We start from the raw sequence: 288,358 nt of genomic DNA on the forward strand, positions 1-288,358 counted from the left end.
TACACACACACATGCACACATACACCACATTTGTGTTTCTATTAACAATTAAATGAGTGTTTGCACTTTCATCTATGCCACTTTCACATAGTTGATTATAGCCAATCACACCAATTGTACATTCACAGGCATAAAAAAAAATACAATAAAAACAAGTGCAAACTCAGGGGGTGGGGGGTCTCCTGTTGTTTTCGTGGAATACAGTACGTTGTGGAAATAATTACTTCAAATTGATATATGTCTTTATAGGTTAAGGGGAAAAAGGGGGTGGGGAGGGGTTTGGGGCAGAAGTGGTAGTGAAGGGGGTGGGGAGGGGTTTGGGGTAGGAGTGGTAGTGAAGGGGGTGGGGAGGGGTTTGGGGTAGGAGTGGTAGTGAAGGGGGTGGGGAGGGGTTTGGGGCAGGAGTGGTAGTGAAGGGGGTGGGGAGGGGTTTGGGGTAGGAGTGGTAGTGAAGGGGGTGGGGAGGGGTTTGGGGTAGGAGTGGTAGTGAAGGGGGTGGGGAGGGGTTTGGGGCAGGAGTAGTAGTGAAGGGAGTGGGGAGGGGTTTGGGGTAGGAGTGGTAGTGAAGGGGGTGGGGAGGGGTTTGGGGTAGGAGTGGTAGTGAAGGGGGTGGGGAGGGGTTTGGGGTAGGAGTGGTAGTGAAGGGGGTGGGGAGGGGTTTGGGGTAGGAGTGGTAGTGAAGGGGGTGGGGAGGGGTTTGGGGTAGGAGTGGTAGTGAAGGGGGTGGGGAGGGGTTTGAGGTAGGAGTGGTAGTGAAGGGGGTGGGGAGGGGTTTGGGGTAGGAGTGGTAGTGAAGGGGTTGGGAGGGGTGTGGGGTAGGAGTGGTAGTGAAGGGGGTGGGGAGGGGCTTGGGGTAGGAGTGGTAGTGAAGGGGGTGGGGAGGGGTTTGGTTTAGGAGTGGTAGTGAAGGGGGTGGGGAGGGGTTTGGGGCAGGAGTGGTAGTGAAGGGGGTGGGGAGGGGTTTGGGGCAGGAGTGGTAGTGAAGGGGGGTGGGGAGGGGTTTGGGGTAGGAGTGGTAGTGAAGGGGGTGGGGAGGGGTTTGGGGCAGGAGTGGTAGTGAAGGGGGTGGGGAGGGGTTTGGGGTAGGAGTGGTAGTGAAGGGGGTGGGGAGGAGTTTGGGGTAGGAGTGGTAGTGAAGGGGGTGGGGAGGGGTTTGGGGTAGGAGTGGTAGTGAAGGGGGTGGGGAGGGGTTTGGGGTAGGAGTGGTAGTGAAGGGGGTGGGGAGGGGTTTGAGGTAGGAGTGGTAGTGAAGGGGGTGGGGAGGGGTTTGGGGTAGGAGTGGTAGTGAAGGGGGGTGGGGAGGGGTTTGGGGTAGGAGTGGTAGTGAAGGGGGGGGTTTGGGGTAGGAGTGGTAGTGAAGGGGGAAGGAGGGATTGGGGGAATCCCCATAAATATAATTGAAGTAGAAAATTCGAATAGATGCCAATGAAGTCATTTAGCACAAAATATTTTATTTCGTTGAAATGACATGGAACACTCATGGGATACTCTTAGAATTGATAACATGTATTGTAAAAGAGTGGTATATTGTCAATTTACCAGTCTGTCTGAACATTGCCTCTCACGTGTGTACGGTTTGGTTTGTGTGAAATATTTTTGTCAAATTTGTCACACAGTTTTGGAAAAACTTCTTAAACACACGCGTTTGTGTCACAAAACATTGTGGCTTCCAGTGGTTACATTTCCCTTTTCAGACTTGCTGTGAATATGATATTTAAAAACCAGATTGACTCGTGTTTCTTGATCTGCCCTCACCGTCACTGGTCAGACTTCTTAAACAGCCTCTTAAAAAATAGACAGTGTGTCTGCCATCAACTACCCGCCCAGTGCTGAACTGCTTCTGAAAGATTCATACAATATGCGCCATAGAAGCAGAGCTGTAAGAGCATGGACTTCCGGAGGTGCTCCTGGTCCAATCAGTTCAGTGCCATGGGCTTTAAAATATATTCATTACTTCCAGATGTTTGCTTAAGCTATGTCTCTAAAGTAATTACCCATTAGACAGCGTTTTGAAACTGCCTTTCACATTGATTTCTTTTAAGAGGATTTGAATCATCAGTGGATGTTGATGAGAAGATGCCATTTACAGATTCCATTTGAGTTTATTTATGTTTGTCTGGTGCTTTCCTTGCTTCCTCCCGAATAGGACCCTTATTTTCTCTAAGGCTTTCTGGAAAGGCTTCCTTTACTTGGTTCTTTCATCAAGAAGCGTTCATATGATTATTGTGATTATGGGGAGAAGCAGGCGGCTAATTATTTGAAAACATGTGAAAACTCAATCTTATGAGAAGACACTCTTACAGTGTTAATATCTCTGTTAGTGATGACATGTAATCATGCCTGCTTTAAAAGAATATTGAGGGGTGCTTTTCTTTATAAGAAGGATTCTATATATTGATTACAGTGAGAGAAAGAGAGGCGTTGTAGCAGAATGTTCACTCAGGGGATATGGTTAGATGTCAGCTTTCTGCAGGCAATTATTTTAGAGGGAAGTGTAGAGACTGCTGTTTGGGAAAATAGTGCAGAGTGAGATAGTTAACCACTATAGTAGAGTGGGTGCATGGGATAATTTGGTAGGGTAAACAGAATGGTGGATTGAACAAAACCACTCGGATGGGGGAGTTGCATGATCAGAAAGACTAAAAGCATAATAAAAACTGCAAATTTAGGATAGAGGAAAAGACAGATACAGCAAGAATTCCATGCGTGAGAGTGTGGGTCAGCTTTGAGATACAAAAAGAGGGAAAGATTACATATGTTGTTGATATTGTGAGTAAATGGAAAGGAGGGGTTAGCAAAAGGCTGGGATGGCAACAGTGGTTGGCATATAATAAGTAGATGTGAAATTATTATTTTATTTTTCGTATGGTTTTACTTAAGGAAAGACAGACTGGGTTGCAAGGGAAATACATCTCAGACTATCAATGAAACGTTGATTCTGAAATGAGATTTTCATGTTGCAAGGTTTAGAGCAGGGATATGACGACGTAAAGTTGGGACCCTATGGAGAGCGACAGTGGATTTATAGAGAACATGTGATTTTGAGCAAGAAGCAAATCAAGTGTGACTTAATACGTATCAATAGAGTGCTGTACATGGGGGACAACCCCAGGGTGTTACATGTAGGGGGTGGAAGAAGTGCGTGGATGGTAAGAGTTAGCAGGGAGGCAGGGAGCTCTGGAGTGGGAGAAGTATGGATTGAGATAAGCAATCAGTGATTGGCGAGATATTCTTTGAAGAGTGGGGTCATGTAGGTTTACCTAACATGTAGGAGGGACCTAATCAGTTTTATCTGTGTTGTCAGCTTGTCCCAGAGGCTGGGCACACAACAGAAAAAGGCCTGTGTTCTATTTTTTTCCTCTTGAATTTATTTTGTTTTCAGTTTGGTGAGGTTGTAGCTTCTGTCAGTGCACTGATCTGTTGGGATTGAGTGGTGCTATGCTTGTCACTGATTTGTAGGCGACACAGTCTGTCTTGAACGTGATGCATCATCAAAGGGGTAGCCAGCACAGCTCCTTCACAATGGGGATGCTTTTTCTGAGACTTTAGATAAGGCATACTGCAGCATTCTGTACCTTTCAAAGGGGCCAAGGTGGCATCTTTAACTACTGTGAGAAGGACATTCTCTGCATACATGTGGGAGATGTCAATGACCTGTACAACTGTTCTGAAACTCAGGGCAGTGATGAAAGGCATGAATTGCGAAGGAGGTCATGCTTGTAACATGCTTCTTGTAACTTCTTGGTGATATATGTTTTGAATGAGAGGTCACAATCGAAGGTTACGCCAAGAGATGTTGTACTGGTAGAGACTTGCGGTGCAAGACAAATGGGCTTCAAACAGATATCCAATTCACGACTTGGTCAAGCTCTGAGGGCTTTCCCAGGAAAAGGAAGTTGGTCTTATGCCTCAGGTTGGCACGTGACCTTCACGCTTAGATGAGCATCAGCAAGTACTTGAGGTGATGGATGATGTTGATGCAATTGATCTTTATCTAAGTTGTTTGCCATCTGTGCTTCACTGTATCTTAATGTCAGTGTTATTGAGTAGTTCCATCAGGTGTTACATGTAGAGGTTGAAGATAACAGGATACAGGATGGAGCATTGCAGAACTAGGCAGTTTGCTGGGTGGTGCAGGTATGTGTTTGGACCCATCTGGATGGGTTGTTCTTTGTTGGAGAGGTATGATGCAAACCATTGCAGAACTGCTCGGTCAAAGCCCCTTTGCATTGTGAGGATATTGAGGAGGGCTTCATGGTCAATAGTACTTAAGGCAGCAGAGAGACTAGGTAGAATGGGTAAGCAGGGTTGTCCTTTGTCCCATAAAGTGTGCAGCATCATCAAGAACCGGAACACTGGCAGTATCTGTTCTATATTGTGGTCAGAAAAGTGAGCTAATAGTGAACAAGACTATTAATAATACAAGGTAACACGTGATGAAAAGAAATTGATATTGTTTTGATATTGTTTGGCAGTGCAGAAAAAGTCACAAAACAGATTCATAGATTGGCGTAGAAGAAGAAGACTGATAAACACAGTGTATTTGAATTGAGGTAGTGTGGGAGGATGGGTGTTAGAGAGATGGAGGGAAGGAGGAAGGCGAAAGGGAAAGAAGGTGGGAGCAAGTAGCAGGGACATAATCAAAAGAAAAAAAACATTTCAACATAACGTGAGGCACCTGATAGGAATCACCAGCTGTGGAAATGTGTGACATGTGAGAATGGATAAGATGGAGAAGGGGGAACAATTGTTTGGGAAATAAAGTACAGGGAATTCTGTATGAAACACAGTGATTTCAGATGTGAAATAACATGCAAATATCCAGAAAACCAGTGAAGAAGGGGGGCAAAAGCTGCAGGTGAATAGGGTTTGAAAACGTAGTATTCAACAGGCATAGCAACAACCACTTTCATGAATTGCTGAGAACGGACGTCTTATTATTATGTTTATTCTTAATAATGTGCACATCCTGTCACATATTTTTAAGCATTCAAAGATATCTACAACGTATATGGGCATTATGTAAGTACTTTATGTCAAATTGAAATACCTATCAATGTTGAAAAACATGTGAAAGTTAGTGTTTGCATACTATAATGTTAAGGTTAGACAAAGCAAAAAATACTACCTTTCATCACAGTGAACAAGAAGTCCTTTTCCAATGTCTATGCTTAACGTATTAGTGTAAACCCATAGCCTACAGACGTTTTCCAATGTTTTCTTTACTGGGTATATTCATTTTATTTAAGAACTTTCTCTCAAATTACAGTACAATTACAGTACATTTTCTGATGGGTTTTCACCATCTCAGAACACTAATATAAACTAATTACATTTGTATGCTGACATGTGTGAAAGGTCGGGTTTTCCCACACATTAAGCATAGAGATAGAAAAAATGCACCTGCTCACGTCTGTAAAAAGAAGTCTTTCTATTAGGTCTGTTCACAATATAAATTGCATATTCATACTTGTTCAAATGTACAAATACTAGCATATGGGGCAACGGCTGTTACAGATGTGTTTTTATAGGGACAATAGATGGTATGTTGGGGCAAACCCTTCAAATGTTTTTTTTTTTTCTGCGGGGGCTAAAGGCAGAATTTGGAGTCAATTACATCTTAGATGTTCCTTAAAAGGAAAACTGCTGGTATTTTTGGGCAAAACAATCACAAGTTGTACTTACTGGTGCAAATTCTGGCATTGCATGGTGAAGATATCAGTTGCGTATTTACGACTGTAATTACTTGAGTGCCTACGAGTGGAATTTTGACTTTATGAATTGCCAAAGAAAACACCATCCTGTGAAGATAGTTAATACATTTTGCACTGAAAATGTATGAAATAATCCTTTCAATTAATATAGTTCTATCATTTCTTAAATATTAATTTATTTACTCTATTATTATAATGCACAAGATATATTTACTTATGTATTGTTTGCTTGTAAGGCGCTTACGCAATAAGAATATATTGTTTCATAGCGTCCAAAGAGCAGGGAGGGAGGGAGAGTGGGAAGTACATTACAACAATTACAACACAATATTTAAGAGCAGAGAGGGGAAGAACCTACTATGCCTTGTGAGTATTCAGAACGTGCAAGTGCAGAAGGAAGAGGGAAGAGGGGGTAAGTGCTGGGGAGTTCGAGCTTGTGGGTGAGCCATGCACGAAGTGCTAGAATGGTGAGCACTACATGGCCTGGGCTGCAAGAGGTGTAAGTGCGAGTCTCCAGAGCGGAGGGAATGCAAGTGCTGTGGAAAGACAGGAGCTGGGAAGAACGCTGATTCAGCAACTGTGAGATTAGCAGAGGAGTGAAGTAGGAGGTAAAGAGGAAAGTCTTAAAGAGCTTCCGTAATTTGAGCAGATCCTGCTCCAGGCGCAGGCGGAGGGTGAAGCTATTCCAAAAAGGGAGCCCCTGTCCTCTGTTTGGCCAAATACTTTACAAACAAAAAGCCGGTTCCAGAGGAGCAAAGTGGTCTAGGGGAAGAGTATTTGGTGAGATTGAGTTGAGGATAGCGTGGTCCTCAGGCCCAGACAGCTTTGTGGATGATGCAGAGGGATTTTAATTTAATCTGTGCAGCAACCAAGAGCCAGTGAGACTTTTTCGTGCAGGAGAGTTGGGCTCCATGGGCTTAAGGCCACGGATACGTCTGGCTGATCTATTCTGGATAAGCTGAATGGTTCGCAGAGTGGAAGAAGGAAGCCACAAGCGGAGGCTGTTACAGTAGTCAAGTCTAGAGTGAACAAGAGCTTGATTCACAATGAGCCTCTGAGGGAAAGTGAGAAAGGGTAGAATTCCTTTGAGAAGGAAGAGCTGATAGTTGGACTGCTTGTGAGGGGGGAAGGAAAGAGGGGAGTCAAAGATGACTCCAAGATTTGTCTTCAGTTGAAGGCACAGGGGGAGAGCCCAAGGAGGAAGGCCAGAGTGAAGGGAAGAAGGAGGAAGCAGGGGTTTCAGTGGGAAGGATCTCAGTTGTACAGATGTTGAAGCATAGGTCATGGGATGCGCACCCAGACTGGATGGCAGATTGGCAGTCAGGGATGATGGAGGGTGCAAGAGGGTCAGCAGGGAGTCGGAAGAAGAGCTGTGTGTCATCTGCATAACACTGGAAGTTGGGGAGAAAGAGGAGATGAAGTGTGCAAGGAGATCAAGGTAGATGTTAAAGAGACACAGGGATAGTATAGAGCCCAGGGGGACACCACTGGTAGAGATGGAAGAAAGAGGACAGCCAAACCAGTGCCCTTTCCAAGATACCAATTGTATCGTGGAGCCTTTGTATGAGGATGGAATGTTTAACTGTGTCAAATGCAGAGGAGAGAAGGATAAGGACAGCTGGGGAGTTGGAGTCCAGAGATGCAAGCAGTTCTTCACGGGTGTTCAGAAGTCATGCATGACCCTTTAGAAAAGAGCAAGTAATACAAGGGTGTGGGGTACATAGGAAATAAGATATGAGGTGAAGACAAAGGTGCCACTCATGCTACCGATGATACCATTCCTCAACTCAGTTACCTTCTCAAACAACATTATCAGTAACAACATTTAGTAAAAGCTGCACCGGTATTCAATAATGCGCAATGCTCATTCAATCTGTATGCAGGATCATCAGGTTGTTACAACCATTCAACTACAGTTTGCCTGATCTTGGATTTTGATTTCTAGAAAATCTTTCAATCTTCTCAGTTGGGATCCATGACAGTATATCTCAAAATCTTTAAGAACTGAAACAACTTTCATAAAAAAATGCAACATTTTCAAATAGAAAATTGTGATGTTGAAAATCAGATAAACCTTGTTATTAATGTGTGAAGCTTTACAAAGGGCCCAATCTTTCTATTTATCATGACAGAATCTGAATTACAAATTAAACCAATGGAATAGCACTCTCGACAGTGAATTGACCCTGCCTATTTGAATTTGTGAAAATATATCAATTTTCTTGAACATTTTTATCGTATCCTCATAAAATGTATTCAACATTAGGTTGTCCTGAAAAATCATTGAAAGTATCTTTTCAGTATATGTTTTACTTTCTCTATTTGGCCATGAGTGTGTGTTTAGTAATCATGCACTTGAGCAAAATAAATATCCAAACATTTAATACTTTGGTTGGGAAATGTTCATCCAACCGGGGAGCATTGGGCATCTTTGAAGCACTTCACTTGCTTATAAGCGCTATACAAATAAACACTTACAATTACAATCTTTGGCAATGGTGTAATGTGAGCCATCATATAGGAATGTGTCACTGTGACAGTTCAAGCTAAACAGCATGCAGAAGAGGACAAATGTTGGTGAGAATAGGATCCTAAGACTATGGGTCTACATGAGGAATTTGGAAAAATGTGAAGGACCACTGATGTCATTGTTTCCTCTGTGCACAAACTGGAAAAGTATTGATATTGACAAAATGATGAAGGTCTATACAAATGATAGGCCACCAAAAGTGATGCAATATGATATACCTTTATATCCACTGTGGCAGGCCAGATGCAGGACAAAGACTAGCGTCTTCCATTTCAACCTTTTTTTTTTTTTTTTTTTTTTTAAATGAAGAGGTCTTATCACCTAACTATCCCTAAGCTATGGGTTTTCCCTGCCTAACACAAAACTAACTAGGGTGCTCACCAGTCATCGTTGAGTACAAAAGGAAAAACTGTCCTCTGTAAAAATCTAATCTATTCTGGCCCTGCCACTATTCACAAAGAACTAAGGTACAGGAGAATGGCTCCCTTCTTCTGTGTTCAGCTTCTCACCAAAATCACTTTAGTAGTGGATTCATAGGTAGTACTTAGCCACCACTTTCATCAGTACATACAGTCCCGGTATAAGATTCCTTTTACTGGGACGAGTATGAATATTCCACTAATGATTATCTCTTGATTTCCACTCGTCACTCTTACTGGGATGAGTATGATTCACATGCTCATTATATTTGTTATCCCTCCCGGGTCTCACACTGTCCTTGTTACCTTCTTTGGGGTTAGCATCACCAGGCTTGTCTTCAGGATGGGAAACTCTTCTTGCGCTGTCAGGTTGGCTTTGTTCTTCTCTCGTGTCCGCTCTTTACCTCAGCATCCTTTCCAGGATGCAAAAGGGTCTGTGGTCTTGGCGTTGTTGCTGGACTGGCCAGGCCACCACATCTTTGTCACACCACCATCACTGTTCAGTTTCATCGTTGGGGAGCTTTCTCCACTTTCTCTGGCTTCCAGCTTCTCTCGCGTCAGTTTCAAACACTAGCTGTCCTCCAAGTCCACACACTGCATATCCTGGCTTCTCTCAGCTTTTGCAGCAACGTTGAGTTGAAACCCCAGGGCTTCTCTAGTTAATAGAGCTTTTCCTTCTCTTGTTATGACTTGTAGCTGAGCCTTGACAAGAGGAGGACCAAAGTCCTTTCTTTCTGTTGCTTGAGTGTTCTATAACACTCAGGCACTCTTCTTCTACTCAGTATTAACAAAATCTGTTTCTTCATAGTGAGCCAATGTTTGTATATATCAATAGCAAACAGTAGCTTGTTGTTCTTGACTTTTTTAAAGTTCGTAGGTGCATCACTTAGGGAGTTCCTCTTCAGAACAGAAGTCCTTGTCCCCAAGGAGGGAGCCTCTTCCAGTGATTTCCCACTTGCATCTAGCCCTAGGGAGGGCATTGTGTAGCAGGCTCACCTCCCTAGCCTCTCAGGGAAAGGATTCCCCATGGGCAGAAGTGACTGAATCCCATGATTTGTCACACCAATCATGGCATTTTCTTGGTAGAGTCTAAAGAACTGTGTCTATATATGGGTGGCTATGCAACCTGGATGGAACATGGAAGACCATGAAGTTTTAAAACTGGAATAATAACCTGGAGAGGGGCATACTTTGGACCTCATTTGTAAGTTATTGGAAGGCATAAGAATTTATGTCCATGAAAATACAGATTTCCTTTCTTGGATTCTGTAGAAAGCACTTTGAAAACTATATTTGGCTTCACAAATGAAGAAGTAGGAACCACACATTCATTTTGTAGGCTGAGGAAAAGGCAGAGAATTGTTATGCAATGCTAGAGAGAACACAATAAGAACCCAGCATGTTCTTAAAGTGGGTAGAATGTCAAAGCAGTCTGAAATGAACATGTTATTTGTAGCCAGAGACAGATGAGAATACCCAGGCAATGTTAGACACACATGCATTTTGAGGCTCATGAGAAGGCCAAAACATTGCAAACCATATGTATTTTGTAGGTGGAAGGGAAAGCTAAAGCTATGTTGGGTGCATAAGCATTTTCTAAGTGGAATAGAAGGCCAAATTAGTAACAAAAGCACGTTTGGTTTGTGGAAGAGAATGCCAAGGCAAGGTGTGTTCCACATGCATTTTGTATGCAGGAGAGAACATCAAGGCTAAACGAATCCCACATGCATTGTGCAGGCAGAAAATAGTCATATGCACACAATAATTGTGTAGGCAGAGAAGAATATCAAGGCAGCGTTATGTAAACATATATTTTATAGATAAGGGAGAAGACTAAAGCATTAAGAATCACCCCCACATTTTGTAGGAAGAGAACACCAAAGAATTGTTGACCACTGTGAAGGCATCCTGAATTAGACACAGACAACAAGTTCAAGACTGTTTCTCAATATCTTTATTAAACCTAAAAGTCAGGATGGAGTAAGGCCTCACTTGCCCTAAGGATATTCTGTGTCAGGAAGTCCAACTTGAAAGTCTGTCTGTGTCCAAAACCTATATTTGCCCTCACAACTAACTGTATACAATATGTTTGGATGTCAGCATAAATAATAAAGTGTTCAACATAAAGTTACACGCTTCTTCCAGCTCTTGGCTTGTAATCAGCTTCCCCTTCCCCAAGTTCACAACAGTTCACAATGTATCTGGGTTCCCTTCCCCAAGAGTTCATCATCCAGCTTTTCAAAACAACCCAATTCCTTGGGACACTTCCTAGCTCTTTTATTATTAGTACTTTTCACTGGTTCACATTGATAGTTCTGTTTCTTGACTTCAAAATCACATAAACGGCTGTTACACAACACAAGCTTATTCATGGATACTTTCATTAGATCTTTCCATAAAGGGGGCACTCGGTCTAGGCACAGTTGTCGGACCACACGGTCCATGAATTACAGGTCATGCAACCGATACCCCTTCTGATCTGCTTTCCATCCACAATTGTCCACTGATTTCCTCTGACAGTGAAAATAGTTGCTGTCATCAGTGTCACACTCCTATAACACTTTACTATGGCTTGGTTGGCCACCATGCACTTTGTTACACCTTCTGTATTCCTCTGGCTCTTGCCAATACAGGTTTCCTCTTAACGTGCAGTTCCTTGAACTCTTTTAGCTTTGGCCACTACTTCGTTTCTCATCTCAAACCTTTCCTGGTAGTGTCTTGGCTTTGTATCCGTGTATCTCAATCAATTCATTCCGTGGTATCCGCTGCTTGCACCACCTTGCTTTAATTCCATTCACAGGTACTCAGAGCTTGCTTTTGCTCTGTGCAGTAAGAAGTGTCTATAATGTGTTCCAATTTGTTCGGTATTCGCAAGCACTTGTTTTAGGATTAAAAAGTGCTTATAACAGCTTTCAGTTTGATCTATATTCAAAAGCATTTGTTTCAAGTTCCCGGAGTGCACCAGTTTCAGTGTTTCCCTGTTTTTACTCACTGGTTTCACATGGCAGAACCCTTTGGCTCCTTTGCACTCCTCACTCTGCTTTCCAGCTTCCAATCTCCTTTCCTCCCTCCCAGAGGCCATAGAGAGCACTGCTCACTCTCCTGGAGTCATGAGGCGACTGTAGTGCTTCGGCGCACCATAGCTCCCGCTGCATGAGCCCGACATGGAGGGCTTGCAGGACTTCCAGACCATGTTACGGCCGGCCACAAGATCTGCGTCCCTCTCTCGTGCGTGACATGGCTCACAGTTCCTGTGTCTCCGCCCCTCTCTCTCCAGACTACTTCTCTCCAGCCCGCTTTGCTCGAGCCTGCTCCTTCAGCACACTGTGCTCTTTTGCTGTGTGGTCAGCATTTTCATACTCATTGGGATTGTTATATGAACACAGGTATTAGGACACCCTCAGATTCCTCACAGCACACATGCATTTTATAGGTAGCAGAAAATGCCAGTGAGACATTTTGCATTTTGCGGTTGTAGAATTCCAAGGCTGTGATAGGCAACAATGCATTTTGTAGATGTGGAGAAGTCCAGGGCAGTGGGAACCATGTGTGTTTTGTTTGCTGGACACTCAAGAAGCTTATCGGTTTGAGGTGAATAAAGTTAAGATGTTTGAATCTGCTGCAATACCCACGCATGATAGGGGTTGGGATACCGACTGGGGAGACTGATTGTAACACTCACCTCAAGTGACAGGGATTATGCCCATGAGAAAAAGGAGGATGAAGAGAGGGAGAAAGAACTGGAGGTTAAGCCCCATCTCCTGAGGCACAAGAAGGAGAAGAGAAGATATTACCTCATCAACAAAGAAAGCAATTAGCAGATGATGAACAAAAGGTGATTCCTAAAATGTCCTAAACTCTGATTTCTTTGGAGCAGATCACAATTGCATGAACAAGATTTATACTCAGTCCCCTAATTCAAGACTGAGACTCAGACAAATCTTCTATTAAGATTGAACAGATGCTGAGAGAGACAAGAGCGAAGAAGAGGGTGCAGACATTGACAAACCCATGCATTTGCCAAGTGCAAGACTGTGTTTAAGGCGCAATCGTCAGACACTCCATGTCAGCTAGTCTTTTCTAAACATGGCCTGGAAATCACATGCTAGTGGCAGTACAACTTTGAGGTCATTCACATCAGATTCAGCACCAAAAACCCTCTTTCTAAGGGGCCATCCCAGCCCTCAATAAAAGATTGAACAGTGGCATTATCTCAAATTAGAAAAGCAGCAAGTGCATCTTCTCACCATATGTGCAAAAAGTATCCTGCAAGAGACCCGGGAAACAATTTGTGGACCTCATGCCTTTGGGACAAAGTGTGAGAAATTCAGCAACATGAATGGCAAAATAAAATACAGCCTCCTATCCCCCAACTGCACGCAATGGAAACAGTTTCTTCACTATCCTTCAGCATGACACTAAAGAGCCTTGCTAATTCAGAGATTTGACTAAGCCCTGTCCACACGTTACCTGTTTCTGCATATCTCATTGCATGCCAGCAGCTTATTTACCCCTCAATACACCAACACACTGTTGTTGAAGCTTTGTACTATGCTACAAAATCTCAAAAACGTAATGGACGTTCTGTCTATTCAATAACCACCCTGGCGTAATGTTGGAACTTGATTTACTGCCCTGCTTCTTTGTTGGAAAATGTGGCTTCAAATTCCAAATCAGCACTACCAACACAAACTTCAGTACCATAACCGTTAGTACCACAACTCTTGGTCAATGTTATAGAAGAAGTAACAATGGCACTGGACCATTGTCTGTATAAAAACTGCACCTGATAATGGGCATGTGGACCAATACTCAAGACACAGATTTTGTGGCCCACACTGGGTCACCTTTACCCCTACATTTCACTGCAAAGCCCAGGACAGCAGCCGAAGAATGCATTCGACAATAGTACATCTTGTGCATAGAACGTTTTGACCACAAGTCCCAAAGGGGAGAAGATCTCTCTGAGAAAGTAAAGAAGAAGGTTATGACACCTTGGCTCACTGACGGTGGTTTCGAAGTGGGCTTTGTGGCCAGTGACAATACGTCTAATCTTTTATCTGGCCTGACTGTAGGGGAAACCACGCACATGCCCTGCTTTGACCTTGTCCTCTACCTTGTCGAGAGCCACTTCAAGCTAGTACCTGCAAAGTGATGACCTTGTAAGCATTCTAAAATGATCTCTACCCACTTTAACAGCCTCTACAGTGGAAAAATGTTAGGTAAGCTACAGCCATGCCCCAACCTCCTCTACACCCCACTGAAAACCACAACACTGACATGGTGGAATTCTACCCTGCATATGCTGGGTAATTTGCTAGAACAATGGAATGCAGTGCCTGACAACTGCAAAAGCCAAAGCCAACAACCATAGGGTGCCTATCTGACATCTACACAGTGATGCAATGTATGCAATATGTATTCTTTACTGCAGCCTTTTGAAGAAGGCACCCGGCAGCGTAGCCTGCATGCTGCGCCACTCAGTGAGGTGCTATCACTGGTATATCTGTTGGAATTATAACTATCAAAACAGTAAATTAACAAGAAATGTCTGGGATGCAGAAGCAGGGAAACTGGCATGAACCTACTCTTGACATTCTGACCGGATATAGGTTTTGCTGGATGTGAGGGATTATGAAATAACTCCTGGCATCTGTTCTTGTACCACTGTTTAAAGGAAAGGTAGTAACTTTTAAATTGCATATATGGGAGGATAAGGCAAATGCAGTGGGTTGCCATTTACAAGAGGACATGCTACCCATGTACATCGATGCATGAAGCATATGTGTAAACGCCTGGATAACACCAGAAGAGAGAGCCAAAGCTCAGAGAGCAACAACCCAGTGTGGAATTTCACTTATGCAAAGAAAGTCATTGGATAGAGCACGCTAATTCTCCTCATCCAATGACATGAGGTAAAGTGCACCACAGCAAACCATTGTACAGTGGAAACATTTAAGAGGCTGTTAGACGGGCTTCTTCTGCAGTCTGGTTTGTTTTATGCATTGGGGTCCCCATGAGAAACCAGTTAACCGACTACAGAACACATGATTGATGCCTATGTTCTTGAAACATACTAACTAGCTTTTGATAATGATCCACTGAAATTCTAGCTATGCAAGTGGCCAGTATGTCTACTTGTTCAATTAGCTGTGAAGTCCCAAGCTGCCAACTGGCTACCATGCAATTTGAACACGTATTTAGCACTTCTGAGTTTATTGTATCAGACCACAGGAGACACATTAATGACACACACGTGAGAAAGCGTATGTTCATAAAAATGACCGAGCAGCGTTTTGTCTGGGAAAATGGAAAGAGGAAGCACCAGAATCAACACACGGAAGAACGCAGAGCATATGATAAACATGTGTTCGAGCTAGCTACAGTCACGTGAATGGAGGGACACAGGAAAAGGCAAAGGTGACTTTCACAGCAGTGGTGTATATGGGGTTCTTAATACAACGATCAACTGAATCACACATCAGGACTCTCTAACTCCTAGTATCATGCTCACAAACTAGAGGTTCTGCCTTGAATGATTTGGCTTTACCAATTAGTGGAGCCATCCCTTAAGTCCTAGTACTGCAATCGCAAATATCTGACTCAATGTATTTGGCTTTTGCTACCTTCAGGTTCACTCCTTCATGTTAATAGACTCTCCCAGCTGATGATGTCCCCCCTTTTGCCCCCTCGTTCCCGGTCAGGTACATATGGGTAGGCTGGTGCTGGTATAATGTCTCCTTCATCAGATACACCACTGTCATGAGACCCAGCTCCCCCGACTGACTGATGCCAGAAAATGCTGTACTCCTAATTCTACTGTCACTATTCCCTTGCCCAAATGCCACAACTGCCTGAAATCTTACACCACCAACAGGCTTCCCCAGTTCTAGTGGTAGTAAATTGGCCCTGCTATAAGAGGGTACCAGTGGATGAGCTGTGGTTGGCCAGGCACAGGGGGTCAATAAGATTTTGGGGTGGGTCCTAGGTGAGGGGAGATGGGGGCTAGTGATGCACGGGTGTGCTTTCGGACTTTCTTTTCTCAACATGGCTGCTGGAAGAAGGTGCTGCGCAAGCAGCTTCTGTGGCCGCTGATATGCACTCCCTGTACACATCCTTGTGCTACTCCTTCCAGTGCTTGCCCATCAATGAGGCGTCCAACTTGCTCTGTTTGGGTTTCATTGCTTAGCTTTCTTATGGCAGACATTGTACTTCCCCTCACAGTCTTACCCTTTGGTAAGCGAATCTAGTCTCAGACGCTGAACCAGATGGACTAGGTGAGGATGAATTGCCTAAGGAAATCCTAAATCTACCTCGCTCCCGCCTCCCGAACCTCATGGGCGGGCAATGGTGCAGTAGCCCTATGTCTCCTGCTTCTGAACTGTCTCCTGGGGACCCTCTGATACTCTAATGAATCTGGAAGTAGGTTGTCAACCACAATGTATTAATTCTGTCTAACTTGTTTTATGTCATAATTGCTGTAATTTGGGAAATGTTTTGAAAATAAACCACAACACAATACAAAAAAAAAAACCTTCTGAATCATGCAGCACAACCGTCACCTGCTATTCCCTCTCCCTGCTTTCCACCTTCACCTCTGTGGCTAGTGATCACTGCTGCTGGGTGGCCACCACATACCCAATCAGTTCATGTAATGGTCCAATTTCTGCAGGAACTATGGTAGTTTATGTGTTGCTGCAATAACCTCATCCTGATTGGTAGTGTCATAGAGACCAAGCAGCAAGCCCCAATGACTAGATATAGAAATGCATTATAAAATCTTTATTTTTACAATAGAGCAATGAAAGGGTAAAGACAAAAATCAAAACAGTGAATGGAAACCTCTCAGTGGAACACTCATCTAAACTCTCTCACCCTCGGGATGACCATTCCCCTCGTTCCACGATCATAGCTGCTCCTCAACTAGCTATATGTTGTTTTTTACCAGATGGCCTAAATAAAACATACACTTTTGATGGATGGTTCAAGGGTTTTTATTTTTAGATCTCTTGAGTAAATGGTGGATTGTGGTAGTAGCTGTGGATGATGCAACCAAAGGGATCTTTAGCTGGTTCCTCAACCCCCCCCCCCCAACCCCACCGGCTCCCTCAACCCTCACCCTTGACTCCCTGACACCAAAGATTAATTGCAAAACTTGGAATCATGGAATCAGTAACCCCTTCTATCTAGATGAACCTCTCTGCTGTCGGAGGTCCTAAAAGCTGGGGCCTTCTATCCCTAATTACCTACTGCATTTCCTAAGGGGCACCCTACTCTAATCCTACTCCATTGATGATGATTTTCATAAAAAGAATGGTGGTGAGTTGTTTCTGTCTCGGTCACTCTCAGCTGCACTCTCGCTCTCCAACTGTAGCTCACTCCACTCCCTGATCTCACATCTCCCTACTCCACTCTCCATCACCTACTTCTACTCCCTATTTGATCTTCCTCCCATCATGTTTTCCCTACCTTCTCCTTTTGCTTCTGTGATGATTTACTAGATGCTGTCCCTTCTCCCCAGGGGGATCCCCCCTTCTCATGAGTCTGGGGAGGTGAGGCCACTAGCCAATATTCCCCTGAGGGGTGGTTTAATGTGAGATGACCTCATGAGGAGGGACTCCTCTACTGGGAATAAGCACAAACACCTAGGTGATAGGCGACACAACACCAGAACCCAAACCCACCTGCAACCTCTATTTCTGTTTCAACCCCCGACTGATACATTCATGTGCTATTGTGACATCATGTCAGTTTCCCCAACTGAGATGAAGAAGATCATCCGAGACATAAAGATCAGCATCAATGCAAATACTGAAAAGAGGTGGCCCCAAGGATCCATGAAGAGTCACCCATGGAATGGCAAGAAATGTTCTAGTGTTCCGCGGGTGAGTGTTCACCTAAGAAACATAAAAATAGGCAAAGGACCCAGTGAGACAGACCCTGATGCAGGCCAGCTGAAAAGGAGATCAGCATGGGAGACAGTCCACCCTGGGAAACGCAAAGAAGACACTGAGAGTCCCCCGAAGAAGCTGAAAGCCGTCATCTGCTAGAGACAGGAAGCTGATAGAGAGAATCCTTTGCCCGGTGATGAGGTGCTGGTTGGCAACATGGATGGAAGCTAAGAAGCAGTGGTGCAAACTTGGAAAGAACCATGCAGTCCTGGAACAGCACATACATTGCTGTCCTGGAAGACGAGAACGAGACACATGGCGCAACAGTCGTGGAGACACAGAATGCCTCTGCAATGCTCCCCAGGAAGAACCAGCAGTGCATCCCAAAGCCAGTATAAGTAATGGGTGTAATGCAGGGAACCGGTAGGGTCTAAAGTTGGAAAAGGATTGCAATTTGAATGAAAATAATGATACAGGTAATCTTCCTCATGGCAGTACTTGGTAGGAGAGTGAACCATGGCAGTCTACCCTAAAAGGGATAAAGCCAAGGCAAGGGTTTTGAACCCAAGTAGGATAAGGGTTTGGGACCCAAACCAGCATCAAGCAAGTACCAGAGGGAGGCACCCTATAGACAGTGGCAGAGATAAATCCACTGGCCACCAGGGAAAGATCTGTGACTCAGTCCACAACCACAGCGGGTATGATGAGCCCACTGGCCACCAGGGAAGTGTCTGGGACCCTGTCCACTGTAACAGTGGAGACGATGGAACCACTGGTCACATACGGAGGGTCTGTGAACCAACAAGATATGGGACATTGTTGAAAACAAGTCACAAAGGCAAAGTGTGTATCAACCTAGAAGCATTGAGGAAAGATGCCAGCAAGGAATACCAAGAGTATCCTGGTACTAAAGCAAAAGTCGTGATAAAAGTGGCAGTGGAAGGTCCTAATTACCTCTGGCTTTGTGACTTAACTGTGCCAAAGCGGACCAAGAGAATGGGCATCCTCTTGCTCCTGAATTATTAGTTGTTGTGTGGAGATGCCAGGGGAAGGGAGTCATTCCACCTGGCATTGCGCTAAACTCTGCCAAAAGCTACCAAGAGAAGGGAGGCTTTCTCTTGCACCTGAACTGAGAGTTAATATGAAGCAGACAGGGGAAGGAAATCATTCCCCCTGGGCTTGTGCATTGTACCAAGATATACACTAGGAAAAGGGAGCCATTCTCCTGGAGAGAACATTATGTAAATATTGTTATGAAACCTGAAAACCAGGGGATGGGAGTCATTCCTCCTTGGTATTTTTGTTTTGAAGCAACAATTTTGTTAAATGCCATTGAAGCACCAAGAGAACGGAGCCACACTTTGTGAAGAAGGAACTTTATGTTTGTTTCCTCTTTAGTTCTATAGTGTGAGGGATAGAAGTAGGTTTGACATAGGGCAGTGAATTTTACATTAATGGATATTCTGACAGACCCTTCTAATATTAGTTTTGAGGCCGGGAATCCCCTCTTAGAAGTTAGGGATAGTGAGGATCCTTTCTCCATTCCAAAAATTACAGTCTATCACCAAAATCATGCCACCTTTGTGTCAGTAACCTTCTTTGACAACCTTACTCCTCCTAACTCTGGTCTTTATTCTCCTGTCTTCCCTCCTCCCTCCTCCGCTCCTATTCCATCTAGAATTCTTCTCCTCTCTCTTCTCTCTCTCTCTTTCTTTCTCTCTCTCTCTCTCTCTCTCTCTCTCTCTATCTCTCTCTCTCTCTCTCTCCCTCTCTCTCTCTCTTTTTCTCATCCCACCTCCTCGTCGGTCAGTTCGGTCTTCTTACCCTCTACTCCAACCTACTTCCAGACCCTAATTTTACATTCACCCCTTGCCTTCTTCACTGTATAACTTTCACTGTCCCACTCACTCCCCAATCTCTCTCACCCGCTACTTGTGGTGTTCCACAGGGGTCTAGCCTCTCCCCTAGCTCTTCAACCACGACCTGGCACCTCTTGCCCACCGCATCGCTACATTATGGTCTAATTTTTAATGTTATGCAGATGACACTCGGCTCTCTTTCAGGCTCCCCTCAGCCACTTCTGCTTCGTCTCTCATACCAGACGGTCTGTCCGCAATTCAGGAATGGTGTGCCACCAATGATCTCTGCCTTAATGCCAATAAGACTGAGATTCTCCTCATTGGGATACCCACTCCCTCCTTTCCTCTCTTTCCCTGGCTGCCCACTCTGGGCCCTCTTCCTGCTCCTACCTGTGAGGCTAAGAAACGTGGTGTCATCTTTGACTGTGCCCTCTCCTTCTCTCCTCACATCTTTGATTTCTCTAAGGCAGAGATCTTTGGTGGCATACCACTCCTGAATAGCAGACAGACAGTCAGAGATGAGAGAGGGAGAAGAAGTGGCAGAAGAGAGCCTGAAAATGAGCTAAGTGTCATCTGCATAGCACTGAATGTTGGGGCAGAGAGTGGCAATGCAGTGGCCCAGAGTTGCCAGTTATTGATTGAACAGCCAGGGAGAGAGGTTAGACCCCTGGGCAACACCACAAGTACAGAGTGAGATACAGGAGATAAAATACCTAAATTGGACCTGGAAGGGTCGATCGGAGAGGAAAGAGGTCAGCCTTGCCAGAGCCTGATTGGTGATACCCAGGTTATCACAGAGCCAGTTGAGCAGGATGACATTGTTGACTGTGCCAAAGGCAGAAGAGAGATAAAGTAAGATGAGGACAGAGGGGAGATTAGAATCAAGGTTGGAGAGCAGGTCTTCACAGATGTTCAGAAGAGCATTTTCTGCACTTCTGGCTGCTCTGAAGCCAGACCGATGGTCATGGAGACATCCAACAGATTCAGCATGAAGATTGAGCTGGGACAGGAATGATGGTGATCACGCAATAGTTAGCTGGGCACAAGGTGTCGGCTGAGATTTTTTAATAAGAGAGTGCACAAGACAGTGCTTCAGGGGGGAAGAGAAGGCTCCAGTGGCAAAGGGGGGGGGTTGCAGAAGTCAGCCAGGACAGGAGCAAGGGTGTCAATTTGGTCCTTGATGGTTTTGGAAGAACAGGGGAGAACCTGTTTTGATGAGACTTTCATAGATCAGACTTGTCTAGCAACCTTGTCAGGGGAGAACAGAGGAAAGGCAGAGAAGGAGGGAGGAGAGGTGATCAAAGGGGGGCCAGTGGCAGAGCAGAAAGTAGAGGGAGGAGGAGGAGAGGACGAGAGAGTGGACTGGATGTCTCGAGCTTTAGAGATGAAATGAGAAGCTAGGGCTGTGCAGTGGGCCTGGGAGGGGACAGGAGAGGCAGAGACTGCAGCAGAATTGACCAGCTCCTTGCGGACTGTCTGTGAAGCGAGAGAGAAGGATAGTGCTTTGGGGAAGGAAAAAAAGGGGTACTAGCTCAGTAGCAGGAGGAGGGAATCATATAAAATGTGAGGTTGAACAGCATAGGGTGATTTTTTTAAAGGTGACAGAAGGGTATAGGGTGAGGTTAAAAGGCAAATGGAGTATGGGGAACAGCTGCAGCAAGACGGACTATGGAGCGGAAAAGCATGGTTGGAGCAAGAAGACAGCAGCACATCAAGGGAGAGAAAGTATTTGAGAGAAAGTGGCTACTTGATATTAGCAGAGGAGTGTTGTCAAAATTAAGAAGCAGGAACAGGCACTAGACCATTTAGGACCAAGAGCTAATGGAGAGCAGAATACCAGAAGTAACAAAAGGGTGTTGGAAGGAGATAATTGGAAAAGACTGGAGAAGAAGGCAGGTCCAAGGGGAAGTAGTGAGGGAGGAAGTGTGCTGTTAGGATCAGGGCCACACTTCTCCATCCAACCCCACAAGAGCAAGCAAGACCTCCTGGCAACCAAATCCTGAGCGACCAACTGGGTGATCACCTAAGAGGCACCTAAGCACCTAAAAGGCAGAGGTCTGGCAAACCACTGAAGAACTAGTCTGCTCAAGAGCTCTGTGGCCATGGCAGATGGTGAACCCTGACACAGAACGAGAGCCGGTAGAGCAAGACATCATAAAAGTACAGTAGGAGGAGAGGAAATGGATTCCTTGATGAACTTTTGAAGACACTTTAGGTTAGCCACTGAGAGACAGTTTAGTTTACTTTGGAGATTTTGTTGTTATGGAAAATTAGAACTTTTTTATTTGACTTTTGAACACAACACTTTGTATCGAGGAACCCCTTTAATGCAAGAGGGGAAGTCCCTAGTCTTGTATACCTGATTAGGAAGTTCCTTATCACATCCTGAAGTTGGAGGTGGAAAGGCCAGGGAATATTTTTCAGCAGCATCTTCTAAATATTTAATAATTTCTTTAGCAAACAACCTGACACTTTGTATTATTAAGCACAACTGTAGATAAACACTTAAAACATGGATTTGCCCATTTCAGTTTCTGGTAACCCAGGTAACCCAAGTGACAAGCTGCTGAGGCGTGGTGGTCTTGCAACTTTTAGGAAGCTTCTCCTTATATTGTATGCACCACACAACTACCTCAGATGCGTTTTCCCAGCTGTAGCCAGTGGGAGCCCCAAACACCCCCCTGAAATGGGCCCTATTAGTCACAAAATATTTACTACTTTATCATTTTCTGTCTCACAAAACATATAACAATACAACCAAACAACTTGATAAACTGCAAACCCCCCTGGTGAGTATAGAATTTCTGAGTATTATGACCCCATTATCAAGTCCCTGGTGGTCTAGAGAAGAAGCCAATGGGTGTATTGTGTTGCTTTTGGCACTGAAGAGCATTGGGCGACTTCTCCCATGGCAAAAGTATAGCCAGTCTGCAGGCTCGCTCTCTCTCCCCCGATGGTTCTCTTATTGAGGTGGTGGAACACAAGTAGATGTCGATATTGGAGTGTCGCGTTCACGTATTTGGGTCGCAGAGAACATGAGGCCTCTTTGATGCTGTTCTTTTAGTCTTGTCTCTTGTTCGATGGCTCAACAGGAAAAAGGAAGAGACAGAGAAGCACCTTGTATAGGAAGCATGGTGTGTGGCAAAATAGTACCGCATAATAGCATGCTGGCACATGGGGGGATTGGGACTGTTGGATAGTCTTAGGTATTGCTGTTCTTTCTCATTTCTCTAAAATTCCCTTTTGCAGAGCTGTCAAAGTTCCTTGGTGTTGCCAACTGATGGCGAGCTGGTCATCTACTAGGTCCTTTAGAAGTTCCTCCCTGGGTGTTGAGCAGGGACTGGTGTCACAAAGAAAAGGCCCCCTTTCTACCACTGACTATGCCACGTCTTTGCCTTCATCCGAGGTGGAGGGCCTTCTCCAGTGTTAGACCGATGGGCCTAAGTTCCATTCCTCATGCTCTTTACAGTTGTGGAATGTGAATGGTTTGGCTAGTATGCTCATTGATCCTGATTGGCATGCCTTAGTAGAAAAGTCTAAAATAATTTTCCTCCAAGAATCATGGCTTGTTGCACCCACGTATAAGCTTAATTATCGTACCTTGTATATGCATGCCAGCAGTTCTATTGAAAGGGGGCTGCCCTAAGGGTGGCCTCATAATCTGGGTCCATGAAAGCCTTAAGTTTGAGTTTGGCCACATGGAACTGGACTTGCCGGGCATGATTGGCGTGATATTGAGTAGTAGAGGAAACTTTACTCTGGTTTTTCGAAACCTGTACTTAAGACAGAATCAGCAAGCTGTTGTATACCTGGAGAGTGTTTTATGCGGTACAAGTGTCCTGGTTGCAGGGTATGGTGATTTGTGTTGTCTATTGGTCAGTGACTTTAATTGTCAGATGGAAGCTCCCAGCTATATCCTAAATGATTTAATTGAGGAAGATGAACTTTGGGGTATTGCAGTGCCAGTTGTGGCTCCCCATTTTTCTGTATATCCTTATGCAGATAAGGGTACACACCTTATCTGCATAAGGATATACAGAAAAATTGTATACGCCTTGGATTGCGAGCCTGTAATGGGAGGTTCTCTGAGGATGTCTCTTCCCGTGTGACCTTTTGTATCCAAGATAGGAGTAGCCATATTGATTATTTCTGGATATCAATGCTCCATAGGGAGGTCTTGGCAGCTTTCCATGTTGTGGAACGCGTCAAGAGTGACCATGACCCTCTTGTGGCATGTTTCTCACCTGACATGTTTGGCTCAGGTGAGAACTATAGGGATGGCACAAGTAATTCTCCTGCTCAATCAACTATTGTCAGGAAATGGTGCTGGTCACCTGTGATCCAAAGGAACCTACTTCCCCTCTTTGTAAGGTTGCGCTCCCTGTGCTTGTGGGTTTCTCGGAGCAAAATTCTTTATTTTCCCATATTGATTTTTAAAACATAGTGGTTGCTAGGGTAGTTATTTTGATGATGAGAAGGGTTAGAGGGATTCCCACCTCTGATCCTAAATTGTGCTAATGGCTTGATGGGGAGTGCAAATCAGCTTAGGCTGCTCTTTTAAAGCATTTAAAAATAGTGAGGGAAAAGGTTGAGGAAATGCTGCATGTTTAAGATCTGTCTACAAGTCCCTTTTGATTGTGAAAAAGCATGAATATGTGGGAAGTCTAATATTAATTCAGAGCAGGAGTCAACATTATACAATACTGACACAGGTGAAGGGTATAACCGCTTCTGCTCTGTGTATTCACTAAGACATAGGTCCTTAGTAAATAGTGAGACCATGGTTGTAGCTGTATGGAAGCCATGCACAGATTCTAAAGGTATGGTGCCCATGCTAGATGTTATTACTCCCATCCCAAGGAAGTAGAATGGGTGCTGCTTGAACAGAGAAGTGGCAGAGCCACTGGTCCTGATCCCCTGCCAGCGGATATGTGTAGGAGTGAACCTGGTATTTGGTTTCTTACAAAGTTTTTCAATGGTGTCTTTTCTTCAAATATTCCACCAATAGCTGGAGAAAAGCTGTTATACTGCTTATTTTTAAGAAGGGGGACCAAAAGTTTCCATTCAAGTTTAGGCCTATTTCTCTGATTGACTCCTTGGCTAAGATCTATTCAGGGGTCATCTTACATCGGTTGGAGGAATGGGTTGATGATACAGCTATCCTAACATGTACAGGCGGGCTTTCGACCAGGGGTCTCTATACTTCATCAGGTCATGAGGTATGATCTTTTAGAGCGCAAATATGTATCTTTAAATCTGCAACCAGTATACCTAGCATTCGTTGACCTTCAGATGGTCTTTGACGCTGTTCCTAGAGACCTTTTGTGGGCAACCTTAGAGAGGTTGCAGTTTCCCCAGGGCTAGGACGTACCATTAGTTCATTGTATTCTGGGAAAAACATGCTTCCATTCATTGGGGGCCCAATGGTGAAATGACAGAGCCAATCCCTATTGGCATTGGAGTCAGGCAGGGATGCGTGTTGGCTCCCCTTTTATTTTTGTTATATATTAATGATATTGCCTCTGATTTGTATGAAGTGACCAAGGATGCTCCAAGATTGGGTTACGATAAATGGAACTTACTTCTCTTTGCAGATGATGCTGTTCAGTGGGGCTTCAAAATCAGCTTGATGTCTTTGGTAAATTATGTGCTGCAAAAGGCCTTTGTATCAACCAGTCAAAAATGAAGATAATGGTGTGCACCCCACGTGGGCGGTATGCTCGCTTAGTAACCACATTTTATTTAAATGATCACCTACTGGAGTTGGTGGATTCTTTTTACTAGCTGGGTCTGGCCTTTTCCCACAAACTAAAATGGTCATCCCAGACTGTAAAGAGTGCTGTGACGGGTGCACACCAATGTGGCCTTATTGCCAGTATGGTTTCCCATTTGAGGGGAGAGGTAATTTTGATACATCTAAAAATGTGCTCAATGCAAGTGGTCCCGGCAATGTCCTATGGAGCTGAGTTCTGGGGATGGGCTGACTGTGCGTCTATTCAAGTGTCTGAGAATACATTATTTAAAAGACTATTGGGCCTGTCCATTAACATTAATGCTCCTTCTGTACCAGCTGCTTCTGAATTATGCAGAGTCCACATTAATTACATCATTATGCTTGCACCTGTGCTGTACTGACTGATGATTTGGAAATCGGAGGCTCTTGTACCGTATATGGAAGGACTGGAAGAGTTGCTTTCCTCGGTTGGAGGCAGATCACTGCCATGGTTCATCAACGTGCAAACTATGCTTAATAACATTGGACTTGCTGACCTATGGTCAGAGGCGTTGCTGGGGGTGGGTAAAGGGGCCATTGCCACGGGACTTTCGGTTGTAGCCCCAGATAGAAGTTCAGGGGCTACAACCAAAAGGCTGGCTAGCCCCGAGTCCGACAGTCCCGACATTACCGTAGCCCCAGATGTTTTCCAGACCTAGCAACACCCCAGCCTATGGTCAAACCCACAAAACTGGGCTCTGCTCTTAAAAGCCGTGTCAAGTCTTCCTTTAATTATTGGACATGTGGTAGTAGGATTGATTTTTGCCTTATGAGTAAGCAAGCAGCTAAATATCTGTCGATTAAAAATATCTGGGGCTTTGAGCACTACTTGGACCTCCACTTGAATGCAAAAGAAAAGCGCACGTTCTCGAAATTTAGACTTGGCATTTTGTCGTTTGCGTGCTGCACTTTTAAATGGGGGAAAAACTTTTCTTCTATCTATCCCTGCTGCATTGCTCCAGTGGTGGACACAATTAATTTCTTTTGTTTTTGTCGTGTCTATGCAAGGGAAAGAACCAATTGGCTGAAACCAATCTGATTGCGCATAGCTGTCAAATCTTTGTCTGCTGACTTGAATCATTGAAATGTGGCAACATTAGTAGAGATCAAAGCTATTGTGGCTTTTTATAATTATGCTTTTTGGAAATGGTTTTGTTTGCCCTAAGGTTTTTTTAAAACGAATTATTATGTTTTGTATACGTTTTAAGATTGTTACTTTTTTGATTGCCTTGTGTGATCTTTTATGGTGCGATGTCGCTGAAATAAAGATTTTACTTACTTACTTACAACCAGATATGTGCTGGGAGTAAGAAGCCACCTTGTAAAATCACTCCCATTAATGAGGAAAGCTCCTATGAGTCCCTGCAGAATATTTTAAAAAGAGCCTTTAAAAATTACCAATTTAAACTCTGAAAACCATAATTCTCCTGTGAAATTGAACTCTTCATTAAGTCCTTATAATATTCCTTTTAATATTCCTTTAGTGAACATAAATAAGGAAAGAAATGAACTTGATGTTGATCCTTTCATTAGAAAAGCTGCAGAGGCACGAGACTGCAGGTTGCAGTCTATTTGGGATAATGATCCACACCAAGGAGAAACTGTGAGGCTTTAAAGGCCTCCTCAGGTGCCGGCCATAGAGAAGAGTAGCAGTAGGAGGTGGAGTAGTCATGAACTCTGTACCTTGCAACAGAAGCAGAATCTGAAAGAGAACAGAGATGTTGGGGTCACCATTGCGTGTCGAGCAGTTGCTGGTCCTGTGAGGGTCTTTGCCTCTAGAAGATATAATTGCAGAGGTCGCGCAATGGGAAGCATTGAAGTTGAAAGCTTTCCCCCTGAAGACCGGAATTGCAGAGGTGGCGCAGCAGGAACCGTGAGCTTGGAAAGCTTTCCTGAAGTAAGGCTGACTGCGGTGGCAGGCGAGCACCGATGAGCCTCTGGAGCCAAGAAAGCTCCTATTTCAAGTGGCACAGGCCGTAGTAGACTGAAAGAAGCAAGTTGCCAAGCCACTCTCAGCAGCAGAAACAAAAGACTTTGAGGCAGCAGAGCCAAGCTTGGGTTTTCTAATTAAAGAACCAGTTTACATAAAGTGAAAGGGACAATTAGCCCTTATTTTGAATACCAAACTAATGTGAAGCTGACTAATAATTCAAATGAAAAGCAAACTGATATAACAAGAGAAAAGTGGCAGAATAAGAACTTAACAAACAGACCAAAGAGGTGTGAGTGTGATTGTGTGAGCCAGAATAAAGTTCAACTACAAGAAAAGGCAATAACCTGAGAAAACAGCACACACAACTATTGCCAAAGCCAAAAGAGAATTATCCCAAGGCAAGTTAGAAAAAAAAACATTGCCAATGGAGGGCAATTAAGAATTCAAGTATTTTTAAAACATGTTGTTGATATATAAAGACGGTCCTAAGAGGAACTGACTTAAACCCACATTCATTGCCAAAGCCAAAGAAGTATAAAAGTGAAAGAGAACCATTGTCAGCATTTGGTTGATATTGAAGAAAGGAAACAAGTGCCAGGAGGGCTGCACATCTGCTAGAAGGTATTTGGAAGGAGAGGAGCATAATCTGCATTGCATGTGGGAATCACATGAGTGTAACAAAAATCACCAGTTGTTTCTTGTTGTCCCAGAAGAAATTGAAGTTGTGCAGCAAAATACATCGCTAATTTGTTGGATGATACCCCTTAGCACAGAAGTGTTTGTAGTTAGTTGTTTTTTGTTCTGTCCTGGCAGGAGACTACACCAGGGCTGAGAACTCTGTAGTAGTAGGTCTGGCAGGTGAGTGGACCAGGTGGAAATGATTGAAGTACTGTGGTGTGGTTAAATATCTTGTAGAAGAAGTTGAAGAGCCACTAAAATGTTTTAGTGAACTGTTAAAGCATCCTCTTGACAAATTAATATTGATGAAGGAAATGTGTGTGAACTGCTGCAGGAGCTTCTAACTTTGTTAAAACAAGTGTTGTGAACTGTTGCAGAATTATCCTAACAAAGACATTTATGTTGATCGTAATGAAACAAGGAAGTATTCCTGATTTATGAAGAGCAGTTGCTTTGAAGTAGAAAGAGGGAAAAACCTTATTGCACAAATCTGAACTGTTAGAACTTTTGTTGTCGAGTTTGATTCAAAAGAACTGCATTTGAACATTTTGAACATTTTGTTGTCGAGTTGGAATCAAAGGAACTGCATTGGAACTTTGTTATAAAACAGGATTTCCTTATCGTTTTGGAAATAATAAACAGAATCTTGCCTGAATCTGGGGAAGGGAATTCACCCAGATTATAAGGAGAAACAGTTATCATTATTTGAATGTAACTATTATATTTGTTGCTTTTGAACTGCCATGTTTTACGTTGTTGAGTTGGTGTATGTACATGTGTGAGGGACAGAAAACTTTTGTTAGAATATTTCCTTTGGTTTATTTTAGGCATGAAAATCCTCAAAATAGTCCATCACCCATCCAAAAACTACCATACACTGACCCACCACTGAAGATTGTATCAAACAACAATACAAAAAGCAGTTCCAGGAGAATTCTCCCTTCTCCCGGAAAGGTCTTTTAAGCCTGAATAATCCATGAATAATCGTTCTTGTGATAGTTCATTTTAATGTAGTTAATCAATTCCTTTAATTCCTCAAGGGGACACTTCCACCTTCTCTCAGGTATCTCCTCTCTTGACTTTTTCACAGTTCCTTGTTTCCCCACTCAGGGTCTTGGCCTCTATTACTCTGGATGTCTATTGCATCAATATATCTCTCACTTGTACTTGTTTCACAGTCTCTCATTCCACTTTGTTATCTTCTAAGCACTTCCACCTATGGGAACTGGCATGTAGGCTCTTCTGCTCTGCTTGCTATTGTCTTGGTCTCCCCAACCACTGAGACAGGTTTTGCCAGTCTTTTGGCTTTCTTCACTATCTTTACTGCTTTTGTAATCACTCGGACGAGCGTGAGGAGTCCCTCTGTATTTGTGATACACTTGACTGATTTCGCCCTTCCTGGAACGAGTATGATGAGTCCCTTGGTATTTGTTATGTTTTTTCCCCTGCTTTCATAATTACTGCTACAAGTATGATGAGTCCCTTGGTATTTGGTATATGCTCTGCTGCTTCCATCATTACTGAGACGAGTATGGTAATTGAGAAAAAAAGAAGATTCAACCTAGAAATCCTCCCATCTCCTGCACACTAACCAATGGTGGTAAAACCAATTTGACTTATCTAGGAAAACATTTGTTAATTAAACAATGATTTCACAACAAATCAGGTTTTATGCAAATATATATATATATATGTATTGTTAGGTTTATAAACATAAAATTAATATTCAAAGCAAAACACAAGGTATAAGTCCGTCCTTTGTGGCTGCCGCGTTTCGAGGAATCTTTCCTCTTCTTCCAAGAACCTTAATCGATTGTAAAGAAAAGATTACATAGAAAAGCTGTATCAAGACGTGAATCAAAGCATGGGCTTAATCAAATATAAACATCACATTGTATAAACAGTGATAAGCATAGTATTTACTTACTCATATAAATCAATGTTTAAGGCTCCTAAACCTTTTCTTAAATCCAAACATATGCGTTCAAATCCCCAGGATCTCTATATCTACAATTCTGAAAGTCATTCTAAGATGCCATTTTTAAGTGTCATTATTCAGTGAACTGAGTCCAGAATTAACTTCCCTGTGATGAATGTCACATAATGATACATGATTGTGTTACAATTGGATCCTGGATTACCAGAGATTTTCATGCCTAATTCACAAATATTGCAGACCTGATGATGAAACTGTTGCAATAGTTAACTCTAAAGTCTAATAATCGACATGTATCCATCCTGGATAAACCCGGAGAAAACAAATTCCCATGAAAATCCAAGAGGAATTACCTTGTGATGAGCTGAAGTATATTCAGAAAATATTAATAATAATCCTTGGGTAGAGCCAACAATGGCAATAGCCGTGGTCTCATCTTGGATGTCCAATTAGCAAGAGTAAGTAGAGACAATTGGTCTCAGTGCTGAATTTGGAGACCACTAGGTTGAACCTTCTTTTTTTCTCTCATGTTTGTGTAGTGATCCTGTGCCAGAATCACAGTTTCTCCCCCACACCAGCAACCAGTTTAAGGAACTTTAAAATATTTGTAAGTTTGTATTTGCAATACTTGGTGTGCACCATTATTTCTTCTTACGAGTATGGTATGTCCCTTGATATGTGTTATATTCTTTACTGCTTTTAAAGTTACAGAGATGAGTATGATGAGTCTCTGTATTAGTCATACTCATTGCTACTGTTACAATTACTGGGACAAATGTGATGGCTCTCCAGGTATTTGTGATACTTTATTCTGTTTTGCGAAGGCCGGTGGCCCCTCCCGGTTCTCACACTGTTCCTGATACCTCTAGCATGTTGGGTTGGCATCATCGGTTCATCCTGTGGGGTCAGATCACACTGTCTCGATAAATGGTTACAGGGCCTTCCTTTCCTTCTCTGCTTTGCTCTTCACAGAGTATTCTGCTGATGGTCTTGGTGTCGTTGTCAGACCATGCGGTCCACCTCCTTGTGGTCACACCACCACATGACAATGCTTGCTGCACACACAAGTCGGCTTCCTGCCGGCTCCTGAACCACTTTCCTCCTTTGTTCTCTGTGTCCTCTCGATTGAGGACCTCCCAGAATGCCCTGGCTTCTCTCTCCCAGGTTCGAACTTCCCAGACTTCACCTGCTTCGTAAACATGACTCCCTGAGGCAAGTCCTTCTTTGCTTTTCATGCATCTGAGCCTGAGTCCTCCACAGCAGAGGAGTCGTTTTTACCTGAAGTATTCTTTCTTACTCCATCATTCCCAGTCCTCACAGTGGTCTCTACTTGCCAATGGAGGAGTGGTCAGCTTTACTCCACCACTGATTTTGTGTTTTATTTGAATACTGGAAGTTGTATTATAATAGCAAACAGTGGTTTGTTCAGGTTGTGACTTTGAGGTTGTGGTGGTCTGAGAGGTTCATAGCATATTGTGGCAAAGAGTTCCTTCAAGGAACGGGAGTCTTTATCCCCAAGAGGGGAGACTCTCCCTGTGAGGTCCTGCTTGCCTCCCTACACTCACATGTAATGGCTCCCCTATGGGGAGAAGTGACGAGATCACATGAATCGGCACAGTGGTCAGGGTGACATTTTTTCAGAGTTGAATAGTCTATTTTGAATCAGTATCTCAATCAGTCAACTCAGAGAGGCCTTTGAATTTTTCTGGAACTGGATCAAGATTCAAGAATTCCAATTCCACTCCTATCTCCCAGACATCTATGTGCCAAGGCTTGGCAATGGTGGTTACCTAGGAATTAAATGTTTTCGATTGTTCATCCGTATCCCCCTGGTGTTGGTCTACCTCTGCATCTGGGTGTACAGGATCCTACTCTGACACCAGATGTCACTGGTGGACCAAGAATAACTCCATGACTCAGAGACACTTCAAGGATGTTTACTTATATAGTAGATGGTCATGTGGCCGTTTCTCTCTCTCTTCTCTTGCTAAGCACCTCCTCCCTAGCACAGTTGTCCCTAGCCCCAGGTTAGCATACAGCAAATGTTAACCTCTACTGTCCAATCTCTAACCTGCAATGGATGTGAGGACCTAAAGGTAGGGGTGGCAGAGTTCTAACTACATTCCAACTTCCTAAGAATGTTACCACTCTATTCAGTGGTTAGTGTTCTATAGGGGTAGGGATTGGGCATTAAAGACACCCTGTTTGATTTTATCTTTTGTCTACCACGTTCACGTTTCCCTTTGCCAATCTTTACCTCTCATTACTCTCCTCCTCCAACTCCTCCCACACCTAGCCTCTTACATTTTCTCTGCTGTTCCACTGATGTCTATCTCTCCTTCTAGGCATCCCCTCCAATGCTCAGCGCTTACTCCTCCATCCTATTCACTACTACTCCCTCCACACTCCTATTTCCACCTCCACTCTACTACTCTGGCCTCCACTGTGCTCCTCGCTTCTCCACACTACTGATCCATTCTCCATGCTACTGCTCTCTCCTCCACACTATTACTACTCCACTCACCTTCTACTAAGCCACACACCTTTAAATCTCACAATTTCTTCACATTCGCTACTAACACAATCTCTAATAATCTCACTCACTGGTCTTAGCTGCACACTCACAACATAATACTACATGCACTCACTAACTAATATGCATGTTGAATAGTTTGCCTCCATGCTCTTGTCCAACACCATTACTCTTGATAGTCTCTTGGTCTGCCGTACCCACCCCCTCTGACTTCACCCAAATAAAGTACAATGTGCTGATTTCTGGGATCTTTCTTATCCACCTCCATATCCTCTGATTAGATGTCTGAACCTGGCCCATGTGGCCCTGTATCCCGCGCTGGTAGAAGTGCATAAAAACACATTTACAACTAGCTGGCTAATCCCCGGCCATTTTCTCTGTGTGGGGCTGCCAAAAGGACCCTGGTCACTGTGGAATGGGGCCATTGCACAATGTACAGGTTATGGTAGTGGAACTTTTGTGACTTCCCCGAGGGCAAGTATAGTCCTTGTGGGTGTTTGTTTTAGTCCCTTGTCCTTTAAGGTGTTAGCAGTAGTTTTGCTGCTGCATTCGTTGGTGCTGGGGAGCGTTGCGCAGATTGTCAAGCTGACGTGTAGACTCTCCACCATGTATTTGGCTGTCTCTCTCCTCACCAGTTTGTAAGCTCCAGTGCTGCTTGAGCTCTCCCCACTGGCTTCTGTATTTAGCTGTAGCATTGACTCAAGAGCTGGAACACACAAAAACAAGCATGCAGTCAATTTTTATATGATCAAGCACCACGCCCACCATGATCAAACACCACCCGACCCCTACTTACCTGCTCGCTTGCCGCCTGATCTGCATCAACCATGTGGCATCAGATCTATCCCTTTAACGCGGGTCAGATCCGACGCAGCGCCCAATGCCAATACACACCGAACATGGGGAGCGGAGGACACCCCTGCAACCCCTGCTCCACATGTTCTGTATGTATTAGCCAATTTGACCGAATATATTCGGTCAAATGGTACAGGCCAAATTTGTTCAAATGTACCATTCGGTCAAATATATTTGGTCAAATATGCTAATTCCGTAAGCATTTGTATCGGGAGGCATGGCATGAAGCAAATGGGCACTCCCCATATATATGCTGCTGCTTGGGGGGAAATTGAGGCCCTCTCAACTACCACCTTCCATCTCTGGGGTATGACTGGCTCTGGCCTCCACCCTCAAAGGCCTCACTCCCCATGCTGAAAGGGGTTCATATTCTCTCGTGACAATTACTGACCTTGTCACACCTTTTAGTCACTGCTCCTTGAAGTGCTTAGCCTCATTACAAGTCCGGCGGTAACTGCGGCGGTAAAACCCCCTGGTTACCGCCGGACTCGTATTACCATTCCGCCTCCGTGATTCCCGGAATTACCGGGGCATTACAACCCCGGTTTTCCGGGAATCACGGAGGCGGAATGGTGTTAATCCCCATTCCCATCGAGTCCAACGGGACTCGATGGGAATGGGGATCATGGAAACACCAACAGCATCTCGTAATGCTGCCGGTGTTTCCTCGTCCGCCTGCAGGCGGGCGGTGTTAAACCCGCCAGGTCAGACCTGGCGGGAACATCACCCCCCGCCTGCAGGGGTCGGACTCAGGCGGTCCGGAAACAACGGTGGCGGCGGTTTTACCGCCACCGTTATTTCCGGACCGCCTGGGTCGTAATGAGGCCCACAGACTGGATAATGTCCATGATGCTAAATCATGAATGTGAAACCGTATGGCAAAATACAACAAAACCAAATAAACCTATGTCTGATTCTCTAGCGAATGAATTGCAGTCATAATTTTCTAGAATTAAGGAAGAAGTATAATATTTGATCAGATATGGTATTTAGTTATTCAAAATATGTTAATGAAGTGTCAACTCTGTATAGTAAATCTATTCTATTGACCCTTTCCGCGTCCTCATGCTCTTTTTGATTCCTGACCTCCATTGTCTCGTGACAAACGTTATATGCACTATTTGGACATCAATGCTTCCTTTCTAGAACTAAGTATGCCTTTAGTACTGTGCCAAGAAATGATCGGTCAAATGTGCGAGGTGTTACCCCTTAGAACCTGTCCCTTGAAGGTTCCTGCACATGGTCTGGATGTACTCTGCAATCCGTGCACACACTGTGTGCTCAGCAGGTTCACAAATGCTGCACTCCACATTGCACCGTGTTCGAGCTGTGTCGATTTCCAGAAACTTGCCAGTAAAGGAACAAAAGAAGTGTTGGACACAATGCTCCGACTACAGACTGCTGTTAGAGAATATGGGGGTTGGTTTTTAACGCCTGCTAAAAGCAGGCGTTAAAGTACCAACCCGCTAAGGGACCTCGTAGTAAGGCGGTAAGGGTTAACGGTCACCGGTACCATTACCGGTGACCGTTAACCCTTATCGCCTACCGTGTAATGAGGCCCTATGGCTGACAGTGCTCAGTTACAGAGTCGGGCAAACTGGAACCTTCTCTCATGGCCCGCGAGAGGGAGTTACAGTTTGCGAGACGTTGTGGCTGGCACTGTTGTCAGTCACAACACTGGCAGCCAACAGCATTGTGGCAGAAGGGCGGGCCAGTTACTGCAGCTTCCTCTGATGACCCCTCGTGAGGGGTCGTGAGAGGAAGTTGCAGCCCCAAGCCCTGGAGCCATTCTGGCCTGGTCTTTCCTGCTGCGCCTAGCGGAGAACAGAGGATCCCACGCTGGGTCGGATGACCAGGTAAATTACACAAAATTCCTTTTCTTTGCACATTTATCAGTAAGTCACTTGCTGATAAATGGACCATGAAAAGGAAATGTTTTCCACGCTTTGCATATAAACAAATAATGCAATGATAATATCACACTACCTCTATATGTACATTTTCTTTTTTATCTGTCAATTTCTCTTTCCATCCCAGTGAGGGAAAGAGAAACTATTGACAGATAACAAAGAGCATGTACGTTTAGAGGTAGCGTGACATTTGTATTGCTTAATGCAGTGTTTGCTTACATGAACACGTGCAAGGTCTTTGGCCACGCCCATCAAGTTCTAGGCCATGCCCATCAGGCAGGCCACGCCCCCAAATTAGCCGCCCCCACTTAATGCACTGGGTGTAAATAACGTGCATTTGTGACCGTGTGTGCGTGTCATGTCACTTGATCACATTACCGCACACATACTCACACACACACTATACACGGGGGTATTGGGGATGTGGGACAGCTACACTCCACCACTCCAGCAGTTTAAATGTTCCCACAATGCCACCCTTTCCTGGTGAAACAACCCCTGCCTCCATGGCAGCTGTTCATGCCAAGAAGCCCTGGCAATGTACACGTTGCACTTAACACACAATGCTTAGCATAATAGTTGTATGCAGAGTTGCAGAGTAGAACCTGCCTAGGGGGGGCAAGTGCATAGCCACTGCCATAGTTTCAGAGGGCGTAATGTTAAACATTCTAAATTATTCAGAAAATCGAGTACAGAAAATAAGAATTTACCAGATGTCTTATATTGTTAATAACGCATAATGAACACATTTACATTTAAAAGCAGTCAGTTAAGAGTATGAAGTGGCAGTGAGGATCCTCCATTTTAAATCCGGCATGTGCTATATTAGCCATTTTGGGCCGCTAGCTTGGAGAAGTGGTGGCTGAGTTTCACCATAAGCACGATTAAAGTTCCACAGATGAGCATAAATGCGGGCCAGAACATAAACAGCAGTAGCCTTTCCAAGGTGTGGTGTCTTTTCAGGATGACCGTGTTCAGATGCCATTCCGGGTCACGGTAGCAAAGGAATCGCTTTTGCTTTCGGAAATTATTTGCAATTTCGTTGACGAGACCTTCAAGCTCCGTGTAGTTCTTGGAGCATTTTGGGATGTAAGAACACTGTGAAAAAAAAAAAAATGCGAGTCAACGGTTAATGCAAGGGATCACTCCATAGTGTCTCAAAATGGTTATGGAAAGAACATGGCAACAACAATAAATGGCTTGACAGTTTAGAAAAATGCAAATATCAGGTGTTGCCTTAGTAAATCTGCCAGTCAGCAAGCATGTGCAGCCTCACCTTTAATCAGGATATAAGGGACCCTGGATAAGTCCCCCACCAAGAGAACTGTCATCAGATGTATACTTCCCAGCCCATAACCAAAATAAAATATGGGTTCAAGGTTTTCAATAAATGTGAACCACTGGCATTGCTCTGGGCAACCTTCCACATCACTGTATTTTAGCTTGTCTGCACCATTGCAAAAGGGGTCTAGCCATAAGCAAATCAGTTAGGTAATGCCACCAATGGTAGCAGCCCTTCCTGAACTGCTAGGCCAGGTCCACTCTCCACAGAAACAGAAGCAACCCCTGACATGATTCTGCCTTGCTAGGCCTCATCAGTGAGGTGTAGCTTGGTTGCATAGGTTCACTGATGAGTTCCAATGAGGCGGAAACATGTCTGGGGATGCTTGTGGTCTTGTGCAGAAGGATTGTGAGTAAGCAGTTCAGGATGGACTGGCCCTTTTGGAGTGGGACCAAGCCTGATTTGCATATGGTATTTCCTCTTTTGTAATGGCTTGACAGGGGAAGAACATGGTCTGGAGGGTTGCTCAGAGCTAGGCCAGAGGTTAAGATTAATTTGAAACCTTCCAGCCATCACCTCTTTTGTTTTGCTGTAGTCACCCTGAGTGGAGCCGTTATGGCCAGATGTGGGTCCCGTGGCTGCTGGGCCTAGAGACCCAAGCTACTCCTCCCTGATGAGGCCCAATGAGGTTGGAACATGTCTGGGATGCCGGTGGTCTCGTGCAGAAGGGGTGTTACCAATCATTTTGGACTGGACTGTCTCTTTTGAAGTGGGACCAAGCCTGATTTGCATATGGTATTTCCCTTTTTTTAATGGGTTATCAGCGGAAGATCTGTGGTCTGGAGGTTTGCCCAGAACAATGGCAGAGGTTAAGATTAATTTGAAACCTTCCAACCATCTCCTCTTTAGTTTCACTTGCCAGCCAATTCAGATCTGTCTCCGTTCATGGGGAGACATATAATGAATATTCATATTGCAGGTGTGGGATGTTTTAACCCACTCATCCAAGGCCTACAACAGAACTGTGCATTACTGGCAGCGGAAACATCATGATGGCCGCCGGAAAGCATGCTGCTCGCCAGAGATCATCCAAAGATGCGCAGTAAAAATCTGAAAAATAGGCTGCCATCCACTTTTGCCATATCAGTGAACACAGGAGATCACTGCCTAAAACCACCATTGGGATACCCACACAGTAGGCTGAAGCCACTTGGAAATAGCAATACTGATTGCCAAAAGCAACCCAGAGCTGTTTGGGAATTCATTTTCTTGATCGTCAAAATTGCTAAAATCATGGCTCACAAAACCACCAAAAGGATGCAACTTCTTGTTGGGTGAGCCACATCATTTACTGCAGAATCCACATCAGTACAATGTCAGCGAGAATCCTATGCTACCAAGCTAAATCCACTTTTTAAAGACATTTAATTTAAGACTGCTGTCAAAAATGGGTACAATACCGGTGCTCGCCACTGACAGGTGCTGGCGATTCCTAATCCTGACAGGAGAGCTGTCTTGCAGAAGCTAAATAAGCCAAAGCAGAGAAGTCTATCAAAATGCCATATAGAGTGCCACACATTGATTTAATGTGGAAAAAGACTTGAATAAAGATATGTTGCTTATTTTCAGTTTATAATGTTAGTTATTTTTTTCACAAGGAACTCTATTGAAATTGACTAGAAGGCAATCTGATTTAGCTAAGACTTCAAAGGGCTTGCTTTCTATGAGAACTCTTCACACCTACTCTTCTCAGGCCCTACACCAGAAGGCAGGAAATCAGATGTTCCTGTTAATCAGATGGAGAGTGGCACCCTGGACCGATGCTCTGCTGGCAGGAAAAACAAGACTATAGACTTTTTCAATTGAATAGAATATGCTGATTTTGGGTGTAACTGTCAACACTGCTCTAGGAAAAACAAGACATGTGACTTCTGAGTAGAGCCAAGCTTCCAGGGGCGGGGACAGACCAATTGGTGTACTGAAGTGAAGGCAAATATATGTTTTATAAGAATTCTGATAACTAATTGTAACCAGCTGATAGAAATGTACAATTTTGAGATTCTTAAAATGACACCTTCACTCACAGTTCAACACTAAGTTGGACACCATGGGATGTTCTGAGGCCAAGCCCTGTAATTATTAATATTGTGGATGTAGTGTTTATGCTAGAAACCTAAAAACTTCCAGTAATATGCTCAGAGAGGGTGTGTAGATCTGTGTAAAATTGGGTGCCAAACCTATATTGTGAAATTCACCAAAATCGAGAATAAGTTGTCATTTCTGAACCCTAACTCTTAGAAAGATCAGGGTTGAACAGAAACCTACATTAATTAATGTGTGATGTACAGATGTATTCTCAACAACTTGTGTATCTGGGAAACATGTTTGGTTATGAAAAAAATGTTTTTCTAAATAAAAGCAAAGGGGAGGGACTTCAGCCAAGCCATAAACATAGCACACTCTGACTCATTCTGACTCACTACTCCTTTCTCCAGTCAGAGGACAGTAAATCCTTTAACCTATCAGGATCCTCAGAGGGTTGGGCATAGAAAGTCAGCCTCCACAGCTTCTTTGGAAACACATACAAAGAACCACTGAGAGCCAAATAGAGACACTCATTTTTCCACTACTCATCGATTCTTGCGCAGCACGCTGCACGACCATATCCAGACAAAGACTCCAGACTCCTGAGGCTCCAGATTCCAGACAGACTCCAGAACCAAAACTCTAGAACCCAAACTTTAGAACCTTGGAGAAGCTGAGGCCTAATCCACAAGCTGAACTCCTCTCAGCAGGCCTCAGAATCCAGCAACCTAACTAAACTATTTAATAGCCGGGCGAGCTGTTTTGCTTCTGGCTTGAACCCTGTGCCAGAACCAGATCCCGACCCAGAAAGCAGAGCTGTATCCAGAACCCGTCAGACCCAGACCAGACTGCTGTGCAGTGCCGATAGCAGACCAGAGAGCGTGCTGTGAGCAGAACCTAGAGGGCCTGAGACCATCCGGTGGCAAGTGAAGTCCAACCCTGACCAGATCGGTGACGAGGCCCATTTCCCTTCCAGTCCAAAACTAGGAGTGAGTATCCAGCCTAGAACTGTACTGAACCAATCTCTTAGTCTAAAGTAATCTTATTTAAACCATTTCAACCTGACCAGAACTGCATAGAAATCGTGTGTCCATTCTGTGATTTCAAATCTGTAAAACGCGCATCTGTCATTCTAAAATCTTGACTTTATTTTTGAAAATCTACCTCCACAAAAACGTCTGTATATTTTGAACCGCACTAGAAGCGAGATTTAACTGTCATTTTAAAGCTAAGATCCTCAGCTTTCCAACAAACCTAAAATGACATTTCAACTCCTTGTAGTTTTTCTGTAATTGCGATATACGCACGTGAAAAAGTGCAGCAAATTGAAAAATGTGCTCCATTTCAACTGTCAAAATGTCTGTCTTTTGCTTGCAACTGCTGAATTTCGATTTCAATCTGATAATCATTAATGAATCATTGCTAGTGTTGACCTGTACCAATCTAAAGTAACTATCACCTACCCTGAATCTCCTTTAGCGAATTAAAATAATTTTTAGCACATTTTCTCATCCATTGCAACCACATTTCAAAGCATCTGGCCTGTGTTTTAAAATCATCCCTGTTTCTCTAAGCTTGCTGGGGGGAACTGGAATTGAACTTTATAGTGATTGTATTCTTGAAACCTGTGTGATCTCATTTCGATCTCTTCCTATTGCATAAGGGGGGAGTGAGTTGTCACAAGGGAAAAAGTGATCATATTATCTCTTGCTGAAATCATATTGAGTTTATTTCTGTGTTGCATTCTTTCCCATCTTTCATTTCCTTGAAACCATACAAAGTATGCTCCGCCACCTTATTCTTTCTATACCAACTATTCCTAAGTGATTAAAGAATTGTGCTATTGTAATATTATCCATTGTTGATCACTATTATATTCATAAGTGTGCTATCAAATATTAATTTATTCATAAAAGTGTGATATATATATATATATATATATATATATATATATATATATATATATATTGTTTTATTCCTCAAATAAATCTTTTAATTTGCAAAACAAACCTACTTCTTGGCTCCGTGAGGTCAGGGGGATTCAAAGAGAGGGGCGTTATATAAGGGTTCATCATCCAGATTCAAAGAATTTGACATAAAAATATATTAATAAGGGCTTCCATTGGGCATCCCAGACTAGGCATTGACTTAGTTGGATTGCTGGATTGAGGTCACTTACACAGTGGAGAGGGTAAAGACATCTGGCAGCACATGTTTGTTGTAACCTTCAAAGTACATTTGACCACATTCTGGCACAACACATGGTGTTCCCAAATAACTTTCGAGTACCTGCACACGACATCCTATTGCCAGTTGACGTATTTGCCACAAAATCACCTCCAACCCCATAAAGAAGCCCAATGCCTTTCCCTCTGTGGTGTAGCAGTTATTCAGTTCCAATAATTGACATTTCTGTACAATGCATCCCAGGTAAGATTCTCCTCCTCTTTGACGCACCTGAGTTGCTTTAGCCTTCGACAAAGTCTTTGGTCCTAAAGTGATCTTGTCCAGTTCTAATGCTTGGTTACCTTCCTCTTAGCATCCCTTCCATCTGGCATCTGTGTACTCATTGTTGTCCCCTGGCTTTGTGTAGTTCAGTTAATGGTGCTGATGTGTTGTTCTTGGTTCCATTGTGTGGGATAAAGACCCAAAAATGTTGTACATTGTTGACGCCTGCTGTATGGTTGCCCAAGCATTTTACAGAATTGTTCTGCTCTTTTGACAATTTTTTTCTCTTGTATTGTATTGTTTATTTATATGTGTTAAGTTGAGCATCCCGAGGACGAGGCGTACCTGTATCTCCAGGAGTCTTGTGTGCCGAGGTAGCCAGGTCGTGGTAGGGGTAGACAAGTAGCTGGTGAAGTCTTCCGCAAATGAAGAAAAGTGACGCAAAGAACCGACCCCGGACCCATCCTGTAATACAGGATTGAACTGGGGCCAGCTCCTGACGCCACGAATGACACTTCCCAATATTAACGTGGCACCAGAACAGTGCAAGCACTGATAGGGAAGGTCGTAGATGTTACTGGCAAATACTGGCAAAGTATTCCAAGCAGCTATCCAGGGTGGTGAAAGTTCAAGGTAGCCAGTACAGGTAAGCAGAATGTTCAAGGTACCTAAATGCGAGTAGCAGCAAATCCAAGGTACCAATGCAGGATAAAGAACATAGATCCACAGAAGCCGGAGAAGCGGACCAGGACCACAGGAACCCAAGCAGGAGGCGGGCAACTCAGGCTAATCGAAAAGGAGCAGGAAGGGGAACAGGGGGGAGGTTCCATGGAACACAGGAGAACAGGTAAGGGGAAGAAGAAGCAGTAAGGCAGCCCTGACTAGAGGAGGAACAGGAGAGGACCCAGCCCAGGACCAGGACCCAAGAAACCAAGGAACAGGGAAGTGAAGCGGGAGGAAACCAACCGCGTTGAGACGCGGTGAAGAACAAAATCGGATCGCTTAAGTAGCGGTCCTGTGTGAAACCGAGGCTTGAACCGCGCTGCAATGCGCATGCGCGAACGGGTGCTGCCGCGCAAACGAGGCTTGGAACGCAAGCTCGCTCGAACAGCTACGTGAACAGCACCCGTGCCCTACACGGGTCAGGACAGAGAGACTCCGCCGGGGAAATGTGCTCAGAGCAGTGCGTCGTCTCCACAACCTGAGACGTGGGTACAACTGCCAGGAACCAGCACGCCCCCTAGGGCCCCGTCGCCCCGCACAGGAAGGTGTTCTAACACTATGCTCCCCACCAGAAAGACCCGGAGCACCCGGTTTCCAGGGATTCCTACGAAAAAATTCACGCATCAGACAGGGAGCATGAATGTTCTCACAAGGCTCCCAAGTACGATCACATGCAGGGTAACCCTTCCAGTCCACCAAAAACTGAAGCCTACCCCGGGAGAAACGGGAGTCACAAATCTCCTGCACCTCAAATTCCGGAGTGCCCCCAACATCTATAGCCGCAGGTCGGGGATGTGAACGACCGTACGGATCAGACCGGAATGGCTTAAAGAGGGACACATGGAAGACGGGGTGAATCCGCCAAGACTGCGGCAGATCCAATTTGAATGCCACAGAGGAAATTCATCTGACCACCCGGAAGGGTCCCAGAAAACGGGGTGCTAATTTAGTCGGGAGATTGTGTACTGGTAAATTCTTAGAAGAGAGCCATACCATGTCCCCGACCTGGAATGCTGGCTCAGTACTCCTTTTCTTGTCCGCCTGTGCCTTCATACTCTCACGTGCCTTAGCGAGGGCTCCCGTGGCCTGGACCTGATTCTTCTGAATGTCAGCAACCATCTGGTCCGCAGAAGGAACTGTGCTGGAAGGAACAGGATGAAATGGAATCAACTTGGGATGAAGGCCTGAGGAACAATAAAAAAGGACTCATTCCAGTGGCATAGTGTTCAGAGTTGTTATAAGCCACCTCCGCTAGGTCCAGATGTTTTGCCCAGTTGGTTTGAGAAGCATTGGAAAAACAGCGTAAGTATTGCTCCAAAGTCTGATTAGTTCGCTTAGTCAGGCCGTTGGATTGTGGATGATAGCCGGAACTGAGAGCACGCTGGATACCCAAGTGACGACAAAGTTGCTTCCAAAAGGCAGAAACGAACTGAAATCCGCGGTCTGAAATAATCTTCTCAGGAAGTCCATGCAAGCGATAAACGGAATGTAAAAAGGCCTGGGCCATACTACCGGCTGAAGGCACCTTCTGGAATGGAATGAAATGGGCCAACTTAGAAAAACAATCGATGACCACCATGATGCAAGTATATCCTTCCGAGGGAAGGAGGTCCACAATAAAATCGGTGGCAATAGTATGCCAAGGATAAGGTGCTCTCTCGGTGGGTTGGAGAAGTCCAATATGTTTCTTTCGTGGAATCTTGACCTGGGCACACACTGGGCAACATTCCACATACTCTCTTGTCTGCCTAGCCCATCCTGGCCACCAAAATTGGCGAGAAATCAGTCCCTGGGTGGATCGAATGCCGCGATGTCCCCCAATACTAGAATCGTGTAAAGCTTGCAGGACAGCAGTCCGAAGTACCTCAGTGGGAAGGTATAACCGATTATGAAAGAAGAGTAGGCCACCGTTCTCCCTCATTAGAGGGTGTTGTAGAAGTAAGGGATATTTGGGATCCTTTAAAGTGTCCTGTAGGATGGTATCCAAGCATTGAGATGTAACCAACAAGAAGTGTTTAGAAGGAAGTAATTGTTGAGCTCGATGATCCAGTTCAACGTTGTTCTCCAAAGAGCGAGAGAGAGCATCAGCCTTCGAGTTGCGTGACTGAGGAATGTAAGAAATCGTGAAATCATATTGGGAGAAGAACAAGGCCCAACGAGCCAAACGAGAAGTACGACACTGTAATGAGCGTAGATACTGTAGGTTCTGGTGATCAGTGCGTACTTCCACTGAGAATCTTCCCCCCAGAAGATGGTGACGCCATTCCTCAAATGCAGCCTTTGTGGCCAAAAGCTCCTTTTCAATGATTGCATAATTTCGTTCACTGGATGTTAACTTCCGGGAATAATAGGCAACAGCAACCTCCAACCCTGTCTGTGGATCGTCTTGAAGTTGGACAGCCCCAACAGCAAAATCGAAAGCATCTGCCTCCACGATGAATGGCCTGTTCTCATCAGGATGATGTAAAATCGGGGAAGTACTGTATGCCTCCTTAAGTTGCTTGAAAGCACTGGTCGCTGCTGAATTCCATATGAACAGAGTCTTACTGCTAGTCAAATCTGACAAAGGAGCGGTTACTTCAGAATAGGCGGGTATGAAGCGCCGGTAGAGGTTGGCGAATCCTAAGAAACACTGAAGAGATTTCAAATCATAAGGCTGTCTCCATTCCTGAATCACCCGTACCTTGGCTGGATCCATGTGTATTCCAGATTTGCTAATGACATAACCAAGAAATTCAATGCTACTCTGATGAAAGTGACATTTCTCGGCCTTGGCATATAAATGATTATGATGTAACCGACCAAGAACCTCCTTCACATGACGTAGATGTTCCTCTTTCTCCTTGGAAAATATATCAATATATCATCAAGATATACCCATACGGATACTCCAATCAGATCCGAGAAAATGTCATCCATAAGGCGTTGAAAAACAGCCGGAGCGTTGCACAGACCAAACGGCATTACGTGATACTCAAAATGCCCTGCTGGTGTCTTAAAGGCCGTTTTCCATTCGTCGCCGGGTTTGATACGTACTAAATGGTATGCCCCTCGAAGATCCAATTTAGAAAATATTCGGGCATTCCGCAAAGATTCCATAATGTTGCGTATCAAAGGCAGCGGATATCGATCCTTTCGTGTGATGTCGTTTAACTGCCTATAATCCACACAAGGCCGTAAAGTTCCCTCCTTCTTTTTCACAAAGAACAAAGGGAATCCTGCAGGTGACTTAGAAGGTGTTATATAACCTTTCTGAAGACAGTCATCCAAGTATTCTTGCAGAACTTCTCTTTCGTGGGGTGATAAGGAATACAATTTGCCATGGGGAATTACTGCATTGGGCAGTAGTTCTATGGCACAATCAAAGGCTCTGTGGGGTGGCAAAGGAATGGTACCAGGTTCAGAAAGACCTCATGGTACTCATCGTAGTCGGAAGGTACTGAAGACAAGGTACACACTCGGAGCGGTCCTGATCCTTCCGTGTGAGTGGCAATGGTAGAAGATCTGGTACTAGGTCCGAAGGTACAACACTCCCGACCACATCGATTGGAAGCGAAGGTCAAGGTACGGGAGGCCCAATCAATAATGGGGTTATGATGTAATAGCCACGGTAACCCCAAAATTATCGGATATGAGGGTGATTTAATCACATCAAGAGAAATCAATTCACAGTGTTCAGCAATCTGTAGCTGTAGAATTACGGTATGTTGACGAACCGGACCGGAGGCCAAAGGGGTTCCATCCATTACCTCCACCAGAGTAGCACAACCTTTATCAAGCAGAGGTATCCCGTTCTTCTTGGAAAATCCAAAGTCCACATAATTACCTGAGGCTCCACAATCCAGAAGACCCAATACTGTCACTGATTTACTGTGCCAGGTAACCCTGATCTGAAGAGCCATAAGGGCCACCGGAGTCATGGGTGGACACAGGAATGGGAAGGACTGAAGAGATCGAAGGGCCTGTCACTGCCTTCCTCAACCGTGACAGGCCTATTAGTTTTCCAATTTCTTGATTGGTCGCAATGGACAAGTACTGAGAAAATGTCCGGCAGTACCACGATACAAACAGAGACGGAGATTTCTCCTGCGTTTCTTCTCGGCCTCCGATAATGGTCCTCTTAGTGCCCCTAGCTGCATTGGTTCTATACCCATCTCTGAACTGACAGGTACGCCTCCAGCCTGAGGAAGAGGTCTGGGAAAGAACCTCTCTAGCCGACGTCTCTCACCTCTTCGTTCAGCCAGGCGATGGTCAATACGTAGGACCTGCTCCTGGAGTAACTGCAGTGTATCAGGTTCGGGTATGTGAAGTAACTCGTCCTTATATTCTTCTCTTAAACCACGTCTGAACAGATTCTTTTGCGTTACTTCGGGCCATTGTGAGTCCGTAGCCAATTGGCGGAACCGGCTTATATAAGTGATAATATCGCTGGATCCCTGTCTTAAATCCATCAACTGATTCTGTGCCGTAGCCGCCAAATTGGGAGACTGAAACACCTCCAAAAATGCTTTCTCGAATGCCACAAAATCATTAAGAATGGGGCTGTTAGCAGACACCAAAGGAGCAGCCCAAGCCAAAGCATTTCCAGTTAGATTTCCCAAGATGTAGCCAATTTTAGCCCTTTCTTGTGTAAAATGTGATGCCCGGAACAAAAAATGTATCCTGCAATGGTTGCAGAATTCTGCCACACGCCTAGGATCACCATCAAACTTCATGGGTACGGTAGTAGCCATTGGTGTCTCTACTTGTGGATTAGCAGGGGTGCCTTGCATGACTATCTGGCGGAGATTGAGATTCTCCTGACGTAATGCCGCCATCTCAGCTCTTAAAGCTCTGACCTCATCATGGATATCCTGGGACTCCTCCATCTTAGTTGCAGAACTGGGGGTAAGGCGTCTCAATCTGTTAAGTTGAGCGTCCCGAGGACGAGGCGTACCTGTATCTCCAGGAGTCTTGCGTGCCGAGGTAGCCAGGTCGTGGTAGGGGTAGACAAGTAGCTGGTGAAGTCTTCCGCAAATGAAGAAAAGTGACGCAAAGAACCGACCCCGGACCCGTCCTGTAATACAGGATTGAACTGGGGCCAGCTCCTGACGCCACAAATGACACTTCCCAATATTAACGTGGCGCCAGAACAGTGCAAGCACTGATAGGGAAGGTCATAGATGTTACTGGCAAATACTGGCAAAGTATTCCAAGCAACTGTCCAGGGTGGTGAAAGTTCAAGGTAGCCAGTACAGGTAAGCAGAATGTTCAAGGTACCTAAATGCGAGTAGCAGCAAGTCCAAGGTACCAATGCAGGATAAAGAACAGAGATCCACAGAAGCCGGAGAAGCGGACCAGGACCACAGGAACCCAAGCAGGAGGCAGGCAACTCAGGCTAATCGAAAAGGAGCAGGAAGGGGAACAGGGGGGGAGGTTCCAGGGAACACAGGAGAACAGGTAAGGGGAAGAAGAAGCAGTAAGGCAGCCCTGACTAGAGGAGGAACAGGAGAGGACCCAGCCCAGGACCAGGACCAGGACCCAAGAACTCAAGGAACAGGGAAGCGAATCGGGAGGAAACCAACCCCGTTGAGACGCGGTGAAGAACAAAATTGGATCGCTTAAGTAGCGGTCCTGTGTGAAACCGAGGCTTGAACCGGGCTGCAATGCGCATGCGTGAACGGGTGCCGCCGCACAAACGAGGCTTGGAACGCAAGCTCGCTCGAACAGCTACGTGAACGGCACCAGTGCCCTACACGGGTCAGGACAGAGAGACACCGCTGCGGAAATGTGCTCAGAGCAGTGCGTCGTCTCCACAACCTGAGACGTGGGTACAACTGCCATGAACCAGCACGCCCCCTAGGGCCCCGTCGCCCCGCACAGGTAGGTGTTCTAACAATATGGCACCTATACACAGGCAAGGCTTTCAAAGCACTCAAGGAGGGTGGGAACATGGGGAAAAAACAACTGTCGCTCAGAGTCCTTGAAAAGCAGAGATGATAATAGTCTCCACAGGCAGAGTAAGTGTTTATAAAATACATTTAACAATTTGAGATACAGCAAATAGGCCTGACAGCAATTCTGCAGTTTTATCCAGTGCAATTAAGGGCTGAAGACAGGGGAGAACAGACAGACAATATTCAGGCACGGTGTTTGCGGATCGTGCAAGTTCACAGAAAGGTCCACAGGGAGCGGGAGGATAAGTGCAGCCAGTCAGTTGTGATTTGGGTAAGTGCAGAGAGAGCCACTCTCTTGTTTATCTTTCAAGTGCAATGAGCGTGGGTGGGATCTAGGGCCCTGAGGCAAGTGCAAAAGGGGGACTGGCAGGGCTGCCAGGGACCTGTGAGACTCTGAGGTATACCAAGTGGCCAGTCAGCAAGCTGCAATGAAGAGGAGGGAGAGAGGGAAAGAGCAGAGTACTAGGTTAGCAGCGTAGAGGGAGAGAGAAGGAAGAGGAGAAGAGGAATGTCTTGAGGAGGTTCTTCAGAGTGTTTATGGTTTCTTTAAAGTTAAACACTTGCAATTTCAGAACTTATTTTATTAAAATGAGTAATGTGGCAGCAAAAAGCTGTTACAATGTTGACATGCACATAGGCGGCTCCCTGTTGCCAAATGTACATCCTTTGCATAGCAGAGTGCAAAAGTGCAGGTCAAAAGACAGTGAACACATGTGTACACCGCTTTTTGCCCTGCACTTTTTCACTTCACTGTGCAAAGTGAGGAAACACTGCACTAAAATAATGACAGCATATTAAGTAAGATGAATTAATATCCACCTTGATGAAAAAATCGACATGCAAACGTATAAGTAAAGGCTATTTTCAATATAACAAAAACATACTCTGTAGTTGACAATGTTCTAGTAAGTTTCTGTATGGAAGTACATAAACTGCATTCTTAATGACCACTGGCATGACCTATTCTTAGTGCACCAATCATCTCTCACATTCAAGAGTTCTCAGGTTATCAATCTTCCAGGTCCTATGACCAAAGTCATGTGCCACTCTCAGCGGGAAGCACTGTCAGACTTTATGCATCTCTCTGCTTCTTATCAGCACATTTCTTTTTCAAGTGTTGCCAGGCTTTAAGATAATCACACATATTCAGGCATCTACGGTGTTACATTTTCCTAATCCAAATGGCAGCTCTCTCTGTGAGTTTGGGAGATTTCTTGTATATGGACAGTCACCCTTTTCGCTAGATCATCCTTCTCTCAATTCCCCTTTCTATACTTGTAAAGGGACAGCCGGACCTCTTTCCACTCGGGTTCGTGCAATGGCAGAGAAAGTTACATAACCTGCCACTGCCATCTTGGTTTGGTTCTCAGAGCATCTGGTCTCCTGGAGCTTCCAGAGGCACAGCATTCTCTCCTTTGTACCTCCTTGGTTTTTACTCCAATATCTCTTAATTCTCCCTCCTTGGTTCCTACAACCTCCACCACTCTACTTCACTTCACTTTCTTCTTGCTAGTCCACCTGATTTCCATCTCAATAGTCACTTCTCCGGCTTCACAACTTCTCCAAACATTCTTGCTGACAATTTCTCCATTGCCTTCCTCAGGAATTCTTCCAGCCCCTCCTCACAATTTCTTGCCACTCCCCAATAACTCCTTCCAACCCATTGTTATATAGTGTTTTCACCACCTTTCTCCCAATTTCTTTCAGCCACCTCTGCATAGCTCCTGGAAACCTACCCTCTGTTAAATTCATCTCCCTCCTCACTACTTCTGCCAATCTCCTCCACACAACTAAAAACCTACTTCTTGATGTTCCTTCCAACCATCTTCCTGATTATCTGCACTCCTTGCCATTCTCCCTTGCCAGCCTCGGGCATTCTTAGTCCTTCCACCCTCAGCTTTCATCCTATCACTACCTCCACTACAACATCCATGCTTCTCTTACCAACTTCTGGGCACAACCAAACTAAGAGGTTTGCTGCTTTTGTAGAATCCTCCTCCCTACCCTGGGCTGAATTCCCCTGAATGCGCACACCTGCGGGTATTAAAAGTTTTGGGATTGGATTGGTTCACTACAGTGGCTTGGTTGTGTACAGCTGGAAAAGCTGGGACCCTCAGGTATGTGGCATTACATTGTCTGAACCATCATAGTGCTCGTTCACCATCAAGCAACTGACATGCGTGGTCTAGTGCTACCAGATAGCTGACCCTTGTGGCTCGCTCCACTACCATACTGTTGCATTGTCTGTTCAGCCCTGAACGCTCATGTCCAACACGCAAAACGTGTTCACAGCTGTAGCGAGTCCAGCGCTCCTCCATGTTGGACCTGTCCTATCAATCAAAGCAGGCAGTGTTAACATAAAGGGCATAAGAACAGTGCTGTCTAGAAATGACTTCCCTCAAAAGGATAGGCTCAGAATGGGCATTATCCATGTAACATCCTTCTGCCATAAAGCTGGGATTTAGTTCCACAGTCCACCTGTAAACCCTCTGTGCCCAGCAGAACACAGCATGGGGTGTCACCCAGCCCCTGTGACCACTCCATCCAGTCCCCCCAGAGGCAGGTAGGAGAACTCGTCAAAGTGTCTTACCCCAGCCTGGACACAGATTGTACATCTCCATCTAAAACACATTAATATGGTATCCTCGCATATGTGTGCATATCTGTTCTTGGCTACTCTTCTCGGATGGGGTATATTGTGAGAGAAACATGTCAGGAGTTTCTTTATTTTTGCTTCAAGCTGCCTTGGGTGAGGAGTTTCAATTTAAAAGCTGGTATACTTTTCAAGGAGTACTAAATGGTTATGCTATTTTCTGGCTAGGTCTACCTTTTATTTTATTCATTGATGTCTTAAGGGCTTTGACCTAAAGCAGATAATGGGAACTTACCTGATTCTCATTTCTATAGTTAAATGTGATTGTAATCTTGGACATATCTGATGGAAAGCTTTACTAAATTGATGAACTCCAATGACAGTTAAACCTTGGTTCAGTCTAGGTAGTGTTTTAATAATGAAGACACCGTAGAACATTTCCTGGACATTTGCACAGGCAAAAATAGTTTGGAAAATTCCACTTTCTCTTTTGCATAATAAAGCCCTCATTATAAGCTTCCAGTTGCTTTACCGCATGGTGGTATTAGCTTAACAGATTCTTATTTTCTAACAAAGATAGCTTTATAAATGCGTTCAGATTCTGTTTATTAAGCAGTAAACCCTGACCAGCGGAGGGATTACCAGGTCCGGTAATGCCCACGACCCGAGGGGGTTATTGCTATTAGCATCCCAGCATGTTACCATTTCTCAACTTGAAAAAAAAAAACAAGATGGCCACCATGTACTAGAGAACTGCATACAGTCCTTTCTACCTTTCCATGGAAGCAATTGCTGTGACAGGGATGCGCCAGGAACACTGAGTGTTGCCAGCACTAACGATGAAAGAGGATGCACCAGGTAAGTGGGACGTGGGTGGGCGAGTGAGGGATGTTGAAATTGCAGTGTGTGTAAGGGGAAGGGAGCACGGGGTGCCTGGTGCGAATATACCTGATGTCCAGACGTGGAAAATAATGCCTGCCCTCCCGTTTCCAAAGAGGCTCGGAGCAGGGTTTTACCACAGGTAAAGACCCCATTCCTAACTTCCTGATTCGTTGGGATGTCACCACCCCTCTTAAACGTTTCTAATAGTAAATCTTTTCAAAACATTTCATAATTGTAGTTTTTAATCTTATGTGGTTCAGAGCGCAAAGGGCTGACCTATTCAAAGGAGCTTTTTAGCTTTTTAAAGATGTACAGCTATTGAGACAAGCACACTATGAAAAGATGGTGGCAATGCTCTCTCTCTCTCTCTTTCTTTTCTCTCTCTTCGATTCACTCTCACTTCTAAGTTATTTTAAATATTGTATTACCTTGGGGCTTATTTCAGAAGTGTCTTCTGTGTGATAGAGAAATGCGCTTTCCCTTGAAGAGTTCCACTTGACCAAGACTCGCAAGCAGGGGTACTGCAATGCGCTACAGCAGCCTTGGCAATAGTGAGAAGACCAACTGTCATTTCCTTCCACAGTAGCTTGTATTAGAGTGCATTCTGATTCCTCATTCCGAGCACTGAAAAAAATGAAAGACAATATTACTATATATATTACAGTCAAAATGTGTTTGTGGCGGGATTTGTGGCGAAGCATTGTTCTTTATACAATCCCACACTGTTTCACCAATCGACACCAAAGTTTCTCTTTTTGTAAACTAAATCACACAATAAATAAATGACACCCATTCCGCGGATTTCAGCACAAGTTCTGTGTGGGTTTGTGGCTTGGCACGTCGTTATTCCTAATACAATTCCACACTGATTCACCATCCTGCACCACACTTTTGGGACACTCTGGACATTGCTGGCTACATGACATTTGGACAACACAACCTCTTCTCTGGATTTCAGCACAAGTTCTGTGTGGGTTTGTGGCTTGGCACGTCGTTATTCCTAATACAATTCCACACTGATTCACCATCCTGCACCACACTTTTGGGACACTCTGGACATTGCTGGCTACATGACATTTGGACAACACAACCTCTTCTCTGGATTTCAGCACAAGTTCTGTGTGGGTTTGTGGCTTGGCACGTCGTTATTCCTAATACAATTCCACACTGATTCGCCATCCTGCACCACACTTTTGGGACACTCTGGACATTGCTGGCTACATGACATTTGGACAACACAACCTCTTCTCTGGATTTCAGCACAAGTTCTGTGTGGGTTTGTGGCTTGGCACGTCGTTATTCCTAATACAATTCCACACTGATTCACCATCCTGCACCACACTTTTGGGACACTCTGGACATTGCTGGCTACATGACATTTGGACAACACAACCTCTTCTCTGGATTTCAGCACAAGTTCTGTGTGGGTTTGTGGCTTGGCACGTCGTTATTCCTAATACAATTCCACACTGATTCACCATCCTGCACCACACTTTTGGGACACTCTGGACATTGCTGGCTACATGACATTTGGACAAAACAACCTGTTCTCTGGATTTCAGCACAAGTTCTGTGTGGGTTTGTGGCTTGGCACGTCGTTATTCCTAATACAATTCCACACTGATTCACCATCCTGCACCACACTTTTGGGACACTCTGGACATTGCTGGCTACATGACATTTGGACAACACAACCTCTTCTCTGGATTTCAGCACAAGTGAACAGCTGTTTGTGGGTTTGTGGCTTGGCAAAACATTTTTCCTTATACAGTCCCGCACCTTCTCCCAAATCTGCACCAAATTTTGCATAGTTACCGGTTAAGACCCTCCAAAACATTACTAGCCACATGACATTTGGAAAACCACCCTTTTCCCTGGTTTTCCGCACCTTGACTCATGAGACGGTTGCATGAAATCCACAAAACATCAATGTGGTCGTAGAAATACTGGTGCCAACACGAGGAACAAAACTCAAGGTCCAAGCCTTAAAATACACATTTGCCAAGATATTTGCACCATGATGAACTGCACCACGCCAGGGTGAGGCAAGAGGTGGGGAGCCCACAAGGTCCCGTTATGCAGCAGCACACTAACTTTCGTCTCCCCACAATGTCTGCTTCGGGGTATGTCAGCCAGTCACACACGCCCTTTCTAAGTGCAGTTTACTTCACGGTGGAAAGCACATCAAACGATAAGCGAATCGGAACAGCGACCTCCAGGATCATTGTGATCATGACTGTCTACAGAACCCGTTCCGAGAACGAGTACTTCTGCTAGTATTTCATTAAAAAAAACATAATTGGCATGATTTATAGTGATCAGTAGTAAGTGGACATATTGAATATACTTCTTTCTCATTAGGCTTTTCAGAAGTTCATTTCAAGGTCAGGAAAGCAAATGGAACTTCTTAAACAAGGCATAGTTGGACAGCAAACAACCAAATAGGTTTTTGGATACAAAGGGGAAAGGAGGTAATTTGTTCCTTTTAACTTTTCTGGCGGACACAAACAGGAAAAGTTGCAGGTGAAATGACATGGACTACTTTTATTTTTTTGTGGGATGTGAAGTAAGGGTTGTGACAGGGCCTCCGGAGACCAAGACAGCTATGGGGATCATATGCTTAGGTTGGCGCTTTTATTTAGGGATACTTATTTTACAAGTTTGTCTAACTTAAATTAAAAAAGGATTTTCTAAAATACCAAAAATGCCAGGATGGTTCTTTCCATTTTAAAGTGGATTTCTCCTTCCACTGGGATGTCAAACAATGTTGTCCCTGACTACTTCAGGCTTTGTGGGCTTTCTGGCTCCTTGTCTTTGTCACTGGTTCTTTCCATTTCCTCTTCATTTCCAATAAAGGAGTTTCTTCACCCGTGATGATGTCACATTGCTATGGAAGCCTTCTTCAGAGGTCTGACTAGCTGCATGTTTATGGGGTCTTGTGCCCCATGGCCTATTCTAGCATGATCTCCTGCCAGAAGACGTGTCAATGGTAGCAGCTTTCAGCGAGAGATGGCGAGGTATCCCGCTTGTCCAATCCTGTCTTGGAGCCTTTATACTTCCTTTCTCCTCTCACCTTGCGGACATGCCTAGGGCTGGACCTTCTCGCAGGAATATTCCTGTTCTGTAGAACTGTAGAAATGTCCTCCTCCTCAAGTCTATTCTCACCACTTGTTATTACTTCCTTCTCCTTAGGCCACTTGCACCTACTGCTGTTAACACCTCCTCCCTCACTGTGCCAGCTTCCGCATCCTCCTCCAGCATCATCTTCTCCTTTTAATGTTAACAGCATCTTCTCCTTCTCTGCTGTCACTGACTCTGTATCCTCCTTACCGCCTATTCTCCTTGATGTTACTACCCTCAACCTCGTTTCTTCTATACCATCATTTTCTCTTGATGTTGCCACCACCTCCTTCTCAGTACCTCCAACAGCCCTTGATATTCTCACCTTCTACTCCTTTCCTAATAATGCCTTTCCTGACTACCAGCTTCCCTTACTGATGTTATTACCACCACCGTCCTGATCTTACAACCTCCATCAATCAATATCTTTCCTGTCCTCGATTAACACACATGGGCTCGCCTTTACAGAAATCATCCAATATGATGCAGAAGGCTGTCTTCAGCAGGCCAACAGGGTTGTGGGGGGAGGAGTTCTGCTTTATTCTGTTGCCCTTGGAGAATCCCCCAATACTATTTTCTTCCTCTCATTTGCAACCCCAGTGATATTTATTGAATTGGGAACTGGTCAGATGATAGTCTATTTACTAGCATTTCTATTTTGATGTTGTGTGTTTGTGTGCATCTTTTTCCATGCTACTGTAGGACTGGAGTTTATATCTAATATGAAAGAGTATCTGATGTTTGTAATGTGCACACACATATGAAGTGAACAATCAAAAGACCACATGAAGCATCTCCACATTGGATACATTCTGTAATTTACCTACTAATGTAGGGTGGTAGCAGGGTGAATCCCAGTACAAAGGACATCATTACGGAGCACAGAATCATTCCTAGCCCCAGGTATATAATCCGAGTCTCGCCTCGCTTTTGTGCAGTGAATTGCTTTTTACCCATCCTGATCTCGGCACGAGACATGTTTTAAATCTGTTCATTCAATCATGTGATGCTTGGCCGGTTTTTCTGCAGTAAACAAAACAACAAATCCAAAAGATATGCAGATTACAAAAACCGCATTGCTTCACTTTGTAACGATTTGCATGTTAACATCAACCATTGGTTAGTTTGTTTACTTGCAGAAAGGTTTAGTGGAATAACATAAACAATCAGTATATGTCTTACTTGTTTACAGTGGCTATGCTCTTTTCCGATTGTGAACATTACTAACAACTCTTCAAAATATGACTTCGGAGTTAGTATGTAAGAAACGGGGCATTTTATGATGTGATAGGTTATTTATAACCTGCTTAATGGTTATTTATAACGCGCTTAATACCCAGAGGTTTCTAAGCACAGACCCGGGGATCGAACCTGTGTTGCTGCGTGCCCTCTTGCTTCCATGGCGAGCACGTTGCCCAAGGCGAGCACGTTGCCCCTGAGCTATCCTCCCTTCTTGGATGAGAGGACTACATATACCAGGGGACAGACACCTCATCGAATGCTCATAAACCACATAGAAAGCAAACACTTCTCCACTTTCAAAGCTCACTAGTGCCACATGTACGTGTAGCTTCCTGGTTTCCATTTACTATGCTATAGAAGCAATTACGCATTAATTACGTGCAACATACATATTTTCCATCAACACAATTCTTCAGGATTACCTTTGATTGGACATCTTTGCTACAGATAAAAAGTAATGTCCTCTAACAGTGAATACAACTCTAGTCAAATATATACGTCAGACATTCAGAATGCAGGTACAGTGGTAGATGCCATTCATCTTAAACAGCCTTAGCAGTGGTGAACATTGCATGCATTGATGTTTGGGCACAACCCTACACATAATGCAGAAGCTGTCACTCATTCTCTAATGTATGGTGCTCGATTTCAGGAGCACTGTGCATGACAGAATAAATAGCTACTGGCTGCAGTGACAGAAGTCCTGCAGGTCCTAATTTGGGGATCTGTTGAACGTGTAAACCAGTAAGGCCTATGTCACTGCAGCCAGTGGGGGGGGGAGGAGGGGGAGAGAGTACGGTGCACAGGTAGTCATGAGGTTGTCTATTCACCGGCTTTACCTCATGTCTTCCTATTGACCGTGGTGGAGGAAGGACTCAGGGAGGTGTCAGTCAACATTCTCTCCTGCTACCTGTTTATGCAAACTGAGTGTTGATTTCAAGGAACCAAGAGGACCAGATGGCAAACAAATGTAAGTGTTCAAAAAAAGGTTGTGTGCCGGTGTGAATGTTTTGCGAATGTGTCTCTTTGTGAATGTGTGCATGAATGTATGTGTGTGGATGTGAATGTGTGGACATGTGAATGTGTGAATGGAAGGTCGGTATTGTACTCTAAACCTGTTGCTGAATGGTTTTCGAAAGTGTGGTGCTGTTTTGTCAAGAGGGAACAAAATTAGAGGGGGGGTCCCAAAATATTGTCAATGCTTATAAATGTGGTGCCATTTGAAGAATCTGCACAAATGTTTGCAAAAAGATTTTAGAACTACATATAACCGTATTTGCAAAGTGTTGTTGGAGTTTGTCAAGAGGGGGCTGAATTAAGGGGGGTCTCAACATTTTTAGATGTCTTATAACTTTGTTACCATTTCACGAATGTGGACAAAGGTTTTCAGAAATAGTATAGACCCAACCTTGAATGTTTGTGCAACGTCTGAATGGATTTTGTGAAGTGGGGACTAAGTTATATGACTATTGTATGTACATATATTTTGACACTTTTGAAACAATAAGACATGGGCACATTTCCAGAAAACCCGTGTAAGGAGCATTGTCAAGGACCTTCAAGCATGGTTTTGCAAATGTGCCCCTGTTTTATTTTTTGAGAGGCGTCATAATGTAGGTACAAAAAATAGTAAAATACCTTTGGTGACTGAGTTATAGCCTGTGGCCATGGGCACTGGCCAGATTGTCCGGCCCATGGCATAAGGTCATGACCCTAGTGATCTGGCTGCTGGCATAAACATGAGGGACGGCCAATGGGGTTAAAGTGGCCATGTCCACCAGGGACCGGCTATGTGGTAAAGGTATTTGAAAGTGGTGTACGTTTGAAAGGGGAAACAAAATGTGCTTGTGGTAATATGGTCATAGGGTTCTCTCTTCACCTCTGCAGGCCTCCATGGAAAGGGAAGTGAGGTCTGTATGGATGGAGCCCTGCCTTCCCTTCCCTTTCAATTTCTATGGTGGCCATCTTGGAAAAGGTAGGAAGAAAAATCTTTTTTTTTTATCACCTCGGATTACCGCTTTGGGGACCTGCAGTGCTAATGAACTTCATCCCCCATTGCAGGGGCTAGAACAGGTGAGAATGGCCCAGAGCCCTCGTTATCCGCCCTCACGTTGCTTGGGCCGATAACTTGGGCTGCCGGGCCATTATCCCCCGTTCCAGCACCTGGAGTGGGGGATGAATACCACATTATTCCCATTAGCATAACACAAAGTGCCAATGGAAATGTTGGAAATAGTACTTTACTGAAAAATGTAATGTGAAAGGTGGTTCAAAAAGGAACCGTCTTTTTGTTGGTTTTTTTTGTTGGTTTTTTTGCAGGAGAGGTTAGAACGTAAGAATGGGAGGGAAGTGAGGGAAGAGACACCAAGCACTAATATAGAGGGGTAGGTGGACAGGGGAAGATGTTGCCTGTGGGTTTCTTATAAGGTAGGGGGCAGTGTTTCTCATGCTCCTTGATTACAGCTTCAAAAGCTCTTCAAATTTGCTCCACCCTGGAGAGTGGTGTGTTGCAATATATACGGAGGACTGTTGTCTTTGAAAGATATGGATCAACAGCCTGTTTTATTGCTTGCAAGGTAGCTGGGGGGATTGTGTGTCCCACAGAAGTAGGCTGTGTGGTTACAGTATTGGTTGAGGAAGATAAAGTTTAGGATGACAGCCTACTACTTGCAGAGAAAGGAACAACCTTTCTGAGAGCATTGCAGTGATTGGATTTGGTGTGGCTGCACATGGAGGTGGTCCCATAGGAGTACTGTCCAGGTAGTCTGAGACTGAGTACACGATTGCACTCACTGCATTTCACTTTGGTAGATTTAGCCTTTGGTACATTCCCTACAGTGGTAAAGAACTGCCACACCCATGATTTTCTCTGGGTGCTAGAGGTAGGCACTTCCTCTACCTCATCTTCTTGGTGCTCTTCAATGTCTTTGGAAGTACTGTGCTGTTATTGTTGTGTAGGTCCTCCAGCTGATGGTGGTGGTGGCTCTTGGGGAGGAGGGATGTCAATAGCTGATGCCATTTTTAAGATAAATAGCAGTTTTGCTAATATTCATCCAAGTATGTGCTTTGTACTAGATTGTTAATGGATAATGAGTAAGAATATGTGTAGGAGCTGTGCAAGGGTACATTTTGAGCTTGAAAGTCCCTAGATCAGTAGAAACTCTTCCGCGAAGCACTGACCTGATTGCAAATGCATGGTCACGTGGCACAGCCCAGAAGGTCTGCGATAACGTCAGACTTTCGCAAACATCGACATACACAAAAATAGTACCTGCGAAGTACATTGAAGTACTGTTAGCTGGCAGGAGACGTCCGAGGAGTGTCTGATGAATCACAGAGCGCCGGCTTCAACTACAGAACACTGCATTCACAGCTAAAGGAGGAAGTCTTTAAACGTGACACCCGCTGCCTGACCTGGGAAAGGGAATAAGGTGTGTCCTTTGCACGCGAACCCGCCCCCTGGCGTGGTGACACCTTCCTTCCTTGGGCTACATAACCCTTGACCCCTGCGCACCCGCGCGCGCACCTGTGAAGTACATTGAAGTACTGTTAGCTGGCAGGAGACGAAGTCCGAGGAGTGTCTGATGAATCCCAGAGCGCCGGCTTCAACTACAGAACACTGCATTCACAGATAAAGGAGGAAGTCTTTAAACGTGACACCTGCTGCCTGACCTGGGAAAGGGAATAAGGTATTGGGGGATCGTCGAAAAATAATGCTTAATGTTAGATAGCCCTAACCTATAACACGTGTATTAACGTATTAGTAGGTGCAAGAAGCGCCGCATTTAACTAAATTAAACACAGAAAATACGGTACCCGGGTTTAGAAAAGGGCTAAAAGAAAGATGGATACCATATTGCGCAACGGAAAAAAAATCAAGGACTCACAGACACAAGAGTCCCATGATAATATTGCTACATGCTTGTTGAAAGAGATTAACAAAGATATTACTCATGATCCATTTGCTGAACAAGAAATAATAAAAAAAAGACTATACACACGTCGCAGACTTGAGTGAGAAGAGTGCTATGCCTGTTGTAGATATATCTATGTTTGCCCCGGTGATTGTAGCTGACCTTGATAAAAGGGTGCGCCTGTCATTGGGCCCCTCGACACCAGTATGGGCAATATAGAGAACATGTCCACTTTCACAAAATTGACATGCAAGAACATAGCAACCTTTCGCACAGCTTCCTCCAAAAGGGAGAGGAGTTCAATGATAAAATTCCATATCAAGCAACTAGCTCTCCAACTGGATCCTTGGGAAGGACACAAATAGCTCCAACAGAAAGGACGTCACCAGGAGATATACAATCCCCATTCCCGGTATTTAGCAACAATCTCTTATTGGAAGCTTCAGCACAAGCAGAAAGAAAGTTTTCTGATGCCTTGGAGATAGAAACGCATGGATTTCCGGTAATCACAAGAATCCTTAAGCTTCTAGACAATGGACACAATCTTACACACATACTACTGAGGGATATCCAAAACAACATTTCGCTTAACTCCCAAAAACTATGTAAAGTAGAAGCATGTCACAATCTCACTCAGAATACCCCACAAGATCGGTGCGAATTTTTGAACAAGAATTTGGTACAAATAAGGTACTTGTTTATAATTCCACAGGAACACAAACGAGTAACGACTCATTATTGCATAATGGATTTCCAAAATCCGATGCAAATATAGCAACTCAACAAGTGAAAACCACACTCATGCAAGGCAATGGAGATCAGATTGATTACATTGAAATTGCCAAAGCACAACATGAGCGACTATTGCAGATGGAACAATTTATATATCAATCTAATCCTCAACTGCATCACGATAAAGACTATCAAGTGGAGATTCCAGTCAGACCTGATCAAGAGAGACAAAATGATTCTCCCGACAGTCCTTCAGCGATAGTAGAAATTATAGAGAAGAAGATAGAGCGTGAAAAAATAACTGAAGAAGGAGAGAACTCAACTACTTCAGTGGAAGGGATATATCATATATCGAGAAGAGCAAGAAAAAATTATCAAAGAGCATTAAAAAGACGGCACAAAAAAAAGGTTATGATGATTGGAACACAACATGGAGAAAAAAAAAAACCAGGTAATTACAAAGAAAGGAAAAACACAGAATCAACCTCCCCAAACAAATACTGACGATCATGCCTTAAACCTAAGTCAACTAAACGAGGAAAGTGAGATAGTATTACAAATACCTCCTCAAGAAACGAATGAGAAGTGCAGTGGAGAGGAAAAAGATCAATTGATGATCCATGAAGAAAACAAAGTGGTACAAGCAATACAAACAAAAACGAAAGCATACTTTCCCGAAACACATTAAAAAAAAACTAATAATATGAAGAATACAGAAAATCTTGTGGAAAATGTAAAATCACCCTCCAAAAATGTTGATATGAACAAAGAAACTGATATAAACATCACGATAAATCTAGACACAAAAATGTCAACGCTGGTACAAACATGTGCTGAAATTCATGCGAATCTGACAGAACAACAAGTACCCAAAGCTACTGAAGCTATGCCAAACACGCAAACTGCAGCAAACACGACCAATTCAGCGCAAATTAATGAGGCGAACAATTTGGAAAGAAAAGCTTAATTTATACAAACACAAACACAAAATAGTTCCTGGAGGCCTACAAGAAACATGCAACACAATACCCACTTGTCATATGCAACAAACTAATTTGCCTATAAACAATAGAGTATTGGAAAATGCAGAGATTGAGGTAATTTCTCAACCCCTTACCATCATTGATATAACTTTAGTAGCATTCAACAAAATCCCAGATTCTATGAAAACCACGATTGGTTGGAAAAGCGATCCGAAAACCAATGGACAAGAAAGGATCAATCACTCCTTTCTAATGAAATCCCTCTACAAAATTCCTTCTTTAAGAAACTTGGTTTCCAATGATATTGAAAGCATTTGTTTATCTAATATAAATAACAATCGAATGCTCTCGACTTTGCTTTCGCCTATCGTCGCTAAGTTACTCTGGGAGCATAAATATGATTTAATGATGTTGGGTTTAGAATTGCATGCTTTTCATGCTGTGGAGGAGGCTATGGATTTTCTCGATTACCAATCACCTATAACACCATCTTCGGGAAATAACACAAATCAATGTATTTCCAGCGCAGATACATCTAAACAAATGTTGGAACATTTAGCCTCTCTCACTACGGTACTTAATGGGTTATCCTGATTGGAACCGCTGATAAAAGCTGCATCCACAATAAGTTCCTTGCAAGCACCCTCATAATTGGAAGACTTAAGAATTAGTACGTGGAACTGCTGTGGCTTCAACAACCTTAAGAGCTGGCTACAACAGGCTCATGACAATGTGTTACCACACATTTTCTTGATCCAAGAAACAATGTCAATCCTGGAATTGAAATTTGATGGCTATACTTCAATTGTACATCAAGCGGTAGGAGGAAAGTGTGGCAGACCAGCAGGGGGACTAGCTATCCTCATTAAAAATGTGCTTTATTTTAAGATAAATCACATCTACCAATCAGATTTGATGTTATTGGTGGATGTGTCAATAGACATGTTCTACAGTGCCAATGTCTTTTTAATATCACTCTATTGGAACTCTTATAATATGTCATTTATACAAGCTTGCGAAATGTTTGAAATAGTGTTACATGAGGAATATGAAAATTCGCCACATGCAGAAATCCTGATAGGAGGTGATTTTAACGCTACGCTTGCATCAGCTCAAGTTTTTAAAACTACTCAAAAATTGAACACATATACAAGAAACTCACATATAAAGGGTGTCAAGTGGGTTCAATACCTAGAAAGTTATGATTTATATCCCATTGAACCAGACGCTACTCATGAAGCATACATCTGGAAAAGAGGAGCTTCTTTGTCACAAATTTACTATTTGATAGGTTCCAAATCCTTGTTGCGGTGGTTATCTCCATCCCGGACACTGGATCCTGCACTAGGAGACCATTTAATGATTGCCTCCGTACTAAGAGGCAATTATGTCAAAAATGCTTGTGATCCTACTTTAACACTGATTCAAAGCGATAGAACAAGGCTTTCCATCAATTGGAACCAAAGTACCTGTAGAAAAATATCTTTTCTTGTCAATCGAAATCTATGGACAAGTATTATACAGGCACCAAGTGAGATGGATGCTATTATGCAATGGAATCTAAAGATGATATCAGGCCATATAAATGTTGTAGCCATGGAACAAACAGCGCAAAAGGCTAACACAAACGTTAAAGTCCCACGGGCTACAGAGATCTCTGAGCTTAAACGCAAAAAAAAACAGTGAATTAAGAAAAATAAGGAAGTCCTTTATGTCACATGAAGTGTTGGATTTCGTAAATAAAAAAAAAAGAATAATCATGCGATTTAAAAATGATTTATCGCGAATTCGAACTAACAAGTTGTTACTACAAAACCAAAATATGGTCAAAATGTTATGTAATCGTAACACTAGCGATTTATGGAAACTTTTAAGAGGGAATAAAAAAGATCAACCCTTAGAATTTGAATCAGCAATTGATGGAGCATCTTGGACTTCCTTTTTTCTACATAAATACAGCATGCCGGTTGAATTTTCATATCTAGAAAAAGCCCCCGGGATTGAAAACATGCCAATTATTTGCCCTTGGGATATAAAAGACATACAGTATGCAATAAACAAGCTGAAAGCGTCTAGATGTGCAGGGCCTGATGGTCTACCCCCTTGTGTCATCAAAGATGATCCCCTATTTTGGGCACAATCACATTAACAAAATTTTCAAGCGATATTTTGCACCAAATCCATTCCTTCTTCATGGTGCACATCAATAATAATACCTATACACAAAAAGGGAACCATTGACAATCCTAATAATTTTAGGCCGATTGCTCTAATGGACGTGTCTGCTAAAATCTTTTCCATATTACTATTGCAAGAAAATGAGACAGTAATTTGCAATACTGATTGCCTAAGAATAGCACAAGTAGGATTTCGTAAGGCCATGGGAACCACACTAAATGCAAGCATACTGGCTCATTTGATTGCATCTTGCAAAACAACTGATAAAACTCCCATTTTTGTTGCTTCTCTAGACCTCAAATCGGCCTTTGATTGTGTTATAAGAGAAATTTTGTGGAAAAAGATGTTAAATGTGAATTTCCCAAAACACTTAGTAACTTTGATTTCAATGCTCCATCACAAAACAAATTTTAGGGTGAGAATTACTCGTGAAGGATCGTTAACAGATGCTATCCCTAGCTGGATTGGTGTGAAGCAGGGATGTAACTTAGCAGTCATTCTTTTTAACTTATATATGGCTGACTTAGACATGATCTGGAATGAATATGAATCATTTGCAGTACGACTAGGAAACCTCAAGTTATCTTGGTTAGGCTATGCAGACTACATACTTCTATTCGATAAAACACAGGCCGGTCTGCAGGCAAAACTAGAGAGTTTTCAGTCATACTGCAATAATAACAATCTTAAAGTTAACCCCCAGAAATCGAACATCATGATTTTTGCAAACAGAAAAAAAATACGCCACTTTATGTGGACTATTGGAACAACAAGTATAAATGTGGTGCCAGAAATGTGCTATTTGGGTTACAAGGTCTCTAACAATAACTGCATAAAAAAAGCTAAAGAACTATTGATGGAGAAAATGCAAACGCTTAAAGGGCAAATGAAAATGATATACCACAAATTCTGTGCATTCTCCCTGATTCCTCTTTATGAATATTATGACCGAAAAGTAGAAGCGATTCTACTATACGGAGTTGAACTAAATCTAGTAGATCTAGGACCTTTTCTCAATCGTATACAAGGAATTTTATGGAAAAATACACTAGGTTTGCCTCAAAGTCTCCCTAATGCCATCCTAAAACACGAATTGGGAATTACATCTTTGGCAGCACGCTATCATTGGCACTTACTTTCACTCTATCTGAAAATGTTAGATTCACCGCGAAATTCGCTTTATATAGAATTTGCAAATATGATAACTCAGAATCAACCTAAATCAGTACTAAAATTTAAAGAAAGAATGGATAATCTCCTAGTGAAAATCAACAGGAGTGCGGATAATTTAGATGTAAACGTTCAGAATTAAAAAAATAAAAAACTGTTTGAAGATTACTGGGCAGAATGTATATCACAAGTTTGTTCAAATGCATCCTTTGAAGAATGTGCAAGATTTACCCATGCACAAAGTCCACACTTGAAATATTTGCTGTTATGTCCAGACAAAATGATTCATAGAATATACATGTTATTCAGAATGGATCTGATTCATACCAAAGTAAGAACAAGGTATTGGAATAATGATGAAAATGTTCGAGGTGATCAGATTTGTAGATTCTGTAAAGAATCACAAGAATCGTTGAAACATTTATTCTTATACTGTTTCTATTTTGAAAATACACGTATAATGATGTTGAAGGAATTCACAGATGCCAACACAACTTTCGCAAGTAACTGTATTTGGAAACATTGCATGTGGGGAGCGAGCAACACAGCCATAATAGCAACGGTACGTCTGACAAATCATATTAGAAATGAAATAGAGAAAGAGTGTTCTAAGTACTAGATTAAAGCACTATGTTGATGAAAGATATAGTGAGGAAAATTCTTTTTGTAAAATGTATGATTGAATGTTTTTTTAATGAATATACATAAGCTTACTTTGGTTTTTTTATGTTCTGTATATATGTTACCACTAATGTATTCTAAATCAAGTTATTTTGTAAAGGTGTTTCACACCAAAAACAAAAATCTTTTTAATAAAAAAATAATTATAAATAGTTGAAAAAGTTGCAAAAACTGTATACAAGTGTTAAAAATTATGCTAGAAGGTGGGAAATGGAGAGTTTTAAGTTGAAACTTCGTAAATTGGACAAAAATGTTGCTATGTTGGGGTAATCAATGACATTTGTGATGTCATCTTTGAGGTCCTGGGTGTTCGTCTTAGCAGTGCACAGTGGTGGTGCGAGTTATGGTTGCTTAGCTTACCATAACAGGCAAATTTCATAGGTTTTTTGGTTTTACTTGTAACCATAACATCCCTTTAACAACATGTTTTCATTGAATTTCATAGGTTTTTGTTAGTGCAACTTAACCATAACGTCCCTTTACGAAAGATTTTTCAGTGAAAATAAATAAATTATATATATATATTTACATTGATATATATATATATATAATATAATAGTTAAGGTGAGTTGGACTCCCCTAGGCAACCCGAAAAAACACCTTTTTGGTGTAATATACAATTACAGTGGAAATGTTGGAAAATGTACTTTACTGAAAAATGTAATGTGAAAGGTGGTTCAAAAAGGAACCATCTTTTTGTTGTTTTTTTTTGTTTGTTTTTTTGCAGGAGAGGTTAGAACGTAAGAACGGGAGGGAAGTGAGGGAGGAGGCACCAAGCACTAATATGGAGGGGTAGGTGGACAGGGGAAGATGTTGCCTGTGGGTTTCTTATAAGGTAGGGGGCAGTGTTTCTCATGCTCCTTGATTACAGGTTCAAAAGCTCTTCAGAATTGCTCCCCCCTGGAGAGTGGTGTGTTGCAATATATACGGAGGACTGTTGTCTTCGAAAGATATGGATCAACAGCCTGTTTTATTGCTTGCAAGGTAGCTGGGGGGATTGTGTGTCCCACAGAAGTAGGCTGTGTGGTTACAGTATTGGTTGAGGAAGATAAAGTTTAGGATGACAGCCTACTACTTGCAGAGAAAGGAACAACCTTTCTGAGAGCATTGCAGTGATTGGATTTGGTGTGGCTGCACATGGAGGTGGTCCCATAGGAGTACTGTCCAGGTAGTCTGAGACTGAGTACATGATTACACTCACTGCATTTCATTTTGGTAGATTTAGCATTTGGTACGTTCCCTACATTGGTAAAGAACTGCCACACCCATGATTCTCTCTGGGTGCTAGAGGTAGGCACTTCCTCTACCTCATCCTCTTGGTGCTCTTCATTGTCTTTGGAAGTACTGTGCTGTTATTGTTGTGTAGGTCCCCCAGCTGATGTTGGTGGTGGCTCTTGGGGAGGAGGGATGTCAATAGCTGATGCCATTTTAAGATAAACAGCAGTTTTGCTAATATTCATCCAAGTATGTGCTTTGTACTAGATTGTTAATGGATAATGAGAAAGAATATGTGTAGGAGCTGTGCAAGGGTACATTTTGAGCTTGAAAGTCCCTAGATCAGTAGAAACTCTTCCGCGAAGCACTGACCTGATTGCAAATGCATAGTCACATGGCACAGCCCAGAAGGTCTGCGATAACGTCAGACTTTCGCAAACATCGACGTACACAAAAATAGTTGAAAAAGTGGCAAAAAGTGTATACAAGTGTTAAAAATGATGCTAGAAGGTGGGAAATGGAGAGTTTTAAGGTGAAACTTCGTACATTGGACAAAAATGTTGCTATGTTGGGGTAATCAATGACATTTGTAATGTCATCTTTGAGGTCCTGGGTGTTAGTTTTAGCAGTGCACAGTGGTGGCGCGAGTTATGGTTGCTTAGCTTACCATAACAGGCAAATTTCATAGGTTTTTTGGTTTTACTTGTAACCATAACATCCCTTTAACAACATGTTTTCATTGAATTTAATAGGTTTTGATTAGTGCAACTTAACCATAACGTCCCTTTAACAAAGGTTTTTCAGTGAAAATAAATAAATTATATATATATATATACATTGATATATATATTATATAATAGTTGAGGTGAGTTGGACTCCCCTAAGCAACCCGAAAAAATGAATTGCTAATAACATTGGACTTGTGCAATGGATTTGGCAGACATTCTTAAAACAATTAGGGATGCGTGGGCCTTCCCAGACTGCACAATTTGGGAAAGTTCTGTTAAAAATGTTTTGCTCCACCACACAGCCCAAGCTGCTGGATAGATTTGAACCAGGTCCAGAACAACTTAGGCATGGATCATTGACTCGCGATCCATTTGTGGTTTGGGATTATTCTGTCCAGTACTTTTTTAAATATTTGATGGAAAAGGGGTTGCCCACTTCTCCAAAATAGATAAATATATCACAGGTACATTGCCAAGAAACTGTATGTTTATAAATGAAACAGCTTTTCGTCACTCAAATGTACACCACCGTCTATTCCATTGCTTAAATAATGATTAATCAGGCTGCACACTCCATCATATAAATTCAGTTTGTCAAACATATATCAATGTATTCATCTTTTTGTAAACATATTTTAATGTATTCATCTTTGTATACAATGACAACATTTATCTCAAATCACAACAATATTTCATATCCCTTTTTCCATGTACATTACAGAAACGTGCAAAATACACTAGAATAATTAAAGTGCATCAAAGTGTTTACAGGAGAACCAATTTGTTACATCTGATTTGAAATGGGGAACATAGATAGAACATGACCACATATTTACCCTGAAGCTCAATCCATCCCATGGGCACACACTTCAACATTCATCATGCTATGCATTGTAATTTTCAAAACATTCTTGTTCTAAGTGCTGTAACACCACATTATACCACCTAGGATGTTCTTATACCTAACCAGATGACTTTATCTAGACACTGATATATGTCTAGATAAAGTTATCTGAAACTTTTCTGTAATCTCGGCTACAGTTGCGAATAGCTGACAAATCAAAGCAAACTGCATCACAGAAAAACTGTGTGTTGTGGGTGGAATGGGAGTGGGCAAGGGTGGTGAGGAGGCCATCTTGGGAGTAGGAGAAGCTGGCAAAGATCAGGGGGTGGGGAGGCAAAAAGCATTTGTTTATGGCTGTTTCCCGATATCCACGGCTATAAAGCCACACATTGCTATTTGTAGTTCATACAATGGAAATAGGAATCCGGGACTCCCTTCCATGCAGTTATTGGGACCAACCCTGCCTAGCTTCAAAAGCAAGGCAGGTGCCATTCCCCTCATGCTATGTTACCAAGTTAATGAACACAAGTTACAAGACCACTTGATCACTTAGAACAACATGGCCTGAGTGGGCCGGCCTTCTCCTCTTTTTGAAGCTAAGCAGGGTCGGCCCTGGTTACTGCACAGATGGGAGACCTAGATACCCTTTTTAGTATGGACTACATATAGCTGTGGGTATAACAATGACCAAGGTTTTTGGGTATTTGTAGTTCATAGCTGCAGATATGAAAAACAACTGAAAACTATATATATATATATATATATATATATATATATATATATATATATATATATATATATATTTATTTATAGCTACAGTCAAGTCATGGGTGAAAAATCACTGGCCAGTGACATGATAGGCATACAGGACTCCCATCTGTGCAGACACCAGGACCGATACTGTTTAGCTTGAATGCGAGGAAGGAGCTGGCCCCCGTGTTAGGACAGTTTTTCTGAAGTCCAACTAAGGGCTTAGTAATACCATTCATCTGAGAAAGTACAAGACTCCACTCTTAGTATAAGGTTGTACCATCTGAGTAAATGGTAGCATAGACAGAGCAGCCGGGCCTGTATTAGGAAGGAGAGAGGGCTGTAGATTCAGTACAAATAAATGGTAGCACAGCTATGATCCAAAGAATCCCTGAAAAACTATGTATTATACATTTAAATGGTTTATTTAAATACAAGTAGGCCCAGATAAATCTTAGGAAAATAAGTGCTATCCCAGATCATATAAACACATTATACAAACACAATACTATGACAGACTAAAGCATAGACATTGTTCGGAACACTAACAACATTTCTAGAAAGGTCAGACCTTATCAAACACATTTAGTATAGGGCACACCTATTCATAGGAAGTAAAAACCATTATTTACTCTTATTTATATATTTATTTATTTTATTTGCATAGCGTGTAGACAGGGCCCATAGGCATAATAGCACTTTGACAAGGCTAAAACCCAAAAATCATATAAGTAAGACTACAATCTGGGGGGAGGAGAAACTACAGTCAACAGAGACCCAAGTTAGTGAAAGAGAAACATTTCGGGGTCATGCTTGAATTTTGGGAAGCTAGAACAGTCTCTTAAATTTGGAGGGCAGGGCATTCCAACATCTGGGTGCAGAGTGAGAAAAAAACCCTTGTGCCACAATAGACAATTTCGTTTTGGGAATGTACAGTAGCCAGGTGTGGTTGGAGTGGAGTACTCTCCAGAAAGGAAGCCAACCCAGTCTCTTGGATAATTAGCTAGGACTCTTTCTGTACAGGCACTTGTGGGTGATGCACAGGGTTCGGCAAGCAACTCTGGAATCCTCAGGAAGCCAGTGCAAGGATCTCCTTGTGGAGGAGACATGATTAGATCTCTTTAGGACTTCCACAATCGGCACCACATTATGTTGCACAACCTATAGGCAGGTCATTTCGCCCTTGCCGGTACCCTGTAGTAGACTGGTTCAGTAGTCCAGGTGAGCCTCTGTAATTGCCCTGGCAATAGTGGTCCAACTAGAGTGATTCAGGAAAGGCCTAATCTGGGCCTAGCAACTTCAGGTGATGGGCTGAACTGAAGACAGACTGTTTATATGTGACTTCATGGATAGTTCCTGGTCCAGAGCAGTTTTGACTTTGGGGAGCGTGGCTAGGATGCACCCTGAGATAGTGAATTCCTGATATTCACTGCCAAGCTTCCTTAGCTGCGGTGCTGTACCTGTAATAATGAGCTCTGCTTTTATTGCGTTGAGGTCCAGATGATTGTCTGTCATCCATGATTCAATTTGTTTGTAGATAAAATTCACTTTGCTAGTGTCTATGGCATGATCCCCTGAAAGGGGGAATCAAACACTGCATGTCATCTGTGTAGTTTGCGTACAGCGCCCCTTTTTCCTCTAGCTTCTGAAAGAGTGGAAACGTGTATATGTTAAAGAGTGTAGGTGAGATACACTCCCCTGAGGGACTCCACACAAGACCAGATAGTCCTCGGCCAAAGCATCATTGTGGAAGACTTTAGCTTTACGTCCAGAGAGGTCGGGGCTAATCCACTGTGCTGCCGCTCTGGAGAAATGAGCTGTGTTCCTCAGTCTTTTCACCAGTATGGGGTGATCTACCAAATCAAAGGCTGAGGATAAGTTGAGCAGCATCAGTAATGCAGTATTGCCCATATCGAAATATTCACCTTAAGGACCAACAAGGTAAATGCAGTGCTGTGGGCACTTCTGAAGCAGATTGTTTATGACCCAATAAACTGTGTAGCTCCAGAAATTCTTGGATCTGTTTATATGCAATCTCATCAAGGATTTTCATCAGAAAAGGGATGTTTGTGGGGCAATAGGCGTCTGGCTGGGTTGGGGCCAAGGAAGGTTTCTTCACAAGAGGAGAGATCCATGCTTGTTTAATCAAGGTTGGGACTGCACATGTTTTACCCCACTGAGGCCGGACAGGTGTATCCTCTTCAGGAAGTAGGTTTAATGCTAGAAAGCAGCTTGAGGATGTCCTCTTCTGTCACTGTCTTAAAAGCGAAAGGTGGGATCGGAGGGGGGGGCAGAGATGTTTTCATAGCCATCCTCGTAGTGTCCAGGATGGTACGATTAGTAGCCACATTCTCTCTGATATTAGCCACTTTACCTTACAGTAATTCAAGGATAATAGACCTGTCAGTTATGCATTGACACTCAATTAAGGAATCACATAACCAACCTACTCTGTTACCAGGATAATTTTCTGAATAGTGGAACACAGATTCAAGGAACAGTATATATCTTTAACTACTTTGAGGACACAGTTATTCTATTTGAGTAAGACCTTTTTGGTGTAATATACAATTACAGTGGCTTTTCAGCTCAGTGGAACTCAGTCTAAGATAAGAAAGAACTTTTTAAACTAATTTAGGATGTACCAGGCAGACCAAGGTCAGCTGCACCTGCAGAAATCTTCTCAAGAATGGCAAACAGCTTTTCTTGGCAGGTAATACCTAATGTTGTAATATACTATTACAGTTGCTTTTTAGATCAGTGGAACACAGACTGAGGCAAGCAATAACTCTTAGACTTATTTTAGGATGTCACACAGCTAATTCAAGTAAAATCGTTATATGTTTTAAATGAGCTATCATCAACTTAAAGGTTTGTATAGACCTAAGACTGTTTTAGCATCTGTATAAAACAGACCAGGGAAAGCAAACCCCAATGTTACACTTACTGAATGACTCATTGTTTTTCTAGGTAGGCAAGACCTTAGACAGACTTATTCTAAACAGGCTATACAGCAAGTTACGGTAAGCAAGACCCAGTTGGGGAACATATGCACCTATTCTCTGAATGAATTAGTTAGTGAAGCCAACCAAGAAAATTAACCTTACATATACTTTTTAGAATGGCACAACACACATTCAAGGTAAGAACATGTGTAACTGTTCACTCTCAGAGTTGCAGTTACCAACTATCTCTTAAGTAAGTATACTTTTAAACCCTTGTGATACTTTTCAAGACAGAATCCTTTACTTATCCCGTCCTCCCTATTATATTGCATGAGTTCAATCAGAGGCAGAAGAGGGATCCTAGTGGTCTAGGTGCCAGCTGTAGGCAGGGTGAGATAGGGTTCTGCTGCAGGCAAAAGTCAGAGTTCTTTTGGAAAACTGTTCAAACAAGTAAGTAGTTCACTTTAAAGTTAGTTAGGGTCCAGGGACTTCAAAGAGGACACCCTAGAAGGATTCCAGCAGTGGGCCTGGGTGAACTGGATGAGTGGACTCCCAATCACAGACAACACCCCATAATCTTTACAGAAATCACTCAGGCTTAAGGTAATTAAACAGTGCAGCCAACAAAGTACCTCAGCACAGAAGAAGAGTTGCAGCATGACTTCAGGATCTGCAGCCAAAAACCCAGTTGATGGATTCCTGTGTCATGAAGATTGAAGACAGGACTTTGGAATGGATTTAGAAACAGGGATCAATGGAGAGGCACCAGGCAAGAGTTTCTTTATTGCTTGATGCAGCTCTGTGGTTTTGGTGCCCTTTTCTGGAGCCAGAAGAAGACTAAATATAACTGGTTGGATTCTCATCATTTGCCAGGTCCAGTACTCTGATGAGGGGACATTTTGGACTTGTTACTGGTCACTGGGTATCCAACAGGATGCCACAAATGTTTCAGCTTGATTTAGAATTCAGAGGACCATACAATGACTTGAGGTCCCAGGGTATTGGGGTATTGCAGCTCTGCAAGGAATCAGCAGGACGTGGGATGGCTCAAGATTTAGGACGTCTCGATTCTAGTGGATCCCACTAGGCTCTGTGTCAGGTCATCCATTTCAGGATCCCCCGGGCAATTGGAGGGAAGGGTTACAGCAGGCTCTGGTTACACAGCAGGCTCTCCAGTCAATGGAAATGGCAACAGCCTTTGTTTCTTCATCTTCCTCTTTGGTTTCAGTTCCAGTGTTCGCCTTGTCAGCAGCTTCCAGGTTCGGAGCATTTATCAGGAACTACAGCACAACCTCTGCATTCTCTCCCTGCACTTTACAGCAAGGGGTCAATCAGGACAGCCAGACCCCCACTGGGAGTTGTTCCTTTTCAGGCAAGATGGAAGACAAAGGGCTGCAGAGATTGGGACTCCACCTCACTTCCTGCCTTTCCAGACAGCCTGGAGCTTGGGCGGGGAATCTAAAGGATTCCTGCCATAGACAATACAGCCACTGAGGTCATCCCACCTAGAATGACAGGGGAAGACCTCAGAAACAGCAAGCACACAGAAAAAAGAAGGAGCCCAACATTTTTGAAAAATGGTGGCCCTTTTGTGCATTGCTGAGGCTGAATTAACAGCCTGCGAGTAATAAAGACTAAAAGTTATAAAGGTAAAACCACTGCCACCAGCCATTCATGTAAAACTCTCAATTGTAACAGAATGTTACCAGGTAAGTAAGAAAGGGGATATATTGCATCCCTTCTGCACTCCACATAAGGTGGGGTGTGCTGGCTCACTATATAAAATGTAAAGGGGGATGAAAATCCATCTTTTCTACTTTGGAACTGGAGTTCACCCGAGTAAATGAAAGAGAAATTAACAGGTATGTCTGCAGGGGCAACCCAGCCTAATCCCAAATGTTGTAGGAAATTATAACGTCAACCATACACTATGGAGACAGATAAAGAGATCACTCATAAAAAGAGTAAAAGACTAGGCGAGAGTGGAAATAAATTCCCCTTCGCCTAGGCACAAGGCAAAATCGTTACCTAGTCAACGCAAAATGTTCTGGGGTTGTCACAGGTCAGGAAGATTTATCATTGACATGAAAATCTTACCTAACACCTCTCAGGCCATGTTGCCTAATACATGAGCACAGGTTTCAGGACCTCAAAGAGTAACAAGGCCTGACGGGGGCCTTCCTCCCTTTGGACAAAATCAAGGTCGGTCCTAGTTACTGCAGGGATGGGAGAGAGTCCACAGTCCTGGATGCCGTGGGTTTTCTTAGTTTTAAATATCTTATAATACACTAAGAAAACATACAGCATCCACATATTTTTTTTTAAACAGTGCTACTGTCAGTCCTTGAAAGCAGTCCACTCTAAAGATAAAGCTGTCATGTGGCACACATCCAGCTTGCATGCATGTTGCAAACTAGAATACAATTTTGTTTTTTATATATATATAATAAACAAAAACATTGTTAAAGGGATGTTATAGTTACGTTGCACCAGTAAACACCTATGTAATTCAATTGACAAACTTTGTTACAGGGACCTTATGGTTACAGGTAAAACTGAAAAACCCCAGAAATTCGCCAGTTATGGTAAGCTAAGCAACCATAACTCGCACTACCACTGACACCCATGACATTAAAGATGACATCACAAATGTCATCGATGACATGACTGATGACCTCACATGTGCACTCAGTTTTCTTTTTTTAGACCGTTGCCACCCGTGGCAACTTTCACAGCCTTCTCATGCACACCAGCCAACAGAAACAACCTTGAGGTTCTCGGTGCACACCAGCCACCTGAGACAGCCTCCGGGGAATGAAAGCTTCCCTTGCCTTTGCTTCCCGCTGCACAGACTCTGCAGATTAGATCACTAGGGGGCAAGCTTCCCTCCTGAATGCTTTTTGCTGCACGATCTTTGCACTTTAGGAATCGAGAGGTACAGACCCTCTCAGGACCAGCAGCTGATATCTGCCACACAGAGGTCCTGGTATCTTCTCTCTCCTCCATCTTCCACTTCGGCTGCCAGCTCGAGCCATACTGCATCGGCTTCTCCTTCTCCTTCTGCAACCTCATGACCTGTACCTGGGGATAACTTTTAAGCCTCTCTTCCTCTTGCAGGTGTGGGTCCTTTACATTAATGATCTGATCACTTCTGCATGACTTCTCTTTAGCCGTCTTCCTCATCCCAGTACTTAGGGAATTATGGGATATGAAGTCCCTATTGACAAAGTTAGGGTTTTTCGGTTGATTTTTACTTTTAAACCCAAATGCATTCATTCTAATATTCTTTAAAGGAACATCAAATGGATTGGTCATCGGATTTGATTGAACAGGGCAAGGGAGTTCTATAACACCATTACAATTACCATATTTCCTCTCACTGTACCTTTGAGTATTAGGGAGGCTTTTAACTTCATCATTATCTATAATCAAGGAAGGATTTCTATTCCTTCCGACACCTAGGTTTGTGTGACTGTTTTCATCTTTATATCTTGTGAAACAAAAAGATGATTCTTACAACAAGCCATTAGACACTTTGGCATTGAGGAGACATCCTTCCTAATGGAAAGATAAATACTGCATCTCATTCCACAGAATTCTCTCAATCCCTTGGGCTTTTTCTCCTCACAGGTTATCCTCCCACAGACCACCACCCCCAAGGTCAGGATCAGTAAGTGTCTACTTTTCCCTGGCCACCTGGGAGGAGACTTTAGGCAGGGAATTAGTGAGGAGTCCGTAGGATTCATCACACCCCTCTGTGCTCCAATCAGTTCAGATATGTCACCCCTCATCCTTTGTAGTCAATCCTTAGTGAGCAAGTGACACCAACTGGCAGTGCAGCACATTTTCCCAGCCTCTTCTACAATCCAACATCAGGACCTTTCTTCACCAAGTCTACCAAGTACGAAAGAAACAATCCCTTCAAAATGTTTCCAAAAGCAAGCTGGAGAAAATTTTGCCAGTCCAACTCCTGGCCTATTCTTTGTTGAACACCAAAAGATTTGGGAATTTGTCAAAGCTGTTTATCAGCTGTTTATCAGGCACACAGACATATGTATTTTTCCACATTTGCAGTGTCTGGTCGAAATACTTTTCTTGACAATCAGAAAAATAATGATGAAGTGCAGTGTGCACACTATTCATGTGACAATGGACGAGTGGACAGGCAACAGACTATACATGCATCTTTGCTCATGGCTCTTCTTTTAAAGAACGGTCACATCAAATGCCATACCTCAAAAATGTTGCTTTCAGCAACTCATTGAACAATTGCCATGGTGAATGCTGAGATAACAAACATCTTGGCAATATTCAAAGCCAATATGTTGGGATGACTTTAACCAAATGAATCGTCTGTTGGTTTTGATGTCAGAAACAATGGTAGGTATATTGTGCACGGAATGGTGGATTCCATCTGGTGGATGTCAGACTTATAAACGCTTATCACCGCTTTGAACAACAGAGAGCTATCAACACCTGTGTTAGGCAACACAAGGGTGAAGCTCCGATATCGATTTATTTGGCTCTGAGGCATTACGTTCATTGAAACAGCTCATCAATCTTCTTGCACCTTTTGAATATGCTACTCAGGCTGTCAGAAAATATTAAAACTACCATTAGTGATTCAATCCCACTGGTTCATGTGCTGAAATATCAGATTCTAGTTATGAGGCCTAGGAAAATGTTTTGGAAACTTTGGGTCTGGATGACGACAACGGCATACACAAGTGCTTTGAAAAAATATGCCAGGATCAGTACAGATTTACAGGGTAATTCATAGAAATTCACACAAAAGTGGCGCACGCGGCTGGCGCACAGTGTCCCCGTGCGATACACTGCGCCAGCCACGTGCGAGAAAATCCTTTTCATCGCACAGCGTATTCATGGATTTTAGCCTTCGAAACCAGCCGTGGCGCAGAGTGGCGCAGCGACCCTGCAACAGCGCCAGTTACGCCCCCAAGAACGCCCTCGCAAAAGGAAAAGCCTTCAAAATTCCCAAATCATCGCAAAGGGCTGCGCTAACCCTGGACCAGTTCACAGGGCTGCCAAACAGCAACCGCCAAGCGGGGAACGTGTATTTCAGTGGTTCTCGGGAAGTTTCACACGCGATTGTCCTGGGTACGTGCACATCAGGGGTGCGTGGGAAGTAACACACGCGATTCCATCAGGGCATGTGTATTCCAGGGGTGCGCAGGAAGTATCACACGCAAAAACAGCAGTGTACGTGCATTTCAGGGGTGCGCGGGAAGTATCACACGCGATTCCATCAGGGTACGTGTATTCCAGGGGTGCGCAGGAAGTATCACACGCAAAAACAGCAGGGTACGTGCATTTCAGGGGTGCGCGGGAAGTATCACACGCGATTCCATCAGGGTACGTGTATTCCAGGGGTGCGCGGGAAGTATCACACACAAAAACAGCAGGGTATGTGCATTTCAGGGGTGCGCGGGAAGTATCACACGCGATTCCATCAGGGTATGTGTATTCCAGAAGTGCGCAGGAAGTATCACACGCAAAAACAGCAGGGTACGTGCATTTCAGGGGTGCGTGGGAAGTATCACACGCGATTCCATCAGGGTACGTGTATTCCAGGGGTGCGCGGGAAGTATCACACGCAAAAGCAGCAGGGTGCGTGTATTCCAGGGGTGCGCGGGAAGTATCACATGCAAAAGCAGCAGGGTACGTGTAATTCAGGGGTGCGCGGGAAGTATCACACGCGATTCCATCAGGGTACGTGTATTCCAGGGGTGCGCGGGGAGCACCACACGTGAATTGCACGTGTGGGTCCTCCCAGGTGTTCCCTCTACACCCTCCATGGCCCCTGCAGGCGGCCCACACCACAGGGGACTACCCTGCACATGTTCCACAGGCAGCCCATCCACCATGCCCATGCCCCCCAGCCATCCCACATGTCACCTTGCACTATTGCCCACCAACACATGTCCACCTGCACCCCCACCCCCCAGCAGTCAGGGGCACCCTCCACCAGGCCCCCACTCATGTCTCCCATCACCCCTACCCTCCAGCATCCAGGGGCACCCTCCACCAGGCCCCCACTTATGTCTTCCATTCCCCCCACCCCCCAGCAGTGCAGGGCACCCTCCACCAGGCCCCCACTCATGTCTCCCACCACCCCCACCCCCAGCAGCGCAGGGCAGCCTCCACCAGGCCCCCACTCATGTCTCCCAGCACCCCTACCCCCCAGCAGTGCAGGGCACCCTCCACCAGGCCCCCACACATGTCTCCCATCACCCCCACTCCCCAGCATCCAGGGGCACCCTCCACCATGCCCCCACTCATGTCCAACTCATGTCTCCCACCACCCCACCCCCCAGCAGTGCAGGACACCCTCCACCAGGCCCCCACTCATGTCTCCCAGCACCCCCACCCCCCAGCAGTGCAGGGCACCCTCCACCAGGCCCCCACTCATGTCTCCCATCCCCCTCACCCCCCAGCATCCAGGGGCACCCTCCACCAGGCCCCCACTCATGTCTCCCAGCAACCCCACCCCCCAGCAGTGCAGGGCACCCTCCACCAGGCCCCCACTCATGTCTCCCATCAACCCCACCCCCCAGCATCCAGGGGCACCCTCCACCAGGCCCCCACTCATGTCCCCCAGCACACACGTCATCACAATCCAGATTCCAGTCTCCTATGCCCACCCAAATCCCACCCCACGCCACCCCAGTCCAAACACCCAACCAAGCTTTACATCCATTCAAAATGGAAATACCCATTACATGATAGATAAGAAATAAGCAGTATGCGCATGAGTACAAGTCCGTCAGACCCACACAATGGCAACACATGACTGTGAAAACCCACATTGTGGCAGGCATGAAAACAACGAGAGAAGTCCATACATTGAAGTAAGAAAGACAAATGTATTACAGTGTAAATGAAGTGAATGAAATCAAAAGAAACAATAATGGGGGAAAAAATCAAAATGCTGCATGTCCACCAAAATAATAAATAATGAAAATGGGAATCCAAAATAAACGTAATGAAATTGTGTCCAAAGTCACCATCCAACAAAGCAAATCCAAAGGGAAAGTAAATTGAAAATCTATTGCTCCATGGTGTAAAAATAATAAAAGATGAAGGCCACAAATCCACTGTCAAACTATGTACAAAGAGCAAATCCACGGTCCATGATCCCAACTATGTAAATGAAACCTACAATAAAACCCACCTAACTAATAACTATATACAAAAAAGTGGGGCATAGTCCAAGTGCCCCAAATTAAAAAAATTAAAACAAAACCTAACACTAATTAACTATATACAATGGCAGCGGGCTAGTCCAACTGCTCACTTCTGGATGTTGCGGGCCAGGGCATCATCGAACTCCTGCTCAATGTCCCGGAGGCAGTCCTGTTCCATGGCCCCGAGGGTCCGCAGGGACGACATGTTCTTCTCCAACACCCTGCGGATTGCCTCGAGGCACTCGGCCCGCCTCAGGGCCCTCCTCATGGAGTTCTCCGCCCTGACCATCGTGAGCCGTGCCTCTTCTGCCCGCTGCCGCTCCGCATCTATGGCGTGGCCCAACCGCTGCCACACGGAAGACACTTCCTTTCCTGGGTCCTCCTACCCTCCGGCCGATGCCTGCCCCTCCGATGTCGAAGGCCCCGAGCCATCGAGGCTCCCACCTACAGCCTCCTGCTGCTTCTGCTGCTGTCCATGTGCCCTGTGCGATGGTGCCTGCACATCCTCCTCCAGCTGGGGTGCAGTTGTTGATGTGGCCACCCCGGCTGGACGTCCGACTCCCAACTGTGGCAGGGATCCGTTGTCCACCAACCTGGCCGCACGGTCAGAGGCAGCTCCACAGGGCACCCAGGTGATACATGGGTGGGAAGATGGCATGAAGGATGACTGGGGCATAGGGGGTTCCGTTGAGGAGGGGGTCGGAACAAGGTCCAGGAAACGGAGGAATCCGGCCATGGTGAGCTGTCCCAGTCGGTCAACGCGGTCAACGAGCCATGTGAGAAGACGTGCAGTCTCATCATGGAAAGACTGCAGGTCAGCTCGCATGGCCCGTTGACACAACGCCACCCCACCCTAGACAGGCTCAACCTGTTGCAGGATAGCCACTTCCGCAGGGAGAGGAAGGCCAGTTGGTGTAAGCCAATCCCCTATCTGAGAACGGGTCTGGAGGTAGGCATCCCTGCTGGTGCAAGATGATGCAGTGACAGTAGCAGGGACATGATTGCACACAGGCACGTCCGCGGTGGCCTGTGCTGCCACCTGTCCCTGGTCCTGCACTGCACCACTAGCACCAGTGGAATCCCCATCTCCAGACCCCGCCTCAGTTGCTTGCACGGCCTCCTCCTCCACCAAACCCCCCACCAACCTGGATGACTCCGTGCCATCTTCCTCCGTTGGGCCCTGTGGGGTCTCAGCTGCCCCTTCTGCTGCTGAGGAGTCCAACTCCAACCTCCACCTCCTGGACCTCCCCTCGGCAGCTGCGGCCTCGGACGCGGCACCAGACTCCTCACTCCCCGATGAGATCACAACCTGGGAGGGGAGCCGGGCCTTGCATCTCCGGCTGGTGGTATGACCCCTGCCGCTGTGCTCCACAGCACCTTCTCCGCCCTCTTCATCAGTTGACGCTGCAGACAGGGAGAAATAAAAAACAGGCATCAGAGAACTGTATAATGGACTCATAAACACATGACAGTTGTACATGAGTGGCATTGGCAAACCTCAGACATGCCATCACAATCCCCAACACACATGTCATTTCAACTTGCACACATGAGCTATACCACAGCCATATCGCAACAGCCAGCACCATCCATACACATACAACAGCATGAGCAGGCAAAGGTGAGCCAGACATCACATGTGACACAGGGAGTGCACTACACATGCACACACACCACCACACTTGCATGCATGTGTACACCTCCGCCAACTGTTGCAGTGTTCAGATCAGCATCCATGTCACACCTGCCAATCATCCTTCCACATCCTTTGCCATGCAAGCCTACACACACAAGCACCATCCATGTGTCACACATGAGAGCCCTCGCATGTGTCAGCCTCACGGCCCTGTACCCCCCCATACTTGGCCACATAAAACCACATGTGCAACCTGCACACTCCTGCCACACCACCACACGCACAGCTCACAATCAGTATGCATGTACACTTACTGCTTGACTCCTGACGGGTCTGCCTCTCAAGGACCTGGACGTGGAGCGCTGGGGATATGCATTCCAGGACCCTCATCTGATCTTCCGACAAGTGGCCCCGGCGCCCGTTAGCATCCGCTGCTTTCAGGAGGCGCCGGGCCTTCTTGAGGGTCCTGGGCATGAAGTCCTCCCAGCGCTTCTTCACATGATGGAATAGTCGGACTGCCACCCCCTCCGCGTTGATGGCAGTCACGATGTCCGTCCAGATCCGAGTCCGTCCTTCATTGTCAGCGCGCAACCTTCCAAAGAGGGCATCATACTGCCCCAGGACATGCTCCACCAGGACACCAACTTCGGTGGCAGTGAAGCTGGTGCCCCTCTGCCTCTCTGGCCGGGGGTTGCCACTGGTGCCAGATGTTGCAGTGCCCGAAACGGCAACCCCAGAGGCAGGAGTGGGTGGGCAACTGGGTCCTGGGGCTGGGCTGTGGAGCGATGGTATCCCAGTCGGGAGTCTTCGGTTCCAGCAGGGGTGGTCACAGCAACAGCACCCCTGGCTGATGTTTAGGCAACAAATGGCAGGACACGTGGGCAGCAAGCAATCAGGCAGCAGCAGATGGCAGGTTGGAGCATGCTCGGAGGTCTGGGGGGCAGTAATTCGGCCTTCTGGGCAGGAGCGTGGTCTTCCGTGTGCTTACGCGTGGCCAGCTTGATACGGAGTGATTTGGCAAGTGAAAATCCTGCACGTCTGCGTGTAATTCGAGGAAAGGCCCTTAGCGTGTAAGCGCGTCAGCACACGCACGTTAATTCATTGGCCCAAAGGCCCCCAGGCGCATCTATGACGTCACGTGCATGGCCGTAGAGAATGGCGCATGAAAAAAAAAATACACGTCCGAATGTCAAAGCGTGTAATTGGTGGAAATGGCCTCATCGCGTATGCGCGTCTGTGACGTGTGTATAAAAGGTACGTGTAGAACGCCATTTCCTTGTACGTGCTTTTCGTGGAGAGCGAGTGGGTGAAATCTGTACTTCTTGTCGGTTCACACGTGATTTACTTCATGGCGATTCAAGTTCGTACTCCCTGTTACCTCTGACAGCTTTTTCTCTTTTCCTCTTTTTCCTGGGCCTGTTTCCTCAAACAGCGTTCCCTTCTACTGTTGTCCTGTCTCCTCAGACAGCGTACAATTCTTCTTTTGGCAGGGGTGTTGTCAACGCGCACACGCGCATATTTTTCATGCTTTTGTTCCTGGCAGACGGTGAGTCGCGCACGTATTTAACATCTGTGCTTGCCCCGTGTGTCGCATTCCCCTTCAGAGGTCATTCTAGGCTGCGTGTGACACGCATACGTTCATTCTTGTGTTTCTGGGTGTCACAGCGTAGTGCAGGTTTATTTTTCCACACACGTGGTCTAGGAGGGGTTGCGTGCACCTTACGCCCCTTTTTTGGGGTGCCTGTGCGTTGCGTGACCCGTCATCTTTCCCCAGGGGTGACATACAGCCTCGCTAGAGCACTAGGGTACGATTACCATCTGGTACCCAACCCCTTTGACCCCCAATTGCCCAGGACAATAGTTCACAGCGACTCCCATACGCACAATAACATCAGTGCCATGGCTGGGAGGCGAACAATACGTAAGGGTGGCAAAGGTGGCCGAGCCCCAAGTGGTGGCCGTGGTGGATCCAGTAGGGGACGTGGCCGTGACTTGCAGGGTGCCCCTAGGCCCCCATGTGTGGAGGACCAGTCAGGGACACCCATGCCCCCTCCCCACTGGTTGAGGGTAACGTGGCCGACAACATCCATACTCAGCCCTTATTGGACCAGCCCACTGTGGAAAAAGACCTGGCACAGGGTGACTCCACGGCTGACTTCCAGGTCAGCAAGTCTAGGCCACGTGCGCTGGTGCACGTTGGTGTCATCAGGCCACGTGGGTCAGGGGCAGCTAGGTCATCTGCTGCCCCACGTAGGCAGGCTGGGGAGGCTGCAGGGGCAGCTGCGGCTCCATCCACCCCACCTCTCACACACCCAGCCAGGACAGTGTCGGTCCAAGTCCATCCTGCTGACATTCCCCCTGACACCATCACACTTGAGCCAATGCCTGCACCAACTCCCATGCTGAGTGTGCAGTCCCACACTCCTAGTACAGAGTCCACCGGGGCTCCTGCCCCTAGTGTCCAGAGCGGCGTAGGACACTCAGGATCCCCACCACCTTCCAAGCGGAAGAGGAAGAGTGCTCGTCCAGTAGAGGCTGATGCCCCAGACATGGCTACACAGTCCGGCCCGTCAAGGAAGCCCAGCTTCAATGAGGCCGAACTGAATGCACTTGTTGAGTATGTGTCCGCACATGACCACGAAATGGTGATTGCTGCAGGATCCAAGACCACACCTGCACAACGTCTGGCACACTGGCAGACCATCGCAGACATCATAAGTGCCCTTGGAATCGTGAGGCGCACAGCTACTGAATGCTACAAGTGCTGGAATGACCTGAAGCGCAGGGCAAATAATAAGCTGGCCTCAAGTCATGCCGCTACTCTAGTGACTGGAGGTGGGTCTCCAGCAGAGGACATAGAACTCACTCCACATGAGCATGTTGCTGGGACCTACGTCACGGAGGAACATATCCAAGGCATGGGAGAACTGGCAGATTACGAGGCATTTTCCGGTGAGTGCACATGCATGTGTGTTTCATCCATGTGCATGGTGTGTGTGTGAGGGCTTCTGTTTTGGTGCCAGGTGAGGGTGTGTGTGCCTGAGTGGTTTGGGTCACCCATGTGCCTCATCCAATACATTCTGCGCACCAGCATTTGGGTATAGCAGTATCCCTTCTGCCAACATGAGACATCTAGCCCAACACCACGCCAGTTGCCCTTGAAGTGTCATCTTGCCACAACATTGTTTCTTATTTTTCTCTGTTTATTCAGGCAGATTGTTTGCATACCACCACTTTTACTAGGCATTTCTCAGTCCTATTGGCACATGTCTGACATGGCTATGGTACAGTGGACTGACTTTGTTTCCTGGATATGATTTGTTTAGACATGTCCCTGTGCTATAGGACCATTTTGGACTCGCAGCTCCAGGTTAACTTTTGAACCATTTCAATGAATAAATCAATTTCATGAGCAAACTAGACTGAATGAACAATTGGTGCCCTCCTCTCCCTCTTCACTTTATGGCTAGGGTACATGCCATCTGTGTGATGGCATGTGTATTTGACCTGCCAATCACAGGCCAATGTGTGATGCCACTGCTAGGCAGCATGCAGCAAATGTGTTCATCTTCCATCTTGGTGTCATCAATGTGTGCCATCTGCCTCCCCTTCACACGCAGTGACGGTGCATGCATGGGAGGGTTTTAGTCATATGGGACATGTGTCAATCAAGTACTGTTTCTGTAGCTTCTCAGCCCTAATTGTGTGCCATAGTGCTAATGCCTGTTTCCATTTCTTTTTTTTATGTCTTTGCAGGGGATGACACACTTGATACTGCTGGGGTTGTGGAGATGGTGCAGACCCAGGAGGGGTCTCAGTGCCGACCGACCACCAGTGAGGGATGTGGTGTGGTGGTGGGTGAGAACCCACAACTGCTGCAGGTCGTGCTCTCAAGGGGTGTCTCTGGCTGCACCTCCCCCGAGCTGTATTCAGGTGTCGATTTGGATGAGACTTATGTGCCGTCGCAGGTGAGTGTTCCTGGGAGGGATTCTGTTCTGTCGGACCCACCTGCACCAGGGGTAGAACCCTCAATGGGGATGTCAGTGTTGGCAGGTACGCCTTTGGTGGTTACAGATGCAGGGTCACACTCCGCAACATCTGATCCTGTTCCTGGGCCAGCAGATCAGAGGGGGAATGCAGTACTGCAGCCTCAGGCAGTGCCGGCACAGCAAGGCGCAGTTCGCCTTGCCCCAGACAGGTGTGGTGTCCGCCGACGTGGTGGCCGTATGCCACCTGGCAATACCGCATGGGAGCAATCCATATATGGTATGGCAACCCTACAGGCAGCATCATCAGAGATGATGGCTCAGGCCATGGATAGGGTGGCCACTTCCATTGTCCCCCCGAAAGGCTGATGGAGCGACTACAGCAGGCAACAGACTCCATCTGCCAGTCACACAGGGAGGACATGTTGGGGTCCGACAGGGACAGGCGGGCGGCACTGGCAACTCTGCGGGAAGCCATTTCCATAGAGTCCCAGGGCCACAGGGAAGCCCTGAGGGTGGAACTCCGTCACCTCAGGACGACTCTTGTTGAGCTTGAGGCTTCAACAAACACAAGGACAGAACAGCAGCTGGAGCGTCTCACACGTACGCTCTCAGCTGAGATGCAGGCAACTAGGGCGGAGGTCCGGGCATCCCGTGAGTTGTTGCATGGGGACCTACGCACAAATATCCTCCAGAACGAGACCTTCCACACCCGCATGCTTGCTGCCATGGAGGACCAGACTAGGGCTTTGCGTGGGCTGCCTCCCATAGTGCCACCACCTCCTGATGCAGCTGCAGAGGGTGAGGAGAGCGACAGCAGTGATTCTCTCACAATAGGGTAGCCGTGCAGGCCATGAGCCCATGGAGGTGTTTTGTTTTCGCAAGATCCACACAGGTGGGTTTTGGTGTGCACCCTGTCCTCGGACCTCCTGGGTGGCCTCCCCCACACCCTTGGGCCCATTAATGGCCATTTTTGATTTTTTTTTTTTTTTAATTTTTGTTTTTTGGACAGTGTGTTGCCTTGTGTGGCTCCCGTGGGCATACGCTGTATTGTGGCTGGGCACATGCAGGCTTGTCATGAATTTGGGTCAGATGCTTGGGTTTGTGTGACACACACCCCTCCTGCTTCCCGTTTCCATGGGCTTGCAAAGGGTGTCCCCAAGTGACATTGACGTACATGGTGACGTTGGACTCCCATTTGATGTGTGGGCAGTCTGTAGTCAATACTGTGTATACTTTCATAGTGCATATTGTTGTTGTATTGTACACTGCACGGTGTATTGATATGTGCCTCTGCATCCATCTCATCCTCCTAATTTGCAGGTCCATTTCTCATGTCTTCACAAGGCGGTCTACCTTGGAACTGGAGTCCATGTTGTAAGCAGTGCACCTACACTCTTGCGTGGCGCTAACACTGTATACTTGGAAGTGTTCAAAGTGCTGGCATTATCAGGTAGTGAGGCTACCAATTTTTTTTAAGTCTGTACTGTCATGTATAAGGTAGGTTGGAGGTTGTGTAGGTTATTGGTATTCTTGGTAAGTATTTGGTAATGTGTGTTGTAGGTCCTGCATTACTGTGAACATTTCATGTGTGGCCAGTTTCCATTAGGGACACTGTAGTTGGTGACACTTGGGGCATGTTGTGGGGATTAATTTGTTTGCTCTCACATTGCATGACATGCCATGGTGTGTTGTGTGGCCGTGCCGGGGAGGGGTTGGGTGACATGGCACTGTTCTCATGTAGTATTTTGCAAGTGGGTATTCATTTCTGCTGCATGGAAGTGTGTCTTGTGATGACACTGCATTGGTGGTGTTTGTGTAGGTAGGGATGCACACATTGTGACACTTCCACATGAACAATCTCAGGCTGCTATGGTTCTGTCAGTTGACTGTCCCTTTGTTCGTCATAATTGTCAGGTCAAGTCATCATTGCTTATCAGATGGTACGTGCCAGGGCTGTGTTCACTCCACAGGGGTGTGATTTCTATGTGAAGTAATTAGCCACCAGCTGCGTACGGGCTGCCTCACCCCGTGCCCTTTCCCCTCCCATGCGCAGTGGGTGTGCATGTGGTTGGGGATGTGGGGGCACCACCATGTCCACAGCCAGGCCCCGGCGTGTTGAAACATTGTGCAGGACGCATGCTGCCACTACAATCCTGCACACTACTGGGGGCGCATATAACAGCTGGCCGCCAGAATGGTCAAGGGAGCGAAAGCGTGACTTGAGCACTCCGAATGTGCGCTCCACTATGCCCCGGGTTTCAATATGGGCTGTGTTGTATCTTACCTCGGCAGGCGTGATGGGGTTCCGAATTGGCGTCATCATGTGGGTGCTCAGAGGATAGGCACTGTCCCCTGGTGAGGAGGTGATGGGTATCATTAGTGGGGTAGTGACATAACTCTGCATCTGACATGCATGCAGGTGCAGTGGCATTCATACTCACCAAGCAGCCATGTATCGCCATGCCGCCCAGCTTCTAGGTCCCGGCTTAGGGTAGACATTCGGTAAATGAAGCTGTCGTGGGTGGAACCTGGATAGTTGGCATATACTGAGGTGATGATTCCCTTGGCATTACATACTACCTGCACATTGATGGAATGCCAATGCTTGCGGTTCCTATAGATGTGCTCAGATGCCCTGGGGGGACGTAGTGCCACATGGGTGCAGTCAATGGCACCTAGCACTTTGGGGAATTGTGCCACACCGTAGAAATCCAGGGCGGCTGCCTGCCTTTCAGCAGGTGTCCTGGGCAGGTATATGTGCCTGCGGACTGATGGGCGTGCAGTGATGATGTTCAAGACCTTGTGTAGGCAGAGTGACTGCGTGGCCTGTGACACCCTACCCACTATGGCACTTGTCCGCTGAAATGATCCAGTGGCCAAGAAGTGCAGTACATTAAGGACCTTTTCCAGGGGGCTGAGCGCTTGGGAGCACAGGGTGGGTGATGTGAGGTCATCCTCCCACTCACTCACCAGGTCCAATATTATGTGAGGTGGAAACCTGTACCTCCCATACACCTGGTCATCAGGCATCCCAAGAAGGCTGGTTCTGGGAGTGAAAATTCGGGCCCTCACTATCCTCCTCCTCCTCCTTTGGTAACCCACGGCCACTGTTGCTAGGAACGGTATATTCATCCTGGCGTCTGAGCTTGTTTGTTGTTTGCGTGCACTTTTATGCTGCGCTGGTCGATGTACGCCTGCTTCCTGCTGGCGTACGTGGTTCCGGATTAGCACGTTTTTTTGTGCGCATGCCTTAGCCCCGTTCAATTCCATGGATACGTGTTGTTGGCGAGCGTGTAAAACTTCCCGCACACCCCTGTAATACACGTACCCAAGCAAATCGCGTGTGAGAATTCCCGCGCCCCCCTGTAATACACATACCCAAGCAAATCGCGTGTGAGAATTCCCTCGAACCCCTGCAATACACAGACCCAGGCCAATTGCGTGTACACGCACTTTCATCCAATTACATGCAATGATACTCTGACGTGCAGTGTTTCCACGTGTGCTCTGTCATCACGTGCTATGAGGGAAACACCAGCGCACGTCACGTCACAGACGCGCTTACGTGCTGAGGGCCTTTGGTCCAATGGAATCGCGTATGCGTGCTGACGCGCTTACGCGCTAAGGCCCTTTCCTCGAATTTCACGTTGACGTGCAGGATTTTCACGTGCCAAATCACTCCGTATCAAGCTGGCCACGCCTAAGCACACGGAAGACCACGCTCCTGCCCAGAAGGCCGAATTACTGCCCCCCAGAGCCCCGAGCAGCCTCCCACGAGCCATCTGCTGCTGCCTGCCTGCCTGCTGCCAGCGTGCCCTGCCATTTTGTGCCTGCACATCTGCCATCTGCAGGGGTCCAGTTGCTGTGTCCACCCCTGCTGGAACAGAAGACTCCCGACTGCTATACCATCGCTCCATAGCCCAACCCCAGGACCCAGTTGCCCACCTGTCGAAATCGAAATAATATTATACCTCCTATCGCATTGTTTGAATGTATGTTGGCCTACGCCAAGTTGTCTATAAAAACATCTTGTAAATAGATTCCGCGGCAAGGTCTTGACCTTAATGTATTGTGTAAATCGCCATCTTGGATTTAGCCGCCATTTTAGGTTCTCTTGTAGTGTGTAAGTCACCCTGAACAACAAAATGGAGGCCGAATGACATTTCGAGTGGGATTCTGGCCGTTGTGACCTCCGCACATATGAATAAGTAATATGCCCGCAGGCCACTTGTTGGGGTCGCGAACTGAGACCTTGTCCTATCCCTGACCTATGTGTAAATGAACAACTGTATCAGCGGAACTGATCAAAGTGCATACATTATGGGATTGACCTGGCAACGAACCCTAGGCCTGGTTCTAAGAATGGTTAACCCACGAGGGGGTTGGCCAGAGCTGGATAAAAAGTATAAAAACCCGAGTATCCCAATGTACGGTCTCTCACACTAACACGGCGAACTACCGTTGATAGTTCGTTCTGTTACTCTGAGGGCCGAATAGCTATCCGTTTGTCAATTGACTTTTGGTAATTGTTGTATCTTTGAATAAAGCGCTTTGTATGTTCTTTGTAACCTGTGTTGGTGTGTTTCCTTTGGGCTTCCCGGCCTCATATCAATTTTTATGTTTCCACAGTTGGCGCCTGAATAGGGACCCTCAAGATTGATGCCGGATCATTGAAGGTTGACGCAGACTATCGAACCGGGATCGGACGGTGTGATTCTGTGGGCCCGACCGATCGAGACGCGATACCTCGGCAGCGCTGCCCGATCCGATCCTTGGACGATAGTCGTGTGGTCTGACACGGCATCTTGACGAGGGTCCAATTTTGAGGCGGGCAGATTTGCCGAAACCACCAAACACAAGGTAAAATTTGTTAGGTAAGTTCTTTGGTAAACCGTACGGTCCTCCTTAGGTTTGGTCAGGTGCAGTCGTGACCCGGCTCTTAATTTAACCCTGACAATTTGAATTTGGCTTATTGTATCTGCAGACACAATTATTGAACCAGGTAACACCAATTTTTTGTGAAATGCCTGGGAAATTGTCTAGCTGCTTTAGGGCTCTGTTCCGCAGCGATCGACAATCCTTGGAATTTAGCCGCCCGGCACCACAGGAGGGGTCGCCGGCGTGTACTATGTACTGTAAGTATGGCATTGGAAGTATAGTATTTAATGATATTTGGCACAGACAGACCAGACATGCCTCCGAATTTCAGTGGCCAATCAACGGTAGTTTTGAGATCCCCCGTATTGAATACTTAGAATCGATCTTGTTAAAGAAAAAGGCTAGACCAGCAGCCTTTGATGTGTTACAAAATTGGAAGAAAGAAGCATTACAGCAGCTTAAAAGTAGTGATAAACATGCACGTCGTCATAAAACAAACGCTGAAAAAGCATTATTATATGATAAAGAAAAGCGGTCAGAATTAGTTAAAAATATGGATAGAGCCTTTTCACTCGGAGTCCAAAAACTTTACCCCTCTAAAGATTTCCATGTTTCTGAAGAATTTATTGAGAAGTTATTAAATGAACGCATGCCCGATGCCTCAGCGCCACCTCCGTATGCTCCTATTTTGGGTGCCCTGCCCGTTCCTGTTGTCGCTCCTGTTGTTAATCCTGTTCCCCCTATACAACCTATTGTTCTTAATCCTTTTGTTGTTGTTCCTCCGCATATTGCACCGCCCCTTCCCCCTGCACCGATAGTTGCACCTTTGTTAAATTTACCTATACCTCCGCTTCCGAGTGTCCCATGTCAAGATTTCCATGTTTCTGAAGAATTTATTGAGAAGTTATTAAATGAACGCATGCCCGATGCCTCAGCGCCACCTCCGTATGCTCCTATTTTGGGTGCCCTGCCCGTTCCTGTTGTCGCTCCTGTTGTTATTCCTGTTCCCCCTATACAACCTATTGTTCCTAGTCCTTTGGTTGTTGTTCTTCCGCCTATTGCACCGCCCCTTCCCCCTGCACCGATAGTTGCACCTTTGTTAAATTTACCTATACCTCCGCTTCCGAGTGTCCCCGTATTGACCGAAGTCGATCCAGGTGCAGGATCAAAGATTGTGACCCGTAGTACTGTTTCTGCAGATAAGAAACAGGAATTGTTTGCATGGGCCAAGCATTGCATGGAGAAAGGTGATCAAGTTAATGTTTTTTCCACATTATCTAATTGGAATAGTTTTCCCGAGAAAAATGTTTTTATTGAAGGACTGGGGACTCATTTGTGTGTGATGTGGGGTAGATTACAAAATCCGGATCTTCCACAAGGGGTGAGAGATCTGAATGCTTTGACACTTTCGAGGGACATGGAGCAGAAAGTATATGGACATGTTGAAAAATTGTTTGAGTTTAGGAAAGACTTCGAAAAATCGCGAGATGAGGACGATGAAGATGATAGGAATATATGTACAGACACGGTTCCTCCCGTGCCGTAAAGCGACACCTGAGGAAGTACGAATTTGTACTAAAGATGCGGTTCGATGGATCTCGGATTCATCGATACCGCCAGACGAAGTGTATGACACGTATAGTCAGTATACAGTAGAAATGCAAAGAAAGGTAATTCAGGTAATGGTACAGTACCTGCAAGAGGAATGTGTAAGGAAGAGGGTTAGTTGCCCCATAGAATTATTGGGGATTTGTAAAAGGGCTTTTTCGCCCAACACTTCTACAGCTGCCCTAGCGCTCGACCTGGCTCTATTGATTAGTAAACGGCCGGAGGTACCTATATCTCAGTTGCCTATGAGAGAGGTTCCTCCGACCTTTGTCCCAAAAGTTGAGATCCCCGCCAACGCTGGGACTGGTGCCCCCGCTGTGGATATCCCTGCACATTATGTATCGCAATTTGTTCACGTCCCGTTTTCTCGACAGGAAGTAAACACAATTAGACAATCAGTTCCCGATATTAGGAAAAACCCGACGGGGTTTTATAAAGAAATAGAGTCCGTTTTACAGTCCTCTGTGTTCACCTTGAGTGACATTGGGCCTCATTACAACTCAGGCGGTAAGGGGTTTACGGCGCCGTAAACAGCGCCGACCCTTACCGCCTGAGTACGAGGTCCCTTAGCGCCATGGCGGATTTAACACCTGCTTTTAGCAGGTGTTAAAATCCATGGCGCTAAGGGACCATGGAGTTAATTACGCCACCGTAATTTACGGTGGCGTAATTAACGCCTTCCCCACTCCCATTATGCCCTATGGGGCAAAAATGGGAATGGGGAAGGGTAAATGGGGATTGGGGACTTACCGCCCCGCCAAGGTCGGAATGGGGCGGTAAGTCCACCAACCACCATGGCGTAAACGTAGTTTACGCCATGGTGGTAAAGTCACGGCCCAGGCGGTAACTTACCGCCTGGGTCGTAATGAGGCCCATTGACTTGTTATTCCCTGTACTCCTACCCGTAGATGTATGGAAACAGGTTCGGACAATAGATGATGTGCCGGGGCTGGGAGATACGTGGGCAAATATGATTAGAATTGATGGAGAAGGACCAGCTGGTGAGAAACCACCACAGGTAATACTTACTTTACCTGATTGGATTGTCGCTAAACTAAAAACTATAATTCCAGAGAAAAGGATTATTTGGGACAAGCTTACGGCCTGTGCCCAAGGGAAAACTGAAGGCGCCACCGAATTTTTTAATATATTCGAGCAGGTATTTTCTGACTTCAGTGGACAGGATTTAGGTACAGAGTCGGGGAAGAGGTTGTTCGTGGACAAATTTGTATGTGGATTGTTACCTGACATCCAGTCACAGATTATGTCCTCTGAGAGCGCTTGGCAGGCAAAATCTCAATTTGAGGTTTTGCACATGGCTCAGTATTATGAGAACCGTGTTAATAATGAGAAGGAAAAAATTGAAAAGAGAAAGGGAGATTTAAAAACCAAAGTATTATTACAACAAATTGTTAGAAACCCCAGAGGAGGTACGACACAGACTAGAGGTCAATACGTTCCAAAAGGAAATGCTCCTCTGAGTCCTGTGAATATTGATCAATGTGCTTATTGCCACCAGGAAGGTCATTGGCGAGCACAGTTCCCCCGTCCTTCGCCAGAGGTCAAACAGTACGTTTGGGGGTATGGGTAGACGACCTATGGGCCACCCTGGAGCAGGGGGCCCTTACAGAGGTCAGCTTTTACAAGATTCTCAGCAACCTTTTTCACGGGAAAATCAGACCTCGAGTATGGACTCGAGAAACATATTTGATCACCCTTCTGCTGCCTACCTTTCTGAAGAGCTTCCTTCTGACGAGGCTCTATTTCATTAGGATTGCCCAAAGCAGGGTTTGGAACCTTCACCTATTCCCGTTAATCAGAAAGGCCCCTACGTTGAATTATTAGTAGGGAATAGGAAACACCAGTTTTTGATTGACACTGCAGCACAGAAGTGCTCCATTGATCATTCTCGGGTTCCAAACATCCCACTGTCAGGGCAAACAAATGTTTCCGTAGGTTTTTCTGGTGTACCAACTGTCTGTCCGGTTTCTGCGCCGGTATCTGTTTCTTTGGGGCCCTTTATGGACCATTGTCCCTTTCTTCTCACTTCAAACTGTGGAGAGAATTTGCTGGGGTTGAATTTGTTAAAGAAATTGAACGCAGTAATTCATTGTTCTTCGGATGGAGCACGGCTAACGGTTTCACCACAGCAACTTCCTAATTCTCAGTTTCTGATTCGACCTTTACCTCCCGAGTTTAGCATTGTCCGGAATGTTTGTGGGCGGTGGACGACAATGATGTCGGTGTGTTACAGATCGAGCCCGTTAAAATAGTCCTGAAACATGGGGTGAAACTGCCACGCATTCCACAGTATAAAATATCGGTCGAAGGCGAACGTGCTTTGAAATGCATTGTCTCCGATTTTGTACATTGTGGGGTGATCGAGGAGATTACATGTAGTTTGTGCAGCAGTCCGATCTTACCTGTCTATAAGAAAGGCGACAATGCAATTCCATACCGGTTTATAATTGATCTTCGTGCTATTAACCGAGTAGTCGCCCCACAATTTCCTATTGTGCCTGATGTGACGACGATATTAACAATGATCCCTGCTACGGCTACGCACTTCAGCGTTGTGGATTTAAAAAACGCTTTCTTTAGCATCCCTATACATAAAGAAAGCAGATATCTGTTTGCGTTCACCTTAGGGGGACGCTCATTTACATTTACAAGGGCACCTCAAGGGTATACTGAAAGTCCCAGTATTTATAGTAGAGCTTTGAAAGAGCAGCTCGACACCCTTGAATTGCCCCCTACTTGCACGTTGCTTCAATATGTTGATGATTTGCTTTTGGCTGCAGATTCTGAGAATGCCTGTAAAGACGGCACTATACTGTTGCTTGTTCATCTAGGGGGGACATGAGTGGGGGCCTGGTGGAGGGTGCCCCTGGCTGTTGGTGGGTGGGGGTGCAGGGGGACATGAGTGGGGGCCTGCTGGAGGGTGCCCCTGACTGCTGGGGGGTGGGGGTGCAGGGGGACATGAGTTGGACATGAGTGGGGGCCTGGTGGAGGGTGCCCCTGACTGCTGGTGGGTGGGGGTGCAGGGGGACATGAGTGGGGGCCTGGTTGAGGGTGCCCCTGACTGCTGGGGGATGGGGGTTCAGGGGGACATGAGTTGGACATGAGTGGGGGCCTGGTGGAGGGTGCCCCTGACTGCTGGTGGGTGGGGGTGCTGGGAGACATGCTTTGGTGATCAGTAGTACAAGGTGACATGTGGGTTGGCTGAGGGGCATGGCCATGGTGGATGGGCTGCCTGCGGGACATGAGCAGGGGTGCAGGGTAGTCCCCTGTGGTGTGGGCTGCCTGCAGGGGCCATGGAGGGTGTAGAGGGAACACCTGGGAGGACCCACACGGTCAATTCACGTGTAGTACTACCCGGCACCCCCGAAATACACATACCCTGCTGAAATCGCGTGTGGAACTTCCCGCGCACCCCGGAATACACGTACCCTGCAGGATTATCATGTGGAACTTCACACGCACCCCGGAATCCACGTACCCTGCAGAATTAGCCTGTGGAAATTCACGCGCACCACAGAATACACGTACCCTGCAGGATTAGCGTGTGGAACTTCATGCGCACCCCGGAATCCACGTACCCTGCAGAATTAGCATGTGGAACGTCCCGCGCACCCTGGAATACACGTACCCAGGCCAATCGCGTGTGGGACTTCCTGCGCACCCCGGAATACACGGACCCAGGCAATTCGCGTGTGGAATTTCCCTCGCATCCCGGAATACACGTACCCAGCCAATCGCGTGTGGGACTTCCCGCGCACCCCGGAATACACATAGCCAGGCAAATCGCGTGTGGGATTTTCCGCGCACCCCAGAATACACGCACACGCTATTTTTCACACAGCGGGTGTCCGTGTTTGTCGCGTACCCCTTTGCACGTCATTTGTCTTAGAGGGCCACGGTATGTGACATTCATCATGGCTGTATATAGGTGCTTTTTGTTGGCGCACATTTTGGCGCACATTTATTTCAGAGGCAGGGACACTACCGCCGGCTTTCTTGTGGCGGACGTGTTTGGGCCTGTGCGCTGGTTTGATCGTGCGCTGGTTTGCCCTATTGGATTCCATGAATACATGTTGTAGGCGAGCGTGTGGGCGTTCCGCGCACTTGCCTCCTGTACTTCCCCCGTGACTCCTACACTTTGCCGAGTTGTTCCCCATTTCGAGTGTTACGCCCCATGTTCCGCCTACTTTTGTTGTGTGCGCCGCGCTATGTGCGATTTCGCTGTAGCCGTGGCGCACGCCGTTAGATATCCTGTGCGCCGGCGTGCGCCGGGCCCTTTTTCAGCACACATCCGATTTTTTTCTCGCGCACGGCCTTCCATGAATCGATGTGCGCTGGTTTCCCTGCGATTTTCGCACTTGCACTGCAATTTTCGCACTTTTACTGCGAATCGCACGTTTTGGCACCTCTGCGCGGGAATTTTCGGCACACATTAATTCCATGAATCAGCCTCATAGTTGGCTCCCTTGATGAGGTGAAGGAAGAAGTCGACAAAGGGGAGGCATATTTCAACAAGTTTAATTTTTAGAAATAAAGAAAAGGTCATACCTAACCCTATCTACAAAGGGTTATCCATAACTAAACAAATTTCAACTCAGGGGCTTGTCATCAGGATGTTTGTACAAATAAAAAGTATCTGTCCTCTGTTCAAAAACTAATATAACCCTACCACTAGTATACAAAGGGGTTCAGCATCCACATGAAAAAAGAACAACGAGGATGACTCCCTTCTCCTGGTGAACTGGCTCAGTCTTAATCTCTTTTTCAACAATCCTTAACATTAGCTTTGATTCAACAAAGAGAGCATGGTCAGGAGAATGACTCGCTTCTCCTGATTAGAGGATTATTGTAAAATAATATCCTTAATGTCTCCTCACTTGTGAAAACTTCCTTTATATTTCCAGCAAAATCTTCCCTGTGTTATGACGTTATGAAGATCATCTTACGATAGATCTTGGGTATCCTTTTTAATCTTACTTGGATTATCACTGTGACGAAGGCAGATTCCTCCCAATGCACTATTGATTCTTAGACCTTTGGAAATCACTAGTGTGACATGGGAGTCCACTCCTGAGTCTCCCTGACTCTTGGTTCTGTAGGGCTCATTACTTTGACAATGGAGATTACCCGAGAGACTTTCTTTACTGTTACTTCTCTGAGTATCACTACTGTGACAATGTGAATTACTCCCAAGGCTTTCTTGACTCTTGGTTCTCTGGGTGTCATTACTGTGATGAGGGAGATTACTACGGAGGCTTTCTTGTTTCTTGGTTCTCTGGGTGTCACTACTGTGACAAGGGAAATTACTCTTGAGGGTATCTTGGCTCTAGTTCTCCCGTTACCTGTTTTGAGTCGGGACTATGTAGCTGGTTCTTCCTGGGGTGATGGGCTGTCTCGCATTGCTTCAGCCCATCCTTTCTTCACTCTGCTCCCATCTCATCCTTGCGACTCCGCAGAGACTTGGGCCACATGGTCCTGGTGTAGTTGCAGGACCACACGGTCCAAACCCCCAAGTTCATGCCATCACTGCCTTCTTTTCTCCTCTTCCACTGGTCAGGAGCCTGATTTTCATTGCAGCACTCTGCTGGCCATTCCTGGATATCCCTGACACTGGGGATCAGCATTCTTGCAGATTTGTGTTCCCAGGTTCGAACCTTCTGGCCTGGACTGGTTTCACGCCGGCTGCTCTTTCTATTTTGCTGTCCTTTCTCAGTCTTTATTTCCTGTAGTTGGTTCCTCCCCAGTTTAAAGCCAAAGTCCTTCTTTACTGTTGTTGAGAGAATCTTTATGTCTCGTTGGGGCCAACTCTTCTCAGTACTATGCTAAGGCAAGCTGCTACTAACCTGCTGGTTTCTTTGACTCTTCTTTGTCTGAGTCATATTATTTTGCGGATCAAAAATGGAAAAGGCATTACCATAACAGACAGTTGTTTTATCAGGGTTTTCTGACAGGGACTTGATCCCAAGGAAAACAGGGGTAGGGACTGCCTTCACAGAACCAGAGGCCTTATCTCCATGGGGGTACTCTCTTCCTTTGAGGTCCCACTTTCCACTAGCCCAGGAGGACTATTGGGTAGTGGCTTTACCTTCCCAAGCCTCAAAGGGAAGGGCTCCCCCATGGGGCGAAGTGATGATATCCTGTGAAACGTCACACTCAAAAGAGTTCATACTTGCCACAGTCTTAACTTTGGTACAGATGTTAAATGTCCACCGCTTTGCTCCTTTCAGTGGGCTTTTCTTTCCCCTTCTTCGATGTGGAGTCATTTCAATATGCTGACACTTCTTGAGGTATCATTCCTGCACTGGTGTAAACGTATTCTTCCAAAATGACTTCCCCACAGCACTGGAATATCCCAGACGAAACTCCTGCTGATTCCATCTGAGAAAAAAAAAACGTATGTGGTATTTAGCATGAATATAATGAACATCATTATGTATTTTAGAGTAGTTTAGGATATAGTAGAGTAAGACCAGTTTACAGTTAATTTAAAGTTTGGAGTTGAATCTTTTTTTAAAGTAAGTTGAAAGTTAAATAAGACAGAACTTTCACAATTATTTCACTTAACACCAATGTATGCTTCTATAGCTTGTCTGGGATTCACAGACTCCTGTTTCATATCATAGTGGGATCAACAACACTCTGACTCCCGTTTAGAATATTTACACCAGTGTTTAATTGGGATGGACATTGATTATATTCAAGTAACGTGTAGAACATTCCTGCAACTCCACTCTTATGCCCATGGTAATCCTACCTCCCACTAAGGAATATTCTCAGGCATCTGGTGTCTTGGTCTTATTCACTGTTTAGGCTCTTACTTCTAACCTAGCTATAGAAAAAGGAGTACAATCATAGGTGGGATTCTCTGTGATTCAAAAAAAAAGCTTAAAAGCCAATGGGAGACAGTAATCGTAACAATCTGTTTTAACTAAAGAGAAGACAACAAACGTACACAGGGGTTTTCACTATCAGTTCCAAACAAGCAAAAGCTTCTGAGTCCAAGAAAAATGTTCTAATATGCCTCTTAATCCAAGGTTCTGTCCCAGAGCTGTTTGCCAGGCAGAGTCTGTGTGGTTTAACGGCCCGGTCACCTTTACTGGGAATGGTGCTGACCTTATCACTACTTTGCAAAATACCCTAACAAATACTCATTGTAGTTCTTTGATTAAGATATGGAATGGTTGAGAAACCGGCAATTAAACACTGCACGCAAGGTTGTGTGTGTTTTTCTTGTTGTATCCATTTCTTATACAGGCAGCAAATCACCACTCTCTATGATCAGTGGGAGGTGCTCTTAGGGATAATTAGAACTTTTTGCTGTCCCTGTAATTGCCTTTGTGCCACTACAATCAATTTGATTTCACATATATAGCTGTTAATGTAGTTTATAATTTGAATTTCTGTCTGTGAATGTTTTCAAAATGTATGGGTTGTCTGTCTCCTGTGTGCTATAGGGTATACTGGCCCTGCACTTCTTTATTGGTCCTTTGTTTCTTTGGAAGAAGTCTCCGTTTTCTCTGCCTGCTTTCACTGGTTCTGAAGAGTCTGCTTGTTTCCTGGCCTCAGGGCCTAGGTGCCTGTGCGTGTCAGGCTTAGACAGCAGCAGAGGGCAGGCCACAGAAGCTTCACTCGGCTCTGGCACTTAAGATGTCCTTTACGCTGGGTTCCATAGTTTGTCAGCTCTTCCTGCTCTATTCCCCAACTTCCTCCACCTGTGTTGTAAATTGGGACATTCACATTCCTAAGGGGTCTTTTATGCCCTCTGTTCTAGTTTGTGTTCTCTTCCATGCTCCACATATTTCTAATTTGTCCACCCCATCTCACTTCCCTCTGTATCTCTTCTTAACCCCTCCTGAATGATCTCTAATAGTTTCTGTGTCTTTACACGCTCCCTCCTCCTTTCATCTCTACTCCTTTTCCTATGTATTCCTTAAGTCCTTCTTCACCACCTTCCTCTTATTTATCAACTCTCCTTTGCTACTTCTCCTCTTCTCTATCTCATTCATTCTCCAGCCTCCTCCTCTCCTTCCCAACTTCACCTCCTCGTCTATCTTCTCCATTCTCCAGCTTTCTTCTCTCTTTTTCAGCATCAACTCCTTCTTTCCCCAGGTTTCTTTGCTTCTTTACTCCTTCCCACTTCCACCTCCTCCTTTCCTTACTCCTTTCTGCAGCACGCTGCAGTGCAACACCAGCGGCTACAAACATTCACATTTCTGTGACAAGCACACTTGTTCTACAGTTACCTTTTCCAACTTCCTATGATCACCATTGCTTAGCTCTGAAATGGGGTGTTTGGATTTGTGCTGGCCAATGTAATTGGTTACTATCCGCTAGACCATCCTGCTTCTCTATGATTTCCACCTACTACCTAAATCAAGCCCATGTAGCAAGCCATTATATTGTCTCTGACCTCTGGATATTCGTTGTGTGTGCATGTGCAGAGAAGAGTGGGCACAGCAGACCTATGTACTTTGGGTCTCTGCTTGCTTAACTGGTCTTGAACTGATGCTGGAAAACTGAAAGATCTTTAAGCACAGTGACCATGCATGCAAGCTTGAATTTCTCTACATTGATGCAGGTCTGTCGTGATCTCCAGGCTCCCTGTCAACTTCCACCTATGGCCCAAAATATTCTGCCATGCAAAGGCAGGGGAATGGCCACTATAGGGCAGGGTATATCTTGGACTTCAGCACACCCAGGGAAATTGTGATGTCTGCATGTATCTTCTTATTAAGGGAGTCCTCTGAAGGGTAAAGATCCTGAGCTAGTTCCATGTGACAAGCTTCTGCTACATGAGTGGTGTGTGGTGGTGTAAGCCAGGGATCCTCTTAATATGGCCCCTGGGCCTAGCATTGCTTAGTGAGCAGCAGCATCCAGTCTCCATGGGTAGTCCACGATGCATGCAGGGGACTTTGTTCAGTCCTCCTGCTGCACACCCAGATTCCCAAGCATGTCTGCTTTCCAGTATAATACATTGTCCCACCTATTGTGGAACTGTGTGATGGGGGTTCTCACCTCCATCTTGGTGACCAACTTCTCCCAATATTTCTTGCTGAGATCGATTATGTCTTCACACCTCACCCCAGCATGCGATGTTACATAATGTGCCATGTTGCATATTAGGCTGGCCACCTTCCCCTTACTGGATGTTGCTCTTCTGGCAGGGGCTATTTTCCAAATCACGTACAGAAAACTCATGTAGACAGTCCCCAAGAGAGAGTAGAAGCTAGGCTGATCTTAAAGTCGGATTTGCTGTGTGTATAATTGGATATTTTCTCCTGCCTATATCATGTACACAACACAAGGATACACGTGCATTTTCTGTTTTCACTAAATGTCCTTTGGCCAGTAATACAATTCATAAATGTGGTTATGCACGTTTTGTGTTTGTTTTCTGCTGGCTGTGCTTTAGAAAGTAATACACTTTGCAAATGGAGTTTGTGATGATTCTGTGTAATTCGTCCCCTCCTCAAGGGGGAGCCTACATGGGAGTTGAAGTATCTAATAACTGGAACATATCTGGATGGGTGGTTGGTGTGGTTTCTGACCCTCTGTGTGTTCCGATTCAGCTGGAATTGAGCAAGCCATGAAAACTCTCACATCCTGACAGGGGGATAAAGAGCCTATCAAGGAAGAGAGAGAGAGAGATCCGTGAGATCCGTGGAGTGGAACAGATGAAGAATCCACTCCATGGAGGATTGGCACGGGGACCCACAGAGGACTGCAAGGAAGTTAAAGGTACACAGAGGCTCCCAGGGGCAAGGGAGGAAAGGGCCAAACGGTGGTCGGTCAAAATACCGAAAATAAAATCTCGAATTAAAAAAAAATATCGAATTTTTTATTTATTTATTTATATGTGTTTTTGGGGTCAGGTAAGTAAAAAAAAGGGGTAAAATAAAAAAAAATGAAAAAAGGGGGGTTGGGAGGGGAACCCCCCCATTTTGAAAAAAAACGCATTGAAAAAAAATGTGATATTTTTTTTTCGAGATTTTTAATTCGTGCTTTTTTTTCGAGATTTCTATTTTCGGTATTTTGACTATAAACCGGGCCAAACATATCTGAGGTGGAGTGCGACATACCAACCTCCGGTAGGATGAGAAATGCTAGAGTCCAACATGGGCTGCACGAAATCCTGCCCCAAGGTGCAGTGCATAAGAACATAACCCGGGGTGGGCTGAGAGCAACCATAGTATTAGTGGCAGTGAGAGAGGCCAGAGCCCAATGCAGGCAGTGGGAAACCATGCCCCAAGGCAGAGTTCCCAAGGTCGCAGTCTAGGACAGGGATAGAGTAATCATAGCTCTAGAGGGGCAAAGCAAAGCCAAAGTCCAACATGGGTTGTAAGAAACCATACCTCTAGTTTGGGGGCCTGAAATCATACAGCAAGGCAGGATGCATGAAGCTGTACCCCATGCCAGGGTGATAATCACTGTACCACAAACTGGGACAACAGATGAACAGCCTCAAGTGCACAGACCCATACACAAGGATGGGGTGATAATCACAGTATCCCAAAGCAGGACAAGATGCGCACAACCCCAAAATGGTGTGCATGGAACCATACCCCATAGTGGGGTGAGAATAACAGTATGCCAAAGCAGGTTAAGAGAAGCACAACCCCACGACTGGGCACAAGAAAACATATCCCTAAGCAGGGTGATCAAAACTAGAACCTTGTTGAGGTGAGGGACACAATACCTCAAGATGAAGTGCCAGAACATATATGTTATGTTATGTTATGTTATTTTATGCTATTTTATGTTATGTTATTGGGCATTTGTATAGTGCCTTTAATCATTGATTTGATCTCAATGCACTGCTGGTTGAACACCCTCGGACACCATAGTCCAGGTCAGTAAAAAATAGGGTGGTTAGCAGTGCATGTGTGCACTCAGTATGTGTGCAGCTGGACCACATGTTTGTGGTGTGTAGCGGCATTCTAATGCTAGTAGTGGTGTGGTGGTTAGGTGAGACCAATAGTATATGTGTAGCTAGGCCAATTTGTCATGGGTAGCTGCCTTCTAGTAGAGGTGGTGTTTGTATATGAATTATGTGTGCAGTTAAGCCAATTCTTTTTGTGGGGTATTGCTGTGTTCAAAAGATCGTTGAGGGGTGCATCGTGGTGTGTAATTATGTGTGCAGCTAGGCCAAAGCTAATCATGGGGGATAGTGACATTCTAATTGTTTTCTGATGCAGAGGAGGGAGTACGCATATTGGTAGGAATATGTGAGTATCTGTGCAGTTGGGAGAGGTCCTCTGTTCCTGATTACCTTCCTGTGTCTGCCGAGATTACTTTTGCTCCCTATTATAGAGGTTTGCTGCTTTAGTTCTCCAGGAACTTCTCGGTCTAGTGTGGACTCAATTCTATTTCACTAAACATGGCCTTATCTCTCCCTTTAACAGTGTCATGAATGTTGACTTTAGCCATTTCCCAAATCTGCGGTACCCGTTTATTTGCTTCTCCATGCTTTTGAGTGTTGAGTGTGTTAGGTCTAGGGATGGCGAGGGCAGCAAAAGGTAGTGGCCATTCTAGTGGTAACAGTCCTGGTGCTTTACTGGGCTTAGTGATTGCAGATCTAAAGTCTGCCATCCCTGTGTCTACTTGAGCAGGCAATTACCCAAAGAGCGGGCGAGAAACCAAAACCTGAGGCAAACTGAATTCTGAGGACCTCCTCCCACACCAGAACACCTAGGGCTTGCCTGTTAAAGGATATCAGGGGTACCCTCTTTGCTGAATATCAAACGGTACTCAGACGGCATGAAACAAAAAGAGAGACACTTGTACATACTGGATGGAACAACATAAAAAAGACCAACCCCCATGCCAGCGCAACGGCCCAGAGGCTACTTGTATCTTATGCTGAGTTATTTTCTTTCTTGGTAATGTTAGGAACAGAGTGAAGGATAGGATAGGTTTGGACAGAGGACGTGATTAGTTTTTTATTGCCATCCTGACGAGTACCATTTTGAACATGGTTTCTTTTCTTTTATATAGAATCTGAGACAAAGGGATAGTTCAGGTTCTTTTGGTGAGAAAGTAAAAAAAGTGGCGCACAACACCTCCTGTCCATCTCCTTATTCTGACCTACCACAGGTTATACGGCTCCATTCTTCCTAATAGTTGCATCATTGTGGACAACTTTGTCCACATTTATGTATCCATTGATGTTTAGCCCCAAAGAGAACTGACAAAAAATATCATCTGCAAAATGAATGAAGAGGGCAAAAAAACAGGCCAAATGTATCTAGCTGCAAAGTTTGCAAATTCACACTGGTATGTTAAATACATTCACTAACCGATCCCTTTAACATGTTGCCTCTATTGGTGAGGGGAGCACAGCACAGGTTCGAATCCCGATCCCTTGCTTAGAAACTAATCTCTGGTATAAAATATGTTATAAAAGAACAATTAAAATTACTATAAATAACCCAAAAAGTGTCACTGATCTATGGCCTTGTGATACATAAGTTATCTGAGCTCACCATAATCCACTGTGGACCTTGAGCTAGTGTACAAAAGTGTACATTTGCATTTCTTGTACAAAGGGAAAACATGTCCCATGGACTCACGAGGTTTAACTGAATGTCCATATCAACAATGTTACATTTCAACATTTTAGGCGTAATCAACATGCTCTTTTGTGGAATGGACTCTGCTGTATCTAGCGATTGGCCCATTATAATGCACAGTTCTGCACAACATAACACAGGAGCACAACTGCATCCCACCTCATAATCTCCACCTTGTGAGCACGAGTGGGTCTGTGGAAGACGGTAGTGTGGTGGGATTTTTGCGATGTGAAGGATGACTGGTTTCAGATTACAAGGGGTGATGTTCAAGCAGTGGACATGCTGCTTCCTTTTATCATAAGTCATCTGCTTCAAACAATCTCAATCGTGGCACTTTAAAATATTGTATTGGTCCACAGCAACCTGTAATCAATCCCGAAATCAATTCCTATTTTCAGGAGCCATCCCAGAGCAACATTGTGTAATGATTCAGTGAAATCAACATCATTTCAATTCTGTTTGAAGGCTCAGAGCCTTCAGCTACCAGAGGCCTCCAGTCTGCTTAGTGTTCTTCCAGTAGCATAACCCCCCCACCTGTGATTTATTAAACACAGCTTATGCATCTGGATTCATAGATAAGAGCTGATGCAATTTTACATTTCTTTTCAGTTCCTATGGCACTAATGAGATAGACATTTATTTTTTGAGGAAGCATATTGGTTGATTAAGCATATTGATTGAGGAAGAACATTGTTTGAGGAAGTATATTGATTGATTAAGCATATTGGTTGACGAAGAATATTGTTTGAGGAAGCATATTGGTTGAGGAAGCATATTGGTTGAGTAAGAATATTGTTTGAGAAAGCATATTGGTTGATTAAGCATATTGGTTGACGAAGAATATTGTTTGAGGAAGCATATTGGTTGAGGAAGCATATTGGTTGAGTAAGAATATTGTTTGAGAAAGCATATTGGTTGAGGAAGCATGTTGGTTGAGGAAGAATATCTCTATCCTTGTTTGAGGAAGCATATTGGTTGAGGAAGCATATTGGTTGAGTAAGAATATTGTTTGAGCAAGCATATTGTTGAGGAAGCATATTGGTTGAGGAACAATATTGTTTGAGGAAGCATATTGGTTGAGGAAGCATGTTGGTTGAGGAAGCATATTGGTTGAGGAAGCATATTGGTTGAGGAAGCATATTGTTTGAGGAAGCATATTGTTTGACGAAGCATGTTGGTTGAGGAAGCATATTGGTTGAGGAAGCATATTGGTTGAGTAAGAATATTGTTTGAGCAAGCATATTGTTGAGGAAGCATATTGGTTGAGGAACAATATTGTTTGAGGAAGCATATTGGTTGAGGAAGCATGTTGGTTGAGGAAGCATATTGGTTGAGGAAGCATATTGGTTGAGTAAGAATATTGTTTGAGCAAGCATATTGTTGAGGAAGCATATTGGTTGAGGAACAATATTGTTTGAGGAAGCATATTGGTTGAGGAAGCATGTTGGTTGAGGAAGCATATTGGTTGAGGAAGCATATTGGTTGAGGAAGCATATTGTTTGAGGAAGCATATTGTTTGACGAAGCACGTTGGTTGAGGAAGCAGGCCACGTGCTGGTGAAAGCTTGCAGTTCACTGATGCTATTTTCTTGGACAGCTGCTCAATTAATAACGTTGTTTGTTAATATTCTACGTCTATCAATGTTCTTTTTTTTTGCAAAATACAATATTCCGTCTGATAAAACGTTTTTAGGGGAAAATAAATCTTGATTTCTTTCAGTACTGCATTAAAAAGAACCACATCTTTTTATTTAAATCTAATCCATTTTGTTTCCTCAGCCACATTAGGCATTCTGGTGTTTGGTGTTGCCATTTTCACTTGTGTTTCATAAGCATGTCAGCGAGATTGTTATATTAAAAAGGCCATTTCAAAAATGCTCACTACGAGCTGAATTGCCTGTATGCAGTTTAGGAAATGGCGTTTACAATGAAGCCTGACATTGTCTACCACTCTCAATGAGGTTTTACACTCCTAATAAACAGAAAAGAAGAAGCTTGGTTAAATGTGCTTTCTCCAGAGGAGGAATAAACAACTTACAGAACTGTAACACACGGCAATCGTAGAGTAGAAATTGAGAAATAGATCACATGGCGAAAGGTGTTTATTTTCTCTTGCCGTAGTGACAATTATGTAACTTAAATGTACTGTAGTATTCCAATGTTTACCTTTTCTTATATAGATATTCAAATTCTGGTTATCACCTAACACTGAGGCAAATCTGTGCTTGCTCTTTGCGTTGGGATGGGTCTTTACTGGTAAGTCTTCATAAGCCTCTGTTGTCCCTGCCCTCTTTTTCCTACGTGGGAATGAAATGTGTCTTTCGACCCTTTGTGGTACAGTGTGTGTGCAGGTTTGCTGTCTCTATTCCCCTCAGTGATAGTTGCTGGGGCAGCGAAGTGTGCGGCTCATTAAATGTGGGTGTTTCTGTCACTGCATCTCAACTTACACTTACAAACACACAAACAAACATATAGGCAAGCAGACCCGACACCCCCCAAACCCCCACCACCGCATCTCAACATACACACAAAAACAAACATACAGGCAGGCAGAGGCAGATCTGACCCCCCACCCCCCACCACTGCATCTGAACATAAACACAAAAATACAAAAACAAACATACAGACAGGCAGACCTGACATCCCCCCACCACTGCATTTCAAGATACACACAAAAACAAACATACAGGCAGGCAGACCCGACCCCCCCCGACCCCACCACTGCATTTCCACATACACATAAAAACACAAAAACAAACATACAGACGGGAAGACCCGACACCCCGTACCCCCCACTACTGCATTTCAACATACAAAAAAAACAAACATACAGGCAGGCAGACCCGACCCCCGCCCACCTCCGTCTTTCAACATAGACACAAAAACACAAAAACAAAATACAGGCAGCCAGTCCCGACACCCCCCCCCCTCCCACCGCCACTGCATCTCAACATACACACAAAAACACACAAAGAAACATGCAGGCAGCCAGACCCGACCAAACCCTCTGCCCACATCTCAACACAACACAAACACAAAAACATACAGACAGGCAGACCCAACCTCACCCCCTACTTACCGGACATGCTGGAAGGCAGGCTAGCTGGAACTCTGGCAAAGTTTGTGTTACTACGGCTGGCGTGGCAACGGTGAAATGCCTTCCCACATCAAGCCTTATTGACCACGCCAGCCGTAGTGCTGGCACTCCATTGGTGCAGCAAACAAGCACTACGTGGCTCGTAGGAGCTACGTGGTGCGTGTGCACTGAACCAATGAGGGTCAGTGTTTTGTCCGGCCCGGAAGACCAACAAAGACTGTTCCTAATGGAGGGCAGCAGATGCTGCTTGCGGTCCGCCCTCCATTAGGAAAGTCTTTGTTGCTTTCGGGCCGGAGAAAACAGCATGGCAGGCTGCAACTGGCACGCAGGCCGTAAATTGTGCACCCGTGGTCTAGGGCATGAGGCTCAACCATGACCCTAGCCACACCAGACAGCCCTCGTTATCCACTGGACCAAGGCTGCATCCAGGTTCAGTTTCCACTATAGACACATAATATGACCAATGGCCAGTGTTCAGGGGTTGCACCCATGGCCAGTGTCCACAATCCATGGGGCATGGGCTTTGGCCATCTTGGAAAAGGATTTTCCTTTCTTTAGCAGGACGTGGCACACAGCATGCTTCCCGCTGTAGGAAGGGAACTCCTTTTTTTAGCATCCAGACTCAACTGAATTTCTTAGCTTTTTGATAGTGCAACTTAGTCATAACATCACTTTGACAAAGTGTGTTCAGTGAATTTCATGGGTTTTTTCCAGTGCACCCTAATTTGCTACATCTTACTACTATCATACTTACCCCAATATAGCAATATTTATCTCCAATTTAGAAAGGTTCACCTTACAACTCTGCCATTCCCCACCTTCTAGCATCATTTTTAAAACATCTATACACTTCTTGCAACTCTTTCCCCTGTTTTTGTGTACGGCGATGTTCGTGAACATATGATGTCATTGTGAACTTTTGAGACAGTGTTACATGACCACGCACTCCTGTGCAACATGATGACGTGTTCGCGAACGAGTCTGCACTTCGTCAATGGGTCCATGCTTCGTGAACAGTTCAGAACTGCATTTTTCAGCTTAACTACAAACTTTGAAGCTCAAAATTTACCCTTGCACAACTCCTACAACTATTCTTAATCATTATCTGTTAACAATCTAGCACACAGCACATACTTGGAAGAATGTTATGAAAACTGCTAATTATCTTAAAAATGGCATCAACTATTGCCATCCCTCCTCCCAAAGAGCCACCACCACCGCCAGCTGGAGGACTTATACAACGAAAGAAGTGCAATACTTCAAAAGACATTCAAGAAGACTAAGAAGATGAGGTAGAAGAAGGGCCTACCTTTAGCACCCAGAGAGAATTATGGGTGTGCAGTTCTTCACCACTGTTGGAAATTTATCAAAGGCTAAAGCTACCAAAGTAAAATGTACTCAGTCGCGGACAACCTGGGCAGTACTCCTATGCAACCACCTCCATGCACCTCCGCACCAAATACCTGGGCAGTACTCCTATGCAACCACCTCCATGCACCTCCGCACCAAATCCAAACACTGCAATGCTCTCAGAAAGGCTATTCGTTTCTAAAGAAGTAGTATGCTGTCTTCCTCTACCTCATCTTTCTTCAACCAATGTTGTATCCATGGAGGCTTCATCTGTGGGACAATAAAGGAACCACCTTTCACACTAAAGAAATACGCTTATGGACAATTGTAAACTAGAGAAAAAGAAAAAAGCACAGAAACACATTTCTGTCTGACATTCTTCTCTTTAGTATACAATAAACACCATAATCCATTGCCGTTTATAACTATCTGCAGTCTCTGCATTCCCCTGTCTAGCCCAGGCCTTATTAGAAAACCCAGATTGTGCATGCACACCATCACACTAAACAGCTCTTCTACTCTCTTTACTGTTATGTTTGTAACACTCCCTCATTGCTTGCTTTAAATCATTGACACATATATCTCTGAATCACTTAAAAAACTCAACCAGCCAACTGCCACTTAACAATGTTCTACAATTCTTTAGCACCTACATTTCCCATACATATACCAAACACTTGTACATAGTTCTCCTATAAATGCACACATGCATTGTGCAGTGACAGACGTGCATAATTAAAAGGGGCAGTACGGATGGACAAGTGCTCATGGCAGTCCAGGAGGGAAGTGCCAGAGGATCCCAAGCTGGGAAGCCATTAGCTAACTGCTGGGGCAGAAGTGTCCCAAGGGTGCAGTACATCCTAACCGTAACGTTCCTTTAACAATGTTTTTTCTGTCGATTGAATACGTTTTCATAAGTGTAAATGTTTCATAATGTTACATCACTGTATATAAATTATTAATAATTCCTCTTTAAACATATATGAAACAAATATAAACCTCCTTTAACAAACATATTTTTTGCAATGCACACAAAAGTGACTTGTTATCAGCAGCGCATACCCCAATAGTCAAAAGGGAGTAGACATTTGTCCTTGCCGAAGATCAGGTCCTATGCCCACGGCAGAAAAGTGATATCACTAATTTTTGTACTTACGTTTTGACAATTTAAAAAAAGTAAAACAAGGGGCAGATTTTCTAAAAAATCCTTCCAGGTCCTTGCTGATGCTTCTCGCACAACTTTGCTGCAATCCCATCCAGCACTGTGGGCTGCAGTCGCAAGCAGATTTATTTTCCCATCTAAACCTACAGCTTCGGCCATTCCGCATGCCTGCAACTTCGCTGCAATCCCGTATAGCACTCCTGCTACAGTCACAAGCAGATTTTCTTTCCCATTTAAACCTACAGCTTTGGTCATGCTGCATGCCCCAATAAGTAAATCAAAGTAGGCATTCATCCTTGCTGAGGACCAGGCCCATTTTCCATGCACCAAACGTATATCTCTATTTTGTTGCGCTCTGTCCATGGCAGAATAGTTTTTTCACTTGTTTTTGTACAATTTCATCAGGCACGTTTGCTGCAACCGCATCCAGACTCCGGACAGCAGCTGCAAGCATAATTTATTTTCCCATTTCAACCTAGAGCTTCAGCCATTGTCTCAGAGTGTATGCAGGGATAGTCACTGCAAGCTGTTGAGTCAATCTTGTGCAGCACTTCGGGCTGTAGCCACAGGCAAAATTTTAGCCACGGGCAGACTTTATTTTCCCATTCAAACCTTTTCTAATTTTGAAAAGCTTCACCACACAGCCAGTCCCTGGTGGGCATGCCCACATTAACCCCATCGCCAGTCCCCTGTGGTTCTTGGACAGTAGCCAGATTATGACCTTTGACCATGACTCAGACCATCTGGCCACTGGCCATGATTCGGACAATCTGGCCACTGCCCCTGGCCACCAGCATACCTCAGTCACCAATGGTATATGACTATTGTTTATATCTACATTATGGCACTTTATATTTTTTTTAAAACAGACACATTTGCAAAACTTTGCTTTCAAGTCCTTGTCAATGCTCCTTGCACAACTTTCCTGCAAATCCATCCATGGTTTATTTTTTCGAAAAGTATCAAAATGTACGTAAATAAAAAAGTAATATAACTTTGCTTCCAATTGACAAAATCCATTCAGACTTTGCAGAAAAATTCAAGGTTCGATCTATAATCATTCTAAAATCTTTTGTACACATTTGTCAAATGGCAACAAAGTTATTACCCCTCTAAAAATGTTGAAACCCTACTCTAATGTTGCCCCCTCTTCATTCAAATCTGGGTCTTAAATATGTTTGCAAACTTGTGTGCAGATTTGTTAACTGGCAACAAATTTATAAGCCTTATTTTGGGACCCCCTAATTTGTTTCCCTCTTGGCAAAACAGCACCAAACTATGGGGAACCATTCAAGATCATATCCAGAATAATATCACAGAATTTCATAACGTTTCATTGAGTGGCACCAAAGTTATGCACGATCCAAAAACTGCTTTTTACCAACCCAGTAATATAAAAATATGTATAGATGCCCCGAACATCTGAGATGTCACACAGATGTAATAGTTTCCTAAATGCAATGTTGTGTTTTTTTAAATATTTTTACTGCGATGTTCATGAAATGTGCTCTGTCCACAAATCCAACACGATGGGGGTTTCCCAAAAATATGATGCAGCCCACGCTTTTCACCATCCAATCAGCAGGCGCGTCTGGTGTCCGCGGAGATTATGCCAACCCCAGACCATTCGGAGGCCTGTCCACGTGCTAAGCAGGGAATTCAGTCAGCGGACCAAATCCAGATATCAAATTCTTTTTGACCCTTTTTTTAAAAATAAATACTGAACAGATTTACTCCAAATTTAAAAAAGCACGCTTTTGGGAACAATCTGCCACTCCTGGTTCAAATTTGGTAACAATACATCCTGCAGTTTGGACTGTAGGCATGAGCAAAACATTTTTTCATTACTTCTTTGGGGAAAAAAACCCATTTTGGGACCACCCCCATAACTTTGCCCCCCTTGCACGAAACCTCACCAAACTTTGCAGAATCAAACAAAGTTTTTGTGGGGATTTGTCCAGGGGGGGCAAAGCTTTAAGCCGCACAAAAAATCCACTTCCTATGGGTTTAGCAAGTTACCATAACTACACAGCCGCTACTGCAAGCCGGGTATTACATATATACATATTCACTGAATTAACTTTGTTAAAGGGATGTTATGGTTAAGTTGCACTAACAAAAGCCTAGGACATTTTCAGAAAAAAATATTTAAAGGTATGTTATGGTAGCAAGGTAAAATAAAATTAAAAAAAATAAAAAATTGCCAATTATAGTAAGCTGTGCAACCATAACTCATGCCACTGCCATGCACTTCCAAGGTTAACACCCAGGACATCAAAGATGACATCACAAATGGCATCATCAATCTGACATCAGAGAAGAAAATACACCAGATTTTTGGCTTTCTCTGGACATTGCCCATCCTCATCACCCCTCATCTCCCCAGAGATTGTTTCATTTGTTAGTGTAATGTGTTTTTGAGTATGTTTTGACCATGATGTTTGTGAACTACGGCACATTTAGTGAATCCAACATGGCGTTGGTTTAACATTTTTTGATGGAACTCATGCTTTTAATTGACCAATCAGTAGGCAAGTATCGACTGAAGAGATTAACACCAAATTTGCAAAGACACGCTTTCAGGTCCAGGCTGCTGCTCTTTGCATTAAGTTTGGTGAAAATCCATCCAGTGGTTTTGGCTGTAGCCACAATCAAACATTGTTTCCATGCATGTCTATCTGGAATGCAAACGTTTTGGGACCCCCCAAAACTTTGAGTCGGCAGTATACTTTTTAGGAAAGTTATGTGAGGATTGGTAAAATGGTGACAAAGATATAAGTCACCCAATAACTGCTCTTCCTGTGGCATGAGCAACTTAACTACATAACTACAGGGTCGCTAGCACAGACCATGAAAAAAAAAAAAAAATATATATATATATATATATATATATACATATATATATATATATATATCACAGGGCAGTGATAGCCGACCTTTAGTTAAGGTGAGTCAGACTCCCTTAGGAACCCCTCAAAATTCTATTGTTAATAACTTTTTATTCGAGTTACGGATTTGGCAGAAATTTTGGAAGTGGTTAAGGAATCATTGGCCCCCCAGACTGCTATGTTTCATAAAGATTTGTTAAAAATAAAAAGGTTTTTAAGAAGACAAAAAAAAATTCTCCAAAAGTGCGGCCTACTTACTATTCATTTTCCCATAGACAAATGGGGTACACAGCCCAAACCGCTGAACGGATTTGGACCAGGTTCAAAGCAATGTTGGCATGAAGCATTGACTTGGGTTCCATGCCTGTTTTGAGGTTATTCCGTGCAATAGTTGTTTAGATATTTGATGGAGAAGGGGGTGCGCCCTTCTCAAAAATGGATGGCTATATCTCGGGATTTACCCAAAACCAGGTATTTTTAGAAATGAAACAGCCGCCATCTTGTTTTCCTCTTCATGAAAGAGATAACTGCCATTATAGCCGAGCATAACGGAAAAAGAAAGTAGTTAAAAAGATATTTGCAGGTAGAAACAAATGCAAATGAGTTTAGTCTAGAGGTGGGGAGGTTGCTGCAAGACACCAAGTGAAATTGTGGAGTTAGAGAGAGGTCCACGGACTGAGTTTGCAACACAAAGCTTTCTTTGTTCCATGTAGCCATGGCTGAAACCTTGAATAGCCAACATCTCAAAGCAAACTGTATGACATCATCAGTGTTTGTTGTGGGGGCAAAGGGAGAGGGCAGGGGAGGTGATGAGGCCATTTGGGGTGTAAGGGGAGCTGGCACAGATGTGGCAGGCACTTGGTTAAGGCAACGGGGGACAGGAAAGCATTTACTTCAGTAGTTTTTCCGATATTCACAGCTATATCCGAGGCTATGGACGACTACAGAAAACCACAAGTACAAGTAGTTCCGTGCCACAGCTATACATTTTGGGGTGTCTGTGTTTTATTTCTTTTTTAAAGTAATTTGTACCAATGGTCAATGACGCGGTAGGTAGTTGGGAGTCTTATCTATTTTGGCTGTGTGTTTTCAGACTTTCTAACATGTCAGACTGTGTACAAAAACAGAAAATAATTGTTTTAAAAATATCAATACAAGAAGGAGCCACCCTACTCTAGTTTTAGATGCCCCATACACTGGATTTTAGCCTATGCATTGTCACCAATGCTATTATGTCTTGTGTAATTGTACCTATTAAATGTATTTCCACCTAGTTAACTGTTATGTTTTATACTCTGCTTTCTTTATTTTCATCTACCTTACATGCATGAGCAGTCTTTTACTGTTTTGATCTTTTAACTTCTATTGTATTATAAAACCCAAAGTGAGACACCCCCCTTAAAAATGTGTAACCCTGGTTTTAAAAAAAATAAATGAACTACAACCGGGGTTATATTTAAAAATGTTTTGGGGTATTATTTTATTGTATTTGTGTATAAGTAGTTTAGGACTGTTTTGGGGTCAATTGAGTGTAGTATTTTAGCACATTCGGAGTGCTCTTGTGATGGTACAAAGGAACACCACATTTCCTTCATTGGTTAGGTGTACTGCATCATGCCTATTGAAATTGAGTATGTAGAACTGTATGTTGTTGTATGAAATCCATAATTGGTTGCCGTCTCTCATGAATGCGGAAATTACTCTCTCATCGTCCACTTTAAATGACTCCCTGAGCAGTAATTTATTGTATTGACACCATTTAAGTAAAATGGTTTCACCACTGTCTCTTTTGCCATTTATATTCCATACTCAGCTTTTTTTTTAAAAAAAAATCCTTTTTGCCTCGGCTATAATAAAGGGGAGTCAATGGTGTTTCCCATGTTTTCAAAGTTTACCTAACCTCCTCCAATCTTTCTCTTTCTGTATGTTGACTTAACTTACCCCATCCTCTCTTGTTTTCCAAATTTAGTTAGCCAAGCCCATTCACTTTATTGTACATCCTTAGCATAATGTCCCTTTTTTGTTCTCACCAAGTTTATGTATGTATGTTCATTGATTATATATAAGAGAAAATACATTGTCTTCATTTGCTTGTGCTTTTGTGAAACCTAGTGTTTAATTTCATGAAAAATACGTTTGATTGCTTTTATTTTTAAATATACACTCATAAAGAATATAGGAATGGTATTGGTTGTGCAAACTCCTATTATGTAAAAAAGAAATGGAATGTTTTTTCTGTTGCAAATTGCCCCAATAATTGCAGGTGCGCTATCGGTTCAGCAATGAGATGCCAGTCCACAAATAATATTGGAAGTATGGGCATGTTGCGACTACTCTTTTCATGAGTTTTCTTCCACTGAATTTCTTTTTATACATTTGTAGTGGCAGCAATTGCTTTGGTGTTGTTAAATGGGTCTTCTGAAACTATGTATGGTGCGATTTCACACCATGATGTAGTTATGTAGTTGTTATATTTAAAACACATTCCTTTGCAGGCTATAGGTAGAATGGGAAGAGGTTGGGTGGAGATGGCTGGAACAGAGGAAGCAATAGAAGTGGAAGAGAGTGATGCAGGTGCGCTTTTCTACAGCAGATACCTGTGCGCAGATTATAGGCCGTGAGTTTTTACATGTTGATGGAAATTAGCCTTCCTATAGGGTTCCTCCACATTGGTGTACTGGAATTGGGTGAGATGCTGAATCAAATTAGAGGTTGAAAAAGTTTGGGATCCTTTATTGGAAGCTTCTATCTGCAACAGCTTATAATAGAAACCCACTGAACTTCTTTAATGCCCTTCTTACTACAATGCTACTTGACACAGAAATACTTCGAGCTGTCAGTGCATGGTTTCTGGGCACACTGATTCTTCCATGGATTTAAGGTGAACATTTAGCATACTGTGAAATACTTGAGGGTATCTCACATAGCGAACCTTGAGAAACCCTTATTCGTGTGGTCAACGAAGGGCTGATCTGCTCAGATCTCAACTCTAGGGATGAAAGAGGGCGAAAGACTCACTGAGATGAGGAAGCCCAGTGTTGTTCTCAAGAGAATAACCCAAGGGAGACGCAGTATTGTACCAGAGAAGGAGAGCAGGACAAGATCCTTGATCCTCTCGTAGGCTGTATTACATCTGCCTCCCTTCCTCCAATTAGATCTCTCCTCCTCAAACCGAAGTCCCCTCCATATCCGGTAAAACCCTAGGAGCCCAAACCTTGTTGCACTTCAAAACCGTACCTCTCAGAATCCCTGTTTTCTGTTCCCCACCTCATACACTCAGTCATTCTTTTCCATGCCCCTCTAGTCACTATTTCCTGCCCTCCCCATCTGCTTAGACAAAACACTACCAATCCCACAATTCCCCCTGTTCACTACATACTAATAATTCTGGTCATTCCCGTTTGCCTCAAAACTCCTCCAAAACCCACCCTTCCCAGTTTACCAAAACTCCCTCTAATATGAGGGTTGTAATTCTCTTGAAAACCTTTTCCCCGTCCTACCACGCAGAATACTCAAAACCTTTACCTCTCCTCTTTCCTGGCTCGAACACGTTTCTCCAACATAAAAATCAAAGGACTAACCATAGAGCTGCTCACCTAACATGTCCCAACCCCAGCATCAGGAAAAGACAGACAGTTATCCTGAATCACATACAACTGACAGCACTTTCCTTTTCCCATAGGGATAAAAGGTGGAGCAAAAGAGCACAGTAAGTGCAAAGCAGACCGCATGATGAGACAGCTTTCCAGTTCCAGCAGTTCAAGAGGAGGAGAAAGGCAGCAAATATCGAGAGGCTAACGTGGAGAGATACAACCTTGCCCTTTTTGACAAAACCCTGTGAACCCTCCCCTGAGAGAAACATAAGACCGAGGACAATGGTACACAGAGCGTAGAGAGGCTGATAAGCCGTAGTGAGGGAGACTCCTGCTTCTGCGGTACCACCTTGACTCCATTAAAAAGGAAATCCAAGCGGGTCATCCCAGACGGTGAGTCAAGGGGAGGGCTGATAAGAACTGGGATGTGGTGAATGAAAGTCTCAAAGTGGCAAAGTGAGAAAGTTCAAAGAACTGTAAAATTGTAAAGGGGAGACACGCTGCAGAAGGGGCCGGCGCCACGTGGGTGCTGCTCCGAGAAACTCTCAGTAAAACTTTGGAAACTAGAAGGCCGTAGGAAAGCTGCCAAGATAGGTCAAAGTGGTCATACATGCGGTCAAGCTAAATCCCTGTACAGTCGAACGCCTTTGTTCTACCAACTATAAAGAAAGCAAGGAAAGTGAATCCCACAAACATTGAAAGTGAATGTAAAGGTGAAGTTGGCAAGTGTGAACCCGACTGTGGGATGCTGATGACAAGGGGGCAAGTCTAATGTCCTAGGAAACAGTGTGTTGACAACAGTGAACCCGACTGAGGGATGTCCACTGGAACTGTTTGAAAAAACATTGGCGCTCATTACGATACTTGCGCTAAACCATGGCGCTATTAGCACCATGGTTGGTGCCGGTATCGTAACGAGTCCGCCAATGTACAATGGGGAATTACCATCCCATTCCAAGGTTGGCGGAGCGGTAATTCCCCATTGAACATTGGCCCTTCCCCATTCCCATTTTTGCCCCATAGGGCTCAATGGGACTGGGGAAGGTGCTAAGTACGGTACCGCAAATTGCAGTACCGTACTTAGCACCAAGGTCCTTTTGCGGGATCCTACTTTAACGGCTGGTCTAGACCAGCCGTTCAGGTCGGGTTCCGCAAAGGGACCTCGTAGTAAGGCGCTAATGGGTTAACAGAGCCGCAGCCTTTTACGGCACCATTAACCCATTAGCGCCAGGGTCGTAATGAGGCCCATTGACATTTGAGAAGGGTCCGAGCCCAAACAAGGGAGATCCAGGGGTGAATCCATCACCCGAGAGAAGCCAGAGTGAACCCAGTGGAGGGAGGCTGAATGCACAGACGGGTCTGCGCCCGAACGAGGGAGATCCAGGGATGAATCTATCACCCGAGAAAAACGTAGAGCAGAACTTTGTGTTTGTTTGTTAATTTGATTATTTGAAAATCTATCAGGCCCTCGGAATTAGGGGATGCAACCACAGAGGCCCTGATAACAAGAGGAAGAGGGGCCAGTGCCTGAAAGAGGGGGACCCAGGGGTGAAAAATCCTCACTGCAAGTGAAAGCAAGAAGCAAACTTTAATTTTTGTTATAGGAACTTTTATTTGTTATTTACGTCAGGCCCTCAAAGACAAGAGACTTTCAAGGCTAACGAGTCTTGGCCATCGAGGCTCCTGATAAGCTGGAACGGAATTGCCGAGTCGTTCTGGGGAAGCTTGAACGTGTACTGTGCTCCAAGGTCCCATTTTACCCCTTGCGCAAAACATAGGGAAGGGAGAGCCATGCTAGCGCATCCTGACATATTATTTAAGAACACTTCTTTCTTTCCTTGAAAACCATCCCACACCCTTTTCGTATTAGTTGCAAGGTTTGGCAATTGGTTTCTTAGTATAGGTCCTTTTGACACAATGTCACAAGGACTGCCTTATTTTTGATTCGTTAGTCTATGCTTGCACCCATGTTACATTTAGGTTTAGATTAGATTTTTCCAACCTGCATAAAGTTTAATAAACACCCTTGAACTGTGATCACGTGTGCCTGTCTTTACCGTTGCCACCATGAGCTCCTTACAATACCCATGCCCATTTGTATAACTTTCTTTCATTGCTTTTTTCTCTCTGATCTGAGCAGCTCTCCTGTAAAGTTTGAGCAAGTGATTTGCAAATTCCCCAAGAAAGTGACAATGTGCAATTCAACATAGACATATCCCTGGCGTGTATTTCCTTCACATGTTGAAATATGTAGTCAAAGATTTTTTAACTAGTGATTTATATAAAAATGAAACAAAACAGAACAAGTAACAAAGGTTTATTTTTCAGCAAACTGGTGTTTCATAAATAGGGGATGGACAAAGTTTGAAAGAATGTATATAAATGTACCTTTTTTTGTTAGGGTTTTCTTTGATGAACGATATGCTAAATAATTTGTCTTGTCTGCTGCTGTCTTCGATGTTGGTAGCTTGCTCGAAATAGGATGAAATTATAGTATGATGGCTCTTTTCCTTTCTGTTGTGATTGTACCATTGGTATTATGCAGCATATGGCTTCTGGGGCCCATTTTGTCAGAATCGTAGGCTCTATGCTCCTCCCTTTCCTTTTTTACTTTATCAGCTAGGTGGAGAATCTTTGAAATTGGTCCCAAAACATTCAATAATTTATCTTGGTGTGATTTCCAAGATGCATCAAGCTGTCTCTTGATGTGTTTTGTATACTTGCTCATGCAGGTGAGCATTATTTTGTCTTTTTTAGGTGATTCAGCAATTCCTTTTGACAGATGTAGTCTGGACACTCATTATTTAGTTTGTTTCTGGCTTTTTTGGCCATTGGTGTTCTCAAACTCATCAGGTACGCAGGCTTCCATTCTGATGACCATGGATGAATGAGAATGTCTGAGTCAAAGTTGTCTCCATTTTCCTTCTGATTTTACTCAGTTCTTCTTTTCTTTAGATCTTTTTTGTCTTTATCTTCACTGGAAGATTACAGTGTTTCCATGTTCTCTTCAGTGGACTGCGCCTGCCATCTATCATTTTTTTGACAGAGCTGGGTGAAGAAATGTTCTACCATGTGCTTTCTTTTCTCCTTAGTCTGAGTGCTTTTCCTTTGCAACTTTTCTCATTCTTTGGTGTACTGTGAGGTATGTGGCCATCATGTGCCCTCTGGGATTTCTTTCTTCCCCCTTTTTCTTTTCCATGTCGCCTGTACTTCTGATCTTGTCCATGTCTTTGTAGACTCCTTTGTGACGGATAGATACAGAAAACTATGTCTCAATCTAACACCTAATGCCTTCTGGATGGTCTGGCCCATACTGGCTGCTGCCTTTTTTGTCTTAAATGTGGTCTTAGCTGTTTGTAGCTGTGAGTGGTGGTTGTGAACAATCAACCTCCACCAATTAAAGTTGCTTTCAGCAACAGATAGAGTTTGAAACACCTCTAGCAGTGGAGCACTCAATTCGAAGAGTCATCAGAAATGTTGGTTCAGAGAGGAGGCTTCATTTTTGTGCATTGTCATTTTAGAGTTGTCATTTTTTTTATTTTACATCTTCCTTACTAGTTGGATAATATAACATGTCTAATCATGAGATTAACAGCAGCAGCAGCAGCGATGACAATGCCATATGGGTCCCCAATCCATCACCAGCCAGGAAGAAAGCCACAGGAATAAAAAACCCTGTAGGCAGTTGCAGATATTTCAAGGTGAAAGAATAATGTTCTCAAAGGGAGGCAGGGGATGTTCAGTAAACATTGTGCAAGAAAACGCTAAGATGGGGCCCTTCTAATGTGCCATAACAAAGCCTGGGAACATCAATCATGATAAATCATCTGGTGAGAGGATGATGTGGATGATGCATACTGGGAATTGTGTGAGCACCACACAATAAAAATGCATGTGGCTCATATATTACGTTCATAGAAATTGTCACGACCTCCAGCACCTGATTCCACCACAGACACTGAATGAACCCTCGACTTCGGCAGCCGTGCCAACTCCACATGTTCCAAGTTTACTGTTTATTTTTTTAAGTGGCAATTTTTCCCCACCTTCTTTAGAAAAACTAAAAGATTATCTGTACGTAGATGAAACATTTATGGCATTATACATAATGTTATTTATAAGTTTGCTTATACAAACTTTGAATTTCTTAACAACAATATAGGCTTTGATTGCAGAAGTCACACTGGGCACATGCTTACTCTGTTGCTGATGTAAACATATGTGGATCTTTTGGATAAGCAAATAGTAAGTGTCAGTAAATATGTACAGCTTTATTTCCAGTGGAAACTCTGAGAGTGCATTTGGTGTGTTATTTAGAGCTTGCTTTATGATAATCTACTGTTTACCCTCTCACAGATGACTTTTTGCAGATTCAAGAAGATCTATATTTGTAACTCTTTTTTTAAGCATAATACTTCTCAATAAAATGTAAAGAAATCAATTTACAAACAGGTTTGGGGAATCAGTGTCTTTTCAGTCTGTGTGTGTAATCTATTCCACATCTTTTTTGTCGATAAGCCCTGAGCCGGTGCGGCATTACAGTGTCAGCTAATACCCCGGGGCCCACAGTTACAGGTCTGACCAAACATATGCTGCAGGCTGATTTTTTTTAATTTTTTTAAAACATATTTTGTCCTCCACATTTCTTTTTAGGGAAGCGGGAGACACCACCTGCACCTCGATTTCCATTATTGTTGAGTAAGGAGAGCGGGAGACACCCCTGCATCCCCTGGACATTTTTGTTTTCGGTTTTTATTTCCGTGCCGAATTTGACATTTTCTCCCACTCGATTTTCTTCCTCTGATTTTTTCGATGGATACCAGGATTACCCCCTGAAGATGGGACATGGTTCTGTAACGCATAAGGTCATAAGTTGCAATCTTTGCTTTTAGTTGTAAAATAGGTGGTAGGGTGCTATTACTTTCATGATGACTTATGTTCTATTTACTTCTAGAATGTGTTTGTATTAAAAATGCAATACTGTTTTATTGATATATTATGATTTGTATTGAACTGGAGGAATTCATGAATATTAATACAAATGTTGCTTATTTATAAAAACGTTTTTTCATATACATGAGGACATCCATTTGTTGCCGGCTTTTCAGTTATGCGTACAATTGCGCTCTAGACAATATTTTCTAGACATTCTTCCATGAATGACTCTGTCCCAGCCATGAAGGTCTTTCAGAGTTGATGACAGCCATGAATGTCTTTCATAGTGGGTGACATTTTGGTAAATGTCAGGCATGGAGCTTCGATAGAAAAAGGTCTATGTCCCTCTTGGGGCTCCGTAGTGCATTGTGCATCAGTGGTGTGTGTCATACAACAGGACTGTGTGTTCTGCATGAAGCAAAGAGGTTACTGGTTTACAGTTTAATGCATTTGGATTCTCCTTAGCAAGGGCCCAACAAAGATCACGACAATATGGGTCCTCCAGTGGCTCAGTGTAATACATTTGGCCCCAACAAAAATCAAACAATACATTGGAATACTGGTAAAATTGAATCGTGTACATTTAACATGTCTCTTTAACTTTAAAGGGTACGAGAGTGGGCATAAAGGCTGCTGTCAATGTCTGCATTTTGCTGTGATGCGAGCTTTACCTGTTGTGCCCAGCAGTGCCACTGCACTTCTGCTGTTCCCACACTCAGGATGAACACACAAAGTGTAACGTGTGCACATCAGAACACCAGGAAGGACACACGCTGAAAACAATTCAGCAAGTGCAGCACTTAAGGAAAACACCCTCCTGATCAACTCCTTTGAATTACTGCATGCACTGGCCTGTGCCTTGCACCAAAAATCAGCCAAAACGCAGACGACAGCTTTCACCTCAACGCTATTAGAACCCGCCAAGTATTTGGAGTGGACGAACGATGAGGATTAGTCGAGAGCTTTAACGGGCTTTCTAAACGTGTACTGTTTAATTAAATTAAAATGCACATTGTTGGTTAATGTTTGCAAGTTTAGCTAAGTCCCACATTCTGGTTTTTGTTCTGAATGTTTACCTTGTTGATACTTCAACAATGTATTTGCCCTATCGCATCCGGGCTGTTGACAATGACCTTTATCCATAATTTATTGAGCTGTGACCTTTTTTATTCATTCCCAAAATTCCAAGCTGTTCCATTTCATGGCATTATGATTAGATGAGTGAGTGCAGCTCTTTTAGTAATTGTTAGTCCAGTACAATGGGCCACAATATTTTTGGGACCGCATTTGTTCAAAAACAACGGGTCCAGCTCAAAGAATGCGCAAGCTAAAGGGCCGGTCTTCACATAACTATTATTTCATGAGCTGTTTGCCTCTGCTGGACGTCTAAATATGTGTAACATGTTGTTATTGGCAACAAAGGAACACAGCCTGCTTCGATGGTCCATAACAAGATTGTGATCTCTGTATCATGCAACACAACATCATCGATAATGTTTAAACCATGCATTTAATTCCCAATTATCCAGGGCTATGAATAGTGCCCCAGAGAATGATGCAGCCCCTAATGACTCAGTGACCATGGGCCAAAAGGTAGAATTGTATCACCCCAAAATAGAATACAGGAATATGAGATCATGTGCAGGCAGTCAAACTATTGCTTGCAGCAAGATGGGAATATTGTGCTGTACCAACACCCAGCGGCAGTTTACCAACCACAGCCTTCCCAAGAGGGCACCAGCATTCATGTAACTATGCAGTTATAACTGATGAACAGAAGATCCCATAGCGTGAAGGACTTAGGCCTTCCCTTTGACAAATAGGAGAAGTGAAGCAGTGGCTCTTCTCAGTGTTTGCTTGCAAGTTTCATATTTATAAAAACAGAGCGTACGTTCTATGCATAGCTTGAACTCTCCAACCTAACAGGGCCACCGTTTCGAAATTCTAAAGACCACTTGCAGCTGCGTATGCAGCCTAGAGGGTGGTTGTATGAGCATAACAGAGCAAAATGCTCATAGCTGACAGATTGTATACTTTCCAAATTCAACCCCCTTATAAACTCGCCACACAGACCAATGTAGGAAATAGGCTAGAGGTGTCAAGACTGCATGATAAAGAATTGCGTACAATTATTTCTGCACCTTCTCTTGTGAAATGTCCACCCTGATCGGCGAGGAACTCCACCATGAGAGAGATTGAGAAAGCGAGAGGGAGAGAGAAAGGGGGTCGTTTGGAGGGGGGAAGGAAGAACATATAGATATGAAGGGTCACAAGGTAGAGAGACTGTGACTTATTGAGGGACTGTGCCTGAGAGACAATGGGCCTCATTCCGAGTAGGGCGCAAAGGGATACTGGGCACCGTTAAGGACATTGGTGCTGGTAATCCCTTTGGGCCCTATTCCGAGGTTCCTTAGCGGGTCCGGACGGGACCCTTTAAGGGACTTCTGAGCTAATAATGGTACCGCAATTTGCAGTACTGTTATTAGCTACTTCCCCATTCCAACTGAGCCCTATGGGGGCTCAAATGGGAATGGGGAATGGCTTTTTCAATGGGGATTTACCGGTCCCGCTAAGGTCGGACTAGACCGGTAGGTCCTCATTGAACCAGGGCGGACTCGGTACCGGTATGGGAGGTAGTCATGGCGCAAATAGCGCCATGACTACCTCCATACTCGGAATGAGGCCCAATGTCTGAGACACAGACTAGGACTAGAACATGAGTAGAAAGAGAGACTAGAACTAGAACTATGATGAGAAACTAGATCTAGGATGACAGACTAGAAATAGAATGAGAAACAACAGCTAGGATTCGAGACTAGGATGAAGGACTAGGTAGAAGCACTAGAAAGAGAATAGGACAATGTTGAGAGACTAGGGGCAGGTCACTAGGGACATATACTCAGCACTATGATAAAATACTTAATACTAAGACACGGGACTAAGAGGAAGAGGAGACACTAGGACAATTGACGAGGAACGGGGCTTATGTCTCAAAATACTGGCTAGGATGTGGAACAACAATTGACTAGATTGTTTCTAGGTGATGGGCTATGACTAGGAAAATGCCAGTAGGATGGGTGATTAGGATGAGGGAATAACATTAGAGAGAGGGACTAGACTGTTGAACAAAGATGACAAACTATGACTATTTTGAGATGCTTGGACAAGCGGCTACGTCAAGGATGAGGGACTAATGAGGATCAATTGATTCCCAGGAGGGTTCTTCAGAACAGAAAGCAAACATGTAATGTTGAGGTGTAGCTCAAAATAGAAGTGACTGTGGGGCATATCAATTTAGGAGAGTTTTGATAAGTGAGTTTTGAATGTCTTTTCAGGAATAAATAATTGGATCTTTCATGTAATATCCTACTGGAACTCTAGGTTGACCATGTCCAAGCATGATATACATCAATGGAAAAGACAATGGAAATTATTTAAGGAATAGAGACTGCTAACCTATTAACATAAATAACATACAATGTAATGTTATTCAGCTATACACGTTCTCCTATTACATTAAAAGAGGTGGAGTTAGCTTTATATAAATAACTCAAAGTCAAATCTCCTGGTCTGGATGGGATTCCTATAGATCTTTACATATATGTGATATATAATAAATCTGTGGTGCCATCTATTGTATTTAGTTTTACTGTTCAGATAACTTAGAGTGAATCTCCTTCACAATGCAAAGAGAGCACACTAGTCCCTATCTTTAAAAAGGGCAGGAAGCCTGTAGCAGTTTTCTCTCAACCACTTTCTCTTATCTCTTCCACATCAATACTTTTTGGGAAAATAATTGACAGTAGACTAGTGGACTGGATGAAAGAAAAGAGGATTTTCAATTAAACTCAATCAGGATTTTGAGATTTAAATGTGTGTTTCATTTGTTCTGGATTTCTATCTTTCTTGATTGTATTGGCCTCTCTGCAGTCTTTGATACTGTGTGAACAGCATTTTGGTGGTTAACAATAACTAAAGTGGGTTTACCAAAGGACTTGCTAGCTGTTGTCATGACTCTGAACTTTGAGACCAATGCAAATTTTAGCTATGACTTAGAGGGACAAAATGCATCTAATATTACTATTGAAAAGGGTGCTTGTTGGAGATGTGTGTTGATACCACTATTGTTTAACTTAAATACACATTCCTTACATGAAGGATTAGAAAACATGACACCTAATGTCACAAGAGTGGCTCAACTTCATATCCCATTATGCATGCAGATGATACAATCTTGAATACACAAACTCCACTGGCTCACCAGAGACTGGTCTCTGGATATACAGTTACCTGGAAAAGATGGGTGTTGTTTGTTAAAGCTTCAAAGTATTAAAACGTGGTCGTCTCTGAAATAAAAGGTGCACTGGAGGCACATTTATTCTGGGAACAGCAGAGCCTCTCTGTGTCTACTTTATGATTATTGTATTTATGTATTATTATTATTATTATTATATTTAATGAGAGTGGACCTAGCTTCGAGAAGCAACAGAGTGCTTTACAGAGGAATTTTGGAGCTCAGATTCTCTTCCTGTCCAGGGAAGGCCGATATGGAGAAAACAGGCATCAGATAGCCCAGGGTCATAGTCCAATTTTGAAACTGACTAATGTAGCCTATGTCTACACTTGTTAGATTTCCTTTAGATAACCTTAGTTCACACTCTCTGTAGCCCCTTTATAACTTGGGGTATCTCAACTATCACATTACAGACACCATTGGCCTATTTTGCAATATATCTGAATGACACTGTTCAATGAAAAATGTAGACACGTAGTGTCTCAAACCCTCTTGTTTATCTGGCCTTCATAAGGACTGTTATTAATTGTAAAAATCCCGTCATTTTTTTTTAATGGTATAGTTTAATTTTTAAACGTATCATTGTCTCAGTTTATACAAATTTTCCATTTTAGTTCCCATATTTGGATTCCTGTGTTCAAGTTTGTCTACAATTAAAACAAAACAATTGACTAAATAATCTCATCTTACAAAAGAGGTCTGTCTTCAGCTTGCTTATACATAATCAATATAATGGGCATCATCACGAGTTGGGTGGCAGCCCTTAAATGCTGTGGAAACAGTATTACCACCACATTTAAGGGCTGGCCTTATCACGAATTGAGTACTAAATGAGCTGTTTTACCTCCAGATATTTTTCTGGAGGTGAAAATCCCTTTAGCGCCCTGTATTACCGCCGGCTCTATTACCGCCGCTGAAAATTCGGGGAATGGGTTAATGCCCAACCCGTGATCTGGTGGCAATACCGCTGGACCGGTGGGCGCTAACGCTATTACAAGTTGGCTGATATTACAGCTGGGATACCACCCAACTCGTGAAGAGGACCAATGTAGTTATTCAAACACACTTAATGAATTACCTCCAAAAACACTTTTCTGGACAACTACTCATTTTTATGTTGTTATGGGCGCATTTCCATTAGGTGGGCTCCTACATCAATAGAGATGCCACCCTTTTGTATAGATACTCAATACTAAAACACATCATACTCCATTAGTACACATTATGGCACTCACTGCATCTTTTCAGCATTGCACCGATCTCTGAATTCTGAATTAGGTTTTGTGGTTAATTTTCTAACCTAACTGATTCTCAGTCTAGAGAAAACAGAGAGATATACTGGCTCACTCTGCTCCTTACAGTTTTACTCTTATGTTTAATTCGTGCTCAATTAGTACACATTTTATATCTCTCCAGAGGTGTTTACACCTTTAATTTACATGCAGAATTAGGAATTCCTTGAATTGTGGATACCATTGCTGTACAATCTTTGCTTCTTTGGATATCCTTATGGACAAATAAAATGGCTTCCCTAACTCAGGAAATAGTGAATGGGATGTGCAGATGCATCCCGCGCAGTAGGATTTCATGGTTCAAAACAAGCTAAAATGTATAGGCCGTGACGACCGGCTCATTCTTCCAGTGTCTATTCCTAAAAATAGAAGGTCTACTGCTAGAAACAGGTTTCAGGTATAATTTCAGAGGGAAATTGGTTGCTATGACAACAACAACAACAATCTGCCCCTGGTCATAAATAGGCAACACAGTAATGTATAGATCCGTACAAGATGGTGCCATGACTGCGATTGAAACTTGAATGCATTTTATATTGTTTTGTCCTCGGTGTATTCATTTTAAATGTCATTATTTAAGGGATCTTTAAATTGACTTTAAGACTTGCTTTGTTATAATTGCTTTCATTACAGAATCAAATAACTTGTTATTACATGACTAAGCATGAATTCTGCATTGAAGCTGAGAAGGAGACTATCCCGATTTTATTAGACTTAATGGTAGGTTTCATTATGTTTACGATTATGCCTAGATCCATTGTGTTTAAGTGTATGTTACACTTTGAAATCAATTGCACTTGAATGTGAGTTTTTTTTGGGGAATTGTATTTCCGAAATAAAGATTTAACAACAACAGGAGCATCCAATGGAATGAGGCAGACCAGGAGCTGCGTCGTAGCACTGCATCTGCGTGCTACTGCTCAGCATGCTGCTCGTATGACTGTCAGTCACACGGACAGATAGCAAGACCACTCTACAGTGCAAGGGCCACGCTCCGCTGGGCCTGTTCACATGCAGGCAGGGAGGGAAGGGATTACTTGTTTAACACATCTTGGTTTATCAGCTGTGCCTTTTTTGTCTGTGAATGCTTAAGGCACATCACACCTGTGACGTGACATTTGCAATTAAGGGCCAAAATGGGGAACACTACTCACTTAGCAGATTTTAGCCTTTTTCCAAGACAATTAGAGTGAGGCACAACATATATCCACCTTTTAAAGCATACTTTATAGCCATGATGTCTGCTAATTTGACATGCAAAAAAAAAAGACTTTGATGAGTGGATATTGGTAGCCGAACTACATTTTTAAAAGAAAATGGTCGTATGGTAGAATTGTTCACATTTCGGTGGTACTAAAATTACGCACCACCGAAATTGACGAACAATTCTACCATACGTTCCCATTATAGCGAACAAGGGGAGTGGGAGTTGCGGGGGTGTCCCCCGTACCCTTGTTTGATATGATGGGATCAGGGGTTGCCGGGGTGTCCCCCGCTGTCTATATAATAACGTTTGTTTTTTTAAAGGACCCCGCGACGCCGTAAGTGAAGGAAACTGGCGTCACTGAGTGTCATTTTATTGCTTTTATGACATGTTTGAATCATTCATATGAATAAACTTCGTTTTTTATCTCACTGACTTTTTACTTTCGATTTTTTTCACGTACATCCTGGATATTCACATTTTCTGAACATCATGCAGAATAAGCTGGTAGATTGTGCCCAACAATTACTACAGACAGGTGATCTCATGACACAAATTATTTTATTATGTGTCTTTAAGTAATGAATGAATAGTTGTTTAAAACAGATGACATTATTCAAGCTTGCAATACTTGGAATAATGAGACTTCTGTTTTTTTCATTCAGGAAGTGGAAAACAGAACTTAAACCATACTCGTGTGTCTTACCATGCCTCTATATGGATTTGTATATGTCAGGTTGGTTTATTATTTGTTTTGTGTGTTTACCAAGTAATGTCTTGAAAACAGTGTTATTGAAGTTCTTGAAAGCCCAAACTTCCATCTTTGCAATTTAGGGACTTCACCACTAACTTATGCACTCAGGTTAATACTTCAATGCTTAAGCGTTCCAGGGCAAATTATTTGATCTCACTGTGCTTTAGCTACAAAAATTGAGATTAACTAGAAAATATTTATTTCACGATATTTGATAGAAGCTACTCTTGAAGGGGCCACATTTAATGTTTTTACAGACAAATAGTGTCTTCTCATGCTGACCTGCTGGTGGCCTCCGAGGCTGTAGACCAGAAGCACATAACTGCAGCACCAACCCTGCCCCAGTCCCATATCACCTGATATGAAATAAGAATATATCCTCTGGCCGATGAGTGAAACGTTTGATATGACCTGTTATGTCATGTTGTGCTATGTTATTGGATCGTGCAGAGCATAGCTTCTACCATGTTCTTGAAGCACTCGAAGATATGCAAGTGGTGGAACAGGCTCACAGTGGGGGATGTTGGAGCAGGGCTAGTTTGTTTTGGTGCAATTTTGAGCTGACAGGGTACGGCTCCCTGCAGGCTGCGAGTTGTCTGGAGTAGTTGTTGTTATGCTGTTGTTATTGTTTATATAACACATTGTTTGTATGGTTTTCTCTGTGTTTTAAGGAGCGTGTAGAGACATGCACCATGAACACGCAACTGACAAAGCCCGCCACACACCACACAGCAACCACAAAACAATCAGGCTTGTAGGTACGATTAAACATTTGCATTTTGTATTTAATTCCTATCATGTTTTATGCAACGGCCCCTGGTTGTCCTTAAAATTGCAACCTTTGCTGCTATTTAAACACTATTTCCCACAAGAATTCCTTGGGGGGGCAGGATGGCAGCTCCTGGCAAGCGATTTAACACTGGCCGTACATAGTATATGAAAGTGGCCCCTCGACCTTTTGATTTATTAACGACCCTTACCACCCGAAGATGGGTACAGTAGCCACCCTGGCCAATCAGTAAAAGAAAGAATGCCCAATCACATAACTGCTTTCATTCCACACAGCTAAATGAGTGGCTGCAGCTAGTTACCATCTGTATGTCCTCTGCATCGTCTGAAGAATGTTAATGAGGGACTGCTACCCCATGCCCAATTGTGGGTGCCATATATGAGGAAATGTAAGTGTGTTGCAGCATCTGAACAATTGGTAGAGAGAGATGTATGATGGCTCTGTTTTGTAACTAATGGAGATAACAGCTTCTTTTGTGCTGTGTGAGCTGTACACATTTTGCATACCTACAGGTTATTTAAGCCTACAAACTAGTCCAATATAGTCCAATTAGTAGTAAAACAAAAGATGGATGGCTATATGGTTTAGAAGTAATGTTAACCTCTGGAATCACTCTGGGCAACCCTCCAGATCATTGTTCTTCAGCCTGCCCTGTCATTACAGAAGGGGAGAAGACCAGGGCGTGATCCTTCCACAAAAGGGGCAGTCCTGCCCAAAATACTAGCAACAAATGAAAAGCAAGGGGAGACGCATTCTTTCATTTAGGAAGGGCAATCATGTTGCTGTGATGTAGTTGTAGAGAACAATGTAGCATCCCACCACTGATCTTTCAATGGTAAAAGAGACATCCACTTGAGTACAGGATCGTTCACTGGGTGAATGATGGTTTTGGGGAGAAGTGTATGCTCCATTGCTCTCGGTAAATTAATCATACATCATACAGTAGTAGGGATGCATAAAGCAACTATGTGAGCCCACATTAAACATGCATTGGGAAGATAACAACACAATGGTTGAATTAATTGCCTGCTTGTGCACTTGGTTTGGATTTTGTGGAGAAACAGCGAGCTACCATTTGAGAACTCCAGCCATTACACTGTGGGCACTGGTGTTGCAGAGATCCCCAAACGGTCTTAAAATGGAGGAATCCAGTTTCATGGGAGAGAATCCTCTGCAAGTAGTTTCTACACACGTCCTCATTGGGTGGTGTGTTTCACTGTGGATTAAACGGGTCTACATGAAAATGCCAAATTTCTTAATGCGAGGTCAAAAACCTTGCATGTAAAACTACAAATGGTTGGTATTTTAATGCGGGTGGTGACAGCCCATCCCCACATCCCCGCACTTTATTAAATATCCCTACCCAAACCCCGGCCTATTGTTTGGGGGAAATTGTTGTTTTGAATGCATGGTTTTCTTCCTCCCAGTTTTGGAATTCAGTATTTTGCAGTGATACCGATTAAACACCTAGCACTGTGGTAAATAAAACCAGACTTACATTGATCTTATACTTGACCTTGCTGGCAGAAGGCAGCAGGAGATCTTCTGGAGATATGCCCGAGTGGGCATGGTTGCAACCGGGACTTGGACAAGGTCCCAAGTGTGTTGCCACGCCATGCCATTTCTTCTAGTTAGTATGAGTACAGTAGAGGTAAAATGGATTTAATTGGACATATCTGCTTTGTGTGGTTTTTCTGCACTGGGCGATACCAACTAAATGAAAATAAATACAGCCTTCTCCAACTAAAGATCTATTTTATACATTGAGGCATTCAGTGTCCAACCAGATAAACCTATCTATAGAAAAGACACGTGATTGTTTTTCTACAGCACATGGAGTTGTATTTTTTTTTTAAATATTCCATTGATTATCTGTGTGCAAGACATCTCCATGTCAAGGATGAGATTCTTTTTTTTCTTTTATGTATGTATTTATGTATTTATTTATTTAGATACAGGAGGAAATGTGGCTTGTGCTGTGGGAGACCTATGGCATCCAATCACTGAAAGGGGAGATTGGAAACTTTGGGGAAGCCAAACAAGAAGATGTCAGTGTTTGAAGAATTGAGGAACAGGTTATTTAGGCATAGACACTGATGGACTGTGCATTAGCAATTGCCAAGTAGGGAGTGAGTTCTAATAACATGTTGGCCTATTTGTGCATCATTGGTGTAGAACTGGAAAGTCAGAAGAAGCTGACTCAGGATAGACACCAAAGGCCTGAACCACAGAGCGTTTTTCAATGTATTGAGTAACGATTTGTGAATCAGGCCCAATGGGTCTAAACTAATGTATGCAATAAACAGCCAGAGTAGCAAGGCCTGAGGAATGCAGAGGTTAAGTCTAGTTGGGCTGGAACTAACATATCAATTTTGAAGGAGAATCCATAAAAGCTTAGGAGGAATTAAGTCGTTTAGTTGGGGTGGCTTAGTCCACTGTCTCATAAGCTGCTGATAGGTCGAGCTGGATGCTTCCTGATGCAGAGTTTTTGTCTAGTGAATTTGGTAATTCTTTCATCAGAAAAGGAGATGGGTGTTTCTGCGCACTTGAAAAGTCGTAATTCCCAGGCCGATATTTTGTTGAATTAGGACAGCTGTGCTTTGGCACATTTTCCCAAAGGGTTAGCCATGAATCGTATGTTTAAAATGGGGCAGAGGTTGTTTGGGTGCTTTCTGTCTAGGATGGGCTGTTAAAAAGGGTGAAATGATTGCCTCCTTGAGAAGGCACAAGGAGACATGTGACATGTCAGGAGCGAAGGTGTTACTATTAATCTTGATAAACAATGCTGGACAAGGGAAGCGCTATGCCATGAAACATCCAAACCCTTAATAATCTTACAGCTGCCGGGGCAGGGGGTGGTTTGAACGTTGAGAATGCAGAGGTTTCTTAATGGGGATGAAGAGGATATTGGGAAGAGTCCACTTTTTCCTGTTGATGCTGTCCTGCATACATTGCTGTGCTAGATTTCTCAGGGTTTTTCCTTGTAGATAAAGCATATTATTGAAGCATGTGTTAGCTTTGGTCAGGGATGGTTTGATTTTTTTTTTCTGGACACATGCGACTAGGAGTTCTAGAAAGGTAGTTATCTCTTTAGTGATTGCAGCAGAATTGTTGGGTCTAGTTTAGAGTCTGTGATGAGACAGGTGTTACAGGTTCATTGGAATCAAGCTGTGCAATCTTTCTAAGGGGTCTGATGGAGCTGCATGTCCCTAGTGGGGGCGTGAACTTTGCCCTTGTCGTGCCAATAGCACAAGAGACATTGGCAGTCTGATAAGGGGACCATGGCCATGGAAGTCATGCCTAAATTCACATTATAACATTACAATAAAATACAATAATGACATTCAAGGTGCCTTTATCTCTCTTTGTGGTTGATAAAACCGAGGGAGAGAAACCCAGATTGTCTATCGTGGATCTGAACTGGGTCACCTGTTTGTCAGTTGGGGGTTACAAACACAGGTTTCTGCCTCTTAAAATGTTGGCCTATGTAGATGCTGCCCCAAAATATTTCCAGGGTGTTCAGACAATATCAGCACCAGACCTGTGGGACAATGTTATCTTATGAGATAAACATTCTACTGAATAATTTTGAGTGGAGTTCATAGTGGTGACCATGAACCTGTCTGGGTATATTAGGGCTATTCCTCCTCCTGTTCTCTTAGGCCTATTAATGACAACAATCTTCATATTGTCTGGTGATAGGGATGTCCAGGCTAACACTAAAGCTATTTAGGAATTAATCTCGGCGAAGGCTGAGTGATCACTTTGTAAGTCCACGGCTGATCTGGCAATTATGGTGCTGAGTCCAATAGTATTGCTTTCATTCTGGGCCCTGATTGGCCTCTCGGAATTAAGGGATACATTAGTATAGCTTTGACAATAGACCAATTTCGTATGGTTGAATCCAGAATCAAAGTAACTGTGCAAAGTGTTCTTCTCTCTCTTTTGTCTATGTGGCTGCAGAGGACGGGGGGTCCTGATCACAGCAATTCTGAGGCCTCATTGACATTGGAGGCATTTGTGTCTTGGGGTCGGGCAGTGACAAATTGACTTCTGGCCTGCAGGAGTACAAGGATGAGTAGAGGCTAAAACGCCCACTCAGCTCTCGCCCTTCTACAAACCAAGAGCCAACACAAACATAAAGGTTAAACAGGCACAGTCAAGAGATATTCCACCTTCAACTTTTGTGGTAACGTGGGCCAAGGGGAGGCTACAATATTAAGAAGGGTGTGAATGTGGTTCAGTAGCAAGCCAAACAGTAAGGTAAAGCAGTTCAAATTAAAGGAATGTCCAATCCGAGTTCAATAAAAATATATAGTTTAATCAGACACCCCATGTACAGTAATAACTAACTAGAAAAACACAACACAAAACCAACCCCTGAGGAAATATGCACAAATAGTAGAAGCAGTAGTGGGTAATGATTCAGGGGTGAAAGTAAGTGAAAGTCCTTGAAAAGGGATATGTACTTCTGAGCAAAAAGAGTTGAAGCTGACCTAACTCATCTCTGTTTATTTTATTTTATTTATTTATCTTCTTATAATGCTCTTGAGCCTGCAGGCATCAGGGCGCAAAAAGATTGCTGGGAGCAAGTTAGATCTGGTATAAGGGTTATTCATTTCATTTTAGCAAAATTGTTTACAGATGTTTTCTAAAAGGATGCAAGTCTGGAATCATCCTCAGCTCCATAGGCAACTTATTCCATTTTGCAGCTGCTTGCACAGGAAAAGAATGACTGCCACCCCTAAACCGTCTAATACGGGGGCAGTGGAGAAGCATGGTGTCACTAGACCTGGTAGTCCTAGCAGATTGCTGCAGCTGGAAACCATCGGGGAGATATGCCGGGCGGGTACATATAAGCACATATGAGTGATGATGCTAATTTTAAAACTGATCCTCTCCTCAATGGCCAACCAACGTCAATCTTTTCTATGTTCAGAGATTGGATCACCTCTTGGGATACTTTTTACGATGTGGACTGCATCATTCTGCAGTTCCTGCATCCTATGGATGCATCTCTTATTTGCTCCCACCAAGGTAGCATTGCAATAGTCCTACCTCGGAATGAGCACTGCTCTCATCAAGATAATACAATGTGCCTAAGTGATGAATGGTTTAATTAACCTGAGCAGTCTCAGATGGTATTGTGTTCTATTTACAAAATTACTAGTGTGAGATGCTGAACTCAAGGAGGATTCAAGAGTAATGCCAAGTGTTTTGACGTCTGTGGTGGAATGGCTCAAATAACGCTCGAACTGGAAACCTACATATTCTGCATCCAGTTTCACTTGTGATTGTGTTTCCCAAATATGAGGAACTCAGTCTTGGATCCATTAATACACAATCCTCCGTTAACCGTCATCCATACCTTGATTGATTCATAGATGAAGGAAACCTCCTCTGAATCTTTGCTGCAGTCCCCAATTAGTTCCATGACAAGCTGGGTATCATCTGCATAGTTTGTAAAGTGGATGCCCAGCGTGTCCAATAAGTCACTCAGGTGGTGACAAAACACACTGAATAAAGCTGGGGAAAGTCAGGCCCCCTGTGGGACTGCACAACTAATAAATTCTGGCTCAGAGCTTTCCTCCCCCCAATGGATAATGGACATCCTATTTCTGAGGAATGAGTTCATGCATTTAATTACCACTTTTGAGCAGTGCCCTACCTCTGCCAGCCTTTTTATTAATAGTTCATGGGTCACTAAATCAAAGGCTGCCTACAAGTCAAAAAGCATCAACAGCCCGAATTTGCACTTATCCATGATAGCAAACATCCCCGTTTGAAGATCTATAAATGCACTTTCAGTACCATGGTGGGCTCTGAAACCCAGTTGTTTTTGATGAAGTTCCACTCTTGCAGCTGCATAGCTGCCATTTCATCAATAATTTTAAGCAAGAATGGCCCATTAGTAGTCCACAATTGCTCCTGGTATGTGGAACTCACTAACAAATCATCTGTGAAGCATTAATGATCATTTGGAATTTCAGAAAGCTCTCAAGGCATATGTTTTTAAATTTCTGTCTATGATTTGAAGACTCTCAGAGTGGACTTAATCATAGGGTGTTTCTTAGCCCCCAGATGCCTCCCGGCCGTAGTGTCGCGCTTTATATATGCTATTACATGATATCACATTACTTATACCTAATGCAATGTTACTTCCTGTACAGAACTGCAATTCTAAACATGCAGGAGACACATTCTTCAAACCAACCCTATCTCAGGCATGGCTGCAACTTTCTATGAGAACTTTCAAGAGTGTAAGGATCACAATTGTGTTAAGCTGTTTGATTTGCTTCTGCGGGAGTGGCATCCTATCAGTATGGCTGTCGAACCGTTAGCGGCATCAACCAACACGGGCAGGCCATTCAGGCGCTCTCTAATTAGCAGTGCAGCCGGACCCTTATTCTTCTTTCAGCTGACACAGAGGAGTATCCGGTCCCAGGAGGAACCTAACTCACCAAGTCTCTTTCCAACTCTGCTTTTTCTTTGAAATACAATCAATCGATTGGTAATTCTGCATTGCATCACCCTCCTGGCCATGTTTGCCCTCAATAATTAATGATAACTCAATGTGCCACCTTTCTCAAGTATGCACAGTGCCTTCTTGAGTTCTTCACACCAACATCAGAGCACATTGAAGGCAGTGGATCCGCTTTGTGCTCTAAGTTTATGCTGAACAGATTTGTGAACAATGAGACCAATGAGAGCAAGGCTAAATACATCATCCAGATGTTAAATAATGTAAAATGCATTAGGATCTCAACAACTAGAAATGTACAAAAACACATGTCTGCACATGTCTGCAACCTTTAATTCTACAAGTAATTTTCCTTACACGGTTGTGTACGAAAACATAGTGTGTGTGTGTGATTGAAAGATGTGTCTCCATTAATAGTTGACGGCACAATGTGTGCTCTGTTGTGGTGGTGGTGTAAAGGCAAGACTTGAGTGAGTGTTAATATCAGTTATTAAAACACCACATAGGTGGTCATTGTGCTGCTGCATACACGGCTGCATACTGTGGCATTGCACCAAGGTGAAACCAAGACATATGTGGTCTTTCCACTGGGAACACGGCTAGTACACATCCAGTCACTTCTGCAACACTGAGATCTTTGCAATGCAGGGCATTGCCCTGGTGAAACTATCCTGTGTGCCGTATAGATGATAGCAGAAGAACCTACACAGACCTGTCTGCTTGCCGACTGGTTGAGGAAGTCACTAAACAGACCTGTCTGCTTGCCGACTGTCTGAGGCAGGCACTAAACAGACCTGTCTGCATATCGGCTGGCTGTGGTAGGCCCTACACTGTCACGGCTGCTTGCTGTCTGGCTCTGGCAGGCCCAATACTGACCGTCTGCTTGCCGGCTGGCTGTGGCAGGCCCTAAACAGACCTGTCTGCTTGCCGGCTGGCTGTGGAAGGCACCACACAGACCTGTCTACTTGTCGACTGGCTGTGGCAGGCACTAAACAGACCTGTCTGCTTGCCAGATAGCTGTGGCATGCCCTAAATAGACCTGTCTACTTGCAGGCTGGCTCTGGCAGGCACTACACAGACCTGTCTGCTTGCCGACTGGCTGGGGCAGGCACTAAACAGACCTGTCTGCTTGCCGGCTAGCGGTGGCAAGCCTTGAACAGACCTGTCTGCTTGCCAACTGCCTGTGGCAGCCACTAAACATACCTGTCTGCTTTCTGGCTGGCTCTGGCAGGCCCAATACTGACCGTCTGCTTGCCAGCTGGCTGTGGCAGGCCCTAAACTGACCTGTCTGCTTGCCGGCTGGCTGTGGAAGGCACTACACAGACCAGTCTGTTTGTCGACTGGCTGTGGCAGGCACTAAACAGACCTGTCTGCTTGCCAGATAGCCATGGCATGCCCTAAATAGACCCGTCTACTTGCAGGCTGGCTCTGGCAGGCCCTACACAGACCTGTCTGCTTGCCGACTGGCTGTGGCAGGCACTAAACAGACCTGTCTGCTTGCCGGCTAGCGGTGGCAAGCCTTAAACAGACCTGTCTGCTTGCCGACTGCCTGTGGCAGCCACTAAACAGACCTGTCTACTTTCTGGCTGGCTGTGGCTGGCCCTACACTGACCGCCTGCTTGCTGGCTGGCTGTGGCAGGCCCTGCACAGACCTGTCTGCTTGCTGTCTGGCTGTGGCGGGCCTTACACTGACTGTCTGCTTGCCAGCTGTCAGGGTCAGGAAGCCAGCTCTACTCAGACTGGTTTGCTTGCTGGATGGCTGTTGCAGGCTCAGCCTGGGAGTTACCCAGCCAGATTGGGGGCAGAGTCTTTATTTCAGACTTCACAAATGAATGCAAAAGGCCTAATTCATAGTGGGGAGCATTAGCCTGGTTTTCTGGTTAGACAACCAGGGGCAGGTTAGACAAGGTAATGAAGTGCTGAGTAAAGGTATTAGAAGATAGCCATAATAATGTTTGTGGCTTAGCAGACACTGGACCTTATGCGCAACATGTGAATCGTGCAAAACTGGGAATGATGTGCTATGTAGGCATTCTGGAAACTGGACATGATGTGCCAATTGGGACTAACAGAAAATGGTGGTGATTTGTAAAATGGGCATGAGATCAATTAGAAACAGGCCGTAATGCAAAGTGGTAATTAAATGCACGCTACGGTCCACTATGCATATTTAAAAAAGGAGAGATTGGTATCTATTCCTCCACATACGTAGTGCCTGATTCACAGAAGCGTTTTATAATGGCACGATCCGATTGAAAAACGCTCTGTGAATCGGGCCCGTAGTGTTTTATAGTGGCTTTGCTACTTTGATTTTATTTATGATTTGTAATTACACACAGTGCAATGGTTGACATAATAAAAGTATTAGCTCGTTTTAAAACGAGACCTTTACGCACTAACATGTTACATAATGGTATTTTCATACTGATGTCAAATGCTGCTCATATTTCATGTCATATGTATTCCATACTGTAACTATGCCCCTCCTTACAAAACCCTCGGGAACACAATCCCACGAAGTCTTTCTTGGCCCAAAGGTCACTTTGCACTTTGTGTCCTTTTATGATGTTATAGGTTATTTATAACGCGCCTAATACCTAGAGGTTTCTAAGCACGGACTCGGGGATCGAGCCTGTGGTGCTCCACTTTTTCTAGCTTCCAAGGAGAGCGCTCCGCCCCTGAGCTATCCTCCCGAGACGTCCGCTATGTTGTTCTACCTTGCTCACTAGTAACCCCCTCGATGCTCCCTGCATGCAAGTGATGCTTCTTGCCCTCTGTATAGAGTCGCCCAGTTTTCCTGCCGCTGTTCTTCAGCTGGGCGAGGTGCAGTAGAGAACGCTGAAGCAGACGTTTTGTAAGTGGGGCGCGTTTCATTATCCTGGCAGAGCACAGAGTGACAGACTATACATGTAAACAAAAACAGGGTTCTCCAAGAGAGTATGTTTGGGCCTGACGTTGTCCTGCACTGTGCCACCATAGTCATCAAAGACGCGTACCCAAATCCGGGTGGTGCCAGGTTGAGCAGTGTTCCTTTCAGTAAAAAACTAACATTATGCCCAACTATGCCGCATACTTTCACCCCACTGGCACTCTTTCTTGCGCAGCAAGCCTGTTTACTGTGACAGGGTCATGGGTGTGGCCCAGTCAAGAGACTGGGGTGCGGTAAGAGTGACCCCAGCTCCCCAGAGGGGTATCGGTACCACTGTTCCTGTCTCAACGCGTTATTAGCCTCTGTCCTGCTGTCAGGGCCCGTTTTCTTCTGTTTCAGAGCGCATGCCCTGGCCTGAAGCAGACACATGAGCCCTCGGAAGCCTGACAAAAATCTCCAGTCCGGACAAGATATGCCAACTACAGGAAACCCAAACTACCAGTACCAGAAATCACCTGGGTGCAATCGACAAAGCGCGCCCTGCGCCAAAATGGAACTACGCTGGTTTTTCATATCCCAAAAATAAAGATGGCAGCGAGAAGCGAGCATAAAAGCACCCGAGGGACTCCCGTGGAGCTGTGGGACAGTAACCGCGGATCTGGAGCTCGCAATGGAATGCAGAGGAACAGGGGAGACCCAGCTATTCTCCCCAACCCCTATTTTCACAGAGACTCACCCAGAACAGGAAACACAAGAGTAAACGAACCGTCTGAGCACATGGCTTCCGGCAGAGGGATGGAGTCTGAAAAGAAGGAAGGGCTAGAATGATCCTACAGGCGTTCAGACGAAGTCCCAGCCCCCAGGAGAGTAGCTCGGGTAGAGATTGGCCAAGAGGTCCAGTTAACTTAGAAAGCAAACGGGAGCTGGGGAGGACTTCTGAGCAGTTGGGGCTGGGCTATAACATGCAAGCAGTTTCAGTAGGGGATGAAATGTGTCTGAATGAAGTCAGAAGCAGAGGAAGCAGACCAAGAGACCAGGCAGGGGTGTGTGGCATGGAGCTTGTGGAGAGTGCATTAGATAAGACCCTGTGATCGGGAAGTGGGAAGTTGCAGGGCCCGGCCCTAGTTTGGAAACCCAACTAACTCAGATAAACATATTTTCTAAAAGCAAAGCGGGAACATATCAGTTATTGTTGCAAGGTTTATTGAGCAACCTGTCACGTTAGTCACACTTTGCTTCCTGCGCTCTTTATTCTCTCCGGCTTTGTAGTTCATCCTTTTATTCTACATTGCCTGCTCCCAATCATTGTCTTACTTTCTCCTCTCTGTGTCCCTCTATTCTCTTTACATGTGTTCTCTCCCCGTCTCCCTTTCAATCACCTTCCCTCTCACCGTTTTCTTGTTCCCCAAGCATCATCACTCCTCATTCTCAGTTTCTCTCTTTCCTGTGTGTTTGTGTTCGGGTCTCTCTCTCTCTTCTCCCCCTAATATCTCTGTTTCACACATTATTCACCTCTTCACCTCTGTCTCCTCATCACCCTTTCAATCACCTTCCCTCTCACCCTTTTCTTGTTCCCCAACCATCATCACTCCTCATTCTCAGTTTCTCTCTTTCCTGTGTGTTTGTGTTCGGGTCTCTCTCTCTTCTCCCCCTAATATCTTTGTCTCACACATTATTCACCTCTTCACCTCTGTCTCCTCATCACCCTTTCAATCACCTTCCCTCTCACCCTTTTCTTGTTCCCCAACCATCATCACTCCTCATTCTCAGTTTCTCTCTTTCCTGTGTGTTTGTGTTCGGGTCTCTCTCTCTTCTCCCCCTAATATCTCTGTCTCACACATCATTCACCTCTTCACCTCTGTCTACTCATCACCCTTTCAATCACCTTCCCTCTCACCCTTTTCTTGTTCCCCAAGCATCTTCACTCCTCATTCTCAGTTTCTCTCTTTCCTGTGGGTTTGTGTTTGGGTCTCTCTCTCTTCTCTCCCTAATATCTTTGTCTCACACATTATTCACCTCTTCACCTCTGTCTCCTCATCACCCTTTCAATCACCTTCCCTCTCACCCTTTTCTTGTTCCCCAAGCATCACTCCTCATTCTCAGTTTCTCTCTTTCCTGTGGGTTTGTGATTGGGCCTCTCTCCCTAATATCTCTGTGTCACACGTTATCTGTCTTCTCTGTCCCGTGTGCCTTACTCCTTTGTCCATTTACTCGCCCATCCTCTCTTTATTCTATACCACCCACTCCTCTCCATCTCAATGTTCCCATCCTTTTTATGCATTCTCTTTCTCTCATTGCTATCGTTGTGTGATTCTGGATTGATCAAGAGCAGGTGGCCTGCCTCAAAACCAGTGGCACTCACGTCATCCACCCCAGATCCCTGGTCACTGCTTTAAGTGGGAATAGAAAGCAGTGGGAGGACCAAAGAAGCCACAACACAGTATTTGGTGGTGGGGTCTACTTAGCGTATGTGCCAACCGAAGGTTCACCAATGCCCATTTCATGTTTCTGCTAGACTCATTCCCCCATTAAGTTTCCCACTCCTTCCTGCTAGTACACTGGCTGTATCCTGTTCATCACATTAAAGGACGGACACCTGTCTCCCACACTGCCTTTCTCTTATGGGGTGGTAGATTGCTTTGTGGTGGAAACAAGGGCCCCAAGTCTGTGTATTCGACCAAGAACATCTGCATCTCCAAGTATCTGAAGTGGAGCAATGGCCTTCACAGATTAAAGATGTGTATCAGATGTGAAGTGTGATCTTGGACGTACCAATGTATTCCATTCAGCAGCAAAGCACACGTTGCCTGGAGGCGGCATTAGGTTCTACACATATTCAGGACGTATTAACCCCTTGTGTGCTACGTAGTGGAACGGCCACTTCCTGCGCTTTCCCCGTGCATTGTTAGGGACTTGACAGCTCACGTCATTAGCACAATTAGTATCTTATTCACACTGCAGAGGGTCTTCATCTTGCATTAAAGAGTTTGGCGAGAGTCTCATACACCGCAGCAACATTGTCTTACATTTATCCTAAGCACTGGGGGCCCGATTCATGGAATTTCTTGATCGGTTCAAAGTGACTTTCCACTGCTGAAAAGTGACTTTACGCCGCCGACACAAACCCTGATTCATGGAACCGTGCAAAGTGTATTTTTGCAGGGCACAGGACGGTTCCATGAATCAGGGTTTGTGTCGGCAGCGCAAAGTCACTTTTCAGCAGTGGAAAGTCAGCAGTGGAAAGTCACTTTGTACCGGGCAAAAAATCAACGAATCAGCCCCCAGTGTATTGAGTTGTATACTTCAATGTATAATATAAAGCCACTGTTCTGTCTTGAACATGTTTTAAATCGTACGTGTATGTACAGGAACATTGATCCACGAAGCTACATCATACCCATGTAATGGCGAATGTTAAAAATTCAAAGCGCCCCTGCACTTGCTTTTGCGGACCAAGTTCTTAGAAAAAAGAGCAGATTGTAATTCGCATTCACGTGTCATGTTTCACTCATAAGATTCTACTACGTGCATATCTCTGAACATCTTTGATATCACCAACACACATACAAGTCGCCATCTTGCTTCAGCGGGCGCATAATGTGCAAAGCTTTTTGAATAAACGACTTGTGTAGCTCACCCAGAAGCTAGGTATCTTGTGGCGCCTGCGTCTTACAGCCCCGACCTGCGTAAAGTGAGCTGCATTGTGGGACATGCAGTTGCTGTAAGCTTGTATCCTGCAGTAATGCGCTGAGAACCACGACACGCGCACAGCTGAATAATTCATGAACCGTAACTTAAACATGTGCAGAAAAGTTGTCAGAGCGACATCGGACTACCCTGAAGTTTACCGCAGACTCACACATACACACTTGAATAGTGCCCGCCATAGTGTTGCCCCTTCTGTAGGCTTGCATGCATTCTACATCAGTCTGGTGGCGTTCAATTTTTCTGAAACGATGTTGCGGGCAAAGAGAAGCCCACAGCCACAGTCAACAAGTGTGCTCTGCTCGGCCGCTATCACGCTGAGAGTGCTGTCGTGTGCTCGGATGCTGGCAAGAGTGCGCGTTGAATGCACGAGGAGCCCCACCCTTGCACTGAACTGGCATTGTTGGTGAGGGACGAGCTGCGCATTGCTTCTCGAGAAGAGAATCTAACGCGGTTCCTCTACGTATCATTCTGTTTTACGTTTGCCAAGTCTCCTGCAATCAAAACTCATATAGTTCGCTTCATTTTCATTTCTTTCTCGCAATATGTATGAGTTTGTGCTATTGGGGGGGCGCTGGTGGCACCTATAAGCCAAACTATTAGGCATAGGGAGAAATGGCGTATGCGGAGGGACACACAGCTCATAGGTGCTGTTTGTTTATTTGCCCAGCCATTGACTGCTCACGGCCATGCTAATCCCTATGGCCATTCCCAACCACTTCCTGCCCTTCCCCACCCAAAAAACCTCTTCATGGGAACTCTTGGAACTCGCTTTAAACAAGCCTTACTATCAAACTTGGCAAAGTGCCTGCCAGTGTTTTTCCAAAGCAGTCTTCTGAGAGTTCATGACGTAACTGGAGCTGTAAATCCGCTACTTGTATAATAAACATTCTGAACCAGGTCTGCCTTTAGCCGCTCGATTTATGAGCACTATGCATCTACAACACTGAAGTCCTGTTAAAAACAATCATTGGCAAAGTCAACCGTTTTGGCTTGTGTATAAGTATTAGGCATTTGCCAGGTACTGCTCTTGGATGCCCAGGTACTTGCATCATTTTACACCTGCTGCCATCAATTGCCAGTTAATACAACTATGGTAGTACCTGGCAAGTGTCTTTCCCACACCTTCAAAAAAGCCCAAACAGTTGGCATTGCCAATGCTTGTTTTAGAGGCTGCATAGTGGCTAGGTCTGATAAAGTCTACATTAAATAAAACCATAAGGCGGGTGTGTGTGTGTGTGTGTGGGTGTGTGTGTGTGTGTATAATCAGTGTGTTTATTTGCAAAAGAAAATATATGTTCTTTCTCAAGAGGCTTCTATTTGGAGAATATTCTTAATCATTTAGTAGTGAAAGCGCAATCCTATTTCAAGCTATGTCTTTACATTTAGGTAAGTTCTACTTCACGTTATTCTTTCTACTTTTCGCATTCCACCCTCCCAGTACACAGGCCATCCAGTCAGAGATAACCATGGGCCGGATATTGGCAGGGTCATGGGACCGGGGCACTAATGGCCCAAGAAGCTCGCAGCCTTTCTGTGATTCTGACGAGTACTCGTCATTCAAAAAAGAAATGCTAAAACATATGGCAGAAGACAGAACAGTCAGAAAACGCTCAGGATGACCTCAAACGAAACAGAAGCCGTAATTAATGATACTCACAGGAGTCTGTGTCGGTTTCTCTGTCCTCTTTTCGCCTGTCCTATTGCGTATATTTTGATTCGTCTGATCAACCATAAAAATTGTCCCTCATGATGAGGCAGAGCTGGGAACACTCCTGCTTCGGACACGGTGTTTCTGAGGACGTTTCCCCTTTTGTTTTTGTGGGCTCTGAACTCCTCCTGGAGCTCGGAAGCCCGTTGTGCTCTACTTTGTCCATACATGGTAAGGAATGACAGTAGACTGTGCTCTTAAAATGAATTTCTTAAAGGCAGGTCTGCAGTGTTCGTAAACACGTGAAGATGGAATTGCATCCCGGAGCCCAGGCCCTAGATAAACACAGGCTTCCAAATATAACGACGAGACATTTTCCATGCATGCACGGAAAACGTGCTGCCCGTTGTGCTTTTAAACTCGGATTGGATTTGCGTGCTAATATTTGAGCAATTTCTAGGGTTGGGGGTTCTGCTGTGTGATGGGTTTAAGAATTGGAGATCCAGACCACTGTGGTGAACAGGGTGATCTGCTAAGTGTGTGACTGAGTGAGTGCGTGAGCGATGTCGGACTCCAAGGAAATGGGGCACAGCATTTTCTGCCACCTGTAATTCGGGGCCACCGGGACTTGAAAGGTCCCAGTGGCAAAAATGGTGTTACAGGGTTGGCGGCAACCCACCAGTGGCACCAACTATGAGTAAGGAGCCAACCCCGAACATACAAACAAATATATCTATAGACTAACCATACCCCCGGCATTGCCCACTCCATAGCTGACATGCATGTGGGCGTCTGCCGTAGCCCTGTGTATGTTATATTGTGTCCCAACTTCCTATTGTTGAAAAATGGCAAAATCGGCAATCTCCTGGAATCGGGAGCGGGGTATGGCCCTAGCACAGTATCCTGCTCCACCCCTGTGCAGGGCGAATGGATGGGCTTGGTCAGATTTTACTATCCCAGTACACCCCAGACTGGTATGTCGACTTTGGGCCAAAATTTCAGCCCACCCACTGTTATGGGGATGGAGCCAACAATCGCAAAATCATCTACCTCCCGAAATCAACTATAATGACAGCACAGGGCCAGACCCCGCCCTGTGCAGGGTGAATGATATGATATGATATGACATTTATAAAGCGCCTATATGCAAGTGTTTCAAAGCGCGATGAGGCAAGGGAGGGGAACAAAGGGAGGACAGACAAAAATCCTACTAGGCCAGGTGTCATTCAGATCATGCAAGGGCGTGGGAAGGGAGCAGGGACAGTGCCGTACATGGAAGCAGATAATAACAATAAGTAAGTAACGGCCATCATGTGGCACGAGCATGGGTAAGTACAGACATCAGGTGTCAAGGGCTGGTAGGGGGACTGTAGGGTTATAGAAACAGTCCCCACGTGCGGGGGTGGCCAGGTGGGCACTGCAGGTGTTTGACACTGGCGGGGGGGGGAGGGGAGGGACCTGGGTCCAAGATCACAGGGTGTCCAGGTAGCCAGTGCAGTTCCGGTTACAGCCAGGAGGTCAGCAGAGGAGAGGAGTAGAAAAATAAGAAGCAAAGAGAAAGGTTTTGATGGTTCTCCTCAAGTTTACGGGAGGCAGGGAGGCTGTTCCAGAGGGAGGCACCAGCCGAAGAAAGAGATCTACCACCAACTCGTTGCTTGGAGAAGTGACTGACCCTGAGGGAATGGGTGGGGTTGGTCAAATTTCACTATCGCCAGTACACCCTGGACTCGTATGCCGACCGTGGGCCAACTTTTCAGCCCACCAACTGTTATGGGGCTGGAGCCAACCCTGAACATACAAACACACTTTCACAAATCTACATATAGATTTATCAAAAGCACGCAATCGTTTTTATACTTATAGTAGCGTACATGTACAAATAGTGTTTGTCAGAATTATGTGTCTTGGAAGAGTGTGTGTCGGAAGTGTGTGTCCTAAGGGTGTGTCATTAAAGTACATGCTTTAAGAGTGTGTATCTTAACACTGTGTGATGTAAGGAGTATGACCATTTTGTGTGTAGATGTCTGGCAGGTGAGTGCATGGCATATAAGTAGCATCCTTCAGAACCTACCTACCTCATGGGGTACTGAAATCCAGGGCTCAAGGAAAGGCAGTTAGAGGTGGAGGAAATATGGAGCTCAGCTAAAGAAGAATAAAGAAAGTTACACTCACCACTCAAGCAGCGTGTGATCTTCATTTACTACACTGGTGACGAGTGATTGAAGGCCTGGCCACTGCTCCACTGATAAGGCGGCCATTTTGGAGCTGTTTGTGGAGCCTGGCACCCAAAGTCATTCATCAGTACCATGGAGAGCCGTGGATCTTCCGAAGCCAGGAAGGCATGCTTTCACTAGAGCATTGGTGTTCAACACTGTACATCAGAGGCCGAGGAAAGTGCTGTGGTGCTGGCAGAGAGCAGAGCTTTGGGTGGGAGAGGGTGAGGAGTGGCCCAAGAGAATAGGGTTTGCTGCAGTGGGAGAGGCTGTCCAAGGGTCCACAGGAGTGCACTTTAGTCCGTGCACCTAACTAAAGGAAAGCATCTTGTAACATTTAAACAACCTGTAAGTCGATGGGAGACTCCCTAGGCTGTGTACTGGCCAGAGTAAAGCATCCTTCAACGCTAGTGAGGCTACAGCAAGCATTGCCTAGTTGCCCATGATGCTGATTACAATCGTTTTCTTCAATTTAAGGATCGTTGTATGGCCAAGGTACAAATGTCCACGAGTGCACAGCCACAGACTGTTTAGCTGCTCGCCAAAAAAGTAATCACTCAGCCATCAACAATTGTTTGTCTTTTGCAAAACAACTAATACAAAAATAAATAATTAACGAATACTGAACAAACAACCATATAAAACAATAATGCAGGACACACCTTTGCCCAATTTCTTTCTAGCCACACACGGGGAGCCTCAAGTGCCCTTGAAAAGGTGGAAAAAGGGATTTAAACATGGAAGTACAAGGGACACATTATGCTGTAGAAGTAATGATGTCACTGTTAATACTCTGTTTAACAAACTATGGACAGGAACATTTTGAGAACCTACCCCATTCCTCAAGAAGAATCACAAGGCCTACGTTAATATGATAAGTGCATGCAAATGCTGGACAAGCACTATGACAAGAACGTTAGTGTATTCCTGGAGCTCTCCATGGTGTCACATTGAATTGGGAATTTGGCACCAGTTTGTGCAGAAGTGTAATGATGACAAAGTGAGAGAAGGCCTGTGGGCAAAAGGGAATACGTCTCTGGAAGAAATAATACAAGTCTAAAAGAAGTAAAACACACAAACAAATGTGCAAAGCACCTAGAAAAGGATATTAGAATTAGACAATATAAAAGAGACACAAGAATTACCCGACATAATGTCATTGCAGAACTAGAAAGGACATGGATGGAAACAGACTCATTGGAAAAGGAAACCAATCAGGGTAAAAGGAATGCAAGTAGAGCAGAACAACAAATAAGACAGAAGGATGTTCTTTCACTGTGATAGCCAATATCACATATCCAACAGTGAAACATGTCCAGCAATCAAAGCCACATCGCAAACATTCAATAAGAGTGGCCATTCTGCCAAATGTTGCAGGAATGTCAATGACTCAATGGATTGTGTAGAAGAATCATGTGCAGAACTTGATAAATCCATGTTCATGGTGGAGGGCGTAGTCGGAAGTGCTGTGAGGGAAAGTAACAAACAATGGGTTGAGGACACAATGACAATTAGGTAAGGAGCTGTTGATATGGAAAAAATCAATTACACAAGCTCTGGCAAACCACAACATTCTGAAAATGGTCATAGATGTGGGGGTAAATACACCCTAGTGCAAATGAAGATTTATGAGTCATCATTTGCAGGGAACATAATTTGGCATAGATCCTGTAGCCTACAGAGTCAAGGGGATATAACTAATAGGATTGTTTTGGCCCAATCTAAAGATCAAGAACTGAACAGCCAAAGAGAAAATATATGTTTCTGTGAAGGGTAATTCATCACTATTTAGCTGGCTTCACCAACATGCCTAGAGATCAAATTGGACATGAATGCAGTGGAATAACTGTTTACATTTGATAATGAACATCGGCAAAATGAAGGAAAATATCCATGTTACTCAAATGTGTTAAGGGAAAACCTTGGATGTTTGGTGGGGCTTGAACATGTCACAAGGCTCAAAGCAGCTGCAATTCCCATGGTACAAACATTTGAAAACATTCCATTATCATCACGTGAAGAAGTTCAGCAGAAATTAAATGTGCTTAACAGCAATGTGTTAACGATGGGATAGATTCTTCAGAGTGGGTGTCACTGTTGGTTGTAGTCAAGAAATCCAATGAAAAGCTGTGATTATGCATAGATCTGAGGGCTCCCAGCAGGTGTGCAGTCCTGGACAAGTAATTACTTAGGAACATAACAGAATTACTAAGCATGATAGGAAAAGCAGAAATGTTCTTTACGTTAGATCTCCAATCAGCCAGATAAAATTGCATTAATCTTCAGAAGAATTATTTCGGTGTGCATGGATCCCATTTGGGCTGATCTTGGCAGCCTCTGTTTTTCAAAGAATCATGTGTCATTTATTTCAGAGAGAAGAGCGAACAGTATGCTTCCAAGATGATGTCTTAATCTATGAGAAGGACCTGTATGAACATAAAAGACGTTTACAACGTGCAAGATAGTAGGAGAAGTAAGCATAACATTAAGCAGAGGGAAATGTAATCTGCATAGGAAGAAAATACAGTATTTAGGGCAAGAGATTTCAAAGGAAGGGATTAGACCAAAGAATTATTTGGTGTACAACATAATGAAGATGTGCAGCAATAAGAACAAGGAACACATGTTATCATTCTTATGCATGGTTGAATACTACGCAAAATGTATACCTAATTTCACCACCAAGTGAAGAATATGAGGCAGAATACAAGGGAGTCAAAGGATCTTTAAACAAAGCACCTTCACTAAAATATTATAACCCTCACAGGGTAAAAGCATTGTCACTACAGATGCTAGCATTGAAGGACTTGGTGTGAAAAAGTCAGAATGTTCTTAAAGCTAAAGAGGAGTGTACAATAGACTTTGCTTCAAGGGTCCTGAAGGATGCAGACCAGACCTATTCAATCATAGCGAAGGAATTATCTACCCATCCCGTCCCTTGGCCCTCAAAACCTCACATTCTGTTTTTGGCTCTCTAACACACTTGATCTGTTTCTTCTATGTGTCTCTCTCCTGTTGTGTGTAGTCTCCATCTCCTCTGCACCCATTATTTATCCTTTCCACTTCGATTTGGCTCTTCTTTTAGTTTCTTTCCCATTCTGGCTGACCCTTTTCCTTCTCATTCTGTTCCAAACCTTTTCTGTCTCATAATTCTTTCATTCCCATTCTGTCTCATCACTCTCAATCTTATTTACACAATGCCCCACTTGTTAGTTCTCTCCCGATCCTTCCAACTCCCACCCTCTCATTCTGTATCCCCTCCTTTCTCATTCAGTTTGTCTCTCTACTCTCTGCCTTGTGTTCTGTCTCTCCTATTCTGTCCTGTTCTACTTTGCCCTCATATCCTGTCCCTCCTTTCAATTCTGTCCCTTCGTCCTAGCCTGTACCTCCCTCTTAGCCTCCAGTCACATATGCAATGAGAGCAGGACACATGACCTCATTCTCCCTGCCTTCTGCCCACCATCCAGCACTTTTCAATCCCACCTTGGGCTTTCACTTAAGGGATAGTATAGGCATACAAAAAAATAAGAGGTGGTTTGAGCAGGTAGCACGACTGCACTCTTTCAGCCTTCTGCCCACCTGTTACTGCTGATCACACCAACTTCGGGATTCATTTAACATACACCAGTGACCTTAAGATGATGAAGCCACCAGCAATAGATGCAGAAAGAGGAGGCCATGTGTCCTTCCTCTTTCTAGCATTTGTCTGCTTTTACTGCTGATAACACCCATCCTAGGCTTCATTTAAACATGCACCTTGAGGTATCCTCAGGGCTGGTTGCCCTAAGAAAAGGATGTATGAAGACCAGGTTTCTGACATTTTGTATCTGTCCAGCATTGCCAGGACCCCGCAGCTAGTAATAGATAAACGGGTGTCTCTCAAAATCCCAGCTCAACCCACACTCCCCAGGGTCCATTCGGGCAAACATACTCATCTGTATCGTACATTTAAACTGGCCAACTTTCTCCAAATCCCCCTCATCACTGCTCTCTTACTCCTCACACTGTACTCACTCTTTAATGCTGATGAAAGCACACTCAGCTGTCCTTCATTCAGGAGACATTTTGCACTTGATCACCAACAATAAACGTAATGCTACCTTCATTACCAGAACCAGGCTCACACCAACCTCCTCCCATATCTGTGATGTCCTCTGCCCACCCGGATACAATATTCAACAAGTTGGCCTGTCAGGGAAAAAAGAAGGAGGAGTTGTAGTCATCAACAAAACTGAACGGCCTTGTATGGTACACAATGCATCATCATTGGATTAAATGGAAACTCTGACTTGTCACTTCCCTATATCACACAAGGATGCAGCCAAATTCAGCCTCTTCTACAGATGACCTTACTGGTGTGGTATCTTATTAAATGGGATTAAGGATTTACTTTCTACAGTTTCAATCTGGCCTTCGACCCACGCGTTTCTTGGAGATTTAACTTCTATGGGACTGAAACAATCAAAAACACCAACGATACATTACTGTCCCTGGCAGAATAACTGGGCATAGCCCAACATGTAATAGCCCCCACACACATAAACTGTGATACCATAGACCCTATTAAATATCTTCCCCGTGTCATATCTGTGTGGAGCTCGACTGGACAGACCTTGCAGCCATTCCATGCTCTTTATCATCCTGTGTGCTTCTCAGCTTTTATTCACGCTACCATTGTAGAATGATGTGTACATAATCCTATTGTATTTGCTGTCCTTGCTAATCCAGGCCTTCTGACCCTAGACATATAGACATTCTTCTTCCACGCATTACTACACTGCATCTGTTTCGCACTTCATTTCCCAAGTCTGTGGGCTGTCTACTGCTGATTACATTTTACAGCACGCCCATTCGCTTAACTGGCCTGTGTCAGCGTGAAACACTCACTTGAAGCATAGTTCTGCCTGTTGAGCCTGTGTGCCCATACTCTTAGTTTGTGTATTCCCTGTGGAGCTACTCAGATTATTCTATACATCTTATGAAGATTTCATGGTTCTTCTAAATTTGTTTAGGCTGGTGTGCCCTTTCTTTGCTTTCCTGATTTACGTTTCTAAGAAGCATTGCTAGTTTAGCTGCTCTGCCCAAATAGTCTCACCTATCCATTAGTCTCCCTTATCAGCCATGGCCATTACAATGTCATCAGACTCTTTCGTATCGTTGCTCGGATAACTTTCACAAAGATCTACCATTTTATTGCAACGACCTTGACTAGCTCCCTCTGCACTCAAGCCCATCCCGAGGCTGAGGTCCCAATCCCTCAATATTTTGCTACAGCCGTCTAACTGCACTGTGGGATCAGCATATACTTTTTCACCTTCTACCATCCTCGCCAACCTCATTATTGACTACAGTAATAACATTGCCCCTCTGACTTCTACCACAACCAATCATATCTTCCCAGAATTTCATAAATCACTGTGCCTTCCCCCTAAATGAGACCTCATCTCTGCGCTGCCTGTTCTGGTTGGATCTTGGCAGCATTATTATATGAAACATATTAATACTCCAGCTGTAGCGCCTTAAGTTGTAGCATGTGCAGGTCACAGTATACTTAACCAAGTGATTCAGACTATCACTTGTCATAATGACAATGCCTGCCTATAATGAGGCAAGATAAACACCTGTTCCATCCCCTGCCATGCAACTGATAATTATGACTCTTTACTTGAGCGTGACCTAGATGTCTTACCTATAACTGAATCCTGGCTTAAGGTCTTCTCAAGACCTGTGTTGCCTGCAGCCTTGCCTGAGAGCTCTACCATTCTTACATCTCATAGGCAAACTGGTAGGGGTGACACAGTAGCTTCAGCATCTAAAAAGATGTTCAAGGACGTTTTCACTTTTCCCATGACACCCATTCCGCAATGCGAGTTATTAGGTGTCAAGGACTCTCCCAACACACATTGCTCTGTTGAGATGTTGGTTGTATACCACCCTCCTCATTATAGTGCTGATTTCTTTAGCTTCCGAATGGAGAATGCCCTACCTTGTATGAAGCCTAACAGCCCGTTACTTAAATCACACAATTTTTACTTAGATTTTAATGACCATAGTGACAGACCCGCCATCAGTCTGAAGAATCTCATCTAATCTAGGATTCAAATTCATGAAGACAGATGCTACCCATAATAAATGTTGCACTTTAGATGGGATTATTACCCAGAACCTTTGTCCCTTTCATCCAATTTGTTTACCATTATCTGGTCAGACAATGATGCATTATTCTTTTGACTACCAAGACTGTCTACGCTTTATCCAGTAAAACAAGTAGAAAACCTATTATTTTTACAGGTACAAACTCTGACCTACTGTTCAACGCTTGCAACTACATCTCTTCAAGCTCAAAGACAGTTTGGAGCAACCTCTTACCCAGATAACATTGTTTTTTTCATACAACCCATTTCTAGCCACACAATAGACAATGTTTCCCCTAAGTTAGTTAACCCTAGGACAATAGTAATACATGGGTTTCTCTTAACCATTGCTCTATAAGAACCGCACTTAGAAGAATGCAAAGGAATGGAGGAATAATCTGTATGCTACTCTTAATTTAAAACTTAAAATGGAATGTGGAAAATACAAAATATCCATTGAGTCCAAACCTGTGTGCTATGCCTCTCCAATAGACCAAATCTCAAATGTTTTCAAGAAATTACAAAGGGCGTATGGGTTAAGGACCTGGTGGTGTGCGCTATGTCCTATGTAAAATGCTTTAAATAGGGGCCAACTGTGTCGCCAATGGTCACAAGATAGGTGTACCCATAAACACATACAAATTGAACTATTGTGGTAAATGTGTGACAGGCATATCGCGCTTATGTCCTCAAGTAGTTCAGTAAGAACTCGAAATCCCATAAAGGTACGGTGACAGATAATATTTGAATTTTCAGAAAACTAATGAGATTCTGAGCGTATATTAGGACAAAATAAAGTTAAGAAAATGTATAAAGTTCTTTAGGGATGACAGAGATTATCGTCTAGATACGGTCTACATGTTTCAGGCCAAATACGATGACATGACTTCTAAATCACGTGATAACACACTGGCCTTGAAAACAGCGTATATAGAAACACATGGCGGCTGACATTCTTTTTGGATTAAAGATAAGGTTGACTCAACAAAAAAGGCTTACATCCCTTTTTGGAAGTAAGACTTAGTGGACTCATCAAATATTATCTGTCACTGCACCTTTATGGGATTTCGAGTTCTTATTGAACTTCCTGAGGGCGTAAGCGCGACTCATCAAATACTATCTGTCACTGTACCTTTATGGGATTTCAAGTTATTATTGAACTACCTGAGGACATAAGCTCGATACGCCTGTCACACAATTACCACAATTCTTCCAAGAAATGATTTGAAATTTGAAAGTCCTTAAACAGAGCTATCCCCAAAGTTGATATCCAATTCCTTCACCTGAGAAAATGACATCCCAAACTGATGGTTGAAGCCCAACACAGGTACTCAATGCCAGTATATCACTACTGACCCACTTATCATGTGATCCCTAAGCCCTTGCTCATTGTATCCCTTTTGGCACTCTCCCTTCAACTTTTCTACCTTTTTGCCTCAGGACACTGCCTCTAATATGCCATCTTGAATTACACTACTTGTCCCAAAGAACCGTTCCCATTTGCTATCATTAAACAGTGCATAGATATATTATGTACTACTGATACAAACTTGATCAAATCCTCCTTTGTGAGTTCATCAATCCCAAATATATTGGAACAAGCATGCTCCATTGTTCAGAAAAACCTCTTCAGATCTAAGAGCTTGTTCACCAATTATCAGCGCTAGGCCTTACCTTAGTAGCTTTGCAAGGTTTTGGTTCAAAGACGTAAGGCCTGTGACTCCAAGTAGCCACCTCACAACCTGCATAAACCACAGGGAGGCCAGGGGGACTAACCTGAGAGGGAAAGTCTCCAAGGCAGTGGAAAACACATTTCTGGGAAAGAAACCTCTGAGGTACTGCAGTCTGGAGCACAAAGTTCTCGAAATCCTCAACGTGGCATGGAACTGGTACCAGCTTGAGCAGTGACCGCCAAGAGTATACACTGATGCCATCCTGGATGGGGCAGAAGTCCCTTCCATCATCTCCATATAGATGCAGAAGTATGTAATTGCCAATCCCGAGTGTGACGGTGACAGTTCCAAACACTGATGCCCATTTTCTGTTTAAAATACTGGATAAGACTGACACTAGCCACCTGCTGACTTTTGTTGGACACGTTAGACCAGCTCATTGATAATGCATCTCTGTTTGGCCTTTGAAAAGTTGGATCACAACATATTAACGTGAAGAGTCCAGGAGACTGGAGGTGCCTCTGATCATTCAGTTACATGGATTACATCTGTTTCTTCCAATTATTCTTCGATTGTAAAAATTGGAAACATTCAATCCAACCCAGCACAAGTCTCCTGTGGGGTTCTCCAGGGCTTAAGTATCTCACCACTTCTGTTTAATATATATTTGAAACCCCAAAATGATCATCTGGCTGCGCTTGACGATGCTCAATTTAAGCATCAGTAATAATACTGATGGCAACATTAGACGAATGCAACATACCTTTAAACAAATAAAAAACTGGATAACAGACAATCGCTTAGTCCAGAGAAAACTGAACTTTTTGTCTCATCCTCTAATGCCCTCTATCTTGTCCAGAAATCCATCTATCAGGGCTATAATTTTCTGTCTCAAAAAATGTAAATACCTTGTGAATCATATTTGATTCCACCCTTTCCACGAAAGCCGAAATCAACTCTTCATCAACACGAACTTCAATCTAATGCTGTTGAGGCAATTCAGGCCTCTGACCTCTGAGACACGTTTCGCACCATAGCTAGAGCCATTATCGCCTCTAGAATAGATTACTGTAATGCATTATATACTGAAATATGAAAACACCCGACCAATTTTCTTCAAATTCTTCAAAGCACTGCGGCATGGATCAAAACGAATACTCACAGATATATGCACATTACCCTTGTGCTCAAGACACTCTTGTGTTTACCTGTGAAATCGTAGATCATGTCAAAAATTCTCACTCTGGACTACAAATCTATCTATGGGCATTGTCCTATTTCCATCAACAACACCTAAAAATACCTACTGCAGCTTGTCCTCTAAGATTCAGCTCATGAAAGTTACACTTTATCCATAGGCGACAGCTAAACATTTGTGTTGTCTCACTGTCTGCATGTTCTGCATTAGGAACCTGCTGTCTTTAACAGAGAAAATTAAATCTCCACTATTCTAATTACCTATGCTCTTTTTGTCTGTTGTCTAAAGGCCAAGCGTAGAGGTATCCACGGGCTGTAGCACCATCCACCCACTAAATAAATAAATACATACATAAAAACACTCCCTGTAGCCCACCATGCTCAGGATAAACATCCCATAGTGGCACATTGGGCCTTCAAAAACGTTCCTGTATAGCTGCTGAATAACAGTTTCTCCAAAGTATCCTCTTCTGTGAGTGTCCCCTCACTATTTAGAAAGCTTTAACCAAACCTTAAACGAGTTGGCAAATACTTTGGCGATGGAAATTTGCACCATGCTAGAACCAAATTGTCCTCCCCTGGTTAGAGCCGTTGGGAAATTCTGGTACATAACATATTTACCAGAGGACGTTTTATCTCTCAAGACCTTACATTCCAAATGGCAGAACCTGAATCCCGAAACCAAAGCTACTTATTGCATCACCACCACCTCTAACAGAACAGCACCCTTTATGCAGCAGTCAAACACTTCTTGACCCCATACTAGACCCAGAAGTTACATTATTAATGAGACTATCAATATGTTCCATATCAAAAGCCTGATACCATAAGGCTACACTTCAGGAGCTTTACATTCTCTGACTCCCAGCCCTACATCTCCAACAAGCTTTTCATCCCTGGGCTGTCTACTATCCCCCCTCACCTAAGGACCTGTTGAACATTCTCACAATGGCCACCATCCTTAGAATATTGTCCTGTCCTGACTTTACTGCTCTTCTTAGGAAGGTCAATGCCTGCCCCAGTGAGGGGACATTCCCAGACATCCTAAAAACAGTTGTAAAGGTGCCGAAGGAGGAGACTGACACACAGGTGGCATAGCGGTATCTATAGACTTGTATTCACCAAGAAAATAAAGGGGAAACCTGGCTTTATGAGGGTTTTCCCCTGCCTCAACTAAAATGCTATTGAGTGTGTCAGAATGTCCTAGTAAACTAAAGAGTGCACCGTGCTGTGTCAAAACTCTAACTCTGTCCATTACACTTATAAGTAAACTAGAAAGTTGCATCAAAGTATTGTTGAAGGAGAATGACTCCCTTCTTATAGACTGGGTAGCACAGTTCTGGTTGCAAGTCCTTAACCAGGGGGAATGACTCAATTCCCCTGGTCCCAATACTTCACAAACAAAGGATTGCCAATTTGGTATCAGAAAAGCAATTTGTTTCATCATCCCAGGGGGAATGACTCTCTTCCCCTGGATTACAATATTCTGTCATTTGCTCCTTTTGGCAGATTCAACTACAAGGAGAATGTCTCCCTTCTCCTGGTGTCTGACATCACTGTTTCTCACACAAAACCAGGGGGAATGACACCTTTCCCCTGGCATCTTGGTTAGATTGTCCTTTTTCCTGTAGATGTAAGACTACCAGGAGAATTACTCTCTTCTCCTGGTCTCCTGGTATCTTGATTTCACAGTCAATGACTCCCTTTACTTGATGATCCCTGTTTCACTGTTTTCCATTTTTCTGCATAGTTAATATACAAGCATGGTTCTTGACCTAGGTTTCCTCATTATAGTTGAATGCGTCTTCCAGCTTGCCAAGTACAGACATAAGGTTGAGGATCACTTTCTCTGCCCTTTCAGATCGTGGGTCCCAGGGTTAGGTTTCCTCATCTCTAGACTTGAGTAGACTTGGTTCACTCTTCTGCCAAGTAGTGCCAGAATGAAGATGGCTTATGCCTCTCTTCTCTTGTAGGTGCAGTCCCAAACCCATATCTCTCAACTACTTGGCTCTGGCAGACCTGGTTTACTCTCCTGCCAGGTACTGCCAGGAGGAGATGGCTTGTTCTTCTCCTCTCTTATGGGTGCGGGTCCCAGACCCATATTTCTCTAAAGCTTTGTTCCGGCAGACCTGCTTTACCCTCCTGCCAGGTACTGCCATGAAGACGATGACTTATACGTCTCCCTTCTTGTGGGTGCGGGTCCCACACCCATATTTCTCTTGTTAGATATGTAATGTTCTACTTCACCCCAGGGGTACCCTTCTTGCCAATGCTCTGTGGGTGTTGCTCTAATAACTTTTTCTGAGTCTTCCCCAACACAGTTGTGCCCTCACCAACCTTCCCGGTAACCCAGGTACCTTTGCACTGTTGTTCTCCGGTTGATCTCAGATTCTTTCTTATCTAGTCTAGGTGATTACTTCACCTTCTGATATAGTGCAGCGGATGGTGGGTCTGTACCTGGCCACATGTTCTAGCTTCTACACAGGTCTGGACATCTGTTTTGCCAGATTCCAGCTTGGCCCTTCAATGCTGGACCATATGAGGATGTCTCATCCTTCTCGTCAGCATCCCGGTTAGCAAGCCCTTCATGCTTCCATGCTGAACCGCTTCCTCACTCCCAGCTCCTGAAGGGATGGCTTGACAACATAACTAGTCCTTCTTTCCTTGTTATGTCAAACAGGTCAGGACAACTAGAGTGGTCATACAGCTTTTAACAGTGTTCTTCATTGTTCTGCAGCTGCTTCTCATCCCAGTACTTAACTATGTCTAAATCAGAGTTGGGATTTCAGCTCTACAAACACATATGGAAGTCTGGGACATGGTATTAAGGATTGAGGGTTTGGGAGGTGTAAAGGGTGTGGGTGGAGGGTTGGAATACCATGTTCTCCCGAGATTTTCTTCCTTGTCCCCACAGGGGGAGTCTCTCCTCATGAGATCCTGTCGACGTGCACGACTCCCAGGGGGACTATCGGGTAGCAGCCTCTCCACCTTGGCCTCATGCAAAGGGTCTCCCCTTTGGGGAGAAGGGACGGCATTTCAGGATTCCTCCAACAGTGCATATATGCCCACTCCTGAAAAATCATCATCCCAGAAGACCAAGCCAACTACCATAGAGGATCATGAGCCTCTCGTTAAAAGCTTCTGCTCCAGGCTAACAATCTTGGCTGCACCCTGTTATGTTGTAAATAGTTCACCTGTATACAGTTCATGCTTGTTTGAGGTGGCAGTGATGTAACCTCATTCCAAATGGAATCTTTCTCCTGGTTAATGTTAGAATCTAAAGGAAAAGATTGTTTGTGCTTGAATTGTTCAGTTGATGTGCGCTCACCAGAGAAGGGAGGTGCAGCCTCTTACAAGCTCAGAATAAAGTCTCTAATAAATACCTGGAAATCGTTTTTACTTACTTCAAAATATAATACTGGCAACGAGGATGGGATCAGTGTCCTGGCTACAGCTCATAGGGGCGTTTTCTCGAGGAACCCACGAGAATAGAGGGCTTCCTGCTTGAGCTGTACATTGGAATATCAGAGGAATCTAGGGCAATGGAGAATCGTAGGATCAGAGGAATCTAGGTGAGCGGAGAGAGCAGAGAAATAAGGAATTAGGGTGGGCGGTGTGACAAGACAGCCCATCTCCGTGTCTTATGTCCCTCAGAGAGCGCACACTGCCCCAGGAGCACAAACCAAGGAGGACTGATCCTGGTGAGCTAACACAGCCCCACAATGGTGCAAGCTATCGGTGCAGGACACGCACGCACCTAACAGCAGGGTTTGGCAGCATTTGGACTCATACACAGTGAAACCCAGCTAGTGAAGCGGACACATTAGAGGAAAGGACCACAGAACATAGTTGTGCATGGTGGCCATTTTGGTTGCCAAGGGAAACGTCAACATTATACAGACATACTTGCATGGAGACGAAAAGCCATACTCCACCAGCTCAACTGATTTGTTTTGTTTCTTCTTCCCCTCTTCATGCACATGAACACATCCATAAGTAGCAATAATGGTACAAAACAATGAGGAAGGAAGAGCGCAAAGGTTCAATGCACAGCCGTGCAGTTGCAAGACACTTGATGTGTCATTAATGAGCAAGTAGTGCACAATATTTGAATGAACAAAGACTGAACAATTAACAAGAGTTGAATTTAGAAGAAGACTCTGTGTCCATAAAAGCAGAATAAGTTCATAACTAAATCCCAAAAAAAAAGAGGGGGGAGCGTCTGTCACCATAGCAAATATACCAGGGCCAGCAATATTTCTTCCTCAAGGCTGCCGTGAACCGCTAACCAAATGGAAGGAGGACTTTTTGAAATTTACATTAGCAATTTATGCTCCTAATTATTCTGTTGATAGGAAAGACACTCTATTGTTTTCACTGCCTTGGTCATGGTGGTCAAGAGGTACTAAAGAGGCTACCTGAAGCTCCAGGAGAAGTAGACAATCTGAATGTATTTGATGTTAGATTATGTTAAAGAAAATGAAATCTTGGCGAGGTACATGTTTGCGACAAGAGAACAAAGGGAAGGTGAAACTATCAAAGAGTTTCTCAAAGCTATAAAAGGATTAGCTGTGAAATGCCAGTTGAAGTCATGTTGTAAAGAAGAACATGTGAGAGAACAGCTCATGATAAAATGTATGGAAGACAAAATAGAAGAACTATAAAAGAAAAAGATCTGGATTTGGATAGAGCTATTGAGACAGGAAAGAATGTTGAAACACCTCCACTTGCATTAAAGAACTGTCAAAAGAAGGGACACCCATTCAGAGTGAAAAGAAGAGTACAGAAAGACTGGAGACCTGTTTGGTAAATAATGTGAAAGGAAATAACAGATTTGGAGGACTAGGAGCAATTTGCAACAAAAACAACGTCGAAGAATATAAACCCAGAGGAAGAGGATTTCAAAATTACAGAGGATCATTTTGGAGCCACGCTCCAAGGGGATCTACAGGATGCTACAGATGCTTCAAACTTAAGCATTTTGCCAGAGACAAAGAATGCATGCCAACATTTGTAGAGTGTTGACGATGTGGAAGGAGGGGACATATCTCGAAATGTTGTAGATATTGGGGCTGTGAAGTAAGGAATATTGAGGTTGATGATGGTGAGCAAGTTGATGTTGTGGTATGTGAGGGTTTCAACATCATACAAGTGGTAGATGCAGTGAATGCCATTGCTGAGGCAAAGGTAAAAAAAAAACAGAACAAGGATTGAAATAAATAGAAGTGGAATTTAAATGCTGGTGGATAGTGGGGCAGAATGTACATTAGTTAGTAAAAAAGACTTTGCAAGACAGTTTGAAAATGTGTACATTGAAAGAAGCAAAAGTTAAAGCCAATACATATGGTGAAAATCCCATTGTCATTATCAGAGAACTCGATGCTGATATATAATTTAAACACAATGTTATTAAGTCTAAAATATATGTAACAAATGTGGGAAGAAACCTAGTATTTTGGAGTTGTCAGGTGAGTTTGAGGATGAAATTTGACCTAAATTGTGGTGAACAAGTGTATAGTGAATGTAATGTAGTAGAAAACACACAAAGGATGAAAATGAGTGGAGGAGAGTGTAACACAGATGAAACAGAGAAGTGGCCAAACAAAGTCTTTAAGGATGGTGTGGGATGTTTGAACAAATGTGTCCATAGGATAAGGTTAAAAAAATGCAATTCCGTTTGCTGCAAAAGTGACACCAGTGCCTTTGGCGTGCAAAATGGAAGTAGAAGCAGAAATTGAGAGGATATTGATAGCTAGTGTAATAGAAATAGTAGAAGCTTATGCGTGAATTAGCCCCAAAGTTGTTGTGAAGATGGCGAATGGTATAATTCGGTTATGCATAGATATCAGAGAGGTTTATAAAAATGTCATCACCGATCTTAATTGCTCCAAGATATATTTGTTGCTAGATCTACGATTGCCTACCATCAAGTGAGAATTAATTCACCCTTCATCCCATGATGTGCTCATGTTTAGAACACACAAGGGTTTGTTTAAGTGTGTTAGATTGTCTTTTGGGCTCATTTCTGCTGCCAGGGTTTTTCAGCGTGCCAGGCATTTTATTTTAGGGGGCATGTGCGTTGTCAAATTTCATCAGGATGACATTGTGGTATGGGGGGAAAGTGTCAAACAACATGATAAGAGGCTCTGACTCGTATTGACAAAACTGGAAGATGCAGGTTTGACTTTAACATTGGAAAATTGTACATTTTGGAAGAGTCAAGCAGACTATCTAGGCTACAGCATTTCTGGCGAGGGTGTGAAACCAAAAATGAGAACGGTACAAGCCATCACATACATGCCCGCCCTTACAAAAATGGATGAGGTATCTTCCTTTCTTGGACTGATTGAATATTATGGAAAGTTTGTCTGAGTTTAGGCGAGTAAGACTGTGAACTTGAGAAGATTGACGAGACAGGGTGCTGCATTTTCATGGACTGAGAAGTCTCATAAAGAATTTGAGTCGGTACATGAAGACATAACGAAAGCTCCTGTCTTACAAGGCTTTAGATAATATGGCAACACTGTGGTGTACACAGAAGCACTGGAATATGGGCTTGGGGGTGTGTTAATGCAGGAGGTAGATTTGAGACAATGGGCCTGATCACGATGTGAAAACAGAAATAAAATATCGAGGCTGAGTACCCCAAAAGGAAATACACCGAACACGGGTTACAAAGGAACATACAAAGTACTTTATTTTATACTGAATCCATTTACAAAAACAGAGCAAAATCAGATAGCTATCGGCCCTCAGTACAACACAACGAACTCCAGCGTGGTTCAGTGTGTTCAGTGAGAGTCGCTGTACATTAGAATGCATTCGCTTTTTATACATTTGGTGGGCGCGATGTGCAGCCCCACTTCGGGTTAATATTCCTTTTAATACATCACCGATCTAGGGTTCGTGCCAAGTCTCAAATAACCGCATATAACTGGTTTGCCTTTAATACATGTATCAACAAGCGTATGCAATAACTGTGTATTCTAAAGTGTTCCATGCAGGCCTTCTTAAACATTAATACAATGTAGTTAAACAGATGTTCTTCGTTCAGTATTTGAATACATTGTCTCAACATATGCTCGTGGATTAGTTTCATTGCACAAGTAATCCTTCTACACATAGGTCAACGAAGGACAAGGTCTCAGTTCACGACCTCAACAAGTGGCCTGCAGGCAAATTACACATTAGCTATGTACAGAGGTCAAGACGGCCATGTTGTATTCTGCAATGACATCGTCCACCATTTTAGCTCACAGGGTGACTTTTACACAACAAATCCTAAAATGGCGGTTTGACCTAAAATGGCGGTTTACATGGATTTAAGGTCAGGGCCTTGCAACACAGATTTCTTTCGCAAGCGACTTTCGAGCAGCTTGGCGTAGGTCAATATTAATATATTTATTACAATAGGAGGCACGATATACTTTCTATTTTGACAACGCCTTTGGCGGTAACACCAGCGGTATTACCACCGGCGGTATTAGCCCTACCGCTGAACTCCCCGGCGTGGTACTCCAGGTATAGCAGGATGAGGTAGCAAGAGAGGTGAAGGGGAAGAAAGGGCTGAGGGTAGGGAAAGAGGAGGAGATGGCGGTGGTGCTGCACGAGACACACAAGCAACATGCAGAGGAACCATAAATGTTAACTCAAGCAGATGGCTCAGAAGCTGGAAACTGGGGCTGCAGTATCATGTCCTGCATGCGTGGGAGGGAGAAAGGTGGGCACACGCTTTCCTCATTAGGGTGAAATTAGTTCAGATGATGTTCCCACCCATGGCATCACTACACATCTAGTCATGGATGTGGGACTACTTCAGGTTTTTGGAAGGTGTTACTGTCAAGGCCGAGGCAGGCAGTTAAATATGCAGCCTCTCACAGAAGACAGTGCATCAGGATATCAAAGTGCATTGGTCAACGTCTGGACGTGCAAGCACTTTAGGCAGTGGCACTATGATGTTTTTAATGATCCGAGTTGCACCATTAATCATCAGTGCCACTTTACTACTTCCAGCAGCACAGCCTTCTGTTGCTGGTGGTAGAATCCAGGTTGTGGTTCCAGTTGACAGAATAGGTGAGGCAGAACAATACGGTTTAATGTTCCTCAACTCCCTGATCCCACAGTAATATTTCTGACTCCAGAACAACCCTCCACCCACTCTCTAGTTCTGCCTTGGACCAATTGAGTCTGGTTCTCCCTTCTGAGTTCTTTCATCACTGCCTGCTGTTCAAATCTCAGCCTTCAGATCTAGCGTTCATACCACCTTATTTGATTAGGGCTTAGTGTCTGTATTGTTTGCTTTAAAAAGCCTCCTTTCCTGGCAAATTCCTCAAGGATATACTTTGCTCCCCTTATGTTATATCACCAGCCTCTTCCGTAGCACCATTACTACCAACCTCGCTGTCAACTCCTCCTTTTGGTGGTATTTCTTAACCTCTGCCCTATCAGTCTGCTCCTTGATGGTAACTCACCTGGGTCACTTGCACTCTCTGATGTGGCCACTTCCTCCTTCTCCTTTAGTTCACTACCTTTTGTTGCACAACAATTCATACCACCTCCTCTTGAATTACACGTTCCTGTCCTGATGCTATCACATCATCCTGATCTTACCACATCCTCTGTCGCACCCTTAGTTTTCACCACCTATTCCTCTCTTCTCTCATGCTCTGATCCCACCACCTCCTCCTTCACTATGTTCATTGTCACTCTCAGGTGTTACCACTTCTCATCCCTTCTCTCTGCCCTCCACTGATGCACATCTCCCTCCACTATCCACCATCTCTCAAGCCTCTGCTTCTTCCACCACTCTCCAGTCTTCTCCATAACCTGAGCATTTTGCTTGTTCAACCTACATTAAACAACTGTGGTTGGATAGCGTTATATGTGTTCCCTCCTCTTGGTTGGCATTTTTAATGGTCTGCAAGAGTGGATTATAAATCAATGAGAGCTAGAATTGGCTCTTGTATGTGAGTGCATCTGTGGCTGCTTTGGGCCTGGGGTGCCAGACCAAGCCTCCCCACAATCTTGGATGTTAGTTTCCCTCCCCTGCCCTTCTCTGGTGTTGCCTATTTTTTGCTGCAAACTTCAATGTTTAAGTTACAGGCTGGAAACACACTGGGGACTTTTTCAGAACACTCCATTTCTACATTTACATTGAGCATGCAGTGAGCTAGCATAAAAGAATAAACATTAGTAACCAGCGAGGGACAATCAGATTGTAGCAATCAATCAGATTGGCCTTCGCCGGGTCATTACTAGGCCCACAAAGACCCGCCCGTCAAGGTTTGTGCTCTGCGTCCCTCAGAGTTCCATCTCTTACTTCATTAGGTCACCATGGAAAAGAGGAAGTGACTATAGTCCCTTCTCCTCAATCCCAGGCAGCCTTTTTTTTACTCAAGTTCAGAAACGTTTGCAACGCTGTGTCGCAACTCGAGAAAAATTGCTATTGCTATTCATACCCCTGTATAACGTGCTGGGGTACGAATAGCAATAGGATCCTTGGAGAGGGGGCATCACAGGTCTGGAAATGCCCCTGGGGCTATGTTAAAGGCCTTGCTTCGCTTGGGCATCTAGCTGTCGCCGTGGGGGCATTACCTGATCAGTAATACCCCCCCCCCTCGGGTTTTATTGCTTTATTGTATCCCCAACAAGAGACTCATATCTGGCCGGGGACCAATGCTTCTGAGCCTTTTCATCCCATGTTGAACTCTCAGCATTTGAAGTTTCAGACTGGAAGTTTTGTATTTGAGTTCATTGCAGGTCCCACTAATGCCTTGCCAGGTCTCGTTTGATGTGTCATGTTGTCAGGTGAGGCTGCAACTGTATCAAACACTCGCTGCCGAGTGAGTAAAATAATTTCCCTTGAAGGGAAAGGTGCCCTTTTCTACATTAACGCTGTAGGTCTCCTTAAAGGACCAGGATCCCTTCATTGGGATGTGGCTGCACCAGTATTACCCTGCACGGTCATAAAAGGGATGAGGGCAGGGTTAACACATGTGGAGCTGGTCTGCACTGCTGTGCTCACGGGGTGGGAAAGACATAGGGCCTCATTACGACCCAGGCGGTAAGTTACCGCCTGGGCCGTGACTTTACCACCATGGCGTAAACTATGTTTACGCCATGGTGGTTGGCGGATTTACCGCCCCATTCCAACCTTGGCGGGGCGGTAAATCCCCATTTTCCCTTCCCCATTCCCATTTCGCCCCATAGGGCATAATGGGAGTGGGGAAGGCGTTAATTACGCCACCGTAAATTACGGTGGCGTAATTAACTCCATGGTCCCTTAGCGCCATGGATTTTAACAAAGCAGGTGTTAAAACCTCCATGGCGCTAAGGGACCTCGTAATCAGGCGGTAAGGGTCGGCGCCGTTAACCCCTTTCCGCCTGAGTTGTAATGAGGCCCATAGACTCCAAAGGGCTTTCTGTGGTGTGGCACAGTGTTTGCCCCATTCCCTGTAACAGAGACCAAGGTGGGGTGACCAGGGAATTCTCTCCATACCGCCTCGGTGCACAACAACTACTGCCTTAGGGTGGCACCCAGCCCCTTGAGTCACCACCTTGCCGGTATCCAGAACCAGGCTGTGGACTTCATCACGATACGTGCATCAGCAAAAGAATCAGCAACCCTGAGCAGCATACTATCCCGTAAATGCTTCCCCTTCCACACAAGAGCACGCCAATCAAGTTTCAAAGTTCAGTATTTAATTGCTGAATGGAAGTACTCATGGAAAACATCAAGGACATGGTTTTATCTTTAAAGAGTTGCTAGTTTTTGTGAATAAAAGGCATTTGAACAATGAAGTACGTACCTGAGCATTTGTTACCAATTACGTTAAATAGCAAAATGATTCAAATGTCCATGCAGGAGTCCCGCATATTGCCTTTATCAATCTTTGTTTAAAATAGAATGTAGACCTATGTGCTTCACATAAGCAAACCTCGCCCCTACTTGTTCATGCTTCTGCCTTTTATAATTGCCCTCAAATCAAATATCAGTGGATGGGCTTGCCTCTATGGGCAGCTACAGCAGCATGGGTTTGTGTACTTACAGGGGTCTGCGGGGGTAGATTTGTAATCACCCTAACCTATTTAAGGCGTAATGCCTTCTTAGTGTAAAATTGCTAATGCCACAGGATTCGGCATTGAGCTGTGAAATGAGAATTGTTGTTCAGATCTGTGTGAAGCTGTGCAAAGTTATTAAGCTGTTGGTTTTTCACTACTAATTGAAACAAATTAATTGTAGAGTAAATTGAATCATTAATGGCCATGAAAAAAAGAATAGCTATTGAGCTTGGCTGAAGAATGTTAAGTAATTTGAAAAAGGATACTGCGGAAGACAATGTTGAAACATTTACGCTAAAATATGTTTTAACGTTTCTGATTCTGCCAGGTGGTCTTTTGAAACGTTCTAGGGCTTTTACGGCTGCAGCTCTGTCCTGGAAGGCGCCAATCGCCATGTTTAATATTAATAAAGGGCCTTTATATTGCCCTTGGCTTGCAGGTTTGCCAAAGCGGACAAATAGCGTAAAAGGTTTTGGGGGGAGAAAGTATAATGTACATGAAAGAGAGGATTGTGCTATGCAAAATCATATCTCAGTATTATGGAAATATGTCGGGGCAGGTGGAAAGTGGTCTATGCACAGCTTCTGCAAGTGGCTGAGTAGCATAGTGGGAGAATAGATGACAGCCCAATGGGATCCACTTTAATGACCACCCTCATCTCATTCAAAGATGGGTCAAATCGGGTAAGATCATCAGGGGAAAAGGCAGGTACTCATTGGCACATTGCTCGCACCGTTGGGTGGTAGCGCGAGACGGTGGAGCATTGCATCACAATATAAGTCTTGAGCAAGCTCCCCAAAAGAAATAGCTCAAGAGGAGCAGGCCTCGCGTGACAGGGACTTCACCCAGGGAGAGGGATTGCAAGATAGAGGGACCATGACCTAAGGATCTACCACAGAGGTTCACATAGTAAAGGCCTGTCACCAAAGGCTGGGCACTGCTATGCAAACTAGCTTTCTGGCTCAGAATCATTAGGCTCAGTTTGGCAGTAATTGAGGGTCCAAATTGGTTAACATTACTGGCACTGGGTCCCGTGGAAAAGTGTATCAGGGCTCAGAATAAAGCTTTCATTTGATAGAAAACTAATTAAATCAGAACAGGATTGTAAGTGATGGCAAGGTGGTATAAATCCCCTTTCCTGGCGTCCATAAGACTTCATATTTATTTTTTTGATTTTTTTTATAGCTTTGTGTTGAAGGTAACTCCTCCGCTTCACCACGAAAATGTGAAGTGCAGGAATGCAGTAAAGGGGAGGCAACGGAATTGCTACCACTTTATCTCCATTTTTACCCATGCCGCCATACTCGCAACAAGGCCCAATGTTTTTACGAATGAAAAGGCCTGATGGTGCACGTAAAGATGGGACTTTGAAAAATATGCATTTATTTCCAAATGAGGGTCAGCACCCCTAATCCTGGTCTCTGCAGTGTCACTGCCTATGCACCAATGTGTGAATTGGGTAATGTCACTATGGCGCTGCCTGTGATGTTATTCTAAATTGATGATTCGTTCGGAATGCTTCAGGCATCAAGGAGACTGAGTAGATCATTGCTGAAAGCGATGGCGGTAGTCAGCATGTTGTGCCACTTTGAGTCAGCGGTCACTTGGGTACTGTATCAATGTGCTCACTTTGTGTAAAAAAAACGAAGATCAGGTTAGAAAAGTTTGACAATGTTGTAACTAAGTGATGCACCCGGTTGCCCCTGGGCCTGGTGCGCTATACAAATAAATAAAATACAAATACAAATTGCATTTTTTTCCACACACCTATATCTACAAGATTATTGATTTAACATACACATGTTGTTTCCAAGAGCCTTTGTAAGCAACTGTGTGGGGCAAGGATAAACCACAATACGGTTTTAATGAGAACAGACACTTTATCCAATGTACTTCAAAAAAGGTAGTAGGCGCTCCTCTCCAGAAAGAACATGGCATGATAACCTGTTCTGAGATGAGCGTTTGCAGCACACGCTTTTTGCTCACTGTACCTTTCACAGATGGGAAATATCCATTTGCATATCAGTCTTTGTCCGGGCCATATGGGCAGTCCAGCAACGAAAGGCTATGGCAATTCCTCTCTGAACAAGAGTACCAACAGCAACCCCATACACGTGTTTCAGCCTTGTTGGGTCTCATCAGTGAGGTGAAGCTGTTCCTTTCTGGGCACAGTGAGCAGGAAGTCCACATCTGGTTGCCCCCAGGTAACTCAGGGTGACCAACCCCAAGTTCCTTGAAAATACTTCAAAAAAGGTAGCAGGCGCTCCTCTCCAGAAAGAACATGGCATGACAACCTGTTCTGAGATGAGAGTTTACAGCACACGCTTTTTGCTCACTGTACCTTTCACAGATGGGAAATATCCATTTGCATATCAGTCTTTGTCCTGCCCATATGGGCAGTCCAGCACTGATATGCTATGGCAATTCCTCTCTAAACAAGAGTACCAACAGCAACCCTATACACGTGTTTCAGCCTTGTTGGGCCTCATCAGTGAGGTGAAGCTGTGCCTCTCTGAGCACAGTGAGCAGGGAGTCCACGTCTGGTTGCCCCCAGGTACTCAGGGTGACCAACCCCAAGTTCCTTGAAAATACTTCAAAAAAGGTAGCAGGCGCTCCTCTCCAGAAAGAACATGGCATGACAACCTGTTCTGAGATGAGAGTTTACAGCACACGCTTTTTGCTCACTGTACCTATCACAGATGGGTAATATCTATTTGCATATTAGTCTTTGTCCTGCCCATATGGGCAGTCCAGCACTGACATGCAATGGCAATTCCTATTTGAACAAGAGTACCAACAGCAACCCCATACACGTGTTTCAGCCTTGTTGGGCCTCATCAGTGAGGTGAAGCTGTGCCTCTCTGAGCACAGTGAGCAGGGAGTCCACATCTGGTTGCCCCCAGGTAACTCAGGGTGACCAACCCCATGTTCCTTGCAAATACTTCAAAAAAGGTTGCAGGCGCTCCTCTCCAGAAAGAACATGGCATGATAACCTTTTTCTGAGATGAGTATTTGCAGCACACGCTTTTTGCTCACTGTACCTTTCACATATGGGAAATATCCATTTGCATATCAGTCTTTGTCCCGCCCTGATGGGCAGTCCAGCAACGAAAGGCTATGGCAATTCCTCTCTGAACAAGAGTACCAACAGCAACCTCATACACATGTTTCAAACTTGTTGGGCCTCATCAGTGAGGTGAAGCGGTGCCTCTCTGAGCACAGTGAGCAGGGAGTCCACATCTGGTTGCCCCCAGGTAACTCAGGGTGACCAACCCCATGTTCCTTGCAAATACTTCAAAAAAGGTAGCAGGCGCTCCTCTCCAGAAAGAACATGGCATGATAACCTTTTTCTGAGATGAGTATTTGCAGCACACGCTTTTTGCTCACTGTACCTTTCACAGATGGGAAATATCCATTTGCATATCAGTCTTTGTCCCGCCCTGATGGGCAGTCCAGCAACGAAAGGCTATGGCAATTCCTCTCTGAACAAGAGTACCAACAGCAACCTCATACACATGTTTCAACCTTGTTGGGCCTCATCAGTGAGGTGAAGCGGTGCCTCTCTGAGCACAGTGAGCAGGGAGTCCACGTCTGCTTGTCCCCAGGTAACTCAGGATGACCAACCCTAAGTTCCTTGAAAATACTTCAAAAAAGGTAGCAGGCGCTCCTCTCCAGAAAGAACATGGCATGATAACCTGTTCTGAGATGAGAGTTTACAGCACACGCTTTTTGCTCACTGTACCTTTCACAGATGGGAAATATCCATTTGCATATCAGTCTTTGTCCCGCCCATATGGGCAGTCCAGCACCGAAATGCTATGGCAATTCCTCTCTGAACAAGAGTACCAACAGCAACCCCATACACGTGTTTCAGCCTTGTTGGGCCTCATCAGCGAGGTGAAGCTGTGCCTCTCTGAGCACAGTGAGCAGTGAGCAGGGAGTCCAATGTAAAGTGCATTTTTTATTTTTTTATTTAAAAAGAAACATACAAGTTAGAGAGAACTCTGAACACTCCTTATGTAAGAATTGTGCTGGTATATTTAAATATTTAAATATCATGTAAAGTCCAGCAGCAGATGTGAGGACTGCAATCTGCTGTAGTACTGTAAACTAAAGCTTTTTAAAATAGTTTCGGATCAAAGTACAACTCATGAAAGTTAATGAAGTTTACCCAATTAATTTCCCAACTGTTGTTTGTACATTTTGAAGGACTCTATGACCTAGGCCGACATGTTTTCACTAGTTGGTTTCAGACTAGTCTTCTGCAGTGTCTTGTGGGATGTATTGACCCACTGCGCTATCTTATGCGGCATCACTCTGATAGTTATGGTGCAAGAAACAGCAACAATGGCGGCAAAACTCTGGTGTGTGCCAAAAACCTCCAAAACCGTGTGTTTAAACACACAAAAAGATGGATGCACAACCTGCCACCCATGGTGCATATGTGGGAGGTTAGAGCACACACTGCAGGAAAGGTGCCAATGGGGTCCATGACCAGCAAACAGAGAGCAGAGAGAGAGGCAGCGCTTTGCAAATGAAACTCCAAAAAGTGCCTATAAATGACATTTGCTTTGTTGCTAAAAACTCGAAAATGCCTATACACAACACTCAACATTCAAAATCTTGCTTGGTGCTAACATTCATGTAATCTAATGAAGCATGGCGAATATACAAAGTCCTAAAGTGTAAAGAGCAAAACATTTCCTCAGACAACCTAGATTGTCTGTAAACTGACAGCTCCTGTCAAAATCTGGGTGCAGTACCCTGGGCTACCTGTGCATGACAGCTCTGTCAGATGAGCTCCTGATGAAACTTCAAAGTATTTAAACTTAACTTAGCAAACATAAAAGGAGTGTTGCTAAAAGGAATACAGATACCAGTTGTGTTTTGGATCCGACAGATTTAAAGTTAAGAAAGTAATATATTTATGTTTGATGCAACAAGTTTGCTTTTTGCTGGATTTAAGAAGTTAAGAATAAATTAGCCTCGCTGAGCTCCAAGAAGTGGAAAAACATGTTTCTCCCAAGGAGAGGGAAATCCTCTCAGCAGAAACTCACTGATAGATGATAATTGTGGGTTAGGCCAGACTCTTGTCTACAAAAAGAGAATGAACAATGGCATATCCTTCAGCCCAGGAAACAGACATGTGAAAGAGTTCTAAACTGTTCCTGGAAGGAATTCCTCAAAGGAGGGGGCTGTTCCTGGACTCCAGGGAGAGACAAAGGGGTGGACCATTGCTGTCAAGAATGAATAATGAACACATTTTAGAGACTCATAACTTGTTATTCAAAGTGGTAAAAAAATATAAAAAGGACAGAGTTAGTCTAATTTTTGGCTGCACGTTTTAATAGGCGGTAGAACTGTGTAACATATTCTGGACAGGAATGGCAATAAATGTGGTTTTATGTGAACTGTATTAATAATAGAATTGTGAAAATGTACACACACATCCCTATGTTAAACACACACATTTGTGAAAATGTGCAGAAAGTTTTGAAATTGTGTTCAAGGACAACATTCTGTAGAAAGGTGAAACAAGATCCCACAGCTGCAGGATTTTGATGAACAGATGCTACATAAAATATGGAATCTTTGGGCCTCATTACACGGACGGCGGTAAGGGGTTACCGGTACCGGTATTTTACCGGTACCGGTAAACCCTTAAGGCCTTACTACGAGGTCCCTTTGCAGGTTGGAGAATTTAACGCCTGCTTTTTGCAGGCATTATAAACCAACCCGCAAAGGGACCAGGGAGCTAATTACGGCACCGCAATTTGTGGTGCTGTAATTAGCACCTTCCCCATTCCCATTATGCCCTATGGGGCAAAAATGGGAATTGGGAAGGGCAATGGGGGAATTACCGCCCCACCAACCTTGGAATAGGGCGGTAATTCCCCTTTCCACCAAGGCAGTGCCGGGATTTTACCGGCATGGACCAAGGTGCTAATAGCACCTTGGTCCACCGCCGTCCATGTAATGAGGCCCTTTGTGTGTGATTTGTGTTGAGGTGACCAATGTAGAAATATGTATTTAGGATAAAATCTGATTTTGACACTAGTGGCTGAGAGGAGGTTTCTAAGGACTGTAAAGCTAAACCATGAATGTGACATCATCCGTCCTTGATCCAATCACTCAGATGCAAGGTGGAGATAAGGTCCTGATCCAATCCGAGTTTACAGGGGTAAGCTTAGCTAAGCCGGCCCATATACCCATTTTGTGATGTCATTTGAAAGGATAAATAGAGAAAGCTGACAACACATAGGGATTGACTGATTCACTCACTTTCCTGATTCCGGCGAAGCATTTTGTTCCAGCATTCTACATCCAGCTTTAACATCCTTCCAGATCCAGATGCCAAAACTCTTGCCAAGCAGTAGAGAACTATTAAATTTCAGCAAGGCTTGCATCCTCAAACTTATTCTCACAACCCAGTGAAGCGCTGTGGTGTGGGAAAGCCTTCTGAACTAGTATCCTGAAACTCTCTGGCTTGCTACCACAATGCTTGCCTGAGGAAATCGCTATCCCGCTGATTTGAAATACTCAGAAACAAGAAGGGCAGATCCTGTGCAAATCCGGTGACCGGCCTAGCTGATCCTGTCCCACACCTGATGTGCTGTTCTTCTTTGACAGACCCAATCCATGACAGGAACTGATGGTCCAATTTAATTACAAAGGACTGTAAGTATTAATAGGAAGAACAGTAACCCATAATATATCTGCATTGTATGATCCCAATCTCAAACCCATCCCATCTTTAATTCAGAACCATAGTATTGCTAGAACTATCCTTGTGCTGACTTTTCTCTCATCTGTGTTACTAAACCCTAAATTCTTATTGATTTGATTAAGAAAAGTAATTCCCAAACCAAACGGAAACTAGAGTATCACACATGAATAGTTATGGGCGGCCGTGAATAACAGATTCCTGTGTGGCATTCTCCTTTTTGTAGTCTTTAACATAGTATAAGAAAACATATCTGTAGTTTTAAACCCGAATTTCTGTTTTCCATTCTAGTGCCTATTTTTCAAAAACGTCTCTTACTAAAACCTCTATAACTCCCTCAGTTTTTATGGTAGAAGTGAAATTCCAACCCCTACTTATACCTAGCATCCTTAGCTATCCATAGAACCATAAACCACGATTGACACATTATATCGAAAATCGCATAAGGCAAAGTTTGCCGCGATTTAACATTCAGAATTCTTTTTACGGGTGTGAATTAGCTTTAAATTATTTCCTACTTTGACTTTGAGATTGCAAATGTTTTCTTCTGACTAAATCATTACTCATGATTGCTTGTATCTGTTCAAAGCAGCTCCCATAGGAATTTATAATAATTTAAGCATTTTGACCACATTTACAGGGTAATTCATAGAATTTCGCAGAAAAGTGTCGCAAGCGGCTGGCGCAGAGTGTCCGCGTGCGATTGACTGCGCCAGGCACGTGCGCTAAAACCGATTTCCGCGCACAGCGTATTCATGGATTTCATGCTCCCAAACCAGCCGTGGCGCAGAGTATCGCAGCGACCCTGCAGCAGCGCCAGTAACGCCCCCAAGAACGCCCTCGCGCAAGGAAAAGCCAGCAAAATCGCTAAATCATCGCAAAGGGCTGCGCTAACCCTGGACCAGTTTACAGGGCAGCCAAACAAGGAACGCAAAGCGGGTAACGTGCATATCAGGGGTACACGTGAAGTCATACACGCGATTAGCCAGGGTAAGTGTATTACAGGGGTACACGTGAAGTCATACACGCGATTAGCCAGGGTACGTGTATTACAGGGGTACGCGGGAAGTTTAACACGCGATTGGCCAGGGTATGTGTATTACAGGGGTACGCGGGAAGTTTAACACGCGATTGGCCAGGGTACGTGTATTACAGGGGTACGCGGGAAGTTTAACACGCGATTAGCCAGGGTAAGTGTATTACAGGGGTACACGTGAAGTCATACACGTGATTAGCCAGGGTACGTGTATTACAGGGGTACGCGGGAAGTTTAACACGCGATTGGCCAGGGTACGTGTATTACAGGGGTACGCGGGAAGTTTAACACGCGATTGGCCAGGGTACGTGTATCACAGGGGTACGCGGGAAGTTTAACACGCGATTAGCCAGTGTAAGTGTATTACAGGGGTACACGTGAAGTCATACACGCGATTAGCCAGGGTACGTGTATTACAGGGGTACGCGGGAAGTTTAACACGCGATTGGCCAGGGTACGTGTATTACAGGGGTACGCGGGAAGTTTAACACGCGATTAGCCAGGGTAAGTGTATTACAGGGGTACGCGGGAAGTTTAACACGCGATTAGCCAGGGTACGTGTATTACAGGGGTACGCGGGAAGTATAACACGCGATTGGCCAGGGTACATGTATTACAGGGGTACGCGGGAAGTTTAACACGCGATTGGCCAGGGTACGTGTATTACAGGGGTACGCGTGAAGTTATACACGCGATTAGCCAGGGTACGTGTATTACAGGGGTACGCGGGAAGTTTAACACGCGATTGGCCAGGGTACGTGTATTACAGGGGTACGCGGGAAGTTCAACACGCGATTGGCCAGGGTACGTGTATTACAGGGGTACGCGGGAAGTTTCACATGCGATTTGGCCAGGTACGTGTATTACAGGGGTGCGTGGGAATTATCACACGCGATTTGGCTTGGTACGTGTATTACAGGGGTGTGCGGGAATTATCACACGCAATTAGGCTGGGTGGGTCCTCACAGGTGTTCCCTGTACACCCTCCACAGCCCCTGCAGGCAGCCCACAAAACAGGGGACTACCCTGCACACCTGCTCATGTCCCCCTGCACCCCCACCCCCCAGCAGTGCAGGGGCATTCTCCACCAGGCCCCCACTCATGTCTCCCACCACCCCCACCCCCCAGCCACCAGGGTCACCCTCCACCAGGCCCCCACTCATGTCTCCCACCACCCCCACCCCCCAGCAGTGCAGGGGCAGCCTCCACCAGGCCCCCACTCATGTCTCCCACCACCCCCACCCCCCAGCAGTGCAGGGGCAGCCTCCACCAGGCCCCCACTCATGTCTCCCACCACCCCCACCCCCCAGCAGTGCAGGGGCACCCTCCACCAGGCCCCCACTCATGTCCCCTATCACCCCCACCCCCCCGCCACCAGGGGCACCCTCCACCAGGCCCCCACTCATGTCTCCCACCACCCCCACCCCCCAGCAGTGCAGGGGCAGCCTCCACCAGGCCCCCACTCATGTCTCCCACCACCCCCACCCCCCAGCAGTGCAGGGGCAGCCTCCACCAGGCCCCCACTCATGTCTCCCACCACCCCCACCCCCCAGCAGTGCAGGGGCAGCCTCCACCAGGCCCCCACTCATGTCTCCCACCACCCCCACCCCCCAGCAGTGCAGGGGCACCCTCCACCAGGCCCCCACTCATGTCCCCTATCACCCCCACCCCCCCGCCACCAGGGGCACCCTCCACCAGGCCCCCACTCATGTCTCCCACCACCCCCACCCCCCAGCAGTGCAGGGGCAGCCTCCACCAGGCCCCCACTCATGTCTCCCACCACCCCCACCCACCAGCAGTGCAGGGGCAGCCTCCACCAGGCCCCCACTCATGTCTCCCACCACCCCCACCCCCCAGCAGTGCAGGGGCACCCTCCACCAGGCCCCCACCCATGTCTCCCACCACCCCCACCCCCCAGCAGTGCCGGGGCAGCCTCCACCAGGCCCCCACTCATGTCTCCCACCACCCCCACCCCCCAGCAGTGCAGGGGCAGCCTCCACCAGGCCCCCACTGATGTCTCCCACCACCCCCACCCCCCAGCAGTGCAGGGGCACCCTCCACCAGGCCCCCACTCATGTCTCCCACCACCCCCACCCCCCAGCCACCAGGGTCACCCTCCACCAGGCCCCCACTCATGTCTCCCACCACCCCCACCCCCCAGCAGTGCAGGGGCAGCCTCCACCAGGCCCCCACTCATGTCTCCCACCACCCCCACCCCCCAGCAGTGCAGGGGCAGCCTCCATCAGGCCCCCACTCATGTCTCCCACCACCCCCACCCCCCAGCAGTGCAGGGGCACCCTCCACCAGGCCCCCACTCATGTCTCCCACCACCCCCACCCCCCAGCAGTGCAGGGGCAGCCTCCACCAGGCCCCCACTCATGTCTCCCACCACCCCCACCCCCCAGCAGTGCAGGGGCAGCCTCCACCAGGCCCCCACTCATGTCTCCCACCACCCCCACCCCCCAGCAGTGCAGGGGCACCCTCCACCAGGCCCCCACTCATGTCTCCCACCACCCCCACCCCCCAGCCACCAGGGGCACCCTCCACCAGGCCCCCACTCATGTCTCCCACCACCCCCACCCCCCAGCAGTGCAGGGGCAGCCTCCACCAGGCCCCCACTCATGTCTCCCACCACCCCCACCCCCCAGCAGTGCAGGGGCACCCTCCACCAGGCCCCCACTCATGTCCCCTATCACCCCCACCCCCCGCCACCAGGGGCACCCTCCACCAGGCCCCCACTCATGTCTCCCACCACCCCCACCCCCCAGCAGTGCAGGGGCACCCTCCACCAGGCCCCCACTCATGTCTCCCACCACCCCCACCCCCCAGCAGTGCAGGGGCACCCTCCACCAGGCCCCCACTCATGTCTCCCACCACCCCCACCCCCCAGCAGTGCAGGGCCAGCCTCCACCAGGCCCCCACTCATGTCTCCCACCACCCCCACCCCCCAGCAGTGCAGGGGCACCCTCCACCAGGCCCCCACTCATGTCTCCCACCACCCCCACCCCCCAGCCACCAGGGGCACCCTCCACCAGGCCCCCACTCATGTCTCCCACCACCCCCACCCCCCAGCAGTGCAGGGGCACCCTCCACCAGGCCCCCACTCATGTCTCCCACCACCCCCACCCCCCAGCAGTGCAGGGGCAGCCTCCACCAGGCCCCCACTCATGTCTCCCACCACCCCCACCCCCCAGCACTGTGGGGCACCTGCCAGCAGTCCCCCACCCATGTCCAACTCATGTCTCCCACCACCCCCACCCCCCAGCAGTGCAGGGGCACCCTCCACCAGGCCCCCACTCATGTCCCCCTGCACCCCCACCCCCCTGCCACCATGTGCAGCCCCCACCAGGTCCTCACAATCCCCAATCATGTGCGTAATGGTCATCCTCCACAGCCAAAAAGACCTACCAAGTAACCCATTCACCCACATGGAAATGGAAATCACATGTTACACCCCCAATGTACATGAAGCAAATGAACCCATGTCCGTCACACACATATTTTCAAATTGAATGGGAAAACACACAACATGACATGCATGAAACCAATGAGATGAAACCACACAGTGAACAATGGAAAAAAAAATGTATTGAAAAAAATACAAATGCCAAAGAAAGAAAACTAACTACAATGTAAATGTGAAAAAATAAGCTGCATGTCCGCATAAAAACACAAAACTAGAAAATCAAATCCAAAAAATTATGTCCAAAGTGAAATGTAAAAACTCTCCATGCAACAAAGAACTATGTACAAAAATAACAAGGGTCCATCATCACAACTGAACTAAGGAAACCTCCTAAAAAACCTACCTAAATATCAACTATATACAAAAAGTGGAGCAGTGTCCGTCGACTCCAAATAATAATAAGAACGAAAGGAAACCTAAAACTAAAGAACTATATACAAAGGCGGCGGGCAAGTCCAGCGGCTCACTCTGTGGTGTTCCGGGCCAGGGCATCATCGAACTCCTGTTCGATGTCCCGGAGGCGGTCCAGTTCCATAACCCCGAGGGTCCGCAGGGACGACGCCGTGTCCTCCTCCAACCCCCTGCGGATTGCCTCGAGGCACTCGGCCCGCCTCAGGGCCCTCCGCATGGAGTTCTCCGCCCTGACCATTGTGAGCCGCGCCTCTTCCGCCCGCCGCCGCTCCGCACCTATGGCGTGGCCCAACCGCTGCCACACAGAAGACACTCTCTGTCCTGGGTCCTCCTGCCCTCCGGCCGATGCCTGCCCCTCCGATGTCGAAGGCCCCGAGCCTTCATGGCTCCCACCACCTTGCTGCTGCTGCTGCTCTGCCTCTGCCCGTGCACTGCCTCCTGCTGCCTGCACATCCTCCTCCGGCTGGGGTGCACCTGTTGATGTGGCCACCCCTGCTGGACGTCCGACTCCCGACTGTGGCAGGGATGCCTCCTCCACCAGCCTGGCCGCACTGTCAGAGGCAGCTCCACAGGGCACCCAGGTGACTGATGGGTGGGAAGATGGCACAGAGGACGACTGGCGCGTAGGGGGTCCAGTTGAGGAGGGGGTCGGAACAAGCCCCATCAGACGGAGGAATCCGGTCTGGGTGACCTGTCCCAGCAGGCTGACGTGGTCAACGAGCCATTCGAGATGACGTGCAGTCTCTCCATGAAAAGACTGCAGGTCACCTCGCATGGCCCGTTGACGCAACGCCACACCAGCCAGGACAGGCTCAACCCGGACCTGGATGGCCACGTCCGCAGGCAGAGGAAGGCCAGTTGACGTCAGCTCATCCCCTGCCTGAAAACGGGTCTGGACGTAGGCATCCCTGCTGGTGCAAGATGATGCAGGGACAGGATCGGGGACAGGATTGCACACAGGCACCTCCGCGGCCGCCTGTGCTGCCTCCTGTCCCTGGTCCTGGACTGCACCACTAGCACCAGTGGGATCCCCACCTCCAGACCCCGTCTCTGGTGCTTGCGCGGCCCCCTCCTCCACCAAACCCCCCACCAACCTGGATGACTCTGTGCCATCTTCCCCTGTTGGGCCCTGTGGGGTCCCAGCTGCCCCTTCTGCTGCCGAGGAGTCCAACTGCAACCTCCGCCTCTTGGACCTCCCCCCGGCAGCTGCGGCCTGGGACGCGGCACCGGACTCCTCACTCCCCGACGAGATGACAACACGGGAGGGGAGCCGGGCCTTGCGTCTCCGGCTGGCGGTCGGATCCCCGCCGCTGTGCTCCACAGCACCTTCTCCGCCCTCTTCATCAGTTGACGCTGCAGACAGGGAGAAACAAAACACAGGCATCAGGGCACTGTAAAATGGACACATACACGCATGACAGTTGCACATGAGTGGCATTGGCAAACCTCAGACATGTCATCACAATCCCCAACACACATGTCATTGCAACTGGCACACATGAGCCACACCACAGCCATATCGCAACTGCCACCACCATCCCTACACATACAACAGCATCAGCAGCCAAAGGGGAGCCATACATCACATGCAACACAGGAAGTGCACCACACATGTACACACACCACCACACTTGCATGCATGTCTACACCTCTGCCAAGTGTCGCACTGTTCAGACGGGCATCCATGTCACATCTGCCAATCAGGCTTCCACATACCGCTGTCACATGCATCCATGTAGCATCACTGTTGCACCTTTGACAAATACACACACATGCACATGTACACAGTGCTCATACATGCAGCCGAAAACAACATACATGCCTGACATCACGGACATGTCTACTTACATACACATTCATCCAAACATGTGTGCACGCACAACTGCATTTGCCATGCAAGCCCAAACACACAAGCACCATCCATGTCTCACACATTACAGCCCTCGCATGTGTCAGCCCCACGGCCCTGTACACCCCCACCCATACTCCACCCCATACAAACAGATGTGCAACCGGCACAATGGGGAATGATCACCACACGCCCTGCTCACAACCAGGATGCATGTACACTCACCGCTCGACTCCAGACGGCTCTGCTTCTCTAGGACCTGGACGTGGAGCGCTGGGGATATGCGTTCCAGGACCCCCATCTGTTCTTCCGACAAGTGGCCCCGGCGCCCCTTGGCATCCGCTGCCTTCAAGAGGCGCCGGGCCTTGTTCAGGGTCCTGGACCTGAAGTCCTCCCAGCGCTTCCTGACATGTTGTAAGTCCCGGACTGCCACCCCCTCCGCGTTGATGGCAGTCACGATGTCTGTCCAGATCCGAGTCCGTCCTTCCTTGTCGGCGCGGGAACTTCCAAAGAGGGCATCATACTGCCCCAGGACTTGCTCCACCAGGACACCAACTTCGGTGGCACTGAAGCTGGTGCCCCTCTGCCTCTCTGGCCGGGGGTTGTCAGTGGTCACAGATGGTGTTAGCCCCGACATGACAACCCCAGAGGCAGGAGTGGGTGGGCAACTGGGTCCTGGGGCTGGGCTGTGGAGCGATGGAATTCCAGTCGGGAGTCTTCTGTTCCAGCAGGGGTGGTCACAGCAACAGCACCCCTGGCTGATGTGCAGGCAGCAAATGGCAGTGCACGTGGGCAGCAGGCAGTCAGGCAGCAGCAGATAGCAGGTGGGAGCGTGCTCGGGGCTCTGGGGGGCAGTAATTCGGCCTTCTGGGCAGGAGCGTGGTCTCCCGTGTGCTCACGCGTGGCCAGCTTGGTACGGAGTGAATTGGCACGTGAAAATCCTGCACGTCAGCGTGAAAACCGAGGAAAGGCCCTTAGCGCGTAAGCGCGTCAGCACGCATACGCGATTCCATTGGACCAAAGGCCCTCAGCGCGTAAGCGCGTCTGTGACGTGACCCGCACGGGTGTTTCCCACACAGCACGTGATGACAGAGCACACGTGGAAAGACTGCACGTCAGAGTCTCATTGCGTGTGATTGGTGGAAATGGCCGTACACCGGGATACAGGTGCGCTGACGTACTTGCGTGTGTAAGTGTCCGCGCACACCTCATATACACGTACATAGGCCAATCGCGTGTACACACACTTTTGTCCAATTACACGCGATGAGACTCTGACGTGCAGTCTTTCCACGTGTGCTCTGTCATCACGTGCTGTGTGGGAAACACCCGTGCGGGTCACGTCACAGACGCGCTTACGCGCTGAGGGCCTTTGGTCCAATGGAATCGCGTATGCGTGCTGACGCGCTTACGCGCTAAGGGCCTTTCCTCGGTTTTCACGCTGACGTGCAGGATTTTCACGTGCCAATTCACTCCGTACCAAGCTGGCCACGCGTGAGCACACGGGAGACCACGCTCCTGCCCAGAAGGCCGAATTACTGCCCCCCAGAGCCCCGAGCACGCTCCCACCTGCTATCTGCTGCTGCCTGACTGCCTGCTGCCCACGTGCACTGCCATTTGCTGCCTGCACATCAGCCAGGGGTGCTGTTGCTGTGACCACCCCTGCTGGAACAGAAGACTCCCGACTGGAATTCCATCGCTCCACAGCCCAGCCCCAGGACCCAGTTGCCCACCCACTCCTGCCTCTGGGGTTGTCATGTCGGGGCTAACACCATCTGTGACCACTGACAACCCCCGGCCAGAGAGGCAGAGGGGCACCAGCTTCAGTGCCACCGAAGTTGGTGTCCTGGTGGAGCAAGTCCTGGGGCAGTATGATGCCCTCTTTGGAAGTTCCCGCGCCGACAAGGAAGGACGGACTCGGATCTGGACAGACATCGTGACTGCCATCAACGCGGAGGGGGTGGCAGTCCGGGACTTACAACATGTCAGGAAGCGCTGGGAGGACTTCAGGTCCAGGACCCTGAACAAGGCCCGGCGCCTCTTGAAGGCAGCGGATGCCAAGGGGCGCCGGGGCCACTTGTCGGAAGAACAGATGGGGGTCCTGGAACGCATATCCCCAGCGCTCCACGTCCAGGTCCTAGAGAAGCAGAGCCGTCTGGAGTCGAGCGGTGAGTGTACATGCATCCTGGTTGTGAGCAGGGCGTGTGGTGATCATTCCCCATTGTGCCGGTTGCACATCTGTTTGTATGGGGTGGAGTATGGGTGGGGGTGTACAGGGCCGTGGGGCTGACACATGCGAGGGCTGTAATGTGTGAGACATGGATGGTGCTTGTGTGTGTGGGCTTGCATGGCAAATGCAGTTGTGCGTGCACACATGTTTGGATGAATGTGTATGTAAGTAGACATGTCCGTGATGTCAGGCATGTATGTTGTTTTCGGCTGCATGTATGAGCACTGTGTACATGTGCATGTGTGTGTATTTGTCAAAGGTGCAACAGTGATGCTACATGGATGCATGTGACAGCGGTATGTGGAAGCCTGATTGGCAGATGTGACATGGATGCCCGTCTGAACAGTGCGACACTTGGCAGAGGTGTAGACATGCATGCAAGTGTGGTGGTGTGTGTACATGTGTGGTGCACTTCCTGTGTTGCATGTGATGTATGGCTCCCCTTTGGCTGCTGATGCTGTTGTATGTGTAGGGATGGTGGTGGCAGTTGCGATATGGCTGTGGTGTGGCTCATGTGTGCCAGTTGCAATGACATGTGTGTTGGGGATTGTGATGACATGTCTGAGGTTTGCCAATGCCACTCATGTGCAACTGTCATGCGTGTATGTGTCCATTGTACAGTGCCCTGATGCCTGTGTTTTGTTTCTCCCTGTCTGCAGCGTCAACTGATGAAGAGGGCGGAGAAGGTGCTGTGGAGCACAGCGGCGGGGATCCGACCGCCAGCCGGAGACGCAAGGCCCGGCTCCCCTCCCGTGTTGTCATCTCGTCGGGGAGTGAGGAGTCCGGTGCCGCGTCCCAGGCCGCAGCTGCCGGGGGGAGGTCCAAGAGGCGGAGGTTGCAGTTGGACTCCTCGGCAGCAGAAGGGGCAGCTGGGACCCCACAGGGCCCAACAGGGGAAGATGGCACAGAGTCATCCAGGTTGGTGGGGGGTTTGGTGGAGGAGGGGGCCGCGCAAGCACCAGAGACGGGGTCTGGAGGTGGGGATCCCACTGGTGCTAGTGGTGCAGTGCAGGACCAGGGACAGGAGGCAGCACAGGCGGCCGCGGAGGTGCCTGTGTGCAATCCTGTCCCCGATCCTGTCCCTGCATCATCTTGCACCAGCAGGGATGCCTACGTCCAGACCCGTTTTCAGGCAGGGGATGAGCTGACGTCAACTGGCCTTCCTCTGCCTGCGGACGTGGCCATCCAGGACCGGGTTGAGCCTGTCCTGGCTGGCGTGGCGTTGCGTCAACGGGCCATGCGAGGTGACCTGCAGTCTTTTCATGGAGAGACTGCACGTCATCTCGAATGGCTCGTTGACCACGTCAGCCTGCTGGGACAGGTCACCCAGGCCGGATTCCGCTGTCTGATGGGGCTTGCTCCGACCCCCTCCTCAACTGGACCCCCTACGCGCCAGTCGTCCTCTGTGCCATCTTCCCACCCATCAGTCACCTGGGTGCCCTGTGGAGCTGCCTCTGACAGTGCGGCCAGGCTGGTGGAGGAGGCATCCCTGCCACAGTCGGGAGTCGGACGTCCAGCAGGGGTGGCCACATCAACAGGTGCACCCCAGCCGGCGGAGGATGTGCAGGCAGCAGGAGGCAGTGCACGGGCAGAGGCAGAGCAGCAGCAGCAGCAAGATGGTGGGAGCCATGAAGGCTCGGGGCCTTCGACATCGGAGGGGCAGGCATCGGCCGGAGGGCAGGAGGACCCAGGACAGAGAGTGTCTTCCGTGTGGCAGCGGTTGGGCCACGCCATAGGTGCGGAGCGGCGGCGGGCGGAAGAGGCGCGGCTCACAATGGTCAGGGCGGAGAACTCCATGCGGAGGGCCCTGAGGCGGGCCGAGTGCCTCGAGGCAATCCGCAGGGGGTTGGAGGAGGACACGGCGTCGTCCCTGCGGACCCTCGGGGCCATGGAACTGGACCGCCTCCGGGACATCGAACAGGAGTTCGATGATGCCCTGGCCCGGAACACCACAGAGTGAGCCGCTGGACTTGCCCGCCGCCTTTGTATATAGTTCTTTAGTTTTAGGTTTCCTTTCGTTCTTATTATTATTTGGAGTCGACGGACACTGCTCCACTTTTTGTATATAGTTGATATTTAGGTAGGTTTTTTAGGAGGTTTCCTTAGTTCAGTTGTGATGATGGACCCTTGTTATTTTTGTACATAGTTCTTTGTTGCATGGTGAGTTTTTACATTTCACTTTGGACATAATTTTTTGGATTTGATTTTCTAGTTTTGTGTTTTTATGCGGACATGCAGCTTATTTTTTCACATTTACATTGCAGTTAGTTTTCTTTCTTTGGCATTTGTATTTTTTTCAATACATTTTTTTTTCCATTGTTCACTGTGTGGTTTCATCTCATTGGTTTCATGCATGTCATGTTGTGTGTTTTCCCATTCAATTTGAAAATATGTGTGTGACGGACATGGGTTCATTTGCTTCATGTACATTGGGGGTGTAACATGTGATTTCCATTTCCATGTGGGTGAATGGGTTACTTGGTAGGTCTTTTTGGCTGTGGAGGATGACCATTACGCACATGATTGGGGATTGTGAGGACCTGGTGGGGGCTGCACATGGTGGCAGGGGGGTGGGGGTGCAGGGGGACATGAGTGGGGGCCTGGTGGAGGGTGACCCTGCACTGCTGGGGGGTGGGGGTGGTGGGAGACATGAGTGGGGGCCTGGTGGAGGGTGACCCTGCACTGCTGGGGTGTGGGGGTGATGGGAGACATGAGTGGGGGCCTGGTGGAGGGTGACCCTGGTGGCTGGGGGGTGGGGGTGATAGGGGACATGAGTGGGGGCCTGGTGGAGGGTGACCCTGGTGGCTGGGGGGTGGGGGTGGTGACAGACATGAGTGGGGGCCTGGTGGAGGGTGACCCTGCACTGCTGGGGTGTGGGGGTGGTGGGAGACATGAGTTGGACATGGGTGGGGGCCTGCTGGCAGGTGCCCCACAGTGCTGGGGGGTGGGGGTGGTGGGAGACATGAGTTGGACATGGGTGGGGGACTGCTGGCAGGTGCCCCACAGTGCTGGGGGGTGGGGGTGGTGGGAGACATGAGTTGGACATGGGTGGGGGCCTGCTGGCAGGTGCCCCACAGTGCTGGGGGGTGGGGGTGGTGGGAGACATGAGTGGGGCCCTGGTGGAGGGTGACCCTGGTGGCTGGGGGGTGGGGGTGGTGGGAGACATGAGTTGGACATGGGTGGGGGCCTGCTGGCAGGTGCCCCACAGTGCTGCGGGGTGGGGGTGGTGGGAGACATGAGTGGGGCCCTGGTGGAGGGTGACCCTGCACTGCTGGGGTGTGGGGGTGATGGGAGACATGAGTGGGGGCCTGGTGGAGGGTGACCCTGGTGGCTGGGGGGTGGGGGTGATAGGGGACATGAGTGGGGGCCTGGTGGAGGGTGACCCTGGTGGCTGGGGGGTGGGGGTGGTGACAGACATGAGTGGGGGCCTGGTGGAGGGTGACCCTGCACTGCTGGGGTGTGGGGGTGGTGGGAGACATGAGTTGGACATGGGTGGGGGCCTGCTGGCAGGTGCCCCACAGTGCTGGGGGGTGGGGGTGGTGGGAGACATGAGTTGGACATGGGTGGGGGCCTGCTGGCAGGTGCCCCACAGTGCTGGGGGGTGGGGGTGGTGGGAGACATGAGTTGGACATGGGTGGGGGACTGCTGGCAGGTGCCCCACAGTGCTGGGGGGTGGGGGTGGTGGGAGACATGAGTTGGACATGGGTGGGGGCCTGCTGGCAGGTGCCCCACAGTGCTGGGGGGTGGGGGTGGTGGGAGACATGAGTGGGGCGCTGGTGGAGGGTGACCCTGGTGGCTGGGGGATGGGGGTGGTGGGAGACATGAGTTGGACATGGGTGGGGGCCTGCTGGCAGGTGCCCCACAGTGCTGCGGGGTGGGGGTGGTGGGAGACATGAGTGGGGCCCTGGTGGAGGGTGACCCTGCACTGCTGGGGGGTGGGGGTGGTGGGAGACATGAGTGGGGCCCTGGTGGAGGGTGACCCTGGTGGCTGGGGGGTGGGGGTGGTGGGAGACATGAGTTGGACATGGGTGGGGGCCTGCTGGCAGGTGCCCCACAGTGCTGGGGTGTGGGGGTGGTGGGAGACATGAGTTGGACATGGGTGGGGGCCTGCTGGCAGGTGCCCCACAGTGCTGGGGGGTGGGGGTGGTGGGAGACATGAGTTGGACATGGGTGGGGGCCTACTGGCAGGTGCCCCACAGTGCTGGGGGTTGGGGGTGGTGGGAGACATGAGTTGGACATGGGTGGGGGCCTGCTGGCAGGTGCCCCACAGTGCTGGGGGGTGGGGGTGGTGGGAGACATGAGTTGGACATGGGTGGGGGCCTACTGGCAGGTGCCCCACAGTGCTGGGGGGTGGGGGTGGTGGGAGACATGAGTGGGGCCCTGGTGGAGGGTGACCCTGGTGGCTGGGGGGTGGGGGTGGTGGGAGACATGAGTTGGACATGGGTGGGGGCCTGCTGGCAGGTGCCCCACAGTGCTGGGGGGTGGGGGTGGTGGGAGACATGAGTGGGGCCCTGGTGGAGGGTGACCCTGGTGGCTGGGGGGTGGGGGTGGTGGGAGACATGAGTTGGACATGGGTGGGGGCCTACTGGCAGGTGCCCCACAGTGCTGGGGGGTGGGGGTGCAAGGGGACATGTGTTGGTGTTCAAGGAGACATGTGCCTTTGCTGGGGGGCATGCCCATGTTGGGTGGGCTGCCTGCGGGACATGACCAGGGATGCAGGGTAGTCCCCTGTGGTGTGGGCTGCCTGCAGGGGCCGTGGAGGGTGTACAGGGTACACCTGGGAGGACCCACACTGTCAAATCACATGTGGGACTCCCCGGCACCCCTGAAATACACGTACCGTGCAGAAATCGCGTGTAAAACTTCCCGCGCACCCCTGAAATACACGCGCCCAGGCTATTCGCGTGTAAAACTTCCCGCGCACCCCTGAAATACACGCGCCCAGGCTATTCGCGTGTAAAACTTCCCGCGCACCCCTGAAATACACGCGCCCAGGCTATTCGCGTGTAAAACTTCCCGCGCACCCCTGAAATACACGCGCCCAGGCTATTCGCGTGTGGAACTTCCCGCGCACCCCTCAAATTCACGCGCCCAGGCTATTCGCGTGTGGAACTTCCCGCGAACCCCTGAAATACACGCGCCCAGCCTATTCGCGTGTGGAACTTCCCGCGCACCCCTGAAATACACGCGCCCAGCCTATTCGCGTGTGGAACTTCCCGCGCACCCCTGAAATACACGCGCCCAGGCTATTCGCGTGTGGAACTTCCCGCGAACCCCTGAAATACACGCGCCCAGGCTATTCGCGTGTGGAACTTCCCGCGAACCCCTGTAATACACGCGCCCAGGCTATTCGCGTGTGGAACTTCCCGCGAACCCCTGTAATACACGTAGCCCGCTCCCCCAGGCCCGATCGCGTGAGGAACTTCCCGCGCGCCCCTCAAATTCACGCGCCCAGGCTATTCGCGTGTGAAACTTCACGCGAACCCCTGAAATACACGTAGCCCGCTCCCCCAGGCCCGATCGCGTGAGGAACTTCACGCGAACCCCTGTAATACACGTAGCCCGCTCCCCCAGGCCCGATCGCGTGTGGAACTTCCCGCGCACCCCTCAAATTCACGCGCCCAGGCTATTCGCGTGTGAAACTTCACGCGAACCCCTGAAATACACGTAGCACGCTCCCCCAGGCCCGATCGCGTGAGGAACTTCACGCGAACCCCTGTAATACACGTAGGCCACTCCCCCAGGCCCGATCGCGTGTGGAACTTCACGCGAACCCCTGTAATACACGTAGCCCGCTCCCCCAGGCCCGATCGCGTGTGGAACTTCACGCGAACCCCTGAAATACACGTAGCCCGCTCCCCCAGGCCCGATCGCGTGAGGAACTTCACGCGAACCCCTGTAATACACGTAGCCCGCTCCCCCAGGCCCGATCGCGTGTGGAACTTCCCGCGCACCCCTCAAATTCACGCGCCCAGGCTATTCGCGTGTGAAACTTCACGCGAACCCCTGAAATACACGTAGCACGCTCCCCCAGGCCCGATCGCGTGAGGAACTTCACGCGAACCCCTGTAATACACGTAGGCCACTCCCCCAGGCCCGATCGCGTGTGGAACTTCACGCGAACCCCTGTAATACACGTAGCCCGCTCCCCCAGGCCCGATCGCGTGTGGAACTTCACGCGAACCCCTGAAATACACGTAGCCCGCTCCCCCAGGCCCGATCGCGTGTGGAACTTCCCGCGCACCCCTCAAATTCACGCGCCCAGGCTATTCGCGTGTGAAACTTCACGCGAACCCCTGAAATACACGTAGCACGCTCCCCCAGGCCCGATCGCGTGAGGAACTTCACGCGAACCCCTGTAATACACGTAGCCCACTCCCCCAGGCCCGATCGCGTGTGGAACTTCACGCGAACCCCTGTAATACACGTAGCCCGCTCCCCCAGGCCCGATCGCGTGTGGAACTTCACGCGAACCCCTGAAATACACGTAGCCCGCTCCCCCAGGCCCGATCGCGTGAGGAACTTCACGCGAACCCCTGTAATACACGTAGCCCGCTCCCCCAGGCCCGATCGCGTGAGGAACTTCACGCGAACCCCTGTAATACACGTAGCCCGCTCCCCCAGGCCCGATCGCGTGAGGAACTTCACGCGAACCCCTGTAATACACGTAGCCCGCTCCCCCAGGCCCGATCGTGTGAATAACTTCACGCGAACCCCTGTGATGCACGTACCCTGCAAATCGCGTGTGACACTTCCCGCGCACCCCGGTATACATGCACACGTATTTTTTGTCAGCGGGTGTCCGTGTTTGTGGGTACCCCTTTGCACGTCATTTTTCCTGGAGGGCCACAGTATGGGACATTCATCATGGCAGTATATAGGTGCTATTTGTTGGCGCACCTTTTGGCGCACATTTCTTACAGCCGCAGAGACGCTACCGCCTCCTTTCTTGTGGCGGTCGTGTTTGTGCCTGTGCGCTGGTTTGAGCGTGCGCTTTTTTCCCCTATTCTATTCCATGAATACGTGTTGTAGGCGAGCGTGTGGGCGTTCCGCGCACTTGTGCCCTGTACTTCCCCCGTGACGCCCACGTTTTGGCAAGTTGTTCCCCATTCCGAGTGTTACGCCCGTGTTCCGCCTACTTTTATTGCGTGCGCCGCGCTATGTGCGAATTTCGCTGTGGCCTGTGCGATTTTCGCTGTGACCTGGCGCACGCTGTTAGATGGCCTGTGCGCCAACGTGCGCCAACGTGCGCCAACGTGCGCCGCGCACTTTTTTTTCGCACATCCGCTGGTTTTCTCGCGCACGGCCTTCCATGAATCGACGTGCGCTGCTTTTCGTGCGATTTTCGCACGTTCACTGCGATTTTCGCTATTCCACTGCGATTCGCACGTTTTTGCCCACTTGCGCCGCGCTAATTATTCCATGAATCGGCCTTAGTGTTTTTGCTCAGTCAATTTCAAAGACAATTTCAAAGACATGTTTCAAAGCCATACTGACAGTTGAAAAATCAATTCCGTTTTTCTCTTCGGTTTGAAGGGGGCAGGTGGGGGTGATATTCTGTTTGATTTGTGTTATTCGTGAATACCTGCTCTCTCCTCACAATGCCTATTGGTGGGTTGAGGGGTGTTGCAGGGGGAACCTCTAGCCATAGTGCTATCTGTTCCAAACCAACCCAAAAGTATTCTTTTCTATGCTGCTTTAACTTTTGTGCTCCTTATTTGACTCATAGTGCATTAAAGACATTATTCAGTGTTCGGTCACCCCATTGGTGATTGTTGTTACCTATTAAAATATATTGTGATTTAAATTCTAACTACATAAATACATATTTACCTTTGCAAACTAGCCTGATTCCTGGTTCAGTGTGACCGGGGGGTCTCAGGAGAAGGGTGTGATATGAGTGGTATATTGTTCAGAATATTGAACTTATAGATACAAATAAATAAGGGTTTCATTTGCGCACTGCATGCTGGACATGACTTGGGTGTGTGCCAGATTGAAATCACTTACAGCTTCCAATATTTCTTATGTTTTATTTATTTATTTTATTTGTATGTGGTTTTAAAAAACCTTTACAAAATTTGGACAAAAGAATTAAAAGATATGAACAATTTTACATTTGAGAATACGCAACAAGAAACAACATTTCATAAAAACAGATATACCAAAATTACTAAAAACAAGCTTACAAATTTACCAAATCAGTAACCATTTATAAACACACAGATAGTCACATTTTCAAAATGTGGTCAATCAGCATCTTTACCAATAGGTTCTTTCCATTCACCTGTACAGAATTACTAAGAAAGACCACACTCTATCTTGAGAAATCGAACAACTGCCAATTGTAATGGGATCAGTATTTTCCACAACAGACCCAGGTCCACCTTTGATCCATCTGAAACAAAGCAAGATAAGTAGTACTTTCTCTGCAAGCTCAAGGCTGAACACTCTAACAACAAGTGTCTCAATGTTTATTTTGCTTCTGGGTCCTTACAATGATTACACACACTAGAGGGTAAAAAGGATTTTGATCTTACCGCAGCTATGCCTCCTGTAAGAAGAACATTGAAACACAATCTCATAAATAGATTTCTCCATTCTCTATTCGGGAAGGCGGATAGATATAGTTCTATAGAACCAATATATTTATAGTAGGACACCATATGTGCATATAGCCTATATCGAGACAACTTCTCAGTTGTAGAAGCCCAATCCTTATTTTGCAATAGCTGTTTCACTTTTTTAACATTTAGTAATCAGAATCTTCAACGATACTCCCAATATTTCTTGTGTAATGTCTGCTGAAGAAGTATCCTCAATGCATAAAATGTGTTAATCTATAATGGATAGTTAATTGGATTATTTATTGGGTCCTGACCAATTTTAAGATTTAATTGAAAATAACTAAGCCACATTTTTTGAGCTTCTCATCATAAAAACTATTTACTTTAAGAGGTAATACTCAGCTGTTTGGAGTAGCTGTTGCAAGCAAAAAAACAGCATTCTATGGTGTTCTGTCAATGTAAATAAAAGTACTATTTAGGCACACAAGGTCGCCAAAAATATGTGATATGATATGGTGTTGTCAAATGTTTTAATCAGTGGACAAACAGTTTGGTGGAATTTTGCAGCCACCCTAAATCAGGCGTGCCAAATTGTTATTTATTTAATAGTGTTCTTTTAATTAACCTGAGACACCCAAGTTTAACAGCATTTATCCCCTACAGTCTCCCTCCCCTTTCGGGACAGGAAAGATACAGGCCTGCACAGATGGTCTATTTATAAACAATAGAAATAATTAAATGATTTTAAATATAAACCCACTACACATTTATGAAATCCAAATGTCAATGATTACTACAATGAAGAATTATCAATAACCTGGTCACTTGAATCATAAAAGCTGTATTAACTTGCATATAGACCTGTTGATGCACATATATCACCACATGTACATTTGAGTTACCCTGAGTGCACATTCACCATGTGTTGAAATGTGTATGAGGGCTCAGAATAAAGCTTTCATTTGATAGAAAATAAATTAAATCAGAACAACCCTGTCTGTCTAAACCTCTCTACTATACCTTTATTTGGATTAAACATCCCATCTCCTTCCAATAGACATGTGATCACCTCAAACAGCATTCTAGTAATCTCAATATAAAAACGCGCTACTTGATATTTCCGCATGTCAATCGCTTGCAAACAGAAAAATGCATGTTTAACTTGAATGTCCCTTCAATGGTGTTTATTGTAATAATGTGTGAATTGTCAGTTTCAATGGGCAACTTAATGCGGGAAAATGGGTAGCAGTTAATAACCCTTTCCCCTTTGTTGTGAGTGATTGAGGACTGCTAACAGGACTCTGCTTGCTGGTGTAAACATCGAAGGACTTCACTTACATAATTTTTCTAGGTATGTACAAAGTTAGATATTATTTTGGCTTCCATTCTGTTTGCTAATTATACAGAGGAGAAGTCATGGAAATCCCAATATAAACACCATTGCACATATGTTATCAAATCTATCATTGCAGAAGCACATTCACTTCTAAAATATTTACTAATTTCCCAGGGTACACAGTCAATTTATATACACACCACAGTACTTTCGCAAATAAAAGGGGCTAGTATTTAATCTATTCCGCTTTAGATAATACTTCACATCAGTCATTATATTTTCCTTCAACATTATACTTTCATAACACTTCTTTTGGCTGTCTCACATACAGGTGGGCACCTTCTTAAGGACTGGTTCTTCTCTCCCCCTCAGTAACAGGAGGGCATCAGCCAGCCAAGATTGGGGTCAGCTTTGATTTTGGCTGAAGAAGTCCTGGGGTTTTACTCCAGGTGGGCTTCTCTTACAGTACACTGTGTGATGAATGCAGAGAAAGTAGTCCCTTCTTCCCAAGGAGAAACCACTCCCTTTGGGACTAGGGAGGTGGCTCTGCTATGCAATATCCTCCCTATGGCACAGTGCAAGGGGGATCCCATTGGAGAGACCCACCGCCCTCTGGAGACAAGGACTGTTGAAATAGGTATTCCCTTTCACATCCCCTCACTACGATGTCCCAAGTATCCATTGGGTATATGGGAATTGAGCAGGGTAATCATGTGCAGGGCCACTTTAAGGTGGATGGATTGGCCTGTGACTTACCTCCATTACAGCTGCCTGGTGAAACCCAGAGCAAATGGAATGTCTCCCTCCCCTCCAAGGAGGGTCTAAAATACACAAGGAGATCAAGAGGAGAGCCTAGCTGAGACATGAGAGATGCCAGCATGTGCTTCAGCGCAATAGAGAAGTTAAAGCCCCCTCACCAGGAGCTGAATGGAAGAGCCATGCAGTCCGCGTGATGCCCAGGGACCCAAAGCAGCCCAGTCACACTGCTTCCTCACTGGTGGCAGAGATCCCATGAGCTCTGCACCACCTGGATTGGAAACCACTTTGTGAGACAAAAGACATACCAGTGACTTGCTCCTCCCAGACTTGAGGAAATAACGGAGGCGAAGCAGCAGACTGTGCAGGCTGGATCCAGGACGAGGAAGAGGGTTCATGCACGCCCGAGAAACTGCATCCATTACTGAAGCTGCACCTGTCAGTCAATCAGTCCACCCCTGTTAGTGAGTGAGCGAGTGAGTACCCAAAATCTATGTATTTAGGGCTTTTATAGATTAGAAAGCCCTCCCTTTAGATAAGGGTATCACTTATCTGATCTAAGTGATCAGTGTATGTGATTGGATGATGTTCCAAAAGTTATGTCACACTAAACCGTCATTTCATATGGTTATTTGGAGGGTGGTGAATGTGGCCCATAACCTACATGGGGCTGACATTCCAAAGACTCTGCATGGGGTAAAGCAAAACCTGCCAGAGAAACTGCAACCACATCAGGACCCATATGGCCCATAGCCCACATGGAGTTGACATTCACACCACCACAGAAACTGTAACTAAAGCAGGGACAAACAGGCCCATTGCGCACACAGGGCTGACATTCAGAAGACCACAAAAGGGGAGGAAGTGAAACTGTCAGAGAAACAGTAACTAAAGTGGGGCCAAGCAGGTCTATAGCTGGCACAGGGGTGATAAGCAGAAGAGCCCAGGAGGGGGTAAGAGAAGCTGTAATGTCAACCACATCCAACGGTGGGCCAAGGAGGCCCATAGCCCAACAAGGTATAATAACCGAAAGAACCCAGGAGGGTTTGAAAAAAGTACAGACTCAGGCAGAGCATAAGTTGGCCCCTGGTCTGCCCGAGTCTGAAAGCAGGAAAATCCAAACGGGAAGGGAGAAAGTGTTGTTTGCTCAAGACCAAGAGGTACAAATTAGAGTTCCCCATTAGGTTCAATAAATCCCTGAGGCGGGGATGAATCGAGAACTGTTTGGACTAACTGATCAAACTGATATGATTTTGATATTTCTCATCTGTGAAAGATAGTGAGCTAAAGACTCTGCGTAAGGCTGTCGTAACCGGGACTAATGTCAGGCAGAGGGAATCCCAGGAGCCCCCTTGTTTTTTGCATATTTAAGTAACTTTGGGTCTCACCCTAAATTACTAGGGGAATCCAGACGTGGACCCCTTGCTCACTATTTTTGGAGAGACACAGCTCCACCCAACTGATGAGGTCCAACCAGACTGAAACGCATGTCTGGGGTTGCTGTTGGTATTCTTGTTCAGAGGAGAATTGCATAGCATATCGGTGCTGGACTGCCTTAGGGCAGGACAAAGACTGATATGTTTTGGATATTTCTCCCCTGTGAAAGATAGTGAGCTAAAGATTCTGGATAAGCCTCTCATAACCGGGACTAATGTGAGGCAGAGGAACCCTGAGGACCCCCCTTGTTTTTTGCATATTTAAGTAACTTTGGGTCTAACCCTAAGTTACTAGGGGAATCCAGACGTGGGCCCCTTGCACACTTCTTTTAGAGAGGCACAGCTCCATCCTACTGATGAGGTCCAACCAGACTGAAACATGTGTTTCGGGTTGCTGTTGGTACTCTTGTTGAGAGGAGAATTGCCTAGCATTTCGGTGCTAGACTGCCTTAGGGCAGGACAAAGACTGATATGTTTTGGATATTTCTCCTTTGTGAAAGATAGTAAGCTACAGACTCTGGCTAAATCTCTCACAACCGGGACTAATGTCCGGCAGAGGGACTCCCAGGTCCCCCCTTGTTTTTTAACAATATGACATGGCATCCCATTCAATGGCTTAACATTTGATGTCATTACCTATGAGGCTCACAACAGGGCAATGTATGACCCCTGAGAGAGTGGCTGTTATGGGACAAGTTTCAGAAGGCTCTTTGAAATGCCATCCAAGTATTAAAACATTCCCCCGGCCTCAAGTAATTATCCCAATTTCATGTTATAATGCTGGACACCATGTATCTATAAGTATGAAATGCATCCACTATTTTACTCCAGTGATCAATATAATTCTTGTGTGTCAATCAGGTGTGTATCCCACATGATTAGATATCTCTGGCTAGATCTAGCAACATTGGGCGTCCCACGTGTATTACATTGGGACGCCCGATGTAGCTGTATCGAGCCAGAGATAATAGCAATCCGGAAAGAAAGTTTGATGGGAAGATAAGCTATCTAATCATGTGAGGCACACAGCTGATTGACAAGCAGGACATATTGAGGATTTTACACTTGAGTAAAATAGTGAATAGGATCAGATACCATTTCAATGGACATGAAACTATGAGCCTAAGTTTGGGATGTATTTGCTTTCTTGGTAGAATGCGTTTCTGCTGGATGTGTTAAATAGTTGCAACTGTAAGAAGGTAAACATGTGATTGAATTTTGCAACTGCAAGAAGGAGGAATGTGATTGATCTAAGGGATACTTTTTATTCTTGAGAGCGACCTATGGTCAAGACGTGTTGGCTATAAGGTGGATTTTTCGAATGCATCACTGCATATGATGTGATTAATCAATGAAGAGTTGATCATCGGGCTGTCAAAGAACTGGTGTAACAATAATTGAGGTTTATTGTAAAAATGTTATACATGATGAGTAATTGTCCATGACGGATTGAAAAAAATGTATGGCTAATAGGCTATCAGTGAATTGTTCTAATGTATCTCTGCATATGAAGTTGACCTAGCTTATAACATGTGTGTTGCTTGTTAATTGAATATTAGTATTGAATATTTGTTATCAAAATCCCAAATACTCATATAATTGCCACATTTGCCATCTAATGTTCAGGTAGTTACACCATTTATTAGAGTTATGTTATGTTAACACAGTGTTTGAAATACTCTCAACTAGGAATTGTCAGTCTCTCACTTTATTTTGCTAAATTATCATAATGGAATCTATTATGCCATCTATTATTACACCAGAGACCACAATTACCTGTTACTACAGCAGTGTCGGCTTAAAGTAGTACCAGTAAGCACAATATGTAGAGATAAAATATATTCAGAATTTGGATAACCATAAAAGTGTCCATATTGTCCACTTAAGAGCAAAAGGCAGGATTCCAGTATGCCTATTTAGTACAGTATGCCTGGCTACCACAGTGGTCATGGATAGCATCATGCCCAGTTTGTACCACATGCCTGGACTCCATATTCCCCAGTTGCCACAACAGAACCGTGACACAGTGACTTCTGCTCCACGGGAGTATAAGCAAGAGTAGTGGCTAAATCACCTACTCAGTGCACACATCTCTACAAACCAACAGTTATCCTAATCATAAAGGTCAAACAAGCACAGCTAAGAGATATCATTCTTTCACCTTTTGTGGTAATATGAGCTGAGGGAAGGTTATAGTCTCAGAAGAGGTGTGAATGTGGTCCAGAATCACCCCAAACAGCAATAGTAAACAGTTCGAAAATGGAATAATTTACTAAGTTTCTAAACAAATATAAATAGTGTTCTAAACAAATCAATTGTGCAAATAACTAACAAATACGACAATGAAAACCCACCCCTACAAAAGAAGGCAGAGCAATGGAGAACAAGACTGTAGATGCACTCTGGATACTTGGTTTAGGGGAGTGAAGGCTGGCACGAAATGCAACCATGGTTAAAAAAGGTTATGTTGTTGAATTAAAATGTGCAACACAGGTGGATTACTAGTCTCTACAGTCCCACGGAGACAGGGACTCTCAACCGTATTGTATTCTGTTTGTAGGTGGTTCAATAGGGTCGAACATGGCTTTGAGATGTACTGCAGTGTGGGTGGGTCATACTGGTCCAACTGGTGAAGTGGTGTCTGGGTGGTTGAAAGCGGGAGCTTGGTGAGGTGTGAGTATATAATTTAGGTCATGCAAATAGAATGGATCACTAGGGTCAGATTTAGTTGGTTTGAGACATTGGTAACTGCTGGTTCAGGTCGGTATGTCACACAATGCTCCAGTGGTTGGAGATGAGGTCTGACAGTTTGAAGCAGTGACCTTGATCCGAGACAGTGGTTCAAGTTTGTCTGCAGCAGTGAGCTGGTTGTTCAATCTGAACAGCTGATGAGCCCGTTTGGTATGATGCTTTACCAACTCAATTTGATAGATGCAAAACAGCGCTGTTTCGAAGGTTGGTGGAGTGGCAACAACAGTCTGGTTTTGGTGTTCTGAACTCATTTTGAATGTTATTCAACTGATTTGCAGTGAAACAGGGATTCTCGCTGATATGGCCCTCCAGATGCTATGAGACCCACTACAGGGGCTCTAGGAAAGGGCTAGATCTTTCAGGTACTGCTCTCCCAGCCTAGCATTGCATGGACACAGAGTGGCAGGTCCTTGTCCTCTGAAGAGTTACCCCCAATGTGCCTTTGGAGTGGATAGGGTGCAGAGCTTAACTCTGCCTTGGCACACTCCACAATGGCTGAGGACTTTGGAAATATCAAACTCTCCCAAACAAAGTCTAAATGAATATATGTTATGTCCTGGATGGTTCAAATGCGAATCCATGAAGGAGCGGAAGACACATTCTTTTATAGGCAAAGGGCCACAGGAGATTGGTGGAAAGGAAACCAGCTTCAAGGAGTCCAATCCCCATGCTGGAGATGCATGCTCTTGCCTTCTGAGGTCATATCCAGAACACCTTGTTTTGCAGGAAGTAGAGGGGACAGGAAGCAGATAAAATTCCCACAGAAATAGAAATTCAAAATGGAGGAACCCTTCTCCCAACTGACCTGTGTTTCGTGGCTGTTCAAATGATGCACCCTTCTCAGTTTGCAATTTCAAAGGCTCTCTGTTTTGCAAACCCTTAGTCTGAGGCAGCGTTTTGTCATGTACCTAGCTCTTTGTGGTCAGCCTCTCGTTTCTCTCCAGCAGTGCGATCCCAGGTTTGACTAGAGGATGTTACATTCCCTCCTAGAGCGTGAAAGAAGGCAGGCAACCTGTCAGATTGTCTCATTCACTGGAATGCAGAAAGGATGGAGCCTCTAATCCACAGTGCCTTACAAAGCTGTCTAAGCTCACAGGGGTGAAACTGGCAAGCTATGAATCAGACGTGAACCTTGAGCCATCATACCATCATTCCCCAACTCTAATATGGCTTTTGTTTATATATTAAACTGCCATCAGGATGAGAGCTCATCATAAGTATGTCATTTTAGAACATAGGTGCATATTTTGAATGAATTACCTGTGTTGCAGTGACTTTGCTGTCGCATGACCTCTCTGACGGGGCACCTATGACCTTTGAACCTGCTCAATGCCACTGGAGAACTGGAGCGCAAGTGCTGCAGATCAGGAGACTGATGTAACAGAGCACATGTGTCACTATGCTTTTGGCATGCAGTTTGCTGAATGGGACTCTGGTTAGAAGTCCACCCTTTCTGAGATAGCATTACCTGCATCATTGAATTATTAATAAAAATAAAAAACAGCTAGGCTTTCTACACCCTTCTCAGAAGGCAATCCTTTATAAGGAGTGTCATTACTCCCAGTTAGCACAGAATTAAAAAGCTGTACAATAATGAATTAATAAGAAGGAGAACCATAGGTGTTCCAAAATGAGATCAATACAGAGGGGACTGAAACAGTTGCACACAGGCAGGTGATCAACCTGCACTTTTTTAGGCTGTGCATCCCCACTAGCATGGACACCTGTGCTATAGCTCTTGGGTCATAATGACACACCAGCATTCATTGCTCATTGCAAATGGTTGGGGGAAGACTCATTTTCTTAAATGCATTTGGCCATTTATTTGACACCCACCATGAGCGGTTTTATCTTTTTATAATATTGCTTGCGTTCTAGATCATTGCATCAGTCACAATAGGCAGCTGTGTTACTAAAATTAGAAGGGTGTCTGCACGGCACAGAGAGCTGTTCCCACGTGCTTACCTCTCAACAAACTGCTTTGCAAGCCCCTGTCTTCTCGGGTAGAGGTAGATAGAGGTCTTTTAGGAATAAGAGATATGTAAAGGCAACATGTAAGAAACAGACCTGTCAGAAGGCATCATGCATGACATGGAACCATGGCTACCATAAACGCAGCAGAAACGCGTGTATGTCTGTAGTTGGGAGTGGGAGTGCTCGTTGGCGCCTTTGACAATGCAGCGCACAAATCCCTTTAAAACGCTAGCTCTGCCATGTCAGCAATACAGAATAATCTTTAATCATATCACGAACTGTGAGGAAGGTGCACTTCATTTCCGAAAGCGAGTCCAAACCATGCTGGTATCCGAATCTAATGTGCTCCTTTCAGCGGCGCGCTTTATCACAATGTCAGTGCGTTAGCTACTAGCAGGAGGTCCCTTCTGTTATGTGTTCTGACCTGACATGCACTCATCTGAAGCCTGATGCCAGCTCTGCAGAGACTGAACACTCTCAGTGAAGCCGTGCTGGCAGAGGAAAGGGGCACATCCATGGAATGTGCCACCCGAGACAGTTGGGCCTCATTACAAGTGTGCCGGTCTGGAAACAACAGTGCCAGTGCTTCTGTGGTCCCCATTCCCATTGGACCCTATTGGAATGGGGACTTAAAAATTGCTGGCGCTTGACTTTCTGGACCGCCGGGGTTGTAATTCCCCAGTATTACTGCAGAGTCATGCGTAGGGTAATTTTTTTCAGCTCCTGCGCCAACCTGCCAATATCACCAGCATGATTACCACTGGACCCGTAATGAGGCCAGTACCTCCTGACTTGCCTTTCAGGTGGGTTGTGGGATGGCCAAGTAGCCAGGTGCCACCATCTTTTGTGTTATTCTGTCCCCGATGAGTAAAGTCGGGATGATCTCCTGGTCACCCCAGGACTCCATGCTAGGGTGCACCCCACAGTGAGTGTCCCTACAAATAGTGACATCCCAAGACACAAGGGGCCTTTAAGAGCAAAGTCTTAGACTCAAAGCTTCCTGCTAGGTGGAGGGCCATGGGCCCACTCTCACCAGATCCACAAGGTAGGGTAACAAGCATCCAATATAGAGAGGAAAGAACAGATGGGATTATTCTTATTGCTGCATGTTAATGGGGGGGGGGGTGGGAACTGCACAGACGGCAGCCGTGCCATTGCTTGCTCTTTGTAGCTCTACGTTGGAGCACACATGTACGATGGCCTTTCCCAAACAGAGCTGGATGGTCAACATTTTGAAAGTTTGGCCTGCTCGCAACAAGAGTCCTGCAAGCCATTAGTAAAGCCACTTGCGCTAAAAAGGCAATTTCCTCGTAGTCATTACTGCCATTATTTGTTACAACGATCCATGTTTTGGTCCAACCTATGTGATTCGTGATTTCAGCCATCGTTCCCAATTATGTAATGACTTACAATTCCGAATTTGTTAATTCTATGTGAATCTCCAGTTTCCTGTTTTTCAGTGTATTTAAACGATTTTTCTTGCTTTTGAATGGTGCAAGACCTCCATCTTAAATCCTCACGCGCATAGAGGAGCAAGAGAGGTGGTGAGTGATACACTCCTGTGTGATAATGATTTGCAATCACCCCTTGCGAATATTGCGATGGAACTGTGTATGATCTGGCCCGCACAGCACATTGCAGACGGCCTGCAGAAACCTGGGGTTACAGTCTGATACTTCCAGAAACTATTGCCATTAAATAATATACTTCCCCTCATTGATCCCAGAGGAAGTCTTGCTGTGATAAGGCAATGATCTGTCAAGAGAGCAGTAGCTCTTAAATCAAATTGCAATCATCTGAGCTGCTTGAGTTCCCAGGAGTAAAATAAATAGCATACGCAAATACCATCGTTATTACATATTAGAACACTTTTATTGCTGAGGGAATTATCATTTTCGTGTTTTTGATAATGAAATGATGAGACCGATGTTTTTGATAATAAAATGATGAGACCGATGTTGTGCCCAGCTATGTGCTCCATCCACACTTCTCACGTGTGCTTCTTTGGAAGAAGATGAATGCCAGACAGCTGAAGTGGGCACTCAGTTATAGTTCAAATGGTTCAAATTCTCAGTGCAGAAAGAAAAGGCAGGGGCGTCATTTCATCAAAATGCCAGGGGTAGCGAAAGAGACATCGCACGACCCTTGACCTCTGTTGACATCACAGGAAGTGATGTCATGTGTCCCTACCCCAAAGTTATATTGCGGATGGAACACGACCTTTCACCCCTTGACAAAACAAGAAGTGGAATCACATAGCATTGTTCCGAAGTACACTACGAAAAATATGGTTACAAAATATCACTATAATGTGATAAACATTTCATACAAGAATGGATCGCCATATCTATGGTTAAGATCAGTGTGTATAGGCCCATATTACCAAATTACTGTCCATGACCAAAGGATAATTATGTGTTATTATATAGCACTTACGCTTTATATATATAGAAAACACCTCAACTCAGCCTTTCATCCTTCTGAGGTCAATAAATGAGTACCAACACAGGTTGGGTGATATTGTATGTGTATTTTTTCTAAATAAGAAAGAATAGGAATACCAAATTATTTGTCTTTCTGGAATTCTATACAATAATTGCTAGACTGATCAAAGGTTTATTTCAGGCACACTTCAGAGGGTGAGTCACTGATTTAGGGCCTGATTCATGGAAGTGTTTTATAATGGCACAATCCCGTAGTAAAAAGTTCCATGAATCAGTAAAAGAATATATATACAACATCACCCAACCTGTGTTGGTACTCATTTATGGACCACAGAAGGATGAAAGGCTGAGTTGAGGTGTTTAAAACCAGACTAAAACACTTCCATGAATCAGGCCCTAAATCAGTGACTCACCCTATGAAGTGTACCTGAAATAATCCTTTTGATGAGTCTAGCAATTATTGTATAGAATTCCAGAAAGACAAATAATTTGGTATTCCTATTCTTTCTTATTTAGGGTCACTTCTGAAAGTGTTAGACTTGTGGAACCACTGTTCATTTTTTTAAGAGGCTTGAACAAGAAAACCAGCCACTCCAGAAGCAAAGAGCCACATGGCGCTAGCTACAGCCCAGGAACTTGCATTAAAAAAAGACACATTTTTAAAAATATAAAACATTTTAGGGGTAGCAAGGGAGACCACAGGGGTAGCAGGAAAGACCTTAGGGGTCACAGTTGTGACCCCTGGCGACCCCTAAATGACATCCCTGAGAAAAGGCCCAAGATTCGAACACCATGGGCCTCATTATGAGGCTGGCGGAATGAGATTAACGGCGCCGGTAATGGTCCCAGAGCCGTTAATCCCATTCCGCCCTATTACGAGGTTCCCTTGCGGGACCCGGTCTGGACGTCTGGTTTTTACCAGACGTCCAGAGCGGGTCCTGCGAAGGGACCAGGGAGCTAACAACGGGCCCGTTATTAACGAGCCCGTTGTTAGCTCCCTCCCCATTCCCATTGAGCCCTAAGGGGGCTCGATTGGGAATGGGGAAGGACCGGGTCCGGGTTCGATGAAGGACAAATACCGGGCCCTCCAAAGTATTAATGGCCCAGTATTTCCCCATTCAGGGAACCCGGACACGATTTTGAAGGGAAATGGAGGTAAAGTCGTACTGAGGCCCCATGTGTTTGTTTGCCAATTCTGTCATTGCATATACTGATCTGGAAACTATGTTATTGCCTGGCAGTTCTGAGAAATAACATCTGTTTAGTTTAAGCTTAGCATTAGTAGCAGTACTCGATGTATCACAGTTCCCGCATGATTTCTGTTTTTAATGAAGCGGTTCTTTTCAAGGAATCCAGCATTTCCTGTTAGTCCAATGGGGGAGGACATCCTTCTCTTCTTATTCAACATGTTGCGCCTAAACTTTAGTAAGGGTAATGGGTGTGTCAGCGTCTCAATATAGACCAACAGGGCTCAGTGAGCTATGCTTTGCTCACCAATTGGTAGTTGGTACCTGTGCCAGGTGCTAAGGACTGCATTGGCATGGGACATATTTTATCGCATAGAAAGTGGGCTATCCAGACATATGTAAGGACATTCATATGTAAGGACATCCTGGTTCATATCGCATAGGTTAAAGTAGAATCTGTATAGAGAGCCCTATTACACGTAATGCGGTAAGGGTTTACTGTTACCGGTAAGGGTACCGGTAAACCCTTACCGCCTTACTACGAGGTCCCTTTGCAGGACCCGGCCTCAACGGCTGGGTTTTCCCTAGCGCCATAGTTACTGCCTACCGTGTAATGAGGCCCAGTGTTCTTAAGTGAAAACTTCAAGGTCCGGATTCATGGAATTTTTAGCGTGGTTCAAAGTGACTTTACACTGGTGAAAAGTGACTTTGCACTACCAACAAACACCTTGATTTACAGAGCGGTGCAACGTGTATTTGTGCAGTTCAAGATGACTTTGCACTGATTTTGCACAAAAATACACATTGCACCGGGCATCAATTGTAGTGTATATTGTGGAGCCATTTGCACTCTTCCATACTGAATTGGCAGGGTTTCTTTCCTGTCTGTTGAGCTGGCGGCAGCTCTGGCCTAATGCACTACCCCCCAGTGCCAGGGCGGATGGGCTGCAAGTTTGCTGAGATAGAGGAGCTGCCTGGAAGAGCTCCCGCTGCACAGTCACTCGCTAGCGCTGCTGTGCTTATTGGAAGCGCTGGCGTTGGCTTGATGTGTGGCTACCATCTCTGGTCAAGATTTAAGATGGCGTACAGTGCTGAGGTAGCCTACATCTTCCTGGTACAGCATGGCCACTTGGGCACACCATCTGCTGTTTGGAGACTGGGTAGCACTACTGGCACATGTGCACCACCCCCTGCTGCCCAATGGTGCTAAACACGACAGCCTTCTTCTGAAGAGAACACAACCCTCCTTTTTACTGAGTGCCATTTTCTATGATTCGTCAGATGCTTCTTAGCATCACAACTTGGTGTTGTACAAAGCACTTCTAGCCTGCTTAAGCCACTCTCCTGAATGAAGACAGGCATTTGAAACTGTGCAGTTATTGTTCCTTTCTTTAAAAAAAAGAAATCGTTCTACTGCTTATAAGTGGCAGGCATACTGAGGTATACACATACAGTCATGGTTACTCATGAGAGAAACATACATGAATGTGCTGGTTAACTTGAACAACCATCTTAAGACCTGCATGTCTACTAAAAGTCCGATTGGAACAAGGCCATTGCTATACCGCTCATTTAGCACTTGAAAAGGAGGCACTGCGATTAACATGGAGTAAGACGTTGTGTGTAACTATTACATCACTAAATTGACATTAATACGGCTCAGATGAAGAAGCAATGGAAGCCCATTATTAGACTGAAGCCTTGATGTAGTGTTATGCTTGCATTTCTGAGGAGTGCTTGGCCTGTGCAAACTTGAGCCATGCTCCGAATCCTAGACCAAGTTGGGTTCCTCTTCCAGGAGGTGTAACCACAGGCTGTGGTTTGTTGTTGCTGGCAGGGGTGATGGTAGGTCTGGAAAAAGATCCGGGGCTAAGCTGATATCAGGACTGTCGTGAATCGGGGCTAGCTAGCCTTTTGGATGTAGCCCAGGAGCTTCTATCCAGGGCTACAACCAAAAGATCCAGGGCGATAGCCCTCTTAGGCACCCCCTAGCAACGCGTGTGGTTGCTGGTACTACTGCAGGGTAGACTTTCTGGGCTAAAAGGGCGGTTTGTCACATGTGTAATGACTGTGGGTCTGACAGGTAGCTCCTGCAAACTATTTCTTCAGTGGCAGGCCACTAGAGGGGGCAGAGGGCTGAAGGAGCCATATTGAGGAGGGAATATCTTCGGGGACACTCCCACTTGGCTACTCCTGTTTGTGTCCCCTAGCTTGGTGACATTATTAGCCAGGGGATTGTCAAAATACTACACTGATTCAGACTTCTTTACCAATAATTCAGACTGTCGTATTATTTGCATCACAGCAAGATGTACTCTCAGTATTGTGTCAGAGTAAGGGGTTTTGTATTTCTATGTTTCGATGTACTGACTGTGCATGATTTCATTTTGCCAGGGAGGTGTGATTGGTCAAATTCGGCTGCCCACCCTCCGTACACATGATTTAAATCAATGCGTATCAACGGCTATACGTTTGATTGGCGTGCGCTGTGTGCTCGGTGTGGATTACTTGTTTGTACCTGTGCGTGCAAGGGGGCATCAGCCACATAAGCATTCTCTCTTCTCCATTTCTCTCCCAAACTCTTGCTCATTTTCTCTGTCTTGGGGACTCTAGGGGACCCTCCTGAATACACAGGAAGTGACTATATACAAAATCATATTTTTAAGCAAACTTTAGAAAGGGCTGGGCATCCTGCTTTACAGAATTACCTCTATCTGGGGATCAGATGTGTACCAGGCTTTGCCATGTCACCAAAAGCATGTATGTCTGTTTCCTTATTCAGCTCGTAATGGAAATTATGAAGACTGCTTCAGTTTGGTAGGCCATGCAGATGCTATCTACAGTTATAAATGTCAATGTTGAGTTCTTGCAGCTGCTTGTTAGCTTTGGTGATAGCTGGGCGGAAGCAGGGCCCGTCTGGGGTCTTAGAAGCAATACTGCCTTATCCCTGAAGGAAATAACCCACAGGATGAAGGGGAACAACTCTGTGGGAAAGTTCCCCCGAGGAGCGAGTGCTACTTGATAGCCCCACCCTAATCTCTTGAAGCACAATAGGCTGGAGTTGAATTAAGAGGTTAAAGGAACACAAGATTAAGCATTTTAGACATTACATACACACTTAATAAAGTGGTTTAGTAAAGTAGAAATACAAGAACATGGTTCTAGCCCCATGGAAAAGGAAAATCCAGACCAAAAAAGAAACAATAATAAATGGATGGTTTGCTGGGTTGCATGTCAGGAAACAAATTGTCTAAGGGCCTCATTACACGGACGGCGGTGGACCAAGGTGCTGTTAGCACCTTGGTCCATGCCGGTAAAATACCGGCACCGCCTTGGTGGAAAGGGGAATTACCGCCCTATTCCAAGGTTGGTGGGGCGGTAATTCCCCCTTCCCCCATTGCCCTTCTCCATTCCCATTTATACCCCATAGGGCATAATGGGAATGGGGAAGGTGCTAATTACGGCACCGCAAATTGCGCTACCGTAATTAGCTCCCTGGTCCCTTTGCGGGTTGGTTTTTAACGCCTGCAAAAAGCAGGCGTTAAATTCTCCAAACCGCAAAGGGACCTCGTAGTAGGGCGGTAAGGGTTTACCGGTACCGGTAAAATACCGGTACCGGTAAACCCTTACCACCTACCGTGTAATGAGGACCTAAATATCTAAACTGCAATGGCTCAACTGGTGAGACAACTAGGTATCAGCAACATAGGACCGTTTCAAGCATGCCTCCCTCTGCTTCATTTCCCTTTTTAGAAGGGATCTTCCTCATCAATCTGAAAACACGGCACAGCTGTAATGTGGAACGAGACCAGGCAGTTAGAGAAAAGCACCTTACTGCATGGTCACAAACCTTACGACCTCATTGGGCCTCATTACAAGTTTGGAGGTAGCCATGGCGCTATTGGCGCCATGGCTGCCTCCAAAATCGGGTCCGGGTCTGGGTTCCATGAATGGGAAATTACCAGGCCATTCGGAGTTTGGAGGGCCCAGTAATTCCTGCTTCAAGGAACCCGGGCCCGGACCTTCCCCATTCCCATTTGAGCCCCATAGGGCTCAATGGGAATGGGTGCAGGAGCTAACAACGGGCCGATTACGACCGGGCCGTTGTTAGCTCCCTGGTCTCCTCGCGGGACCTGCTATGCACGTCTGGATAAACCAGACGTCCACATCGGGTCCCGCGAGGGAACCTTGTAATGGTGCAGAGTGGGTTTAACGGCAACAGCACCATTACCGTTGCCGTTAAACCCATTCAGCACAGGTTGTAATGAGGCTTGCGTCTGGGGAAAGGGTCTATACACGTTATACTACCTTTTTACATATGGATGCCTATACAGACAAAGGGAAACCTGTCTCCATTATGCCCAGTATGCCTGAAGGAAGGGGTTTTCTGCTGGATAACTCCTTGCTTCTGAAGGTGAGGCAGAGGATCTAACACACTGCTTCTTGAGCGTGCATGAAATGTACGTTTATATTCTTCAATCATATTTGGTTTTATTGTGCTTTGTAGTCTATTCTAAAAGCAGCAAGCACTGGGAAATATTGATATTAATAACAATATTTTGTTTTGGATATTGGGTTTTACATAGCACTGTACCCACTGTTTACTGGTCACATGCCATTTTATGTCCTACAAGCAAAGAGCTTGGAGTGGCAGTCGTGGTGGCAGGAGAAGCGCATGGTTAATGTTGTTAAAAGTGTAAGAGAAACTGTGATCTGATGAAGGCATGCACCTACATATTAAGATATGTGTGGTGACATGCAGGTGTTGTAGAGTGAGATCGTAGGGTGGTTGTGGTGTGATGCGTCATGCTGGAAGGTGTCCTGAGGAATATGCCTGTGGCGATAAAGGAGTAGGTGCTGGGTCTGAGGGGAAGCTGATGATATATCTAGCTGACCCCAGCTTTTCAATCAGATCATCAAATCACAGTATTGGGTAGTTATCAAATACCGAGATTAAGTTGAGGTTTCTGAATTCTATGCAGAAACACCAAGACTGATCTGTTTTTGCAACTAACACAATAGGGGAGGACCAAAGACTCTCAGAGGGCTCAATGACATCCTACTTGATTATCTACTGTATTTCTTTTTCAATTATTTTCTTTCGGACTTCAGGAATTCTGTAGGGTTTTAGAATAACAGTTGTCCCTGCTGGGGTTTAATGTAATGAAAAAAATTAGCAACCCTCCCTGGTTGTTCTGAGAAGACATCAGGGAACTATGCTAGCAAGTCGTTAACAGCGGTCTATTGGAAGGGGGATAGGTCAGAGGAAATTAAGACACCTTTCCTATCGGATTCAGTCAGGAGAGCGGCCATGGTAACACTGGTATTCTCACTTTGGTCTGTTCTCCACCCCTTAAGAAAGATGACGTGATAGATTTGTGCTTTTTGCCTTCTATCAGCTGGGAGATTATATAGTTTAGAGTGCCTTTTATTCCAAGTCTTTATATGGTCTGTACCACCTGGAAACCATCTTGTTTTCCGAGGTAGGTAGCAGAACCAAGATGGATTGTCCAACTGAGAAGGCACAGTGTACAGCATGATTATTATAGGTAGCCTGTTGTTATTCTTGGGCCTGTCCTAGATTTCTTTTACAATTTATCTTGCAGCAGCCATGTGGGCTCTGAATGTATTTGCCGTTTGAGAAATTGTAAAAGGACCTTCTCTTGTTCATCCCACATCTCCTTTAGCATGTCTAATACAGCTCTGGGTTCCCACCCATAGAAAAGCTCAAACTGGGAATATCCCAGGGATGCCTGTGGAGTTTTCCTGATGGTGAACAACGCCTTCGGTATCATCACATTCCAATTTTTACCATCGGTTTCCCACCAACTTGCAGTGTATTCTTTTTAACATTTGATTGAAATCTTTGACTAACCCGTCGGTTTGTGGATGGTAAAGTGATGTTTTAAGAGTTTTAAATTAAGTATTTCATTTAACTCCTACATCAATTGAGACAAAATTGTAGTGCCTTGATCCATGAGGATCTCCTGTGAAAATCTTACTATCGAAAGAAAAGGTAGTAGATGGTGTAATATGTGTTGCATTGTATTGCTATGCAGGGTAAAGGCTTCTGCGTAACAAGTGGTATTATCCCAAATTACAGGATAAAACAATTTCCTAGTCTAGCTGTCTCTAGGGGGTCCACTATATCCATTAAAATTCTTGAAAAGGCTAGATCAATGATGGGTTGCCGTTTTCTGACATATCTCACTTGTCGGTACAACATTTTTATTATTGGCAAATATTCCTGCCCAATAGAATCTAGGTGTTTTTTGACTTTGGGTCTTGCCTACTCTTTGATGTGCTGCTGTTACATGGGAATGGGCTAGCTCTACTACAATTTGTCTGTGACTATGTGGGATCACTAGTTGTGTTTGACAAACTTCCCATGGATATACATTGCCCTGATACATTAGCCTCTTTTTAAAGAAGAAGATGCTACTGGTCTGACTGCGTCCAGCTTCTTCTGTGGTCACTCTCGCAAAGCCCTCCATGAGGAAGGGCTAATTCCTCTGGGCAAATGATAGATCAGGTAAGGAGGCCAACTCTTCAGATTCTAATGAGCTTTCTCGATTCAGGGAAGATCTGCTCCTCCACACCCTTTTTAACCCCTCTCTGTTTAGATTTGTGCTGCTACTTCCTAGGGTATAGGGAAGGATGCTTTTTCAAGTGTCCCTTGGGCCACTTTCACCCCTTACTTAACGGTATAGGGATTATTTCCATGATTGTGTAGGAAAATCTTAATATCCCCTCAGAAGTCATGGATCGATATTTCCTGCCATAACATCCAACCCATATCTCCAGCCAACCTGGATTTTGAAACAAATCTAATATAGGTTCCTTGGGTAGGGGTCAATTTCAGCCTGGTAGGGATCAGGCATCTCGCGCCCGAGGTTATTTCAATTTCTTCAGTGCTTTGTAGGACAAACCCTATGGACTCAGCTCTGGTTATCATAGCGGCTTGGGACTCAGCTTAGTGAAAGGTATGGGTCCCCAACCTTTATTTGTTGGTATACATTCCACTTCCAACACCAGATATGGTGGAGTAGAAGAAGGACGCAGACTCTCTGAGGACATTTGCAGGGTGTATTTGTTAAATAATAATATGAATGCCTAACTATCCCAATCTCTATGGGTTATGCAAATCTATGAATAACTAAGGTGCTCATCACTCATCGGTGACTATCCAAAAGGAATATGTCCCCTGTCCCAAATGAAATGACTTTTTCCTTACCTCACTACCTTATCTCTCCTCTTTTACTGTTCACCTCCAGCCGAAACTGCTCCTGCACCCACCTTCTCTCTATTTCTTTCTCGCTCTCTCTCTGTCTCTGTATATTGTGCCACAAGGATCAAGAAAAGCCAGGTGAGCGTAATTTCTATAAGTTATATTATGTTATGTTAATTTATGCCACACACCGGTGCCATTTTCATGGTCTTCAGGTGCTTACATGGCCCTGGAAGGAACGGTTGGTAGGGTTGGTTAGTGAGGGAGAGATGGACAGGATAGATGTTGTGCTCACATATTGATGTATGCAGAATCAGGAGCAACTGCCATCTGTGTGTGTGCCTATTGTGTCCGGAAGGGTGTCCTCTAGTGTTTGACATAATTGTTTGAGGTGGTTGGGTTTGCAGCTTGGTTACAACAATGTGCAGTTTGCATGTTTTGATGGGTTCATTTACAAGCCTTCTGGGAATGTGTTTTAGGTGAGGAGTGTGGGTTGTGTGGGAGAGAAGAGGTGGTTAGTGGGGTTTGGGTGACCTCTGGTTATTTGTAGTTAAGTCATTGTTTTCCATTGTAAATGCATCCCTGTTTTCCTTGTTTCCGGTTTATGGTTTGTAGAAGCAGGGATTGTATGGGTTGGGCGGTCCGTTCATGGGATGGTTTTTAGGTAGTTGATCAATGTTTATCTCGGCGAGCTGGAAAGCAATTATTTTAGACTTTTTCTGAAAGTGAGGTGGTCTTCCCTCGTTCTTATTTCTTTTGGGATCAAGTTCCATAATTTGGCTATCAGATAGGAAAAGGTAGTTCCTCCGAATGTTCTTTTCTAGTAATATCTTGTTTCTATTTGGAGGTCGGTGCTTGATCTTAAATATCTCATTTGCAGATATCGGGTTATTTTTGTTTGGACGATTTTGGCTCCTTTTCTGTGTCGTGATCTATGGGCAATGCACAGGGCTTTGAAGTCGATGCCTTTCTTTACTGGTAGACAGCGTAGACCTCTGAGAGCTGGTATGATGTGGGCTCTACTATTTAATCTCTGGAGCAGTCTTGCTGCAGTATTTTGGATGCGTTGTATTTTTTCAGTGGGGCATGCCAATATTCTGGGAGGTATTTTCCCTTAGGCTTGGCACATCAAACTTGAATATAAAAACAGAGTTACAAATTACTCCTATCTAGGATGCAGGGGGCAGGCTAATGGTAATCTCAGGCCTCACCCAGCATTTCACTGGCGCTCTGACCAAGTCAGATGGGCTGTTTTCAGTCTTAGCTCAGAAGGGCAACAACCCTCACAAACATAATGGCAGCTATTTGCTAAAGTGATTCCAACAAGCTGAGTGACTTCAGCTTCAGCTGAATGGGAGGCCAGCAAAGGGAGTTTGCAAGTTTTAGCCCTGTCATCTCGAGCTACATCTACAGCTTTCTCAAATCCAGTAGCAAAACATTCTACAACAGCGCAAATTCATCCCTCAATGCAAACACACACAGCTACTGGTCAAAGAAACCCCTCCTCTCCTTACATACTGCCACAACCTGCAGAGTGTTGGTATCCTTTTATTGACGATCAAGGCTTATAGAATCTCATTTCATTGACCCATGGGAGCAGCAACATGTTCACAGAGAGACAGAGGAAGTCAGGTTGCGGGCCAAATCGATAAGAACGGGGAGAGAGGATGTGTCCAGTGCAGACATTGGTGGCCATTGGTATGGTAAAACCATAATTAGCAGATGATAGAGATTGATAGGATGGCTACACACTACAGCGAGGAGACCATAGAAAATGTGGACAAGGAAGCAGATGGATGGATGGATGTGGGTGTTGTTAAACATTGGTCCTTATATTTTGTCTTGTCTTATCAAGTCGTGTGTTGGAAATGTTGCTACTCTCAAATATTCAACATCTTCACGTACAGTAGAAACATTGTTTCAAAGTCACCCTTTAATTTTCAGTGCAGTTTTTATTGGTCTCGAGGACATTCATGACAGCGATGACGTCATCAATTATTCATCCGCTTGCATTTCTTGCTGCTTACGCTCGAAAACAGTTTTGGAAGATCCTCCATAAATATAAACACAAAAGCAGTGGAAAATAGATGTTTTATGGTATTTGTTCATGGTTCATAACGTGCTGATGATTGCAGTGTGGGATCAGGTGTTAAAACCAATAACGATCACAATCCTGGCACTGCAACACAGAGCTCGCCTGCAGTAAAAGTGAAGCTGCTTCGGAAAATAAACCCTGCCTCATTTGGCAGTCTGGAACATTGTGCAATGAATAAACCTTCCATAAATTAGAACATTACGTGTAATGTGAAATACCAATCGCTTGCAATAAGTACATTTTGTGTTGTATGCATTCTCTAATAGTTTCAATGTGTTGTATAAACTAAAATACTCTTTCTTATAAACCATCACTTTCTCTGCCTGTTTTTTGATTGGAATTTTAATAACATTGGAATATGAATGTACGTACCAAAAGTAATATTTTCCAATCATTTGAAAAATATACAGGAATGTTTTACTGAAAAGCTTTTCGGAGAGATACTCCTTGTGAGAATGACGAGACCTCTTCTAACGTGCAGAAGTCAGGATAATGTAGACCGTTGTCATCTGGAGTGATGTCATGGACTAATTGACTGCAGACTTGCAAATTTGAATTCGCATTAGAATTTGTGTTTCCCAAATTGTAAATTGAACCCCAACCTGAATGTTGCAGTATATTATGGATATTTGGATCTCCCGGTCAAGAACAAAGTCACTCTCTCTGAAACCTAAGCCTAGAAAGGACTTAAACGCCTGACCAGGAAGATTGCCAATTGCCTTAACCACATTACTTGCCTCCTTTGGTAGCTTTTGGCAAGGTATCAAGATTCTATTATAGTGAGCAGTAAAGGTACATTTTTTAGTCTATGTTGGTCAGTGGTGTCGCTAGTTTCTCTCTGTCCTATGCTCCCCAGCTCTGACCATGCTTCAGCTGTCAGCACTGCTTTGGAAGTGACCGGTTTAACCCCTCGTGAAGTTTAGCACTCCCTTTAGATTCTATGTGAGGGCCCTGAGTGGTTATTGGCTAGCTGTCATCTTTTCAGATCACATGATTTAGACACTGTTGGTGTCTCATTGTTGATCACAGAGCTGTGCAAACTGCCTTGATTAAAGAGGAGAGTTACAGCTGTGGCAGTAGAAACAGGTTGTAGATTCAGGAGCAGAGTAACGATTCAAGTGAGGATCTCGAGGGCCTGTATATGTCAAACCACTTATCAGGGCCCGCCCTTAGGATGTCCTAGGCCCTCAGCGGCAACAAGATGTTTGGCCCCTCTAATGTGTATATTTAGTGACTTTGCGATGGCCTATATATGAATAGTCACTCTTAATATTCCATATGTGGCAGTATCATGAGTGAGGCTTGTTTGGAATAGTGGACAGTGACAGTTTGTTTGTTTGTTTGTTTATTTGTATAGCGCACCAGACCCAGGGGTATTTGGGCGCGAAGGCAGCAAGAGGATTGTTCAACTTAAGTTACAGGTTACAGATTTAAACATAAAAGTACAGCTACAGTTACATTGCTGTGGCATGTCAAGTTAGGGGATACAGAGTATATACAGTAAATTTACAATGAGACAGAAGTGGCATATAATTAACGCAGAATAGGTATAAGGGGTATGCCTGATATCCCAGATGTCAGTGGAGTGAGGTTAGGTATCATGTTCTTTTAGCCGTTGGATTAGGTTAGATCTGAATTGCCGGTATGGGAGATCTTCCCTTAGGGCAGTGTAAGCAGAATCAGTTCTAGTGACGTCTAATTGTGGTAAATAAGGTACAATGGAATGAAACGATTTGCCCAGGAGCACAGACTTTTGTTAATTGTTGAAGCCGTGATTAGAGACCAGTATGAAAGCCAGGTTACTCAAACACATATTCCCGACTGTAGTTGGAAGAAATGTTATTTGTGACAGTCCTTTTTGCCTCTTTTGTTAAAAACACCATCTGACTGCGGAATGCAATGCAAAAAAGCAATTGTGTTTTGCTACCTGAAGTAAACTGTTTTTTTTTTATTGTGTTATGGTTTGTACAATTAAAACTTTCACAATCCGTACAGCAAAAGTATTATATTAAATGGGGAAAAAAAGGAATTAGTCACATTAAAATATGCTAAATATTAAATATTCCCCATCGATATCCATATGTATAAAAACGGTGTATATAAAATCTAAGTTCCTCAAGACCAAAGTTATCCATTATGGAGAACATTACTAAATAGACCCATTGTATATAGGTTGTACATATACAAGACTAGCTGGGTGTCTCATGTGCCCTGGAGGATGTTGCCATTCTGCTCTTGTCAGCAAGTCTTGCTTCAGTTTGCTCTGGTGTCTTATGTGCCCTGGAGGATGTTGCTATTGTGCTCTTGTCGGCAAGGCTTGCTTCAATTTGCTCTGGTGTCTCGTGTGCCCTGGAGGATGTTGCTCTTGTCCTCTTGTCGCCAAGGCTTGCTTCAGTTTGCTCTGGTGTCTCGTGTTCCCTGGAGGATGTTGCGATTGTGCTCTTGTCGGCAAGGCTTGCTTCAGTTTGCTCTGGTGTCTCATGTGCCCTGGAGGATGTTGCTCTTGTCTTCAAGTCAGCACTTCCTGCTTCAGTTTGTTCTGGCATCTCATCGGTCTGGAGAAAGTTGCTCTTGTCCTCTGGTCTGCAAGTCGTACTGCTGTTTGTTGTTGTGTTTCAGAGGCTCTTGATATTGATGTTCGCTTTGCATCAGTTGGAGCTTTTCCAAGTGATGTTCTTTTTTTGTTCGGCATGTTTCAGTCACTCAATGGATTCAGCACATTTGAGAAAATGTCCAAGAAAGATTGATTGATTGTGCTCTCTTCTCATGAATGAAGTTAAGTAAACTGTAATCTTGCCATTTCCCATATTTGGAGTGGCGTGATAAAATAAAAATGTAATTGCTATTTTTATGTCCCTTTAAAACTGCTTTAATAAACAGTTTTAACTGTATACAGTAGTAAGACATTTCAAAGGAATACCCAACATATCAAACATTTTGCTACAGACACTTTTCCAAATTTTACCTCCTTCTAGTACCTACTGCAACTCGCTGTGCCACTTAACCAGCGAGTAGATCGCTCGCTTTGACATCCGTGCAGAGCCTGCGAACGCAGGTTCGAATCCCGGGAGGACCAAACTCAGCCTTTCATCCTTCCGAGGTCGATAAATGAGCACCACACACCGTGGGTAATAATAAGCAGCGCTCAGATACCTGAGGGTTCGTAGCGCTATATAAATTCCAAATTATTATTATGATTATTATGATTATTATTATTATTATTATTATTATTATTATTATTATTATTATTATTACTACTACTGCAGGAAATTGGGTGAGCATCAGTAAATGAGGGTGTCTACGCAGTACATGTTTTGCATCCAAACACAGACTACGATCTTGACCCATAAAAAAAAGGAATACATGCGAAATTTGTTAGACGTGGGTTCAGGGTTGTGGATTTTTATAGCCGGACAACCATACACACATACATACATTCAGCTTTTTATATAAAGATTTGAACAATGTTAGTAGAATAAGAATTAAGGAATTAAGTTTCAATGGCGAAAAGAAAAAAAAAGAACCTGTTGTTTTGCTGCAATTTCACAACTGCATTTATTTGTATGGCGTATGCATTTGCCAATGTTGTCTGAACTAGCAACATGTTCTTAATTCAGAATCTGCGGATCAGAATTATTCTGACTGTAACAAAAAAAAAACTAGCAACACTTCTGTACATTTTAATATGTAAAATGAGCTGCATACTTAAAGAATGCCTCCTGCAGTGACCTCTGACTCCAGCGATGGCATAGCATGGATCGGGCTTGAGGCAGTCGGGGCAAAGTTTCTCGGCTGAAGAATTACCATATATGGTCCGCTATACAAAGCTTTTTTCATTGGTGATTTTGCCATTGTAAAACACTTTTGTAAATCAGGCCCATAGTGTAGTCAAGTCAGGGACAGTGAAAATAACCTCCACATTTTCTAGGATATCAACCTCTCTTCCCACATCTTTGGAAAATGCATCATGACTGTTCCTCTCCTCATCCTCCTCCTTTCTACACCCCCATGTGTGGCTTTGAACAATACTGTTTTATAAAGGGTATTTGTAAAGTACACACATCATGAAAAAGTACTAAGACAAATATATATATTGTTATAGAATGTTAAGAAAAAGAGTTTGATTATAGCAATAGTTCCCCCACCTTGAGTGGAAGATTGCAAATCTCAGAATCCAATTCAGTGGATGGCTAAAACATGATCTGTGGGTTTTATAAATGTACTTTCAAGACTTACAAAATCACAATAAAGGATAATGGGCTTCATTCTAACATTGCCGGTATCCTAGCGGTAGAGATGCCATTTTATGATCTACTAAAAGTAGCCTTTGTATTTGTATTTTATTTATTTGCAAAGCGTGCCAGGCCCAAAGGCATCAGGGTGCATAATCTTATAGAACATAGTTACAGTTACATACAATAGCGAAGGAGCTTAGCTCAACCTGTTTACAGAAACATACAGATATGAATCAATTAACAGTATGACAGCATAAGTTAAGTACGGGGCAAAATATACAATGATGCAATAAGGCAGTATGAACTCTAACTCAAAGCTAGGGACAACAGGCCATATCAGCGATAGCACAGTGGGAAAATCAAGTGTTTTTTGCGAAGAGCCATGATTTGATTTTGTTCTTGAAAGACTGGAGAGAAGGCTCAGTTCTAATGGCGTTGGGCGTGAGTTCCAGAGCTTGGTGGCCAGGACAGGGAAGCTCACACCCCCAGCTTTTTGTAATTTGAATCTGGGCAAGGAAAGGCTGTGTGTTTGGGCCGCTCTCAGGGGACAGATAGAAGTGTGGAGGGTAAGGCAGATGGATAGGTAGGAGGGGTCCTTGTTGGCCAGGCACTTGTGTGTCAGGGCAAGAGTTTTCAGTGAGATTATGTGCTTGACAGGAAGCCAATGTAGATTGGTTCTGAAGTCAGAGATATGTTGGTTTCTTGGAATATTTAAAGCTGCTCCGATGGCATTGCTCTGGGTAATTTGCAGTTTGTTAAGGTTGGACTGGCTTGTCCCAAAATAGAGGGCACTACAATAGTCTATCTTGGACATGATGAGAGTTTTAGCCAATGTAATACAATTAGGAGTGGTCTATAGGCTGTAATAAGTTTGCAAGTGTAAGCCGAAGCTGACCTAACTGCATTGGTTTGTCTGGTCAGAGATAGAGTGGAATCTAGATAGATACCTAATGTTTTTGTATCCTTGGAGACGTTGCTGACGTTACCGTCAATGATGAAAGACTTAAAGGAATGGTCCAGTTTATTGAGGCATTGAGTGGTGCCTAGAATGAGGAGCTCCGCCTTGTCATCATTGAGGCAAAGTTCGTGTTGGGCCATCCAGGCCTGAATGACCAAGTAGACGTCGTTCAAGGATTTGGTGTCAACTGTGTGGTCACCCGTGATGGGGATGAGTATCTGGGTGTCATCAGCATAATTAGTGTATGAGACACCCTGATAGTAAAGAACATCAAAGAGTGGTTTACTGAACACATTGTAAAGTGTAGGAGACACACAAGATCCTTGAGGGAAGCCACAGTAAATAGGGGCAGCGTCCGCGGAAGCTGAAGGGGCGAAAACCCACATGGATCTATTGCTTAGAAAGGAGCTGATCCAAGCAGTGGCAGAGTCAGGAAGGTGGGCGGCAGATATGAGATTCTAGCACAAGAATTGGTGTTTAACCGAGTCAAAAGCAGCAGAGAGGTCTAATAGTAATAACAAAGCTAATTTCCCATTGTCTTTCAAAACCTTGATTTGTGTTTTGAGATCAATCAGAGCCGTTTCCGTCCCATGCCTAGTGCGGAAGCCAGATTGTCTCAGACCTAGGAGATTGTTGACCTTGATATAGTCCTGGATCTGAAGGTAAGATGCAGGATCTAATATTTTGAGCATGAATGGGACAGTGGTGATAGGTCTGTAATTGGTTGGTATACTAGGATCTAGGGACGGTTTTCTGAGCAATGAGATGACCCAAGCATCCTTAAAATTGTCTGGGACAATACCTGTTTTAAAGGATGACTTTATGAAGGCTATGATAAATGGGGCTAGGTCATGAGAGGCTTCCTTGATAATAGGAGCAGGGCATCAATCACCTTGACAGTTAGATGGTTTAATTTTGTTGATGAAACCTTCCACTTCAGCAATAGTGTGTGGCGAGAAAGAAAAAGTTTTGGTGTAAAGTGTTGCCAGGGGGGTGGCACTCAGGGGAGTGGTCTGAGATTTATCCGTCTGTAGACAATTTTAGTTGTCTGTGATTTTTGACTTAGGGATGCAATTTTATCAGGTAGTGCTGTCTGTATTTTTGCACACCATTTGCTATCTTTGATGCAGGTACCAGGGGTCATAGCAGGTGATTCAAGTTCCTTTAGAATCTTGAATAATTATTTGGTGTTTGAGTCAGCTTGCGTAATGCGATTATCATAAGACTCATTTTTAGCCTCATTGATAGCTTCTTTGTAGTTGAGAGAGCCTAAGAGGAGACCGTTCTTGTGGTCATCAGATGGATGGCTTTTCCACCGGGTTTCAGCACTGCGTTTTGCATTACAGAGCACTCTTAGCTGTGATGTGAACCACAAGTTGAGATGCGCGTGTGGTTTTGGTTTCCTAAGATTGATAGGGGCGATTAAATTTAGAGCTATGAGCATGTCGTGATTATAGGTATCCGCTAAGATCGATGGATCAGAGCACGAGTCTGTAACTTCATTAAGGGTGGGAAGGATAAGAGAGAGTAATTTGACTCTTGTTATGTCCCTTTAGTTTCTAGCCGGGAGGGAAGGCGCAGTTGTTGGTGGGAGGCGATGGGCTGCTTCTAAGTTGAAAGTAATAATGTGGTGATCCGACCATTTGCATGGTGAGCTAGATTGTAGACTAATATTGCAGTTAGAGTCAGCTAGTCAATCAAGTGTCCTCCCTTTGATATGGGTAGGTTCTTGGATGTGATGGGTGAATCCTAAATCAGTTAAGGTATTAGCGAAGTCTATGGCAATGGGGTCATTGGGATCTTGATGGCCCAAGTTGAGGTCCCTTAGGAGGATGATTTGCGATTTAGTTTTAGATTTGTCTAGTAATAAGGATGTAATCTCATCCACAAAAGATGTCGCAGGGCCGGGTGGTCTGTAAATAAGGTGAAGGGTGGCTGTTTGGTTAGGAGATAATGGTAGCTTGACTAAGAGTAACTCAGCAGACTCAATGTTTACATTAGGTATAGCTCTCAAAACAGCAGAGTTTTTGTCAATGAAGGCAACTCCACCCCCTCTAGATTGTGAGTGATAGGCCTTTGTGAATGATAGGCCTATCATGCACTCTCTAGTCCAGGTTATGTGGGGCACATAAATAAAAACAGCTTTAAATGGATCAACAATTGGGTACCATGTGTTGAAAGATGAAAGTGGCCCTTACGTTTGTGCTTGAGCGTAAGCTAGTGTTGTAGTGAGCAATATATGTTGTCACCTACGGGTGGAGGAGAACTGTTAGGAATAATAAGGGCAACCTCTCCCACCTATGCGTGTTTCTCTCCTCTCATCCCGCAAACCCGCTCGCAGGCACATGAAATGAAATGGAAGCCATTTTATAATTCCGAGTACCACTTCAGCGAGTAATAACTTGCAACAAGTGAGGCAACACGTGTAATAACAGCTCCCAAGAATGAAACCTGCCATGTTATAACGCTGCCCTAGTTAAGCCCGGTTCAATCATTTAACATTACTAGGTTGAAGTTCTCAATTTCCTGACATTTCCAGATGTGAATCCATGTTAATTAAAATTGCGCATTTTCCTGTCACCAAATTGCAGTTCATTTTGTATTGCATTAAAAGGAAAATGGCTTCGTGTGATAGCCAGATTAAGAATAATGTATTGCACTGGTTGGTTTAATAACGAATAAAGAGGATTGATGTATTAATGTCGGAAATGTGGCAGAATATAAATGTTCCTGGTGGTAATTTGAATAATGTTCCTTCTCTAAACTCACATCTAGCAAACGGAGGCTGCGGTGCAAAGGAATGGGCGCCCTCAGCCGGCCTTGCCCCTTTACACGTCCCAGCAACAGGTCAGACTTCGGCACTGGACGGCGGGTGCATGACAGACAGGGACTACTCATTTTAGTGAACAGCAGTCCATGATCTCCTGGTTTACGAGGCTACAAATTCATCAGAGCCATCGGCGGACTTTCGCTAGAAAACTTTGTACAAGTTCCTCGTATTAATTAGCTCATTACCGGGGCTGTAAATCAGCGCTGTGGTGGCTGATCAGATTGTGTTTAATCATAAATTGTTCCCCAGGGTACAATTTTAGTCGGTATTCAAAACATCTGCCCTAGGCAATGGAACACTTTCAGAAGCCACACATTCAAAGCAGCGTTTCCTCCTCTACCCAGAATATTAATAGGGCACTGGGCCTTGGTTTGGTTGAAGTTTTCGCATGATCGCTACAGCTCCCTGAACCCAAATCTGCACTGACTGCAACACCGTCACCATTGCTGTTAGCCACAATATGCAGACTATGGCCATTGCTTTGAGTCTGGTGGCAATGGTAAAAATATGCCACTGCATGTGGCCACTGGCTATTTAGTCCGGCGTGCACTTTCTGTGTAACCCATGCCGCTAACATCCCATACTACCCCTACTCATAATTAGGCAGCATTTTAAAAATAGGAGATATTTAAAAAGTCCATATTTTCACCGCAATACTCACAATAATGCCTCAGGATGAAATCTACCACTCCGCACCCAGCGCAGCAGCAAAAGTAACATGGAATGGAAGGCAATGTGTTTCGGACTCATTTCCAGTCATCCATGTTCATAGGGTACAAGGCTCAAGAACACGTTATTATGCTGAAAAACAATGTAAACCAACATGGGAAGAAAGAGTTTGAATCAGTGTCATAGAACATTCTTTTATACAGTCCAGACTATTATTGTAGGCTCTGAAAACTTTAGCTTTCCAAATGTTTTGGAATGCAACTCCCATCAACCCCAGACATCATAGCTTATGTGGGGGGATCTCGGGAGTCGTCCCCAATACACTGCCTTCACCATAAGGACACTAGATCCCAGTATCAGCCACTGTAAAAACTCTCTGAGTCTACATAGACTCTGCGCTCTCCTTTACCAAACAAGTTAATGCGATAGCATCCTCAGCAGCTTACACAGCCAAACTTATCATCGCCGCAAGACAATTCCTAATCCCACAGAGCTGCGTAACCATCAACAGGGCAGTAGCAGGAGCAAAACTGGACTAATGCTCTCTTTGCAGGAACTTCAAAAAAGAACATGAATAAACTCCAAATAATCCAACACAATGCCCTTCAAGTGGCCTTAAACATCCCAAGGAGAGACCACAAATCAGCCGTGAGAAGAAAAGTGCATTGGCACCCCAAGGATCATTTTCAAAATGCTATCAACAGCTCATAAATGTTTGAACATCTCAGCCCTGCAATACGTAGCCAAGAAAATTGAGCGATCCAAATCCATTAGACCGGTAAGGTCCACCTATGCCCATCGCCTCTCCTTACCTAAAACCAAAAGAGCGAACAGAGGAGGTGCTAGCCTCCCTATGATGGCAGCCAACCACTGGAACTTTCTCCCCACTGAACTAAGAGCTGAGATCTCTTACTGGACATTCCACAAAGCTCTAAAAACACGGCTTTTCACCTAACTGATAAGCACCCACTCTGGCCTTCTGGCCTCTGAACACCAATGGCTGTCCTTAATCTGCTATTTGTGCTGTTCTATCCTTTAATGTGAACTGTACTATTTAGTTCACTAAGATTGTATCATGTAACTGTTCTTGCAACAAAGCCCTGGTGCCTCAGGGTTTGGGTGCTTTACAAATGTAATAAATAAATAAGTAAGTGCATAAATAAATACATATCAAAAACATCTGCAGACTCAGTGAAATAATAGAAAGGACTCTATGCAGGTGACCTGCATGCTGCTTATGTCATTTATCTTAAGTCCATGCATATCATTTGAGAAGTAATCCACAGAGGTAATATAGCTTAATGAGTCAATGTACCCTCTGAAGAGCTCAACGGTAACAAGTTGAAACAGGAGATGGCATGGTTTAGTATTGCGTTGTTTAAGGTAAATAAAATGAATAAGGATGGTAGATGCTATTAGATACTATTATTTCAGAAATAACTTTGCATCCTGACCTTTTGTACCTCAGACTGGAGTGCGTAGAGTGGCAAATGCTTGTGTCTATATGGCTACTATTGATTATTCACAGGCATTTGATTGTATTAATAAGTCTTTATTTTGGTCAAAACTATGAAATTGACATATACCATCATGACTTCTTTCAATATTGGTGAATTTGCATGAGGATACTACATTGAGAGTGAGATTGAATGGACAGTGGTTACTGATGGACAGTTTCCCAACATTTCGCAGCCCCAGGGATGTGTCCCAGCTGTACAACATTCATACGTTGCCACATTTTGTTTTTGCTGTGATTTTTTACTGCTGTTTATTGGCTGAAAAAACTCAGAAAAATATGGCCAGGAGTTGTTAAGGGGATACAAGAGGCAGAGGGTGTGGGGAATAGACAGTTAAACAACTGGGAAAAGGGGTTTTGGGGGATCCCCCAAAAGTAAAACAAACATTGATGCATTTTGTTCAGCCAATAATCGGCTACAAAAACTCAGCAAAAAAAAACCTGGTGATGGAATGACATAGAACCGTCCTCGCTCCCTGTCTATTCAATCTCTACTTGTCACACTTGGAGAATAATATGCTGTGTACTGCCTTTGCGTCGCCTAGAATATCATTGTCGACTGTGCCATATTTAACGTATGCAGATGATGCAGTGTTGCTAGACAGAACTCAGGTGGGCCTTCAGAGACAGCTGGTCTCAATAAGATCTTATTTGTTAAAGATCAAACTTTTGATTAATGAAAGAAAAACTAGCGTCATACGATTTTGTAGGAACCCTAGGAAGATAATGTTTTTTCAGGTTCTGCTCACTGTATTGAGCTTGACCTACCCTCGGTTTTGTCTTGGATGCCTTTCGTAGTATCACTTCTATGCTGTCCCACTTAATGGCTAAGGTAAATCAATTATCTGCACAGACGAGGAAGATCAACACTAGGTTCTGTCGCTTTTCTATCTATCTGTCATTAATTAATGTTTACAAAATTAAGGTTATCCCAGCATAACTTTACGGCATGGACCTTCGTGTTATATCTTGTTCAGATGACTATGCAAGGGTCGAAAGTTGAGTCTGGTTAAGGGCAAAACACATTCCAGATTGTGTGCGGATTCCGGCAGTGCGATTTGAGTTTGAGCTTACATCATTGCGTGGACAATTGAATTAGTAGATTGTATCTGAGGATCGAATCTGATAATCGTAAATTGCTATATCCACCAGCAAAATCATTGTATGCTGATCTTTCACTGACACAATGAATTCCAAAAATGTGCAGAACTGATTTTGAAAGATTGTGAGCAAAATTACATAGGAGTTTACCATCATATGGTAGACCATTAGGAATTAAGGATGAATTTACTCTCAACGGGGGAGATACGTCGGGTAAGACCTATAGCAAGTAATGAAATTGATAGGACCTATGATAAGTGTAAAATGGAGGGGGTTCTCCAAACAAGGGAAGCATATGATAATGGCCTGTGAGTCCCTTCATAAGGAGAGATTGCTGCTGTTAATGCCAACTGCCCATGATCCCTTGTATTCTAATCTCAATGATGTGATACATTAGGCTAGAAAGTGGTGAAGAAACCTCTCTGACAATTGTAGTTAAGTTGCTAAACTATGCAGGCATTGTGAGACTTAGATGGTAAATACTGCGTGTTCTAATCATTTTGTGGGGGTGGGGGCTGTTGTTATTTTTGCTTGTTTGTTAACTTTTGTTCATTTTTCTATTGACTAGTTGTTAGCTATCCAATGTAATAATACTGTTTTAAATTGAAATTGCATGTATTAAGCTGATGAAATGGAATGTAATGTTTATATTTTGTGATGAATCTGATGGTGTCATCACACCTTTCCCTAGGTTAAGCTCTCCCCATGTGGCATGGGGCTGGCAGGCGCAACCTGATCCTTACCCTGGGGGTCGCTGTGTGATTGAGGACCACCTGAGGAGGTGACCCTCAGGGAAATTGGAAGAAATCATTGGGGAAAGGCACATGGCAACCATTCCCTTCTATGGTTATTTTCTGTGTTCCCAGACTTTAATGGTGTATTTCCATACTCCTCCCCAACTCCCTTGTAGATCTACTTTAATGTCCTCCCAAAATCACATTGGGGACCATATACTGACTAATGAGATGAGGAAGAGGTCAGGAGCAGGGATAATTACTCCTAGGGGAGCTTGGCATCCACTTCCTGTATTCCATTCAAGAGAAGGAACCACAGCCACTGACATAAGAAAGAACTACAGTGTAATGATTACTAGGACTGGGCATCCAACACAATGGTCTAGTTATTTGAACAAGAATAACCGAACAAGGAACTTTAAAAAAAATCTGCCACAGCAGTAAGGGAGAAGGAGAGGCGAGAGCCGGAGACACAGTAGCAGGACTGCGCTTCACGGGCTGCACACTTAGCCAAATCAATGAAATAAGTGGAAATGAAGCAATGCCAAATTCAACCAGTAAGCCCAGGGAAAGTAAAAGGGTTACCAGATTGCCACCGTATGGCATATGCTGGCGTATGGAAGTTATTAGCTAGTAACACTAGGGAGATAAATCAAGGAAAACACAGCGAATACAGATACTACGAAGTGCCGGAATTACATAAGGGGCATACTGGGGGGTCTAAAAGGCTATGCCGCTTCATTGAAAATCAGTGAAGAAGCAAGTTGGAAGCCATTAAACAAATAAACACATTTTGTTGACCGTGTTTTGAATAGGTCATTTAAATCTTAACTGAAATTAATGTTTTGTGTAACAAAGTCATGATATAAGAGTATACCATGTGAAGTCAAGTTAATGTGTTGTTTAACAAAGTCCATGGCAGGAGAGTATACCAGGTGACGTTAATTTAATGTGCTGGGTTACTAAGTCCTGGCAGTAGAGTACACCAGATAAAGTTAAGTTAAATTATCATGTAACAAACTCCTAGCAGGAGAGTACACAAGGTGAAGATAAGTGTGGATGTAAATTGTTATGTATCTCAAGGAATGTTCATGCCCTTTAGAATTATGTACTGCAAGAGAAGGAGCTCAAGAAAGGCATTATCATTCTAATTGTGTCAAGTACATGAAGGAAAACAAAAGTCCCTAAGTACAAGTATACCTTAAGGATTGGAAGGGACGAGAAATCTTGGGGAAGGAAGTGATTTCCCCAAAGGAAGTGAATATTCTGCACCTTTGCTGTATTTTTACTTGTATGTTGAACTTTGATTATTTGAACACTACCCCATACCCGTTTCACTTTGGAGTTACTTTAGACTGTGAGGGCCAGAGTAGGATTACGGACACATGACTGATTCTTTGTTTGGACATCTTGACAGTGACAGATCCATTCGTGTTTGGTGGAGGTAGGGGAATTCCTCCTAGATTAGAGATTGTGAGGCATTTTCCAACACCTATTTGCTTTAATAAAATGTTGTAGCCATAAACATGTCTCCTCTGTGTTCCTGCCTCAATCCAAGCTCCTCACAATTTTATACGGTAGACATTGGGCCTCATTCTGAGTGTGGCGTTCCGGAAAAAAGGGTGACGGTAAACTTACTGGCACCTTTGTTTCCAGACCGCCACACTACGAGTCTGCCTGCAGGGGCCATTGCGCCTGGCAGGGTCAGACCTGCAAGGCGCAATGGCCCCTGCAGGGAGACTTTTCACGGAATCACTGGCACCATTAGCAACTGTGCCTGTGCTTCCGTCTCCCCACTCCCCACTCCCATGGAGTCGTTTAGGACTCCATGGAAATGGGGAGTTACCGAATCTATCAGCTGACTTCACGCACCGCCGGAACTTGTAATGTCCTGGTGGCACTTGGAAGTCAGGCGCCAGATTCTGTGTTTCCGGGTCGGCGACAACTGGTTACCACCGACCTCGGAATGAGGCCCATTGTATTAAATTGTGTATATTTTGTGTAACAATGCCAAATTGGAATGCAAATATAAAAAAAGAACTCTGCAGTGTGTTGTCCAGTACTATTCAATACCACACCCCCAATCCCACCTCTCCATCCAGTTCTGGTCTGTGATCTCATTCCTCCTGGAGATGCTCCGAGTGCAATGCATGTCCTCTCCAAAATGTTCTGATGTTCCTTGGAGGTTGGTTTGGGAAATATAAAATACCTGAAAGTAAAATAAAACGCCATTTAATATCAAACTGCATTGGACATCCACCTGGTATAAAAAAAGTAAAAGTTTAGGGAAAACAACAACCGATCACAACATTTGACCTGGCAAGTCATATAGAAAAAAATTTCTGCTGACTGAAGGCTTGCCTGTATGAAAAGTCACCCGTTATCCATATTTCATTCTAAAGGAAGTTACAAAGTCACTTTAAAGATTGAAATCAATTCCAAAAGCCCCTTTTTAGGCAAATGGGGATGGCCTTGTTCAGGTCGGGAAGACGCTGCTTTACTGGACACGTTGTCTGTGCTCCGTACATGTCAAGCCAGTTGCACTGGCATTCGAGCGGTGAAGGCAGAGCAGACGGTGCTGCAGGCTTCACTATGAAGGGAATGGGTAAAATCCTACAAATATGGTCTGGAAAGGCTGGGAATTGGCATCGACATTCCAAATGGTGCGCGAGCACTTCAGGCGCGGTCATCAAATTCCATTCTGCACTACTGAGGTACAGCTTTTTAAATGTGACCCCTACAGGGGAGCAGCACTGAAAACCTCAATTGTCATGTTGAGTCATTTTACGTAAACTAGGCACATATCTGTGCCCCAATGAGGAGGGCAAACTCAAAGGAGGCCATACGTGCAATGAGAAAGGCTCGAGGCCAGAGGCGTTGCTAAGTGGGGGGCTAAGGGGGCTATAGCCCCTGGTCTTTTGGTTGTAGCCCCGGATATAACTCAGGGGCCACAAGCAAAAGGCTATAGCTAGCCCGAATCCCGCCAGTCCAGACATTAGTTTAGCCCCTGATCTTGTCCAGACCTAGCAACACCCCTGCTCGAGGCTGACTACTATAATGTATGCTGGAGGGGTCTAACCTTGGATAAAAACCTCTCCCAGGACTTGCCATTCATCACTCACGGCATTAAGTCCCACTCCCCTGAAATACACGAGACACGCATGGGCCAATTCTGGCACACAGTGCAATTAAGAAGCCTTGAAGCATCAGCCACGACACGGCTTTTCAATACAAAACTACTAGATTCCTTAAAACAAGTAGGCAGCGTGGTCATTAAGAAATGTTTCCCTCGAGTGGCACTGCATTCGTGGTACCTTTTATGATAAGCAACGTGCACAGCCGGATATTTCACGGTGGACGCGGTCCGTACATATAGAGAACACTTAAGACAAATGGCCACGCAGCTTCAAGAACGACTGATTTAGCTGTGTTGACAACCACAGATCAAACCACAGCCTGACAGATGCGTTAATAAATTGGGGGAAATGAGACACCTGCTGCAATAGGCTCTAGTACAGAGGGTATCGTCTTCACCTGAGGACAGTTGCATGCATTGCATACTTGCTCTTTTGGTGGCTGCCACAGACCTCCGCTCATTCAGAGCACTGCAAGAGAGTAGTGCCCTGCATGACAGAATACTATTCGCTTAGGGACAGACTCCATGCATGCCTTCTTGTGGGGGTGCCGTCGCAAATGTAATCCCGCAGAACGCCTCGCCCCAATCCGAAATGTAACTAGATGGGGTGGGGAAGCACTGGTCCACAGAAAGCAGTGCAGAAATCTATTTTTAGAGGTCCTCTTAGTTTTCTATAGTGCTATGAGGTTGTCAGTCATTGAGAATGCCTTCCTTTCATCCTGTATGCTCACTAGAACATTATGAGGAACCATATGGCAGCATACTGGAGGTATCTTAGACAATGGGCGAAAAGGGTAACCCTAAGTACAAAAAAATATGGGTCACTGCATGTGTGACCGTTGTATGAATCTTTGTGTGTTAAAGGGTGTGTGTTTATGCATATATGTGCACGCGTGTGCCTTTGATTGTTTTCTCAAGTTCATCTGAGCATGTTTATACATGGATGTGAAGGTAAGAGCATGCTAGACACAACCACCATGCAAACTTATTCACAGAGGTAATCCTGGAATTTTATGGGCACCAACGATACATTTTGGGCAATGCAAGTATATATGGCGGCACATCCTTTGTGAACACATTTTTATAGTGCTGATACTTGTTTATATGTTTTTGCAGGGCAATCTTGGCATACAGCTAGTCCAGACAGCATATAGATGTGTTTTACAGGGCAATGCTGGCATATGGTGTTGGGCACTTTCATCAGGAATCATTGCTTTGCACTGCCAGCACTGGCATACATTTTGTGCTCGAGCATTATGAACATGAGCTTTACAGAGGCAAATCTGGAATATAGTGTAAGCACATCCATCATAAAAACATGTATATTATTGTTAGGTTATTTATTGAGCACGGACCTAGCTTTGAGCAGAGACAGGGTGCTTTATAATAATAAGGCGAAAAACATGGTGAGGGGAGCAGAGAAACAAGGCAGTGGGAAGCTAACAAAAGGGCAGGGGACAGGGTGCCAATTTGTCAGCAAGAGATCTAAAAACAACCAAGGGACGAATCTGAGGGGATCAGATCACCAAGTCTCAGGTAGGGTGGGGGAGTGGAGGCTTTGTGGTCATAGGTGTTAGGAAGGATCCATTCTTTGAAGAGGAGGGTCTTGGTATTATTCCTGGACCATAGAAGTGAGGGATCAAGTCAAAGAGAAGGTTCCAGAGTCTTGTGGTGAAGACAGAGAAGGTCTGCCTTCTGGTTCTTTCCTACCCGCACAGGTGAAGTTCAAATCTGCACATGTCTTTACTTCTGGTGGATCGTAGGCCCCTACAGATGTTGAGTTTCTCAGTGAGGTAACTTGGGTACTTTCGGGTGATAGCTTTGCAATCAGAGGTCAGCCTAACCTTGACTCTTTGAGTGCAACGTGTGGAGTGCAGGTCAGGTCGACCCCTGTCAGAAGCCACTGTTAACTCTAGTGATATAAACAACCAGAGACTAAATTGACCCCTATGTGGTCGCACCTCAATAAGGGGAAAAACCCAGACAGGGGAAAAACCCTCCATAGGCGGTGGAGATGTGGAAGACAGGATCCAAATGAGATGCTGTATGCAGGCTTTCCAGGAGAGTTCCAGTCAAAAGGTAGCAGAGGTAGGGAATACAACCCCACGTAAGCAGGAACAACGGAGGCAGGAGGCATGAAAGGAAAGGGAAGCCAGGTTCAAAGCCATAGAAATCCGGCAAGAGAAAGAAACCACAAAGAAGGACAGAATAGCATAGAGAAGTTTCTGCGATAGTACTGACGACCAGGCAACGGCAGCAATGTGATGTGATGTGCCAGCTGCTTCTGTGAGAGTGGAGCTAACGCACTGGTGTAACCAGTAACTAGACTGTTCTGTCATAAAGTGTCTAAGACGTGCCATTCCTATGAAGGAGAAGGTGATTGGGGCACCACCGGGCCAGAGCAACACATCCCTGACACTTGCAGATGATGTAACAGGGTTTGACAATGATACAGGCTTGCAACGAGCGCCAGTGGAGCTCGATGAGGGTCAGGGTGATGTGGTGAAATTTGCAGAGTCCATTGATGAATCATGCTACAGCATGAAGAACACATCTCAGGGGTGTCACAGTAGTCACCGGAAGGCCTTCTAAAAGGGCATTGACACTATCCAGGTGGGAGTGGACAAAGGCTTGCACAGCAAATCTGAAGATGTTTTCTGGGATGAAGGGCTTGGTTGTTTTGCAGGAGTGAATATTGGTACCAAGTTGTTTGTGTCTTCTTTGCTATGTGCTGTTTGAAGGAGAGTTGTCTGTCAATGTCGAACACAAGGGACGTGGTGCAGGTGGCCATCTGTGGTGAGAAGCCCTTGAGGTGCATAGCAGAGAGCCAGGTCTTGGCGTCAGGGCTTTCAGTGTTGTTTGTCAGGAGTAGGAATTGAGTTCTAGTGGGGTTGAGCTTCAGAGAAGCACTGGAGATCCCTGACTGGAACAATGACAGGCACGCCTTGAGCCTGTGGATGCCTTTGATGGAGGATTACTTGAGGTTGAGCTCCTTGTCATCTGCATATTGTTAGAAGAGAATGTTGTGTGGAGTGAGGCGGGCTACTTTTAAAGATTGAACATTACATGGGAGAGGATGGATCTTTGCAGGACTCCACAGGTGTTTGGTAGAGTTGGTGATCTGGAGGATTCCATTATTGCAAACTGGTGTCGATTAGCAAGGTACAGTTTGAACCAGCTCAGCACAATCTCCCTGACCCCATGCAATGATGTCAATGTTCCATTGAGTGTCTGGTGGACTACTGTGTCAAATGCTGCTGGGAGGTCAAGGAAAACCAGGAGGCAAGGATGGCCATCATTGAGGATTAAAAGAACATCGTCATTCACCTTGATGGTAGCTATTTCGGTGCTGCATCTGGGTTCTGCAGCCAGATTGGTATGACTGAAGGGGGATGTTGATTTCAATGAGTTGCAGGAATTGTTGGGCTACTGCTATCGCAAAGATCTTATATAGGAAAGGAAGATGTTTGCGGAGGTGGTAGTTGCTGAGGTTGTCAGTGTTCAGTGTTGATTTCTTGGGAACTGGGAGGATGTGTCCAGTCTTGAGGGTCGAGAGGAAGGAACCTTGAATTAGGGAGCTGTTGATGATTGTCAGGCAAGGGAGGAGTGCTTTGGTAGGAATGGTCTGGCGGATGGAAGTAGGGAGGATGTTGTTTATGTACAATGTGACCTTGCGGGATGCCAGGGTGGCCATGAGGTCTTCCATAGTGAATGTCTTGAAAGTTGTCCAGGTAGTTATGGTTTTGAAAGATGGGATGTGTAGTGGGCTGTCAGGTGTAGCGTTGGTTTCTATGTATTGGTGGATCATGCTGATTTTGTTGATGAAGAAAGAGTTGATGCAGGTGGATTTTGCACATGGAGTGTGGTACGTGTGGGTCAGGCAGAGGGTTGATGAGCTTGATGACTTGGAACAGTGCTCTGCTTTCATTGTTGGCCTTGGTATGATGTTTTGGTACTAGCTGGCCTTGGCAGTGGTTATCAGTCATCTGCATGTTGCACTGAGTTCCTTGTGCAGGGCAAGTTTGGGTGGACTGCAGTATTTTCACCAAGACTTTCCTTGTTTTATGATATTTTCTTTTTTAGTGTACCAGGGTGTGGAAGATTGAGGCTTAAGGGTGCATTGTTTCACTGGGACATGGCAGTTGATAAAGGTTGTTAGGGTGGTGTTGAGTTCTTGGAGAAGCAAGTTACCATCATGGTTCATCAGGGTTAGATCAGCACATATTTAATGGAGTTTGGCAATGTGACTTCCCCATCTTTCTGTCTACAATATGCCATCTTATCAGTTAGGTTGGTTTGAGTGATTTTCATTCCAGTGTCTATAGGTCTGCTCTCAGGTACATTTTTTGTTAAGACGATCTCCCCTCTGTTTGAGATGGGATTATCAGGTGGTTCTACTGAGGTCTCCCAAGATAGTAGAGGAAAACAATTTCAGATAGTGTCCTGTAATAACGGAGGATGTAAGAATTCTGAAACAGTTAGGAAGTTAGTACCAATGATTGCATCTTCAGGGAGACCATCTATAGGATGCATCAGTTTTTATAGTTGTGGGCTTATCTCTGAAAAGTAAAGAGACAGTGGACACATGCATGTAATTTGCATGGCTTGGTTACCCTGGACATCTTCTGGATATTTTAGCTCTGCTCTCACTTCCGTTTGTTTACTGCCAGATTGGATAAGAGTGTTGGCCCAGACCCCATTTACTTACATTTTCTTATGGGTTTGGAAAGATTGATGGACGTCCACTTTATTGGGATCTTCTTCTTCTTTCTCTTCTTCCTGACTCCACCGCTCTGCAGCTACGCATTATATTTCCCTTGGTTCTGCTAAGCTATTTTTAGAGCAGACCCCTACAATATGTCCTCTCTCTTCAGAGGAGAAACAAAGGGGAGAAGTCAAAATGGTGATTTTTGTTCTCCCTGTTTCTTCTTTGGTGGGTTGTCTCATTTTAGTCTGGGACATGGGAGGTTTCTTTTTAGGGATCTCATCTTTACCATGTACTTCTCGACTAGGTATTCTCTCAACTCTGTTTATTTTTTCATAAGATAAAATTCAGAGAGACATTTTGATGTCCCTTTTCCGGTCTGTGCCTTTTCCTTTATGCCTCACACATTTGGCTGCTTCCGAATGGGTTTAGCAAACGGTTCCATGTGATAATATCACTGCAAAAATATCGCCATACAAAAATGTTGCCATATTTTTGCGGCGATATTACCCCATGGAACCTGCGGGTGACACCCCCACAACCCCCATATATTTTTAAAGGGAGCGGGGGACACTCCCGCAACCCCCCCACCCATCTACCCCATAAATTATCCCCGCCTAAAAATATCACCTATGGCCGTTCCTGACGACCATATGTACGGCGATATTTTTGGTGCCGATAATATTACCTGATACCTAGCCAACCTGTATGGCAGTATCTAACGTGGGCCGAGGTTGTTGCAATATACACCCTGGGGGTTTATAGTTTGGTAGGATGCCTGTAAGTCTATTTTTAATAAAGGATCTAAATAACAGACTTTTAATTTGTCACCCACTGAAACTGGGTGGCGATTCTTTCAGTTAATCAACAACGCTCCCACATATCTTCTCTCTCCTGATACTTTTGAAGTATCCCATGGGATACTATCTGGTGGGAAGAAGCTATTTGTATTTGGACAAGACCTTCTCGAACACATTGGTCCACTTGGGTCTTGTGATCTACGATTCGCTCAAGGATGGATTCCAGCGTAGCTATCTCCAAGTTGGGAATTTCTGGGGACGAGGACATTTCTGAACTAGCGCTTTCTACTTCTGACTCCCACTCATCTGAGTCTTCCGGAAGATTTTAATTGGTGGTAGTGGTCTTTGAGGTTTTCAACTGCAAGAGTTGATTATACTTTTTAAGGATGGTTTAATGCCCAGAAGCCCACTGGGTGGGAGTTGGTCATTGGGCGTTGCCATATACTTATTTTTCTGCTGAGTCAGACTCTTCATCGGGTCCTTGGCATCCCGCTTATGACACTGTATGTGGTGGGTCTGAAGAAGGAGTTGTACACAATGAGGACATTATTCAGTATATTTTATTAAATTATAGATAAAAGGTCTAACTTTCCCTATTGCTATTGGGAATTCCCAACCTATCTAAAAGAACCAAAGGTGCTAGTCAGATGTCAGGAAGTCCAAAGTATATGTGGCCACTGTCCAAACTAACTCTATCTGACCCTTCCACTATATTTACCTAAGTTAAATAGGTCAGGAGAGTGTCTTATTTGTGTGGTCTTCTCTTCTTCTCAGATAGTCTCTTTAGTTACACCTTTTCGTTGTGGTATATATATTTCTTAACATAATCTCCTTGGATATTCTCTGAGATCAATTCTTGTAGTTCTTCAAAGACACGGTTGGATCTCATGCTTTATATGGTCCTGTATTTAGGGTTTTCCCTGCTGGTGGTTCCTCACACTTTTGTCAATCCTTGTAGACTCTTTCCAGTCTTTAAATTCAGGCTTTCCTGAGTTGGGGTTATGTTGACATTTTTTAAGGTTTTCTTTGTAATGAATTCTCTGTCTTAGCCGGTCTTCTCCTTTATCCTGTTCAATTGACAGTTGTATTTCCTGTCTATCATTATGTGGTTCTATGTTAGACTTTCTCTAGTGTTCTACACTGAAGGTGTAGGGTATCATCCCTGCTTTGCAGGGATTTGTTTTCAGTCTCTGGCTGTCCCCCAGCTGGTTTGGGTAAACACCTTCTGTATATTCTCTTCACTTCTCTTGTTAACTGGTTTGTCTTTTAATTTTTCGTCCACAGGACTGGTACACGTTTCTCTCTTCTTGTAATTCCCCTCTTGCCCGAACCTGGTTATTTGTTACTTGTATTCTCTGCTTTTTACAATTCCAATTACACATTCTTATCTTTACTTTCTCATCCTTAGAACTGAGACAATTTTCTTCGGGTACTTGCTGTACTCTGTTACAGGTGTTCCGAAGCAACCGTTGCTTCCCTCAATGGTGATCTCAGCATCATTGTTCAAGGTCCCGCCCACCACGTTGCACTTCTGATCGCCAACCTTTCTCCCAGCAACTTTCAGTTCATTGGGTGCCAGCCTGCAATGACATTAGAGAAGGGGCAGACCATATGCAAGTGCAGTCAGATATGGGAAGAGCAGCCCCAAAGCAGCCGTTATTGCACAGGTGCACACTCATCATGAGCCAGTACAGGCCATATTGCCAGTTATGGACAGGTGCACACTCATCATGAGACAGTGCAGGCCATATGGCCAGTTATTGGACAGGTGTACACTCATCATGAGCCAGTACAGGACATATTGCCAGTTATGGACAGGTGCACAATCATCATGAGCCAGTACAGGCCATATGCCATTTATGTATAGGTGCCCACCCATAATGAGCCAGTACTGGCCACATTCCCATATATGGACAGGTGCACACACATCATGAGCCAGTACAGGCCATATTGCCAGTTATTGGACAGGTGCACACTACCATTGTATTACAGTTATAGCCTCCCATGCCTTCAATTAACATTACAAGCATTGTATTGACCACATGCCCATATTTTGCCATCACATATCACAGGCAACTGAATATGTCTATATACTGCTTCCATATGGCAGCTATAAGTTTATATGTGAGGTACTGTCCTCGTATGCTCATGACTATTTAAAAACCCACACAAACCCACACCACGTGCAGTAACATCCCTATGACCAAAAGGAGTGCAGTTACACGTATGGCATAGTCAACCTCAGTGTGGTTGGATTCAAATACCACTCACATAACCTGTGCATGCAGCTGTTCTATAATACGCAGGGCCATGTGCAGTTGTAATGACCTCAAACTATACGTACGACTAGTGTACAGAGGAATGCCCCTATGTCTAATGTAACCCACATACCCTCCAAAAAAAACGTAACCCCAAAATCTGGGACAAGAACCAGGCTATTTTCAAACTGATTATTATTTTTATTTAAAATAATAGATCAAGACATTAACGATGGTCCCATAAATTCAGTGCTCAGGGAGTCGACCAGAAGCTTCCAAATAAATGCAGGCAGCTTATCTACAGAAAAGAAGTAGAACTTCCCTGCTATTATCTAACTAGTGTTTATATTCACAATGCACATAGAAATCCATATGTGTAAAAAACAACCTGAATAAATATTCTAAAAAAAAGAGTAAAATTCTCTCCAATAGGAACATATAAATGACCATTTAATATCAATTTCTAAAAGACAAGACCATTTTCAGAATGCAGTTTACATAATAGAATTCACTTAGTTTTCTCCTAAACCATCCATAAGTATTGGCATCAGAGACAAATGTAGGGGTCACCTACAATTGCATAACGTGTACCAATGTTGGACACTATAGGTTTCTGCCTTCGACATAGTTACAAGACCGTTTAGTAGGGTAGACTTCACTACTTCATTTACAGGTTTCAGTTTAGGGAAGGTAATTTTATTTTGGAGAGTACATTATCTTACTGTATTAAAGGCTAATACAAGCATAGGATTATAAAAGTGAAATAGAAAAGGAATACGCCCATTTCCTTTATTGGCATTAGGAGTCTATGTAAGGCAGGATCCTTTCTTTTCTATGCAATGTGTGACAAGGTCAGTACCCTGTCCTCGACAAGAGAGGATAGAAACCCCTCTCAGCCTGGGGTGGGAGGCATAATAGTGAAGAATCCAGAGTGAGTCCTACCCCAGAGGGTCCCCTCCCCAAGTGCCTAACTATAAATGTGCAGCACTGATTTGCAGCACCCCATACCTCTTAACCAAATTGCTCATCAATTGTTCTCTTGCTTTTCCATAAGTGCCAAACAAATCCCAGTCATGGTGTGGGCCTTATATACCGTTCCTGAGTGGATTGGGTGCATCTGTGGCTTCACTTCCATCACCTGTTTACATTTACCTCCGCTATGTGTTGGCGATAATTCCGCCAGTGCTAATACGACCAGGGCTAATTCTGCTGGTGCAATTAGCACCGACTCATGATTCAGTGGGATGGTAAATGTGGTGGTAATTCCGTAATAACATAATGAGCCCCATTGTCCTGTCCTCTTCGAACAGATTAGTAAAATAGAATGTGTACAAGTCTGTAGGTTATTCATGTAGATGGCTGCACAAACACACTCCCTTTGCATTGGGTATTATTGAAAAGATGTAAAGCCATTGCAATTGCACCTTGTTTAAAGAAATGCATTATATGTATTCAGTTATGAAACAGGTATGATCCAAACACGTACACACTTATGCAGTGACACTCATGCCCAGTCTCTTTTGCAGTTGCAACGCTGTCACACGATTTCAGCAATCCTATACACTTGACCTGTATGCCAACATTTGGTAAATCTAATTGGGCCTTACTCTCTGCAGGTGCTGCACTGGCCACCAGGCATTTCTCAGATAGATAGCACTAATATGCAGTGTCATATATGATGCATTTTTGTCATCACCGAGTTCACGCATCGCGTGCATAGAAACCTGCATCTAGTTAAATCCGATCCTCATACCAACATCCATAAAGGACTCTATTGGACTGGAATTGTCTCCCATACAGCTGGGCATGTGAAACCCCTGCACTAGAGTTCAGGCCCGTATCACACTGTTCTCCTCGCTCACTAATCACCTCACAGACCAACTCAGCATATTCTAGACCCAGCGAAAAACATGCATTGCAGGTCCATCGCTCTCCTCAGATTCACTGCCAGCTTGCTGGCCCCGACATGCATGCAGTATGCATTCAGGATACCATTAATTCAGACACCAGAATCCAGTCTGTAAGATACCTGAGATTTTCAGTGACTGTGCTGTCAGACACGAATTCAGTGTTCCTTAGATATATCAATGTTCACTATTCCAAACATCGTTTGGCTTTGACATCGACATATGCTACATAATGTCTCACAAACCCACGTGACTCACATCATACGTCTAGTACAGCATTCTGGGCCCATTTACTGGAAAATCGTAGGGCAGGTAAAGTGCACACGAGCGATCACTCAGGTCCAGCCATGCCAGGCAAGGCCTCGTATGCCACGTATCATCATCATATGCTGGCTGCACCTTATCAAAAGTGCTGACTGTATTTGCGAAATACTGTTTTATATGAATAGGTATGCCGCTCATGCCTGGCATAGTTGCCATATGCCTGACACTATCTACATGAATCGCATACTTCATTCAAATGCAAGTGCAGGCTCAAAGAAACAGATAAACCGTATGCCAGACTCATTTTTCCGATATTGTCACCAGATAGATGGTGATGTGTAAAATGCACAGGTGCTTCCATTATATTTTAAGAATAGTCTCAAAAGCCCAGGTACCTCTGTCTTATGGCACACATAGCGTCTGTGTGCACTTTAATCACCAGTGGACACATAAGCCCTTAGACGATCAGGTGCTTGCATCCTATCCTAGGTTGCTGTTTGTTGCTGACCTCTTGTATGATAGCCGGGAAAGGAAAGGGAATTATGGCCCACCATTCATGGCTGCTCCACTTCCTCCTCTCCCCTGACCCCATGTCAGGCACACGCTGCTTTTTATGAAGGGCAATGCAGATACATGTGAGGGCAAATCGGCCAGATGTGTATGCAGACATGTTTAATAGAATGTTGTTCCACCTGCCTCGCCCTACCCGAAACAGCTGTCTAGTATGTGTTTGCTATTTGCTGCCCTGTGAATTTCCAAACTAAGTAAGAAGAATGTGACTTGCCACTGTTTCTAGCAAAGAAACAGGCCATTATTAGTTGATTCCCAAAATACCAAATAAAACACTCTGTGGAATATCTATTAGTACAGAACTTCACCTAGATGCAGCGGCCCAATAAAACATCTGGGACTCGGCGCTTGTTGGAGAAGTAGAAACAAAGTTTGAACCCAAACAGCAGGGACTCCATGAGCACTGCGGAGTAATGAAGCCAAACAGTGGATAATAGAAACAGGTCTTTTCCACTCAAAGTTTTTCAGGTCAGGATGTTCAACTTGAATTAAGTTGTTGCGAGGTGGAAATGATCTGTTCCTGGCATCCGATGCCAGCGAGCATCCTGGCAGCTGCATTTTGTGTAATTTGCAGATGCAATGGACCGCAGTTTAGCAGACTCTGCAGGAGAGCGGTGCAATAAAACACTGTAGACAGAAATACCGACCTGACAACTTCAATCAGCCTGTCCATAATCCAAACAATGCTTTGTGTCCTTGCAGGGCAGGGTGTACTGTTGGACAAGCACTTCCCCATTCATCATTAAGATAGAACGTTAAGCAAATGGTGATGTCAAACATGGCGTCCTCTCTCTTGGCCTTGGTGGCATAGTTAGTCCAGGTCTTTTGCCTTGTGAAGTCAGAGCTGGGTACAGGTTCTGAACCAAGCCATTAACACGACAAAGAACAAAGCACAGCTAGTAAGACCCTTCTCTGTGGTCTCCTAGCACCCTCCTATAAATAACGGTGACATCAGTAAAACAGAATGGTAGACTCAGACATTGGAGCGGACCACTGAACGTCTCATGGACCATTACATAAGACACTATACAGGTGCGCACGTTCTGGAACCTCAGAACTGCCCCTTATCTGGCTGGTCAGGAATCGTGTCGCTAGGTGATTGATCAAGCAAAAATAAATGCATGAGTACATTGTCCAGTACATGTTCAACATAAGTCACATGTTTGGTAAGCTTTCCAGATGACTCTTTGCCACCGGGGACACTGTACCATGTTTCTGAATTTCCATATCTCCATTGCCACTTGTGAGTTCTAATCTTGGATCACTTCCATTGATTACAGTTGACTTAAGCAGAAGTAAAGTAAAAATAAAGGCCAGGACCCAAGTACGGTGACGCAAGTGACATGGAGTCACTTGGTACCCTTAATGTTTGGCCGGCTACAAGTAGCTAACAGTGCCTGACTGATAGAATAGTGAGTCAAAGCGAGATGTTATTTGAGGGGCCCCATACTTTATTTGGTTTGATTTGATTTGATTTATTGATTTATAAAGCGCCTTACACCAAGGTGCTGATAAAGCGCCTTTCACCAAGGCGCAAGAAAACAACTAAGCCACTCCAGAAACCTCTAGTATTAGATGTGTTTTACTGCGTTAGGAAAACTGGGTTAACTCTGTTGCTGTTACCAAGCACCATAAAGTGGCCTGTAGCCAGTGGCAAATGCATTCACTCCATGGGACTGCCGACAGGTCTCAACCTCTCGAGTCGGAAAGGCGGGTGAAAACACAATTCCGTTTTAGACAGTTGACAGTAGGAATGGAGTGGACAGATAAAGAGTTTGGCGGGTGGAACACTTTCTCTGTCGAGTGACACCCAACAAAAGTGTGTGAGTTGAGAGGTATGACTGGCTAAAACCTCTATCGGCAAGCGATTGCACATGCACTTATGGATACAACTAACCAGTGCGCACAACTGCAAACGCCACCCTAACATCATACGGCACACACACCCAACAGAAACAATAGCCCACATCCGAGGCACTGAAACCTACCCATAGAGTTAAAACACACTCGGCCACCCAAACCAACTCCCACACGCAAGACAAGTGCCTCCTGGTTCTGAACCTATCCTATACTTCTACCCCCACTAACACACCCAGCCCTCTTCACTTGCAGAGCCATGCGAACGCCTGGAGACTGCCCTTGGGTGTGGCTGGTAGTGGTGCGCAGTATAAATCAACATAACATGACAAAACATAACCAATCATGACACATAGAAAGGAAAAACATATATTTTACAGAAATGCAGCACCAGTACCGCTGCAACAAACCACAATCACACACATTCGAATAGTTACTGGCAGAGTCAACTTTGGGTAATGTAAGTGCTACTATTTATTTTTATTTTTATTTGTATTACTTATACCACACCACATGCCCATGAGCCCCAGTATAACCTTAAATAGAAATCCAGCAATGAAACTCAATAAACCTTAACTAGAAAGTACAACCTGTCTGTCACAACCTGTCAGAAAGGATAAACAAATCGAAAACTGATGTGAAAAATCTAGAGGCAAGAATTGGGTACTCACCATGGGAACTCACAAGAACCTACAGGGAATGCAGAGTGCATACACCAATCCACGTAATTGAGGTTTGTAATATATTGTAATGTAAGTGATCTTGTATTTTCCCCAATCTTCCACTATAGGTGCCCTCATAGTACTTCGCTCTGTAAGAAAAATGTGGGATGGAGTTCATTAGTAGGACAATGGGAAAGGCAGATGTGAAACCTGTGGTGTTGGTGGGAGCAGCTCAGAAGTGCCCAGTTCCTGAGTGCTAATCTGCTTTCTCTCAGTTTGGCGGAAGACACTTGGTGGTAGGTTATCCATAGAGAAGAGCCAAATAACTGATATACTACCCTGGGTATTGGTGGCTGCTAATGAGGGAGAGTTCAACAGGGCTAAAGAGGAGATGTTAGTCGTGTCTTGGTTAGTGTTGGTGTGCTAATGGCTAGGCCTGTGATGGCTGTCTGTGGGGGTTTGTGTGTGGAGTATTAAGGTGGTAGGAGTCGGTTAGTGGAAGGTGGGAAAGTGCATGACGAGGCAAAACAACATTCAACCCTGCACTCCTACCCCTGGCCATTTTCATGCAGGTCTCATTACTCTAGCTCCTTATGCCACCCTCTCTCTTTCTCTCTCTCTCTCTCTCTCTCTCTCTCTCTCTCTCTCTCTCTCTCTCTATTGCTCTCTCGCTCCTCTCTCTGTCTCTTTCTCTCTCTATCTTTCCATTCTCTTACTCCCTCCGGCTGTCTTACTCTCCTTCACTCTCTGTCTCTTTTTCAGGGATGATGCAAAGGGGCGGTGTAGAATCTCATATATCATGGTAACCTACTAAGGCTTAAGAGAGGCAAGAGCCTAAGGTTCAGTGAAAAGGCAGCTAAACATGTGAGGACCCATTTCACCTACCTTAGTATGTTAGTTAGTAGGCCGAGAGATGACTCAAATCTCACTATAACATACTCAGGTGCTATAGTCAATGGGCCTCATTACGAGTTTGGAGTCTGCCTCCAAACCGGGCTCCATTACCGGATTCCTTCAATGAGGAATAACCGGGTCATTCCAACATTGGAGGACCCGTTAATTCCTCCTTGAAGGAACCATCCCCCATTCCCATTTGAGCCCCCATACATACTAACCAAGTGGCAAAGAAATGCCATTACCACCTTAGGATTCTCAGGCACATTTGTTTCTGATAAGAACTGTGTCACCTTAGCCCGAGCAATTATTTTGTCAAGGATTGATTACTGTAACACACTCCTAGCAGGTGCAAGTAAAAGTTGCCTTCGCAGGCTTCAAGAGTTCAAGTTCTACAAAACGATAATATTTGCATAGAGAAAGATGTTCCTGGCAGAGACCATGTTTCCTCTATTCGAAAAGACATGCATAGGCTGCCAGTGGCCGCCTGAATCCATTTTAAGGTGGCCACCTTAGTACACAAATGCCTGTATGGCAAAGCCCCCATCTACCTGCAGGATAGGTGGGCTAAATGAGAGGGCTCTACGATCCTGCAACACAGGGCTTCTTTGCTACCCCGGAATCAGATGGACCAATGGAAAAGGCAGTTCCTTTCCCGTCCTGGCGGCTTCTACTTGGAATGCCCCGCCTTTGAATATACGACACGAAACAAATCCACTTTCCTTTTGTAAACTTTTGAAAAGTTCAATGTTTTCCTAAATAGCTCACCGGTTAACCTTACTTCATCTCGTGCTTGATGTTCCTGTTTCACAGGTTTTCGTGCGCCCTGATGCATGTGGGATTTCGGCGTTATAAATAGATAAATAAAAGAAAATAAATATTTCAACACAAAATGTGCCTTTAAAAGCACACTGAATGTAATCTACATTAGCCAGCACCACCTTTCTCTCTCATTTTCGCACTAACATGTTGATATTTCCCTGAAATAGCTAGATGTCAAAGAATTAGTTTTCCACTGGGGTTCAAATGTGTACATGGAATGTGTGCCACAATGGAAGATTCTTCTAGACCAAAATCACGACGTCATTTCCACCAAAAGGTTGCAGGATTGCACCCATCCTCTGATCGCCCCCCCACAGATCTCTGCTATGTTAGCCTCTGGGCTTGTTTGTACCTGTATATTAGTACATATGAATCATAAGCACAGAACACAGTGAACCAGTAACATGAGTCTACTACTGATGTATGTAAACAATGTATAAGAATGTGCATATTGATTGCACTGCAAGCCTACTTTTATTTCTTGCTCTGCTGATGATTGTGCGCATAAAATCCATTTGCATTGGTTATTCATGATAGGGATGTGGTGACAGTGCAAGTCTTAATGCAATCAATGGACCTGCACATGTTTTATTTAGAGAAGGAGCCTGTTGTCAAACAGCCTACAGCAGCATTACTCTTTCCATTGACACGTCACCTTTATGAGCATCATCCATATTGGGCAGATTGCTATTATCAGTATTATCACAGCATATGTGTACATGGCCACTGTGACGGAATGACGTATCCTCTGCGGAAGTCTAAGGATGACTAGTGGCTAAACCACCTACTCAGCGGCCATACTTCTGTAAGCCAGCAGTGATCCCAATCATACATGTAAAACTGGCACAGCTAAGAGATTTACCTCCTCTGCTGGCTGAGGGAAGGCTATACTCTCGGAAGGGGGGTGAAGATTCATCAAGGTTCTATAAAAAGATATATACTTTCATTAAAAACATGTACAAATCTATATATATATATATATATATATATAAAAGTGACTATTTGTGGATTTGTGGGTTTGTGGCTTCCCATATGTTCCCTATACAATTTCACACCATTTCACCAATCTGTACCAAATGTTGCACAGTCACCTGTAAGGAACCTCCACACATTACTGGCTGCATGACATCTGGAAACCCCACCACTTTCCCCGGATTTCAGCAAAACACAAAAGTGGGTGTGTGTTTGTGGGTTTGTGGCTGTGTGTATGTTCCCTATACAATTCTACAACGTTTCACCAATATGCACCAAATGTTGCACAGTCACCTGCTAGGACCCTCCAGATATTACTGACTTCATGACATCTGTATACCCCAGTCCCATCCTCTGATTTCAGCAAAATGTAACGTTTAGGTGCAGGTTTGTGGGTTTGTGGCTTTGCGTATGTTCCCTATACAATTCCACACTGTTTTACCAATCTGCACCACATTATGCACAGTCACCTGTTAGGACCCTCCTGGCATTACTGGCTAAATGACATTTGGACACCCCATCCCGTTCCCTGGAATCAACAAAAGTGAAAATGTGTGGGTAGGTTTGTGGCTTTGAGTATGTTCTGATACAATTCCACACCATTACACAAATCTGCACCATAGTTGCACAGTCACTTGTTAGGACCCTCTGCACATTACTGGCTACATGATATTTGAACACCAAACCCTTTTCCCCAGATTTCAGCAAAAGCCTAAATGTGTTCGTTTGTGGGGTTGTGGCTCGGCGAATCATTGTTCCTTATACAATTCCACACAGTTTCACCAATCTGCACCAAATTCTGCACAGTTACCTGTACCTATTAGGGAATGAAAACTTGGGAAATGCAGAGTATATCAGCTATTAACTAATAAAATCATTGAACAAAACCCACCCAGTAAAGAAAAGACAGAGAAATGCAATAGGTAATGGGGCAGCACTCCGGGTATTCAGCACAGAGAAAACTCAGGCAAGAAATGAAATAAGGGATTAAAAAGTATATGTGTAAGGTGGAAAAAGGTGCAAATGGGACTTAACAAGTCCCAGGGGTCTGTGGTGAACCAAGAACGTTCCACAAATAACATATATCTAAACCCCTGTGTCGGTGAAGGGTGAGAATGGCTGTGGCCTGACTACGCACTGTGGACAAGAGGAGCGGCTGTTCAAGCCACCAACATGCAGTGAGAAATGCGCTGCCAGTATCGAGAGGAAAATGCTTCTCAGCTGCAGAAATAAGTCTTAATCCTCCTTTACAACTGAATAGCAATACAGCTGAAATAGCAGGGTGAAGAATTGTTACCTTCCATGTTAAGGATCCGGGTTCTATTCCCCGTTAGGAACCATGGCTAAAGTGAATTCAAATTAATGAAAAAACAGCTACAAAACCACAAATACATGGTGAAATAAAATCTAATTTCCACTTAGCAAGGGGAACACAGACAGCCATACCTAACTCTTAGCCAGGAGGAGCAAACCAGATGAATTGGAGAAAAGCCCTTATTTTGGCAAGTTCATTGGATCACTTAATTGACTCAACTGGTATTTGAACTGACCAATAGGTGACAAACTACCCTCGGAAGCCTATGATGTAAGCACTAGCTCCAACAATGGAGAAGCCAAACTGGCTAGTGGAAAAAGGACTGTATAAAAGGAGAGGCAGTTCAGTTGCAAGGTGTCTCAGCTAGGGACTGGTTCCCTGTCTTGCTAGTTTGGGGGAAACAGTGAAAATAAGCTGCTTCCTTGTGCTTGGTAGTGACCCTGCGTGCTGAAGAGGGAATCCTGAGAGGGCCTAGCTGAGCCAGATGGGGAGAAGAGGCCTTTAACCCTCTAATTCAGGAGCCAGGAGGAGCCAGAAGAAAGGCAGCCCGTAGTAGCCTACAGAAGCGACAAAACAACCTAAAGCTCACCTGTGAAGCAGGGACTGTGAGTCGCCTGACTACTCCTGGAATGTAAGGGGTGGGCCTAGTTCAAAGAAGTCACATAAGAGGCCCACCCCCTTGCTCCGAGTGAAGATAAGAGGGGAAGAGAGCAAAGACACCCAGTTACAGGGATAAAAGAGAGAAAGCAGAGAGAAATACTCTGAGTGGAGCGAAAGAGAGTCTAATGCCCTAATTTGGAAATAAACACCCCGGAGTGGGACAAACAAGTTAACATGGCATGCAGAGGCAGCCCGAAATGGAGACTGGAATATCTCAAGTAAGACTTTCCTCATAACTATGTTTAAAACACTTAGCAATTATACCGGCACCTGAAGAACATGTCTATCAAGGGGAAAAATAGTGGGAACAAACCAGGATCAGAAGCAGTCAATCATTGTTTTAGTTGTTAAACTCTTTAGACCCATGTGTGTTCATTTTTCTAGGAAACTGGTAGGCTAGTTTAGTATTTGGACTAGGGACACTATGTTTTGAGACAAGCTGACAGGTGTGCGTTTACCTGAACTTTTAGGTTTTCGAAGAGAGTACATATCTTTCAGATTTAGTTTTCTGTACTTTAGATTGTTATACCCTTTAAAGCTGGACAGAAAGTCAGACTAACTGTAAGAAAAGACAATAAAGATTTGTGAACATTATGTCCCAGAGTCCGAGTCCTACTTCTGAATAGCCACAGGTCCAAAAGTGTACCGGGGGAGATTACCACTCAGAAGTACCACATTCCAATGCTTTGAAGTTCAACACAGGCAGGGCTTCAAGCGGTTGAGAATGCAGGTAAAAACAGGCCTGGGGGGATTCATTCGCATTAATCAAGTTGGCGAGTCAGCATTGAGTCGGGTTTGAGCAGATGCTCTGTGTGTTTCTAAATCAGAATTACATATTGCAGGTCAAAGGGATCACCAGGGGCAGTTTGACAATGAAGTGTTTTTGAGACAATGAGTAACGCTGGTTCAGGTCATGAGTGACATGATAACCAGCGGTTCGAGTTGAGCTGTGATGCAAAATCCTGGTGGTTCGATTATGTGTCTGATTCAGCTATTTTGTGTCGAGTGTGCTATGCACTGGTGTTCGAGCCAGGCAGGTGACGAGAGACTGCTGGAGTGCTAGAGCATCAAGCCAGTCCATTGATGCAAGCACAGTGGTTTGCAGCAGAGTGGAAGGACTTGATACACCCCCAATGAGCCCTGTGATTGGACAGGGAGCCAGACCCTTGTTTCTACCTAAACTTGTTCTTCACCCTTTGATTGTAAATCACTCTGTTTCTTCCTTCCTGAAGAAGTCAGTGCTTAATAAATACAATAATATACAATAATAGTAATAATTTCCACCTCTATTGTCGAGGGCTTTGGAAAGGTCCAGCTCTACCAAAAGAGGTCCAGTTGAATTCTTCCTTAGGTTCTGGGTGGTCCAGAAGTGAATCAAAGAAGGAGTGGGGGCCCCTCTTTTATAGGCAACAGTCCACAGGTGATTGGACAAAGTGCAGCCCCTTTGCTGAAGTGACTTGGATTTCACAGCAGCTGTCTTGCCTGTGACCTCTGAACCTGCTCTTTGCCACTGGAGAGCAGGCCCTTAAGATCAGGATACTTCGGTAACTGGACCCAGGTGTACACTATGGTTTTGGGATGGATTTGAACAAAATGGTGTCCTGGTTTGCAGGCCACCCTTTCTGAGCTAGAATTACCCACATCAGTTTAATATTTAATACAAATCAGAAAAGCCAGGGCTTTTACTCCCTTGTCAGATGACCATTCTTCACAGCAACAATGCACCATTACTTAAAACTAGCCACACCTTCATGCAGAGTCCTAGGAATACCATGATGTCTGCCTAGTTAAGCTAGCACTGTCTAGTGGAGCCACATTCTAGATTTCTGTTTTGGGGGTTCAATTTTGAGGGAGTGAAAAGTGACCTCACAGGAAGGGATGATATGCCTGCCAAAGGGTATCGTTAAATGGGGTGGAGGGGAGAACATGTGCTTGGGTGACCCTTTTTGTTGGATTAAAAGAAAATTCGGGTCCTTCATCCTGCTAGTCCAAAATATTTCAGTAGTCTAAAGGGAAGGCAACTAAGTACTAACTCATTTAAAGTCCTGCATATATACATTATGTGTATCAAAAAATTCAAAAAAACAATGCTTTCAAGTAGTCTGCATTCTTGTACATTATTTACAGGTAACGTAATGCAATGACATGGGAGCATACAAGTCTGGACATGGGTCAAATTGAAATGTCTTTACTCTCTCTTTTGGGTTTTATATATGTGATAAAATGGCCTGCTCTTAGGTATTGCATGATGCTGTCATCCTATTGTTATGGAAGCTGCTGTGAATGAAAGCTGTATTTCCTCCAAAACCCTCAACATGCAGCAAGTTAAAGAACTGAATTGGTGATTGCCAGTTTAAGGTCATCATTTTACTTTGTAATCAGTCTATGGGCCTCATTACACGGTAGGCGGTAAGGGTTAACGGTCACCGGTAATGGTATCGGTGACCCTTAACCCTTACCGCCTTACTACGAGGTCCCTTAGCGGGTTGGTACTTTAACGCCTGCTTTTAGCAGGTGTTAAAAATGAACCCGCTAAGGGACCTTGGTGCTAATTACGGCACCGCAAATTTGCGGTACCGTAATTAGCACCTTCCCCATTCCCATTATGCCCTAAGGGGCAAAAATGGGAATGGGGAAGGGCAATGGTGGAAGGGGGAATTACCGCCCGCCAACCTTGGAATAGGGCGGTAATTCCCCTTTCCACAAAGTCGGTGCCGGTATTTTACCGGCATGGACCAAGGTGCTGCTAGCACCTTGGTCCACCGCCTACCGTGTAATGAGGCCCTATGTTTTTAGTGAGGTTGAACTATCATGTAAAGAAGAGCTGTGTTTGCAAGATGAATCCATGATCTCAAAAAGACATGTTGTGTGCTTAAGTAAACAGCGTGCACAGGATGTGAAGAACACGGACACGCAGATTGAACCTGTGTTGCTCCACGTGGTCTTGCTTCCAACGCGAGCACGTTGCCTCCAAGCTATCCTCTCGATACCTGCCAAGCACTAATTGCCTCTCATAGAACACTTACACAGGGCACTCAGAACATTCCATGCAACATCCATGCCATTAGCATGAATCATCACTTTTTCACAGGATAGTGGACCTCCGCCTATCCACCTCACCAACACACACACACACCACAACACGCACCTCCTGCCTCCGCAAATGCAACCACGTTAGTGAGAAGAAGTTGCAGATAACCACACTCCCATGGAAATAGACATTCACAGCAACACCAACACAGGCTTTCCCACAGAACTCATGGGAAGAGTGTAACTTACATAGCGGGAACCAGGGAGAGAAGGGAATGTGGTGATTAGGGAGCACCAGCGCTCCGCTCACAGTCTACAAAGAGAGGCATGCAAGGGGACACACATCTCTCTGCTGGATTACAGCGGAATATGAGAATACACATCACAAAGTCAGATGAACAGGCGTGGCAGAAGTGACAGTGGGATTCCATGCAACGGGCGCATTAGCACAGCTTGTGTCGGATAGGCATCACTGCGTTCCCACCTAAGTAGGCCACCAAACCTGAGGTAATTCCCACAACAAGATGAACTCTACATGGCATGGAGGGCGTATATGCACGGGTAATATTCCCAGTAGGCTGTATACAATCTTCCTGACTGGGTAACTGGATCCTTCAAGCGTCAATGTTAATCTTAGAAGGATATGCAATTACATTCCTCAATGGGCATCTCCAGAATGTTCCTGTCAGGTCACTGGACCACATGCAGTGGCAGTCTATCGGTTCAAAGTCCATTACACCCTTCAATAGTCATCCTATGATGAGCAAATGGCAAATATGATGATGCAAAACCTTTATAGGATGGTAATTACATCTGACTCAAAAATCATTATCAGATGGGAATTACACAGTATGCAAAAAATCCGCACATGCATATCCTTCTGCTGCACTAAATGAGCATTTCCTGTGCCGAACAATCCACTGACAAAGACCAACTGCTCCTGACTAGGTGTGTGGCCGCTATTAGTTAAGCAAGCACTTACTATGCTGAAAGAGCCAAGTCACAATGCATCACGTCTAGGCATAGCTGTGGCTGACTGGGTGACTGCGCGTGCAGAAGCATGCTTTGCACTGGATCCCTGCTCTTTAAAATGTAACAAATGTAAGTTCATTAGTAGCACCATATTTAGCACTATATTTCGCTGCAAATAAAAATGCAAAAAACTCCATGAAATGCAATTCCAATGCTGTCATGACGCACACATATGTAGAAATGTACATATGTACCAATCACCTATAACACAGCAGTCCTATGCTGCATTCGCCCACTGAAAACTTTTCCAGCTGTCTGAGCTTCCTGGCACGTTGGTAATGCCGGAAGTGACACCTGGAACCATCAGTGCTACTGGAATTGGACTGCCCATTAATGGAAGCAGCTGCCCAATGGTTTGAGCACCTGGGACATAATAGCAGTGCCTGGAAAATAACTATACTCAATACAAATGTGTTGGCTTTGTCAATGCTTGTTTTAACAGGACTTCAGGGAAGGACAGGAATAATGCATACAATACTTATAAATCAAGAGGCTGAAGCTTACACTTGGTTAAGACATGTCAGTTACATTACTAGCACGTGTACAGCTCCAATTAAGCCATTAACTCGTAGAAGGCTGCTTTAAAAAAATAAAACGACAACCGGCACGTTGAGCACAATGTTTGATGTTACTGCTTCATAGACCTAGTTTAAAGAGATTCCAGGATGATTTGTTTTGGGTGGAAAAGGGCAGGAAGTGGGTGGCAATGGCCATAGGGCTTTCCAAGGCTATGGGAATCCACCAGGTGTGTAAGTAACACCATTTGTGTCCCTTCTTATATCTTGCCTCCCTCCTACCTTTAAACCAATGCAATAGTTTTGGCTTATAGGTGGTGCTTCACCACCATCTCATAGGCAAAACTAAATGTGACAAAATGGCAGCCATGGAAAATGTATAAAATGCCCCTTTCTATTTCCAACTCGACAAGAGTGTACGGAGGTGAAGCCTCCAAAGGGAAGACATGCAGGAACAACTAGTGCAGCCACACTGGTTGTGACATCTAATATATCAGAGGGATCGGACTGCATGTGGTAAGGTCTGCATTAAAGGATCTCGGTATGGCTAAAGGTTTCCTGTCACGTAACTTCCTGGCTGAAATAGTTTTTTTATTAATGTACCTCTGTCAATGCATTATGCAAGATGTATGTATGATGATTTAGTGTGTGGGTTGTCTCATTTTCTTATCGAAATACGTTTACATACTTCTAATTACATTTTTTTATCTGTTTTATCCCTATTCTATATCCGATAACAAAGTCATGGGAATCCTTAATGTGGTAGTGGTTGTTTGGCTGTTGTATGATTTTGTAGCTTTCTTAATTATTTATGAAGTTGTTAGTTTACTTTAACATTTTTAATTTCATTATTTTTGGGCCTCATTTTGACCCTGGCATTAGCCGTGCCGGTAAATACCGGCACGGCTGGCGCCGGAGTCATTGATTTTCTGGCGCCAGTAATGGGCAATTACTGGGGCATTACAGCCCCAGCAGACCCATAATTGCCCATTCCCGGGCGCCGGAAAATATTACACCCCATTCCTATTTGAGTCCCATTGGACTCAATGGGAATGGGGAGGCCGGATGCACCAGCACCATTCATTAATGGTGCCTGTGCATCCGTCGAGGTCAGCGCGCGGGTGCTGTTCCGCCCATCAGGTGAGCTGAAAGGCACCAGCTTGCAGAACCCGTAGTTTGCTGGTCTGGAAACAATGGTACCAGCAAGCTTACCGGTACCGTTGTTTCCGGACCGGCAAAATTATAATGATGCCCAATGTTTCTGTAACAGCCTAATTGTGGGAAGAGGTAGCAGTGGAGTGCGGGTGGAGCGCAGTGCTCATGAAATGGTTTGCCAGGATGAGATCTTCATGTCAATTATGATAATGTGGATAAAACATATCTTTATATTGTCTCGGCTGCCTGCAAAACCGTAACAACTTAGCCACTATATGGTGCAGACTACTTAAAAGATAAAGATCAATAAAAGTCATCTCATACACACTTTTCTCCTTATTAAAAGCAAATGTTACAATATTGGCACAGTGTTTGACAGGCTTGGCTAATTCAGTCAGTGATAAAAGCTGATCAATCAGGGTTTATGCTGCATCAACTCATCGCTTATAAAACTCTTGAATATTTCAGTGTTCGCTGAATCATATCCAAAACCGGCTCTCAAATTTACATTAGCCCTGACACTACAGTCTGTAGGTTATTTTTAAGAAAGAGAATTAACTTGAAATATCCAGTTTCCTATGCTGAGAGGGTCTTTATCGAGCATAGAAGCTACTGTTCTGAGAAGCATTGGTTGGTGATTATTAAATATCTTGATAGCCTTTACACAAAGCACTTGAGTTTGCTATAAACATCATTAATTATTTTACAGTCAATTTCATGCGGCACAGTTTTGCACTTATTATCCTGTATTTTGCATGTATTATAGATTAACTTTACCGTGAATAATTGGTCAATATTCTTTTTAAGTGAATACAAACACAGGTAAAACAACCACCTACCCCCCCTGTCCCCCGGGTCCCTTGAAATGACAATTGACATACTGTCAATAATTAAAATACAATTCACTATTATTTCAGCTGTTAAAATGTTTCAATTGACACATGTGAGGAACCAGGAATGAGACACAGACACAGAGACTTATGGTTTTTGGTCAAAGACTTTTATTAAAGTAAAAAGGGGCTGGGGAAATGCCTCTATGACCCTGTACAAGAGCTGTTTCCCTAAAACCAAAACTAAGGGTCTTTCGATGTCAAAATGTCAAAATCCAAACTGTTCTGTTTCCAAAGTACTATGTTGGCCCTCATACTCTAATAAAGTAAACTCTAAGGTCAAAGGGGTAATGTCTTTGGCCTTGAGTGGTTGATAAATGTTCAAAAGGAAAAGTGCTTAACTCCACCACAAAGGTTGGAAAAGGATAGAGTTCCTTGTCCAGAGGATATTTCCCTTCTTCAAGATTTCTCTTCCCTCTGCTGTATATTCAAAGATATCAGTTCCTTGAGTGTCTCGCCCTTCACAACACACCTGATACTCAAAACAACTTGTTTTGTTATCTTAATCTTGTTAGAATACCTGGTGCACTCCCCTGCCAGGTTTTCCATCTCTTCTCTATGGTTTTACACAGCCTTTGGCTAATCCTGTTAGAACCTCCTCTGGGCCTCTTTTGGTGGTGTGTTTTTTTATGCACTGTCCAATGTGTCCTTGCCTGGTGCGTTTCCCTACCAGAGCTGTCTTCTGTGAACACACTTTGTGTTAGGATACCTGGTATATTCCCCTGTCAGATTTTCACTCCTCTTCTCTTTGGTTTCACCCAGCCTTTTGATGTACTGATACATCTTTCTAAGGACCTCCTTGGGCAGGGTGTTTCCTATGAGCTGCTCAGTTTGTCTTTGCCTGGTGTATTTCTCTACCAGAGTTTTCTGTTGAAAACACACCTACACTTGCCTGCTATGCCTCTCCTACCAAGGCTTTCTTGAAAACACTTCTACCTGCCTGGTATGCTCTCCTGCCAGGGCTTTCTTAAACACAATTGTAATTGCTTGGTATATTTTTCTTGCCAGGACTTTTCTTCATGTGGTTCTGCACCCACTTATCAACGTAGTATCTTCTTGGGTCTGCTTTATCTAACTCTGTATCTGCCTGGTACACTATTCTGCCAAGGCTTTCCTTAAATGTATATTGTGTAAATTGACATTCATTAAAGTGTTGAACTTTTCGTTTGGTTTCACTTTCAATAAATTGTCCACAGGTTCCTTCTCTTTCAATTGCCTTATTTGTTTTCTTTCCCATTATTCTCCTTTGGCATAGCTGCCAACATGCACCAGTGTCCCTGATTCCCTTCGGGGACTCACTGATTCTTGCTGGCATGCTTTGTTCCTGTTGCGGTAAGCCGATGATGGTTTTTCAGCATCTCTCCTTGCCTTGCCATCTTTGTTCCTTGGCTCATCTCTGTTCTGTGGTTCCTGCTGGGCCCGTCTGCTTTATGTCAGGATCCCGGTAGTAAAACGCTGCTGCTGCACTTCAGCGGATGGCCAGGAGCCTTGTGCTGGCTTCTGTCACTCTTGTAGTGTGCCTTCTCTCACAGACAGCTTTCCTCTTCTCCCTCTCTCATTCAGACAGCTCCACGGAACTCCTTGATGCCCCTCGGTCTCCGGGTCTCACTGAGAGAATCAGGTTTCTCTCTCCAGCCGTTCTTCGCAGTCAGCTGCTGCTGCAGTTTAAATCTCCGGGCTAATCATACGCGCTCCCAACAACTAGAGCGCAACTTGCATTCTTGGTCTTTTCCACTATGAATCACTAGACTTATTTTCCTCATCTCAGTATTCTTGCAGTTATGGGAACTGATTTCCATTCCTGATGTTTTACGGGGAAAGTCTGGGCGAGCGTTCTCAGAAGTCTTTATGGGCATGTTAGTTCTGAATTATTTGTAAGCTGCCGTTCCTTGGCCACATGTAGTGAGGATACCACCAGGAAAGAAATGGTGACACCATCAGATTCATCACACACCATACTACAATTCAATCATATTGCTCAAATAAACAATACACCTGTTAATAGCACATACCATCCCATTCTGAAGTGTATCTAACAATAACATATAATAGCTTTTAGATAATGTGCATAATTTGAAATCAATGGCATATAATAAATCCAAGGCATTAGGGATTGTCTTCACACCATGTTTAAATATACCTAGCAAGTGTAGGCAAAAAGCAAAACACATGTTTCAGGTATTAAATCATGACCAGATGCCACCAGCCCAGCCAGTTGCACATTGTTAATCATTGGGTTCATGTGTTAGCCTGTTTTCAACTTTCCTAATGTTTTAAATCAAACATTGGGGAGACACACACACACACTTGTTTTTTTAACCCTCAACACTGCTGTAAATTCTATATTTTTCTTGAATTAATATATTTGCATTTTTTGACATGATTAATGTGTAATCCAAAAAGATTGTAAGGTCATGTTCTGCATAGACTTATATTTCTGCTGATGCAGCAGAGCTTCATATCATACAGTCTTACTGAAAGGAGGTAAGGTCACACTGGTCCATATCATCTAGCCATACTACAGAGATTAACTGAACTCTTGGAGCGAAGAAATTAGAACAAAATACCGAGACTACTTGGGTTTATGCTTCTGAATGTTTCACATTCAGCTCCATAGCAATGCTTCTTTTGGTTATCAAAGAGTCATTGAAAAATACCACCCAAATACAAATATATTTGTATTTGTACTGCAACCATGTATTTATTTATTGGGTATTTATAATGCGCCTATACACAATGAATGTTTTTTAAGGCGCAATAAGACAAAGCATGGTGGGACAGGGATGACAGAAACTAAAATAGATCCTACTAGGCCGTGTTAAAAATCGGATTATGCAAGTGCAGCAAACAAGAAGTGTGGGGGAGATGCGTAGGGGAAAGTGCTGGTCAGGGTGGAAGGGCCCGTGAGAAAGTGAGTGCTGGGGGAGGCCAGGTGGACAGAGCCAGGGGAATGCAGAGAGTGAGAGTGCAGGGGAAGGAAGGTCCAGGGAGCGGGCGCGGAAGGGCAAATGCAGGTCAAGGATGGGGGGGGCCAGGGGAGACCAAGTGCAGGGGTAGACTGGACAATGAGGGTCCAGTGCCCTGAAGAATCTGAAGGAACAAGGCAGCCAGTCAAGAGGCAGACAGGGATATTATAAGGGGAGGCGGAGAGAGAAGGAGAAAGAGATAGGGAAGGTCTTGAGAAGCTTCTGGACATTAAGGAGATTGAGATGGAGGCAACTGCAGAGGAGAGAGCTGTATGCCCCACTCTCTGCTTGGAAAAGCATCTGATCTTGGAGTTGGAGCTAGAAGACCGAAGGGCTCCGGCAGGAAGATGTTTAGGGAGAGAGAGTTGCATGTAGCAGGGTCCCAGGCCCCAGAAAGCCTTGTGGATGATGCAGAGTGTCTTGAACTTGATCCTTGCAGCAAGCAACCAGGAGTCATTTAAGAGATTCTAGGGCTGGAGAGAAGCAGTCTGTGGGCTTGATTCCAAGGATTAGTCTTGAAGTCCTATTCTGCATTAGTTGAAGGGGACGACGGGAGTAGTTAAGCAGAATGAGGAAGAGGCTGTTGCAGTAGTCCAGCCTGGAGAAGACCAGAGCTCTGGAGACATTGAGTTTCTGTGGGAAAGTTAGGAAAGGGAAAATGTCTCTAAAAAGGTGCAATTGAAAGTGAGCCTTCTTGGCAAGCTCTGTGATGTGAGGAGAGAAAGAGAGAGAGAGGAGTCAAAGATGACACTAAGGATTTTTCCTCACAGAACAGTGAGAGAAGGGGGCCCATGGAGGATGACCAGAATGTCGGAGGGAAGGAGGGAAAAGGGGTCCCAATGAGAAGGATCTCTGTCTTACTGGCATTAAGGCAGAGATTGTTAGCAGTGCACCATGCCTGAATAGCAGAGAGGCAGTCAGGAATGAGAGAGGAAGAGGATGATGCAGAGGATTGAAGCATGAAGGAGAGCTGTGTGTCATCCACATGACACTGGAAGTTATGTGAGAAGGTGGAGATCAAATGGGCAAATGGGGCCGGGTAGATGTTGAGAAGCCAAGGCATGAGGATGGAGCCCTAAGGGACACCACAGGTGGAGAGTGAGATGGAGGAGAGAAAAGAGCCCAGTTGATTCTGAGAATGTCAGTCAGAGAGTAAGGAGGTCAACCAGTCAAGAGCCAGGTCAGTGATGCCAAGGGTATCATGGAGCCGAGTTATAAGGGTGGCATGATTGTATCAAAGGCAGAGGAAAAGCCAAAAGGGTTGAGAAAGGAAAGAGAGTTGGAATCCAGTCTTGAGAGAAAGTCTTCACGGGTGTTAAGGAGTGCAGTTTCCATGCCTCTTGCAGCTGTGAAGGCAGGCTGGTGGTCGTGGAGACAACCAACATATTCAGTGTGGTGGATAAGCTGGGAGATGGCCAGCTTCTATAAGAGTTTGCCCAGCAAGGGGGATATGGAGATAGGGCGTTAGTTAGCAAGACAGGAAGGATCGGCAGAAGGCTTTTTTAAGAGAGGATGCACAAGGGAGTGCTTGAGGATTGAGGAAGGGTCCAGTGCCTAAGGAGTGATTGCAGAAATCAGCCAAGGCTGGAGCAAGGGAGACAATGCTGTCCTTGATTGTTCTAGAGGAGCAGGGGAGCACCTGTTTGGATGAGACTTTTGGAGAGCACACTTGTCTAGTAACCTCATCAAGTGATATGGAAGAGAAAGAGGTAAGTAAGAGGGAAGGGGGTAGGGGAACAAAGGAGGCCTGAGAGTGGATGGTCAAGAAGGGAGTGGTGTAAAGGAGAGTGAGGACAGGATGTCCTGAGTTGAACCAATGTCTTTTTACATTTTGAGCTAATTTTAGACAGGTCAAACTGCCTTCTTATGCAGTTGCAGTGCTTTTATTAAAATGGAATGATTCTTACCCAAAAAAGATTAAGTGGAAGGGTGAAGTTAGAGAAGGAAGCAGCCTTGTAGACAGCGTTTCCAACAATGTATCCGTTCTAATGGCTTGCATCAATGGGTTGTACAGTCAGAATCATGGTCCCTTGGAATTGGCTAAGCAAAACCAATTCAACATCATAACAGCAAGGTTTAAACCTTCTCTTTCCAGACATGACTGTCTTCAAATAAATGTATTTCATTTTGATTTTCGTCTTGTATTTTTAATTGTAGGTGCGCGCACACTCTGCCAACTTCTTTTTCTTCTGCGATGCACCAATACACAGCCCCCATTGGTTTCCAAAAGAAACATAGTTTTAAACAGGAAAATACAGATAGATTTAGCAATGTTATTACACTGATGTTTTGTTTTTTGTCGTTTTCCATTAACTTAATCTACAAATGTCCTGAAATGTGGTATTGTTGTATATTCTCAGGTAGACCAAAGTTTCGTATGCAGTATTCAAAGTTCTACCACTACATGCATGAATCACTCTCCACAATCCGAACCTATACAATAGGTCAGAGGTTAAATGTATTTAATGCACCATAGCACTTTCCTATTGTTGCTGCTTTGGAGTGAATATCAAAAGGAAGGCAGTCGCACATGAGTATTTGTATTTTATCGCATGACACTCGTGAGATCTGGTGGCTTCTGAACAACAAGGGCAACAATCAGTCCCTTTACCAGTCCACAGGAGTAACAGAAGAGGCTTGGTTTGAGTATTTCTCAGACAAATATGAGGCCGCTGGTAGTGAGGAGCGGGGTTCAAAGAAGAGAAATGGTCTTGGTATGCTCTTTATTAAGCCATTCTTTGATCAGACTGACATAGAGTTTATAATTAACTAACAAAATAACTCCTGTGCGTTTGGTCCAGCCGGTGTGCCAAACTGCATTATTAAAAGTAACCCTGCTCCATGGGCAGATATCTTGTACAAACTATGTATTCAAATAATTAATTACTGTACCTGCCCCGCTCCTGGATCTCTTCGACGCTCATTCCCATCTTTAAAAAGGGAGAGAGAGAGAACCCGTCATGTTATAGACCCATTTAACTGATTAACTCCTCATCAAAGATCTTTGCGACAATGCTCCTTGGTGAACCCACCCGGTGGGTTGAGGGGGCCAACATCTTGATCCCTTTACAAATGGGCTTTAGAAGACGATGCGGAACAGTAGTTAGTGGGTTGACCCTAACAACGTGTCTGATGGAAATTGGTCCAGCGACGGGACGATCGCTCTATGTGGCCACAAGAGATCTATCGGACGCTTTTGACAACATCAGTACCTTCATACTTTGGCCAAAGTTGGTTGAATGGGGATAAATCCGGGCTTCTTCTTGTTGATCCAACTTCTCTACTCGGATAACTTGACTAAGGTAAGGTTGAATATGTTGTGGGAATTCTCCTGTAAGATCCCTCTAAATACAGGTGTGCACCAAGGGTGAGTGCTTGCCCCCACATTATTGAACCTATACCTGGCAGATAGTAGGGTATGTACTCAGTCTGCCTAGTCTGAAACTAAGATGTATAGCGTATGCATACAATCTCAGTCTGATGGACTACACTCAGTTGGGGCTACAGCAGTAATTGGAGGGCCTAGAAAAATATCTAAAAAGAATGATTTACAGATAAATCAGAGTAAATCATATGTTAAGACTGCCTCCACCTCTAAAATGGAGGAAATCATAACATTGTCTGTCTGCAATCCAGGAGTGGTGTGCCGCCAATGATCTCTGCCTTAATGCCAGTAAGACTGAGATCCTCCTCATTGGCTCACCTGCACCTTCCTTTCCTGTCACTCTCTGGTTGGCCTCCCTTGTCCCTATTCCTGCTCCCACCTGTGAGGCCATGAACCCCGGGTTCATGTTTGACTCCACACGCTCCTTCTCTCCTCACATCTCTGATGTCTCTAAGAAGTACATTTACCAACTGCACCTCCTCAGAGGTATTATTCCTTTCCTCACCTTCCCCAGAAACACACTGTGTCCAGAGCTCTGGTTCTCTCTAGGCTGGACTACTGGAACAGGCTCTTTTTAAATCTGCCTGCCTCTACTCTCTGTCCTCTACAACTCAACCAGAACAGGAATGCAAGACTTGTCCTTGGCCTCAAGCCCAGGGATCGTATCTCTCCAACCCTGAAATCTCTCCATTGGATCCCAGTTGCTGCAAGGATCAAGTTCAAGACCCTCTGCATTGACCACAAGGCCTTGGGTCCTGGGACCGCAATACCTCCAACTCTCTCTTCGGAAATATTTTCCTACTCGAGCACTTCGCTCTTCCACCTCCAACTTCAGGGACAGTCGCTTCTCCAAGCAACGAGTTGGGGGCAGATCTCTTTCTTCGGCTGGCGCTTCCCTCTAGAACAGCCTCCCTGCCTCTCTGAAACTTGAGCGGAACCACTCCAGTTCCGGAAGGCCCTTAAGGGCTTCCTCTTTGCTTCTGCCTTCTCTCTTCCTCTCCCCTGCTGATCTCCTGTCTGATACTGCACTGGTCACCTGGCTACACTCTGAATTCGGGCCCATGTCTCTACCCGCCCAGTTGCACACCTGCACTGCCTCCTGGCAACCCTGCACTTGGGTCTGTATCTGCAAACCCCAAAAGTCCCCTTACCTGCCCTTATTAGACACCTGTTGTCTGCACTTTTAACCCTCGCACTTACCACCTGCTGGCCACACTACTTGTTTTGTTTTTGATCCAGTGTCTGCCACTTGCCCTTCCTCCCCTTCCCCAGCACTTTTCTCTTACAATCTAACCTGCACTTGCGCAATCTCAATGTCACTTGGCCTAGTAAGATCGCTGTCTTTGTCCACCCTCTGTTCCCCTCCCTTGCCTCATCACACCTTGAAACACTTGTGTATAGGCGCGTTATAAATGTCATATCATATCATATCGTAAGAAGATAAAGCCCTTTACCTGGTCACTTAATAACACACCTATTAAGAGAGTCACCTCAATTTCGTATCTGGGATTCCCTATCTCAGTTCTCAAGCATCATGATCATCTGATTGCATGATTAGACGGTAAAATCTATTCATGCACCTCACTTTTGCTGGGAATAAAAAAGTAAACTATGTGCATATTCGTTAACTCCATTCATTGAGTAACTTGCAATCATTTCATACTGGTGTGAACTTTTAAACATCACGGACAGGAATTATTTTGACGCACAAGAAGCCAGAATTCTTAAGCGCCTTGGGTCTTCTAGTCTCGATACCAGTCAGTGTCCTCAGACTGGAACTGGGTCTGAGCCCACCGGATGATTTTTTTCTCTACTGGGAAATCTGGAACGGGCAAGAAATTCAGCTGTGGGGTTCTGTGTTATGGCCCTTATAGCAGCATATTCAAACCCTTACCTAAAAAAAGATTTAAAAACAATGAATAGAATGAGGGAGGAACTAGAAATTTTTGGGTCAGAGTCAGATGCAGATTAAAGTTATACTCAGGTAAGGAACATTTCTTTGTGCCTATAAAGGCCCCTAAATGCTATTTGGTGAAATTTCTATCCGCCACATTTGGCCACCGGTACCTAAAGTTTCGACTACAATGCCTCCCTGTTTGGAATATATGGGTCCTAAGCTTGGAATACAGAAAGACCTGAGATCTTGCAGAATGTGTGATACGGGGCTGCTGAAAATGTTTTCCACCTTGTAATGAGCTGTCCATTCTTCCTATGTTTGAGAAGCAGAGGTTTTAGCAGATTTGCACACTCTACATCGCAGATCCTAAGTCAGGATCTGTGGTCTAGACTTATGACTCCTCCTCAAATGTCAATCTTTGTCGCTTTGGTTAGAATGTTGATGGTAATTTTCTCAGAATTAGCAAGGGTATCCGAACAAGGTACCAGGGACCTGGCTTGTGCAGATTAATCTCTACTTGGGTAATATACATGGTCTAGTCAGACTAAATCCAATCAACTGGAGCAACAGGGGAGTTCTGCTTCTACCTACCAGGTGTACTGCTGTTATCCTTGCTGACTATTGCTGACGATATATTTCATGTATGCCATACATCTGAATAAGAGATAACCTTTTTATTATTATTATTATTATTATTATTATTATTATTATTATTATTATTATTATTATTATTATTATTATTATTATTATCATTATTATTTCTCCCTTGCCTTTTCCTCTGTCCCTTTGTTCACCCTCTTGTGTGTCATTTGTATTTGTTTGCTTTGACAAATGTTTCCTTTTATTGTGTAAATATAATTTTGTATTGAAAAACACAAATTAAAATAATACAAATAAAAATCTATTTGCTTGAGCACTGAGTATAGATTATGGAGATTTCTAGACCACACATTTCCAAATACCCATAGCAATTTTCTAGTCCACATATTTCCAGGCTATCCCCTGATCCCTACACCCCTTACATATTATTAGAATGTTATTTTCTGTATAGCACAACATACCTTTCCTCTAAATATTTGGTCTCCTGCCACACTAACCCAGGCGTCCCTAATTCCCCACACTGCTGAAGTTGTTGAAACTATGGACAAGTTACCTCTATTGCCTTCAGCTATCCATGAGGGTCTACAGGACAGTCTCTATCTATAGAGGGATCTTGGTACCCCCCTCCAGGACTTGCTTAAGGACCTCATGACTTGTCAGGGTTTTTAGCTCTTCCCTCAAGTATCTCTCTCTCTCTCTCTCTCTCTCTCTCTCTCGCACTCTCTCTCTCTCTCCCTCTCTGTCTCTCTTTCTCTCTCTCTCTCTTTACTATCTCCCTTGCCCTCTCTCTCTCGCCTTTCTTCCTTCTTACTTTCTCTCTCTCCTTCCCCCTGTGCCCCTCTCTCTTCTCCTTATTACCTCTCTCCCTCTCTCTTTCTGCACCCCTTTCTCCTCACTACCTCTCTCTGCCTGCACTCTTCCACCTGATCTTACTGATCTCTCCCACTACTTCTGTCTCTACTCTCATTCTCTCTCTACTCTTGTCCCCTGATGTTATCTTACTCTCTCCCTCCTTCCTGTCTCTCTGTTCCTATCTCTGACCCCCAACTCCCTCCTCAATTCAACAGTCTTTGCTCCTTCCACTATGTCTTCCGCCTCTCCCTCTTCTCTCTCTCTCTCTCTCTCTCTCTCTAATGTATGCACTCATTTACACCCTTACACACTATCTCACCAGCTACTTCTACCTTCTATCATCTGTATAATCTCACTATAACCACTCTCTCAGGTACTGCACAGCACAATACCCGATTAGTACAACTCCCTCACACAAAACATTCCCTGCAATCTCTCACACACCTGCCATATCCTCACCCCACTCTTCTCCAACATATACTCTCTCCTGCTGGTTTCTTGGTCCACCTACTCCACTCCTGACCTCACCTAATCATCTTCCACTCGTCTCTGATTTAGCTGGACTTTTATTGCCCAGCTAACTCTAGCCCAGCCCTCTCCATTCTGGCATCACTCCTGCTTCCAATTTGCTCTTCTGACCAACTGTTCTCCCAGGCCAATCACTGGGCTAGTCTACCCCCAAGGGTGTCAGGACTGAGTCTGTAAGGATTTAAAATGTCAGTTAACCATGCCTGAGTCTGTAAGGATTTAAAATGTCAGTTAACCAGAAGCAACCACCATGTTTCCCAACATGGTGGTTGCTTCTGGTTCCAACTGTTCGTCATCCATGTGTGCTTCAACTCATAGAGGTGAGGTTTTAATCCCGTTTGCTTTTTTTCTTTTGAGTCTTGTGATGTGGTTTGTGGTGATCTTCATCGGTGAAGGAGGTGACAAGTTGACTTTTTTTCTGATCATAATTCAGTATCCAAGACACCAGTCCAGGTTTTACATGTCATGGCCTGGTGTCTTGGGGGTGATATTTCCACAATATTAAAGCAAGGCTCCTGGCCAGGATAGGGCCAGATATGCTTAGTGTTTGGGAGAGTGGTACAAATATTTTCACAGAGTCTGAAATACTGTTTGAAATACTGTTAGGGTCACTATTTACTCACTCAGAGGACCAGTGGGGTAGGACATGCTCTGGCTATGCCCAGGTAAGCTACCTACCCCAAATTGCAAGGGCTCCTTGCTCCCCTCTGACAGGGTCATAAACCTAACCCTGTCTCACAACATGTCAAAAAATAAAATCCTCTTACGATCCAACCAATTGGTGCTATCGTTAGATCTGTGTGCCATCTTAGAAGACAACCCAGAGATTCTGTTGAACATCTATAAAGCTAAAATAGTTGGCCCTAGTATTTTATGGATCAAATATTTGGAGACACCACGCCAATTACAAGTGACAAAAATTATGATTATGTCACCAATTTGTGAGCACCCAAATGGTGCCCCTTAATTTGCTGTCCACAATGAATTAAGAATGCAATATAGTGCAGATACATCAAGTATGATTCTGTTGTTATTCTGGTGTTAACACCCTGTTCCAAGGGATGGAACGGGGTATCAGCCTGGCAGCGGAAGTTAATGGCCTGAGCCTAGGAAGGGCAGTTAACGAGGGGTTGGGGCTTTTAATCCGCGATCCAGCCCTTGGAACTTGGTTTTAACGCTGTTAGCACCCCGGTTTCCCAAAGTGCTAAATTGGGGTGATAAAAAGTATTTTGATGCATTGAATGGGATGCTGTGCACGTCCCGTTCAATGAATGAAAATACTGATCCAAAATGGCTGCCATGGTTGTAGAAGTCAGGTCTCAGTACGGAGCCCCTCTTCTATTACCATTGCGCCCAGAAAGAGAGGAGGGAAGCGGCTGCACTGGGTGCATATGTGTCATTCCAAATGGACTAATCCAGAGGCCTCTGTGCCAATTTATATAAGTAAAAACATTCATATGTGCCATATCCCTTTGCAAATCCCATGGCTAGCATATAGCATATATTGGTGCTATTACTTGATTTGATATACCTGAGCTAGTAGATACCTATTATCATAGTGTTAGCAAGATTCATTGACTATAGACAACAAAGGGAACTGACATAGTCCTCAAATTTGCCCAATAGTAGTATAATACCTAAAAAGGAACCTGCAGGGTATCTTACATGGATCTTGTCACTTAACAGTTGATATTTCATAAGACGACTATGCTTCGATATCTTACATATATGTGGCAGGGAACTGGAAGAAATCTGTGGGTGTAAATGTATTCTGACCCTTATGTCTGGATGAAATAGAGACCCATACTCATGTTTTATGTTTTGCCCCTACTAAAGCACTGCACGGAGGCATCAATTACATTTGTGATGTCATCTATGATGTCCTGGGTGTTAGTCTTAGCAGTGCACAGTGGTGGCGCGAGTTATGGTTGCTTAGCTTACCATAACTTGCGAATTTCAGGGGGTTTTCGGTTTAACTTCGAACCATAATGTCCTTTTAACAACGTTTTTTTAACTGATTTTCATAGGTTTTTAGTAGCACAACTGAACCATTACGTCCCTTTAAGAAAGCTTTTTTCACTGAATATAAATATAGACAATGGAAATGTGACAAATGTTTACTAAGACTCCCTTACCTTACATTTATATAACACCAAAAATACTAAACCCCCTCCCCCGCTAGTGATTTTGATTTCCGCTGACCGTGCACATGTCCACAGGCGCACGCGGTCACTACCAGCACTTTCCAAAAACTTAGAGGGTATCTTCCATTATTATATCATACAATAAAAACACACAAACTTATTAAAAAAGAACCACATACATTACATTTAATAATAAATAAGAAGTGAAAACTGTATATGTAAGACACCAACCATCCACTGAAGTCGCATTTCCAATATAATGGAATATACCAAAACAAAATAAATATGGCTCCAACTGAATCACCTCGCAGAAACTGCACAGCAAGAAGCAAGAGCATACTTATACACCAGTAACAGTGTAAAGAAATAGTAAGTACACTACATTTATTTCATATACTTATACATTTTCTGTATTATGTACATTAAAACTAATATTTTTTCTTTTAACACGGTCATGTCTAGTACTTTGGAATGGCTGGAAGAGAATTTCCCACAAGATGAAATGAGTGAAGAGAGTGATAATAATGGTAGACACAACATTTCTCTATATAAGCCAATTAAAAACCATTACTTTATATGTACTTAACACATCTATTTTTAACAGACCAGACAACCAATAAAACTAATATACCAAAAGGGATAATAGAAGATCCTCTCAAACAAATGGAACTGAAAATGGATTTATTTCTACAATACTTCAATCAACTAAAAGAGTGTATTGTGGACCACATTAAAGTAAACATTAAATACCACTGTGCCACATGTACCCGTTCCCCCTCACCATGTCCCAGCCAACTATCCCCAAACCCTCCCCACCGAGAAAAATGGTACGATGAAACTTCCATCCCTTCCTCCCCTCCCATACATCATGTCCAAACCCCTAATTCCCCTGTATTTGTTTCAGTTTCTGCTTCCGCCGCTCTTCCCTAATTTTTCTACTATTAAACAATAATACAATTTTAAATGTGTTCTTAGTATATGCCTGTGTCTAATTTTTTTGTTTAAAGGCGGTCAGGGTGTCCGCGGTCAGCACTGCTGTCCGGAGTGTTCTCAATTAACCAACATGGGGGTGTCCTAAGGACACAGTACCTATTCGTACTGTTCGTAATTGAAATGCTGATGTTCTGAGAACACACAAGATGTCCGCTTGTCCGCAATGAACCCAAATGAGGGTGTCCTAAGGACAACATACCTGTTCGTACTGTTCTCAATTAAAATGGAGATGTCCTTAGAACACACATTAATGTAATGTAATGTCCGCAACCAGAATGAATATATCTGTAGAACACATATCCCGTCCGCCTCTCTGCAAAGTTTTGATGCATATTTATTTTATTCGAGGAGTTCAACTTTGTTTGTAGAACACCCGCGCACATGCATATCACACACTTGGGTCCTACGAATATCGTGCCTCTCTGCAACTGTCTGCCGCACGTGTGTCACACTTTTAATTAGTTTGGGGCCCCGAACATTGTCCAAAGAACCCCCACACGCATGCGCATAACCTTCACTGTGCATTTGGTGTCCTGTGGACAGGCGTCCCATTTGCAAACGTGTCCATGACGTCATCATGTGACCGCACCCACGCTGAGAGTGTGTCCTTATTTGCGGACACTCTCTGGACCCCTGAACATTTAAAAACGGCTTTTTTGAACAATCCAAGGCATTTTACAGTAAAAGTTCAACATTGCACATGTCCCAAACAATGTCCCTGCCGATCTACATACTTTTTGGAACTTTTTGAGCCCGTTCTTGGTGTTGGAAGTGTTTGGGGACGGCGCAGGTGTCCGTAAAGTGCACCCCAGCACCCCTATAAAAGGCCACACCCCAGAACTGATCCTCATTCTGCTTTTGGATTTCCAAGATTTACAACAGAACAATTGTGCAGGTTGCTCTTCTTGGTTCCTCGTTCCTAGTTCCTGGTTATTAACCTTCCAGATGGCATCCCAAATTGCTACTGCTGCTACGGCCTCGGCATTAGCACCCCCACCCCCTCCACCACCACCACGTCTCCAAAGGCCTGCAGAGGGGAACAGGTGTGAGGATGCAGAGGAGACAGATGAAGAGGATGTAGATGATGAGGTAGTGGAAGTCCCTAATACTAGCACTCATCGTGAGTCTTGGGTGTGGAATTTATTTACCATTGTTGATTGAAAGTCAAAAGCTCCAGCGAACAAGGTGATCTGCACTCAGTGCCACATGGTGCTGAGTCTTGGCAAGGCTGGTCCGTATAGCTTCGGTACTACATCAATGAAGCGACACCTAAAGTAATTCCACGATAAAGCTATTCATAAGGTTGTACCTTGCGATAAACATAGTAGGTTGAGTTCCTCTGCAGCATCCTCCATTTCCACTCCTGTCACAACAAAAGACACTCCTTTGGGACAGTGCTTCCCTCCAGCTGCCTCACAGGCCATTCATGATGCTTCTGACCCTTACCTCTTGAGGGTCACAATATTGTGTATGTACTGCGACGCAGGGAGGGAGAACCTTTGGACTGCTTTCGAGACTACATCAAGGAGCATCAGAAGGCCTGCGACCTACCTGAATAAGGCCCACCCTACATCTTCCTCTCTCCAGCTGCCCTTTCTTATCCCCGTGGTTGGTGTCCCTTCCTTACTCTCCTTTCACCTCCTTTCCTTGTGTGTCGTGTTTAAAAAACACCCCCAAAAGAAACAAAGGCTCTATTCAGAGTCGCCTTTCACAGTTTAAAAACAGAAGTGACAAATAAATAGTGCAGAGCTCTGTGCATTTTTTAGAAGTCCGCGGACATCTAAAAACTGTGCAGTGCTGCCCTATCACAACCATTGCATTTTTCTCTGGGAGGAAGTTGTGGCTCTGAAAATAACCTTTTTGTGGTTTTATTTGTGTTTTGAAAACTTCAAATCATCAACACCTACTGCAAAATAGATTGCTCTAATTCCAAAAAAGGTTGCAATGCATTTTGTATATTTCGCAGAAAAATCTGATTGCCGGAATAAGTAAGATGTACTCCATTTCTGCGGAAAATGTGTGTGCTACAAACAGGCCCGGCTCCAGGAATTTTCATCTGGGTGGGCCAGGGTTGTGATCAGGGGGGCCCACATTCCATTGGGTGTGGGTCTAGGAGTACCCTAAACAAAGTGCTGGCATTGATCCAGATTTCCTAGGTCTGTGATCCAGCAAAAAATGTCTTCCCAGCTCTGCAAAAATATGTTTGCACCCCTCTATAAAAAACAGTACATAGCAAAAGAGAAGCAAGGCAAATAGTGTTGCAACATCAATCTACCTATCTTCCCTTCCCATCTGCTCTCCCCTTTTTGTTATATCTTATCCTCCTTCACCTTTCACCATCCAGTCACCTTCCCTTAGCTGCCCTAACCACGGTTCCCATTTACCTCCCCTCCCACCTATTCACACCAGCACCCAGCATGCCTTTCCTTGCCTGACTTTGGAGAATTGAGGGTGATGCCTCCTATTCCTCCTCTGAGAGGGCTGAGCAGTGAGGCCCCCAGTCTTTGTACCATCTCACATGGTGTCTGCCCAACAATACCTTCCTGAGCACTGTGGCTACTCACAGCATGCCCCGGAAGAGATGCTTGTGCTCCCTTCATCTTGTTGTGAAAGATAGAGCCCCCCCTCAGAATACTGAAGCAAGGAATAGGAGATTGTGTTTCCTACAAAATTACATTTCTTTTCAAACTTCTTTTAATTTCAAGATCAGAACATACCATGTCCAATCAACACAGGTAGTCTTTTGATCTTAAGAATATTTCGAGCACAACTACATATCCTCCAATAACATACACATTTATATACAATCCTCCCTTCAACCACCCATTCCACAACCTCCCCCGCCCGTCCTTTCCAACTGAAACACTACAGTAGTCCCATTCTGAATGTCGCCTATCAATGGTTAATGTCCAAAATTACATTTTAAACACAAAATGTATTTAATTGAGTTGAGAGTGCCAGGGGATCCTGGGGCTGTAAGGGCTGCATCAGGCGGCAGACGGTGCTGTTTGAGGGGTTTGTGGCCTCCTGGTATCGCTCCTGGTGGGGCTCCTGGTGGGGGGTGCCCCTGTACATCATTGTCTGGCACATACTGTTTACACACTGGTTATAAATGCAATTGTCCATGATGACTCTTTGTTTGCTATTGAATGACACAATTTTGTTCAATAAATGTGGCCCGGACATTTTCAAAGTTAGATGTGCGTGTGTGTGTCCGAATCCCTTTGCTGTCCATCTATTAAACCATGAGTGAGGCTTTTTGGAATAGCTTATAATGCGAACTGAATCACTTCTAGGGGCACCTAATTTTAACAGGTAAGGCATAGTGAAATTAAAAATATGCCAAGGATCACACACTTTGATCAAGTGGTAAAGCCATAATTTGAGTCTAGCCTGAAATTTAGAAACTTGATCACACATCTTCCGAGCTCAAGTTGGTACAAATATGTGTTGAAGTTTGGCTTTGTATACCTAAAATAATACTAAATGGTATACAGATTACTTTAGAAATGCACAAGACACATGATAAACCAACCTCACAATGTATTCATCATTGTAGAAACATGTTGATGAAAAGATTAAGGGGGGGGTGTTTTGTTTGGAATCCTATATTGCACAGAGCGTTATTCTCCTATTTGCACATTCATTAATTTTAATTGTTTCCACCAAGTACTGGAAAAATAAAGAGTAAAACACAGGCGAAAATCGCCTTTGCTCCTTACTTTACCACTACGTGTCTGGAAAGTGTAAATCACTTCCACAATTAGCAATTGTGGGAGCTATCCACATCGTATTCCTTTGGACTCTGCCCGCTTATACCAGGTGTAAACGTCAGGCAGATCCCATAGGAATCCATTGGTTTTCTGCCAACATAAAAATAAATGCTGATGGAACACCAATCGGTTTTGGCAGGGGGACCTTGTTAAGTCAGATATGCTCTCCAACTTCGCCTGTTAAATCATACAAAATCCTGCAGCTCATAAAAAGTGGAGCTAAATGCATTTAGCACCACTTCTTCCACATCGCTTGACCTGGAAAATTATCCCCTATGACTGTAGCTTTATTTTCCCCATCCTGAATGGAAGCCTACAAGCTCCAACATAGCAATTAATGTGAACCTACACAAAATCTCATACAGACACAAAGTGAAATGAAATGCATGAAAAAGTTATTGTTTCACACAGCTTGTTCTGTATCCCCTTAATTACTAATCACCCAACAATCACACTTAAATACCTTCTTAAAACCCTATATAACTTTTTTTTAAAGTGCCACAGCAATGGTCACTATCTTTTTACCTTTTCTCATCTCTAATCACTTCCTGTTGTAAATAAATCTGCCTCTGAGACACGTTAAAAAGATAAGATCTCACTGGTAGGGCCTGTTTAGCCCTGCTGTTCTTATTCAAGGGGAGGGAGTAGAGCAGGGTTGCGGGGGGTTGGCATTGGCATTTGTCCCTTGTCCAAATGTTAAATCCACCTCTGATTGCACTCTTTAGAAAATATTTAAAAACTGCTTTTTATGTATAAAGGATGTACACTTTTTATTCTTTGTCCGTAACATTATAGAAAACCCTCTTCTTTTTTGTTATTTTAGGGGTGTTCATGTTTCATTTCTGGCACTGCCTAAACACCCAGCACCCAAGATTTACATCATACTTTCCAAACAAATCCCACAAAACACATGACCTGTTCTGTTTGCATGCAAACTCTGTAAATGTACTCAAACGGAATGCGGTTATCAAGTCCGTACTTATCAGTTTTATATCATGAAACGTTCTGGCAGAGTAGACTAGGCTTCCAAACCAAGATACATTCTATTTAGGTCAGAGCCCCACTGGTAAGTATGCATGAGAAGATCTGAAATTGGTCAATACTTGCCAACCTAGCCTTATCATTTTCAGGTAGGGCCTTGTTGGACCAGCTCAGTGAGGTGTAGCTTGATTCCCTAGGCATAGCAAGCAAGACACCCACACCTGGGCATATACACGTTCAGTTAGGGAGACTAACTCAAGGCAACATGCATTGGCCTAGCCAACAGCATGGGATTTTGATTAGGCATGGATAGGCATTTGCCAGGTACTGCTATAAGGGTACCACCTGGCCATAAATTGGGAAAAGCTGGACAATGCTGCCGGTAACTGGGCATATGATGGCACTGCCTGGCATATGTCTGCTAATACCTATAAGCAAGGCAAAACTGCTGGCTTTGTGATTGCTTGTTTAAGACAGGACTTCAGTGCAAGTCAGAGGCATTGACAAATATATTGCTTATAAAATCAACTTGCTGAAGACACACATTAAGAGAATTTTACTACAACAGGAGCTCATTCACAGAGACAATTAAGTAATTAAACACTCAAAATAATGCTTAGATATAACACTGGCAGGCCCTGTACAGTAACACATTTGTTGTTACTTTGTGATAAAGCTTGCTCAAAGAGCTCTGCAAAGGTTATGTTTTGGTGGTGAGGCATTAACATTGCCATGGCTAGTCATTATGTGGGTAAATGACCAGACACGCCCATAGAATGTGTGTTTCTCCTGACAGTTTATTGCCATTGAATCTGTGTTCCACAGCATGAGTTCTGTTTGTACCTAATAGGTAAAAAGTCTCTGAATCAATTAGAACCACCGTCATTGCTCTGGTCAGCCTTCCATTGCATTGTTTACATATCAGCCTTGGCCCTGTCACTAATGTCAGAAGCCCTTCCACAACTACTAAACCAGAGGGCCTAAAAATTCATGTGGTTGCTTGTGTTCCAGTGCAGATGCAACACTACCTAGCAATTGAGATTAAACTGCACCTTTCGGTGGCAGCACCGAAGGTCATTTGCTAATGGCTTGTCCCCTTCTCTAATCGCACAGACATACTACAGAATGATGGCATGGAATGTTGCGCAGAGCAACGGTAGTGATAATGTTTAATTCAAACATTGATTTGCATCTATCACTTTTTGATTTTACTACACTCCCCTCCAGAATTACATTTTTGTTACTCCAACCATATCTTTTCACTTATACTCAAGTAGTTAATGCAGCAGAATAAATACTTTGAATGTAATTTGTAAGGCCCCCCGTCAGTTTACGCACCTTCTGCAGAGATCTGTGTTAAAGCAACTTTACCTGTCATTTATTGTTTTATATTGTTAACCATTTTATTAAGCATGATGTGAAAAACCAATATATTCCCAAAAAAAATACATACTTTAAATTACAGAACCAAAATTGTGATTTTAGGTTTCAGAAAATGGTTGTAGGCAGCCTGCTTGAATAAGTGTGCTACCTAACTTAGAGGTGTGAATGGCCCTCCATCTCCCTGGTCGTTTGGGGCATAAATCATTGTCTAGGGTAAGAAAACAATTCCTCGCCAGGCCTCCTGCAATTCAGCCTCTCAGAATGAAGTCTCTGAGGTTGCTGCTGAATGTTTAGAGCAGGGGTGGACAACTGATTTTGCCAGAGGGCCCAATGTACCCTACATGCTGCCTATACTGGGCCGAAAACTAAATGCAGGAGGAGCGGCAGGCGAAGGAGTGACAGGAGTGTTCTTCAGCCCTCAATTATTATTAAACACATGGAAAAAATCCATTCTTAGGTGTGCCGGTCTTTGTGTATTTCAAACGTACATTTTGTACCACAGATTTTCCATTTTTATAATTAATTTCTTTCATAAGGATATATTGGCAATAGTGGACAAAGTAGACAAATCATTCAGGAGAAAAAACACTGTGCTCAAACATTTCACACATTATGCCGCTATAGATTTGCAAGGCACAAGCTCATTATTTTGGACTGCTATTTGGACTGCTGTACTTTGATGTTTGAGTTGGTCATACTCTTGGCCTTCGTTGTGTCAGGTTTCCACAAAAGGCACAAACCAAACCACAACCAGACACTATGCCCCATGGCCACCACCCCCCAACCAAACACTATGCCCCATGGCCCCCACCCCAAACCAAACTCTATGCCCCATGGCCATAATCCCACAACTAAAAACTATGCCTCATGGCCCACACCCCCACACTATGCCCCATGGCCACCACCCTCTGAACCAAAATCTGCCACATGGCCCCCAACTAAACACTATGCCCCATGGTTCCCAACCAGACACTATACCCCATGGCCCCCACCCCCAACCGAACACTATGCCCCATGTCCACAATCCCACAATTAAAAACTGTGCCCCATGACCCGCACCCCCACAAAATGCCCCATGGCCACCACCCCTCCAACCAAACTTTGCCACATTGGTCCTGCCCCCAACCAAACACTATGCCTCATGGTTACCACCACTAACCAGACAATATGCCCCATGGCCCCCACCCCCAAACAAACACTATGCCCCATGGCTACAATCACACAATTAAAAACTCTGCCCCATGGCCCACACCCCCACACTATGCCCCATGGCCACCACCCTTCTAACCAAACTTTGCCACATTGGTCCCACCCCCAACCAAACACTATGCCCCTGGCCCCCACCCCAACCAAACACTATGCCCAATGGCCCCCACCCCTCACCAAACTCTATGACCAATGGCCCCCACCCTCCAACCAAACACTATGCCCCAGGGCCTGCACCCCCACACTATGCCCCATGGCCACCACCCCCAACCAAACACTATGCTCACACACCCCCAAACAACAGTGACCAGTGGATTGCATCAGCGCAAGAGCCTTTTCACAAAGACAGTGAGCTAAATCGAATTGGCATCAACAAATGACTCTGTCTGCATCCCGGTTTCACTACGAACCAAAGTGTGTGATCCTGGGCAAATCATGTAATCGCACTGTGCCTTATCTGCAGTGATTCACTTCATAGTTTATGTTAGCATATCATGCTGTTATAAAGTCATTGAGAAAAACAAATCCTAATGACTATAGAGTTGTTATATAATAACAGTGCAATTTAGGTATCTTGCACCACAAAGTTATTTGCCACTTGGCTTACTTATGGCAAACTTTTCTAAAGTCACTTCCATTGTACCTGCAAGTACTAAAAACTGATGATGCTCCTTGCAAAGTCCTTTTCTGTGAAATCACTTCTGTTGGTGCAATCCATATGCAAGTGTAGGTGGTAAAATGCCATATGCCACTTATGTTACAAAAACAAAAAGTTGATGGGAGGGGAAGCTGCGTGAATGAGGCTGTATGTATGGAATTGCGCACACACTGCATTTGGGGGGAAAGTAGCAGGACTTTTTTTGCGCTTCACCCGACACACTGTTGCAATGCTGGATACTCCCCTGCACACACCCCAAACTCCCAGCACACAAACACTGGTAAAGAACATGAGAGCGCCCCCACTTACCAGGACTGTGGATGTGCTTGCGCTGCAGCTGGCGTGGCAAGGCTGAAATGCCTGCCAGCAACATTCCACACAATGCCAGCCACAGTGCTGGCCCTCTGTTGGTATAGCCCATGCACTACGTGACTAGTAAGAGCCACGTAGTGAATGCAGTCCACCAATAGAGGGTCAGCATTTCCCATTGGCAAGTCAAAAAAAGACTTTCCTAATAGAGGACGGCCGTAGCTGCTTGCAGGAAAATCAACATGATGGGCCGCACTTGGGCCCCATGTTGTGCACCCGTGGTTAAGAGTGACATCCACCCCCCCACTCCCTCGGTTACCTGGTGGTCATAAACATCACTGACATGGCCTCCATTCTAGGGGGGCCAGAGGCTGGCTCTGGGGGGGGCCTGGCCCCCCTGGCCTCCCTGCTGGAGCCGGGCCTGGCTACAAAACATAATGTTTTAATTCTGAAAAGAGGACATACCAACATCTCTCAAAAAGGCACAAACAGCCTTGCTAACATTGTGCCTTGCTTTCTCCATTTGTGGACCAAATGAAAAAAAACACAGCCACATTTGTGCATTTGGATACATGTCCATGACTTTCCCAAGTCCTTCTCTCATTGCAAATTGCAAAGAGATTCCAAACACATGTCCTAAACTGTTCCCTCCACAATGAATAATAATAATGTCTGGATGACACTGTGTCACCAAAGAAGCACAGATAGGTACCAAATCCACCCACTTAATTCCTTGCACTCCATGCCAGTGTGCTTCCACATGAGAGAATCCAAGATGTGCAGCCACTCCACAGCGATCTGCATGCACCTCTAACCAATGTATCCAAGAATCTCCCAAAATCCAAACAATCTGCTTTCTGAAATACACAGTCATAGCTATCTGCTCTTCTATCAGGAAAAGACCTATTGACAAACTCTCTCCTTACACAACACACCCAGTAAACCTTATTGTCCAATCCCTTCTCTGCTCAGTCTCATGTGCATGCCTCGCAACCCCAAAATCCCCATATGTAATACACGCTGCCAGTGAACAACTGCGCTGTCCGCGGACAAATCGAAAAATCTGAGCATGGTGGATGAAAATTTAAATAGTGTGCCCCATTTCCCCTTTGAGATTGGCTCTTAAAAGAGCTTTTTCTGGGGGTTTTTGCAGATGCTTCAGAAACACCTTTTATTTTCTATTTATTTATTTTTTCTTATTTTCCTCCAAAAACCTTCACATTAACCTTACCAAAGCAACCCTTATGCTCCAAAACAGCGTAGCATTTCCCATAAAAGAAAAAGAAATGCCATCTTCCTTAAAGTAATCAACATTACCAGACTCAATGTTATCATTATTGCAAAACAGTATACCCGATCTAGTCATAAAACCAAACATGCCTCAGTTGACTAAGCACCTAGCAACATTTTGCTGAGGACAAAAAACAGAACTATTGTGCCATATTGGCCTAGGTGTCAAACCAGAAAAAATAACATTGGCATTTGGAAGGACTTTCATGATTGCATGAACCAAATTTTGCAGATCTTGCAACAAAGTAAGGCAACTATTATAGCCCAAATGCACAGCACCACAGTGTAGGACAACTACATGTGGACTATGAAACCTAGCCACATCCTGACAAACTACTAGAATTGCCTGCAAATTCAAATCAGGCACAGTGTTCCACACCACATCCACTCCTTTTTTGTCAAAATGGTTAGCCACATTCCTAGATTTAGCATACTGTTCCAAACCATTCACAAACATATCTCCAACCACCAACACCCTGACTTTCTGCACCTCCGCTATCTTCACTACACACAGCCTCTCTCAATACAAAGCAGAACCTCAACACCTGATTGGCTAATCCTCAAAATACACTCCCACTTCATGCTCGGGAACCCCAGATGTAGCATGTCCTGTCTGTGAACAGCCGCGCTGTCCACGGATCGTATAAGTAACACTGAGGGCAGCCCTTCTACCCTTTCCAATGCACTCTCTATACCATTTCCTCATTGGCTACTGTTAAGCAGTCACACAATCATCCACCAATCACATCCAAGAACACTACATCTAATTCTATCTTCTCAGATCAGCACTTTAGATGTACTATTGATCACTCTCAGTACAATTCGGCTGTCACTGCAAAGGACCTACAGCAACAACTACTATAAAACTTCCGAAGATTTCCACTTTTAGATTCAAGTACATCCACATGCAACAACACAGACTACAGGTATGAATATTTTCTGCACAGTACATGTACAACTCTTCTAGAAATACAATACATCCCAGGAGCATAGCTCAGCGGCAACGTGTGCACCTTGAAAGCAAGACAACACGAAGCAACCTAGATTCGATCCCCGGGTCTGCGCTTAGAAACCTCTGGGTGTTTAAACACATTATAAATATGCAACTAAGACAAAATAATTATGCAACTAAAAAACGATTCCTGTATCAGCACCTCGATGCTCGTGGGCTGTGTAAGTGCTTTAAAAATGTAAAACAAAATAAAAAAAAATATGAACAAGTAAATGCCACTGACCCTGTATAAACTGTAAAATGAACTTACTGTCATTTCTCCCATTTGCTATGATGAAGTGTCACTTGCAAAGCTTTGAGCTCTCCAATTTTTTGTTTACACACACACCTATCTATAAAAATATTGTTTCATATTATAAGATGTGAAAAATAACAGTACAATTATGAAAAAGACTTATTGTGTTATAAAATTGCACACAGCCAAGATGAGTACATACATTTTCATTCAACCACACACGCAGACAATATAATTAGAAAGTCTCCCAGATCAAACAACACCACTGCCTCTATATCAAATCCTTCTGCTTTATTACCCACACCTTCACAAAGGCATACATTGAATGTTTTTATGTACAATCTCTGCATTTACCCTGTAAAAATTGCACAAAATGCATATGATTATTTCTTCTATCTCTTAACATCTGTTAACATAACATTAAAAAAACAAGTGTGCGCTATACGTTTACTATTATACTAATTTGAAAAACATATTCAACTAACAGATTCTAAATAACATATACAGGATGAACATAGGCAAAGAAAAGTGCAAAATAATGCCTACATTAACAAAAGTGCTATAAACACACATATGCACTAACTTCTTTATTTTACACTTTCAGTGAACACCAGTCTCCTGAAAAGCAGCCGCGTCTGATGTACGAACAAGGATTTAGAATAAACCTACTCTTTCCATACAAAAAAGGAAGTACAAAACTAACATAATGTTCTAACTGTTACTCAAACACATTAGCATTTTAGTGTTGTAGAAGAAACAAATATATTAACCATTTACCATCAGATGTAGTATTAGTGCTTCCCCTTGCCAGCAATATACTTTATATTGTCATCTGAAGCCCAGTATAGTAACACACACATACAAGAATAGCCTTCCCAACTTGATGTACCTGCCCATTGCACAATCACACCTCCACAATCATACTCAGACACTCATGCACAAAGCACACATACACTGCACAACAGCCCAACTCACACTTTCTTCTTTTTCTCCAACAGACCCCAAAGAATGCCTACCAAAAAGCAACTCCTTAGAAAGCAACACAGAAGTAGAGCAAATCAAAATAAAAGTGTCCAAAATAAGCATCCATCTCTAGCAGATTTCGTACAAAAAGTTCAAACAAAACAGCTAATACAGTCATTAAGCAAGACAAAAAAAGCTTCCAGTCCAGAAACTATCTCTCCTCTATCAAAATATAAAAAAACAAACAGAAAGTGATTAACAAGACTTCAACTACCACTACTGCTAACACTGGACCTATAAATCATGATGTAGTGACAAGTAAGCATACCAAAAAAACGTTTTACAAAAGATGTTCTGGCACAGAGTCCTTCAGAACCTTTTAAAAACAGGAGAGAAATCATGCACAGCCCTAAAAACCTACCGTAGAAAATTAATGCTTGAAGCTCTCGTAGACAGTGCAATCCTTCTCAAAAGGAAGTTATTTATTTTATTTTAAAACAGAATTAAACCACTAACAAAACTAACTATTAAACTACAAAAAAAGATCTTCTCAATAAATGGAATATCACCAAAAATAGCTTCTTAAACATGTGTGGAGGTGAATGGAGTCACACCATGACCACAGAACCATATTTTAATGAAGAAGCATATAAACAAAAGCAAACAAACTCAATTGCCATACATAGCAGTTGACGAGGGTATGAAAAACTTAACACCATTATGGAACAAGAAACTCTTCTCACAAAAATATCCCAAGAAAACTCAGTATCACCTCCCCAATCTACTGAACCAAAACATCCAGTCTACAAATGGCCATGCACATCAATGTATCAATGTGTAACATTGCCAAAAAATCTTTCAAATCTTTACGCCAGTTCCTCAATCAGGTCCATTTTCTCATCTTGGTGCAGTGAAGGTGCTAAATAGCATGATTCACTGTGCAAAAAGAGTACACCCAGGCTACACTGCTATTGTCAAGTGGGCCTGGGCATTCTCGTAGAGCATGACAGTGATCTGTGGGGATTGCTCCTGTTTTAAGCTGTTACAAAAATGCTGCAGAGAACACACATTAACACGTTCCTAAACATCAACATTGCAGGATGTTGAAGCTGCTTACTGTGGTGTATAGGAAAGTGTTCATATACACCTTTATGGTGTAAATGAACACTTTAATTTAAAGCAAGCAGCTTCAACGTTGAAGCATGCAACGTTGAAGCTGCTTGCTTTGGTTTAAATGAAAGTGTTCATATACACCCGTGCAGTGTATATGAACACTTTCATTGAAAGCGAGCAGCTTCAACGTTGCATGTTGGAACATTGAAGCTGCTCACTTTGGTGTAAATGGAAGTGTTCATATACACCCGTCCGGTGTATATGAACACTTTCATTTAAAGCAAGCAGCTTCAACGTTGCATGATGCAACCTTGAAGCTGCTCGCTTTGGTGTAAATGGAAGTGTTCATATACACCCGTGCGGTGTATATGAAAACTTTCATTTGCACCAAAGCGAGCAGCTTCAACTTTGCAGTATGCAACGTTGAAGCTGCTAGGTTTGGTGTAAATGGAAGTGTTCAAATACACCCGTGTGTTGTTTATGAACACTTTCATGTACACTAAAGCAAGCAGCTTCAAGGTAACGTTGATCATTTTGAATCTACTTCGATCTTCGATCCTCAAAATCCTTTTAAGAGCAATATCATCAAGTGGTTTCGCTATGTTGACGACATCTTTCTTATTTGGAAAGGCGACTCTACTCTTCAACAATCTTTTCTAGAGTGGCTAAATAATCACCACCAACACATAACTTTTTCCATGACGTATGACCTACATACCATACCTTTTCTTAATATTTCCATTTATAAAACAGAGTCGGGTTTGTTGAAAACAAAGTTATTCCGAAAACCGACCGATAAAAACACTTTATTAAGATTCAATAGTTTCCATCTTTTGAGTCTACGAGAGAATCTACCGGTTGGGCAGTTTCTCAGAGTGAGAAGAAACTGTTCTGAGGTTTCTGATTTTGTTCAAGATGGTAAGGACTTTAAACAGCGGTTAATCACCCCATGTTACACTAAAAAATGTATCAATCGAGCCTACAAGAGGGCTAAACATGCCAACAGGAACAGATGCCTCCACCCAGAACCAAAAACTTCAGAGGAAAGGGTCACATGTGTGAGTACCTTTAGCCCAATTAGCAATGCCTTGCGAAGAACCATCAAAAAACAATGGCACATTTTAGCTACTGATGACTTCTGTTCAGCCCAACCTAGATTCGCGTTCAAACGGCAGAAGAATTTCAGGGATATTTTGGTCCACACTTACCCAGAACAACGCCCTCTCTCTACACAATCTACCCTCTGGAACTTACCTCCGGTTCTTGGTCATTATAAGTGTGGCCAATGTTCAGTCTGCTACCTAACCACCAACTGTAAAACGTTGGAACTTAAGGGGATGATTTGGAACCTTAAATTCTTCTCTAATTGCGGTTCAGATTGGCTTATCTACGGTATTAAGTGTCCCTGCAATCTACTATATATTGGGAAAACTAGTAGACCCATAAGGCAAAGAATATGTGAGCTTAGATCGTGTCTCAAAAATAAAATGGATAAAAAACCACTGGTGGCCCACTATATATCAGCAGAACACAACTACACAGAACTACAGTGGTTTGTCATTAAACAAATATCTCCTTCACCTAGAGGTGGCAATGGAGATTTGGCATTGACTGTAGCGGAACAAAGATGGATATATCATTTAGACACGGTTAATCAGGGTTGACTGTATCTGTAGATTGGAATAATTTGATAACCTAACACTCCATCAAATATTCCACTTCGCTTCACTTTTTTGACTACATACCAGGTCACCCCCTGATGTGTTCCTCCCTGTCATCAGAAATTTTTCAACTTGAGGTTTCAATCTCACCAGGCACCTTCGATATCCTATATCCACATGTGGAGACAGGTATACTGGTCTGGTCTCCACACTTATATTTTGATACATGTTCGTTTTCTTTTTGTCCCTCTGTTCACTCAGTTGGATAGTTTACATACATCGCCTTCATCTGAAATCTTTGTTGGTCATTTATTTAATAGGCTCCGCGTGTAAGCCTTTATGATTCCTAACGTGTTTTGTTTGTTTGTGGATAAATTATGTTGCACAGACCTTTTTGATCATCTCTAATAATGACTAAAAATAGGTTACACTTCGGGCCCATCTCATTGGTTTTGGATATGTTCCCTAAGTAGAGGTTGGTTTCATCCATTTTGATACATCACACATTCTGTTTTCAACCATTCTCTATCGCGGGTGTGCTTTTTCTCGTGCTTTTTGTAGGTTTGACACAGCGATTTATGGACGTAACGCGCTGTTTTTCACAATGCCTTTTACCTGTAGCATTGGTTTGTCTTGTCCTACACCTTTAAAACTCAGTCATCACGCTTGTCACATGACAATCATCCACAGTCATGTGACTCGGGATCGCTAACATGTATGGCCCCCATGTACTGCATACACGTATTTAACCCGACGGCTTTCTCCATTCTTTCTTGCATAGCGAGTGATCTCTGCTAATGCGGTTGACGTCGGTGGTCCTCGTTGTTTTGGTGTAAGCGGTAAGTTTGACTCTGTGCAGTTCTTTTTGGTCTTAAACACACTTTTGGTTTTTTTAAATAGCTCCGCCAAGTAGGCAGTCTACAATTTGTTTCTCTTTGTCAACAGACTGCATCTGGTTGCGTGTATTTTCACTACACGATCGCAAATACTTTCGAAATTCCTCTGCCATCCCGTGCTCTCTAATCATCAACACCAGGCACGCTCTAAGTTTTCATCTACTTACTTAGAGAATCAAGGTATTGCCTTTGCCCACTTTTCTGACTATTTGCCGTTCAGCTCACCCTCTTGATAAACAGCGGGTACTTTTCCGGTTTTGGTTTTTAAAATCTATTTTCTCTGCCTTTGCATTTCTATGCAGCTCACGACTTGTACATCTCTACAACCTAGGTTAGGTGTCGTGCTACACCCCCCATGACTTCCCGGGGTCAATAACTACAGACAGAAAAACACAACACATGTAATGGTGCTAATAATCTACCATTAATAGTAATTTTTCTTCTGCTGCATTGCTTGATAGGTTTTCCTAGCAATACTGGTATTTTAAACGTTTGCAGCATTGGGGAATTTGTTTCTGTTCTGCGTCTTTTTTGAGAATAAGGGGAGTATACTTGTTTTTAACTTGTCCCCTCCTTAAATTAACAAATAATAGTCTAACAGTGGAACAGGCTCCATGATAAACTGATTCATACATGTTTCCCTAGAAATATAGGGCAAGGTGATTCTTGCTATTGAACTGACGATCAGCCAACATTTTTGTGGACTTTAAAAGAATTTTTGTGAAAGACGGATGAAATTCGTTCACCGACTTGGTCACACTCTCCCTAGAGCAATCAAGTAAGAGATTGAGTATGTATTATATGCCACACAATGTTATATAGGTCATTTTTTTGTCTCCTCTTTCTGCTGTGTTTTTGGCAAATATGTACTTGTGTATATTCATGTATATAATTAACAAGGCCAAAGATGAATACAAGCAATGGAAGGTTTTACTGAACATTATAGTGCAACAAATCCCTGACATGACTAATAGTTCTATGTTTGCATATACAATCCATGAAATATGTCACAGCTTGTGTGTCTCACCCGTGTCATTTTTGAAGCATAGACCAACTACAAAATATGTCACAGCTTTTGCCTCACATGTGTATTAATATTAAAAACTCTTTTAGATTTTTAGATTTGCGATGTTTCATCTACATCATAGAAAAGACCAATTGTGAAGAAATCATATGTCCTGAAGATGGCCACTATATTCATCTCTGAATGGACATTTGAGTAAATGTCCAATCCTCCCGTGGGCCGAAACATGTCGACACTTTATGTCTCAGCTAATGTCTAAAGATAGGCAGTATAGTTATATGAATTTGTCTTCTGAAAATAGGGCTATTGAATGACTCATTTTTCTCGATTCTTCTTTTTTCATGTCTCATTTTTCTGTATCTTTTGGATACATTGATGTATGAATTCATCTTGTTTTAACAGTTATATGATTAAAATTAAATTTTTATGAATTTGCTGATGTTGAGTATGTTTCTGACTGTCTATTCAACCTCATGTCTATGTGTTCAGGGAACAATTTTTGTGCTATGTTAAGCTGTGTGTGACTATAATTTCTCAATCTCTACCCTCTCTAGAGTAAGAGTAGTGAAGGGTAATTAATTCTCAGTGCCTTTTTTGGCACCTCCTTGTTTCTACAATTTTGTCCCATTTGAGAATTACTCCCCCTTCAACAAAAAATCTGGGATTTTGCCAACCTTATATTATTCCACAAAAACTACAGACATAACGTACAAAATAGAAGACAATGAAGATTCAAAATGGTTCCACTTAGCTCTCTACCTTATAGCAAAAAAAATATGCGACACTACTGAGCCCTTAATATTTTGCATTTACTGCACTGCAAAATTTGACAACAACCAAACACCTTCACGTGCTATCACAAATAACTTGGAATTATTCTCACTACCAAAATCCCATGCAACAACTAAATTTATATGCGAGCATCATAATTCAAACAGTGCACCCATTTCAAGCAATAATAAGCCTCCAACAAAAAACTGCAAAATTACCTCCATCTGAATTAGTCAAAGGTATTCGTGGCAAGGTAGTTTATTTACCATTAGATCTCACAGAAAATGTACACACTCTAGGAGTGCAACGGCCAATAGTTCAATCTTTAATTGTCTTATTAAATCGCGTGCCTACAAAAGACAAAAAAAATTGGCAACAACTCGTGGACTTACATAAAGTTAGACCAGCCCTGCAATATCTAAAAAACAACAATGAATACTACAAAGAAATTAATATTGAAGAAAACCTGAGAGAAACCATTGAAATAATTCAAGAGTCACCAGAAACTGGTCAATTTGAACTTCTAAATTCTACTACAGAATCCAATATTTTAGACCATTATACAATTCATCCGTTACACTCTAAAAACGCTATAGATGATGCACTTGAAACGTACCAAATGCGACAAGCCAAAGGATTTCCAATCAGCATATGGGAAAAAAGTATAGAAGCACGGGCCTTTCTGCTACTCTTTCCTACTGGAAAAGGAGGAAGACCCGATGATAGACCCACAAAGATAACAGCATCAGAATATCGCTCTCTACAAATGTATTCTGACGACCCCAGATTCAGATCAACACTTCTTTTGGAGAAAAGAATACCAAACCAGAGGAGCACGTCACATCCACATGCTATTATGGATTAAAGATGCTCCTAAATTTGGTGAGGACAGTGATGCCACTGTTTTGCAGTTCATCCTAAAATATGTCACTTGTGAAATCTCTTCACAAACAACACATAGTGACCTTCATGCACAAATTTTACAATTTCAAAGCCACAAATGTGGGAAATATTGCCTTCTCAAATATTTTTTTAAAAAAAGGAAATAATACACCAAAGTCTGATTTGGTTTACCTAGACCAGTTTCCGCAACAGGTCAAGTAAACAACTTCATGTCTTCAGTCAGACATAGTGTCAAAGGTAAATCACCTAAGAACACATATTACATAAAAAGAACAGAAGAATCGAAAAACATCAATGATTACAATGCAATCATTGCCCTCCTATGGAATGCAAACATAGATGTGCAGTACATTGCAGACAATTCCACAGCAGTTGCACGATATGTCACAGCCTACTTGACCTAAGCAGAGAAAACAGAGCTTGACAAACTCTGGGATGACATATCATCTGATAAAACACTACCACAGAAATTGTACAGCTTAGGCATAAAAAATGCTCTCTCATAGAGAATGTGGCTGCTATGAAACTGCAGACCATTTAATGGGTACTGCCTTGTATGGAAAATCTGACAATATAGTATGGCTAAGTCATGGTCCTGCTAAATCTAGAAAAAGAGTTCTCAAATCATATGAGGACAAAGAAACAATAGCCAAAAATGATACCAACAGCCAAGACATTTTGAAAAGCAATTTACTAGACACATACTACCCAAACAGTAGAACCACTTTGGAAACCATGTGTTTCTACCTCGTAGCCCAAAACTTCACATACAATAATAATGTTAAACCAGATGAAAAGAAAGGTAGATACAGAGTGGTAAATTGTGAAGGCAGCTTAGTGAAACTTACCAAACACAGCTTAATTAATCATATCAAATTGTCATTAAAAACTCCTCAACATAAAGAACTGTATTACATGTCCCTGCTACAACTTTTTAAACCATGGAGAAAAGAAGAAGAGTTACTGGATACATATGACTCCTATGAAGACACTTTCAAAGCAAATGAAAGCACTATAACAGACATAAACTTTACACAGTACCAAACAATGTTGCACAATGAACAGCAACACGAAGAATACCTCCAGGCCCAACTACAAATGGACTCTCCCGACAGTAGTCAACCTTCTGTAACAGGAAGCCAAGAACCACTTGGACAGCCACTAATAGCAAATGAGGCAGAATTAGCCATGACAGAAGTATAAAACCCCACATGTCACTATGAACAAGCTACAGAAGACTTTGCTGTACAGAAATCACAACTGAACAATGATCAGTGTAGCATTTTCCAAGAAATAACAAAACAAATTGAACATGGTGTAGAACATGAAAATAAAAACTGTACCTGCCAAGACTACAAACCTATACTGCTATACGTGAGTGGTGAAGCTGGTTCAGGCAAAACATTCTTAATCAAAATCATCAGCAAGTTCCTTCGACAATTGGCAAACAACAAACTGTCAGCTGTTGTAACTGCCCCCACAGGTTTAGTTGCCTACAACATAAGCTGTGTCACTTTACACCGATTACGACTCCTTCCAATAGAACACCAAAACAAATTAGACTATTACAAACGTTCCACAGAAGCTGCAATGGAACTACGCAGAGTTTTCAAACAAATTAAAATGCTGCTAATAGATGAGGTGAGCATGGTGTCCAACCTAATGTTGGCTTTGATTCACCTCAGATTACAAGAGGTCTTCAAAACAGACTATGACCAGCTCTTTGGAGGAAAACACATTATTGTTTTCGGAGATCTTCTTCAATTGACATCAGTGAAAGCTGAACCTATTTTTAAAACCTTAGGGCACAAACTGTGCCGTAAAATCTTGGCAGCATAGGAAATGTCAACCTTTGGCAACATTTCCAATGCAGAAAATTAACTGAAAACATGCACCAGTCTATAGACCTCACATACGCCACCATTTTAAAAAGTATTACAGTTGGTGTACTATCTCAAGAAGCACAATCAATATTAAAAAACAGGCACATCCTCTATGGCCATAACATGTGTGCTACTGATGTCATGCAAAAATTATCACACAAAAATGTATATGTCCTTGATGCCAACTCTTGCAAGCTTTTCCAAATTCAATAAAACAATGTTGAAAAAAGAAATGCAACCAATAATTGAAATTTGCTCCACAGATAAACTGGACGTACATGGTATGACACTACCCATGTGTCAACAAGCCTTAAAAAGACTAAATACCCTAGAAAACTCTATCTCCAACACAGCTGGTTTGGAGAAAATATTAAAATGATCTTTAAACTGTAGAGTAATGCTTAAATGTAACCTTGTCATAGAGCAAGGATAGTTAGTGGAGCACTTGGTACAGTTGTTGGCTTTCAAACATACCCACGTGACAACAACATTCAATTTGTCAATATTCTCTTTGACAAACTATCAGAAGTTAAAAGGATAGGATGCTCAACAGCCCGCTTCCTTCTTTACAAAGACATGTATGTACGCAGAGAACAATTTTCACTAACTCTACCATACACAGTGACCATTCACAAATCACAAGGTCTTACCCTAGATAAAGCATTAATAGATATTGGTAGCAAAGTCTTTAAAGAAGGCATGAGCTATGTAGCACTATCATGCTTACGCAGACTTGATGGGCTATTTCTAATCAACTTTGCAAGTAAAGTAAATTCTGATATTCCTTGCATTGTAGAATACAATAGGCTGTGTTTACTCCACACCCCCATCTGAAAACCTATCCTGTTCCACAACAAGCAAAACGTTGTAAAAGAAAACTACTTCAAACTGAAACAATACAGGATATCACTGCAATTCCTCCAAAGAAAAAAAAATAAACTAATACTTCATCAAGTATCACAATCAAACAAGAATCTAGTGGTCAAAGTAACTCAACTACTTCTTCAAAGATACAACACACACTCCAAACAAATGACTTCTCCCAGAACTACCATGTGCATTCAAATGTTCAAATGTAACGGTTGTAAATTGATACACAAATGTAGCAATAAATATTCTATTCCATTTGCCACCAATTATTCAGAACATTTACTTACACAGCACAGACCATTTGTGTTTGCAAATGTTAGTCCCTCATAGAAATGCAACCAACAATCCTGACAACACTTACAGTGTTCATGGAATAAAACAAGAATTTGACTACTGTGCTGTAATTGTCAAATTTATCCTAAACTCACAAGAAGATCCACAAGAATTTCTAATGTACTTACTACAAGTACTGGAAAACGGAAACATACCTATAAATAAAATCTTTCAGATTTCATACATGTGGAAACATACATCCACTCTATGCAACCATGTGGCAGAAGAAGATGTCCCTAATGAACACTTTGTGTATGTATCCATACCTAACTGTGAATCCATTCCATTTCTGCAACTTTTACAAAATGCAAACCATGGCAGATTATGTACTACCGGCAATTCAGATAATCGCTCCACCTTACAAATACAGACACATAGTAAATACGTAATAGGAATGCTTTTACGTTACAATGCCGATGGTATCAAAAACAATTGTAAACTGACTGGATTCACACATGGTCAAGTATCACCTGGTAAGAAAACCTTCACAACAATAGGTATAATCTACCACGCAGGAGCCACAACCAATGCAGGTCCCTACACTTCATATATAAAAATGAATTGTGGATGGTTTGAATGTAATGATAGTACCATTACTCTAAAGCAGAGATTACCAGCAAATCTTGTAAATGCTTACTTAATATTATTAAAACCAAAATTTAATACGTAATCTGTGTATGAACATAACCAAAACTTCAACTTCAAAACTGTGCACAGTTAGAGTACACCAACATGTATCTAACTGCCCCAACATTCTGCAACACGCAAACAGATAAATAAATACCACTAAAATGTAACAAGAAATACACAGTTAGAATACGCCAAGTATCTAACTGCCCCAAGATTCAGCAACTAGCAAACACATAAATAAATACCACTAAAATCAAACGAGGAATATAAAGTTAGAATACGCCAACAGGTATCTAACTGCCCCAAAAATTGGCATCAAGCAAACAGATAAACAAATACTACTAAAATCAAACAAGAAATATACAGTTAGAATATGCCAACAGGTACCTAACTACCCCAAAAAATCTGCAACAACCCAACAGATAGATTAATAGCATAAAAGTAAACATAAACAATTAGAATACGGCAACAGGTATATAATTGCCCCAAAAATCTGCAACAAACCACCAGATCGAAGATTAGCAAGAAAAAAGAAATAAGCAGTAAAACAATGAAAGAAATACATTGTACCACAACACAAAAGTTTTTTTTTAATCCAGCATGGATTTTCTTCCCCACAGACCCAATGATTTAGAAAACAAACACAGACACTGAACAAATTGCACAGTACACTGGTTTGAACTACAGTACTTGTAAAGTACTAAATATGAGGGTCAACAATTTAGAAATGTCCATTATGCAATGCGATAACTCATTATGAACTACCTGCTCTAACATATGATCTTTTCTTTTTTCACAGAGATCTTCGGCCATGCACACAAGACTCTAGGCCCTGGCCACAACCACTGCAGCATAACACACCTATACTACCAAACATTTTGACTGTGGTATGTGGCCTGCTTATAGATCATATTAATAATAATCAATGCTGTACTAACAACTCAAAAGCAACATCATACTAAAGTAAATTAGCTAGTATTGCATTCATTATGTCCGTGGACAGCCGCTATGACTGCGGGCATAGCAAACACATCAAGGACACCTGCCACCTAAACAAATACAGTATTCGACCCATCTCTTACTCCTCAATCCTCCCCAATCACTCCTGCACACCAACACAATCCCCAAAATTGCATTTTGCCTCTGTTTTCCACCACGCTGTCGGCAAATACAAGATGGCGGGTGCATCAAAACAATGTGACGCGCCTCATGCCTCACCCCAGCCAATAGGCAAACACGTTGCCTGTCCGTGGACATGACGTAAGCCAATTATCCAATCGGTATCCTGTCCGCGGAGCGAACAGGGAAGTGTGTCCCCAGAGCGGACATAGATATCACTAATTTTTTTGCCTCACATTTCGGCTATTTAAAAAAAATAAACTACTGAGTGAATTTACACTAAATTAACAAAAGCACGCTTTCAGGACTAAGCCGCCACTCCTGCTGCAAATTTGGTGGAAATCCTTCCAGCGGTTTGAGCTGTAGGCATGTGCAACGTTTTTTTCCCATTATGGCTATGGGAAGAAAAAAAAAAAATGGAGCCCCCCTATCACTTTGCCCCCCCTGAACCAAACTTCACCAATATTTGAGTGGACCATATACTGTTTATGCAAAGTTTGGTGAGAATTCGTCCAGGGGGAGCAAAGTTATAAGGTGCCCAAAAAGTGCTCTTCCTATGGGATTAGCAATTTAACCAAAACTACACAGCCACTTTATAGATTATCATGCGGTTACATTTCTGTTAACACATTGTCCATCCTCCGACATACCCTCATGCAGTCAGCTGCCTCTTGGCAACATACATCATGCAAAAAGGGAGACAAAGGAAGACAGCCCGCTGGAAGCAATTTGGTTTAATCACTTTCTGAAAAAACGAATATCTCAGTTTTGTTTTGCCTACGTCATTTCAATGTCTGCAACAGATTATGCAATCATTGTATGCTAATATAAAAATTATATTTTGATAGATTTTGTTTGGCCAATTTACTTAAAGATCAAACATCACTTGTTTTCTATTGGACATAACACTTCCTAAGACACACGAGTTGTATGCTAGTCAGCATGACTTGCTGTTTTCCATATTTTCTCGATCAGAAAACATATATTGCAACTTTAAAAGTGGAAAGAACAGGTTTTGGAAATGATGCATTTACTTTCAGACTTCTTAGCGCACTGTGTCCAAGACATAGATTAGATACTTCAGTTTTATTGGTTGCCCCGCCTGGCCCATCTCTTCTTTGATTTTATGCCATCTTCACTTGTGAACAACATTGTGAAGATCATATATTCTGCTATTTGATTCTGCACATCGCTGCACCTTACCTTCAGTCCAGGCACTCCCTTCTTGAGTCTGCACACAGCACTTTTGAGTATCCATCAGAGTTAAGGCCTG

At 44.5% G+C, this 288,358-nt stretch overlaps 1 protein-coding gene across 2 annotated transcripts; it reads right to left on the reverse strand.

Moving 5' to 3' along the window:
- Window positions 1–35,736: 35,736 nt before the first annotated feature.
- Window positions 35,737–143,611, reverse strand: KCNMB1 (potassium calcium-activated channel subfamily M regulatory beta subunit 1). Of its 2 annotated transcripts, none has more exons than XM_069654322.1 (5): window positions 143,462–143,611; window positions 96,993–97,197; window positions 54,924–55,123; window positions 51,409–51,604; window positions 35,737–36,129 (listed from the first exon to the last, which is right to left on the reverse strand). In XM_069654322.1, exons 3-5 carry the CDS (start codon window positions 55,076–55,078, stop codon window positions 35,857–35,859), a joined length of 624 nt encoding a protein of 207 aa, XP_069510423.1. In that variant the 5' UTR covers window positions 55,079–55,123; window positions 96,993–97,197; window positions 143,462–143,611; the 3' UTR covers window positions 35,737–35,856. The 2 variants fall into 2 exon arrangements, with proteins under 2 accessions (XP_069510423.1, XP_069510424.1); XM_069654323.1 differs by having other exon boundaries at window positions 96,989–97,197.
- Window positions 143,612–288,358: the final 144,747 nt, after the last annotated feature.

This window comes from Ambystoma mexicanum, chromosome 3q (assembly GCF_040938575.1).
Source record: "Ambystoma mexicanum isolate Mex_15411 chromosome 3q, UKY_AmexF1_1, whole genome shotgun sequence".
Classification (NCBI taxonomy): Eukaryota; Metazoa; Chordata; class Amphibia; order Caudata; family Ambystomatidae; genus Ambystoma; species Ambystoma mexicanum.

Bases quoted from the DNA above. Each gene is read 5' to 3' on its own strand.
- KCNMB1 (XM_069654322.1), bottom strand. From the start codon at position 55,078: ATGTCTCGTGCCGAGATCAGGATGGGTAAAAAGCAATTCACTGCACAA. The intron at 51,605-54,923 runs GTAAATTACAGA...CATTTTTTTCAG, and splicing joins CTACCACCCTACATTAGTAG to TGCTCGGAATGAGGAATCAG. The intron at 36,130-51,408 runs GTAATACAATAT...TTTTTTTCACAG, and splicing joins CTTCTGAAATAAGCCCCAAG to TGTTCTTACATCCCAAAATG.